This window comes from Pseudonaja textilis, chromosome Z, assembly GCF_049901715.1.
Source record: "Pseudonaja textilis isolate UNSWEBS1 chromosome Z, rPseTex1.2, whole genome shotgun sequence".
In the NCBI taxonomy this organism is placed as follows: Eukaryota; Metazoa; Chordata; class Lepidosauria; order Squamata; family Elapidae; genus Pseudonaja; species Pseudonaja textilis.
In genome coordinates, this window is record NC_142008.1 from 25,633,647 (window position 1) to 25,847,412 (window position 213,766).

The 213,766-nt window shown below is 36.9% G+C and overlaps 1 protein-coding gene across 3 annotated transcripts; it reads right to left on the reverse strand.

Annotated features, from left to right (window-relative positions):
• Nucleotides 1-226: 226 nt before the first annotated feature.
• NEBL (nebulette) lies at nucleotides 227-168,789 on the reverse strand. Of its 3 annotated transcripts, XM_087916990.1 has the most exons (27): nucleotides 82,943-83,062; nucleotides 82,787-82,858; nucleotides 79,717-79,821; nucleotides 78,467-78,577; nucleotides 68,461-68,571; nucleotides 56,463-56,564; nucleotides 55,204-55,305; nucleotides 51,213-51,320; nucleotides 48,394-48,498; nucleotides 47,388-47,495; nucleotides 35,369-35,473; nucleotides 34,363-34,470; nucleotides 32,991-33,101; nucleotides 31,973-32,080; nucleotides 31,720-31,830; nucleotides 28,606-28,716; nucleotides 26,816-26,926; nucleotides 26,449-26,559; nucleotides 26,048-26,152; nucleotides 23,302-23,394; nucleotides 22,703-22,795; nucleotides 22,296-22,400; nucleotides 20,600-20,771; nucleotides 17,340-17,432; nucleotides 16,010-16,135; nucleotides 3,819-3,934; nucleotides 227-3,379 (listed from the first exon to the last, which is right to left on the reverse strand). In XM_087916990.1, the coding sequence occupies exons 1-27, from the start codon at nucleotides 83,018-83,020 to the stop codon at nucleotides 3,203-3,205; spliced, it is 2,958 nt and encodes a 985-aa protein (XP_087773116.1). In that variant the 5' UTR covers nucleotides 83,021-83,062; the 3' UTR covers nucleotides 227-3,202. The 3 variants fall into 3 exon arrangements, with proteins under 3 accessions (XP_087773116.1, XP_026562022.1, XP_026562023.1); XM_026706237.2 differs by lacking the exons at nucleotides 22,296-22,400; nucleotides 22,703-22,795; nucleotides 23,302-23,394; ... (17 more) ...; nucleotides 82,787-82,858; nucleotides 82,943-83,062 and adding exons at nucleotides 101,989-102,096; nucleotides 106,881-106,965; nucleotides 166,223-166,317; nucleotides 168,587-168,789; XM_026706238.2 differs by lacking the exons at nucleotides 16,010-16,135; nucleotides 17,340-17,432; nucleotides 22,296-22,400; ... (19 more) ...; nucleotides 82,787-82,858; nucleotides 82,943-83,062 and adding exons at nucleotides 101,989-102,096; nucleotides 106,881-106,965; nucleotides 166,223-166,317; nucleotides 168,587-168,789.
• Between the last annotated feature and the right edge of the window lie 44,977 nt (nucleotides 168,790-213,766).

The following is a 213,766-nucleotide window of genomic DNA, read 5'->3' on the forward strand; positions in this document are numbered from 1 at the left end:
TCTCTGACAACCAAGGCCTGTACAAAATCCACTGCAAAAAGCTTTACAAACAGTGGGAAAATATCTTTATTTGCAAAGCCTTTTGCCCCAGATCTCATGCAGGCCTCAGTTCATAGAGAACAGAGACCTAAAGCATTGTAGTGTGAGATCACGCAAGATCAGTATCCACAAGATCTTGCATTATAATATTTGAAGCCTCTGTTTGGGACAGTGAAATTTTGGGACAGTGAAATTGCATTGCTTGAAGCCTCCCATCAGCTTTCAAATATTTTTCATGCCAGTGTGAAGAGAGTTTGCAAGCTGATGGGAGGCTTGAAGCAATGCGATTACACTGCCCCAAATTCTCATTGGCTTGCAAATGCTTTTCATGCCATCCCAGTCTCAGTGCAAAGAGCACTTACAAGCCAACTAGACTTTGGGGCAGCAAAATCACATTATTTCAAGCCTCCCATCAGTTTGCAAGTGCTTTTCACATGGAAACTGGAATGGCACAAGAAGAGTTTACAAACTGATGGCAGGCTTCAAGCAATGCTATTTCGCTGCCTCAAAGTCTCATCGGTTTGCAAATGCTTTTTGCACTAATACTCTAAGCAGGCAAAGAAATTATGGTAGAGAGATTGCAGAGGAAGATCGTCATAAGGTAAGTGACCTTGCGTGGCAGGATGAACAGGGAGCAATTGTGGGGACCCCATGGGAGAGAACATGAGTTATCTCGGTGAGTTGAGGGAAGCCTTGGGTGGTCTGAAGCAGGTGGCCTGTTCCACTGTTAGGCCCCCATGGCCTTCCCCATCCTGAGATATCTCATATGCACTTAACAACCTACACATTCAATTAGCGAATATTTGGGTGAAAGTAGGGAGTGATCACAGTCAAGTTATGCGATTCATGCCTATGAATCCTCAGGTTACAAATGTAATTGGTAGGCTCCATTATATTCATAATTCAAGGACTACTTGTATTCATTTTGCTTTTTAAAGTTCATTTCATCCATTATTATTTTTTTTGGAAGCTACAAATAGGATACTGAATGCTGCCAGTCACTTATCTATCTTGTAGTATTCTATATAAAGAGCCTCACTTATACTTTGCTTTAACTTTAAAACATAGGTCGCTATGCAAAGGATAGATAGGAATGGCTCACATCTGACTGAATTTGTGGAAGAAATATGATTTGAGTTTTAAAATGTTTAATTCATTATTATTCAGTAGGGGTTTTTCACATTATATGTCCTATGGTCCCAGGTTTTGCTTAGAGAAGCCTCCAAGCAAATAAAACTTCATTCATTTGATGAAAAGCTCACCTATACCAAGCAGAAATGGATACATCATATTTTCATTCCTTTGAGATTAATTAAAGGGAAAATGAAAGATAGGTGTGTGTTCTTTGATACAGCCTTAGCTATAGCTCTTCGGTTATGCATGAACCTCTAATATTTCATTTTTAGATGATCACATCAACTCCAATAGTCAAAGTTAAACCAAGAAAAACTTAGTTAGCTTAGGTTTAACCAAGTTAGAATAGCCTATGAAAACTGAACAAGAAAGAAATCTGCAGGCCATTTAGAGAACTTAAAATGCTGCCTTATACAATACATGCCTTGACTGTTTATGACCTTATAAGGCTTCATTATTCTTTCCTTGTTCTAGACCATTCCCATACATTTACATTTGGAACCGTCTACCATTTTTTTTACTAGCTAGCTCCAATGGATCTCATGAAGTCCAAATAACTTTTAGATATATCTACAAAGCATTTTGCTGTTATGTTTATATTAACCAGTGTATTTAATATCATACAACCTCTAAATCCTTAAGTGTTTTCTGAAAGTAACTTAAAAATCTTTCTGCAAAGACATCTTTCTGATGTCATAATTCAATTATTCAATTATTGAAGATATTGGTAAGTTATATTGACAAGGAAGAATGGAAGTCTCCTGAAAAAATCTACCTTTTTAAAAATTAACTTGATGGAAGAATACTGCTGACTAAATTCAAATCTAAGCTTACATTCATGTTGTAACTAAAATCCAACAGCAATCCATTACATTGTTGCAAATATAGTATACAGGTTGTCCTCAACTTAGGACCACAATTGGGACCAGATTTTTTGTGGCTAACAATATGGACATTAAGTGAGTCATCATGTGGCTTGGCCCAATCCAGCTTCCCCAACTGACTTTGCTTGTTAGAAGCCAGCTGGAAAGTCACAAATTGCAAGCACATGACTGCAAGATACTGCAACAGTCATAAATGGGAGCCATTTCCAGTTGCCAAGCACCTAAATTGCCATCATGTGACTGAGCATACAATAATTTCATGGAGGAATTGTAAGTCACTTTTTCTGAGGCCATCATTAACTATGAACTATCATTAAATGAATACAGTCATAGGTTGAGGACTACCTGTAGCTGCTTCCACTAAAAATTCCCATTGTGATAAAAGGAAATGTTAGATATTTGGATAATTTGAAAGATGCTTTAAATGATAATGGTTTCTATATAAAAAACTATTAATACAGTGGCAAATAAAAAATAATTGGTACTAACATAACAGAAAACATAGAATTTAACAAGAGCATTGTGAATTTGTCACTAACTTCCCTAAAAGACTCATACAGTTAATGATTTAGCAGTCATGTCAACTAGTATTTTGGGAAGTCAAATATAAGCAGAAAGAGAACAAATGAGAATTTTAGAGTAAAGGTAATAGATCAGACAACTATAGGTAATAGGAATCTTTTTCATCATTAAGGACATGGTATGCAAAGCAATAGTAAGCAACTTTTGATCATGTCATTCATTACAACAAAAACATTGATTCGATGCACTTGGACTTTTAATAAGTCAAACCTCAACAGTAAGCTATGCCTCTTACAATTTCAAAGTCACACAATAAAAAAATATCAGTTGCTTTATACTTATAATTCATATGAGAAACACAACCTACTAGAAAGGCAGGATTCTATTTGGGAGCTAACCAAAATTAATCCAGTTTCCACCATCAACGTATTTTTTTATAAATCATTTAAGTATCATGCTTTCAGAGCTCAGTATTCCTAGATTCCTATTGGACTATATGTTGACTTTAGCATATGATCATGGATTGTTACACTAACAGGAAAATCATAAAGTTGTGGTTTTAAAAATACTTTGTTTAAAAAGATTATAGTTAAATCAAAATGCTCATAAAAGTTAATGCCGAACTAATTAACAAACTCAATGTAATTTGCTGGAAGCATTCCAGTTTTCCCAGTTCTCTGAACTGTACCATACATCCAACCATCATCAATCGGTTGTACATTGATGATGTAGTCACCATCTCTGAAGGAAACTTCATCTTCATCTTGGGCACTATAATCATACATAGCTCTATAAGTTCTCTGTTAACAGAAAATAGAAGAAAGTCCATTAAACAAATTCCATTAGAAGGCAGTTACTGGACCAATTAATACAACAATTTCTGTAAGCATATATCCATTTATATATAAACCATCCATCTAAAAACATTTATGTGACTAAAATTGCTGGCTGAATAAATCTGCAAACATTCTCTTTGTGTAAAACATATTTCAAAGAAGATCTGTAATCATACAGGGATATCCATAATTGTAGCCAAAAAATATCAAGATGATAGGCACAAACATGTGATCAAATAATCATCTTGACTGTTTTGTTTCATTCTTGGATGCCCATGTAATAAGAAAACACATTAATTTGTAGTATTTCTTCATACTAAATTTGAAATTTGCATCCTGGCAACTTTTTAAAGTATCAAGTATAGCAAAAGTATCTTTAAATATTGTTTAATTTAATACTTACCAAGCTAGCTGAATGTGGCTGTGAATGCATTGATCTCATAGATGACACACTAGTCTGGTGCATGTAACCATATCCTTGGGGCTGGTTTTGTTGGTAGGCCCCAGGAAGCACAGGGGCTGAATGGGAAATAAATAAAACTATATTACTACTTCATACTAAGATAATAGTATGACAATTTGCTCTCCTGTTTAAAAGATCACAGGATCTGCCTTCTAGTAGGAACTGTTGGTGAAACTTTTGTGTTATAAATATTTCTCTTAAACAATAAAAATACTTTCAAAAGATACTTTCAAAACAGTATTATCCATGCATAGACAGACAGGCACAAATTTAGATTCAAGGAACAGTGTAAGCACAGAACAAAATTTTAGAATTATATTCCTATACTCTGATTTTAGAGTTGATAAAGAAAATAGTACACAATGCACATGTTTTAAAGCAATATTCAGGAATTTTGAAAAAAGATTCCAAAATTGGACGCAATGACATGGTGACCCATTTAATATTCACCATGATTTATGATTGTAATTCTGAGCTCAATTATATTGGTAAATCACTCATATTATTCATTATTCATACACAAGTAGGTTACTTCAGCGCTGTCCATTTCCAACTCAGTGGGAACACATTACTCCTAATTTTCGGATGCCAATAAAATTGAAATGTATATATTCTACTTCCCACAAAAATTTTAAAACAAATTACCTATTTATTGACTAGAAGCCTGAGAGATAAAAGAAAAACAATTAAAACAAAAAAGAGATTCTCTCAAATGTATTTTTAAAGAATGGTTGTGTGCATAATGGAGACTGTAAGGTTAGCATAAATCATGCTTTGCTGGGATTAGATGATATGAGATGATGAATTAAGCAATAGCCTTAACTTCTCTATCATATAATACATACTGCTTGTACAAAGCTGTGGAGCTACTGCTATTTTTAGTCCCACATCCATAGCCTGTATATTGTCTAATTCATTATTTCTCAACATTTACAACTCAAAAGTGAGTAATCTTCAATTCCCAGAATTCCTTAAGCATCTGGCTGGAGAATTCTGAGACTGGAAGTCCATATGTCTTAACGTTGCCAGGACTGAAAAACCCTGATTTAAACAATAATAAACAATAATTAATTTTTTGAATAATGAAACACATTTGCTTGACAATGAAATATTTTCTGAAGTGGAAAAGAATTAAAATTTATCTTTACTTTCTTTTGAAGTTAGAATCAAATATATATAGAAATTTAAATTACCTTTAAAAGACCCAGGGCTCATTTTTTAATGTAAAGCTAAAAGCAAATTAAAAATTTCTTTTCTGCCCTTACTCAATTTTTGGTATCACTGTTTATCACACACCTATACATACCAGTATGGTAGTTTGTATATAATTGGTCTTGTTATATATACATATAAAGAAATAAGTAAAAATTAAAACATGAAAGTCTTGGAAAAGATATTCAAATGCCATGTTGTTATTTAGCTACGATGATCGGAATAATGCAAGTTATGGAAATTTCTGTGACATTATAAGGAAGTGAAAGTTGCACTTTGAAGAAGAAGCAGAGTATTGATGTTTTTGAACTTTGGCATTGGAGAAGGTTCCTGCACGTAACATAGAAAGCCAAGAAAACAAGCAAATGGATCAATAAACAAATCAACCTAGAGCAGTGATGGCTAACCTATGACATGCGTGTCACTCGTGACACGCCGAGGCACTTTGACTGACACGCCTGTTGGTGTGGGGAAAACCTGCACATTTAGAGGCTGCCTGTGCTCTGCTCCAATCCCTGCTCCCTGCTTGTTGCATGGAGGCATGGTGTCACCGCTGCCGCGAGATCTTTGCAACAGAGAACCAGTTTTAACCGCCATAAACTGAGGTTTGTCAGTTTCATTACCTCAGGAACGCTACAGGAGGAAAGGAGATCCATGAGGTTCACAGCCCTAAAAGGTGGCCTTCTGATCCCCACATCCTGCACCTGCAGCCCTGAGACCAGGGAGACGAGTTTCACAGCCCTGTGTGATCACCCCAGCCCAGTCTGTCATTAACATCGCAGGAGGACTGCACCACAACAACCAGACACAGTACTCATGATAAGCAGCATCGGGTGGTTGTCCTGTAAGTGCAATTAATACTAAAATCTGCATTTCTGTCTTTGTGGCTCTCCCTTCTTCTCTCCCACTGTAAAATGCTTGGATGTCTAGTCTGCAGCATTCAGCCCCTCTCCAGCTCCTCTAAGCTTTAATTGCCTCCATAGCACCTCTTGCAGTTCTTGCTTCTCACCATCCTCACAGAGCACCATGCAAACCCTCCAAAAAAAATCTCCAAAACTTTTAGCTTTTTGAACTAATAAATATAATAAATATATTAAAAATATAACTCTTTCTTTATTAGGGCTGTAAATATTACCAAATTATTGATATTTCTTGAAGTGACACACGACCCAAGGAAGGCTACACTTTTTCCCGATTTTCGACACACCAAGCTGAAAAGGTTAGCCATCACTGACCTAGAGTTCTCATACAAAGCACAAATGACCAGACTCAAACTGTCCTATTTCATGCACATTTTGCAAAAGATCCGGCTTTCTATAGCAGACCCTAATCCTGGAAAAGGAAGAAAGAAAGATGAAAAGGAAACCAACAGCAAGATTGTAGTAGCAATGAGTCCACCATTGGAAGATCTGAAAATTTAATTTAGGGCAGATTGTCATGGAGAAAATTATGTGGCCACTAAGATTCAACATTGACTTGATGGCATATAATCAATATACATTGCTACGGACTGAAAGATATTATGGTGCAACCTTTCCCCTAGACATTAAGATGACCTCTTCAGACATAAATTTAATGTTTAAACATTTCTGTGTCTACAAAGACAATTTAAAAGCACTTTTTGGATTAATTCATTGATTACCACAGTTGAAGCAGGGATAGAAAATTATTTTTCCCCCACATAATAATTGGTAAATTCTCAAATTATCAGTTTACTTCCAAATGCAATTATGGACCCTAAAGCCCAAAATAATTTGGCACAGCCAGATTCTGCACGAATCCAGATGAACAGTAAGGAAAATTACAAGACCCCACCCATCCAAATTGATTACTACTCCACTCTTTGAAACCCAGTTAGTGTCCATTCCGAAGCAAACCTTTAAACTACTTCCATTTTGTGCAATAAGATTCATGTGATTTTCAGTTCTCAGACTGACTTTTGCCTTCCTTGTTACTAGACTTTGTTTCGTACTAGTTTTATTTAAGTTATTTTTACTGAGGATTGATTATTGATTAATTGATTGATTGACTGATACAGACAGTCTCTTTGGGATGAATACTGTTTTACTGTTAACCACAGTATCTGCTAGGTAGTCAAAACATGGATAAAATATTTTAGATTAACAAAGTATTTTTCCCCAGTTCAATTCTTCTCATATAATACTTCTTCAGATTTTTTTGTATTAGTTCTAGTAATAAATGCTTCTCAAAAAACCTTTCCTTCCATGTGCCTTTTATTTACAACACTGATGCTTTATAAAATTTAATTCTGAATGGAAATAATATGTATGCTTGGATTAAACATTTAAAAAATTGAGGAATCTGTGTTGGGAAATATAGTAAATTAATCTAACATGTAAGAGTGTTTTTTCAGATTTCATACTTTGGAACTACAGTGATTTAACTGTTCTAGTAGTATAAAAGTATACAAGTATAAAAGTATACAAAAGTATACAGTATAAAAGTAAGAAAAATTCTTCTTTTCAGCCTAACACATTTATTTTAACACTTGATTATTATTTTTTCACCAAAAAAAAATACTGTAAGAAAAAAACTCACAAACCCAAACATAAAATATACCTTACAAATTAAAAAAAATCTTACAGTTTAAAACAACCCCACAGCTGTCTGCTATTAATAGGAGTATTAAAATTATTCCATTCTAAAACTGAGAATGGAGATGGCAAAGCATCGTTTAAATGATCTGGAAATATAATCAAGCAGAACAGAACATTGTAATGAATATTTCATAGACATATTTAAAGTTAATGCAAAACCCACTTTAAAGCTCTGACAAACAACAATATGCATACTTATTAGTGCCCTATGTATATTCATTTATGGAAATACGGCTTCATTTTGAACACTGGAAGTCTTGATTCACTGAGCTGGGACTCTCACTTTTCTGTTCATATACATCACTAATTCCATAAACATATTAACAATAAAAGAAAAAGTTAAACTATCAGTCCAAAATAAGATCTGATAATTTTTATTGCACTTTTCAATGTAAGTTTGGGATAATAATCAGCTGACAAACAGGTGATAGTACCTAGGAAGATAAGCAGGGCCAAATCTAGTTACCACCTCGATGGAAGACCAAAAAAATCTCAGAAATCCAAAAGAACGTAACAGAACAAGAGCAGCCATTTTGATGTCAAGACATCAACTTGAAGAGGACTTTATATTATCAATCTTTTATTTTTATTATCTTGGTTAATGGGTTGAAGTGTCTGAGTTGCCTCTTTGGTGCAGAATTGGAGAGACTAGGCCTGTAGCTGACAGTACAAAGAAGCATACGGGTAATCCTTGACTTATGACTGGTCACTTAGCAAAATTACAACAAATCTACTTTGGGGCTACTTATGACCTAGATTCAAAGTTCCAACAGTCAAGTTCCCCATCCCATAGTCATATGAATGAAGTTTAAGGGGTTAGCAATACAGCTATATTTACAGTAATTGCACAGTCCCATGGTCATATGACCATCATAAAACAGATCAGGACTTATGACCATGATGTATCCAAAACCATCCCTATCTATTGGACTGGACGGAATTTGTACCTACTTCTTTAAAAAGCTATCCACTGCCATAGCTGAACCTCTAAGCATAATCTTTGAAAAATCTTTCAGGACCAAATCCTTGCCAAAACTATGGTCACAAGCAGGGGTGGGATTCAATTTTTTAAACAACTGGTTCTGTGGGCATGTCTTAGTTGGTGGGCATGACTTGGTGGTCATGTGCCTGGCTGGGCGTGGCCAACTCAACATCACTCACATCGAGGGACGCATCTCCTCGCCAGGCCTCTCATGACTGTGGAGATGCTGCAACAGTCGTAAGTGTGAAAAATGGTCATAAGTCACTTTTTTCAGTGCCATTGTAACTTTAAATGGTCACTCCACACAATCAAAGTACCAGCAAAGGAGGGGAAAAAAACTCCAGAGTAGGTCCTGAGACAGGAAGTCTAGTCTTGCCAAGAATGTAATAAGGGTTAACAGAGGCAGTTTCTGTAAGCAACAACACCAGAATGTTTCCTTCCTTACAGGATTAGGCCAGTAATTTCTTCTAACAACCGGTTCTCCAAACTGGTTATAATGTTAACAACTGGTTCTAGTGAATAGGTGAGAACTGGTAGAATCCTACCCCTGGTCACAAGCCACGGTCATCCCCATCTTCAAAAAGGGAGACCCCAGCCTAGTTGAATATTACAGACCAATCTTTTTATGCTGCGTCACCTGTAAAGTCATGGAATCAATTATTAACCAATCCATTATCCTCCACTTAGAGACAAACAACCTACTCTCTAATAAACAATTTGGTTTCAGAAAAAAACTATCCTGTAATCTGCAACTCTTACACTGCAAAAACATATGGACTACACAACTCGATCAGGGCAAAGCAATAGATGCAATCTACATAGACTTCTGTAAAGCCTTTGATTCAGTGGTACACAACAAACTACTACTAAAACTAAAATCTTATGGTATCTCTGGACACCTACATAACTGGATAGAAGCATTCCTGTCTGGTTTGCGTCTCTTCAGTGACAGACCGAAATCCGCGATCGTGCGCTGTTTCGATCTGTGCTCACTGCTGGAGCACCCCGATCCTTTGGATTCGGGGCTGAAGCCACCCTGTAGAGGTGGTGAAGAGGGGGGAGATTGCTAGCCAAGTGGAGAGGAGCCGCATCTATCCTTCTTGGCTGGTCTAAACTCCCTTCTCCGAAGGCGGTTGCAGCGGTGGTCAGAAATGGCCACCTCAAAGAAGAACCCGACTGGATAAGATTGTGCAAGAGGAAGAAGAAGAGGAAAGAGGAAAGCAGGACAGACCGGGCTAAACAACAGAGAACATCTAAGCAAGGTACCCTGAATCTAAAAGTACCTAGAGGGATACTTCTAAAAGAAGATCTGTAAGCAGCGAAGGAGAGAGAAAAGGAAGTTAAAGACCCTTTTTAAGACTTTTATATTGACAATTACAAATGGTATTGAAAGAAATTTATATTAATCTATTTTGACACTAATAGGCAGCCTTAAGCTGAAATCTAAGTGTCAAAGGGAGAATAAAGATTTTTTTCTTGGTCATTGTAAAGCCCTAAAAAGGAGAAGAGTGGCGGCAAAAGGGTGGGACTTGGAATAATGGAAAAATGGAGTGCCACCTAGAAAAATAAAGAGGATTAACAGTGAAACTTTGAAAAGACTCCTGGGGATACATTATAACTGAAATCTTATTTAAAAGTACAGTAACCCACGGAAAGGAAAAGTAAAGGAAAGAAACAAGAAGGAACAATCTGGGATCATTTGGTGATTTAAAAATAAAGTTTTTGACATTGGTTTTTTCTTTCTTTTTCTGTTTTTACTTGAAGTCAATCGGGTGGTTGTTCAAAAGTGTTTAAAATGCCATCACTCCTGGAGGAATTGAAGATGAATCTTAAAAAACAGAAAGAAGATGCAGAAAGGGGAGGAAGATCCTTTGGCTTTGTATTTGAATTTTTTCAAATGGAGATCCTGAACTATGAAAAGCAAAAGGAAAAGCTTCAAGAGCAAGAAGAAGGGCGGGACAAAGAAGAAGCCATTTTCAATGATCAAATAATGCAAAGTGTGGTAATAAGGAGAAAAAGGGGGAAAGAGTTAAAAGTTTGAGATCAAAGGGAACAGCCAAAAAGAAAAATAGTCTGAAAAAGAAGTATAACAGCAAGGAGAAGCAGAAAAGAAAACTATAGAAGAGAAAATTAGAGAGAGAAGGGTATAAAAAAAAGGATGAGAAAAAGCGGGGAAAGATAGGGAAAGAACTTATGAGGGACAAAAACAGGAAATAAAGAAAAAGGGGAAACGTACTAGGATTAAAGGTATTTGCTGAGCTAGAAAACACAGAGACAATGGTTAAATTAAGTTAAAAGTGAGGATTCTGCAAAGGTACAAAAGATAGTGTTGTGACAGTAAAATACTGTAATGCGTTAGAAATGAAATAAGTAAATGATCTATGAGATAAAACTGTATTGTTATGTAATGGTATGTTTATTTATAATTAATGCAATAATAAAGAAGAGAGGGAAACATTGTAATTGTTTTGAAAGATTGATAAAATATTGAAAAGAAATGTGAAAGATTTATAAGGAAATTTATACCAGTTATTAGAATGAATTTGAATAATTATTTTGCTTATTAATAGTAAATAATTTATAAGATAAAACTGTATGACTCCAATGGTATGCTTATTAACAGTTAAGTAATAACGAAGAAGAGAGGGAAACATTTCAATTGTTCTCAAAGATTGATAGATATTGGAAAGAAACATGAAAGATTTACAAGGTTCATACCAGTACTAGAATGATTTTGAATAACTATTTGTTTACTAATGTTTATATATATATATATATATATATATATATATATATATATATATATATATATATATATATATATATATATGGATCTTTGGTTGTTCGGGTTTTCTCCGCGTAAGATTCGAAGTATCTAGGCAACGTTTCGATGAAGTCTCATTCATCATCTTCAGGCTTCTGTCTCCGGCTCTGTGCTTCTCAGAGTGATGTGAGATTGCAGCTGCTTCCTCCTTTTAACTGCCAGTGGGGTGGGACTTGATTGGTGGGGGCTTGGCTGTGTTCTGATTGGGTGGGGTGTGTTCTCATTGGTAGGGGGTTTGGCTGTGTTCTGATTGGTTGGGAACAGAGCCGGAGACAGAGCCGGAGACAGAAGCCTGAAGATGATGAATGAGACTTCATCGAAAGCGTTGCCTAGATACTTCGAATCTTACGCGGGAGAAAACCCGAACAACCAAAGATCCACATACAAATACCATGAGAACCTCAGAAAACATATATATATATATATATATATATATATATATATATATATATATATATATATATATATATATATATATATATATATATATATATATATATATTGTTTTTCTATGTTTTTAGAATTTTTCTTTTACATTTTCAAGGGAAATGTTTTGGGAAGTACCAAGCAGAGTCAGAATGATGAGATCTACATGATATAAAATAGATATTAGAAATTTGAATGTTATAATTGTAGAATGCACAAATTCAGTGTTTAATGAGATTTCATATGATAATAACAATAAGATTTAAAGGTATTGCACTTCGATTGGCAATCATAGGGGGAATTTTGCTTCTTAAGAATGTTGGAAGAGAACATATGAAATTGTAAAACAAGACAGACGAAAGTATAAGTACAATAAATAAAAAGATATAGAAATTTAAGTAAAAGAAATACAATTGAATAAGAAGAAAATGAGATAACCATAAAAAAAAATTAAGAGAAGTAAAGGGAGAAATAGTGAGAAGTTGGAAAAAGAGTAATAAGATATGAAGTTGAATACATAAGATGAATATGCATATGAAATTGTGTCGGTATGGAAATGTGATAACCCAGAACGATGCTGTACTCAAATAAGATGCTTTATTTGTTTTGTTAAAACTCAATAAAACTTTATTTTTTTAAAAAAGAAGCAGCATTCCTGTCAAACAGACAACAAATGGTCAAAATTGGGAGTGTCCTATCAAATTCTGTACCTGTCAACAGTGGTGTCCCCCAAGGCAGTGTTTTGGGATCAACTCTCTTCATACTCTACATAAATGACCTCTGTGATCATATTAAGAGCAACTGCACTCTCTTCGCTGATGATGTAAAGCTATTCAACACCACAGACTATACTACTACCCTCCAAAAAGACCTTGACTATGTATCAGAATGGTCAAACAAATGGCAACTTCAAATCTCAACAAATAAATGCTCTGTCTTACATATTGGCAAAAAAAATCAAAAAATAAATACAAGCTGAATAGTCAAGACCTTGTTGAGGATCCAAACTCTGTCAAGGACCTTGGAGTACTCATCTCTAATGATCTAAGTGCTAGAGCTCACAGTAACTACATAGCCAAAAAGGCATTAAGAGTTGTTAATCTAATCCTACGTAGCTTCTTCTCTGGTAATATCACACTACTAACTAGAGCATACAAAACATTTGCTAGACCTATACTTGAATACAGCTCATCAGTCTGGAATCCATATCATGTATCTGATATTAACACAATTGAGAAAATCCAGAAATATTTCACAAGAAGAGTTCTCCGCTCCTCTACTCATTGCAGAATACCTTATGCCACCAGACTTGAAACTCTAGACCTAGAAAACCTAGACCTATGCCACCTTCAGTCCAATCTAAATATAGTATATAAAATCATACATTGCAAATGTCCTACCTTCAAATGAATACTTCAGCTTCAATCATAACAATACAAGAGCACACAATAGATACAAACTCAAGGTTAACCGCACCAAACTTGATTGTAGAAAATATGACTTCAGCAACAGAGTGGTCAATGTTTAGAATACTCTACCTGACTCTGTGTTTTCTACTCCAAAAACTTTAACCTTAGATTGTCTACTATTGACCTCACCCCTTTCCTAAGAGGTCTGGTGCATAAGCCCACCAATCGTGTCTACTGTCCCTGTCCTATTGTTTATTTTTATTTTTCTTATACGTATCCATCTCATGTATTCAAAACTATGTTTATACTTATACCTGTTATCTTCTAAGCGATTGACAAATCAAATAAATAAATAAATAAATAATGCACAGGGTCCTTTAGAGTTCTAAGCTGAGGACTATCTATCTTGGGAGAAACCATGTGATGCATGTGGGCCAAACTCAGAGATCTAGTGTGATGTAATGGTTAAAATACCATACTTGATTCAAGTAAAACAGCTTCTGATCCTGCCTCCATCAAAGAATTTCAATGAATGGCTGTGGGTTAGTCACCTTCTTTGCTTTATAAGATTATCCAGAGAGAAAAAAGAGGAAGGGCTATGGCTAATACCATTACCTCCTGAAGGAAAGGCAGGACATAATTCTAATTAAATAATATTTCAGGTTTCAAGGAGAGGCATTTAGAATTTGACATGCCCCGTTCTGAGTTCATGCAATAGCTTCATGTCTGAAAAAATCGCTTCACTTTTGCAACAGGCTTCTTTCAAAACATACATTTTAGAACATCTCTGTGCGCAAGATTACATAAAGAACTAAAGTCAGGCTTTGCCTATAGGAGAGGCTTTGGGAGACCTTTGAAAAGTTTGATTAAGTGGAATCCTGAGAATAATGGTTCTTTGGTGACACAGAAATGTAAAAATAAAAATCTAGGAGCTCTATCATTCTAAGGCAATAGTACAATAATTTCAACCATAATGACTGCACCCATTCATCCAAATGAGTGCAGTCCAAAATGCTGTAAGGAGGAATATGCAAAGTATTTTAATATCAATTTGTTATGATCTTGAAGGAGTGCTATCCTGGAGAGCTAAATATAGTAGGATTTTGAAATAAGTCTTACCAGTAGTTACTTCAGTGGTTTCTGACTGTTTCAAGTGCAGCATTTTTTGTTTGGTTTTTAGTGGCTTGTGTTGGCTTTTGGCTTTTTTTGCTTTTCCCAGCCAAGCCAGTATAGGAACTGGCTGCTGCTAATTTAGACTATATGGAATTATATGGGAAACGAGAAGTAATATGGCAATAAAATACAAAGACTGCTTCCAGATTACCTACTTTTTCATTGATTTTTTAAAAATTCTTAGAATGCAGTACTGCAGGCTACTTCTGCTGACTGTTGGCTGCCTGCAATTTGGCAGTTCAAATCTCACCAGGCTGAAGGTTGACTCAGCCTTCCATCTTTCTTAGGTTAGTAAAACGAGGAGCCAGATTGTTGGGGGCAATATGCTGACTCTATAAACCACTTAGAGAGGGCTGTAAAGCACTGTGAAATGGTATATAAGTCTAAGTGCTATTAGTATTATGTATGTTGCATGTAAGTTGTATTGTATGCTGTACAATCCAGACAACTAAAGGAAGGGTGTGTTTGCATGCAATATTGTGCTTTCTATAGAAATATTGATAAAACAGTTAAATGTAAAGACTACTTGGTTATTTTGGTTGCTTTGTAGAATTTTGCTCCGGGCATGCTTTCTGGGCATGCTCTTGTAACCTGTTGATGCAGAAGGGCACATTTAAAAAATAAAATTTCTGTCACTTTGAGCTGATTTGCTGAGCTTTGATTTCTTTCTTTCTTTCTTTCTTTTTTCTTTCTTTCTTTCTTTCTAAATTTTATGGGCCACCCAGTTTACTATCGGGTAAACCTGTGATCGCCCTTTGTGGCCTTCCAATCAACCATTGACAATTCACTTAATAACTATGTGATTCACTGAATAAATACAATGATTTGCTTAACAACCATGGCAAAAGGGGGGTCATAAAATCAGGCATGACTCACTAAAAAATCATCTTTCTTAACAATGGAAATTCTGGTCCTAATTGCTGTCATAAGTCAAGGACTACCTATATATGTAGACATTTGCTAATGTTTTATCTGAAAGTTACAAATAGAGATAGCATACTGTAGTATATGCAGAACGTACTTATCTGTTTCCTTTTTAGTTTCTAGATTTTATGATTGCAAAAGTTTGCTTGAAAGTATACAGAAGAGTTGTGTTCAAGTAAGTGTGTTTGTATCACAAATTAACTTGGTAAACATGGGTAATGGTAAAAATGTCAATGGCAAATTCCATTCTGTGAACAATTTCAAATTCAATTGATAATTCTGCTATTTAATAGGCAATTAAATAACATGATAGAGAACCCAAATCAGTAGTGAACAATCTAGAACTATAGTACTTGAAAACCACCAAGATTTAAGAAGTATGTATAAAGACAGTAGGTAATTATCATCCTTGATGACCCAGGTCCAAGATTAACAAAAAAAAAATATTTTTATCTAATGCAATTGTCGATTCATTAGATTCAAGTGAAGATTGCTGAGTTAATTTTTAAGATGTGCAAAGAATGAGCACACAGTGACAGTTAATGGTGGATACTTCCGTATACCTCCTCCTTCATTAGATAGCCTTGTTGCCTCACTGGAGTAAGAAAATATAGAATCATCTGATTTGTCATCTCCAACGCCAGAAGTACTGGTAGAATGCAAATGGTATTGGCTACGTCTTGCTTTTTCTATAAGGAAAACACAATACTGCAATAAATAGTATTGTAATTTTAAAATAAAATTAAGGGGACCTTTTATTTTAAAAATACTAAAAAATAAATAAATACAATCAAGCAGCATTTTTTCACAGCAATTATATTTTCTCTCTCTGTCTCTCCCTCTCTCTCTCTCTCTCACACACACACAATAATACTTTAAGTAGAAAAGAGATTATTGAGGCCTAGTGCCATTGTTTATAAGGGACAGTAGTCATCAGGAAGAGCAAATTAAAAAAGAAAACGATTCAACCACATGCCATCAAAGGCCAAAGGAAAAAACCAAATTTTTATAGCTCATTTAAATCAAGTAAGGTGAGAGCTATACAAATGGAGGTACTGTTTCTTTTGTTTACCTGTGGAATTATCTTTCAAAAGCCTATTTTAGATCTAACAATTCATCTTTTGTGACCTTATCAATAATTTTACTATATATAATATTCCATATTCATTTGCTTTGACACTATAAACAACTGCTGGTAAGTGTAAATATGAATTCAAACTTACAGAAAGAAAGTTGGATTTAACTCTGTGGAACTAGAGGTTTGTTAGTTTCCATACAATAAGAACAAAATATAATATTTGAACACAGATACTTAAACATTAAAGTGAAACTTTCTCACTTAGTGCTATTGGTCAAAAGATACCTTGGCTGCCCTTTTTCTCTCAAATAGTTTTTCTCTAACCAGAAAACAGAAGAAAACAGCAACAGAAAACATAAAAATAGAAAACATATAGTAAATAGAAAACATCAACCATGTGAATCCCAATAAAACTTTGTGACTCAAGCAAGGTGATATGGAACAATGGCACAAAAGACTTTCTGGAATCATACAATTTGTAAATAGTTTTATATTGCTATAGAAGCTGGGCAAATGATTAAATCCCAACAGGCCATTTTTTTTTTTACAATCTGATGCCAATCTAATGAGTTGGTCTACATCTGACATCATCTCCAATCAGTCTCACTAAGTGAAAGTGAATTAGTTCTCATTAAGTGAAATTTCATTTGCAATAATATTCGTATTCATTTGCAAAAATATTCGTATTCATATTCATGCAGTCCTAGTAAACAAAATTATAGTATGCTGTTATTTTCACACAAGTGCATTTACTAGGTCAATTTTACTTCCAGGACTATAACAAACCAATGCAGAAAACCATAATCAAACAATACCCAAAAGCACATGTAGACTCTTAGACTGAATATTATCTTCCAAAGGATCAAGGTCGAAGATGGAGCCAGGATCTGTGCGCCAAACTTTGAGATCTTTCCCCCAAAAAGAAACAACAGGAGAATAGGTAAAAAAATCAAGGAGAAAATTCAGCTGCTCTATTATTAGAAAGACAGTAGCTAACTTGCTGTAGCTGAAACATACACTTTCTAATTATCAAAAGACATTATTATAGCAGTCAACATAGTCTGAATTCGTTAAGTTATTTTCAAACAGAGCTGGGGAACAATCTTCAATATCAAATTTCCTGTGTATATTGATTTTATCTAGTTATTTGTATCAAACAATGATTTATTTTCATTACTCCAGCTATAGAAGTAGATTCATATTTTGTTTGTAGTCAAAATAGTAACAAGTTTTCATCTCAATCTAGAACAGTGGCATAAACTCAATTTGATTGAGGGCCACATCAACATCATGGTTGCCCTCAAAAGGCCACTTGCATGTAAGACTATTAGTATGTATCATATTAATTCAGGAGTCCATTATATCTAAGTCTCAGTAGGATGCTGTGAGGTCTTCTGGGGTATAAGGGGCCTGTGGGTCATGTGATGAGGTGGTGGTCAGTCTCTTCCAACAGGTGGATACATGATGGGATGGTATTCAGGTGGTTGGTCGGCTCTTTTTCCTCTTTCTCTCTCTCTACCCCCTCCTCTCTCTCCTACACTGCCTACTAGGGTCTCTTTCCACAGCCTCTGCTCCTTTGTCGATTCTTCTGCTTGCCTCCCTTTCACTCAAACTCTTCTCTCCCACAGGCTTGTTCCACAGAAGCTTCTCCTCTCTTCCCTATTGCCTTCTGTCCTTCTCACTCCTCTCCTTTTCCTGCTAAAACCCCCTCTTTTTATCTCCTCTCCTCTCTCCCTGACTCATCTTTTTCTCTCTTCTGGGCACATCCCTCTCTGGAGCTCAGGCAGAGCTCTAGCATTTTCTACCCATGCAGCTGTTTCACCCATGAGGCTGATGCTACCTGGCTGGCCTTTGCATGCAAGTCTCATCAGCTGGAGCTGCATGCACTGATTCTGAAGTCTCTGCTGAGCCCTGCCAGCTCCACAGGTCCAGCTGACTCCTTTCCCCAAGGCTGCATGCTGCTACCAGCCAACAGCTAAGGCTGCCAGAAGCACCAATCAGCTGGAGCCATGCACGCTGATCCCAGGGCCCTAGCAGAGCCCCAGCAACACTGGAGCTCCAGTTGACTTTCCCCCCAGACCTGTTTAGCGCTACTGCTGCTTCAGCTCACTGTCCTGCTACACACACGACCCAGCACTTTCCGTCCTTTCTCTTTCATTCCCTCACCAGCCACTTGCTCTTAGGCAGAGGGCACTGCTGCCACTGATAACACACCCAAAGAATTGAGAAGGTAACTACTCAATCACCTACTACTACTAATCTACTTGCAGGCCAGATCTAAACACATCACAGACCATATCTGGTCCGCAAGCCTTGAGTGACATGTCTGGTCTACAAGCTGTTTCATAAGCAACCATATTTTTCAAAATAATTTGCTTCCCGTAATAATTCAGAATTTTAGCCATGTTTATCTCCTTCATTGGTATAATTCTATAACATAAAAACTTAAAAATGTATCTAAATTTATGAACTATATATGCCTTGTCCTATAGCTAAACAAATTATACTGTATGCAAATGATACGTTTCTGCCTCTTTTCTTTTTGATAATTAAATTCATATTGTCTGCAAAAAAAATACTACGAAACTTTCAAATTCTTATAAAAGCATTGTTTATGTTCTGCAATTCAAATTCAGAAACAACAGTGCAAAACTGTGCTTGGCCATAACCCTATCCAGGTCTTCATTTTCTTACATTGAACGCTAATGATAATATGAAGTCATCTCTGTTGACTGCCAAGTTGCAGTAACAGTTTGTGAGCCCCAAATCTATCTCTTCTTAAATGCCAACTCACAAGGGTATCTGAGGACAGTGTTGTCTCCATGATAGTACCCCAGTCATAAAAGACATATTGCAAACCATTGTTTCGCATGTATCTATAAATTTATCGATTTAACTTGCTGTTTTAAAATAATTTGTTACAAATGGTTTTTAATGTTTCACAAAAAAACTATGTCAAACTAATTTTCACTGGCAAATGAGACAAAGCCCTCAAAATAAAACTTGTAAGATGCTTACATATATGTGTATGAAAAATTCATAGAATGAAAGTGTAAAGAGACATTGACAATGACAGTACAAACATTGAAAAAAGTTTCATCTAATTCACTAGTCTCTAAAGCAGCTTCCTTAATTCAGTATATTTATAGAAACATTGGACTACTAACTTATTCAGCTTTTCACTACTTGCCAATTCAGTGTTAAGTAAATATAATCAGACACTGTTCAAATGCTCTGATAAGAGTTTTAAACTAGTAACATGCCAAAAAATAAATAAAATTTATTTTCACCATGGTACACAGATGGACTATTTTCTTACCAAGTAAAGTAATATTTTATAGCAATAAAGTGCTGGTCTTACAAGATATTGAAATGGTACAACTTAATTCCATTCATATTGATCTATAAAAAATGTCAAATGGCAATTTGTTCTGTGATTAGTTTCATTATTAAAATAGTTTTAATATTGGTCTTTCATATTAACAATTTAAATACTGATTGTATTATGTGTATTTTTTTAAAAAAATTAAGCTCTTGTCAAGCAATTTAATAATAGATTAATTTTTTTTTCGTTATTGGATTAATTAATATTTTCATTACTTTAGCGGGCACTGCAATTAGCACTTTTCTGGGAAACAATTATTGTCTGATAATCCCAAATGACCTATCATTCTAATATGATAAATAAATTTGATATGACACAAAAGCATGTAACTGCAAGTGTCAATAGCATTTCAGTTATATTAATTATCTGATGTCAGACTCAAAAACTAAGACAAACACGCAGATTCTTCTAAGCTATTTCCTGTATTGTTCCTTACCGATAGATAGAAAATATAGATAGTAAGGAAATGCTTACACCATTAATCAGAGACTCAGAGAACTTCTAGGGAGGAGCTGTTCTGGCAATTTTCCTTCCACTCAAACTATCTAAACTTCTCTGTCTTTTGCTCCTCAGGAATGCTGTCCTTCTACCCTCAAATTACATTCCACCACATCTTATCACCAAAAAATGTGTAATTAGAGATGGCCACACAAGTGTTTCTGATTCGGTAAAGTTATAGAAGTGACTTACCCACAATTATTCCAGGTCTCCTATCCATTTCAACTATGTGTGGATGAACACCTTTGTATGCAGCATCACTAACCACTTGGGTATTCCTTCTCACCCGTTCAGTTATAGGATCATCCACTACCGGAGTGAATCCTCTGCCTTTTGTCTTCTCAAAATCTTCATGATATTTGACCTGGAAAAAATATGTACATTGTCTGAGATTCAAGTATTAAGAATACTTGATAATTATTGGGCATTGCCCTTCGCTTGTATTCAACATTATTCAGAATTTCTATCATGCAGAAAGATGTTCTTCTTGTTTTTTTTCCCCTGAATTCTCCTCAAATTGGCTCCAGTAGGTCATTAATAGAGACTACAGAGAATACAAAAGAAAGGGATAACAGATTCACTTGGCATATATTATTCCATCAGCCAGCGATAATATCCCATTTTATTGCATATTACACAAGTGGTTAATTATCAACATGCAATTTTTGTCAGTTTCAGTGCTGATCTCTTCTGATTCTCCGAATCAGAAACTGATACGTCAGTTTCAGTGCTGATCTTTAAGAATATTTTAAGTAATTGCATCATTATAGTCACAATCAATTACATTCTCATGCAAGTGTTGATATTAAACAAATAGTGCTTCTTGTTAATCCACAAATTACCAAAGCTAACCCGGCTATTAAAAAGTCTGTATACAGGTAGCTCTTGATATCTTCCATTATGCATATCTATGACTAAACCAGAGAGATCAGTCTTTGATAAACATGTAAAGTTTCAGCATGTTGCAAATTGGACCTTATTTTTATTACTTTACAGATGGAAAAACATTACAAAAGGGTTTTTGTGTATGCATAAAGAACACTTATAAGAGTTAGGTGATCTATTCAGTATTCCTACATTATTTTTCCTGGATCCTATATAGACAGCAAATCACAATAATTCATATGGCTTCTTTGCAGCAGCAAAGTCTGTCTCCCTCACAATATTAATAGAGAGGCCTTTCACTTGCACCACTGGATGCTAACACAGACCAGTCACAGTGTGAAATTTTATAACAGTAGTGATCCAACAAGATTTGTCACAATCAAGTGATGAGAAAGATGAGCACATGTAGGTGCATTGCCGCAGAAAAAGTAGGGGATAAAATTTTATAAAGCTTGTGAGAGGAAGAGAGAATGGTCATAGTCTCCCAAACCCAACCCCCAATTCCTGTAGAGTCAATATCTTATTTCTTATGACTTTGTTATTTACTGGTTTTATATACTGGAACAGAACCCACAAATAAGGAGAGTAACCTCTAATTTTTCAACCCTTCTCCAAGATCATAATATATTCTGCACAATCCATATGCATAACTTTGCAAGACAATCACAACAACCACATTCAGAATTTCACTTTCACACATGAACCTCTAACATGCACAGGCACAAGGCAGTGTGTGTCATCCTCTCCTGTTAATCTGGGATGTGGAAAGAAAAGCACCATGTGACATGTGTTTAAAAAGCCACTCAGTGAATTATTAGATAAATCATTTAATTAGTATTTTAGGGGGGGAATTACATTGTTAGCAACTCTACTCCATCAACCACAGTGCAAGAAGAAATCAATTCCCACTTCAGTAGTGTGTGCAAAGCTTTCTCTGTTAATTCGGTGTACAACACAATACTGTTTCTTAGAACATACTACTTATGTGAAAAATCTACCCTACCATTGAGATGATGTTTTGCGTTTCTTTGACATGCCTTAACTCGGGTGTATCTAGAATCACGCTAGGTCTACCTTTCATTTTCTGCTGATCTCTGCTGTACTTGACCTGTAAAATATATCATTACACAGAAATATTTTGAACACAGTTAACCTTTGAAAATATTAACATTATTGTTATCATCAGTAGGACTGCAATCGTGTTCATTCAAAACCTGAATATCAATGATCAGATAAGTTGCAGTTCATAACATTTGAATGGCTAATGAATGTTATAAAGAAAGATTAAACCTCAGAGAACATCTTTCTGTAGTTATTTTAAAATGTCAAAAAGGAAGGATCCATTCTTGATCAAACAGACAAATTCATTAATGCAAAACAACCGAAAGAAACAAGAGACAAAGGACTTGCCGAGCTGATAATTTCTTGATTCTTCTTGACTCTTTCCATTTCAGGAGTGACACTCACTGAAGTACCTTTACCAAGCTGCTCTTTATAGCACACCTGATAATTAATGATTAAAACACATATAACCTGTGATTGAACCATGTTAAATAGTGCATTGCATTAAACAACATTTGATAGTTAAATTCCCTTTTGCCACTTTGTTTCAAGATTATTAATACTGCATACTAAAGGATAAAAAGATTGCTTTTTCTCTGGTTCACTATTTGAGGGGTGAAGCAAAATATTAACATACATAAATATTGCTAACATAAATCTAATTTACTTGAAGGTGAAAACATTGTAATGAAACTTATAAAGAACTTAGAAACTCATACTTCTAAAGCACTTAGAAAATTTAGAAAAGTAGTTTCAGAATAGCAGTATTGAGAAGAAAGATTTCTCTGTACCAAATTATTACAGGATTTCAAATATGGATATACAAAAATATCTGTATTTGGGGTCTCTAATTCTAGTGCACTATTTTATTTCACAGCATGAAACAATATCACTAGTACAACTTTTACTATTCATGCAACACAATGTATAGTACCAATCAAACTTACTGTGCTAATATTTTTCTGATTTTTCTTTACATGTTCAGTCACAGGGGTCTCTGCTACTGTTATGCCCGCACCTAATCTTTTCTTGTAAAGTACCTTCATTAAACAAAGAAAATAAAATAAACACAAATTCTAGGAAACATTTAGGTGAGTGGGGAAGGATCTATTTTATTATTTGAAATTTTTGATATATTTTAGTTTTTCATGAGATAACTAAATCAGCAGAGAAACTCTTCATTTTTTCAGCTCTTATCTACTGGAATTCATAGTAGTTAAAGTTTTGTATTAAAAGAACATTCTTTTAGGCTATAGCACTACTTAAAATCTCTTCTTCATAGGATACATGTGAGCCCAAAACAAAACAAAACAAAATCAGGAAATGATTAGAAGAACCATCCCTGCTGAAGACTGAAACTAATCATTCATTCAGATTTGGCTTCTAATGCTCCTATAGATAGATAACTTTGGAATAAACCTGAGTTCCCTATTGAATTTAGCACATAGGCACCATATCTAATCATCTGCCCTTAGATGAGAAATTGTAACAGTCTTATTTATAGAATATCTGTCTTACATTTCCTGAAACTTTTTTCATCTTCATCAAGAGGCAATCAGACTTCATCGAAGAAACTTTAAAGCATTTTGGATTTTACTTTGTTGTTGCAAAATGGCACAAATTATGCTATTGCCAATATTGTTTTGTTGTTATATGTTGCATATATCCATCATTCTATAATCTCTCTGATGAGTAATACCACCATGGTGAACATAGGAATTGACAAACACTTTGTACAATGTGACAGTGTGGAGTATGTAGTAGAAGGCACAGAGAAGAAAAATTCTTATGGGGTTCTTAATTAGCAGCCATGTAGTAATTATAACATTGAGTGAAATGTTTCTCACTTTAGGATATAGAAAACACCATTGGGAGAAATATTAAATAATTTATTAAATAAATGAAAACCTCATAATACTCTTATGATTCATTTCAATCTAGTGGTTTTCACAGTCCTAGTCTGAATCATGAAACTGTAACTAACTCCATTCACTCAGTGGTACTATAAACTTTTGAGCGTCCTGAAGAATAAAATAGAGTTGGAAGGGACCTTGGAGGTTTTTCTAGTCCACCCACTTGCTCAGGTAGGAAATCTTACACCATTTCAGACAAATGATTGTCCAATTTCTTCTTAAAAACTTCCAGTGTTGGAGCATCTACAACTTCTGGAAGCAAGTTGTTCCATTGATTAATTGTTCCAGCTGTCAAGAAATTTCTCCTTATTTCTAAGTTGCTTCTCTCCTTGATTAATTTCCATCCATTGCTTCTTATCCTGCCTTCAGATGCTTTGGAAAATGAGTTGAGTCCCTCTTCTTAGTGACAACCCCTTAGATATTGGAACACTGCTATGTCACCCCAGTCTTTCTTTTCATTAAACTAATCATACCCAATTCCAGCAACCATTCTTTATATATTTCCAGTCCCTAATCATCTTTATTCCCCTATTCTGTATTCTTTTTAGAATCTCAATGTCTATGTAAATCATTGCAACCAAAGCTAGATGCAGTATTCCAGGAGTGGTCTTACTAAGGCATTATAAACCAATACTAACTAACACTTCACATAATTTTGATTCTATTCCTCTGTTAATGCAGCCTAGAATGGTGTTGTCTTTTTTGGCAGCTGCAGCACACAACTACCTCATATTTGAACTAGGACTTCAAGATCCCTCTTACAGTTACTATATTGACCAGGTACTACCTATACTATTATAAGTGTTCATTTGATTTTTCTTGCCTAAATGTAAGAACCTTATTTTTTTCACCATTTAATTTCATTTTGTAGATAGTGCCTAATAATCAAGGCTGTCAAGATCCTTCTGAATCTTAAGCCTATCTTGTGGAGTGTTGGCTATTCCTGCCAGTTTGGTATCATATACAGATTTGACGAGTTCCCCATCTATCCGCTCACCCAAATCATTGATGAAGATATTAAAGAGAACCGGCCCTAATTATTAGTAACTAAAAGTATTAAAAATATAATTGGTAACTGAAAGTACTGTTTCCCTCCCTGATAACTTTTTAAATAAATAAATACTATGATATGTCATTCATGCATTCTTTAGTTCTTGCCTTTCTGGCCAAATGTAAATAATTTTAAGGCAGACTTTCTTAGTCTGCATCCTAACATGTTTAGAACCTCAATTCCTAGTACACTTAGTCTGCTTGGACAAAATCCTACCATCTCTACTTTAAACACTTAAAATCAACTATAGTGTATATTTCTTAGAAGTATAGATACAGGCTTTCCAGATACAAAAATCAGCTAACTAATAGAAAAAAGAGCTGAGAAGGAGGATGGGGGAGAAAGGGGGTGAGGGAGGGAGAGAGACAGAGAGAAATCAACAAAAATATCAATTTGCATTTACATCTTGATTGTGAGTTATGCAAATCTCAATTATTTGCAGTTAAGTAGATGAAAAATTTAAGATAAAGATAAGGTCTACCTGAATTAAATACATTTTAGTCACACGTTGACATATCCATGTTTTTTTTTTCATGGAAACCATGTAAAACTAGTTCCCAGCTCACAATATTAATTCCAAAGATTCAGAATATTAATTCCAGAGAGAGAATTTATACAATTTATTTGGAAATAATATGCATATTTCTACTGTTTCCTGAAACACAACAGAGTTAGTTAATTCAATGCTACATATTGCAAAATATGTCTATTATAATTACTGCTACTTACAGCACTGATATTTCTCTGTGCATTTTTAATCCTCTCAATTTCGGGAGTATTTGGCACAGCAGAATAACTACATAACATCTTCACTGCTTCATCTTTGTACTTCTTCTGAAAAAATACCCCACTACTTATTACACACACTTAATATACCAACATTAATTGGCAGTTTAAATTGGGTTAAATTTGTTTACATCAATCCAATTACCATTAAAAAATTCATTCCCACTGTCAGATTTAAATAAACTGGGCATTAAAGTCTAAATAATTAATTCTAGACTATTCAGTTACCTCAAGTTCCAAGAATTATATGTGTAGTTCTTTGAAATAAGACTGCTATCAGAATAGGAACCCCCACACCCAGGAGAATATCCCTATTGTATGAATAATTCCTAAATATTGCTCACCTGACTCACTATGTCGGATGCCTTCCTTGCTCGCTGTATTTCTGGAGTATCTGGGCTTATAAGCATTCCTTTCCCTTTGATTTCAGTTTCCAAGTCCTTCATGTATTCTTTCTGCAAGAAATAGCATACTAAAGAATTCTGAAATATATGCAATCTTTAGTCATTTGTATGATTTTAGTCATACTTGTATGACCTTTCAAATATTTTATTGTAACAAAGAATTCTGATGTCTGATTGCACTTTCATAGGATTTAGTTTTATTATTTTTGTATGTTTTCTATTTTCAATTTCTTTTTTGTCAAAACACATTTTAAAGGACCATTATGCTTTATTTTGAATGCCATTGAATGCTTTGTTCTGGACTAACCTGGCTTGCGAGTTCATTAGCTTTCTTTGCTCGTTGTATATCAGGAGTATCCATGCCCACTTGCATTCCCTTTCCTTTAATTTCCATTTCTAGATGTTTCCTGTATTCTTTCTATAAAGAACAGAACATGAAATAATCAGATCTATAGCAGCTTCAGCTTTTATACCGGACTTTCTTTAACCTATGGTGCTTTTATTAATTGATACACTAGAACAGGGCTGTCAAAATCCTGGCCTGTGGGCTGGATGGGTTACACTCTGGCCATACCCACACCCAGTTTAGCAAAGTGGGGGAAAGTCCTGATACATCACTTGACACCGCCATGATGATGTGAGTTTGACACTCTGGACAAGAAGATCAAAATGTTTTATACATTCAGAAGAAGTGGACTGTAGGAAACAGTCAGATATATTTTTCATATCCTGTTACTAACTAAAAATAATAATTACAAAAGTCTACAGTATCCTATTCCATCTTGGACTTGTTTGCTATCCTAAGTTTTGGATATATATGAAGGTGAACACCAGATAAAGAACCAGAAGCTGTGATTTCACATTGTTGCAAATAAATAATGTTAACAATGACAATAATTTATTACATTTATATGCTTTATAGTTGACTAGGACCCTGAATTGCATTCAAAAGTAAATTAGCAACAGCTTCCAAAGGTTTTAACAGATTTAACAGATTAACAGAGTTGGAAGGGACCTTGTAGATCATCTAATCCAACCCTCCACCCAAGACTCTACACCATTTCTGACAAATGGCAGTCCAATCTCTTCTTGAAAGCCTCGAGTGATGAAGCTCTCAGAACTTCTGAAGGCAAGCTGTTCCATTGGTTGATTGTTCTCACTGTCAAAAAATTTCTCCTTATTTCCAGGTTGAATCTCTCCTTGATCAGTTTCCATCCATTATTCCTTGTCCGGCCTTCACGTGCCTTGGAAAATAGCTTCACCGCCTCCTCTCTGTGGCAGCCCCTCAAATATTGGAACATTGCTATCATGTCTCCCCTGGTCCTTTCTTCACTAGACTAGCCATGCCCAGTTCCTGTAACTGTTCTTCATATGTTTTAATCCCTAGTCCCTAATAACCCTAAGGCTTTATAGAGTGGTATTAGTACTTCACTTGATCTTGATTGTATCCTCTCTGTTAATGCACTTAGGATTGCATTAGCTTTTTTGGCTGCCACTGCACACTGCTTGTTCATATTTAGCTGGGTGTCCACTAAGACTGCAAGATCCCTTTCGCAGTTACTGCTATTAAGCCTGGTTTTACCCAGTCTACATATGTACTTTTGGTTTTTCTTGCCTTAGTATAGGACTTTACTTTTCTCTACATTGAATTTCATTCAATTTCATTAGATAGAGCCCAGTGTTTTAGTCTGCCAAGATCCATCTGGATCTTGAGCCTATTTTCTAGGGTGTTAGCTATTCTTGCCAGTTTAGTATCATCTGCAAATTTGGTAAGTTCCCCTTCTATTCCCTCATCTAAGTCATTTATGAAGATATTGAAGATACTGAGCCTAAGACAGAACTTTGTGGCATCCCACTGCTCCAAGGTTCCGTGAGCTGTTCAAGGTGAGCTGTTATATGGGCATAATGAAGCAGGCCCATAACTTTCTGCATTGATGGACTACCTTCTGGACTACCTTCTTCTTAGCAATTTTCAAAGACAGCCCCATGTAGTCAAGCTATGAGTTGACCAGGGCTTGAGTGACTGTATGAAGGTATAGTAATACCATACACTGTTATAATATATAGACTTATGCTTTGAAAATATCTTAAGCAAACCTGGCTTGCAATTTCAGATGCTCTCTTTGCTCGCTGTATTTCAGGAGTATCAGTGCCAACTTGCATTCCTTTTCCTTTTATTTTGGTCTCCAGATCTCTCCTATATTCTTTCTGTGAATATAAGAATATATATTTTAAACTCACAAGCATCATTTTGGAGATGGGAGGTAGGGGGGAAGATAATTTGTAAATACGCATACATGAACATTTATGACCTGTACATGCAGAATTGAGGATTTATTGTCTGAAATAGGCTGTTTCAAAATTGTAAAATGTATAGAAGTTTAAAATAAACATGTTTGAGAGTTGCACATACAAAAAGTCATTGTGAGGTCATACCCCCCACTCTCCCTCCTTCCCTCTCTCTCTCCTCCCCGCTCCATCTTGTAACTTATAATGGTATTAATTTCTAGTAAGATACTTAATTTTGGTATATTCTCCCACCAATAATTTAAGCATATAAGGAATGCTTCATTACTTTGAATGAAATTTTATATTATCTCCAGTATTATTTTCTTGTTTAAATATAAATAATTAATACATAATGAATGCTTGTATAAATAATATTCTCATATCTATTCTGACTACTCAAGAGCCATTATGGAGGATACAGGTCTCCTGTTTCAAATATCTGGAAGTAATCCTTCATTCTGCCAATAGTAGGAAACCTCATGATAAGAAGATACAAATAAATTGAGTAAATAATTATAAGCCTGTGAAAGCTGGAAATTGGAATAAATGTATATATTTAAATCTTGATAAACAATAAATTTTGACAAGTTCCCACAAACATTTGTTTCTATACTGTTCATTTGTATAATAATAATTCAGCAATCTCATTTTTCATTTATCTACTATGTATAACTAAAAAAAAACTGAAAAGAAAAGGAAGATAGAATTTAAACAATATAATGACAAAAAAGATAATTTATCTTCTATTTATAAATGTTACCTCTTTTAGTAAATCTGTTACATGTTTCACAGGTAAGAATTCTAGAGTCTTGTCTTGAATTCAAGAGTCATGAGGTAGGAAACGTCATGGGGACTATGTTGCTGAAAAGGCAGGAGCTTATCCCCCATCCTTAAATTACTTAAGACAAGAGGTGGCCATTATATACCTGCAGAACTCAAATTATTTGAAGCAAAGCCAATAACTTCTTTATGGTATCCATCTGGGCCTTTTCTCCAATTTTGCACCATTAGAACTCATTTAATCCAAATTTCTAAAATCAGCCCTACAGGCTCCACAATTTAATGCCACCATAAGACTAGAGCCAGACCTCATTAAAGTGGAGGCTAAAATGTGGGTAACAGTTACTCAACTATTGGCTCAGACATTCCCATTTTCCCATTGGCCTTGTCCCACTAACCATGAGGAATGCTTTTCAGACTGCACGAAAAAAGGCAGTAGCAATTAAAATATAATCTTTGGGCTTGACTCCAGATCTTCCATTCATCAAAAAATATGATGAAGCCAAAACATTCATTAAACAGTTGCAGACACAGAGTGACAATTAGATCTAGCCAGAAGCCACAATTTTATTGCTAGTGACTCCCACAGACATGTTTCCTCTCCTACGACATAACTAACTGATCTTGAAGTGACTAACCAATAGTCTTTATTCTAGCGTGATGTTATCCTCTGCCCTCAAGCTGCCCTTGAAGGTCAATACTGGAGATTTCCCTACTTGGAGAAACAATGCCCCAGTAGCTCTGGATACACAAAAAAAATAGATTATATACTTCTTACGATTATTGCATAAATATCTGGGATATTATCTCACAATTCTATACTTCCCTATTGCTTTCACATACTTATGCTGCTATAACATTTATTCATTCATTCATTCATTCATTCATTCACTCACTCATTCACTCACTAATTTAATTTCTACAGCTACCCGTCTCAGTCAATGACTCTGGATGAATTGCAATTCAAAAAATATATTATAATTAAAAATATTAAAAAATATATTAAAACAATAAAAACCATCAAAAACATCCAGATTAAATACAAGATTTAATATTACCAGGTTCAGCACAGCAGTGTTTAAAATCCATCTAATGATGAGCATCTCTTAATGAGCATCTAGGTCATTATTATAGAGTGTTGTGATAAATTTAGTCTGCCCACATATTGCATTTATGTTCCCTACACCCATCTCCTACTTCCCCTTTAGATTCCTTTTCCTGTTTTATATACGAATCCTGTTTATTCTGGTTTTTGACTATAATAAAGATTTGATTTGAATGATTTGATCAAGTCAACTGCTCTGCTTGCCCTCTTCTCATCCTGACTTTTTATGGAGAAAGAGAGCAGAAATAAAATACATACCTTTCTGCAGTGCTCAGAGGTGAAGAATTTTCCACCAAGCCTTGTGTCAGTGCCAACTTACCAGTTCACAGGATACACTAATTCATAGTGGCAAAGAATCTGTCTGAAGCGTACTGTCTGGATTTGGGAAAAATACTGTATTTTTCGGACTATAAGACCCACATTTCCCCCCCCCCAAAGTAGGTGGAAACGTCTGTGCGTCTTATAGAGCAAATGTTGCCAAAGCCCTGCCCACCCGCTTGCCTCCACCCTTTGGCTTTTGCCTCCCAGCAATCTGCCTTTTTGCCGCAAACAGCAAACAACTGAATCAGCTTCAGCACAGACTGATTTAGCTGGACCATTTGCGGCTTCCACACATCCCATTTTTGGCCTGGTCCAGGTGACAAGGATAGGCCATGGTGGGGATCCCTGCCGCCTGGAACGGGCTGAAAACAGGATGCACAGAGGCCAAAAATGGGACACACGAAAGCGGCCATAGGTGGCAGTGACAACAGTGCCGATGGACAGCGGTAATTCCCGCAGCATGGAACAGCTGACTGGCAGTATTCCAGGAGGCTGATCCAACCGCCAATCAGCTGCTCTTGCTAAATCAGGCTGTGCTGAAGCTGACCAGGCTGTTTGTTGTTTGCTGCAAGGAGGCAAGTTGCTAGAGGCAGAGGCTCTTGTTCTCCTCCCCAAAAGTTAGGTGCTTCTTATAATCCAGAGCATCTTATAGTCTGAAAAATATGGTAGATGCATGCATTTCTATAATTATTTAAGGAACATTCTCCTTTACTGACCTCACTAACAATTTCAGATGCTCTCTTTGCTCTTTGGAAGTCAGGAGTTTCTGAAATAAGCTTCACTCCTTTTCCCTTTATTTCCTGTTCCAGATCTTTTCTGTATTCTTTCTGTTATTTAAACAAAAGATATAAGCATATTCAAATACACACACATTTTCCACTTACTACAAAACTAAGAATTGATTTGATTTAGATACTTGTGTGGACAAACTTTCCATGGCATTTACTAAGCTTTACAAAGTGTACTTACCTCATTTAGTATCTGGGATGCATTTTTTACTCTGATCAAATCTGGAGTATCTTCAAGAACTGCTAGTCCTTTTCCTTTCCCTTCTTCAAAATCTTTTCTATACTCTTTCTGAAGTAATAAAATCAGCTTTAAATAGTGAGCAAGATCTTAAAAAAGAAAAAAAATCTTTCATAGCAAATATTTTAAAGCATAGCTGAATTTTTCTATAAAATGTGAATTAAGGAGTATATATTTATCATAGTTAAAACAGAACTGAGAAATCAAAAAATATTGTAAGATAATCTTTACCTTGCTCCCGAAAAAAAGAAAACATTCTTTTACTTATACACTATGGTACCATTACGTGGTTATTTTATAAAATCATAAGAGCTTCTATTCTGGATGGCTTTCAGGATTACAGACAAGTAAATGACCCTGTCATTCAAATTCTGTTAATGCTATCATTATTCACAAAGGATCACTAAATGCAACACAAAAGGCACTTATCCACAAATCAGAGTTACATCGCACAATGAGCTCTTGTGATTGAAATGAGCACATAGATGGATATTATATTAAACTTGGCAGAAAAGGCAAGTCTTAATTATTTTAGTCTTGACACACTTTATCCAGAAGAGGAAATAGACAACTTATACTTTCCTCTCTAATTGTCAAACCAAGTGGTACCATTTTAGTTTTATCTTTTGGGCATCTTCAAATTCTAAGCAGAAACTCCATTCAGTCATTTTACTATGATAAGAAGATACAAATAAATTGAGTAAACAATTATAAGCCTATAAAAGCTGGAAATTGGAGTACATTTATATATTTAAATCTTGATAAACAATAAATTTTGACAAGTTCCCATAAACATTTGTTTCCATACTGTTCATTTGTATAATAATAATTCAGCAATCTCATTTTTCATTTATCTACTATGTATAAGTACAAAAAAACTGAAAAAAGGGAAGACAAACAGATAGAATGTAAACAATATAATGACAAAAAAAATGATTTATCTTCTATTTGTAAATGTTACCTCTTTTAGTAAATCTGTTACATGTTTCACATGTAAGAATTCTAGAGTCTTGTCTAAGTCCAAGGCTGCTTTCCCTCTGATTTTTTCTTCGAATTCTTTTCTATACATTTTCTGTATCCAAAAGATTGTTGATTATCAAAAATATATATATGAAATATTATTATATATATAATCAAATATATATGATCTCAAACATACTTTACAAAGTATAATTTAAACATTTGCTAAATATCAAAGTGTGGTTCTAAAATAATTACTGTAATTTGGGGTAAGGACAACAAGATCCAAAGTATCGCTTTACTCATTCCATATGTCTAAGAATACTTTTAATTTCTGTTTTCTGAAAGGGATGTGAAAGGGATGTGAGATATTTGAAAAAAAAGTTTATACTACATCCAGCTAATTTGCTGCTCAACAAGTCCAATCTTCTACTGAGTGAACCAAAGACTGGATTCAAATATTGGATTGTTATTTTCCAAAAGCCATCACTCTGCAAAACAAATAATTCCCTCAATACTGTTCAACTATTTACAAAGTGTGCACTACTATATGTTAATCTTCTCATCACTCCTTATCACCCATCCCCTCCCACTTGTGATTGTAGGACTGTAACTTTGCTGCTTGTATCCTTACGATTTATATTGACTTTCATAGTATGATTTGATTGTTGATTGTACCTATGACTATCATTAAGTGTTGCACGTTATGATTCTTGATTCTTAATGAATGTATCTTTTCTTTATGTATAGTGAGAGTATTTGAACCAAGACAAATTCCTCGTGCATCCAATCACACTTGGTCAATAAACTATTCTATTCTATTCTATTCTATTCTATTCTATTCTATTCTATTCTATTCTATTCTATTCTATCAGTTATTCTATTTCACAATAAATTACATAAACCTCTCATTTAAATGCTGCTTCACCACAACACTTTGGATACTACATTATACAGGTAGTCCTTGACTTACAACCATTTATTTAGTAACCACAATGGCACTGAAAAGAAGTGCTTATAACCGTTATTTATACTTACGACTATTGCAGCATTCACATGGTCATGTGATCAAAACTCAAGACACTTGGCAACTGATTCATATTTATGATGGTTGCAGTGTCCCAGGGTCATGTGATCATTTTTTGCAACCTTCTGATAAGCAAAGTGAATAGGGAAGCCAGATTCGATTGAAAACTATGTTACTAAATTAACAATTGCAGTAATTCACTTAACAATTTATGGCAACAAAAACATCATTACATGTAGTAAAACTCACTGAACAAATGTCTCACTTAGCAACAGAAATGGTGGGCTCAATTGTGGTCGTAAGTCGAGAATTACCTGTAATAATAATTTCTCAAAACATCACTTACCTCACTTTGAAACTTTTGAGCTTCTTTTGAAATTTTGTATATTGGTGTGTCTATAAAATCTAGCATAGACTTGCCTTTTGATTTTTCATATTTCTCCTTATATTTAACCTAATAAAAATATCAGACATCAATTTAAAAATCAATAACCCTTTAATTCATCTATATACTGATTTGAATCAAATTTCCACGTGAAAAGAAATTCTCCTTTTATCTATAGAAAAGTAAAATCATTTGCATGTATATTTCCTTCCTTTTATATGTATTCATTATCTATGCAGGAGAAATTTGGTTCACTATCTGTTGGCTCAGTGGTAGTTGGTGATTGAAATACAGAAAGTAATATTGTTCCTGCTGCCTTGAGTCCAGAAGTGGTTCCATAGACATATTGGTGAGGTACCAAACCCCAGACTGCTCCTGAGCGAAGGAGTGGACTGTCTGACAGTTTGAACTGAGGGAACGGAATGTTAGACAACTGGCAGTTGGAACAGAATTCTTTTCAGGTGGAGGTGGAGTAGACTACCCATGCTTTGCAACAAAATCATGCGATCAGGACATGCAGGAGAAATTGGCTCAGTGGTGGTCAGTGATTGAAACACATAAGGGAATATTGCTCCTGCAGCCTTGAGTCCAGAAACAGTTCCATAGATGGAAGTTGTAGATATTTTGGTAAGGTACCGATGTAAGGAGCCCCAGACCACTCCTGAGTGAAGGAGTGGAACGTCTGCCAGATTGAACTGAGGTAACGGAATGTTAGACAACTGACAGTTGGAACAGAGTTCTTTTCAGGTGGGGAGGAGAATAGAACCCCTTAGCATCAGAGCGTGTTAATTATTGTACAAGAAATACTGATGATCTGATGGTCATTAGTAAAAATCCTTTCTTAGTGAGCACTTAGAAGCCAAATGGAACATGCATGCCAAATTTCAAGTTTGTAGGCTTTACAGTTCTTGAGATTTCGTGATGAGTGAGTGGTACATGCATTTTATATAGAGAGATGTGGGCATACCTGACTTTGCAGAACTGCATTTTCTTTGTGGTGCAGCTGTTCAGCAGTATCCAGTTCAAAATGATAGAGCCCCTTAGTTTTCACAAATACTTTCTTATAGTCATACTGAAAAAAGTAAATATCTTTAAATTTCAAAGTATATTTTGAATTTAGAGCCAGTATATCTTTGTGTACTTTAGGGTAGGGATTTTATGAGTATACGTATATATTTCACCAACTTATGATGCCCTAGAAAGAAGAGAGGTCTCTTTTTTTGACACAGAAGGAGTCTGCAGCTGTCAGCTGTTTATACAATGATTACTTAAATGCTTATGAAAACTATTGGGAGGGGGGAATCTTTGAAGCAGTTCTGTGAGAATTGTGCCATTTAAAATTGGTGTTTAAAATACTGATATTTAATACTGTTATAATATATTGAATATCAGGTGAGACCCAGGGATTTTGTAATAAACGTTATTGTATTATCTTATTTGAGACGATACAGCTACAAAATATCTTTTGACTATTGGACTAGGTAGAATCCTGGAAAGCTTTGTCAATATGGGAGATCACTTGCAATCCTTCAAGACCTAATCTGTAATAAGCAATGTATTTAAATATTAAAGTTTTCTGAATTATAGAAGCCAATATCTGTCTTCAGTGATCTATTAGAATCAATTAATTATTGTTTCATCTCTTTTTAAAAGTGAAAAAAGTACTTCCACTAAGATGATTTAGAAAGATGGGAAGAAAGTAATTTTTAGAAGTACCAGTCTCTTCTGTCAGTCAGAAATTTATTACCTTCGTAATGGATATAACAAGTCCAGAAAAGCAATGCATATATTGAGACTTGCTAAGCATTCTGAAGCCTGTATCATTCAACAAAATAGAATCAAAATATCACCCCAAATACCTCCATAGTCTAATCTCTATTAAATTGAGGAATTACATTTTGCATGATACAAGAAGCTAATTTGATCTGGTGCAGGGGTTCCCAAACATTTCTATACTCCAGGACCCTAGAAGGCTTCTGATATATTCTCGCATATCTTAAAAAAATATGCATATAATTATACATATACATTATAATTTGAAACTTCTAAACCCATGTTTTCACACTCCATGGATATCGTCTTGCACCCCAAGGTGGTGTGAGGTTGGCAAACCCTGGTCTAGTGATTAAGCCAAGAGGCTAGAAAGCAGGAGACTGTGAGTTCAAGTTCCATCTTAGTCATGAAAACCGGTTGCGTGATTCATTCGTTCTCAGCCCATCCAAACCTCATAGAGTTATTCTTGTAGAGAAAAAAGGAGGGAATATGGATATGTTTGCCACATTGAGTTATATGTTTTATGACCTCAAAAAGTAATTCATGGCTTCTGCTGTCCAGCCAGTTATAGTTAATGGGAATTGGTATAGTTAGTTAGTAATTGGGAGCTGTCCCCTTAAGGGAGTGCATCATGATAAATGTAGTTATGGTATCCTGGGAAATGTAGTCCATGTCATGTCATGCCCCTGGTGGAGTCTGACTCTAAGGAAGAGGAGGAACAGCCAACAGGGAGTGGGAGTGTGGCTCCAGAGGTGGTGGAGGAGGCTGGGGAAGGGCAGAGGCCAGCTGAGCAGTCAGAGGAGGATCCAGGCCCATCCCCTATCCATCCTAGGTCATGCAGGGAGGAGAAGATCAGGGAAAAGTGAGGTCTACTCAAGAGAAGATTACCATGATCCTCCTCGTGGCTTGCAGGTGGGAGCTATGTATATAAGTTTCCAACTGTGCAGTTAGAATTGCTGAAGTCAATTAGTGTTCACCTTGAAAGAGGCTTATCTTTGCTGGTGTTCTTCCCATGGACTTTTCTCGGCTTCCTAGAGTTTATAATTAGTTATCTCAGCTTGCTTCAGAACTCTCAACAATACGGTTTGTTTTGGTTTTCTGTTTGCCTCCTTATTTACTTTTGTGACTTTGAACGGTGCCTAATAAAACAGTGAAGTTAAGTTGAAGGCTTTACAGGACTTTAATATATGTTTTGGGTTTTGGGTTATTTTGAGAGACTACGGGTCATCACATTTTGACTTCAGCCACTCCTTCAACTTATTTTTGCTTTTTGTGGGGTGACCATGGATCAGCTCAGAGCAGAGATTGCCCAGTTAACCCAGCAAGTGGCTCTTTTGACTGCACAGGTGGCATAAATGCAAGCTGCCCAGCCACACCGAAAATGACCAGTGACAGTGCCAGATAAATTTGATTGTTCGCCAGCCCAATTTCCAGCATTTCTTTGGGCAGTGCCAGCTTTACATAAGCCTTCAGCCTGCGGGCTTTCCCACTGACCAGGATTAGGTGGGGTTTTTGATTAGTTTGTTGTCAGGCTCTGCAGCATGTTGGGCGATGCCTCTGCTGACCCAGCACAACCAGGTGTTGGACAATTACGCTGAATTTTGCCATCGGTTTCAGGCCATGTTTGAGGACCCTGTTCGAAGCCAAACAGCAAACAGATGTTTGAGAGAGCTGAAGCAGGGGCATGGCTCACTCATGGATTACATTGCTAGTTTTCGGGTGGTTGCTCAGGATGTACAATGGAATGAGGCAGCACTGTTAGACCAGTTCCAGGAGGGTTTGTCATCGGAACTTCTGGATTAGTTGGCGCACACTGAATGTACCCTTCAGGAGATCATGCATTTGTGTCTTCGTATCGATGCTAGACTTCAGCAACAACAGGTGCAATGACGGACAGAGACCATATCTGTTTCCAGCAAGATGGCGCCCTTGGTGGAAGTGCCTTTGGAGGAACCCATGCAGTTGGGGGCTGGCTGCCCTCGCCTGACTCAAGTAGAAAAGAATAGACATCATTGTGATGGTTTATGCATCTATTGTGGCAATCAAGGCCATTTTCGGCCAAGTGTCCTGTTAAGACATCCAGAGCAGCGACACCTGCGGTGGCAGGAAACAAGTATTGCTTGGCTTACGGGGTTCTGCAGGTCAGGTTATAAAGTCCACAGGCCCGCCATCTTCACCAACCTTGCCACCCTCGCCACCTTTAACATCTTTGACATCACCACCACAGTCGCTATTGGTGAAGCATCTTGTGCTGCCAGCAAGTGTGTTCATGCCTGATGTGGGAGCGGTGGAGATCCCAGCTTTGGTTGACTCAGGGGCCACAGCCATTTTCATGGATGCTCATTTTGTCAAGGAGTGGTTCATTCCTCAGCAACAGGTATCCCCACCAGTAATGGTGGAGAATATTGATGGTCAGCCCCTTCGTTCAGGACCTGTGGTTGCTGCAACCAAACTCCTTTGCATGTGTATTGGGCAGTATGTGAAGAAAACCGTGTTTACGTTGCCGCAGTGCCTCATTTTCCGGTGGTGCTGGGTTTGGAGTGGCTACAGGCCCATGATCCACAGATTGTCTGGTTGTCTGGAGCTGTGCAGTTCCTTGTTAGGAAGTGCACCACCATTGCTTGCGCTCCTGTGCAGGGAGTGTGGCTACACCCGTGGACCTGGATCTACCTGCGGAGTTGGTGGACTTTGCTGATGTGTTTGGGGAGAAGGAGGTGGATCAGTTGCCTCATCAGGCATATGACTGTTCAATCAACTTGTTGCCTGATGCCAGTGGGTCAGATATATTCCCTGTCAGAACCGGAGTTGTCCGTGTTGTGGAATTTTATTGACTAGAACCTCCGGAAAGGGAGGTTTATCCACCCTTCTACCTCCCCCATTGGCTGCACCGGTGCTTTTTGTGAAAAAGAAATCGGGGCAGCTACGTTTGTGTTGTGATTACCGCAAGATGAATGCCACCACAGTGAGGAATCAGTACCCACTTCCCCTCATCCCTGAACTGATTGAGCGGCTTCATCAAGCTAAGATCTTTACGAAGTTGGATTTGCATGAGGCCTTCAATCTGGTTCGCATTCGTACAGGGGACGAGTGGAAAACAGCTTTCTGGATGAGGTATGGGCATTTTGAGTATACCATGACGCCTTTTGGATTAACCAATGCCCCAGCTGTGTTCATGCATTTCATGCACAATGTTTTCCGTGATTTGTTGGATCAATTCGTGGTCATTTATTTAGATGACATTTTGATTTACTCTCACTTCCTGCAGGAACATTGGCAGCATGTGCGGCTAGTGTTGCAACGTTTGCATGATAACCACCTGTTTGCTAAATGTGAGATGTGTCAGTTTGCACAAACCATGATTGACTTCTTGGGACATCATATTTCACCTGCTGGGGTGGAAATGGACCCAGAAAAATTTCAATCGTTGCAGGAGTGGGAACCTCCACAGCGGGTTAAGGATGTGCAACGACTGTTGGGGTTTGCGAACTACTACCGCACATTTATTCCCTGATTTGCTGCCTTGACTGCTCCCCTTTCTAATCTGCTCAAGAAGGAGGAGAAGTTCCATTGGGGTGCTGAGGAGCAGGCAGCTTTCGAGGCATTGAAAGTCGCTTTTGCTTCTGAGCCGATCCTCAAACACCCTGATCCAGGCCAGCCATTCATGGTGGAAATACATGCTTCCGATGTGGCTGTTGGTGCAGTGCTCCTCCAGGCCTATGCTCCCACCTTGTTCCCGTGCACTTATTATTCCCGGAAGTTGCCGGCTCCAGAGCGCAACTATACAATTTGGGACAAGGAGCTATTGGCGGTTAAGGTCATTTTTGAGGCACCACCTGGAGGGGTCTCATCACCAAATCGACGGTCGGACGGATCATCACAATTTGGAACACCTACGTACAGCTCGGACATTGAACCAGCATCAGGTGAGATGGTCCTTATTCTTTGCTTGATTTGATTCCCAGATGACCTATGTTCCGAGTGGAGGGAATCAACATGCCCACGCCCCATCTCGGAAGCCCGAGTATACTCGAAGGCAGGATAAAATCTTGCCCTGTACGGTGATTCTGTTGGAGCAGTTTGCAGCCACTGAAGAACCTGTGGACCTTCGAGTGAGGATTCAGGAGGCGCAGCAGCAGGACCCATTTGTGACAGCTCGACGTCAAGAATTGGATGAGAATGGGAGACAAGAGACTCCTTGAGCATATATTGGGGACCTGTTGCAGTTCCATGATCGCATTTATGTGCCTGGAGGTCCTCTTCATGGCCTTATCCTACGTCAATGTCATGATAGTCCGGTGGCAGGACACTTTGGGGTGTTCAAAACACTGCACCTCATCTCTAGGACATTTTGGTGGACGAGACTTAAACATGATGTGTCGGGATATGTGGCGTCCTGTGGGATCTGTTGCCAAGCCAAGTATGCTCCTGGTGCGCCCCCTGGTCTATTGCAGCCCTTGCCCACACCAAAACAACCGTGGAGGGAAGGTTCATTGGATTTCATCATTGAGTTACCACCATCGAATGGTGCCACAACCATTTTGGTGGTGGTGGATATGTTGACTAAAATGGCCCACTTTATTCTGTGTGCGGGTCTTCCATCAGCCAAGATAATGGCTCAATTGTTTATCTCCCATGTTTTCTGGTTGCATGGTTACCAGGCCGCATGGTACCAGATCGGGAGTACAATTTACGGCACACTTCTGGCAGACCCTACTCATGAAACTGCAGGTTCAGGAGTGTCTGCTCATCACCCCAAAACTGATGGGGGGATAGAGAGAGTGAATGCTATTTTGGAGCAGTACCTCTGCTGTTTCAGCAATACTCTACAAGACAATTGGGTGGAGGTGCTGCAGGTGGCGGAGTTTGCTTATAACAATGCTCAACATGCATCCACCTGTGTGCCTCCTTTCTTTGCTAACTATGGGTTTCATCCATGACTTTAGCCCCGTCTGATTCCCCAGTTCTGGCAGTGGATACGTTTTTGCAGGAGTTAAAAGCCGTGCACCACATGGTCTGCGATCAACTACAGAGAGCCAAGGAAGACTATAAACGGTTTGCAGACTGACATCATCGTGATGTTCCACCTTTAGCAGACAGCGATCGGGTTTGGCTCTCTCTACTCGATATTTACCAACGATGCGACCATCGAAATAGCTCAATCACCATTACTTGGGACCTTTACCGGTCGAGGCGGTGATCAATCCTGTGGCTTATCGTCTCTCCCTGCCATGGACCATGTGTATTCATCCTGTTTTTCATAGTTCCCTGTTAGTCCCTGCCTTGCCAGATAGTCCGCATATACTGGCTCCATCACAGCCGGCCCCAGTAGCCCCTCTGGGAGAGGAGGAATACAAAATGTATGGCATCCGAGATTCATGCCAGTTGCGGGGCTGATTTCAGTATTTGGTGGCATGGAAAGGTTATGGACCAGAGGACTTCACCTGAGTCGATGCCACTGATGTTCATGCTCCTCGTTTGGTCCAGGATTTTCACGCTCGGTTTCCTCAATGTCCTTGTGCACCTGGTCCCGGGGGAGGGGCCCCTGCAGGGGGGGGGATAGTGTCATGCCCCTGGTGGAGTCTGACTCTAAGGAAGAGGAGAAACAGCCAACAGGGAGTGGGAGTGTGACTCCAGAAGTGGTGGAGGAGGCTGGGGAAGGGCAGAGGCCAGCTAAGCAGTCCAGGCCTATCGCCTATCCATCCTAGGTCATGCAGGGAGGAGAGGATCAGGGAAAAGCAACGTCTACTCAAGAGAAGATTACCATGATCCTCCTCGTGGCTTGCAGGTGGGAGCTATGTATATAAGTTTCCAACTGCGCAGTTAGAATTGCTGAAGTCAATTAGTGTTCACCTTGAAAGAGGCTTATCTTTGCTGGCGTTCTTCCAATGGACTTTTCTCGGCTTCCTAGAGTTTATAATTAGTTATCTCAGCTTGCTTCAGAACTCTCATCAATGCGGTTTGTTATAGTTTTCTGTTTGCCTCCCTATTTACTTTTGTGACTTTGAACTGTGCCTAATAAAACAGTGAAGTTAAGTTGAAGGCTTTACAGGACTTTAATATATGTTTTGGGTTTTGGGTTATTTTGAGAGACTGTCATCACATGTCATGTGGTCACGTCTGTAATCCTGATTGGTCACTGAATTGGCCCTTGGTGCGTTGGGGGAGGTTTTTTCACTCTTGCTCGGACCCTAGCATAGTGCTAGCGTCTCTCCTTTGGCTCTGCTATTATGGGATGAAATAGGGGAAAGATTACTATCATTTTACACTATGATTTCAACTATGCAAAGAATTGAACACTAGATGCATCTTGACATAACTGTGAATTACCCTGAGGATACCTAATATAATCCAATAAAAGAAACTTTGTACGGAAGAATTTGTAGAGTTATCTATCTTTATATTCAACAATTGACAGAATAGTAAAATGATAAGTAGATCTGAATTCCTGCAATCCCTCAGTAAAAGGATGGTGGAAATTTGACTCTGGTCTCCCAAAAAGTAAAAGCTATTTGAATTCGTGTGATAAAGCAAAAGTATATTGAAACCAGGACTCCCAAGTCAAAGCACAATGTTAATCTGAGTCTCCAAAGCAGAGATATAACTAATCAGATTGCCTGAATTGTCATTCTCTCTCTCTCTCTCTCTCTCTCTCTCTCTGTACAACGGAAGTTTTACAGGCTGTTTGGATGGTTGGGAGGGGCTAAGAATCCCCCATTCTGCAAGAGACAAACAAGTAAACTCCTCTCTGGGTCTTTGCATCTCTGTTTACCTGCTATCTCAAAGACTCAATTTGCATAACAAGGAGGAGAGTGTTTGCTGATTGCATGTGTTTTAAAGAGGGAAGCGGTTTGAGAGGGGCTTGAAATGTTTTTCTCTGATCAAGTTTGAAACCTGTTTGCATTGGCTGAATCAATGTATGTTAGCAAAAGGAGAAAGAATTGAGACAAGAAGTCAATATCTCCCTAGCTCTTCAGCCATAAACTATGAGGAAGGTTTTCACAGGAAGCGAGCAATAAAAATACCTTGCATTTCTTGTCACCATAGAAATGGACTGCCAGCAAGATAGACAGCCATTGTCTTCAAACTCTTACAAATGCAGATGTGAGAGGACTCACAAGCTTACTTCCTGAAGAGGAAGTGACTCATAAAAAAACCCCTAGCAGCTAGCCATCTCCATAGAAAAGGGTGGTGACCCCCCCCCATTTTGAAGACAGCGTTTTAAAGATGATTAATTGAAAGGTTTCCTGTAAAATTAAAGCATAAGAACCTACACTGTTCAACAAAGATAAATTATCTACCCACAGGATTTATGCAATGGATTACAGTATTACATTTCTTAAATGACTTTGTACAAAAGTATTCCATCTTTTTAATGACTTTTCCTTCCAGTCTAATCGGCTACCATTCAACTGCTAGCTTATATCACCATCTGGTGGTCAAGTAGAAATTTCACAGAGAATTCAAAAAAAAATTTACCCTTGCCACCCAACTCAAGGGTCTAGCTCCACCACTGAAGAGACCAGCCTGTGTGCAACACCAGTGTCTTCCAGACCTAGCAAGCATCACTAACAGGCCAAAACTGTGCACTGCACCAGTGTCTTACAGATCTAGAAAGTACCACTAATAGGCCATTTTTGTGCTCTGCGCCAACATCTTCCTGATTTTGCAATGCACCCCCTAGCAGCCAATCAGTGCTTCGTCAGCATCTCCCACACATTTCAATGCACATCTCTAGTGGTCAACCACTGAAATCTTCTGAATTTTCTCAAATTCAGCCACACGACTGCAATGTCACCTACATGGTCAAGTACTGAATTTAGCAGAAGTTCCTACGTTCTGCTACCTGCTGGCAGTGCACCCTAGTGGAAAAAAGGGCATCGCATGGAAAACCACTAAATTTTCCAAAATTCACCTTTTGCTAATTTGAAGCATGGCAACTTCTTCTGCCATGACAGATATCTCTGATGTGCCAGAGGACTCGAACCCTCCACCCACCCTCGATGTAAACGTGGAGCCTCGTTCCAAAAACCCAGTTTTAGATGTCCAACCTCTGGAGAAGCAGCGATACCTCAGAAAGCCTATGACCTCAGACAGCATAGGAAGCTCACCAAACCTATGGAGGCATGCTATAGGAGGGATTGGGACAGGCTGTATCACCACTATACAGACTTATGGTCGGAGCTCCTGGATAACTGCGAAGCCCCAACACGCAAGCTGTCTCCTGAGGAAATCTGCACATTGCAGAATGACCTAGATGACCTTCTCCTATGGTGGAAAGACAGTGAAAGTAAACTCAAGTACATCCAGTTGAGGCTGGGTGACCCAAAGCTCCAAGTGCACATTCAAGGCTCAACAATGTGCTATGGTTGGAAGTAGTGTCAAGGGAGCGGGGCAGATCTGACATAGCTCCTCGATCACATGTGTCTTCCTCCCACTATTCCAAGAAAGCCTCCTCCCTCCATCCCAAACCAGCTAGATCTAAAGCAGGTTCCAGCATCTCACAGCAAATCTCTGTTGCTAGCTCTCACCATCCTTTCAGAGCATCCTCCCATTACAGCGTCGCATCTAAGGCCACCAAAGCATCAAGTTATGCCGACCAAGCTACAGAAGCTGAGATAGAAGTGGGGGTAGCAGAAGCAGATTTATGTATCATGACAGAGGTGACACAACAGAAGGCAGAAATGGTCAACCAATAGGCAGAAATGGCCAAACAACAGGCAGAAATATCCAAAACTCAGGGCCAAGTGGAGTTGCTTGAACGACAAAGAGAGACAGCAGCAAAAACGTGAGGGCCGCAGCTTTGCAGAAGGTAGCCAACAATGCCTCCGTCAACTTCGACCTCGAAGAGTTGGGAGAAGAGAGCCCAGACACACGGGTCAAGGCCTACGTGGATGAGCAGCACTTGCTACAAAATGAGCAGGTAGAACCAGCACAGTTAGTGGGCAGTCTCCCAGATCCAAGGGATCGAAGGAGAGAATCTCAACCACAGACTTTACACACCAGTCACAAAACTGACATCATAAGACCTAAGACTCGAGACTCCCTTACCAAAGGCAACAGACCTACCCCAACATTCCAAGACCTGCTGGCCAAGCAACTTTCCCTTCCCAAAAACATCAAACCTAACCATATACCTCCAGTCCTAGAAAGCGAGCAAATTAACCCACCAGTTGCTACGCAGATTTCTCAACATACCTCAAGTGACAATTGCCACACTCAATCCACAGGCAGTGGCATTCTTGCCACAAGCTCAACACTACTTGAGCTCACAGGTACAAGATAACCGTAGCCGTCCTACACAGCAACATGAAGCTCCACCATCGTCTATGGAATGGCAGGACAACCTTCTCAGTAAGTACTGGGAGGAAGACTACAACCCATTGTTGGGATACAACCCAGACCTATTCTACAAGAATCCAAGGTGAGACCCCTCTGTGTCAATGCCCCTCACACACAACTTCTACTCCACCTCACCAGATGATGATCCAGCATAATGGAGAGAGTTGGCACTAAGGAGAGGAAAGCTAGATAATGGTGTATACAAATTCTCTAATGAGTAGGGCAGAGGATATCTGCTTTGGAAGAGAATTTTCATGCGCAACATTCAGGCAGCATACCTGAAGCCCAATGAAGTACTTGTACACTTGATAGCATGGCTGGGGTCTTCCAGAGCAGTGAAGGAACTTTATGCATCCCACTTACACAACCCAGACACTGCCCTTCAGTTGACATAGAAAAGACTTGACAAAGAGTATGGCACTCCCACAGAGGTGAAATCATCACTCTTGGATCGCCTCAACAGCTTTCCTAAAATTCCTATCAATAAGCCTCATCAGCTCAGGGACCTCTCTAATATACTTATACATCTGAGAGCGGCACAATGGGATCCCAAGTTACCGGGACTCACTTGTCTTGACCACTTCAATGCAAAGCAACATCATTCGAAAACTACCACAGGTGCTAATTGAACAGTGGATCCAGTTGTAGAGGGCCTTCATGGCCAAGGGTCACCACAAAGGTACTCCTTTTACCCTTCTCGAAGAATTTGTGGCCAACCAGGAAACATCGTGCAATGACCCCCAGACCCCCAGACTCAGAGCTGTTAGTCCTCCAACTGAAAAAAGATCCACCAGCAATTATGTGCCGTCCACAGACCCTATGCACACTGCAAAGGGAAAACCCTTCATGTCTGTACACAAAACGGAGATTGCTATTTCACCCGTTCAAAGAAACATCAGAGACCAACCAAAATGGACTTCCGTTACACAACTCTCGACACACACTGAACAGGTGGTGCACAGAAATCCCTGGACCACAGGAAAGATTTAATAAGGGCGTACAGATACATTTTTTGTATCGAAAACATTGTTGATTATCAAATATATATATATATATATATGAAATATTATTATATATATAATATCAAATATATATGATCTCAAACATACTTTCCAAAGTATAATTTAAACGTTTGCTAAATATCAAAGTGTGGTTCTAAAATAATAACTGTAATTTGGGGTAAGCACAACAAGATCCAAAGTATTGCTTTACTCATCCCATATGTTTAAGAATACTTTTAATTTCTGTTTTGTGAAAGGGATGTAAGATATTCGAAAAAAAAAGTTTATACTACATTCAGCTAATTTGCTGCTCAACAAGTCCAATCTTCTACTGAGTGAACCAAAGATTGGATTCAAATATTGGATTTTTATCAGTTATTCTGTTTCACAATAAATCACACAAACATCTTATTTAAATGCTGCTTCACCACAACACTTTGGTTACTACATTATATAGGTAGTCCTTGACTTACAACCATTTATTTAGTAACCACAATGGCACTGAAAAGAAGTGCTTATAACCGTTATTTATACTTACGACTACTGCAGCATTCACATGGTCATGTGATCAAAACTCAAGACACTTGGCAACTGATTCATATTTATGATGGTTGCAGTGTCCCAGGGTCATGTGATCATTTTTTGCAACCTTCTGATAAGCAAAGTGAATAGGGAAGCCAGATTCGATTGAAAACTATGTTACTAAATTAACAATTGCAGTAATTCACTTAACAATTTATGGCAACAAAAACATCATTACATGTAGCAAAACTCACTGAACAAATGTCTCACTTAGCAACAGAAATGGTGGGCTCAATTGTGGTCGTAAGTCGAGAATTACCTGTAATAATAATTTCTCAAAACATCACTTACCTCACTTTGAAACTTTTGAGCTTCTTTTGAAATTTTGTATATTGGTGTGTCTATAAAATCTAGCATAGACTTGCCTTTTGATTTTTCATATTTCTCCTTATATTTAACCTAATAAAAATATCAGACATCAATTTAAAAATCAATAACCCTTTAATTCATCTATATACTGATTTGAATCAAATTTCCACATGAAAAGGAATTCTCCTTTTATCTATAGAAAAGTAAAATCATTTGCATGTATATTTCCTTCCTTTTATATGTATTCATTATCTATGCAGGAGAAATTTGGTTCACAATCTGTTGGCTCAGTGGTAGTTGGTGATTGAAATACAGAAAGTAATATTGTTCCTGCTGCCTTGAGTCCAGAAGTGGTTCCATAGACATATTGGTGAGGTACCAAACCCCAGACTGCTCCTGAGCGAAGGAGTGGACTGTCTGACAGTTTGAACTGAGGGAACGGAATGTTAGACAACTGGCAGTTGGAACAGAATTCTTTTCAGGTGGAGGTGGAGTAGACTACCCATGCTTTGCAACAAAATCATGCGATCAGGACATGCAGGAGAAATTGGCTCAGTGGTGGTCAGTGATTGAAACACATAAGGGAATATTGCTCCTGCAGCCTTGAGTCCAGAAACAGTTCCATAGATGGAAGTTGTAGATATTTTGGTAAGGTACCGATGTAAGGAGCCCCAGACCACTCCTGAGTGAAGGAGTGGAACGTCTGCCAGATTGAACTGAGGTAACGGAATGTTAGACAACTGACAGTTGGAACAGAGTTCTTTTCAGGTGGGGAGGAGAATAGAACCCCTTAGCATCAGAGCGTGTTAATTATTGTACAAGAAATACTGATGATCTGATGGTCATTAGTAAAAATCCTTTCTTAGTGAGCACTTAGAAGCCAAACGGAACATGCATGCCAAATTTCAAGTTTGTAGGCTTTACAGTTCTTGAGATTTCGTGATGAGTGAGTGGTACATGCATTTTATATAGAGAGATGTGGGCATACCTGACTTTGCAGAACTGCATTTTCTTTGTGGTGCAGCTGTTCAGCAGTATCCAGTTCAAAATGATAGAGCCCCTTAGTTTTCACAAATACTTTCTTATAGTCATACTGAAAAAAGTAAATATCTTTAAATTTCAAAGTATATTTTGAATTTAGAGCCAGTATATCTTTGTGTACTTTAGGGTAGGGACTTTATGAGTATACGTATATATTTCACCAACTTATGATGCCCTAGAAAGAAGAGAGGTCTCTTTTTTTGACACAGAAGGAGTCTGCAGCTGTCAGCTGTTTATACAATGATTACTTAAATGCTTATGAAAACTATTGGGAGGGGAATCTTTGAAGCAGTTCTGTGAGAATTGTGCCATTTAAAATTGGTGTTTAAAATACTGATATTTAATACTGTTATAATATATTGAATATCAGGTGAGACCCAGGGATTTTGTAATAAACGTTATTGTATTATCTTATTTGAGACAATACAGCTACAAAATATCTTTTGACTATTGGACTAGGTAGAATCCTGGAAAGCTTTGTCAATATGGGAGATCACTTGCAATCCTTCAAGACCTAATCTGTAATAAGCAATGTATTTAAATATTAAAGTTTTCTGAATTATAGAAGCCAATATCTGTCTTCAGTGATCTATTAGAATCAATTAATTATTGTTTCATCTCTTTTTAAAAGTGAAAAAAGTACTTCCACTAAGATGATTTAGAAAGATGGGAAGAAAGTAATTTTTAGAAGTACCAGTCTCTTCTGTCAGTCAGAAATTTATTACCTTCGTAATGGATATAACAAGTCCAGAAAAGCAATGCAGATATTGAGACTTGCTAAGCATTCTGAAGCCTGTATCATTCAACAAAATAGAATCAAAATATCACCCCAAATACCTCCATAGTCCAATCTATATTAAATTGAGGAATTACATTTTGCATGATACAAGAAGCTAATTTGATCTGGTGCAGGGGTTCTCAAATGTTTCTATACTCCAGGCCCCTAGAAGGCTTCTGATATATTCTCGCATATCTTAAAAAAATGTGCATATAATTATACATATACATTATAATTTTGAAACTTCTAAACCCATGTTTTCACACTCCATGGATATCGTCTTGCACCCCAGGGTGGTGCGAGGGTGGCAAACCCTGGTCTAGTGATTAAGCCAAGAGGCTAGAAAGCAGGAGACTGTGAGTTCAAGTCCCATTTTAGCCATGAAAACCGGTTGGGTGCTTCATTCGTTCTCAGCCCATCCAAACGTCATAGAGTTATTCTTGTAGAGAAAAAAGGAGGGAATATGGATATGTTTGCCACATTGAGTTATATGTTTTATGACCTCAAAAAGTAATTCATGGCTTCTACTTTAGTTGCTGAGGGCTACAATAAGATTAGATGAGGATATGATCACAGGGAGGGCAAGATTGATATTTTTTAATTTTTCCCTTATTTTGGAGGTATATAGTTCAAAATTAAATTTATTTAGCTAGCTTGATTTTCTCTTTCTCCCCTCCCCACCTAAAACTTGGCAAGCAACTGTAAATTTGGCAACTTATCACTGCTCTTGCATCACACAATCTTAGGCAGCTGTGGAACCAAGAGAAAAGATGTTTCTCAGACTGATCATAGCCTAAGAATTGCCTGTTCCTGTTTTCCTGGATCTGATCCTTTAAAATGAGAGAGCAAGTCTTCTTAAAGTTTGTATAGTCCTAGCACATATAAATACACACACGAACACATCACTGTTGATTTTCCAATTGATTAGATTAAAATTGTTGCACAAATGCTAGTTTCTGTTTGATATCACATTTCTGGCTGCATTGGGTCAGCTGAGTCAGTTTATTACTGAATTTACAGTGATGTATTTGAAATTTAATAATTAGAATTTGAATTACTGTGGCAAAACTTTTGCATAGATTGTCTTTTTTTCTTAGAGAAACTTTGCCTCATCTCTTCTGGATTCAAAACAATAATTTAATCTTCCCTTCATTATAAGTTTCATTATCATATTTCTAGCCACTAGATCCATTATATGGAATGTAGCTCTGTCTTTTTCTCATTCGAGCCACCTCAGTTACTTGTAATCACAGTTATAGCTATAGCAAAAGCACTTACAACATGCTTTGAAATGCAAAAGAAATGATGGTCTTGAAGCAAGGAAGCTTCTCCACTAGTTAGACCTGTATTTATTACAGATCACCACACATTATGTAGGGAAAAATTAGACCAGGTAATTTATTTATTTTGTCTTGATGGGATGAGGGAATCTGTGTTGCTCTTGTTCTAATGTTAGTTATATCTAAAAGACCAGGAGCTGTTCAATTAGTGGAAACATTGATTGACTCAGTTTCCTGAATTCAGCATTTCAAGACGAGCATCTCTGAAGACAACTTCCACCCCTCTTAAGACAACAGACTTGCTTTAAACTGTTTTAGTTTGTTTTAAAATTAGAATGAAATTGTAGTGATGTGAAAATGCCACTAGATGTCCAGACCTTCTTTTTTGTATTTACCTTTAAAAAGAAAACAAGTTTCTTTGGTGAAAATACCCAAAAGCAGAAAAGAAATAAGATTTCCAATTTCCTTGCTTAAAAAAAAAATCAGAATGTATTTATAATGGCCATAAGATGGCACTCATTTACTGCAGAGCACCAAAATGTAATCAAAAATCATTCCATCTAGGAACAAATTAAAACTTTTAACATGGACTAGACTTTTCCAATTAAAATTTAAGGAAATTATTCTAGGGAATTGAAATGCATACTTACAATATTCATTGCAAGTAATGTAGGGAAATGTTCTCCCCACAAAAAAAATTCTACTTACATCACTTGCCAATACAGAAGCCAGTTGAGCTTGCTTGAAAAAAGCACTTTCCAGAGGATTGAAGCAATGATTCTTTATTTCTTTAACAAGCTTTTCTTTATATTTAACCTAAAGAAATAAATATATTACTATAAATAATACATTGATGAAGAAGTCATATATTTATTATCATTTTATTTAGTTTATTTTAGCGTACCAAAAGGAAAAAAAGAATACCAAAAGAAAAACGAGTAGTGTTAAACTTTGACCACTCAAATAATATTGATCAATCTTTTAATTATATCACTAAAAAGCTACTGTACAAAGAAAGGAGACATCTGGGTGACACCATAAAAGAATAATATTTTTTAAAAGTCCTATTCATGCTAAATATATGGTTCTACATATCATGACAAATTTCAAATTTCTAGTATATAATTCAAATCATTTTCACATATTTAAGCCACATTATTCTTCCTAAAACAAACATATGGGTATATTTAAATGTCACCTCCATTATTTTACAGTTTCAGTACAATGACATTGACAATGAAGCACTTTTAAATGTTTGTCCAAGGTGTCCATGAAAGAAACTTGTTGAATTAGAAACACTTCAGTGTGGTTAATAATTTGCAAGGTTCAGAAGCTACTGAAGTAAAATCAAATTATGTTTTATGATTCTGATTGTTTAAAAACTTGATTGGTAATAAGTTGATTAAATACATCTATATAGTACATACCGCATATTAACCCACGAATTAAAAACAAATAATTATCTGCAGTTTTCAAATAAGACCTATCCCCAAATGTAGGCTTGTCAGATGCATAAGGGTCAAAATTATATTTTTCTGCTAATATCTACTAAAGATGCTGTTAATCCTTCATTAAAAAGATACCAAGCTCCTGCAAAGATATCAAAGGATCATGTAGTTGGATTCCATATAGAAACAGGTAAAATTGCATGCTGCATACAAGTTAGAAAAGTAAATTTCCTCATCACTATATGGCAATAAACATGCCTATAATATAAGAGATAACTAAGAAGATAAAACAAATCTAAATTCTAAGAATGCCCAATCAAATGTAGAATAAACGCACAATGTTCTGAAACTGACATTTATCCAAAAGCATCAGATATGAAATTATCTATTGAGATCATCTACTTTCTATAAATAATCTAAACAAGATACTTTTAGGAATACTGGCAGAGTAATAATATTAGAATTAGAATAACTTTATTGTCATTGTACAAGTACAACGAAACTGTGGATGCACCCCAGCAACTGTTCGCAATACAATAAAACCAAAGCACTTAAAAATGAAGATAAGAAAAATAGAGTACCCACGTCTCCATTTGCAATTTGAAAGTACAATATCTACAAATTCTAAATTATTTGATGTTGAATTATTTAATTTAGAATTATTTAATATTCTAAATTATTTGATTTTGGGGGGTGGGCCTAATATAAATATACCCCAAAAATATACCTGGGGGATGTGAGTGGCCAGCACAAGAGGCAGCAAGCGCATGGGGTCTAACAGTGTCTGGCAGCAGAGGCAGCCTGTTGGTCCCTTGGCGCAGCATAGATAAGTCCGAGCACAGAGGCAGAGTCGTGGGGGAAATAGGCGATCTAGATGTGCTGTGCAACTGCCAGCTCACGGGAGGCTTGTGGGAGGCTTACACGGTGGCACCGGTATCAGGCAGAGCCATAGGGGAGGGGGTGCCTGCCCAGCACGGCCACGGGCAAGCTAAGAGATGGTGGGATAGAATGGGAGGGGCACATTGGGCACGTTGGGTTCACCTGCCTCCCCCGTGCCTCTGGCTCTGCCATGCACTTTTCAGCCAGAGGGAGAAGAAACTTCATCTGCTTGCAAATGGGATGCTTCAAGTGTCCATCATTTCTCTATGTGGGCAAAAAATATGTCTGCTCTGGAAAGTCCTGTAAGCTACTGCAACCACAGACAAGCAGAAAATGGGAGGGAGCAGGCAGTTGCCTCCTCCCTCCCCCCCATGCCTCTGCCTCCACTTGGTGCCGGTGCCGCCGTGCAAGCCTCTTGCAAGCCTTCCATGAAACACAGCAATTAGCTCCATTTCAAAGCATCCCATTTGCAAGCAGACAATGCTCCATCTTCCTCTGAGTAAAAAGTGTGAGGCGGAGCCAGGTGGAGGTGGAGCCAGGTAGAGGCAGAGAGGGGAGGCAGGCAATCCCAACACATTTAGCTCCGTTTCAAAGTGTCACATTTGCAAGTAGATAAAACTTCAAGTCTCCCTTATTTCTCCATCTGGGTGAAAAGTGCTTCTGCCCTGGGGAGTCAAGCAAGCAGATGGTGGGAGGAGGTACATGGGTGGTGGCAAGATAAGGCACCTCTGAAAATAAACCCTGTGCTTATTTTGGAGGTCAAAAGAAAATAAGACTGGTCTAAGTTTTCTTTTGGGCTTAAAAATAAGCGCTAGGGCTATTTTTGGGAAAACGCAGCAGATATATGAAGTCTAGAATCCTATTTTTTACAGTTTCTTGCAGTATTAGTAACATACTAGTATATAATAATTAGTATATTAGCATATAATATTTATACTAAAGAACAATTCCATGCTGATTTGGTGTAAGATGGAAATTAGTATATTTTAAAGCATTATTAACAAAGAGCAAAGTAGCAAAGTAACAGTGGGATTTTCTGAATAAAACCTTATTAAACTGTAAAAAGAAATGGAAAATACAAGTTAACTGGATTCAACCATTGGATATGATAATAAATTATAATTATTTAACTTGCATATCAGAGGTGGTATTCAGCAGGTTCTGACCAGTTCTGGAGAACCGGTAGTGGAAATTTTGAGTAGTTCAGAGAACCAACAAATACCACCTCTGACTGGAGATTTTACAGTATTGTTCCCCTGCCACGCCCACCAAGCCATGCCCACAGAACCAGTAGTAAAAAAATTTGAATCCTACCTCTATTGAATATGATCATACAAAAAAACTTCACTTTTTCCTGATTAACTATTTTTTTTTCTAAAAAGTTTATTGTTCCTACCTCAAGCTAATTTCTGCAACACTGTCTTATTAGAGATGGCTTTTAGATATGTTACAAGTTTTGTTCTTATATTCCTGAGCCACAAATCACGTTGACCCAGAATTATGGATTTGAAGTTAATATACTTGGAGAACAACAGCTAGAAAGACTGCTATTGTTTAATTGCCCATTTACAAGATCAGAACTTAGCTAACTTCTTGCTAACTGTCCTAAACATACTTTATCTACTACATGATATAATCCATTTGTCAATTTACTAAATTTGGGCCTAGATTTCTGGCTGATCAAGATTCAATAAGAAATAGTAACTATGCATAACATTTAAACAATCAAACATCTGTCCCATAGTAGTCATAGCCACTTTTCATTATATTCTTTTCAACACTCCCCCAACCACACTGGTTTCTCTCTGATAAAAAAAGATTCTAGAGATCTAGAGAATTAAGTTGTTTCCAGAAAACCACCTAGCATTTAACTGTAAATATTATTTTACATCAATTTTCTGATTTGAAGAATCCTTCATACTGGATTTAGTGTTATTTGGTGTCATATAACATGATACAAAGTCAAGTCACCTTTTTTTTAGATTAATGGCCATATTGAGCTGTAGCATGTGCTTTCATCTCTATTGAAAATGTTCCTTGTTTTCAATACATTTTAAAAAAATATTTGCAATAACAAAATTTAGTACTATGAACACAACCCAGCATACCACATGCTATGTGGAGAACATCAAAATATTATAATCCGATCACCTTCTGCAACAAAACTGAGATTTATTATCCATTTGTAAGCTGCTGCTATTGTTTCCTCAGTAGTGGCAGTTATATGCATTTTTTCACAACACAATTTTAAAATGTTACTGAAGTCTTATTTTTCATGCATTTTTTAAAAAATTACAACTTAAAAAGAAAACATTGGTTTTATGTTTGGGAAAAACATGTTTCTGTTGAATGTAAAATTCATCAAACCTTACTTGGCTTAACAACTTGGATACTTTCTGAGCGTGGTTAAAGTCTAGTCTTCCAAGTACAGTTGGCTCTCTGCTCATTTCTTTTTTTTCTTTTGTATATTCAGCCTTCAGAAAAAATGTAGGTATATTAATACTCATCAGCATTTAACTTGGCTGGGAAAAGACAAAACAGGATTTACTCAAAGAACTCTATATGAATATTAAAAGATGGACAAGAAAAAGCAAAAAAATTACCTATTTTTTATATGTAATTCATATATATTGGAAAAAAAACCTAGTGCATTTCTAAAAAAATTTTATTGAATACTTTCTTATCAATTCTCACTCAATCAGATAAAAATAAGAATTTGCTTTTGAAATTTCTTTCAGTGTAACTGAAAGTGAAATCTTCATGCAGAACACCCCTTCTATTTTATCATGAAAAGTTTTGAAAAGACATCTAGCACTGGATGTGAATGACCTTTAACTATATAATTCCCTCTCTACTAGACTATTGACTCTTTGGAGAACATAATATCAAAAACAAGCCAGCAATAGACAATAGAAAAATGTTCTGTGGAGCTTTTTCAGAATTGAAATAGCAGATAGTCAAGGAAATGCCATTATGAAGGAAAGATAAAACAGCAACATCAGTGGCACTTTCAAGAGTAAAGTAAGTTCAGAAATACCACCAATAGAAATTAGAAAGAGATCCTCAAACATAAAAATAAAGTAGGACAAAAAGAAATTATTTTGTGGAAGAAAAACATTTCTAGTAAATTGAACTACAAATTATAATATAATATTAAAAACACAAACAAGATCTTGCAGAATTAATGACTGTCTGATGCTATGTTAATCAGTGGTATATATAAACCTAAGATAAGGTGAGTCAATGAATGAATCTGTAAGAAAATTTAGGAAATTATGAACATAATATTTTTAAAATGGTCAATTAAGCAAATTAGGAAGCAATATTCAATGTTCTGTATTAATAAATGTTTTATTTTCAGACGTGTAACTGTTCAAAACATTGTATAAATATTGGAAGTTTACTATTTTAAAGATACTATCAAGAAGGAAAGATATGTTGGAACAAATATTTTGAGTGTCTAAAACAAAATATATTATTGATATTAGTCCACTTTCACGTCGTATCATCATCAATGTGAATCTAAGTCTAGAGTTTCAGTTACTAAGTACAATTACCATAGTTAATCTGTACCCAATGCAAATGTGATAATTGCATGTTTTCAAAAAAAAAATTATAAGAAATGTCATACATTACTTATTAGCTTTGTTAGCTTTGTTGCCATCATTATATCTGGTCTATTGGAAACTTCAGTATATTTGTGATTATCCTGGAGGTCTTTTTTATATGATACCTGTAAAATAAAATATTATGAATGCCTTTTGATAACCAGTTCTATTAAAAACATAATAATATACTAGCATAAAATGCTGTTTATTAACATTATTATATTATGCACAAGTAGAAAAAATAAGTGTTGATGTATGTGATAATACATCCATTTTAAAAACAATATGAAAATGCTGTATATTAAACACATTAGAATGCATTGTTGTTTGAAATGACAGCAAATATCATTTTATGACAATACTGAAACAGCTAAATTGGCTTCGCTTCAGGTTTCTAGGCATACTTCAAGGTGAGGGTGCTATCTTAATGCTCTGCATGTATTGCATGTAAGAATTTTAAAATATTTCTTTTTCAAGCCTCTTCACTGTGTAACACTTAGTAACTAGACAAGGCCTTAATGAGAACAAGACTCTAGAATTACCTGCCACTTCATTATCACTGTCATTTCAGCACTAGAAAAACATGGATAGTTTTCTGTCAAGTGCAAACAACCATATGTATGGAGTTCAAACGAAGTACTTTATTATGTTCCACCTAAAGTACAAAAATCTCCCCAGTCTGCCAGTTCTCCCTTAGCAATAATTAAATAAGGCTCCAATGAATTCAGGGAGGATCAGTTCTGGCCCTTGTACAGTTACACAGTGACTCTAGACCCATGATGGCGAACCTATGGCATGCATGCTAGAGGTAGCACGCAAAGCCCTCTCTCTGAGTACGCAAGCTATTGCCCCAGCTCAGTTCCACCATGCATGCATGCCTCCCGCCAGCCAGCTGGTCTTCATTTTCTGCTTTGCATGCATGGGGATGGGGCGCATGCATAAGGGGGTGGGGCATCCATGTAGGTGCCACATGCTCATGCACGGGGCACATGCATGGGAGACACAAGCGCATTGCATTTTGGTGATGCACACACACACACTTAGGGCACTCAGTGCCAAAAAGGTTAGCCATTACTGCTCTAGATTAACTCCATGCTTCATTTCTTTCTCTATCGGGTTGGGTGATTCTCAACTTTTTAATTAAAAACAGATTCTCCCTCTTCTTATTTAGTCTATATTTCTATTAGTTTTATTTAATTTGATAACCATGTTGAATGCATTTCTGTTTTGTTTTATTCTTCACTAACACATAGAAACAACTTATTAGATGCAAAACCAACTGTTTCAACAAAGATATTGTATATCTCTGAACTATATTAATTTGTATTAGAGCTGCATTACGGCAAAATCAATAAATGGTTTTGAAGAAATTATAAAGATTTTATACAACCACCAGGACAGAATATTTTTGCTATTCATTCTACTTCTGCACAAGTTCTGGAAAAATACAGCTGCTTTAATGAACTAATTCAGTGCAAAATGAAATATTAACAATAATATTTAAGAAAACAATATTTAAGAAAATAAATAAAGCTTCTTCCAAAGAAAAGAATTACAGTGTCCAGTAGACTTTGGGTAGGAGAAGCAATCGCTGCTTGAAGTTTTAACTTTTAAAATAACTTCTAAAACTTCTTTAAAAAGATAAGATTAAAATAATGGCAAGTATTATTTATTAAATAAATAGTGTCCCATCCATTACAGGTGTACAAATTACTGAAGTAATTTCCTAGAATGAATCAGAAAGTAGGTCTAAGGCTCTGGAAATTAATAATAGTTTGCAAAAATTGATGAGATGAAATGAACACCATAAGGGAAGCAGGAGCAGAGTTCTTGAAGGGTGTTCATCTTCCATATAAATGGTGAATTAAAACAAAATATCTGGACTCCAATTAAGACTGAAACAATCAGGTATAGACCTAGAGAAAAATGTCAATCTTATGGTAAAATCTGTGGCAAATATTTATTTTATGGCTCTCCCATGACAGATTACTATTTATCTGTAATCTAAAGAAAATAAAATAGTAACAGATTACTATTTATTTATTATAATTTACTATTTAGTAATTGAAATAAGGTAGTGTGGCTAATTTCCTAGAGACAAGATGGTAGAAAAATCATACAGTTGTTATTTCTTCAGATTTAGTACCCAATCTAGTTCAATATTTTCTAGCTGTGAATTCTTACTCTTCCAGCACATGGGTAAAGATATATTTAAGTTGGAGGGAGATATGTATTTTTTAAAATATCTTTCATAGTGTGCATATTGCTATACCCCATTGAAAATACAGAGAACACGGAACAAAATAAAGACTGACAAAGAGTATGGATTTTCCAGTCGCTCAGTAAATATCACAAGGTTCAGGTCAGAACAACAACATGCTATTATCAAATATTTTGGCCTACTATGAAAAGTGCCATCCTCTTAATCACTTAAAACATGGTGCAAAATGTTTGCATATTGTATGAAAGAAACTGCCAAGAAATAAAAGATATATATCTTGCTAAGCAGTCAAGCTCATACTCTTTGTTAATATCATGTTGTGCATTTTCATTGCTTGCTTTGAGTTGCAATCCATGGCAAGACTAAAACTAGGCTCTATAATACATTCACTGATCCATCCATTCGATGTGAAGGTAATGCAAGCTTCAGAATCACCATCAGCAATTCTGATCTCATGGCCTAATTGTCTGGATTCACTGAAAGACGAAGAGGTAAAGAATACTTTAAAAGCTAACAAATATGGATGAAATATTTTATTGAATCAATCTCCCAGATTTTCTCTAAAAAGGTATCTTCTTAGAAATCTTCCATATGTTTATCCCTATAATATTCCTGCAAAATTCTCTCTGATGAAAGAATAACTAGTTAAATATGATTAATTATCATATTGATAATTCATATGAATTATCTTGCAGCTGCAAAATAAGTATGCACATGCTAACAATGCTTAGGATGATACAACATAGATTATAGTCCTATATGGAAAAAGAGATACCAGATGTTCAAGATAACTTTTTAAAAGGTCAAAGAACACAAGACATTATTGTTGATAAAGACTAGATAACTGAAATGGCCAAAGAGAAGTCACTATATGTTTCACTGATTATGGAAATCCTTTGAGCATGTAGATCATGTTGGACTATGGAATGTGGTTTTAAAAATGGGGACCTCAGAGCATGTTATTGTCTCTGGAGAATATGTCCTCTATATAGCCACATAAAGAAAGCCTCATCACAGATAGAACATGATGAAATAGGGCGTTGGTACTTACCTGACACGCCCGTTCTCCTTGAGCTGCAAAGAGCATCCAGTAGTGGGAGGTGCTTCAGTCTCTGCTTATCTAGGCTGGGCTTAATTTGCGGAACGCTCCTCCTCCTCCACGGGACTCCTCCCCAGCATTCCCCAGTTTTGGTGAAGATGAGAGAAACAAACACCCTCGCCCTTAATACTGTAAAAATTCGTTGGCCGAAACAGGATCCCACCAGATGGAAGAGGGTGGGGCTGGATGCTCTTCGCAGCTGAAGGAGAGCGGGCATGTCAGGTAAGTACCAAATGCCCTTTCTCCCATGAGCTGGTAAGAGCATCCAGTAGTGAGACATACCAAAGCTTGGCCTGTCCTACGGGAGGGACTCCGTCTTGGGATCCCCTCCTGGTCCCTGTGGACCCGTTGCAGAACCCTTCTGCCAAAGGAGGCCTCGGCTGATGCAAACACATCTATTTTATAATGCCTAATGAAAGGTGATGGAGAGGCCCAGGTTGTGGCATGACAGATGTAAATGATTGGTGCCTGCATGGCCCATGCTGCCGATGTTGTGGTGCTCCTTGTTGAATGAGCTGTTATGCCCCTGGGCACCTGAAGTGCTTGAGTCTGATACATTTTCGCTATTGTGGCCCCTAGCCAACGGCCTATTGTGGAGTATGAGAACTTGCATCCCTGATTGTTGGGCTGAAAAGACACAAATAAAGTCGGAATGGAAGACGCAAAGATCTTGTCTGATCGACAAGGCTGCCAGTTCCAAATAAAACGAGCGGAAGTGATCGCTACAAGAAAAACTACTTTATACATCAGAAATTGGAGACTTGAGGATTGCAAAGGCTCGAAAGGGCACTTAGTGAGTGCAAGAAGGACCTTGTTAAGGTCCCAAGTGGGATAACGGTGAACCGTTGGTGGGTGTAAGTTTGTGGCTCCTCGGAAACACTGTATGCATGGATGATGGGAAAGAAATAGGAGACCTTCATAAGTGACTGATGCCAAGGCCACCACTTGTCTTTTCAACGTATTAGGTGATAATCCCGTCAAGCCCCTCTTGTAAAAACTCTAGGATCTGAGCCACAGATGGAGAAATGGGATCAATTTGAGACTTGGTACACCATTTGCAGAAACTGGACCACGTGGCATTGTAGATGCGAGTTGTTGAGCGGTGTCTGGCAGCTTGGATGGTGGCGATAACTCTGTTGGAAAACTTTTCGCTCTTCAGACGACTCTGCTCAACCTCCAGATGGTCAGGTGCAAGCATTGAGGGTCCGGATGTTGAAGGGGTCCTTGGGTTAACAAGACCCTGCCTGGTGGAATTCTCCATGGTGGTGATACAGATAGAGTGTGGAGGTCTGCAAACCATGACCATCTGGCCCAGTAGGGAGCTACCAGAAGCAGTTCCGTCCTCTCATCAAGCAGCTTCTGGATGACCTTGGGGATCAGTGGAAGTGGTGGGAATGCATACAGTATCCCCAGGGGCCAATGGCAATGGAGAGCATTGAAATTCTCCGCTCCTAGTGAGTGGTACCTGGAAAGAAATCTCAGGAGCTGAGCATTGAGCGGGGAAGCAAACAGGTCTACAACTGGCTGCCCAAATGTCCTGACCGCCTCTTGAAAGAGGGTCAGATGGAGGCGCCACTCCAATGGATCTATCGTGGCCCTGCTTAGCCAATCTGCCTGTGTATTCGACAGTCCTGAAATGTGTTCTGCTCTGATGGAAATCAGGTTGTTCTCTGCCCAATGACACAAACACTCTGCTTCTCACATGAGGTGTTTCGACTGAGTTCCCCCCTGTTTGTTTATGTTGCGGTTATGTTGTCAGTCAATATTAATGTGTTGGTTGTGTACCTGTGGAAGGAAGTTGCGGAGAGCCAGGTGTACTGCTCGAAGCTCCAGCCAGTTTATGCTGTGCGATCGTTCTATGGAGGACCAGCGGCCTTGGGCTGTGAGCGATTGAAAGTGAATTCCCCATCCAACCAGGCTGGCATTGGTGGTGATGGTAAGTCTGTGGGGCTCTTTGAATAGGCAACATTTGTTTATGGCTGGTCTGGTCCACCAGAGGAGAGATATGAGGACCTGTGATGGAACTTTGACCTTGTATTTGGAGTTGCTTTGGCCGGATCGCTGGTATGGGAGCAGGAACCACTGGAAGGATCTAGTATGGAGACGGGCCCAAGGAATAATAGATATACATGAAATCATCTTGCCTAACAATTTTGATTGATCAGCTAGGGATAACCTCCTATGAACCCTGACCTCCTTAACTAATTGACGAATGCTGTTTTGTCTATCTGGTGACAGGAATACTTTGCCTTCCACTGTATCTATGACTGCCCCCAGATGGATTAATTGTGTCAAAGGTGTTAAATGACTTTTCCCAATTGATTGAGAACCTTTGTAGTTGTAGGGAGTGTAATGTGATCTGAGTATCTATGACTGATTGATGAACAGAAGATGACAAAATTAAGATATCATCGAGGTAACACTGCAGTCGTATGGGGACTCCCCGGAGATGAGCAGCGAGGGCTGCGAGAACCTTTGTGAAGGTCCTGGGGGCAGAGGCTAGTCTGAAGGGAAGAGCCACATATTCAAAACGGAGATTATTATAACAGAATCGTAAAAATTTATAGTGGGAAGGCTGAATTGGAATATGTAAGTGCGCCTCCATCAGATCTATAGATGTAAGGACATAACCTTTTCTGATACCAAGTAAGATAGATTGTAGGGTGTGCATTTTAAATTTGCAATATACTAAAAATTGATTAAGGAGTTTCAAATCCAAGATTGCTCTGCAACCCCCTGAACTTTTGGGAACAATGAAAAGATGTGAATAGAAAACTCGCCCTCATTGGTCGGTAGCTACTGGTTCGATCGCTCGTACGTTCCGTAGGTGCTGAATAGCTGTTTCGTTTAACCAGATCTCTGGAAAGAGGGCACGACATAAAGAAGTCTGGGGGAACGGATTGAAACTCCAGCGCAAGGCCGAATCTGATCATGTCTCTGACCCAGGAATCAGACATTGAGGAGTCCCATTGGTCCACGAATAATTTAAGGCGGCCGCCAATGGGAGCCATAAATTGGGGTTATCTTGGACACCAGAAAAATCTATTTCCCACTCCTCGGAAGGATTTCTTGGGTTGGCCACCCCTTCTGTTCCTATCCCCAAAGCCTGACCTCTCTGGCTGTTGCCTTGGTCGGAAAGGTGGGGGTCTCTGGTATTTGGTTGAGAACGGTCCCTAATAAAAGGGCTGAAAGGTTCCTCTCCAAAAGGACTGAGGGTTTCTCGGGTCTGACTTCCGAAAAAGGGAGGGTAAAATTTTCTTTTTGTTTTGAATTTCGATGAGTAGTGGATCGAGGGAAAGACCAAACAGTCTGTCTCCCACTAGAGGAGATGAAGCGAGCTTGCATTTATGTTTAATATCTGCTTGCCAATTCTTTAACCATAGCAAGCGTCACGCTGTGACATGTGAAGTGATGGCTCTGGCTGGAAACTTAACTGCATGAAAGGTTGTGTCAGCTGAGAATTCGGCGGCTGCTATAAGCTTTGCAATGTCTTGGTGTGCTCTAGTGTTGGAATTGGGGACATGCTCCCATAATAGCTGGAGCCATCTAAGGGAAGAACGGGTAAAGAAGGAAGTGGCCGTGGCCGCTCTGATGGCTCATGCATGAGACTGATGGGCCCTGCGTAGGGCTAGCTTGGCTCGTTTGTCCTCTCGCTTTAATGCCTCCAGCGCCTCACTGGGAATGGAGGACGAGGACACTAATCCCACAATGGGTTCATCTACCTCAGAAGTATTCAACAATTTTAAGAAATCTGGGGCCAAATTAAAGAATTTCCTGTTGTAACCAGTAGGGGCCGGGTACACTGCTGCAGAAGCCCACTGTTTCTGTACCAGACCTGTAAACATGTGAGAGACTAGAATCATGTCTGCCTCAACTACAGGTTGGATGAAAATGAGATCCTCTGGTCCCTTGTCTGATGGAGTTGGAGTGGTAGAAGGGGCCAGCTTGTCCAGTCGCACAGTATTTTTGGCCTTGAACAATAGAGATTTGAAAAGTTGTGGCCGGAACAAGCCTGTAAATACAGGTTGGTCAGGAACGAGGCCCTCATCCTCAGACATCCCCCTTTCTAAGGGGTCTGCTTCCGACATGGCAGGGTCAGTATCATGCATTGATTCTGATTCACGCTGGTCCATGTGCTCAATGTGTTCCACCTCTTCTGCCTCCTCCTCCTGCTCCTCCTCCTGCAGCTCCTGTAGGAGCATACCCCTTGACATTGTACCTGGGTATAATGTAGCTCTGACCTGGCCAATGACCGAACGGATTGCAAATCATACTCAGCGGGTGCAGGATGATCCCTGGTTAGAACTGCATGTTGCAGGCCTGCTGCGATTCCCTGATGGATAGCCATCTCCATCCAGGTCTTCATTCACTCTGGCACATCATCTGGAAGAGATTGTTCCTGTCAAAGACCGGCAGCCGTTGATGTGAATGTCGCTTCGGGTATTCTTCGCATGGTTGGTGATTGAGCTGACTGGGCCTGTTGACTCAGGGGAGCCACACTGCGCCTGGGTGAGAGGGAGAAATCTAGGGGGATAGGAGGGAGGAAAGAGGACAGCTCTGGACTGTGGGGTGAGAAGGCTTGAGAGGTTCTGTGTGCCTCTCGTGTGTACTTATCTATTTGTTTTTCCAGTGCCTTGTGGTGCCTGGTGGCATCCTTTTGTGATGCCTTAGAAATCCCCCCCCCCTTTTTTTTGCTTAGGATTGTGTTGAGATTTGGACTTGCCCCTTGAAGTTGAGGAGTGTGAACCACTACCCCCTGCCATTGTGATTGTGGAAGGACCAGTACGCTCATTATTTCATGCTATATTGTGTAGGCGGTTGGCGCACCCAGGGACCTGGCCAAGAATGGTCAGGGTGCCCTAAAATCAAACCCCCCATTTTTTTTGTCTTTGTTTTTTTTAAAAAAAATAAATGGATATCTGCTTCAAAATTGAGTCGTATCTCAACAAATAATTTATTATTGTTATGAAATTGCCAGTATTATTATATTGGTATGATTAATATTAACAGAGCATATGGGTATGCAAATATATATCAAATTTGGATGTCCCAATCAGCTAAATTGAGAATGCCTAGCAGGCCAAATTATCACTCACAGGCCTTCAACAGCTTCCCTGCATAGGCGGATGCTGGCCTAGGTGCTCGCTGTTGTGCCGCTGGATAGAGAGAACTGTGAGGGTTGAGCCAACAACACGAATTAACAAAAGCCTCGAATATGTTGGAAACAAGGTTGTAATGATTCCTCAGGGTATTTTGTGTAAAAAAAAAAACCTTCAATCTGGAATAAGGATTACCCCACACAGTCTGTTGAATTAGTGGCCACGCGGTCTCTTTACAGTAAAAAAAAAATGGGGACTGGACGTTATTTGTGGTGCGCATGCCAGCAGCAATCTCCCACCGAGAAAAAGAGATAAGTTCCAACAGTCATCTCTTAGGCTAAACCAGCAGGGAGGGACGAAATAACGAGGTGATTATACCTCTACCCCTAAACAAAGTTCTTGGGGGAAAAAGAAACTGCGATACGACTCGGAGAGAGAGAGAGAGAAAAAAAGCCTTGCCGTTTAAATGATAAAGTGGCTCGGTGATTGTAATGGCAAGGGTAGGGCTAGCAGTTGGGGGGTGCGAAATGAAATCAAAGCCTCCCTGCACTTAGGAGTGCAAAGAGTGCTTCCTGATAATGCGATCCCCAACAGCCAGATGGCAAGGGCAGTGTCGGTAAGACAGGAATAATTGACTATCTGCAAACCTTAAAGAGAATTATCCTGTTTCGGCCAAGGATTAATGAGAAGCACTGCCTATCTCTCACAAGGCTGAGCCAAAAACTGGGGAACGCTGGGGAGGAGTCCCGTGGAGGAGGAGGAGCATTCCACAAATTAAGCCCAGCCTAGATAAGCAGAGACTGGAGCACCTCCCGCTACTGGATGCTCTGAGCAGCTTGTGGGAGAAATTCTGGTTCTAAGTTGGCAAAGCAGAGTTGGCAAATTGAGTATTCTTCCCTTATGTATTGAACATAGATGCTGAGTATATATTAAAGAAAACTGGATTAGAAGAAGATGAGTGTAGATTTAAAACTGGAGAAAGAAACATCAATAATCTTACTTCGCTGGTGACATCCCTTCGATAATTGAAAATGCAAAGGATTTGCAAGATCTAGTTAAAAAGTCCAGGCACAAAGTTTAAAAAAAGGAACATTAAATAAAAAGATGTACAATAACTAGACTTCGAACTTATAATAAAGATACTGAAGAAATGTATAGCTTTTACTTTTTAGGATTAGACATCAACCAGCAGTCAATAAATATGCTGCAGACTAACACTTCATGGCCACAAAGACCTTGGAAAAGATACTCAAGTTCCATGACGTATCAATACCTGCAAAGATCAGAACTAAGCAGACAATGGTATTCCTGGTAGAATTGATATTTGGAATATGATGAAGCAAGATAGAGAGAGAGTTTTTAAATTTGAGGATGGAGAAGATTCTAAGAATTGTATGAACGCTCAAGAATGGATCATTAAAGAAATCAATTTAGAGTTTTCTTTTGGGACATAAATGACCATTCTCATATTATCCTGCTTCAGACACATTATGTGAGGACTGAACTCTCTGGAAAAGGCTTCACTGATGGAAAAGCTGAAAGAAAAGAGACAAAAAGAATGACTAGCAGCAAGATGAATGCACTAAATTATAGTGGCAATGGGTGCACATTTGGAAGACATGAAGGACCAAGTTACGGACAGATCATCATTAAGAAAATCTAATGTAAGCATTAGACAATGACAATAATCAGTGGATCACATAGGTAATAGAGACTCTCCCTGGACACTCTTCCTAATTTCTTCAGAAGGCACTATTTCAAACAAAGAAACAAAGTTCCTATGTATTGTTTTTCTGTCCAGGGTTCCTCTTTCATCCCCTTGATTAGAGTTGCACATCAGGGAAGAAAGAAGGAAGGGTGTGTTGAATTCTTAAGTCTTAAGCTTCTTTGTATGGGTTCTTTCAGTAAGATGAGAGCTAAACTTAAGGGAAGCTTTGTTCAATATGGTTCCTCTGAAGCTAGACAATTTTTATTTTAGCTTTTTTAAGTATTAGTGCTACTTCTTCATATCCTTCTGGAGGCATTTCTCTAACTTACTCCCCATTTCCTCTTCCAGCTCTATTTCTTTACTCGTAGCCTGTATTCCATAAATAGATAATGCCTGACTACCTTCTTTTCCTTTTTCAATTTCTTTTCCTTTATTTTCTCCTGCCTTTTGAAATCCTCATATCTTTTTTTTATCTCCTACTCTTCATCTGTAACTCTTATTTGAGTCTTGCTAAAGCAAGACTTGCTCTTTAGATGTCGTTGAAGTACAACCCTTTTCATTCTTGGCTATTTGTCATGTTGAAAGGACATGATGAGTTTTGAAATCTGATATCTGGAGGGTGGCAGATTTCTTAGCCCAAGTATAATCCATATACTCAAGGCAATTGCCTGTCATGTTGCTTAAAAAGTATCTACAGTTTTGTCAACAATTGGTTTCATTTCTTCAAACTTTGAACTGCTCTGTTTGAAAACCTCTTGTTCAACATTGGTTTTCCACATATTCAAGAAACGTATGATCAGAACGCTTTTCAGGAACTTGAAAATAGCTAAGTAATTGTTTAGAACCTGTCTCAGAATGAGCAGCACAGTATTTCTATGTTTCTATTCGGGAGGAAAAATACTGACTTCACTTCATGAAGCTTTCTCTTCATGAAAGTATATATAATTTAGGAGCCGTGGTTAGAATGTACTATTGCAATCATCTTCAAAGTAAACTGAAATATCTAATGGGGTGCTATAACATCCAGTACTGCACCTGGATTATCAAACATAGTTTCAGATTATCATAGAAATAACAGTATAATCTATATTTGCCATATTCAGCCTACAGTAAGTGATATGTCCAACTCTTGCTCACATTAAAAAGAAATTCAGAGAAAGTTCAGAATTGATGCAGAAAGAGCAATGAGAATGATAAGGGACTGAAAATTAATATTTTGAAGAAAAATTACAGAAACTAAGTATGTTGAGAAAAGATGACTGGGAGAAAAATATGATAGCAATTTTCAAAGTACTGAAGGGATATTGAACAGAAAGCCAAAATCTATCTGTTATATCAGAGCACAAGATACAATACGCTGCTCTTAAATTACAGCAAAACAAATTGTGACACAATTGTTGGAACATATTCTAAGAGTAAAAACATTTGACAATGAGGATAGAGAGGGATTTCTGTAGCCAGATTCAATTCTATGATTTTCAGAAGAAGCCACTCACCTACAGCTGGTTAAAATGAGATGCCTTGCTTACCTTTTTCTTTTCTTTTCTTTTCTTTCTTTCTTACATAACTTTGCAGCTTATAAATCTGGTAGCTTTACTGATGTGTAAAACTGGTACAAAAACTCAAACCAAATACATTGCTGTAAATATTTCAAATAAAGTATACAATATCTTGAATGCATACTTCATTTAGTTTTCCACATCTGTATACAAGTTGTTAATTATTAGTTTGTGTTTAAGTCATCCACGTTTTTTCCAATGTAAAGACACTGCTAAATCACAATTTAAATAATGACACAAAAGACAATTATTTACTCATCAACCTGTCAAATACTACAATATTTCATTTAAAATACACACAAGAACCTAATTATTTAAACTGAGCAAATACTCACATTACTCTGGTGTTTACTAATTTCCATGGCATGCTTAACATCTGGAAGTTCCTTCATCTGTGCATAATTTGATTTTCCTTTCTCGGCATCATATTTTTTCTTGTAAAGAACCTAAAAATGATAAATATTATTAGCATGTATACAGAAATCAAGGTAGAATATAGCCCAGGGTTTACCTACTATTGGGATAAGGGGAAAAACTTTTATACATTCATTTTATAAATCTCCAGAGTTTTACTGTCAAACCCCTAGCTATTTTAAAAGTTTCATAAACTCAGAATATAAATTTTTAGTTTTAAACTTTAATCCTGACAATATGTGATAATTAAAACTGAGAAGCGCATGTAACTGTATGCTTGTTAGAAACAAACTCTGCTGTGGCCTACATTTTAAATGAGGAGAGAACACGTACAGGTGAAACTTGAAAAATTAGAATATCATGCAAAAGTTCATTTATTTCAGTAATGCAACTTAAAAGGTGAAACTAATATATGTAATAGATTCCTTACATGCAAAGCAAGATAGTTCAAGCCATGATGTGTCATAATTGAGATGATTATGGCTTACAGCTCATGAAAACCCCAAATCCACAATCTCAGAAAATTAGAATATTGTGAAAAGGTTCAATATTCTAGGCTCAAAGTGTCCCACTCTAATCAGCTAATTAAGCCATAACACCTGCAAAGGGTTCCTGAGCCTTTAAATGGTCTCTCAGTCTGGTTCAGTAGGAATCACAATCATGGGAAAGACTGCTGTCCTGACAGTTGTGCAGAAAACCATCATTGACACCCTCCATAAGGAGGGAAAGCCTCAAAGGTAATTGCAAAAGAAGTTGGATGTTCCCAAAGTGCTGTATCAAAGCACATTAATAGAAAGTTGTGTGGAAGAAAAAGGTGCACAAGCAGCAGGGATGACCCCAGCCTGGAGAGGATTGTCAGGAAAAAGCCATGCAAAAGTGTTGGGGACTTTCACAAGGAGTGGACTGAGGCTGGAGTCAGTGCATCAAGAGCCACCACACACAGACAGATCCTGGACATGGGCTTCAAATGTCGTATTCCTCTTGCCAAGCTGCTGTTAAGATGCTCCTGAACAACAAATAACGTCAGAAGCATCTTAACTGGGCCAAAGAAAAACAGAACTGGTCTGTTGCTCAATGGTCCAAAGTCCTCTTTTCTGATGAGAGCAACTTTTGTATCTCATTTGGAAACCAAGGACCCAGAGTCTGGAGGAAGAATGGAGAGGCACACACTGCAAGATTGAAGTCCAGTATGAAGTTTCCACAGTCTGTGTTGATTTGGGGAGCCATGTCATCTGCTGGTGTTGGTCCACTGTGCTTCATTAAGTCCAGGGTCAATGCAGCCGTCTGCCGGGAGATTTTGGAACACTTCATGCATCCTTCCGCAGATGAGCTTTATGGGGATGCTGACTTCATCTACCAGCACCTGCCCACACTGCCAAAAGCACCAAACCCTGGTTCAATGACCGTGGAATTACTGTGCTTGATTGGCTAGCAAAGTCGCCTGACCTGAACTGCATAGAGAATCTATGGGGCGTTGCCAAGAGAAAGATGAGAGACATGAGACCGAACAATGCAGAGAGCTGCAGGCCGCTTTTGAAGCATCCTGGTCTTCCATAACACCTCAGCAGTGCCACAGGCTGATAGCTTCCATGCCACGCCAATTGAGACAGTAATTGCTGCAAAAGGGGCCCAAACCAAGTACTGACTACATATGCATGCTTCTACTTTTCAGAGGTCCAATATTGTTCTATGTACAATCCTTGTTTTATTGATTGCATGTAATATTCTAATTTTCTGAGATTGTGCATTTAGGGTTTTCATGAGCTGTAAGCCATTATCATTACAATTATGCCAAATCATGGCTTGAACTATGTTGCTTTGCATGTAATGAGTCTATCTCATATATTAGTTTCATCTTTTAAGTCGAATTACTGAAATAAATGAACTTTTGCATGATATTCTAATTTTTCAAGTATCACCTGTATACTTATTATATAGGATTCTCCACTATTACTTAATTTTGGTTTAAGCAACATACATTTGTTAACATGGTTTTGGGGAAAGCAATTGGATGTTAAAATGTTATGTCAATCTGATATTGAATTATAAGAAAATCTGATTCAATGAACCATTTGGATGAAAGAAATCTCCATTAAATCTAAAAATCCTTTCTATTGTTCTGTTCCTTTCCAGAGGCTAATTATAAGACAGCTCTATAAAGTCATCATAAGACTACTGAAGGATCTTTTTTTCAAACTTTATCAACAGGGAAACGCTGATTGAGGCAAGAACCTGCATGGGAGAAGGTGTCACAGTACATTCAAAAGAGTTTTTGCTCATCCAATCAATCTTCTGAACATCATGAATTCTACTAAGTATTCTACTCCCAGTGTACTGCCTACCCAATCAAGCTTTTGAAAACCTTCCAGCCTGTATCCTTCAACTCCATTGACTTACCTACCAGTCATTATCTTCAATATAATGGAAGAACTGAAAAATATTATTTGTATAGTTAATACTGTATTTAAAAAGTGAGCTATTTTCTATAAGATGGTATATTCTGGGAGTTTTCCCTTTCCCTTTTCTCCAATTTTTTATTTATAGTTTATTATTATTTTGTTTCTTATTAAAGAAAACAAATATTTATGAACAGAAGACTTACTTTTTACTAATCTAAAACTTTAATGCAATCAAATAATGTGAGTAAATCTGCACTGAACTATATTAGTTAATTTAAATTCAATTGATTCTCAAGTTGTTTTGTTCAACTTGCACATATATAAGGAATCTATAGGTATTAAGTTTGGGCTAGGTATAATTAAGCAATGGATGGGATCAAATCAGTGGTGGCATGCTACCGGTTTGGACCGGTTCAGCTCAACCAGTAGGAAAAAAAAGTTGCCGATCAGCTGAAAAGAGGGAAAAAATCCTCAGTGGGAGGAAAAAGAAGAGAAAAATGCAGGATCAGCCCTCCCAACTGCCCCTGTGCTTTTCTCTTCTTTATCCGCTCAGCTGCAGGTCTCAGCTGGTGTCGGGAACACTGCGCGCCAGCATTAGGCAAAGTACACCCACCAAGCCACACCCACCAAACTGGTGGTAAAACAATTTCAATCCCACCACTAGATCAAATCCATTCTCTCTTTTCATTTTCTAATAGTTTTTGATGCATATTTTCTGATCTCTGTCCATCTCTCACTTCCTTCCCACCAATATGGAAACGCTCTCAACTGATAAGTTGAAGACGAGTTTAATCACCATTTGAAATGCACCCTTGGGGTGAAATTTCCCACTCCCAGATCTACACATAACCACAAAAATAATGTGCAATAACTCAAGCTTACCCCAGCTTATTTTTAAATCCAATGTAATTTGTACAAGCTAATATAAACACAAAACAAAAGTATAAACTGTGTCTGAGATATAGATATCTAGTATAAAGATCAATGTCAAAGATATAGTGTCACTATTATCTTGGGTACTGAGTTGTAACTTAAGATTCATCAACTTCACAAACAAAAATATTGCTTCAAGCACATTTGCCAAGTACTTGAAGAATTTTTTTTTAAAAAGAACCCAATGAGCAGGCCCTGACACGTTCTTGTTTTTTATTTTTCTTGGGTCATTGTTTTCAGTAAGGAACCACCATTGGAATTTTCTGCCAAAATAATGTATAAGTTAAGTCTCTTGCCACACTATCCATTCATTTCTTCATTTTAAAAAAAACCTTTGCCTCACCTATGATATTTTTAGATTTTTTTCAGGGAAACAAGAAACCCCAAAACCTTTAATTTAGTTCCTAAGTTTATCCTTAGGGAAGGGAGAGAGGAGGGGAGAGGAGGGGAAAGGAGAGGAGGTGACAATGGTTTGACATTGTTTATTGCTTCCTGCAGCCTGTTGTTTCCAATTGTATTGAGCCTACAGTATCCAAAAACTGTATCAGGCTGATATTATTGCATAAAACATTTAGGATTTTGCTACCAATCAGTAAGTCAGTTAAAGAAAGGTTGTTTTTTTAACATCCTAACATATCTTAAATTGTAAGATTTTGTTGTAGGAAATTGAATATAATTATCCTACATATAATTTCCAAAAAAAGTAGTTGTCTGGTGATTTAGAATCAATAATATTAATTAGCCTGATCATAAATTAATTTCTTTTTTCTGAATTTCCTTGATTTTGTTTTTTGCTTTGATAGTAGATTACTTTCTGCTGCCTACAAAACTGCCTTTCAGCTGGTTTAATTTCTCCCAATATAATATTGCATTCACTGTTTTTTCAGGAAGATATTATGTTTTGTTTCTAGAATTATTTTTTACTTTATTATACTCTCTATAATCTGCCTTTTAGCTCCAAATCAGAAAAGATACAAAAATTATCCTTTATATGTAATATGCATCTTTAATTTGTATTGATTTATTGCAGTGAATTATGAGATCTATCAAGAAATTTTGCTGAATTAAATTTTCAAGAAAGACAAAAAATGTTGACAATATAAAACATGATAGTTAAAAGCAACACATGATCAGAATGCACTTTTAGTAACTTTTTCATAGTAGAAACTTAAAAAACCATCAGGAACTAACATTTTTTTAAAAATCTAAGAGTATTTAAGTATAAATACCAGCCATTAAGAACTTAAGAGGCAGGATTTAATTATTTTCTCATCTACTTCCAGAATAGATAGAATCACTCCTCGGTCACTGAATTTTTAAGGTAGAAGTTTCCCATTGGATTCTCTGTTCTATATCTCTAAAATGGCTTTTCTGTCTTCTACTATACCTAACACAGACTCACCATCCATATATTCAAGGCTCTCTCCCTTCCATTTCTATATTCTTATAGCCCAACATAGATGTTTCCTAAGTCTGCTCAACTAAGCTTAACCATTCAAAGAATTTCTACTATCCTTAAATATCTTCCCTGCTTGCCTCTCATGATGAATTTTTCTTATATCTGGGTTACAAAATTCCAGATGACCACAAAATGTTAGCGTAGGATGATTTTGTATCTCTCTTGTTGTCCAGGCATATTTTCCTGTCTATCATTACATGCCATGTAATTAATTTTAGACTAGATGTTAGACCATTCTTCAGCTGATATTACTTTTATTTCCTTAAGAATAATCCAAAATGCTTTATTTCCTTAAGAATAATCCAAAATGTAGACAGGAGCAAGAGGTGCTCCTGTCTACAAATAATGTTTGGGTTTACAATTAAATACTTCAGTGTTAGGAATGTGATATTACCCTTATCTGTTCCTGAAGGCAGAACACAGACTAAGAAAGAGGGATACAGGACAGCTGCTTACTATAAAAAACACTGTGGTTCATTCTTTCATTAAAAAAATCATTCTCGCTACAAGCAACTGTCCCAATATGTCCATTGTAAATATATTCCTACTATGGGATAGCAAGTTACTCATCAAGGACACTTTATAAATCATAAACTCTTCAAGCAACTCAAATATAATCACCAGAAAATGTGGATTCTAATTCAATCTTTTTAATAAAATATTTTTGTTTGTTGCTTGTTTCTTATCTCATTGTCAATATACTAGAAATATAAGTATTATTCATACTATTATTACCAATCAACAGGTCACAAATTACCTTCATTTTCAACAATTACTAAAGCAAATTAACCATTGAGAATTACAAGTTTGTTTATATTTTCCATGGCTTTACCATAAATCAAAAAGGGCATTAAAACCTCTGTAAATATTGAAGAACAGGACAAAAAACATGAGGGACCAGAATATAAATATTATCTTTCTTCTCTCTCCAGCATATGTCAAAATCTGTCTGTACATGAATGTTGTGCATTTGGAATATGAAGGTCTAGACAACAGTTTTTGGGGAAAAGGGCAAGTCCCAGCTCTGTTGTAAAAGCCAACATCTCCTCTTTCATTTTCTTCACAGGCATAATGTTTGGAAAACTCAGTGAGTAGAAATTATTCCACTTTCCTTCCGTCTGAAGCAAAAAGCAATGATTTATGTTACAGATGGGAAATAAATGTGTCTGCACATTTTACATTTTATGCTACATCTAGAATACATTGTGTATGTCCTCTTAAAGCAGATGTGTGTTCCAGAGTAAGTCTTAAATGGTACAATTGTATATTTAATACTTTTATGAAAAAAGCAAAATATATAGGAGGTTAGAATTGTCTGAAAAATGAATATCACAGCCAGCTCTGTCCTCTGCTACTATATCTGTGGTGCAATAGACAGAGAGAGAGAGAAAATATGGTTTAATAGCTGCAAAAAAACTGTAATCTATGAATATTCCAGACTAGATTTTAAATCCTCTCAGGGGATAATTATGGAAGGGGAAAGGCTAGTTTAGTTTCTACCACAAACTAAAGCCATGTCTCAAAATGTCCATACTGGCCCAGAAGAGAAAGTATACAAGGTGATATGTAACTAAGCTAGAATTTCCTGAACAGATTTCTTTTAAAATATTATGTCTTTTAAAATATTATGTCATTTTCTCAATAAAGAGCTTAACTCTTAAATGAAGCAATTTGCTTCCTAGGTGTAATCATTTAAAGCAATTTGACAAAAATTAAACTTTTTTTGCAGTGTTATTTATAAAATTCTTCATCTACAGTATATGACTAGCTACCAATGTAAATTTGTTTGTTTGTTTTTATATCACACCTTTATTATTTTTATAAATAATAAAAGCATGAAGATATATAATATTCTTTTCTCCTATTTTGTCCAGATCTTTCAACTCTGGGAAAAATGTCCAAATAAAATCAGAAATACAGAGATTTTTTGACAGTGCTAATTATCTATATCTATTTTATTTGATCTTTGAAAACAGGTGTAGGAGATAAATATTTTGTATTTCCTGCCTTAGATTTACTAAAAACGTAACTTTCTGATTCTTGTCAGTGTTTTCAATTTCCAAAGCTTCAAGAGTTCTTGGGACTTACAAGAGCAGGTTTTTAAGTTGTTGTTCTAATGAAATTAAAATATTACAGAAAAGCATTTTGGAAATCATATGCTCTAGGATAGGGGTGTCAAATTCAGGTCATCATGGCTGCATTATGCGACATGTCAGGACTTTTTCCCCCCTCGCTAAATTGGGTGTGGGCATGGCCAGCATCTGACACATTGCCCGTGGGCTGGGGGTGGACTGGGAGCCCTGCTCTAAGACATGTATGGCAGGTAAGTTACTAGGCATATTTGGTATTTCCATTTAGTCCAAGAAAAGTAGTCAACATTCTAAAGCTTAATGCTACAGCACATGATTTGTATGTAAAAAACACTCAATATTCTCAGTTATCCAACAATTCCAAGTTATTATTTATATTATGTTATAAAGATGTTGAGATTTGTAATGGAATCAATCATGACTTAAGTTCAGTCCAGAAACAGGGTTACTGGCAACAGGTTAATTTTACTAATTGTACTAATTATATGGGTTTATTAATATCTATGTTAAACTATTCAATTTCAGGGTTGTTCATAGACTTGCCTAATATTTCAGAGCATTGCTCAAATATTTCTCTCACTTAATTATAAGTAATATGTTTGCAAACTCTAAGTAGGAATCTTAGTTAACTCTACCTAGTACTAATATTGTTGCAAGCACAAAAACAAAAATCATCATATTTTTATTTTTAGGTTCCTCATATTTATTTATTCCAGAGATATATCCTACTTTTACTCTAGGAATTTAAGCTGCTATACATACCACTCCTTAATTTCTCCAATTTTTTAATTTCTCTCTATGAAAATTACCAAAGCAGCTTCCATTATTAAAACGGATTTGGTGCTCTTCAATTGATTAATTAATCAATTGAATTTATATTGCCACCTATTCGCCCATAGTGACACGAGGTGGCTTATAGAATGTAAAACCATATTTAAAATAAAAAATGATTAAAACTAACAAAAAGAATCAAATAAATTAATAAAGTACAATAGAACAAAATTCAGGGGGGGAATAAATAAACAAACAAACAAACAAATAAATAAAAAATAAATCACCCCCCAATTCCCATCCCCTGCTACGATGATGGCAGATCACACGAGCCATTTGATGGGCTCCATCCCGCTCTGGGTTCCCCAGGCCCGCTGGCAGAACCAGGTCTTCAATGCCTTCCAGAAGAATATTAGAGAGGAGGCCATTCTAATATCTGGGGGAATGATATTCCAGAGAGAGGGAGCCACCATGGAGAAGGCCCTCCTTCTGGGTTCCACCAAGTGTATCTCCCTCAGGGGTGGGACCCATAATATTTCCTGCCTCCAAGTTCTAATGGGTCGGGTAGATGTAACCAACAAGAGACGTTCCCTCAGATAACCTGGTCCCAAGCCATGAAGGGTTTTAAAGGTAACAACCAGCACCATGAATTGCACCTGGAAGCAAATTGACAACCAATGCAGCTCCCTCAGGAGAGATGAAATATGTGCACATCAGGGTCTGCACAAAACCATATGGGCCATTGCGTTTTGCACCAACTGGAGCTTTTAGATATTCTTCAAGGACAGCCCCATGTAGAGTGCATTGCAATTATCAAGACATGGGCATGAGTGACTGTGAATAGGGATCATTGGTCCAGGAAAAGGCGTAACTGGTGCACCACTCGCACTTGCACAAAGGCCCTCCTGGCCATGACTGCCACTTGCTCTTTGAGCAGGAGTCATGAGTCCCCCTAGATTATGCACAGGGTCTGTATGGGGTAGTGCCACCCCATCCAAGACCAAAGGTGGCAATTCTCCCTGAGCCAACAGGGCAGTGCCACCCCAAACCCAGAGCCACTCAGCCTTGCAAGGGTTTAGTTTCAACCTGTTGCTCCCCATCCAGTCCCTAACAGCCTCCTGGCACTGCGAGGGAGACTGAGGACATGGCAACACTTAATTCACCAGGGGTCAAGACATACAGTTGAGTATCATCAACATATTGGTGATACCTCAGTCCATGGTGACGGATGATCTCATCCAGAGGATTCATATAAATGTTGAACAGAAGCAGAGAGAGTACCAAGCCTTGCGGAACCCTGTTAAGGGCTGGATCTCTCCTCTCCTATCAAGACTGACTGAGAATGACCACAGACAAAGGAAGTGAACCAGGACAGCATAAGGCCTCCCATTCACATCCCCCAAAGCTGCCCCAGGAGAATCCCAGGGTCAATGGTATCGAAAGCCACCAAGAGATCAAGTAGAGCAAGGATGGATGTACTATCACCATCCCACTACCACTTTCATCCAATGCTGTTTCTGTCCGAAATCCAGGCCTGAATCCTGACTGGTAGAGGTCGAGATAATCTGTTTCATCCAGAAACCTCTGGAACTGCTACGCGACCACCTTCTCAACAACCTTCCCCAGAAAGGGACAATTGGAGGTAGGTCAGAAATTATCCAACTGGTGGAGTCTAGTAATGGCTTCTTAAGAAGAGAGTGGACCACAGCCTCCTTAAAATGCTGGGGCACTGTGCCCTCCTATAGGGAAGCATTAATCACAACCAGAGTCCACCCACCTGTCACCTCCTGGGAAGCTTTCACAAGCCAGGAGGGACATGGGTCTAAAACACAGGTGCTTACGCGCATACTCCCTAGAATCCTGTCTACTTCCTCAGGAGCAACAGGGTCAAACCATTCCCAGATAACAGGGCAAGAACCTGCCTCAGGAGCTTCCATCGGACCAGCAACCATGCCGCATCTAACTGGGAATGAAGTTGAGCGATTTTGTCTTCCAGAAAATCTGCAAATTCCTCAGTGCGCCCCTTCAATTTCCTCCTTCCCTAGGAAGAAACACCTTAAAGAGGATCACTGGGCGATTATCTGTAGATGCAATTAGTGTGGAGAAGCATTTACACTCTGCCACACAAATCACCACAAGGTAGGCCTTAGTAGCAGCTCTTACCCATGTTCGATTGAGTTCACCTTTTCAATTAATACTACGTTTAGTATTTTGTTTTAGAAAAGGTAACATATTTCACCAGGAAATATATTATGGTGCATGTTTGTGAAATTACCTTGCTCTGAAGATTCATGATTTCTTTTGCAAACACACTATCAATTGTAGCAGGCATTTGCTGGTAGAATGAGTTAGAAAGTTCTTTCTTAGCCTTTGCTTTGTACTTTGCCTAGAGGGCAAGAGAAAAATAAAGTAACAATTATTTTTTGCAGATTAAGATGATATTCAATGAAAAACTTTTACATTAAATCTTTCACAAATTAGATATAAAAATAGATGTTTACCTAGCTTGAACCCAGAATAAAAGCAGGTTTGATTCTGCAGTTCCCATTCCACTACTAAAGGATTTATCTGTTTAGATAAGTATTTTTCAGCCTTCTTAATATTCTGGATTTCAGTTCCAAGAATTCCCCAGCCAATCATGCTGGCTGGAGAATTCTGGGAGTTGAGTCCAGACATTTTAAAATTTCCAAGGCTAACAAACAGTGGTTTAGTAAATTAGACTTTCCTAGATGTTGGGGCAGGCCAAATTGGGTGAGTTTCTGTTTTTAAAAGCTACATTTTCATAATGGAGAAATATTGAATAAAATGAAACCAATTTGTCTCCTAATTTCCAAAATTACCTTTGAGAACAATTTCATCATTTCAATCAGCCTTCACAACATGAGCTTTTCTTAAAGTTACTTACCTAATCAATCAATACCATATGTTAAAACCTCAGCTAAGTAAGGTCCATCTAAATTGTTTGAACTGAGTGGGTTGCACAACAAATTTTTAAATCAGCAGATAGCAGATTTTTAAGCTTAACATTTTAATGCAGTTAAAAACAAAATATTAATTAACTACATCATTTCTTTGAAAAGCTTTTTTAAAAAATCAGAGTAAATTAATTACATTTTTATTATTTTTATTCTTTAAATGTATTAAACCATGATTTAATCGAGCTAGGGAACTTCAGTTGTTAAATAGAAATGAAAATACTTAAAAAAAACACAGATGACTAAATTTTCTAATAATGTCACTCTTTCCATCCTTATCAGGTCATGCCCTGAACACATTTTTTTAATTCTGTATTAACTCTGGTCTCAGTGATGGCATCATGTCATAAAGGAAAATTAACTAAATAGTATCATAATGTAATTCCATGAACTGTGTGACCCCTGACAGGCTGGAACTTAATAAGGAGGGGGCATAATGAAAGAAATATGAGAAGAGAGAAAAAGGGTCTGCATTCTTGTGATAAGTGCTACTTTGTAAATCATAGAACCATCAATATAACAAATGAAGGTTGCAAATGTTCTGCCTTACATCAGAAATAAGAGCAGATATATTTTTCATATGTGTCAGCTGTGCAGTATCAGGCACATGTGTCCACCTGCCTTTTGATTTTTCATATTCTTCTTTATAATGGACCTAAAGAGGGTTTAAAAAAATGGGTTAAAAGAAGGAACAGAGAATAAAAGGAATTTCTATTTTGACAGGGCCAAAGAAGAAAAAAGGAATATAACCTTGATTAATAGTTCCTGATGAAAATGAAAGAGATGAATGTTTAATATAATTTAATTTTAACTAAAAAATTTTTTTGCATAGCTACAAGATCACACAAGTTTAGAACAGTTAACAGATTTTAAATGACAGGAAAACTCATACAGACAGAAGCTATGAAGTATTCATAATTATGGCCATTTTATCTGTATCACTGAAACATTTTGCTGTAGTGGAAGTGCTGTAAGGGGATTACCCTAATATTAAATCATGCATATGATTACTGTAATGTATCCCTTGAAAGCAGGACACCTAACTTCATGGGATTCTCTTTCGTTGTTTACCATTTTTATTAGCAAACTGAAAGTCACAAATCTAGAATAAAAATATGATTTGTATCAAATAGAGCAGTGCACTAACAGATGGAATATTTATTGAAGGAATTAATCTCCCACTGCAATTGACACATATTTAAAACCACTAGATGATTACTACTGTAATGTTAGCTGAGTATGGACTGCTGGTATTTCTCTTTCTGCAATGTAAGAAATAAATCCTCTATTTTCTTTGCAGCACTGTCCGCAGCCGGTGACAAGAGGGTTCAAACTGGAAGACAATATTGCAACACTACAACTCAAGCCTCACCCTTTCAATGTATGCATTAGCATATTGTTTAGATATACACAAGAGATGAAGCTTGTGCTACCACACTGCTTTCATCATTTTGCCATAAGTAGCAAGATCCTGCAAATGTGACAACTGTCCTTGAGGTACAATGCATTAGTATTACTATTCAATGACTATCTATTAATTGCAGTGCTCCCAGGATAGTGGAAGAAAATCAAGGCACATTTTAAATTCATGTCTAGATTAGTGATGAACTTTAAAGAAACATATTTTGCCCCGTGGCTTAAATCTACCTCATTCAGAGAATAAGATTCAAAGCTTGAGCCAATGCTAGAAAAAAAAGAGGGTAAGCAAGGACATCTTAACATTTTTGTGACTGCCATTTAGATTGCGTTGGCTGAAATCCAACAGAGTTCCATTAAGCCAGAGCAAAGAGCTTTGGAAAAATCAATGGCCTATAGGCAGAAAGCTCTTGATGAAAGGTGATTATTTGTTTCATATTATCCATACTAGTCCTGACAAGCTCCAATTCTTTATAAGCAATAAAAGCAATAACGACAATCACTGTCCTACCAGGCTCACTAAAGTACAGAATTATTTGAAGCATTTGGCATTGAAATTCATGGAACATTAAAAAGGGAAAGGAAGAAAGTAAATGCTACAAGCATTAAGTTGCTTTTAGTACATTTTTATCAAGAAAAGTCAGCATTATTATTCCTCTATTACCATTAGCAGCTCTGTAATTCAGATTAAAGATTATAATTCAGATTATGTCTTCCAAACCACAGTAATGCCACGCTGACATGTTACAATGACACAGACAAGCTCTGTCTTTTCATAGCTGTGATACGACACTGTATGCATGTTTTATCACTTGTCACTCTTGCTTCTCTCCTGCATGCACCTACAAGTAGTCCTCAATTTATAATCACAATTGAACTGTAATTTCTGCCATGTTGGTACAATCATAAAGCAAGTCATTATGTGACTAGACCCAATTTTATGACCACTTTTATCATGATTGTTAAGTGAATCCAGTTTCCCCAACTGACTTTGCGTTATTGGAAGCCAGTTGGGAAAGTCACAAATTCACATGGCCACAAGAACATTGTAAATGTGAGCCAGTTGCCAAGCACCCAAATTGCAAATACATGATCAACAAAGGATTGTGTAACAATTTCAAACCAACATTAAATGAATAATTATAAATCAAGGATTACTTGTGTAGCTCTGACTCTAGCTAAATCAGTATGCACAAAGCTTCGATATAATCGATATAAACCAATTCTCTTTTTTACAAAGGTAAATTTTACAAACAACTCAAAATAGCAAAAAGCCAAATCAATATGACCTAAACGAAACATAAGAATACCTGACAAGAATATTTTATAATTTGCTACAGCATTTCCAATTAATTAAGTAACAACAAAATAATCACTCAATAAAACATAAGAAAATTAAATTTAAATTAAACAAATTAGACAAAAAGAATGGAAGGAATGAATTAATCACGTAATTCTGCAATATTCATTTAAGGAAAATTATGAAAGAATTTGCATTATTTTAAAATTTATCCAAATAGTTTACTAAAACTTTTAAAACTGACAAGAACAAAGGGTTTTTTTGACTATGTCTAAAGTAAATACATCAAATGGAAGGTTACAGTACAATGACAATTTAAAATTTTAGATTTTTTTAATGGTATAATCCAGAAAAACAATTAAATAACAATACTACTGGACAGAAGGAGATAATATGCAAAGATCTGAAAATCAGAGTTCTGAGAACACCTAGGGGTATTTTAAATATCTTCCTCTTCAGACAAAAAGATCCCAATATACCAATATGTTCTGAATAATCCTTTATTAGCTATGATAGGGTAGAGTAGGATAGGATAGGAGAAAGGGGAAGATTAAAAGGGTACGTCCAATTCCAGAATATTAGGGAATAATACAGATATTTTGAATAATACATTCAAAATACATACCTTGCCCCTTGAATCTTTTTAGTTTCCTAAATAGACACCTGTAAGTCCACTAACATGCCTATTGTCCCTGTCACGTTTTAATTTCTTTTCATTTTGCTTGTCTGAATTTGTAATTTTCATTGACGAATAAATAAAATACATAAAACATTTTCAATATCAATTTTGCTCATATTTTCTTAGAGTAACAAATATATTTGAAGCAATATTTACATATCTAAATATCTGAAGGAATAGAAATGTTATGTAATGAATTAAACTAGCACTGAAAATCTTACTTACATTACTTATTAACTCTGTGCATTTTCTTGCAAGTTCCATGTTTTTATCCTCAATGACAGGTTTAAGGAACACCTATGGGGAAAACATTTCCAAAAGTGAGTACAAATTATAAAATAAACCTTTTCACACTTTACAGAACAGATCACAGCCACCTACTGTTGCATCCTCCTCCTCTTCATCCTCTACCATTTCCTCATTTTCATTCTTTGTAGATTCCTGAAAAGTCATTCTCATTTTTTGTTCTTTTAGAAAGATGGCAAGGTTCAGTAATAAAGCAGCTTATGTCCTGTACCACTTGAATTCCTTGTGTCACTATGGTCTCATGGCTAGCTTCATCTCACTGAGGGTTTCTTCCTTATTTAGACAATTCTTGAAAGTCTTATCTGAACAATGTACTATGAAGTGAAAAGCATCAGATGTCCTTCGGGTAAACATGCTTGCAAAACAGCCTTCCCTAGCTTGATGTCCTTGAAATGTATAGACTCATGAACTACACTTCCTATAATTCCAAATAAGCAGAGCGAAAGATCATATTTGGCATGACCTCTTTAAAACAAAAATTAATTTTTGGAATTAGTTTAAGTGTCTGAAGATCTGCTAAATGAAGTATGAGCTACATAAGTTATGAAACTTATTAACATGAATAAAAATGAATTATTAAAATAAGATGGTTTACAAATAATTTGCTGGAGTTGGTACAGGTGGTTTTTGACCACACAATTGAGCCCAAAATTTCCATTGCTAAGTGAAGTTGTTAAGTGAATTTTGCCCCATTTTACAACCTTTTTTTGCTATGGTTGTTAAGTGAATCATTGTAGTTGTTATGTTAATAATATGTTGTTAAGTGAATCTGGCTTCCCCATTGACTTTGAGTTTGTCAGAAGGTTGTAAAAAGGGATCACATAACCCTGAGGACACTGCAACTGTCATAAATATGAGTCAGCCCCGCCTCCCCCAAGCAACTGAATTTTGATCCCATGACCTTGGGAATGTTGCAATGGTCATAAGTGTGAAAAACAGTCATAAATCACTTTTTTCAGATGTTGTAACTTTGAACAGTCACTAAATGAACTGTTGTAAGTCAGGGAATATCTATAATCAAAGCTAAATCTTTAGAGAAGTTTATTAAAGAACTGTAAACTTCTCCATTACAGAGAAGAGTTGCATATAAACAAGCATTACTTTACAAATATTTCTACAAGTTTCCAAAAACTTGAATTGATCTGTATAAAAGATTACTGTAGCAAAATCTTCTTTACATCATGACTAATTTTCCTGTGAACATATAACTTATTCAGTTTTAATTAAGTCAGTTTGATCATCTTAACAAGCAAAGTGATTCTACAAAAGGATACCTATATTCTTCTTAAAGATATTATAATAATTCATAGAATGCAAGTTTTTCATAATAACTTTGGTTCTGGAACTGCGACATCAGTTCAAAATGCTAGAGTATTCTGCTCTGCTACCATAATTAAAATATAAGCTCCATTGCTCTCTCTCTCATTCTCATTAAACTGCTTAAGTCTGCTTATATTTCTTTGAGATTGGCCTTCAGAATGAAGACATTATTCCAGAAAAGACTCAGTATATGTTAGTGTTTTAAGAGTGCATTAACTTCTTTCTATCCATCTTATACATTCTTCATCTCATCTCATGATAAATTCAGCACAGTTTGCATGTTCATATGTTAGTCATTACATTAATTCATGGCAGCACTGGATATTGTTGAAGTAAATGATAGACAATGAACTGAAAAATGTAATAGCTAGCAATAATTAGGCAAGAATTTAGGCTCCCTACTAAGAATAATACTCAATAAGGAAACATGGTTACCTTGACAACTAGGACAAGATGATAAATATGGCTCTTTTCTTCAGCCTCCTGAAAACATAATCTTATCTACGCCTTGTCAAATATATATTTTATAATGTCTATATGACATTCCAAAAGGCAACATTGCTGCAACTCTACCATACAGTTAAGATATTAAATGGTTTGAACTGTTATTAGAAGTTGGCAACAAAAAAAAAAGTGGTGCCTAGAAACTATTTCTGTAACTTTTGTTTTTCATCTCCCACTTAGCATGTTCTGTTTTGAAAGTCTTTAATCAAAGTGCATGAAGCATTAGATTTTACAGCTGACAAACATCTGTTCAGGAATATATTTGGTGTTAGCTTAAGATATTGTAACCAGTATATCAAGGTATTATAAAAAGTATTCTGAGCATATTTTTTTCTGAAAACGGTGCTCCAAAATTCCTAAAAAGATTAAAGCTAAAGGGAATTTAACTCCCCCTCCATTTTTTAAACGGGCCATTTTTCTTTCAGACTTTTATTCCAATGTCTCATGAAACTTTATAGCAGGATGTGTAGCAAAGGCATTTTCGATGAGGGAGGAAGTATAAGGGGGTCAAAAAAATTGGCACCCACCCTGAAGTTCAAAGAAGAGTTAGAATCATAAGGATATGTCTATCACTGGTTTACATAATTATAACTGAAAGAAAGGTTTAAATTAGACTTAAAAATTTATATCCAAAGAATTTTGGATATAATATAATGCTTGAACAAAGGGAAAACCTGTGGACAAAGGGTTTAAAATTTATATTAAATTGTAATTTAAAATCATGTACTGTTTAACATCCAATAAATTGTCAAAGATATATAAATTTCATAAACTTCAAATGTGTCTTGAAAATGTAAATGTAAAGAAGGAACTTTTTGTTATCTTTGGTGGATTTGTGATAAAGCAATACTGGGGTAAGATTCATAATTTTATACAGACGATTCTTAAAGTGAATATAAAAATCAAACCAGAGACTTTCATTTCAATCTCAATGGACAGAACTTGAAAAAAAAATCTGGAACATTGCTGTTATATATGTAGCAAGAATACTTTCTGCAGAAAGATAAAAATGTACTTTAACACCCACAATGAATGGCTTGAAAAACTGATAGAACTAGCACTAGCACTAACACAAATTAAGTGTTTTAATCGAGAAAGAACTTTCGAACTTTGTTTCTATTTGGAAACCACTGTTGTGTTTTGTGCTTGAGCTGGAAAAAATGAAACTTGGATTTTGCTGATTAGATAAGTTTGTTGTTACAGAAATAGCTAGTACATTTTAAATATGTAAAAGTAAAAAGTTGAGACTGTAATGTTACCATTTTAATCTACTTTGCTAAAAAGAGTTGGAAGCCAATGTTCTTTTTTTTTTTACCCTACATTCCTTTGTGCTGAAATAGTGTTTGATATTTTTGTCTAGCAAACAAAAAAATAAATAAAAGAATAAAAAAGAATAAAAACATAAATACAATTTGGAGTGACATGGTACTCCTGATGCTTTTTAAAACTTATTTAACAATGAAAACTGAAATTAAACTTTGTAAAAGATTTCACATGTGTATCCAGTTCCTATCGTTAAGCAGAAGGTAAAAGTTGAGGATTTTTTTAGTACTATAATATAAAAAAGAAAAGGGAATTTGAAACCCTATAATAAATAATTATTTATGGTATGAACACAATATATAATAAATCATGTTTGGGCTACAGAAAACCGTGCTAAAAGCGAAGGGGGGTTAAAAAGCAATTTCTTAGAAGGCAGCATCATTTTTTTAAAGTGCAGCATTGTAATTATCTCAATTTTCAAGAACTATAATAATTATAGTGCTAAAAATGCATTATTTAAAATAAAATGTATAGGGTTCTCTAAGCTAGAACAGAAAAACCAAAAATATTTTCAGAAATCTATAAAAAAGAGAAATATTACATTTACATTTCAAAATATAAAAAATAAGTGGAATAAATTTAATCATGGTAAACTGGGAGCAGCTTTCAAGGGGTAGATGAGAAGTTCAGAAGAGAAAAAAACAACTAACCTCAGTAACAGACTTTTTGATTACTGAGAATTGAATGAATAGGAAGACAAAAGCCTAGTATGAATACAAAGTTATTATGGTAAGATTAAAAATAAGGAGGAACAAATAAAAAATAAAAAATGCAATCCAAAATAATACAAACTGAAAAGATAAGTAGAATATATTTTTTTCAAACCAAAAATTTATTTATTAATGTTAACATAGTCAGACTGTCACCAGAAAGTTAATTTCCAGGAAACCTAAGGGCAAAACTGGGATTAGCTTTTAGGCTTTTATCACTGTGATGATCTCATAGCTTGCCTTTCAGGGTTTTTTTCTAAAACCTAATGCAGTGGCTACTTGAAACTGTAATACCAAGCTTTGTGGATTTTTCTAGACCAAAAAGAGAGTTTTAAGTCTCAGCACAAGCCTGAAGATAAAAACCTGTAAATCAAAATGGCAGGGTCTTTGCCAGAAGACAGAAAAGGGAAATGTCAAATCTTATTTCTTCATAGCTTTTACAAGGTGAAACTTATTTCCTAACATTTAAATCTAGCATTCATTAATCTTGCTAAAAATAATAAATTAGCTACCAAGCAGTTCCATATTTAATATTCCCTAACTGAAACTAGAAATTCAAGTTACAAATTATTTGAGAACAAAATAATTTGGATTTTTTTCTTATAACCCATCTTCCATTTTTTAAATTTAATTAATGTCCAAATGCTGAATGGTTTTAAGGGAACAATGATATTTTCAATATTAAACCACTTTTTTTTGTAAATTTTATTTGAGTTTTCACCAAAAAAAATACAAATAAAACATCTTTTTTGAAAGTAGCGTAATCCCGGGTTACATTTCTTCGTACAGACACAAATTCAATTTCATGCTCATTTTTATGTTCTATTCCATATCTTATTACTGTTTTACATTTTCTGCATAGGTTCTCCCCTCTTTTAATTTTCTCAGTTTTATTTTAATTATCTCATCTCAATTCAAATCATTATATTTATATTTTTTGTCTGTCCTGTTTCAATTATCTATTATCTTTTCTCATTAAACAAAGTTTCTCCTGTAGTTACTGATTGGAGTATGACGCCTTTATATCTTTTAAGTTTATCCATTTAACTCTTATTTAGGCTTCAATATATACCCTAAAGTTATAACATTCAATATAATACATAACTTCCATTCGGATTCTGCTTGGTACATTCTTAAAATACACACTATATTCTTAAAAAAAGAAAAAATTATAAATATATGTAATTAAAACAACGCATTCCATTCCAATTCAATTCTATCATTAATGTTAATATTCATTAAAATCTTAACTTCTTTAACATTACTTTTCAATTAAATATCATACTTCTATAGGAACAATTATAAGCTTTCCATAATTAATTCCCCCCATCACTTATATTTTATAAAACGTTAACTAATTAAAATGTTCCCGTCCCTTCCAAATTCAATTTTCTCATTTATTTTATTTCACTTATTTTATTAATAAACATTTCACTAAATTACACTATTTTATCCCTCATTTTAATCATACATTGTTTCCAATTTTCTAAAGTTATTTCTATTACTAATATAACAATACAATCTTATGTATCTTTATAGAATCCCTTTTTCAGTTAAATTTTCACCCATTATCTCTAAATAGGCCCTGTTTCTCTATATCTTGTTCCGGTTCTTTGTAACTTCTTTTCCTCTCCTTCTTCCCTCTCTTCTTCTCTCCCCCATTTTTACCCCCTCTACCTCTATTTCTCTCTTCTGTAGCTTTCCAGTATTATACTTATTTTTCGAATTATTTTTCTTTTCTTTGGTTGTTTTTTTAAGTCTTAAATTCTCCATTCTCTTTCCCCCCCTTTCCTTTTTCTTCCCCACATAGAATTACTTGTTCATTAAAGATGGCTTCTTCTTTGTCCCAGTCTTCTTGTTTTGCAGACGTTTCTTGTTGTTTCTCATAGTTCCAAATCTCCATTTCTAAGAATTGAAAAACGAAGCCAAAAGAACCCTTCCCTTCTTGTACATCTTCTTTGTACTTTTTAAGTTCCATTTTCAATTCATCCAGAAGTGGTGCCATTGAATAAATTTTTAAACAACCACCCGATTAATTTTAGTCATTCGAATGCAATAACCAAGAATCCAAAGATCACCAAGTAATCCAAATACACGCAAGCTGTTTCTTTTTGTTCTTTTTCTTCACTTTCTCTTCCTGGGGTTCTACTCTTTAGTTACAAAGTTTCAAGTAAAATGTATCTTTTAGAAGTCTTGCTGAAGTTTTACTGTAGATTCTTTTTAATTCCAGGCAGTCTCCTCCCTCTTTCCAGATCCTGCTCTTTTTTCTTTTTCTTTGCCTTCCTGCTTATGAAAAAAAAAAAAATAGTGTCCAGAAATCTTTATTTTCCCTTTGACATTTTGTTTTATTTTCAGCTTAATTGCCTGTTGATGTCAAAGCGGATTTTTCCGATTTCTTATTTAAGTCTCTTAGTTGTCAGCATAGGGAAAGGGAGAGAAGAAGAAGAAAAAACCTTTCCCTTTTCACTTTCCTTCGCTGCTTCCTACTCTTCTTTGGAAGCGATGTTATTTTTTTGTAAATTTAAATTCCAGGGTACCTTAGTTGTTGCTTTTGCAATTCAACCCGGTCAGCCAAAACTTTCACTTCTTATCTTCCTCCTGCACATTCTTTTCCGGTCGAGTTCTTCTTTGAGGTGGCCGTTTCTGACCACCACTGCAACCACCATCGGAAAAGGGAGTAATGGCCAGCTGAGGAGGAGAGATGAGGCTCTCCTCAACCCTGCAGGCAGTCTCCCCCCTCTTCACCACCTCTACAGCGTGGCTTAGCCCCAAAACCAGCCGGCTTGGGGTGCTCCAGCAGTGAGCCCAGACTGAAACCGCTCACGATCGAAGGAACTCAAACTGGAAAGGCAATATTAAACCGCTTTTTGATCAAACACATTTTACCAAATATAGAGAAACCAAATCTGTCTTGCATTCCTGTCTTTTTAAAAACTCTTTCACACATAAATATGTATACCCAGGATGTTGCTCAAGAATACATTTATAAGGTTCTTTAGACCTTTGGGTTAACTTGTATTAAAAAAATTATATTCTCCATTCACTGTTCCAATATGAGTCAGCAGAAGCAAAATCAGTAATATAATCTTGTGGCACTTATTATGATATGAGTTTACATACATTAGAACCAGCACTTTTAGATATGTACTTATTTTTATGATGTCATTTTTTTTTGAAGTATTTGGGGACAGTAAAGCAGGGAACAAGAAAAGAGCCAAGTTCCAATTTATAATCTAAATCAAATTTATGTAATACATAAAGAACTGGGCTGGATTTCCACTAATCAGGGAAACAGATGCAGGAAGATAATAAGCGGTAGAGAAAATTACATGTCCCAAGCTATTCTGTATCACTTCTTCAGTACAATAGAAGAGAATTATTCCATTGCCAGTGCTGAAAGAAGTCCTACTGTGCAGGGGTGGGATCTGACTGGTGTAACTACCGGTCCGATGATTTTACGGGTGGATGGGTGGGCCAAAACAGCAGTAGACATAGAATTGGTTCTATGTATGCTCTCTGTTTGCAGCTCTTCAGAGCAACCAGTTCTACAGAGGTGGACAGAACTGGTAAAATCCCACCACTGCTACTGTGAAACCAAGACGTTTCTAAATGTAGATGTAGGGTATTCTACATATGCAAGTTGCATATGGAGTTACTTAACACATGTCATGGTATTATCTGCTTCAGATATAGGCTTTCCATTGACAATTATTTGCCTTTTTAATGGGAAACATCGGTGATTGTACCTCACATAGAAATCATGTCCTCCATTTAGAAGGTTTTATTAAGACTTTATAATAATTCAAAATGATTATAACTATGTTTTAAAGCCTTATGTAACACACTGCACAATTTCAAAGTAGAAAAATTCTGTATTATTTTCATAACGCCCACAAGACCCCATTTACGGACCCTAAGCTGTATTTTTAGAAGACATAATTATGAGATGTTTCTTTAAGTAGACAAAATTAAAGACAACTCTGCTTCATAACCTAGCCTAGAGCAATACACAATCTCAGTGTCTGATATCATGAAATATATCATCAGAGTAACGATAGGGATAATGGCTGCTTCGTTACTGTGTGATGATTCATGCTAGCCTTTCCACTCACATCTTGACCCTGTCTGTCCTATAACAGAGAAATGTGTTTGAGTTGAAGATATATTATAGTTGTTATTAGATTAAATGCATTACATTTGCTTTACTAGGAAGCTACTGTTCTTAAAAACAAATTACTTTCCTTTTTTTTTTTTGCAGCTCTTTGGCAATTCCTATCTTTTTCATATTCTTGGAGCACCCTATGATACTAAAATTAGACTCATATATAACAGTATTTTTTGTTTTGTTTCAATTTCTGAGACGGGTGTGAAAAAAAAAACCCAACTGTACAGTCAATATATTGTTTACAATGTTACAAAAATGTGACCATCAATCAGAAAACCTATTTGTATCACTGATATTTATGTTATACATTCAGTGAAATATATCATGCCTGTATTAAAATCTGGAAAGCCAGATTTATTTAGGATTCAGGAATTATTCACTTTGTCAAGCTTTTAACTGTTAATATTCAAATTGGGAAAAATTGGGAAAAAACATCAATAAATTTTTATCTAAGCCAGGGATGTCAAACTCACTGTGTCATGGCTGTGTCACATGACATATCAAGTTTTTCTCCTTTGCTAAACTGGGCATAGGCATGGCCAACGCCTGACACACCCGATCCATAGGCCAGTAGTTTGACAGCCTTGATTTAGGCTATAATAGGAAACATATTTAGGAAATGTGTTATAAAAGTTTATAATATATATTTACATAAATATATAAATGTAATTTTATATATTATTTAAATATATAATATTAAATATTTACAAAAGCCCCTGAAAATGTAATTCTTCCAGCAAACTTGGGGAACCAATTAGGAACCTGTATGATGATTGTACTGTGCTTAGTTGGATACATTTCTTCCTCAATCTTACTTTTATTTATTTTTTAAGTTTGTATACACTGCTCAGAGTCAAAAGCAGTGAGATAGGCAGGCAGTCATGTAAATTTGTTAAATAAATAAATGAATAATATATTTCATAGATGGTTCATAACCCTGTCAATAATAGCCAAGATAGAAAAAGCATATAAAAATAAATATTGGAAATGCCATAAGAAGTTAGGACATTTACATTACATTGGTAATATAAAAGAGCTCAAAAATACTGGAAACAAACTGATCGGAATATTTTTTTTAAACCCCTAAATATAAAATTGAAACTGAAGTCACAGATATTTTATTTGGTATATTTCAGGAAATCATATCTAAATTAATATATTAGAAAATTAATAAATGAAACATATAATTTATTACATTGGCAACAATGCTAAAAAAGAGAAACCTTGCCGACAACATTAGATTGGGACACTAAAATTGATGGAATATGCTACAATCAAAATTAACAGCATTACAGCATATATCTGTAATGAAAATTTAAAATCAGATTCAAGCAGCACATTGCAGAGCAAGACAAATTTTGACACCTGGAATATGATTTCTAGGATTTAAGTAAAAAATAGCAACAACCTTTAATGTTCAATATAAAGTATAGATATACAAAGAACAGGGGAAAAGTAGATTGTGTGACCAGAAAATATTTTCATAATATTTTTAATTTATATTCAGTATCTGTTTTGTTTCCAGCTATTTTTCATTTCCTCTTTTACATTTCAACAATATTTTTTTAAAGGCATAGAACTAGTTCTCAGTTACTGCCTCTGAATATGTTTTTGAGTATTGCTGTTCTACTGAATAGATAATTAACTGGGCAACAGATGTCCAACTCATCCTAGAATATATTTTTTCCTCTCCTGCTGTGGCCGTCATTTGCTCCATATTACTAATGAAATTTATTTTCTTTTAACTAATATGAAGTACTTCCCAGGTATCAATTAAGATCACTTAAAAATAATTATCATAATAAAATATGTGAAATTTACACATAAGAAAAATATATTTGAGTGCAGATTCCTCACAAATACAGTTACAAATGTGATTGTGATTTTTGTTGCTAAGTCATGAAGTCATAAAGCAAGATGTTTGCCAAGCACTAATCCCAACCCAAGCCAGTCCAGGTTTGGTCCCTCCCAGCACTGAACCTCACTAGGGCAAAGTCCTCCCACCTACCTATTCCCCCCACCACAATCTCTGCCCTTTTGGCCACCCTGCACTTTGTCTTGCGGAGCAGCAAGCAGCTCAAAATTGTGCAGCTCTGGGGCTGCTTACTATGCACATGGAAGCTGTTGCAACTGTCAGGAGATTGATGTTGTTGGGTATGCCCAAAGGAGCGGGCGGACAGGGATCCCGCATCCGAGGTGGTCGAGAAATGTCTGGTCCGGATGGATTGTTGAACTCCAGCCGCAATGCCCCTTTGAATCGCCATCTCCATCCATTGCCTCATTTTGAGGGGAATAGACTCAGGTAATCCCTCCTCCTGTTTTAGGCTGGCAGCCGTAGGGGTGAAGGTTGCATCAGGAATTGGCCAACCAGTGCTCAATGGAGGAGATGTACCAATTGGGGTTTGTCTAGGAACAGCCTGTCTGGACTGGGTAGATAAGTCCAAGGGCCCCATCAATGGGTTTGGGTTCTGATCAGTCATGGCCATCTTGTCTGCCTCCCTGGCTTGTTTTTGTAATTGTCTTTCCAATGCTAGGTGCCTTCTATGAGCATCCTTATCTGCTGCCTTAGAGGCCTTTTGGGGGCCCACAGACTTGTCACGGGGCTTACTTGGCTTGGAATGGAAAGCGTTGTCACATTCCATTTTGTATGATGGATTGTCTTGCCTCTGAGTGTAAATTTAATTTTTTTTAATGATTATTATTGATATTGATATCAATATAGCCTGCAGTTGAAATCAGAATGCTCCTCCAGGAAGGTAAGACTGTATCTAAGGGTCCCCAGCAAGGGAAACCTCCAAGTGCTCCAAGTGAAAGAAGGACTCCGGATCCCTGGTCCCCAGCAAGGGAAACCAGCTATTACAGGCTCTGATGTGACTCCTCGCCTGTCAGAGACAAACACCCCACAATGTAACTGTCACTTGCAATTTCCGATTGAGTAAATGGTCCCAAAGGCAGATACACAGAAATGCCTGTAAAATGAGTAGCTGTTTAATTCCACGTTAGCCAGAGGAATAGCTAAATCCAGGGAAGGCACAATGGACAGTTAATGTCTCGGTCCCCAGAAAGGGAAACCAGTGAGAAATGGAGGCTGCTATAATTACTTTCTCGGTCCCCAGCAAGGGAAACAAACAAGAAATGGAGGCTGTGACGATTGGGCACGAAATTGAGGCAGCCGTTGGAAAGGGCAGGAAGCGGAATCACTGGTGTTAAGCCTGAGCCGTCTGGAGAGTCGCTGCTGCTGCTTCTCTAATTGCAATTTTAAACGCTACTGTCAAGAGAAAGCAGCAAAGCCAGGAAAGCCACGGCTGAGAGTGTTCAGATCCGATCACAGAGCCAACGATCGGAGAGGTAGATAAGGCTTTTTGCTGAGGTGAAAGCCTCAAGCTGCCTGTGTAGTGGTAGGCTCCGCTAATTTACGAGGGAAAGTGATCGGAATAGCAGATAAGGCTGTTTTGTGAGACGAAAGCCTCAAACTGCCTACGGAATGGCAGGCTCTGCTAATTTACGAGGGAATGGCAGATAAGGCTGTTTTGTGAGACGAAAGTCTCAAACTGCCTACGGAATGGCAGGCTCTGCTAATTTACGAGGGAAAGTGATCAGAATGGTAGATAAGGCTGTTTTGTGAGGCGAAAGCCTCAAGCTGCCTGCGGATGGCAGGCTCTGCTAATTTACAAGGGAAAGTGATCGGAATGGTAGATAAGGCTGTTTTGTGAGGCGAAAGCCTCAAGCTGCCTGCGGATGGCAGGCTCCGCTAATTTACAAGGGAAAGTGATCAGAATGTTAGATAAGGCTGTTTTGTGAGGCGAAAGCCTCAAGCTGCCTGCGAAGTTGCAGGCTGCTAATTTATGAGGGAAGCTGTTTTAGAATTGTTAGTCTTTGTCTAAATCGATGGGAAAGACTGAAAACCGAATTAGATGGTGAAGGGTTTTAAAGATCCAACCTGAATTTGAGCAAAGATGTTCCAGTCAGGGAGTGCACAACCTCTTACCATGAAGGCTGAGCTAAAACTGGGGGATGCTGAGGAGGAGTCCCGTGGAGGAGGAGGAGGATCCCAGAGTTTTAAGCCCAGCCTTTCCAGAAGAGACTGAAGCACCTCCCCATTTCTGGATGCTCTGAACAGCTCATGGGAGAAAGGAGTAACTGCTGCCACCATAATGGCGGTGGTGGTGGTGGTCGTGGAATGGTAATGGAGCTGGACCAAGGGGGAAGGAGGGAGGGAAGGAGTATGAGATAAATTTTAAATTTTGGATACATGAGAACTGGAAAACTGAATATTTGACTATTGTGTCTTTCAATATACTACAAAGATCCTTTTTCCACTGTATTGGTTGTTGGCAAGGTAAGAAGGTTCAATAAATGGAATGGAACAGGTATTCATTAGCTTCACATTAAAAACAATTCCTTCATGATGCATAAATTGTTGGTAACAAAAATATGCCTGAAAACATGTAATTTCTATACCAAAAATTTGGACCATTAAAAAATAGATTGTAAACTGCATGTTATAATAGAAACATGCTAGAATTTCAAGTTATTTCAGGTTTTTTTTCTTTCTGAAACTTTTATTTATTTGTTTGATTGATCGTTTGTTTGTTGGTTGGTTAGTTTATTTATATTTCCAGCCAATTCATTTCCCTCAAGGAGGGGCTCTTTTCCCCTTAATTAATTGAATGATATTTATTTGGGGTACTAGGCTATAAATAAAATGTGATATTGTTGTTATTTTTATTATACGACATCAGTACACTTAACTTCTGCAGGCTTCTTTTTATAAAAAGCCAGCTATTATTAATTAAACAGCAATTTACATAAAATTTCCAAAAGTATTTTCCTAATAGTTATACATGCAAAAAAAATTAAGAAGCTTCTTCCAAATGAATGCAAGGCTTTCTAGAGAGATTTTCCTAGATTATTATGCTCAAGATTTGAGCCATTCAATTTTGTTAGAACATCTCCAGAATGGATAAATCCATCTTCCCATTTGGGGATTTCAGTAAATTTACAGATGCTTAAAATAGTCGTTCCACACCTTAATTCTCTCAAAAATGCTTTTCAAACAAGACAGTGATCTCAATGCTTTTAGAGGACAGTCCTGAATAACATGAACAAACTAGGGAGTGGCTTCAATATCCTAGGGTAAATTCAATATCCTAGGAAAAATGACACAGTTCCTGTTTTGACAAGACAGAAACCAAAAGTCTCTGTATCCTTTTAACACAGTAAGATATTGTACATGAGATTACCATACAAACTGAATATAGCCTAGATGGTAAATCAGTGCCTGCATGCTAACTGTTCGGGTAAAACTGTGCCTGCATGCTCAGTTTTCAGGTTGCAGAATCATCCCAGTGCACAAAAATCAAAATAAAAATTGGGAAGTATTGACCTCACCCCTTTCCTAAGAGGTCTGGAGTGGGCGTGCATAAGTATACCAACGTGCCTACCATTCCTGTCCTATTGTTTCTTTTATTTTTCTTATATGTATCCATGCATTCATAACTATGTTTTTACTTATACCTATTATCTTGTAAGCAATTGACAAACAAAATAAAATAAATAAATAAATAAAATCAGCCAGGCAAACATTCCATGACAGTCTACTTCAATCAATTGATGGCAAGTATTGTTTATTCAATAATTTGAATAAATGCACGTACCGTCCAAATTTTATGCAAACTATTTTCATTTACTCTAGATAACACTTAATAGTTTCTCTGAAAGTCTATTCTTATATTAATAGTGTAATTCAACCTACATAAATGAAATAAGAAAATTTAAAAGTATTCCAAATTTATATCACAACCTGTCTACCTATTTAACAACTTTGATTTCCAATATCAAAAAGACATTAGACTAGACTCTACAAAGACACTCAGATTGCAATCACATTGTACTAATTCAGCAAGTTGTTGTTCCATGCATAAATGACTATAGATTTGTAAGCCACTTTGATGAATTACTGAATAAATATATAAATCCAAATACATACATAAATGGAAAATCCTTCATTTATGCAAAATAAAATCTCAGTTATAAGGCAAAGACTTCCAAAAATGAAAAAAGTCTTTTAATGCAGATTAAATGTTCACACAGGCAAGTTGTTCCATAAGAAATTAAATTTAAAAAACAGCAACCATAATAGGAAAATCTTTTTAAAGCTTTTTTTTTAAAGCTTTTTTAAAAAAAGTATATTAGTCTATCCCAGCCAGCATCTAGGTTGAAAATGGAATTCTATTCTTATTTTACATCCAAAGCCATTGAATAACTTTGGGCCAGTCTTAGTCCTAAAGAGAAAACAAAAGCAAACCATTCTGACAATTTTGGGTAGAAAACCATACGGATTTTTCTTCTGGCATCTAGATTGACTCAACACACAAAAGTTCTATATGTATCTGTTTATTAAATTCTCTATTTTTCTAAATGTTTTTTTAAAAGTTACTTTGATTTCATAATAAAATACATATTTCCAAAATTCAAGTTCTGAATGTGAAGTTTAAACAATTTTAACAAGGCTAAGAGCTAGATCTGTGCCACAAATCCAGGAGAAGCTTTAGCTGAGCAGAATACTGTCTATATCAGCATTTGAAATGCTGCTTTTCCCAAGCATAATTTTTTCAACAAGTGAATTTCATATTGGCTAGAAGGGAAGTGTGGTCAACAAATGTGGAAGTCTGTAAATGAAGGAAGCTAGGCTATATTAGGAATAAGGACAATTTAACACAGCTCTTTGTATTTAAATTGGTTTTTATTTTAAAAATTAAGAATAAGATTTGCAATTAACCCCTAATCTTAAGAATTGTTGACACACTTGACTCAATTTTTCAAGAAATCCAGTTAACAGAAATATAGAGCTCTCTCAAAAAAAGGGACAGGGCTTCTACAAATAGAACTGAATTTGACTTTAAGTCAAAGATTAACTTACCACACTATGAAATGAACTTAAAGATGGAGGAAGCAAAGGAGGTTTTTATCATTTTTCCTGATTTCACTTCATCTTAGGCTTCAACAGGAATATAGCTGAGTACATAAAATACACAAAAGAGTGTATTTTAGCTAATAAAATAGCTAATCTGGCTAGAGAGTACCTAACAGAGAGACTAAGGAAGCCTTTTGGTAGTTCTGTTTCATAGATGAAAATCTTTGAGGGTAGGGTAGATTGATTGTATCTTCGTTGTTAATATAGTATCATTCAACATACCTCCAATATTTGAATGCCAAGATTGCAGAAAATACAATTTCTTCACAAGAAAACAGAATCTCTCCATTTTATGCTATTGTGATTTGTAGATTTATATTAGCCTCCATTCTCCTTTAAAGAAATTCACTTTTCTCTTTAGCTACATTCTTGTTGATTAATGTACATGGCACTGTATTATATTACATCTTGCATCAACCTTAAATCTCACTACTGTCATGATGATAAAAGAATTCAGTCCTTCTTCAAAAATGTGTCAGGAATCAAAAGTAGCACTGGGTTAATAAATAAATGAACAAACAAAAACAGGCCCAGTCAAATTCTATTTGAAGTAGAATGACAAGATATCAAATATTATTCATCTCTATTTCAGTGTTTTAACACAACATATGCTTTTCTAATCACTAGGCAGATGAGAATCATAAAAATGCAATAAGTAACTCCAAGGTTAAACATAACTAGTCAGTAGCTGATGAAAAATAATTTTACCCTCTTTATCTTTGTCTCCCCTTGATCCATTATTGTATGTTCCTCAAATGTAAACTTTTCTGACCTTGGAGAGGAAAAAAACTAACAAGTAAGTCAGAGACAATTCAGTCTGCAAATAAAGTCTTCTTAAGCAAAGAAATATTTTACAAACATCACATCTTTTCTTTTTTTACTTTAAAGTTGATTTGAACAAGAATTCTAATGAATCAATGACCTCAGAAATTTTAAGCAGGTTATATACAGTAATCTTTTTTCATTATGACTACCTTGACAAGTGGCAGATAAAGCAATCCATATTTACTTCAGTCCCTGTTCAGATGCAAACATTTTCCTTTCCTTTCAAAGTAGACCTGTATGAATGTTATTTGTTTGGCATTGCTAGCTAAATTATGCTAGCTAAAATTATGTTAGCTCAAAGGAATACTTCAACAATTATAAATTAAAAAATGGCTGAAAATAGTGCATGCTAACTTAGTCACAATAAAGGTACTGTATGGTTGGGCTCTTCCCCATTTACTGCTACCAGTCATACTGTATGGACAAACAATTTAGAAACATTTCATTACAGATAATTATTTTTCACAAACTGATATCTATTATTACTTTAAAGTAAGCTAACAGGAAATTATGAATGGTCTGTATTAAGCTAAACGAATTCTCAATTAGCACCCAAAATAAATTTTAGTAAACTCCAAATGAAACCAAACATTTCCAAAATGTTCTTAGCCACATGACAGAAGAAAAGGTATGGTTAAGTTCACAAGCCCAAATATGAAGCCAAATTCTTTCCTATAGTATTAATCATGATTTAGCTTTACATTTAAATGTGTTGTTTTTATTACAACAGATAAACATAGCTATCTCAATATTTTATCAAACTTAACTTATTTTTAAACCAATATATTTTCTAATCAGTATGCATTTCATAATAAACCAATGTTAATGTAAAGCTTTGAACAAACACATTTCTGCAATTCACAGCATTAATACAAATACATTTATATTAATTATACGATTAATGGCTAGAAAAAATATCCAGTAACACACAATCTATCAAGCATTAATTCTAAGAAATTATCCAACAACTAGGTTTGAAAATATTCTTAAAATGAAAGCAGATATTAAGTTTCTGAACTGCATTTCTTGATAACTTTTATGATCGTCAAGGAGAAAACTCACCTCAGTAAGTGCAGAACAAAGTTCAGCTACTTCTTCCCATCAGAAAATTTAAGCAAACCTCTGGCTTCTTTAGTGATTCTTCGCTAATAGCACTACATGGTATCAAACCAACAGAATTATAAAATAGTCATGGAAACACTTATATGAAAATGCCAATCACATGTTTTTTTAAATATAATTTAAAATCTCTTACTGAGGTAAACAATGATTTCATAGGATTTGATTTCATACCGTATTTAAAATATAATTATATTCATTTTCTCATACTATTTTTCATTTTCAGTGCTCATTATAACATTTTTATGAAAAACTAAAAAAAGCTAAACAGTTAATTTTTTTATTGTGAAAATATCCAGCAAAGCAAAAATTATAAGTAACAAGGAAAAAAAATAATGTTTCTGATTATAAACAAAAGTGTAGTTTGCTGTTTTCTTGAATGAACATCATAGGCAGACTTCTTGAAAGCCAAAGCAGTGTACTCTACAGGAAAAAATAATAATATTTTGACTTGAAATATTGAAAATACAATAATTTATGAGCATTTCAAACTACACTACACAAATTGAAAATGCACAGGCAATTTAAAATGTTCATTCAACCATGAAAATTGAACTAAAATGTCCAAAACTGGTCATTAAGAAAAGCAGTTAATTTATTTAATACTCTTAGAGCAATCCATACAAGACATTGAGTTTTTTACTACTATGACAACAGAATTCTATCAAGTCCCTGATCTTGCTGCTAGGAATTTCTTCTTCAAATGACCCCGGTCCTATTGAATTTCAGAGCCATTCCTTTACCTAGTTATAAAATTATGTATTTGGCATTCAGGTTTTGCTGATCTTTTAATGACAAAATTTCATCTTGATATATTATTATTCTGTAACCTTTTCTCAAATTTCCTCAGTATTTTTTTAATAGCATAAGACTTTAGTGTAAATTTAACATTTTCCAATTATTAATAATTGTTAATACGGTTGTATATCATTGTATACCACACCAAGCAAAGAGTTTTGAAGACTTTTGAAAATAAAGCTGTTCTTAAATGCAACAGTTATAGTTTTAAATGTTGCTAATAGCATGTTGTTCCTCACATATCTTTTTAATATCTTTCCAAAATATTCTAAAAACTTACCTCCATTACCTCAGAAAACAGAGGGGAAAAACACACTCCACATCTCCTGAATAACAGTTGGGATTATCACGCAGCTATTATTTTATATCAGACTGTATTTGTATAATACACTCATTTCTTATCTTTCCTATTCCTTGGTGTTACCATAGGCTATAAACAATCCTTCTATAACCTTTTATATCAATCTAAACATGTTATGGATCCCAACAGTTCCACATAATCCAGTACTAGCTTTTAGCACAGACCTATCTCCTCCAATTACATCCTTAAATAAGTAAATCAAAATGTCTTTCTGCATTTGGTTAGAGTGAATAAGAAGTTATTGTCTACTTGAATATCTATTTTTCATATTTTAAACTACAAATTTCTATAACCCTTTTGATTTTCATGTTTGTTTGTACCATTTTCATTTTGCAGATTATATATTACAGTGGACCTAGTTCAAAAAACAGTATTGACAATGGATTAGAACTAAAATTGCTATCAAAAAGCATCCCCACTCACTCTAAGATTTTTTCCATCTTATAACAAAAGAACATTGCACGATAGCAGTATCCTCAGCCGTGTTCTGTTACACTTCTTTAAGACACACAGCATTTTTCTTAGCAAAAATATTCATACTGTCATAAATCCCAATGTATTATGGTATTCCATGGTAAAAAGTCTTCTATTAGTTCCTCAGCCAAATTCTTAGAACTTTTTCTTCCCCCAGTGACAATCCTTTCCATCCAAGCCAGTAGTCCTATTAAATAAAGTAATTCTGCAAGCTAAAGTTATTTGGAAAGTAGTTCTATAATGTTTAACTTATCTAATTCACAACAGAAAACTATTTGATTGCATTGCACTGAAGCTTACCATAAATATATTAATTTGCCATTTTAACATAAAATACCTTTGATAGGTAATTCCACCTTTAATTTACTTGGAGAGGAAAACACACACTACCAATGTGCTACTAAATAAAACAAAATTGGGAGTACAAACACACAAAGCACCAAATAATCAATTTTCTGAAGCCATACAGACTCAGTTCTTGAAACAATCACCCAAGTCACTGTCACTTCCATAACATTTTTTTTATGCATGATCCTTGCCACATACATTACTGATTTGCTCCTGAGTTCTTTTCAGTCTTTGTAATTCAGGTGTGTCAGTAACAATACTGAAACCTCTTCCTTTGCTTTCTTCAAAGTCTCGCTTGTACTTGACCTATAAATAAGAAAAAGAGAGAAAGGGCAAGATGTTATGGATTAATGTCTTTGATTCAAGGTAATTTTAAGTATGAATACAGTGAAGAGTTTTAATTAACAAAATCCTTCATTTTTCATCATGTAGAGATAGTTATTTCAAAATGATAACCAGCAGCATGAATGGCTTCAATTACAGTAGCAATGAGTACACCAATGCAATACCTGAAAGATCACATTTCTTCATCTTTAAGAAAATTGATCTATCAGGTTGCTAAAAATTGACATCAATTGATGGCACATTGATTTTTTAAAAAATCTGCCACAGAATTTGTACTGCATAAAATAAGTGGAAATAACTCTTGTCTATATTTTCCACCCTTCCTATTCCTTTTTAAAGGTTCCATGTTCACAATTCTGGAGAACTGACTGAAAAAGAAATATAATGGCAGTAATGGAGAAAAGGAAAACAAAAAATGAAGAAGTTCCAAAAGATCTAAAAGTATAAAACCTAAATATTAAAGGCTTGGATGAGAAGAGGAGCAACTGAAATGTCTGCCAAATCAGAACAGCTTGGCCAATACCACCCAACATCTTGAGTGAGGTCCAGACACTGGCAGCAGAAGAGAATCCCAACAGAACTTGCACAATTGATCAATAACATCCAAGAGAATGCAGGTAAGTTCAGAGAAGTCCAGCAGCACTGCTAAATCCCCCCCCCCCCCAAAAAAAAAAAAGGCTTGGACACTAATTTTGGAAAGGCTTAGGTGCCACAGAAAAAAATAGTCCAAAACATGCTAATGAAGCTTCATGGAAAGAAGCCTAAAGTACTTCATAATAGTAAAAGCCTTCCAAAGAAGGCCTGCTTCAAGTAAACAACCCAGATGGCCTTTGGCAAAGGGAGTTGGAGGAGGGCTGGCATTAGTAAGAAAGCCAGGAGAAAGACAACATTAAGGCAAAGACTACCTAAAGCAAAATGTTGTACACGATGGGGTAAAAAGTGTATATATGGAATGGAGATCTATAAAGTAAAAAATGTAAATTAGATAGAATATAAAATAAGATAGAGAAAAATAAAAATTAGAGAATTTCTAAAAATAAGAAAATAAAAGTTAAGTTGCAAAGAAAACATTCTTATATTTTTCTAATAATAATCTCAATTGAAGAAAATTGTTTTGCCTCTAGGCTGATTCTATCTTTTTTTTTTCCCAAATAGGACTTGCACAGTCACTTGTTCCTCAAGGTCATGTAATGGTGCTGGGGCTAGAAAAGATTGTGGTCAACCAATGTCCAGCTTAAATGCAAAAAGAAATAAGTGACTGAAGGTACTATATTGTTGAGCAAAATAATATCAATGAAATAAATCAAGAGACATCTATAATATTTACATGCATCCATATTAATATCAATACTTGTTTTAGCATGAATAAACATGTTCAGTAAATGAAATAATCCATAATAAGAGCAGAAAGGAAATTTTGGAGAAATCTAATGTGTGAGACTCCTTTTTTCTCTGCATTCCAATATTATTTGGATACTATTTATAAACAGATTGATTTTTATCAATTCTTCCTCTCTTCTCACAGACTTGATGGTTAGAAAAAGAACACATTTGGTGTTAGCTTTACACTAAGTGCTATCATGTTTTATCAACCATCTGGTGTCAGTGAGGAGCACTGAAACTAAGACACCAAAACTATTCTATTTTAAAAAAGGCAAAAAGAAAATGCAGTCATCAAAATGAAAAGAAATGTGAAACAACAGAAATTGATAGACATTAAAAGAAAAGAGGGTGAGGTTTCTTACATTTATGAGACTAGAATGACAGAATTTTAGTTCATGATTCAATAAAATTTGGATTTTAGATATAAAGAAATTTGTGTGGTTTTTATAACTATAACAAATAACTAATTTTAAATCAAACATTTATTCTCTTAAAGAAATATTACTAAACTAACAGAAGTGATATAATTTATGTATTTATGTCTCACAGCATAGCACAATTGATAGAACATAATCCTATCATTTCCATGATGATATCATGAACCATATAAGAAGCATCTAATTTATTTATTTAAAAATTTTATGTCGCCACCGATATTAATATATAATTCTAGGCATCTAGCAATCTATTTACAAGATGGATGGATGGATAGAATCCCATAAATATAGTTAAAATAATCCAAAAAGGAAAACGGAGAGAGCACATAACAAATTTACAAAACCCACACAGACATCAAATCACCTGGCATCTCACCCCTAATATCCAAGGAAAATGCCAGGTCTTAATGGTGTTTCCGAAGGCCAAAACATTATTATAGCTTATAACAGATGTTTATGATACCAAAAATCCATTAAAATAATGCAAATATGCCCCCTAAACTCAAATCCAACATTTTTTTGTCACATTAGAAGTTAAAATATAATAATTTTAAAAGAAAGTTACTTTCTCTTACGCTATTTGACTTAAAATAAATTACCAGATTTTTAATTACGGGATATAGTAGATACTATTATATTGCAACAAATGCTATTTAAAATAACTTGAGCAAAATGGTAATATATAATATTGTCCATATTCAAACCTAGAAGTCAACTATCTTAGTGTGAAAAATTATGCATGAACAGATTGGATGTGTTTGGGATGAAGAAAATATGAGAAATGTAAATATTATCTCTACCAGTTATCAAGAGAGGGTCCTGAACAATAGGCATCTATAAGAATTAAAATATAGTCTAGACTCTAACTTACAAAAAATCAAAAAAATTTAAATATAAAGTTCTTGTATACAGTTGTAACTATGGAAAACCATATATGTTCACTGAACCATATAAGTGATTAATTCATAAGGTGGCTAGTCATTATAATCAGGTACCAAAATTTAAAAAGTGAATATATTTGTCCTATATAATATATAAGATGTGGAAAAAGTATTTAGAACAAATAATCATCCGTATTTCTTTGATAGTAAATCTTATTTCTCCATTTCAATTACATCTTTCTTACCTTTTTATATATTTCATCTCTTTAGAGTTTTTTTATGTCAAAAACACCACCTTTATTCACACTTCACTGTTTTCAAATTTCTATTTTCATATCAAGATTTAACATAACACCTGAATATTTTCACACCAGTGAATGTGTAAATTAAATGCTGTAGTCTTTTCATTAATCATCTGACTCTCAGTGGACCAGTGACTCATCATTTACAACCCTAAAACCTAAATGCTAAATCAGAAGTGCATGAAAGCATCAATTTCATAATACACCATGACTATCCTATCTGGACTGCAAAAACCCAGATGATCAATATATGGCAACAAAGAGTGGAGGTTTCCATATCCTTTCTATATTATCAAGTGTTTGTCTGGAATTTTGCAAGATATAGAAAAATATCTTCTAAAGAAGGGGAAATTAAACACTGATTTAAAAAAAATCATTCAGCTTTGATTGTGAATATATACTTTGTGTTTTTACAGGAGCAAAAGAGTATTTAATATAAGCTATTTTTTAAGAAAATTACATTTATGAATAGGAAAAAGGACAATGCAAATTTGACTCACATGTGCATTCAAACTTCTCTTGTGGCCTTAAGTGAATATATGTAACTAGATTGACCATTTAGTCATTTTATCTTACTTTATTCTATACTGTGTGAATGCCTCTATATACTCATACTACATACTAGAATAAAGTGTAGAGTGGGGAATTATATATCTGTTCTTCCTCTTCTAAAGAAGTCCATTGTTTTGAAATGAAACAAAAATAATTACACAAATTAAAGAAATAACATAAAAATGTAAATAATATTCAAAAAATTTAAAAGATAACCCAGAAGCAATTCTGCTTTTCTCTTCAGTATTTCCTTCATGACATGGATGGAGAGGGGAAGGAAATAGTTATCAAAACTGGTGGTCATACAAATTTGTTAAGATTATAACAAGATAACAATAAATTAGAAAATGGCTTGTGAATAAGAGAATAACCAGTTGACTCAATTCTTGTACTCTATTAAATTGAATGTATAAATAAGCTGTGGAAAATTATTATCTTGGCCACTCATTCAAATGTCATATATATTACATATATAAACAATCATCAATATAGCTAACAATTGTTTCTTTTTTTTCAAACATGAATACATGAAAAGGTCAAAGTTTTGCAATCTCCAAGAAAGGAAGCAAAATCATTTTTGGACATCTGAAGGGCATACTATTATCTCCCATAAATTCTGGGATTCTAAACCTTTCATATGAAAATTGTGTTTGATGAGTGACTGGCAGATATGATGTCTCCACAATTGGGTAGAACATTTGAGAAGAAAATTAAATATTTAGGTAAGATAAATTATCAAAAACTTCTTCTGTGATTTGTTAGCTTTAGTTAACATGTGGAAGAAAAAATGATAATTTCACCAAATCAAGATGTGGGAAGATGATCAGGAAGATCAGTGTTTCCTGGAATTAGCTATCAGTTAAATTCTTAAGTCATGGTCAAGTGAGTTAAATTTGTTGTCAGTAATTAGAAAGCTTTACAGCAAGAGATTCCATAGATATTCTTATCAATAAATAAGAATATTATAAACATAATATAATGAAGAAATATAGAGATGAGTCACATCTTTGAGTTGTTAATGGATAAGATAAAATAGGAACAAAAATGCTTGTATCAATTAACTCTCCATGCTATTGGAAGTGAATAATCAGTAAACATTTAATTATTAATTAAATAAGTAATCGAAGATTATTTTAAAAATGGCCCCAGATTATCCTTCATACATTTACAAAAAATAATGCAAAGATTACCTGACTTTGCAATTCACTTTGCTGTTTTAGTCGAATATTTTCAGGTGTATCTGCCACTGTAGTAAAAGACTGCTTTGGATAGTGTCTGGAAAATAATAATAATAATAATAATAATAATAATAATAATAATAACAACAACAACAACAACAACAACAACAACAACAACAACAACAACAAATCTTGTGGGATGTAAGAATACAGACAGATTGTCATTTGGAACACAACACACCAGATATCACAGTTGTCAGAAACCAAAACATACAATTTATTGATATCACTGTACCAGACAGGAGACACCAGAATCAAACAAAAAAAACTGGAAAAAATAACGAAATATCGCAATCTGACCATCAAAACTATGCAATTATGGACAAAACAGTGATACCCATTGTAATTGGGGCACTTGGTATCATGTCCAAGAATTTTGCAAAATACATCAAAAAAGTTGCAGTTTCCTACACTAACATCAGCGGAACTACAAAAAAAAAACAGCACCACTTGGAACATTGTACACTTTAAGAAGATACTTGATTGATACCTAGGTTTCTGGCAGCAACCCATATCAACCATCCATGCCAGTCAATGATATTTGTGATACATTTTTAAACATTCAGTTGATTGAACTTCATTTTTAACGAATAAAAGAGATAATAATATAGGTTCTTGGTTAGGACTTGAATTCTTGTCTTTATCACTCTCAGACTGAATGGAATTGTAGATTAAATCTTTAATAACAATAATAACAGCAGCAGCAACAACAACAGTTATAATTGCCTGGTAACATATTTGTTCTGAGCCTTGTTCTGGCTCATTACAATAATTTAAACCAATTAGTGATTGTATTTATTTTCAAATGGCAGCTTGCATACCATGGTGATTTTTAATAAAGAAAACAATAAATAGAATGGGATTCTAAAGTCTAACAACTTCACCCTTACTTATTCACAGTTGTATTATTCTCTTTTTATTAAATAAATTCCTTTTTCAGACCAAAAAATAAAAGCAGAGAAGAAGTTTCTGAGTTAAAAAGAATTTGTGATGCTATTAGTGTTTCTCTTCTTTTATCACACTATTCTTGTTTAAATTCTTTTTAGGTACATTTTCTTCTGAAAGGTTATTCCAAAATATTTATATTTGTCCTGTTCATAAGAGCTTCCTAAACGACGTGATTTTCATGGGTGGAAATTTTCATATATAACATTTTTATCAATTACAGTGATATCTTGGTAAACATCAGCTTTGAAACTTATCAAATTTGGTACTCAATGCATTTTGATGTGAAAATTTTCTCCCAATACTCATTGTTTGTTTGGTACTTGAAGCACATGCTAGAACTTCTCAGTGTCAACTAGTGAGTCAGCTATGACTCACTACATTATTGGGGATTGGTACTCATCGCACCTCTCAGAGCCAATTAACGATAAATACTGAGGTACCACTATATCTAAAAACTCTTGTTTAATGAACAATAAAATTTTAGGAGTAAATATGCAAAGGACTCTCATTCCCTTACACAAGCTGGCCCACAAACATATCATATTTTTTTTAAAAAAATACTGTTCTCACTCAGTTTTCTAAATGAGCCATTTTTGAAAACAATTATGATACTATTCATTTAAATCACTTTAACATGTTAAATAACTGTTGCACTGTAGAACACACACTCAAATTATTCTATTTCAGAAATTCATTTGCTATTATTGAAGCTAATCTATATGTTACACCAAAAAGCAGGTGATATTATGCCTTTTATTTTATTGTTTTAAAATTAAGCATTTACTTTTAAGAAAGTGCAGGAAATTTAGTGCCAATGACAGGGATTCATCTGATACTTTGGTCTCCCACTATAGTATCTATTCTCCCATTTTTCTAAATATAAGTCCCGGGGGATCAATATAAATGGTGGCCATGATCTGTATTGCAAATATAGCAAAGGCTGAAGTCTCTATTTCTCAAACTGAAACCTTAGTTCAGACCAGTTCAGTAGACCCCAGTGCTTGTTCTAGACTTGTTTTAAAAAAGAGAGGAATCACAATCCTCTACCTTACTGGACAAAGACTTAGCAAGTTCGGAAGATGATGATTGGATGGTGCAATAATAGTTAGTGGAAAGTTTATGTCTATGGTTGTTTTTATTTTATTTTTATTTCAATCTTTCATGTAATATTCTGTAAGCTACTGCAAGCCTATGATATTTAGAAGCAGAAGAATTAAAGTAAATAAATAGTAAAGTAAATAAAGTGTTGGTCACACGGTGTTCTTAGTAATAAGCAAAACATTACATATGCATTAAATTTGAAAGTATAAGAGGAAGAAAATAAAACATTGTTAAAACTGAAGATAAATAATCAAAAGTAAAATTAAGGAGAAACTTAAAACCAAGGTGGAGGGATTTTTATCATTCAATTGTTTCCAATTCTTCAATACTGCCTGGACAAGTCCCTGCATTTTTCATGGCAAGATTTTTTTCAGAAGACATTTGCCATTGCCTCCTTCCTACAATAATTCCCATGGTTATCTAACTGGCTTTGTGTCTAAGGCAGGACTAGAATTCATGATCTCATGATTTCTAGCTTAATGTTTTAATCATTTCACCAAACTGGCTCTTAAACCAAGGTAGGAGATAGAGATAGAGACTGACAGAGAAAATTATATATCTGCAAACATGAAAATCTAAGAAGCAGTTTGCCTTCACTAATCAGTATTGTTTCTACGTAAAACATGTAATAAGCCTGCGGTGGGGCGGTGGGGAACTCTTCATCAAATGATTTTCAATGTCTGGTTGAGTATATACAGTTTTGTCTTTTACTATCTTGATAGCTGTCTTTTTAAATGCAAACTCTGCGCCTTTATGAACTGTGCACAAAGGTTCACTCATATTCCACCTTCTCAAAGGTCATCCTTATTAATGTTAATAAGGTCAACACCTTTCCTTCTCATAGATAGGCACTGTGCTTAACAATAACTGCACCATAAAGAAAATCATATCTTTAGAACATTATCTTCAGTCTGAAATACTACTTTCCTCTCAAATACTATTATTACATTTAATTTAGTAATCCATTGGTGCCACACAGATCTTCACTCTTACAAAGCTTGTAACCAGGAGATTTTATTTTATAAGTTATCTATAATTATCAATATTAAAAATATTTTTAGAAAGAGCTACCATTTAGATAACAGTATATGTCCATTATAATGCTAAGTTACAATGTGGTTTGCCTGTTTCTCTAATCTGACATTTACTACAATCATTGTTGCTTATTTTCTAAGAGTTATATAAATATTCAACAATTATCTTAGACTTACATATATGTTCATATAATGAGCAGTTAATGTGCACTTAGTTAATTTCCCTAATTTTAAAGGAGGTTAAAAAATGGAAAATTAATCATATAGAATATATTCAAACCTAATAATCGTCAGGTGATTCCTGGTGATGCAATGCTAACTCAAATTGCAGGCAAAGATAAGTTCCTTAGGCTATAATTTAGGTTCCTTAGGATATAATTTATGAAGCACAAGGCTCCTTCCACCTTTATATAATTCAGCGCTATATAGAAATCAAAATACTACAATTTGTTCTAGTTAAAAATATCCAGGATTGTTTGCTGAGGAAAAGACAGAAGAAAATTTAATAAATTTTCCCAGGGATTTATATCTTATAGCAACTGCAATTTGCTGATTGACCTCTGTGGGACATGTATATGACAAACCTTTTCTTTTGTTTGTTTCCAAGCTTTCTCAATTAATCATCACATATTTCTTGCAAGTAAATAACCCCACCTACATTAATACAATAGAAATACAGGATCTACTGCAGACTAATAATAGAATAATTTACCACAAAAAAACTACTTTGTTTAATTGGAAGTTGGACATTCTTTCTGTTGTCAGCCAACTCTGGGCAACATTAAGTACTTTTAAGATTTAAAATGTTGTTAATTATCACAGAGACCTAATGAGATAACTTACAGTGACAAAAATCATAGTATTTAAGTCTATTAGTATGATTTGATAATTTTCTCAATAAAAGGTCCAGGAAAGATAAACAATCCACATTCCAAAGGGATTTCTTCTTCCTAATGTACCCCAAGTATTAAGCATAATACAGGTAATCCTCGACTTAGAACAGCTCACTTAGTGACTAAAGTTACAATGTCATTTTGAAAAGTGACTTATGACCATTTTTCACAGTTATCACATTTGCAGCATCCCCATGATCATGTGATCAAAATTCAGAGGCTTGGCAACTGGTTCATATTAATAACCACTGCTATGTCCCAAGATCATGTCACCCCCTTTTGTGACCTTCTGACAAGCAAATTCAATGGGGAAGCCAGGTTCACTTAACAACCAGGTTACTAACTTATCAGCAGGAGTGATTCACTTAACAACTGAGGCAAGAAAGGTCTTTAAATGGAGCAAAACTCACTTAACAAATGTTTCACTTAACAACAGAAGTTTTGGGCTCAATTCTGTTCGTATGTTGAGGACTGCCTGTATATTGGGTATGAAACAATGCAACTGGGTTGAAGCATTGATTAGCTTACATTTATAACCATCTTACATCTAATCAGGTCAGTCTATGTCAAGCTCTTGTTCTCAATTCAGGAAGGCTCAAAATCTTGCTTTCTTTCAACCAGCAGCAATATACCGCTTCTGTCAGCCCTTCAAAATAGGCAAGATCAAACAATAGGCAGAGCAGAGGTTTCAGGAATACAGGGTTATTTATGTAGGTTATAATAATCAAAATGTAATAATTTATGTGTAATTACTAAATTTTTAAACTTCTCCCTCTTGTGCCAAGAAAAAATTGAGGTGGTATGATTTGGAATTTCTTGTTCACACTTTCCACTTTCTCAGGATAGAATAGAATAGAATACTTTATTGGCCAAGTGTGATTTGTCTTGGTGAAAATACTCTCAGTATACATAAAAGAAAAGATTCATTCGTTAAGAATCAAGAATCATAACGTACAACACTTGATTGCCAATAAGCAATCAAATCATACTAGGAAACAGTCAATATAAATCATAAGGATACAAGTGCAAGTTACAGTCCTACAGTCACAAGTGGGAGGGGATCGGTGATAAGGAGTGATGAGAAGATACATCAGTAATAGTAGTGCAGACTTTGTAATAGTTCAACAGTGTTGAGGGAATTATTTGTTTAGCAGAGTGATGGCTTTTGGGAAAAAACTGTTCTTATGTCTAGTTGTTGTGGGGTGCAGTGCTCTATAGCGTTGTTTTGAGGGAAGGAGTTGAAACAGTTTATGTCCGGGATGTGAGGGGTCTGTAACTATTTTCACAGCGCTCTTTTTGACTCGTGTAGTATATAGGTCCTCGATTGAAGACAGGTGGATAGTAACTGTTTTTTCTGCAGTCCCAATTATCCTCTGAAGTCTGTGTCTGTCCTGTTGGGTTGTAGAACCAAACTAGACAGTTATAGAGGTACAGATGATAGACTCAATAATTCCTCTGTAGAACTGTATCAGCAGCTCCTTGGGCAGTTTGAGCTTTCTGAGTTGGCGCAGAAAGAACATTCTTTGTTATGGTTTCTTGATGACATTTTTGATGTTAGGTGTCCATTTTAGGTCATGTGATATAGTAGAACCTGGAAATTTGAAGATCTCTACTGTTGATACTATGTTGTCTAGTATTGTAATAGGTGATAGTATGGGAGGGTTTCTTCTAAAGTCTACCACCATTTCTATGGTTTCTATGGTGTGTTCAGTTCCAGATTGTTACAGTTACACAATGAGGCAAGTTGTATAACATCCTGTCTGTATGCAGATTTTTCATTGTCTCGAATGAGACCAATCACTGTTGTGTCATCAGCAAACTTCAGTATTTTAACAGATGGATCATTTGAGATGCAGTCATTGATATACAGGGAGAAGTAGAGAAACTACATAGCCTTGTGGTGGGGGCTGTGCTGATTGTACAGGTATTGGATGTGATTCTGCCTAGCTTCACCTGCTCCTTTCTGTCTGTTAGGAAGCTTATGATCCACTTACAAGTGTGTTCAGGTACCACTAGTTGATTTAATTTACTCAGAATAGTGTCTGGAATGATGGTATTAATGCTGAACTGAAGTTTACAAAGAGGACCCTTGCATAGGTATTTGGAGATTCAAGGTGTTTTGGATGGAATGCAGGGTCATGTTAACAGCATCATCTGTCGATCTATTTGCTCGGTATGCAAACTCGGTATGCATGGGATCTAACGGTGGATCCATGATGGTTTTCAGGTGGGACAGCACAAGCCTTTCAAAGATTTTCATAACTACAGATGTTAGAGCAACTGGTCTGTAGTCATTCAGTTCCTTGATGGAGGGCTTCTTTGGCACTGGGATGATGGTAGAGCGTTTGAAGCAGGAAGGAACATAGCACATCTCTAGTCATCTCTTGAAGATTCAGGTAAAGATGGGGGCCAATTGGTCAGCACAGACTTTTAAGCAAGAAGGAGTTATCTAGTCTGGCCCTGGTGCTTTTCCTGGCCTTTGTCTGTGTAATACATCTTGCACTTCTTTTTCTGCGATCACCAAAGGTTCTGAGCCCAATGGATTGGAGCCGGTTGTAGGAGGCTTGGCTGTTGTTGGTGTGTTTGAGATGTGGGTTATGGAGATAGGTAGCTGTAGTTTCCTTTCAAACCTTCAGTAAAACACATTCAGGTCATCTGCTAGTTGTTGATTTCCTTCTGCCTGGGAAGGAGGTTTGCTGAAGCCAGTGATGTTTTTAAGAGTTTTCCACGTGTTTGCTGGTTCATTTGCTGAGAACTGATTCCTTAACTTTTCAGAGTAGCTTCTTTTTGCTGCTTTGATCTCTCTTGTTAATATGTTTCTGGCCTGATTGTATAGCATTCTGTCACCTTTTCTGTAGGCTCCCTCTTGGGAATGACGTAACTGCTTAAGTATAGCTGTGAACCAAGGTTTATTGTTACTATATATTTGCAGGTTCCTTGTTGGTACACATAAGTCTTTGCAGAAGCTGACATATGATGTTACAGTATCTGTGAGCTCATCTAGGTCTGCAGAGGCATCTTCAAAAAAATTCCAATCAGTGTAATCAAGGCAGGCCTGGAGTTTCAGCTTTGCCTCATCCAACCAAGTCTTCACTGATTTAATTGTTGGTTTAATGGTTTTAAGTGTTTGTCTGTAGGCAGGTACAAGGTGAATCATGCAGCGGTCAGAGTGTTCCACAGCTGCTCATGGTAAAAACCTATAAGCATCTTTTACTGTTGTGTGGCAGTGGTCTGAAGTATTTTTGACTCTGGTAGGACAATTTACATGCTGGAAATATTTTGGGAGCTCTTTCCTTAAGTTTGCTTGATTGAAATCTCCTTTTTTCCCCCTGTTTCAATGTCTGTTGTATCATTTGTTCAGGAGAGGCTGGCCTCTTCTTTAATCAACTCCTCCCCTTCTGGTTCTCCTTGTTAGTCTTTGTTCTCCAATGACGCCATTTCTAGCATTTGTAAAGCAATACTGCACAATTCCACTTTTCTCCATATTATTCCCCTTATACTTCTTAAGTCCAATTTTATTTTCAGACAGTATTCTGCCATTTTTGTGCACCTCTTTTAATTTTAATTTTTCTTTTACCTCTTTCTTCAGCATTTAAGTCCAGTCCAGTCCTCCAGTAGTTAATTTAAACCAGCTTCTAACCATCCACTTCTGTTAAATCCTGTTTCAAGTTTCCAGTGTCAAAATAGTTAAATGTTCATATATTTTTATTATTAAGTTCCTTCGGTTGAGTTTTTAATTTTTCTCAAAGTCACCTAGTATTCCCAGGGTTTGGACTTCTTTCTTCTTCCTTTATAGTATATAATTTCACTTTTTCAGGGTTTCTATCTTATTGTTTCAAGGTTCCTCTTACTTTGTATCAAATTCCAGTTTTTAGAGAACCAATCACTTTTTAAAGAATCACTGAAATTTTCCCTTTACCATTAGGTGGCATTCTCTGTTGTGTCCAAGTTCTACCTTTTCTTTTAATTTTCCTTTCCCTTTTAGGGCTTTTACATTTGAAAAATCAATAAATACAATTATTGCATTTTTTTTTCTTTTTGGCACATTCAAGTTCAGCTTTTAAGTATGCCTATTTAGTGCCAATTGTATAATTTAGTATAATCCAATTTACACAGAAATTTTCTTCTAGCTTCCTCTTTCAATTTAATTCTTTTACAGTTCATAGCACTTTCACTTATTCTTTTTCCACTCTCTCTGGTCACTGCTTTTCTGATCTTTTTTTTTTTTAAGTCTCTTTTAAAGTTTTAAATCCAGGGTACCTTATGTTTGGATATTGCGCTTGATTTGCCTGGTCTCCACACTGTCCACTTCTTCACCGCTCCTGCACAATCTTTGTCCCCTTCTTCAGGGTGGCCATATTTAGCCACCATTGTAGCCCATTTTCGGGAGGAGTTTACCTAGCCAAGGAGGGGAGATGCGGCTCCCCTCGAGCTGACAGGTGGTCTCCGCCTTCCTCCCCCCCTCCAAGGTGGTTCTAGCCCCCATTCGGAGCCCTCTAACAGGTACAACACGGATTGAAGCCGCGCACGATCACGGTCTTTGGTACATCTTTGAAGGAAACACAACCAGAAGTCTGGTTAAAAGAGAAGTTTGGAGGACGGAGAAATAGTGGTACAACCTACTGAGAAGTTGATTATTATAATGTGTCAACACAGCATGAGTTAGAAGACAATGGAAAATAATTTTCTGATGGAATTCATACAATAACCAACTTGGCTTTGACTAATTAATGTTTATCAAATAAATCATATTCAATTGTGTTTTCACAACCAAACCTTAGAAATCTGACTGTATTAGATTCACTAATTGCTCTATAGCATCGGAAAACTGGAACTGACCTTCTTGTAGAACACTCAATGAACTTTTCAGTATCTTCTGCTGAACATTTGACTGATTCTATAATTGACAAAGTAACACGTTGACTCTACAGCATAGTTTGAGTTAATTCTGAATTCTTCTGTTAAATCTTACATTGCAGAATTGGATGTGTACTGTAGATCTAATAAAGCAAACATTTGAAATCCAAATCTTTTTCAATAAAATCCCAATCTAAAGCTATGGAATTTAGATAAACAAACATTACACCTCTTCAGTACTTAAGACCTTCGTGTGATCTGTATACAATAAAGAAATATAGAAATAAAGCAATACAGCTGCATTTTTTTAATACCAACAGCTGATACTTTTTAGAAGGCCAATTGTATCTCTAATGCTCAATATAGGTATACAATGCAAGCAAAATGTGGGGATTTAGATTTCAAATGTCAATCTAAAAGCATCCATAGTAATCTTTGTCTTCTTTTAGCTATTATTGTTATATTAACACTGATACTTTGATATGGTAAAAAAAAGAATAACAAGTCTTGGATGGAAGCTAGAATCACAGATGTTTTGCTCCTGATCATTTGAGAGAATCATACAATTCTGACCTGGATGTTAAACATTTATGAGACGTAAACCTAAAAAAAAAAAAAAGCTTGGTGAAAATTGATATCGCCTGGTACTGGACATAATATGTTTTTTAAGTCAGAAATTGTCTTTGAAGTTCCAGTTTGAGATTATCTTTCTCCTGTGCTTTGAAGTTCATCATCAGAGTACATCAGATAGCAGAAAATCTGTAAAATTAGTTTGGATACAGGACAAATATACACAAGATGCTTTGTGTATAATGCTAAAGCTGTAAAAACAATGGATCATAAAATAAACATCAAATTCAGATAAACATTTAATTTAGATCTAGAAAACCAGGGAGGAAGGTACAAAATTAAATAAGCAAATGTGTCTTTTTAACTAAACTGAAAATTCAAACACTGCACTACGATGTCAGTTTCCCTTTAGTTAATTAAAATAGTGAATTCAACTCTGAAAAGATGAAAGAACTGGCTGCAGTACAAAAGAGATCTGGCTAAGGAAGAAAATAATTACTTAAAGCTTCATAAGAAGAGAAAAGAAAATGCAGGGAAAATTGATATAAAACCATGGGGGGGGGGGGGATTAAAAGATTTTTTCCAATCTCATCAATGGCAACTTTTCATATACATGGAACAACAGGACAAACCATTATGTTTCAACGATAGCTCATACTTGAAACTAACATTTGGAAAAAAAATCTTTTAATTCCCCCTAATGTTTTGTAGCCCTCTTATTTTACTTTAAGGAGAACATCTTGAATTATTGATTAATTCAAAATTAAGAATTATAATGGATACTTTTCCAACAAAAACTAGGTTCTACCTTAGGGATAAAAGCACCAGTGTTTCCTATCATTGCTCATACACACACACACACACACACACACACACACACACAAATGAAGAAGGGAATGTATCAATGGGACTTGTAAGGTTCATGAACGATGTTTCATTCCTTTCCAATAACGCTTTTTTATGTGCACTAGCTATTTCAGAAAAGCACAGCCAAATCCTGTTCATTGTACCAACAAATTGTACCAACAAATGGAGAAGAAAACTATTTTTATATTCTTATGGCCAGAAATAATATCTTTTTCTAATGTAGGGGAAGAAAGTCTGTGGACTTATAACTGATTTCATGCAATCTTCAGCATAATAAAAAAAAAAAAACAGAGGTATAAAAATAAAATTATTGCCTGCTAGTTGGAAAAGAAAGAAAGAAGAAAAGAAGGGGTGTCAAAGAAGTGTTCCTCCTTCTGCCAACAACCAATATGGCTTGTTTCAAACCTGCCTAGCAGGCAGCCACTAACAGATTACACTCCCAAAAATTTAGGGGGGGAGAGGATTTCCTAACCTTGTTCTATGTAATTTATTAGCCTGCAAATAACAATAAAGAGCAATGATATGATACTCTATAGCTGTGATGGCGAATCTATAGTACATGTGCCACAGGTGGCACGCAGAGCCATTTGTGGCGGCACACAAGCTACAGGCAAACTTACCTCACTGTGCATGCACATGCCGCACAGCTGATTTTTGGCTGGTTTGAGGCCTCTTTTGGCCTTCCAGAGGCTTGAAAAAAGCCTCTGCAGGCCCAATAGGCCCATTTCATCACTTCCTGTTAATACCAGAAGTGATGAAATTGGCCTATTTGCCCTGCAGAGGCTTTTTTAAAGTCTCCAGGAGGCCAAAAAAGGGCTAAAACCAGCCGAAAATCAGCTGTGAGGCACAGTGCAGGTAAAGAGGGGGCGTGGGGATTGCACACCCATGTGCACAGGGCATAGGGGGACACACATTGCCTTCTGACTGCTGGCACACAAGCACACAAGTGCCAGCATACACACAATTTTTGGCACAGGAGCCCAAAAAGGTTAGCCACCACTGCTCTACAGAGTAAAAACTAAACAATGCAGACTTGGCTCTGATCTACGATCTAAGTTTATAGTTGCAGTATGACTTTGTTTAACTATGATTTATTAAACACAATTAGCTGGATTCGTATAAAATGGTAAGCCATAAATCATGGTTCATAAATTTAATAACTGTTCTAACATTAAAAACTGTAAGGTAAAATCCAAATAAACCCATAATATGCCTGTCTGCAACATGTGGCCTCAGTTACAATTTTTCCAATATTTCTGCTTTATGCATTCTGAAAACCAGAATATCCACTACAGTTTAATTTTATGTTGATGCAACAATGTCTATACAAGTCAATCAGAGCAGACAAGATTTTAAGAGCCGTGATAGAATGACAATATCTCATAAACCTCAAAGAAATCCACGACCCAGAGTTAAAAATTGAGTGGAGCTGATCAAAAAGAATTTCCAGGTGGTGTAAATTGACACATATGGAAGATATCAGATTTAGGATATACATACATACATAGAAGTATACACACATACATCCAGCCAGCCATCTATTCATGCAAGTGGTGACACAGATGAGCCTATGCACACATGCACTCGCCCACCATTTCCATAGCCCGGTTGCAAACAGATCACAGCCCACTAGTGGAATATTATCTTAACTGTTCATTTCCCACTCTTGGGCTTCATGAGACCTGGTCTTCCCTCATTGCTATTAGCCTTAAAAAGAACTCTACAAACAACAAAAATGCCAATGTGCTTTCTAATAAAACATTTGACATCACTTACCACATAGGCCTAAGGTTTAAGAAAGAGTTAGAATTAAAGCTATGCCAAAAGCTTCACAGAACAGAGGGAGTAAAACCCTGGCAGTACATGTTAATCATATTATTTCAAAGTTTAGACAAAGCTATCCTTCACAATTTACTGTAGACTGTGATGTGCTTTTTGAAAATAGCACTGTTGTTCTGAACCAGCTTTCCTGCCCATGGGCATAGCAAAGACTTTACAAAAATAGCAGCACAGTTACCATACATTAGAGTGGTACGCACTCATACTCTAGCCTAGCTATAGCCTTTTCAAGAAAGAATCACACTTCTTGAAACTTCACAATTCAGAATGGAATTAATATCAACATTCCATTAAATAATATTCTATTCTCATAAGACTTTTCAAAAGGTCATCTTACAGCTCCTTACTTTCAAGACATGGCTGCTAGAAAAATATGGATTTTCTTTTATATTAAGAAGCTCTAAATTTCAATTATGGTTTCTTGGAGAGTTTATACACTCTGGCAATGATGTTTATTTTACCTGTATTCCACTTCATCATGTGGTCTCAGAATGGCTAAAATAGCCCACCCACTCACTCTGGTACCTCTTCAGTTCCCAAGAGAGTAACAATATAAAGTTTATGAAATGTTTTTAGAGATAAGAAATTGAATTACATTAAAAATTATACTGTGAACATATGGTTTTGTGGCAAGCTAGACAGTTGTTTTCCTTTATTTTTATTCTAATCATAAAAAGTATATTTACAGACAAAGAAATGTGAAAAATTAATTTATTGGGAACATAGATCAAAGTAGGAATGGTGCCCACAAAATAGAGTAGGTAGGGATTTATTGGCTGGTGATTTGAAAAGATAATTTATTAAAGATGATTTATTATACTTTCCATACCACTAACTGTAAACCATGCGTTGTGCTGGGAAATGGCAAAAGAGACAGAATGAATTTCCTACTCTCCAATGCAGCTCTTGATTTATGGACAGCTAACTCCCCTTTCTTCCAAATCACTTTTTTAAAAAAAAAACCATGGGGTTGAAAAGTCATAATATATTTGGATCAGACATAACTCTAAGCCATATTGGATGGATTTACCCATAATACTGAACCAAAAATAAATAAACTATATTATGACTTAGTATTATAAATGCACCAGACCAAAGTGGTATTGTGCTCCATCCCAATAGCCAAAGCTAGTGCCACAGTTGTAGAGAATTGGTTATGTTTTAGTGGTATTTCAAATATTCCGCTCAAGCTGAAGACACAGACAGACAAGTATTCAGCTAATTACTTTTCAAATGTTGAATTGATACATTCTTATAGCATAACAGTTTCTAACCATGCAAAGCTTTGAAGAATATATCAGGCAAAGTAGTCATTTCCTTTAAGATCAGCAAAGATCCATTCATAGAAATATAGGATTCTGCAAAGTAATAAACTTCTAGTATCATCTTTATTTTCAGGAGTACTTCAAGATCCAATTTAGACTTTAACTAAAAGGTATTCATAGAAATTCTATTTCTACACGTCACAATTTCCACTTCCTGGAAAAGACATTTTAAAAACAATCTGCTGTCATTTTTTTTACTTTTACCATCTTCAAAACATTGCCAACCCTGGCAGCTTACATTCTATGGACAGATGGCAGAGAAATAAGCCAAGAAGTGGAATGAAATAAGTTTATACCAATGAGAGAATGGGGTACTCATGAAACCTGCAGAACTGCATATTTGAACACCAGCATTGTTTTTATTTCAACACACTATAGCAAAAACCCAAGTCAGTTTTCAAACTTAACTGACATTACAAGATCAATCCACTTAAAGAGCTGATTCTGATCTGGTATAAAGATGCTGTGTGGAAGTGCTCTCAAAAAATAAAAAATAACAAGTGACTAGAACCCAACTGCTTTGCTTAAAAGTACACTCATCAACTTAAAAGAAAAAGATAAAAGAAAGATTAATTGAAGAAAACATCCCCGGGGCTAATTGGCAAGGATGAAAGCAGCCTCACTACCTTGTCTTCCAGTAAATGGGTGTTTATGAAAGGCTGTATTCATGACATCAGCTGTTAGATCATCCAACACCATGGCAGCTTTTTTATTTGACTTATCAAGTCCAAATAGTCTCAGAGATCAAAATAGTTGCCTCTTTCTGTGTTAGAAACAATGTTCTGAACAAAACCTGGAAAACTACTAGGAAAAAGTTCAGAACTTGCAGTATAGAATAAGAGCATCCCGGTGTACCAGTTAGTAACTTGATTGTTTCATGCTTTTACTTATTCTAGGAAGTCACCCACATAGGAAAGACAATGAAAAAAGGGAATATGAAAGGAAAGGGAGAGGCAGGAACACTCAGACCATCAATCATAACCATGAAACTTCACAGGCCTATTTGCAGAACAAGGAGAGACAGCTTGAAATTCCAAATATTAAGATAAAGACTCTCCGGAGTCAAGCTCTACTCCTAATGGCTACACGGACACCTCCTTGTAGATATTTTTGGCACAATTCATAAGTGATTTGTTGTTGCATTCTCTCAAGACGTTTTCTCTCTAAATACTAACACTATCTCACCCTGTTTAGCTTCTCAAAATTAGTCAGATCAACAGTTGCCACATGCTGGGCTCCAAATATTAAGATACCTCAAAATATGGTATAAAATGGCAGAGCAAGTATGTTGCAGCCAATAAATGAGAAATGTTTATTATATGAGATCAATTTGATGAACTCTCAAAGCATTTATTACTGTCTGTGATTTAATAAACAATCTACTTCTATTAAAAATCTTCTCTAATTACTTGGCTGGTTATTTTGAAGCTGTCTTTTTAGGTAGAGAAAAGCTTTGCTTTATATACTGCCAGAATTAGGAACAATAATGCATAGATAATTATTAGAAAATTTAAAAACTTAATTATTTTTCTTTCAACTCAGACTTGAATATCAAGTAGATCGCACTTTTCACCAATTTCCACCATGTTTCCTTAATTTAAATGTTTGAGATAGTCCTCTGGAGAGAAAAATATCTGTTTTGCTTGTTGCTATTCTCAGCAACATGAGCATGGAAATCTGACAATGATGGAATGTGAAGAAGTGTGACCTTGTCAAACCTGGCAGTCTTATAGCTCATTCTACTATGCATAGCTCTCTCTGACTCCATTTCCTTTCTAAAGTATGCTGTTTTTATATTTTCATTTCCTTTCTAAAGTATGCTGTTTTTATATTTTCATCTCACTCTTCTGGAGGAATTGAAGAGGTTTGGAGATAAGATCAGCATTCCATATTGGTTAAACAAGATTAAATTTGCCATGTGTAAGTGCTATAAATAATAAAATAATCAAAGGGCAAAACATCAATTCAATTTTTTAAAAAACCAATGTCATCTTCTTTATCTGAAGACCTGGTATTATATAATGATATACTATATCCTGACATTTTTTTAAAAAAAATACATCTTTTGCTATGTAAAAAAAAAAGAAAAGAATAGACTATTTCATTAGGTTGCAATTACTTCTAAATGTCAATTCTTACACAATGAAATATCAACTTCAATTCTGCACAGAACAATTATCTGGTATGCTATGCCTAAAAAACAGTTAATTACATCAAACATATAACACCCATTTCAGAATGGCCAGTAATAAAAGTAAGTCTTTTATCAATTTACACACCATAAGAAACCCAGATTAGAGCTATAGCTTTGATATTTAACTATTTGGCGTGCATATGTGCTTAAGCTTTTTATATAGGTTACAATTCAATTTTATTAGACAACTCTCTTAGTATAATGCCAGGTAATTCATTCTAGCATTTCTCTTTCTGATACAGCAACATATATATTCTCATGATCCAATTTTATAAACTAACAGTTTGGCTTCTAAGTGGCAAACTGTTAAAAAGAAAGGGAATATGATATTTTGGATACATCAATATTTCTGCTACTACCCTCCAAAAAGACCTTGACTATGTATCAGAATGGTCAATCAAACGGCAACTTCAAATCTCAACAAATAAATGTTCTGTCTTACACATTGGCAGAAAAAAATCAGAAAATAAAATACAAGCTAAATAGTCAAGACCTTATTGAGGATCCAGACTTTGTCAAGGACCTTGGAGTACTCATCTCAAATGATCTAAGTGCTAGAGCCCACTGTAACTACATAGCCCAAAAGGCATTAAGAGTTGTTAACCTAATCCTACGTAGCTTCTTCTCACACTACTAACTAGAGCATGCAAAACATTTGCTAGACCTATACTTGAATACAGCTCATCAGTCTAGAACCCATATTATGTATCTGATAGTAACACAATTGAGAAAATCCAGAAATATTTCACAAGAAGAGTTCCCCGCTCCTCTACTCATTGCAGAATATCTTATGCCACCAGACTTGAAACTCTAGACCTAGAAAACCTAGACCTATGCCACCTTCAGTCCAATCTAAATATAGTATATAAAATCATACATTGCAATGTCCTACCTGCAAATGAATACTTCAGCTTTAATCATAACAATACAAGAGCGCACAATAGATACAAACTCAAAGTTAACCACACCAAACTTGACTGCAGAAAATACAACTTCAGCAACAGAATGGTCAATGTTTGGAACGCTCTACCTGACTCTGTGGTTTCTTCCCCAAACCCCAAAAACTTTAACCTTAGAGCTTAGACTGTCTACTATTGACTTCACCTCCTTCCTAAGAGGTCTGTAGGGGGTGTGCATAAGCGCACCAATCGTGCCTACCGTCCCTGTCTTATTGTTTTTTATTTTTCTTATAAGTATCTATCTCATGTGTTCAAAACTATATTTATTCTTATACCTGTATCTTGTAAGCGACTGACAAATCAAATAAATGCTAAAAAAAATACTAAAAAACCTCAATATCAAGCATATGAATGACAGGCAGTCAAGCTTGGCATCAAGCTCTTCAGAACAGTTCTAGCAAGACCACAATCCTCCCAGTTTTCCATCAAGATTCAACAACCATCTCATGTTTCTTTCAAACCCAAACAGTATAAGTTGTGTGCTGACATGTCTACATTTACTTATGAATTGATCAGTAACTAATGATTTCCCCAATCTTAATAACAATTATTATTTTGTACCTATTTTTAGAGATTTCAAGAACTGCAATCTAGGTTCTGTAGCTCAGTTGTAATTCACAGTACAGTTGGGGAAGTGTTGTAATGATGAGGCAGTCAAGTTGTTTGATCATGATCAACTGAATCATGATGATCTTTATTGGAGTCTAATCTTGCATTTATACACATTTTTAATTATCCTCAATCATTGGTTAACTTTGGTTATTGCTTAACTTTCGTTACTGTTTAGCATAGTAATTAACACAATTAATTATCTCTAGTTAAAGTCTAACATATGTTTTCTTCCTCTCTCTAATCCTCCTTTAGATTAGTGACTTGTTTGCCTGAGTTGTATTTGCTTGGAAACATTCTTTATCTGAGGTTTGCCATCCGAGATAGGAACATTCCTGCAATTACAACTTTACAGGGAAGGTTCAACGGAGGAATAATATCAGGGAATCTTCTGGGAAAAAAGTACAGCATAAGTTGTGCTCAAATGCAGTATTAAAAGATCCTAAATTGGCAACTGGAAGGAATCTCAGATGAAGCATTTATCTGCAAGACATTTGAAAGAACACTTTTTTTTAATTCAAAAGAAATTCAAATTACCGCATAGCCTTTCTATTAGTAGGTTCTCAATCTAGCTTGGCCAAGAACTTACATGAATGAGTTTATCTTATTGCTAAAAGATACAGACCTCCTAAGAGCAAGGATTTTTTTTAGTATGATTGTTTCTTGGACTACCAAATTTCTTTACTCACTGATGGACTTTTCTATGGTAAGAAAAAAGAAAAAGCAGATGGAAATAGCATTTAAGATTCCATAAAATTTCATAAATCAGGCATGGTGGCGCAGTGGCTAGAGTGCAGGCTACTTCCACTGACTGTTGGTTGCCTGCAATTTGGTAGTTCAAATCTCACCAGGCTCAAGGCTGACTCAGCCTTCCATCTTTCTGAGGTTGGTAAAAAGAGAACCCAGATTGTTGGGGGCAATATGCTGACTCTGTAAACTGCTTAGAAAGGGCTGTATATAAGTCTAAGTGCTATTGCTATCGCTATGGTGATTGCACTAAAAAAGCCTTCACTTAAAAAAAATCTGGTAGGTGGAAACCCTGTAAGATGTAATACCAAAAGTGTGCCAGTTTAGAGATGACTGATGGATATAGGATGTAAAAAAAAAAGGAAGCTAATTCTTGAATAGTGAAAGAAGGCCAAGTTATGAGTGCTTTATAAAAAAACAGATCTTCTCACCTGAATTGAAAACTGTTACATATATCATGCTTCAGCAAGTCACAATATTACAGACTATAAGTCACATAAGAGACTTCAACTAACAAATTGTTGAGGACAGCTCTTTAAACAATATAACTGGCAGTTGACAAAAAAACGCTAGCACTAATAAGCTTGAAAGAATTCTTTATATTTTTTTTGCTCTTAACAGTCTTTTGCAGCTGATAACTGCATTTTGTCACCTAAATTCCAATGAAAATAGAAGGTAGCACCTTAGGTCAATGGAGTATTAATAACCCTGAAGGCCAATGCTTGAAAACCTAATTTGATTTCTTCTTCCCAGATTGATACATATGCACAAAATATATACTTATGTAGGTAATTCTTATAGCCAAATAGATTTGGTCCGGTGGCCACAGGTAATTTGTAATTTTTGACTACAATTGAGCCCAAAATTTCCTTTTCTAATCAAGACAGTTGTTAAGTAAGTTTTGCTCCATTTTTTACAATATTTCTTGACACAACTGTCAGGTGAATCTTAGCAGTTGTCAAGTTATCAGCAGAGCTCTGGCTTCCCCATTGACTTGGCTTCTCAGAAGTTCACAAAAGATGATCACATGACCCCAGTACACTGTACCGTCCAGTACCATCATAAATACATACCAGTACCACTTACTAAATGTCAGAATTTTGATCATGAGACCACTGGGATATCGTAACAGTCCTAAGTATGACAAATGGTCATAACTTTGGACAGTGACTAAACAAATGGTTATGAGGACTGCCTGTACTCTAGTCCAGGGGTCACCAACCGATGGGCCGCAGCCCATAGGTGGTCCACAAGAAAATTTTGGTGGTCCGCAGAGAAATGTCACCCCCAGAGCACGCCCAAAGCAATTAAACAAGGCTGTGCTGGCTACATGGCCCGCAGGAACACAAGGCTTACGTCACTTGCATTGTGAACAACACAAGGTAGTGAGGGGGGAAAGGGAGGAGGGAACTTGCCCCACACACCCCACACATATCACCTGGCCACTGGGCTTCTGCTGCTTTCCTTGCATGAAGCCAAAAGTCTCTCTCTCCCCCCAACTAAAAACAGAGCTGGAAATGGTATCCTGCGATCCCACATAAAGAACGATCTATCAGTAGGAAACGGGGTGGGGAATTTTCCTGCAGACTTTTTGGGGATTTCCCTAGTCTCTGTCTGCAGAGACCCTGGGAAAATCCCCCCCAAAGTCTGCAGGAAAATCCCCCACCCCATTTTCCTACCAATCACAGAATACCATCTCTTTCTTTCTCCCTCCCTACCCCTGAGAACTAATGGTCCGCAGGATTTAAAATTATGAGTTTGGTGGTCCCTGAGGTCCAAAAGTTTGGCGATCCCTGCTCTAGTCAAAGGGTGGACCAGGTTAAGCCATATAACATTATAGGTTACCAGGTAAAGAGAATAGAATTAGTCTTACCCATCATCAGCTTGAGAATCTTCTCAACTTTCATGAATGACCACAGTAAAATGTCTCCAAATCTATCTCATAAGCAAATTCATGTTTAGTTGCCTTGAATTTTTCCATGAAAATTAAAGGGTCACAGCCAGTGGTAGGCTGGCAAATGTTTAACAACCAGTTTTTCTAGGTCCATTACTGTCACAGTACTACACTGTTAGCTGTCAAACAAACTGGCTGGTATGCTAGGCATTGTGGCTCAGCTCTGCTCTGCTCTCAGTTGTCTTGCAAAATCACAGGAAATATAACTATCTGCTCCTGTGAGTAGTTCTCATGGTCATCTTCTTGGACAAATGCACTAAAGTTCAAATTAGATACATGTAATCCTCATTTATTGATTGTCTTATTCATGACCATTTGCAATTGCAACAATGACGCAAACATAACTTTACAACCAATACTTACATTTACAATCTTTGCAGGTCTGCAGGGCAAAGAAAAGGTGAAATAAGATCAAAAACACAATCGCAATTTCACTTAATAAATGTGCTCAGTGATTAGAAATAAAATTTTAAATTGTTTTGCTGTATGTCAAAATCAATCTAGAAATTCCCACTACACTTTGAAATTAATGGACAAAATCTTTCTATTAAGGATTTGCAATATTCATTGGAATATTTAGTGAATTTTACACATTACCCTCATTGCTTTTGAAACAGTAACCTTGTTTAATACATATTCTGTTAACAAATGCCATTGCACAAAACAATTGTATTATTTGCTACTAGCACATAAATTATTTTTTAATTTCTATCACACTTTTCTTTCACATTAGATATATATGGCAGATTACAAATTCAACACAATCCAGATCAAATTTTGTTTAATTAATAAGTGTTACGTTGTCATATCTGTCACTGTTTCCGTTGAAATTTATTTTAAAAACAGTTAGAAATCAATCTGCCACAAATATGTCAACATCTATCAGCAGTTTTCCAAAACATAAGTAATAAATACATCATTTTCAGAATCTTGTAGGCCGGAAGATCTGTAGTTTGCAGTCAGTTGCAGACTGGGTAAATGGGAACCCTGACTAAATTTAGCCAGAATCTATAGGAGTCCATTTGAAAGACATTTCTCTACAACTTTCCTTACTGTAGAATGAACGTAAAATTGGCTCTGTCATGATGCAAAATAAAGCTACAAATGAATCATAGAAATTGTTTGTGTGTTATAAACAAGCTGTAAACTGTTAATTCCTTTATTTTTTTGTCACAGAAGGAAACAAATTTATACTTCAACTGCTAAAATATCTTGACCAGACTTGGATAATATCCATGTTCAGTTATGTGAAGATGTACTATTTCTTTCTCTAAGACAGAAAAACATTTCTCAAAAAAAATAAAGCAAATATAAAAATTATCATATAACCATAGATTCTGTGTTTCAAAGTCCACTACAATGCATCATATAGTATGAATAAAGTATGACCACAATTGTTTAGTGAATCACTGCAGCTGTGAAGTTGGTAACACAGTTTTTAAGTGAATCTGGCTTCCCCATTGACTTTACTTGTCAGAAGACTGTAAAAGTCACAAATATGAATCCGTTGCAAAGCATTTGATCATATGACCCTGGAGATGCTGCAACAGTATGAAAAATGGTCATAATTATTTTTGTAATTGAATGGAGACTAAATGAACTGTTGTAAGTCAAGACTACCAGTATTACCGTGTTTCTCACAAAATAAGGCTGGGCCTTATTTTTTTTTTGACCCCCGAAAAAACGGCTAGGCCGTCTTTTCGGGGGTGACTTAATTCCCCCCACTTGCATCCTCGGGAGGGCGGGCAGCAACAGCTTGGAGGTTGACCTCAGAGTTGGTGGGGCACTTTGTATCGGGAGACCTTCCGCCACCATTGCTTTCCCTTATCCCTTGCTGCCGCGGTGTTTAGAGCAATGCCGTGGCGTTTGGTGCAGCCACGTGCGTCCAACCAGGGCTCCTCCTGCAACTGGAGCCCGGCGGAGACACTTGGCTTAAGGTGCTCCTGTCACCGCCTTCCCTTTGCCTTCAAAGGTAAAGCCAATTATTTTAAAAATGATGCCCTACTACAATAAAGCCTCCCCTGTCCGAGAGGGCAGCCCAACCCCACGTGGGGAGGCGAATCTCCCAGGGCCGCAGCACAGGATCGGCCTACCTTGGGAGAAGCACCCAGCTGCCATCTCTGCCTGGCACTGGGCAGAGCATGAAGAGCTTCACCTGGGGAACCCAGCACAGTTGAAAGGCAGGCCCTCCTTCCCGGCAGCAGAGCTCTCACCAAGGCAGCAAGCACCTCCCCGTTGGACCCTCCGCTCATCCCACCAGGGCTGTGCCAGAGCCGTGCGGGCTGGGCAGAGCCAGGAAAGCGAGCCGCAGGTGCAAAAGAGCCGGGCCAACCTGAGCTTGGCTTCCTTCCCAAGTCCCTCCAGCACGAATCCGAAGGGGCCACCAGGAGAGGCTACCCAAGGCAGTGATAGCGCCCACCTGTCCATGGACAGGGAGGCAGGGTGATGGCAGCACTGCTTCCCTGGCCGGCAGAGAGAGCCCGAAGCCGCCCATCCTTTCCACCTCTCACCCAGCCCTTCCCCGTCCCCACGCATCTCCAAATGCGCCAGCAGCTCCAAACACTGCAGCAGAATGGGCATCAGGCAGAGGCGCTGACTTGGCACGGCTCAGCTCAGAGAGGGACATGGCGCAGGCCGTCACCTTGCCTCCCTGTCCACGGATGGGTGGGCACTATCACTGTCTTGGGCAGCCTCTCCCAGTGGCCCCTTCAGGTTCAGGCTGGAGGGACTTGGGAAGGAAGCCAAGCTTGGGTCAGCCCGGCTCTTTTGCTTGGCAGGCAGGCGCACACCCGTGGCTTGCTTTCCTGGCTCTGCCCAGCCCGCATAGCTCTGGCACGGCCCTGACAGGATGAGGAGAGGGTCCAGCGAGGAGGTGCTTGCTGCCTTGGCGAGAGCTCCGCCGCCGGGTAGGAGGGCCCACCTGTCAACTGTGCTGGGCGCCCCAGGTGAAGCTCTTCGCACTCTGCCCGGCGCCAGGCAGGGATGGCAGCTGGGTGCTTCTCCCGGGGTGGGCCGATCCTGCATTGCAGCCCCGGGAGATTCACCTCCCCACGTGGGGTTGGGCTGCCCTCTCGGGCAGGGGAGGCTTTGTCATACTGGTAGTAGGGTGTTGTTTTTAAAAGAATTGGCTTTGCCTTTGAAGGCAAAGGGAAGGCGGCAACAGGAGCGCCTGAAGCCGGGTGTCTCCGCTGGGCTCCGGTTGCAGGGAGGAGTCCTGGCTGGCTGCGCATGGCTGCGCCAAATGCCGCGGCATTGCTCTAAATGCCGCAGTAGCAAGGGAGAAGGGAAAGCACCGTTGGAGGAAGGTGTCCTGATACAAAGTGCCCCACCAACGCCAAAGTCAATGCAGGCAGCACCATATCCAGGTATGCAACAAAAGTGCTTCCTAACGGCAAGCCCCCGCCCCCGCCATTCCCCCCCATTTCGCATGTTTAATATAGGCTATAATTTGAGGGGAGGGACTTAATTTGATTTTATGCCAATAAAACATGCTGGGCCTTCCTATTGGTGGAGGCCGTATTGTTGGAGAAACACGGTACTAGTTGTCTTTCCTGCTGATTTCTAATTGTTCTAAATTTAAGCTATGTACCATTGTTTGTTTATAAAAAGTAAAGAAACTGGTAATTTAAATGGGAAGGTACTTTTTTAATTTAATTTTATTGAAAGTTGCATTATATAGGATGTGCTACTGGAAAAAAACAAAAGTTGCATTATAAATAATACGTGAACATTGCAGTTTGTTTGCAATTTTATCGTGTAAAATTGATATCATATTTAATTTCCTACAAAACATAAGGAATTTAGCAGAGATGAACATTGGTTTTACTATTAAAAATGCTGATAGCTGTTTTAGCAAAGGAAATTCCAGTTTGCAATGACAAAAACTGAAATACTTTTCATAAAATGCCAATGCAATTTGTTAAGCTTTTAAAATAGACTTTACATAAGCAAGCAAAAAAATGCAGGATAGTCCAACATATGGGTACTAAACCTAAATCTAATCAATGAATTCTGCTTTCAGCAACAGCATCTCTTTCCACTGACTCCATTGATCCATTGTGCTGACTCTGATTAGCTTTGGCTTCCAATGTTGTGTCAGCCCAATGCTGTTTGTAAACTAACGTCTATGCCTAAGTATATTGTACCTAGCCTATTGTAACCAGCCTAGTATCTAGAACAAGGGTTAAAAAAAGACATATGGTTTTCTGTATAATGAGGTTTATATATGAGACAGACGGACAAGAATTCATTTAAGAAATGTTAGTTCATTCTACATTTAGTTTATCAAACATTGTAACCAATGCAATCAGATTTGTCCTGGAATAATTCAATTTTGTAAAATGTTTTATGAAACAATCATATGCAGCTAAAACTCAGTATTTTATTATATTTTGATAAATCAATTTATTTTGACTAATCAGTTTTAGTATGTATTATAAAATAACTAATAATTTAAATCTATATGCTAAAATATACTTTAGACACTCAATCCTTTTTAAAGTTACAATTATCTAAACATACAATACTCTAGGCCCACTTTACTCTAGGCCCAGGATGTCAAACTGGATTTCTTTGAGGGCCAGGTCAGTTTTGTACTTCTCCACCAGTCAGCTATGGGGGTGGGGGGGAGACAGGACCTTTGCATCCTGCAGCACCCTGCCAGCCAAAATGGGATGCAGGGGGACTACATGTGCCTCCCCCTGCACCCCATTTTTCCTGCCAGAGGCACCACAGGTCAGTCCTTTGCAATTTCCAGGCCAGCCCCGCAGACCAGTGTAAGCACCCTGTGGGCTGGATCCAGCCTGCAGGTCTTGAGTTTGACACCCCTGGTCTAGACTATTAAAAATCCCATGGAAATGACTAAGAAATCATTGATAGGAACTCCAACCTATACAGTTGAAAAATCTAATTGGCTCTGATAAGTATTTTGTTTCCATAGTAATTACATTTCAATAATTTTAGTATAAATCCAAAGTAAAAAACTTTGATAGTGATTATGACAAATAGGTAGAATCCTACTGCCTACATAGTATTTATGCAATTAAGTGCTCTAGAAATACTGAAAAAAACCTTTCCATGAAAGTCTTTTACAAATCTAAGAATAGTTCATGCTTCTGTTAAAGAGTCAAGAAGAGACCTAATCAACTTCTTCCCTGCAGTTGGGAGGTCTCTGTAAATCCCGTAATAGGCAATTCAGGCCATTACTCTCCATAATTAGCCAATAAACAGGCCGAGTCTTCTTCTGGAATATCAGTCACTTTCCTCTGTTCATTCTTTCTGTTCCTTGCAAACTAATACCAATACCAAAATGCTAAAATTATCCTGAGTAGAACCAAATCTTTAAAATCCTTCAAGATCTTATTATTAATTTGTTATTCCATAATTTTTAATTTGTTCTTATCACATCTTCTTCAATTGACCACTTAACAAACAAAAACATGATGTTAAGGAATAGTTTATTATTTGGGAATAATCTCTGAAAATAGTTATAAAGGCTATCCATATGGTGACCATTTTATCATGCATTTCATAGCACTCCTTCAACCACTCCTGGCTTCTACACAGGGGTACTAAATGGACAAATGTTTGGAACTAGGAAGAAGGAATGTAGCACCTATAGCAGTGTTGGCGAACCTTTTTGGCATTGAATGCCAAAATGGAAGCGTGCATGGAAACCAGAAGAGCAGCTCCCCAATTCACATGCTCACCAGCCACCTGGTCTTCTGGTTTCTGGAATGCATGCATGCATGAAGACCAATTGGCGGGCGATCCCATGTGTGCAAAGATCAGCTGACCAGTGCGCATGTATGCGCCAGAACCCAAAAGAGCAATGGGCAATGGCTGGTGTGCCCAGAGAGATGGCTCTGTATCAGAGATGGTAGCAGGTTCTGACCAGTTCTGGAGAACCAGTAGCAGAAATATTGAGTAGTTGGAGAACCGGCAAATACCCCCTCTGACTGGATATTTTACAGTATCTTTCCCCTGCCACACCCACCAAGCCATGCCCACAGAATCGGTAGTAAAAAAAAAAAAAAATTAATCCCACCACTGCTCTGCATGCCACTTCCGGCACACGTGCCATCGATTCGCCATCACGGACCTATAGGATATCTGAGGTCTTCTGTCTTATGTAACTTTAATTAAAGTTTTATTTAAACCCCCTCACAAAACTGGCATAGCACTGTGCCAGCTCTATCTGTAATTACAAGGAAGCCTCTGTAGCCTCTGAAGAATTATTTAAGCGTGGTTCTAGACTAAAGCTTTGTTTAGAAGGGAGTCTACCTGCTTAAGAAAGAAAGGCAAAAACTGGATGGTAAAATATCCCATGATTACAGGAAATTTCCTAAATAGCTTGTTTCCTGGTAAATTATGCATTGTTGTTAGACATACCTTTTGAGATAGAAACCGCATTATGTTCTTTGTTCCAAAACTTTGTTTTCTGAAATTGTCTACTACTTGTGGTGTAACCCAACGGTAGGTAGAGAAAATTGTGAACTAGAATCTGTTTAACACTAGAAGGTTTTCTTCTAGTAAAGATGGTGACAAATCTATCTTCTTCAATGAATAGCTAAATTTATGCCTGAATTTCATCATCCTCATTCTTATGATTAAAATATTATCACATTCTGGGTGCAAAAAACAATCTGTGCTGTACTAGAAACATTTTTTCTTGTTCGCTCTTTTAAGCCCTTTTGTAAGGAGATGGTCAAGTGCAGTTTGGAGATAAGCAGCTCTTCCTCCTGGAGAGGCGTTTTTCCTCCTCAGCAAAACAATTTAGGTTGCAGGCTGCAACAATAGCATTAACTCAATGTGTTTATTTTACAAACAAGGTTTTCCTTTTTGTTCTTTCCAAAACTAATTACTTCTAAAATAAAACTGAATGCGTTATTTTGTAGGATCCTCCCTGTAGTTAAGGAGAATGAAACTTGCTTTCCTACTGTTTTTCTTCGATCCTTCATTGTTATAAACATACTAACTTAATGGCTTACTAAGAATTGCAAGGAAGCTAAAGAATTTCGGCACTCTCTGCTCCAAATTCTTTAGGGCTATAATTCTTTAAGTCAAAGACATGTTTTCAGCAAGGCCAACTGCTAGAGAGACTCATTTTCTTCTTAACCTCCAGGTCATTTTCTCCATTTTCTCATTGGATTAGGAAATGAAGCCTTATGTTTCTCTGCAAGCGTCAATTGGCAATGCCAAAGACTGCTGTGGATATTGGGGAAGGGTGAACTGGGAGTGTGAGGAAATGAACAGAATACCTTTTTCTTTCCATGGGTTTTCGAAGTTTCAGGAGAACCAGATGGTTTTCCTCCCTCCCTCTTCAACCTATTATCAGACCTGAGATACAATTTCTTGCTGTGAGTGCAATGCTGATTCACACATACCTTCCTTATATAACTGAGCAGCTGATCATTGAATTTGTTAACTGCTGCCATTTAAATTTTAAAGGGGACAACTACTGCATTAAATACATTCCAGCAGTTTCTTATGAGAAAGTCATGCTCAAGAAAGAGAAACTTGGAACAGGTCTCATAATCCAGTCAAGCTAAGTACTTGAATGAGCTCGTGTATTCTTTCTTCTTCATTTCTGAAGCTGATTATTCCTTGGGGGGAGGGATGGCACCTCTAATGAAAAAGTGCTCTGAACTAATACTAACCAACCCAATGGAGACATCTCATTCCTTTCTTCTACTATCTATCCTCTACTGTCACCTTTGAGATATGACACCCAAATTTAGGAAATCCATAAGGTGTTTGAACATCTCTAAATGTATAATTAGTAGACAGCCATTATGATGCAACTGCATATAATTAATTCAGGATTGCACAGTGGAGGAACAATGTATACAATCTGTTAATTGAACATAAGAATTACTGATATCTTCCTCAATTAACAGGAAACAATTTGATTTCATTTTGCAATTCTTCCGGTGTTTGGTCCTAATGATAATGGTCAGTTTATAATTTTGAACAACCTGGCGAAGATAGCATATCAGGATATTTGAAAAATAATATAACAGCTTTTAAAGAGAGTGAGTTACCTAAACTTTTTAAAATTCTAGTCAACAAGTAAATATAATTTGGTCTGCTTCAAAATGATTTAAAATGCTTGAATGAAAACTCCCACATGACTTTATAATATATAACACTACTAATTTGTATTTTATAGGTAGGATAACCAAAAAGGGTATTAAAGTGCATTAACAAATATTTATTTTCCTGGAAAGACTTCCAATTTCTAAATAAAGGTAGCAACATTTTCCTCCCAAAATAAAGTCTGTTGGGCTCCCTCCTCACCTATCATAACTCAAATAAAGACTTAAACACATTGTTTAACAGAAGATTCCTGTACTAAATTCAAAATTGCAGGACTTGGGAAAGTTGTTTGCTACCTATTATTTGGATGTCAGAGTAGCAACAAAGCTTCTTTAGCTTGTTCTTGAAGTTGTCTATTACACAATTTCATGTGTGCGAGTTGTACTTATTCTTGGACTGGGATGATCTGCTCACAGTAATTTACCTTGGTCAAATGGACTACTGAAATGTGTTTTACATGCAACTTATACAATGGTACCTCAATACACGTCAGTAATTGGTTCCAGAATGTGCAATGAATACCAAAAATGATGAGTACCAACCAAATTTTTCCTATAAAAAATAATGTAGTAAGTCACAAAGCAGCCGACACCAAGTTCTAGCTTGTACATTGAATATCAAACAATCAGTGAGTACCGGGACAAAATGTTCACATTAAAGTGCATTGAGTACCAACTTCAATGAGTTTCAAAGCAGTTGAGTACCAAAGTACAACTGTACATGCATAAATTCATATTCACATTTTATATATATTATCAGGAATTAACATTAAGAATACTGGCTAATGAAGGTACAGTGATTTAAATCACAGAATAATTAAACTTCGGCAATTTACCATATAACATAGAATTTTAAATAATTAAAAAATGAAAATCCTCCTCAAACATTTTTTAATTCTTCTTGGGATACTGCACCTTCTTAGAATGCAACAAGCTATGCTTTGTTAATCCTTTAAGAGACTATCATTAGTTATTTTTTTTATTTATTTGATTTGTCAATTGCTTACAAGATAATAGGTATAAGTATATACATAGTTATGAATACATGTAAGGGTACATATAAGAAAAATAAAAGAAATAATAGGACAGGGACGGTAGGCACGTTGGTGCACTTATGCACGCCATAAACCATACTTAGATCAGACCAAAAACAGCGTAATTCAAGGTTTTCTAGGTCTAGAATTTCAAGTCTGATGGCATAAGGTATTCTGCAATGAGTAGAGAAGTGGAGAATTCTTCTTGTGAAATATTTCTGGACTTTCTCAACTGTGCTAATATCAGATACATAATGTGGGTTCCAGACTGATGAGCTGTATTTGAGTATTGGTCTAGCAAATGTTTTGTATGCTCTAGTTAGTAGTGTGATATTACCAGAGAAAAAGCTACATAGGATTAGGTTAACAACTCTTAATGCCTTTTTGGCTATGTAGTTACAGTGGGCTCTAGCACTTAGATCATTAGAGATTAGTACTCCAAGATCCTTGACAGAGTTTGGATCATCAACAAGGTCTTGACTATTCAGCTTGTATTTTATTTTCTGATTTTTTTTGCCAAAATGTAAGACAGAGTATTTATTTCTTGAGATTTGAAGCTGCCATTTGTTTGACCATTTTGATACATAGTCAAGATCTTTCTGAAGGGTAGCAGTATTGTCTGTGGTATTGAACAGCTTTACATCATCAGCGAAAAGAATGCAGTTGCTCTTAATATGATCACAGAAGTCATTTAGGCAGAGGATGAAGAGAGTTGGTCCTAGAACACTGCCTTGGGGGACACCACTATTGACAGGTACAGAATTTGATAGGACACTCCCAATTTTGACCATACGTTGTCTGTTTGACAGGAATGCTTCTATCCAGTTATGCAGTTGTCCAGAGATATCATAAGATTTTAGTTTTAGGAGTAGTTTGTCGTGTACCACTGAATCAAAGGCTTTACAGAAGCCTATGTAGACTGCGTCTATTGCTTTGCCCTGATCGAGTTGTGTAGTCCATATGTTTTTGCAGTGTAAGAGTTGCAGATTACAGGATAGTTTTTTCCTGAAACCAAATTGTTTATTGGAGAGTAGGTTGTTTGTCTCTAAGTTGAGGATAATGGATTGGTTAATAATTGATTCCATGACTTTATAGGTGATGCAGCATAAGGAGATTGGTCTGTAATTTTCAATTAGGCTGGGGTCACCCTTTTTGAAGATGGGGATGACCGTGGCTTGTGACCATAAGTTTGGCAAGGAGCTGGTCCTGAAAGATTTTTCAAAGATTATGCTTTTAGAGGTTCGGCTATGGCAGTAGATAGCTTTTTTAAGAAGTAGGCACATATTCCCTCTGGTCCAATAGATAGAGATGGTTTTAGATTGCGTAGTGCTTTTTCAACATTGTCTTCTGTAAAATCAGTATGTTATGTGTGAATTGGGTTGCAAGCTAACTAATTTGAACAGAAATTGTAGAACTAGCACACCCAAAATTTGGTTGGAATACTGTCTAACTCAGGGGTGTCAAACTCACATCATCACAGTAGTGACACGTGGTATATTGTGACTTTTTACCCCTTCACTAAACCGGGCATGGGCATGGCCAGTGTGTCACACATCTGGCTGTGGGCCACGAGTTTGACACCCCTGATCTAATTATTATAAATGAACTATTATAAAATGCCTGAAAATACAGAAATGCTACAATGCAATCAAAATGTCGTTTAAAAAATAAAATAAGTATAAGTATCACATGCAGATATTTTTTTCTGTTTCAAGGATCAGGGATCAGACATATTCTGCATGGGATAAAACTATACATTTAAAACCACAATTGAAAGTGGGAAACAAAATGCTGCCTATACATTAATATTGTTATATCCATTTTCTAAAGAAAGGCAAGAGCTGTAGCAGGATACTACAAAGCTATGATGAAATTCAACATTGTCATTTACTCCCTTGGAATATCATTTGAAATGCAGCTTGACTGTGAAATATGGGCTTCCACTGAAGCAGTACTGCAGTCAGTATAGAATTAAAAAAGAAATGAAGACAGAGAATGAAAGAAAATGACCATTTTAACTACAGACTGAAAAACATTAGTCTTTCCCATAGAAAAATTGGAAGGTTGTACAGATGGTCCTCAAGTTATGAATGTAATGGACCCTGCCCATTCCATTTCTAACTCAAGGATTCATAGGAGTGAATTGCATAACTTGAAAGCAGCACTCCCTCCTTTCGCCCACACATTCGTTAATCAAATGCGCAGCTCATTAAGTGCACATGAGGTACCTCAGGTTGGCGAAGGTCATGTGGGGCTTAGTGATGGAATAGGCCACCTGCTTCAGACCACCCAAGGTCTCCCCCAACCCACTGAGATATCTCATTTTCCCTCCCCACAATTGGTCCCCCTCCATCCAGCCATGCCAGGTCACTTACCTGATGAAGATCTGTTTCTTCTCCAGTCTCTGTTTCTTTCCCTGCTCCCTCCTTTCTCATCGGTGAAGTGCTTCATGAAGGCTTCAGTGATGAAAAAGGAGGCATGGACGGCTGCGCCTGCCCTTCCAGGCCTCCTTTCTTGCTGCCAAAACTGCTTGAGGATTGCGTCCCTATACGCTTCAGCAGCCCTTTTCAAAAATCCTTTGCCACTAAGAACAGAGATTTAGAAGGACACGTCCACCCCTCCTAAGTTCCGCTGATGCCAACAAAGGCTTTTTGCAAAGGACTACCAAAACCTACACGGACACAATCTACCTGCAGGCTTCATCAATGAAACGGCAAATGGAGGGAAGGCCTGAAGGAGAGAATATTCTCTTCACAGAGAATAGAGACCTAAAGTGCAAGATCAGTAGCACGAGATCTCACACTACTGATCTCGCATGATCTCGCAGTATTTTATTTATTTATTTATTTGTTTGTTTATTTTTGTCAAGCAATTATAAGATAATAGGTATAAGTATAAACATAGTTATGAATACATGAAATGGATACATATAAGAAAAATAAATAGAAAATGGGATGGTAGGCTCATTGGTATGTTACAGAGTTAAGTCAAGTGAGTCTCCACAGGCTCAGTTCCTCTGAAGACCTGGCTGGGGGTGGAATAGACAGGGTGAATGTTGCAGAGCCCCTGTGGTCGCTCGTAAGGGCAAACAACTGCCGTCATGCTGCAACTTTCATAATTTCGTAAACAATAGGGGACACTTATCATGTAACTTCGGACATTTGCTAAGGGATTACCTGTATACGTCCATATAAGTAGTCCTTGATTTACAATGACAATTGAGACTGCAATTTCCATTGCTAAGCAAGGCATTGTTAAGTTACTCGCAACCAATTTAACATCCTTTTTGTCATAACTGTTAAGCAAATCACTGCAGTTAAGTGAATTATGCAGTTGTTAAGTGAATCCAGATTCTCTGCTTGTGGGAAGCCAGTTGGGACAGTCACAAATGGTGATCACATGACTCTGGGATGCTGAAAATTCACGTCAGTTATCAAGCACCTGAATTTCAATCATGTGACTAGGCTGGCAGTTGTAAGTGCAAGGACCAGTTATAAGTCACTTTTCCAATGCTATTGTAACTTCAAACAGCCACTAAACAAACGGTTGTAAGTCGAGGACTACCTAGACAAGATTTGATTCTCCAATTACTAATCTATTGTTAGCTGCCTAATACTATTTATGTAAATAATTTGAAATAGTGCACCAAACATTTCAAATTTAATATCATTTTGAACTGAAAATACCCTGTTTTAAGTATTTGATATTATTGCTTCTGATATTAATACATTAAATCCATACTTATGTGAAACTCATTAGTTCTGTTCTAACAAGATACTTAGGTAGTATCCTACTAAATCTCCTTATCAATGAGACAATATTGGGATAAAAATGAGTGTTTCAAGAATACAAACTCCCTACCCACTTTCTCTAGAAAGTGTCTAACAATTATGAACCCTTAGAAGACTACGGGAAAGAGTTCACTATTTCACTAGAACTTTCCCCATTGGCCAGGGAAATGGAGGAGTCAATCTGCTTGGGCAGTCTGTTCTGCCTTGACAATGAGAACTATAATGAAGAGGCCAACTTTTTCAGCGATACTTATATGACAGTTCTTTTTCTTGGAGTTCTGATTGTACAGAAACAAGTCCATTGGAAATCAAGAATCTTTTCTGAATTGCAGCAGGATACAATTATATTAAATATATAAGTAGACTAGAACAGAACAGAACAGAACAGAACAGAACAGCAGAGTTGGAAGGGACCTTGGAGGTCTTCTAGTCCAACCCCCTGCTTAGACAGGAAACCCTATATGATTTCAGATGAATAATTTATTTGATTTATAGCCAGATACACACTTTCTGTTTGCCCTGTTGCCAGTCTGGCTGCTCACCTTGTCCTAATCCCCTTCTTCCCATTCATAGATTATTGCAAATGCATCCTGCACAGCTATTTTCCAGCTGTAATTCAAAACTGCTATTTGGCAGCTTAGAATATTAATTACAAATGCTGTGTTCTGCTCTAGTAATAGTTCCACCTGTGTCTGATACACCCTCCCCCTTCCAGCAGCTGGTCACTAGTTGCCTGCATGCCATGTTTTGTGCTGGTTGACAATTGCTTATTTGTTTTGAATAACTTGCAATTGATCCACTGAGAGACATTAAATCAATAAACTATCCACAACCATAGATGTTCATGCTCCATCCAACATTTAACTTTTTTTTTTATTTAGTCATTATGTAGTGCCCTGGAGAGTGGGGGTAGAAATCAAGGCAGTGTGCATAGAAATCTTCCTCACAATTTTTTTCCACAACAACCACGCGTAGTAGGTTGGGAGGGGAGACAGAGAGAGAGAGAGAAAGACAGAGAAAGACAGAGAGAGAGAAAGACAGAGAGAAAGACAGAGAGAGAGAAAGACAGAGAGAGACAGAGAGAGAGAGAGAGACAGAGAGAGAGAGAGAGACAGAGAGAGACAGAGAGAGAGAGAGACAGACAGACAGACAGACAGACAGAAAGACAGAGAGAGATACAGAGACAGAGAGAGACACAGAGAGAGAGACACACACACACACACACACAGAGAGAGAGAGAGAGAGATTATCAATCTGGTTTCTGTGCTTAAGGGTGAGACTACAACTCATGGTTTACACACATTAACCACTAGACCAAACTGACTTCTTGCAACAATGGGCACTGCTTCAAGAGCTCAGTGGGCTCTCCAGACTGCTTTCCCACCCACATTGCCCACAGAAGTGTTTTTTAAACATCATTAAGTCACAGTGTAAGAACTTTCTATTTTGCTTCAATGAAGCTGAACTATCTGTCTTCCTCTATTAAGTTTCTAAAGACCTATTGAGGAAGTCAGAACAAAAAGGTCTGGGTTATTACAAAGGAAATAGAATAATGTGAGAAAGGGAGGTGAGAGCTCCTCTGTGTGCAAACCTCTGTGCTAGTAAAGAAAGGAGTCAAGGAAAAAAGACTTGGAAAGTAAAAAGGAAACAGACTGGTACATATTGGAGCCAGTCAGTGATCTTACATTCCCTGCATGGTTGGGATGGGCAAGAAGCATGAATACAACCAATCCTGGAATTCCATAGTTCAGACTGAGCACCAGCCCAACCACTGCAATCCAGGCTGAAATTTCTCAAGTTTGCCCCTCAGAAGCCATTGGGGGCCAGGCAGTAGACCAGCAGCTTAGGTTGCAATGAAAAATTTACCTACATGTTTCCTTGAGATGAGTGACAGAATGAGGTAAGCTTAGCACTGTGCAGAGCAGTCTCTGTTGGGGTTGCATTTCATATTATTTGACTGAGTCAATTCACTACTTTCTGGTTGTTCCTTTAAATACATACTGTATCTCTTTACATACTGACCTAGCCATTGAAAGAGAGTTATTGAAAGACAGTTATTGGGAAGTAGCATACCACCGTGGTAAAAATGCAAGCAGATTCAGATAGTACCAGAATGGCCAACAAAAGTTTGAAGAATTGTAAATATTCCACACATAACTAAATTACTTGGATTGGATGTTCATACCTTAGCAACTCCCATTACCCTCCCCAGCTAAAGTTTTTGCTGTGATAACCAAGAAATGTAGAAATTGTATTTCTGAGTACAACAAGGTAAGTGCCATAAAACTTTTACTTTCACTTATCCAGATGATGCTGAAATAAAGAAACAAACATGGAATATAACAAAAGTTTCTTTAAAAATTCAAAGTCATGCACAACATTCTTTCATTTTGAATGGCTTAGCAATGATATTGTCCAGCATGAATTTTAAAGTTTTCACTGCTACCTTATTATGAAACCAATGCAGACAGCTTTGTGCTGCTTCTTGCTTAGTACTGTAAGAAAAGGCCATTTCAGAAAATTATCTTCAAAAGTCAGTTCTCTTTATCAGTTTCAAAGTGTTAAGGCAATAATTAAAGCGGGCAGAATTAGGTTGCTAAGCAACCTGTTAGCATCTAATGCAGAAAAAAATGAATGTGATGTATGTCTTCTGTGACACAACAGACATTAAATTAAGCAGCATCCAACCTTCTTATGCCACCTTAGCAAAGTTCTATTGGCAAGGGAAGCAAATAACTTCTATTGGGCTTCCATTTATACTGTTTAGTTTTCAGAGATAAACCAGCGCAACCTGTCTGCCTTCCATTTATCATACCCTGTAAATTTTGCCCTGGAGACCACCTTGCTTGTTAGTTTCAGCTTTTTCTTACATAGTTCACAAAGAGTCACAGTAGTTCTGTAGTGCTACACCCACCCACCATCACTCATAGTTTGACTGGGGGCTTAAGTGCAGCAGCCAGCATGGAAATTCCTCCTTGGCTTGAAGGAACTGTCATACAGGAATTTACTTTTATATCTTTTGCTCATACAAAGCCACTATCTATAAAGTGACTGGGTCGCATCAATCAATTACCTATCACTGCATTCTATGCAATCAACATCCTTGAGAAATGCCTTTCTCCTTTTGATATCTCTTTATAGTAAACAGTGAATCTGTCAATCTCCTCACAAATTGTGTGAGTAGAAGGCTACAAACAATGTTTTTCTTATTATGAAGTTACAAAGATCAGATAATCCCATCTAAATGTTGGCCTTAGGATGATTGACTTATATACCAGTTTATCATCCAGTGCATACTTATATTTTTACAGGAAAATTCGATAATTAATTCTACACTGAAGGAATTATTGGCTATGAATGATCTATACACTATATGTAAACAGATTGTATTTTTAAAATCTCTTTTTTTAGGAATTTCCATCCCCTCTATTCCTACGACATAAAAATCAAGTCAAAAATGTGCATTCTTTAGTACACATGGCTTTAGTATTTTCATATATATCCATCTCTCAAAAATCTTGTTCTTCCTCAATTAAGTCTTCTATTTGTTGACACTGCTATTGTTTAGATAAGGATACCCAAGTCTCTTGGTCCTCCCTTCCTTTAGCAATTGCGAAAAAGATAAATTGACAGCAAGACAAATCAGGAAGGACCATACTTGGCAGAGTCTGTCTCTCAACCAACAGTGATATAATAAAAACCTCCCATTACTATAGCTATGTACTTATTTGATAGATCCGTAATTTGGTTTCAAAAGCCTCATTCATGTTTTCTCCTTGATTGAGAGAGAGTGATAATAGTATTACTTACCAATAATATTATTACTTTTAAGGGTTCTTTTGTTTATTTTAATCCAGTTGCTCACCACAATACTGCCAAATTCATTAATTTGGATTTTCAAGTAAAAAAAGCTTATTCTTTATATACAATGCAGCTCCTTTTGTCTTTCTACTGCTCTTCTTTCTTTTGAATAAAGGTATCCTTCATTTGCTGTTTCAACCTTGAGTGTCACTTTACTAGATGTATGCTAGATCATCTTTGCCTTTCTAAACAAAACATATGAAGCTCATCTTGTTGATTTCCAGTAATCTGAGCAGTAATATCAAAGGAAGATGTGGATTTTATCAGCTATGTTTTTTATCTATTTATTTCTCATTGAGTGGCTTAAGTGGCCCCATTTTTCACTCTAGATATGTTGTGCAAGCTCAGTGAACTGTGCTGATCTGGACAAACCTGGACATTTGGACAATCTTCTTGTACTTGACTCAATTGTCTAGCCAGAACTGATGGGACCTCATATAAAAATACTTCCAGTACTAGACAAAAATCAAGCATGGAAACCCTTGGAGATTTCATTAAGATGGAATTTTTGAGGCAGTAGTACAGAAATAGTTGCCACTGCTTTCTTTCATTATATGAAAGTTGGATATCAAGGTAGGTTTGAGGTTTTTACAGTCTTTTTGAGGACCTCTCCAATCCTAGATTTCCTGGACATTCTATATCCAAGTACAAACCAGAGTCTAGACCCAAACCTATATAACTTCAGAGTCAATGTCTGAGTTAACCACTATCCAAATTGTCCAAATAAATTCATAAGGCAGAAATCATTAAAACAATATGAATAGCCACAAAATTATAAGCCTTGAAATCTGGTAAATGCTTATAATGTGATTGTTGTGAGAAGTAAACTGTGAGACTAGGATTAGGTATTTTATTATATATTGAGAAGGTGTATAGTCTGTCTTTCCTCCGGGAAATCAAGGCAATGTACATACAAGTAGTCTTTGATTTACAAACGTTCATTTAATGGCTGTTCAAATGTTATAACAACACTGAAAAAAGTGACTTCTGTTTTTTCACACTTATGATTGTTGCAGTATCATCCTGGTCATGTTATCAAAATTTGGCAACTGGCATGTATTAATAACAACTGCGGTGTCCTGAGGTCATGTAAACTTCTGATTACACGGTGATAACCTTCTGACAAACAAAGTTGATGGGAAAGCCAGATTCATTTAACAGCATGTTACTAACTTAACAATTGCAGTGATTCACTTAACAAGAAAGATTGTAAAATGGAGTAAAACTCACAACAACTGCCTTGCTTAACAGGGAAAATTTTTGGCTCATTTGTGGTCATAAGTCAAGTAGTACCTGTACTAATCTTTTTTTTTTTCATGTTTCCCAAATGCACTTGTGATATAGATCAGGTTGATAAACAGCTGCAATCCCAAAGTCATTAAATAAGATCCTATGAATAAAAATTGACTATAAACTGGATTCCCCCAGACCTTTAATTTCCTCTCCTCAGGATCAACTATTATAGCACATTGATATCTCTCTTCTGAATCATAACATTTAAAGAGATTTGTTATTGTGTCATGCAAATAGCTTGATGATTTCAGCCTACAAGTAAGCATGGATGACATTTGTCTGATTATAAGATGATACACATTTTATTTTGATCCCATTGTGCTTTACTATAAATGCCACTGACTGTACTATGACTCAGAACAGAGAGTAAACAGCCTGATCTACATCCCAGAGCTCTTTAATACCATACCACTAAAAACAAAAGCAAAAATTAAAAATCATTTTTCCACTAGAAAAGGAAATGTTCAATAACGGTGAGCCTCTAATAAGTCTAAAGTTTAGAAAACAATTACACAGTATCTGATATTAAGCAGAGTAGGGGAGGATGAAAATTTGCAATCCATTCTCAAACAAAAGAACAATAATCTTTAAGCCATCCTATATTTATGTTATATTATATATTTGTTGTTTTATATTATATATTACTTTTATTTTATTAATTTCATGTCATGATACATACTGTAAATTAAGCTGGCTGGAAATGGATTGCCTGATAAATAGTACATCAATAAATATTATACTTGAAATGTTGATCAACGTTCTAAGCCAGGGGTGTTAAACTGCAGGCTGGATGCATCCCACAGGGTGCTTAGATCTGGCCCATGAGGCTGCCCTGAAAAGAGCAAAGGACAGGCTCGGGGTGCCTCTGCCAGCAAAAATGGAGCTCACAAGGGCCGTGCACGCCCCCCGGGCTCTGCCCCCAGGCTCCATTTTCACTTGGAGAGGGCTAGCAAAACAAATTAAAAACAAACAAAAGAGAAATATTTCTCCTTTTGCATTTTAGCATGCAAGAAGGTACAGAAAGGAAAAAGGGAAAGAGGAAAGACAAAGAAAAAGAAGGAAAGATGGGAAGAGGACAAAGGAGAAATAAGGAAAGAGAAGGAAGGAGAATGAAGAGAGAACAAAAAAAGGAAGGAAGGAAGGAAGATTATAATGAGAAAGAGGCAGGGTTTGAGGGAAGTCCACTTGGCCACCACAGGTACCCCCAACACGAGTGATGTTGAGCTGGCAATGCCCACCCTGGCCAGCCCACTCTGGCCATGTCCCCCCAACCCTCTGAAGTCAAACACAATCCTGATGTGGCTCTCAATAAAATCGAGTTTGACACCCCTGCCTGTTCTAAGCAATGAAATCAGCAAGCAGTTGCCAGGACCAGGCAGAACAACATAAATCAGGTGCCTCTGAATTTCAAAACAGAGTTAAGACAACAGCAATGTTTTAATTGACTTAAAAAGATATGGGGAAAAAAACAGAAATCTCTGTATAGACTTTGACTTTAGTTTACTGTACTTCAAATAAGTAGTTCTTCTGTGCATATGGTTTTGTTATCTGTAACAAATAAACAAATGTAGCCCTGTCACATATGCAAACTTTCAGGCAATTAACTATTTCCTGAATATAGAATTATGTGTCTTGAGAGTCAGAATATATTGCTGTGTCCGGCATGAGGGCTGACAAAAGTCTTGCTTCAAATTTTAGGTATTTTCCAATGAAAAAGTCTTATAGTGTTTTCCCCATAACATTATTACCATTCAAGATACACTCTGGTTCAGCTACCTTTAAGTGGGGAGTATGTATGAGGTGTGTGTGTGTGTGTGTGTATAATCATTTATATTTTTACTTTTTCACCCACTTCACTTTCAAACTAATGGAAAATAAATTGCATTTCAAGGAAAATAATCAACTGAGAAGAAAAGTCATTGAATTGTTAAAATGGTGTGTGGGCTTTTTGCATTTATTTCAATCATAAAATCATTGAAAAGCATGTCAGAACCTTGTTTCTTTATGATGCTCTCTAGCAGTTGCTAACATCTCTTGTTTCCCATATTCCAACAAAAAGCCCAAAGGATAAGGAGAATATCATCAAGGAATTATCAAGGCAAGATCAACAAATGGGGTAATGTGCTCCCGAGACTGGGATCCCCAAAATATGCAGGCCACTATATTTTGAATTAACTGAAATTTCTAAATATTATTTAAGAGCAACCCCAACTAAAGCAAATTATAATAGTTTAGACAAATGAGGATAGGGCATGAATTGCAGTAAGTTTGCAATTGGTGCACCATTTGGAGCTGGGTGCAATTCCCTCTGGCTATGGCTGCTACCTGCTATCCAACAGGAGTCATGAATCCAGAAGGATCACCTTGTTGCAAACCTGCTCCCTGATAGGTAATACATGCCCATAAGGAGGTGCCCAAGAACTTCAATATATCAGCAGCAACTCTGAACCACCAAGATTCAACTTCAGTGTGCTCTCTCTCCCCAACAGACTCTGAAAGTCTCCAGGCCTCAGGAAAGAGAGTTGGTAGCATCTTGGTAATGTAAAATTGTATGCCATCATCTTATTGATGATACCACATCCAAAGTCATCTAATGAACTTCCCCAATGGCTTCATTTAGATGAAAACCATGCCAATTTACATCTCCCACCAACTTCCAAACCCCAATCTTCACCTGTAATCCAAAAAAACGTATGGCTGATGTTACAAAATATCACGATATTTTATTAATCACAAGGGCCATGATTTCCTATCCAGATCCTGATGCAGGTCCTCCAGGAGAGAAACTAAGGCTACCTCTATTCCCAAACTATGCCTGAATTCTGACTGAAAGGGGGCCAGATAATCCACTTTTCCAGGTTTTATTTGTTTTATTTATTTTTATTTATTTGATTTGTCAATTGCTTACAAGATAACAGGTATAAGTATAAACATAGCTATGAATAGATGAAATGGCTACGTATAAGAAAAATAAAAAAGAAACAATAGGGCAGGGACAGTAGGCATGATTGGTGCACTTATGCACACCCCCTACAGGCCTCTTAGGAAAGGAGTGAGGTCAATAGTAGACAGTCTAAGGTTAAAGTTTTTGGGGTCTGGGAAAGAAACCACAGAGTCAGGTTGAATATTCCAAACATTGACCACTCTGTTGCTGAAGTCATATTTCCTGCAATCAAGTTTTGTGCAGTTAACCTTGAGTTTGTATCTATTCTGTGCTCTTGTATTCTTATGGTTGAAGCTGAAGTATTCATTTACAGGTAGGACATTGCAATATATGATTTTATATACTATATTTAGGTCAGACTGAAGGTGGCATAGTTCTAGGTTTTCTAGGACTAGAGTTTCAAGTTGGTGGCATAAGGTATTCTGCAATAAGTAAAGGAATGGAGAACTCTTCTTGTGAAATATTTCTGGACTTTCTCAACTGTGTTAATATCAGATACGTAATGTGGGTTCCAGAGTGATGAGCTGTATTCAAGTATAGGTCTAGCAAATGTTTTGTATACTCTAGTTAATAGCATGATATTACCAGAGAAAAAGCTACGTAGGATTAGATTAACAACTCTTAATGCCTTTTTGGCTATGTAGTTACAGTGGACTCTAGCACTTAGATCATTAGAGATGAGTACTCCAAGGTCTTTGACAGAGTTTGGATCAACAAGGTCTTGACTATTCAGCTTGTATTTTATTTTCTGATATGTAAGACAGAGCATTTATTTGTTGAGATTTGAAGTTGCCATTTGATTGACCATTCTGATACATAGTCGAGGTCTTTTTGGAAGGTAGTAGTATTTTCTGTGGTATTGAATAGCTTTACATCATCAGCGAAGAGAACACAGTTGCTCTTAATAGGATCACAGAGGTTGCTGTGAAGTTAATCTGTCACTGAATTTTAACAACTTTCCTTACAGAGAAAGGCTGGAAACAACTTGATTTTTATCTAACTCTACTGGATTCAAAGATGGACTCTTCGCAAGGGATATACCACAGCCTCTTTCAGGGATGTTGGCATCTCTTTCTCATGCCATAAGGCACTGACAATCTCAGGCTAGTTGCTAACAACTGCAATTAGACCAGGGTGTGATCTGACCATGGCAACAGTATTATGGAAACATCCTCCATCTCCAGAACATTCAACATTTTCTCAGAGACAAAACAATATTCAAATATAGCCACTCACCTGTACTGGATCTAAGATAACTTGGACAAGCCTATAATAGTCATGGAGAATATGAACTCTCACGCTTTAACCAAACCACCACCAGGGCTAGTAGGTTAATGTTATCAACACCAAAAGGTGTAGGTGCTCCATTTCCAACCCCAAAACTAGATCAAACAACTCAAGGAATGATCAATATACATACAAAATCCCTATCTTGTTTCTACAGCCCGCAATACAAATAGGCACACATACCCAATATCTCCAAAGATGTGTTTCTGGTCATAGTCACCGTCTTTCTTACAAACAAACTCACCTCCCATCCCCAGCCATAATACCAAGGCTGACTAGGACAATTCCCAACATGATGACTTTGTTGCCAAAGTTCAGCCAGGTTTCAGTTATGTATGCCTCATCCAACACTAAATAATGGAAGAAGATGAACTTATTGCAAACAGATCTGGCATTAATATCTGCACCTTGAGGCCAATAGCGCCAGAGATCTGATCACCAAGTTCCCAGAATAGGCTTAACAATCCAGAAATGGTTATTTCCAAAGAAGAATTGGAGGTTTCTTTCCTTGGGATTACCTGCCGAGCACTCCCTGCCATATCTCCCTTGGCCAAACACTCCAGGAATGAAACTGTCAGCCCTACCCTCTGGAAGCAGCTAACTTTCTCTGTGCTCTAACCTTCATCCCAAGCAAAATAATCCTCCACCCCAAGGCTAGACAGCTCCCTGCAATAGAAAGCACCCTGAAGCTGGCTTCAATTCACATTGTTAACCTCTGATGGTGTTTGGGTGCAAGCCATTTTCCTATTAAAGAGAGATCAAGCCTCATCAGTTTTCTTCTGAAATTGGTTGAAACTGACAACATTCTGTTAGTTTCCCTTCTCTTGAGCAGAAAATAAAGTTCATGCAACTTGGTCTTTAAATATTTATTTCACTTAATTTTTGTATAGAGAAAGCAAGATAATTTTAGTGAATGAGGCATCTATGGAAGCTCACAGCAGAACATTTCTGAACAGACAGAAAGAACAAAAGACTTTCCTGACTCATTTTCACATTGCTTTTGAGGATCACCAGTCACCAAGATGAGTAACTTAGATATTGGGTGATTTAGTGTTCTGAGTCGTTAGTACTTTTTAAACAATTCATAACAAATTCAGTAATGAATTTTGTAACGTTCATAAGATTTAGCTGCTGTTATGAAGAAAACGGTGGGATTTTATTCTAGTTCAAAATTTAATATAAATTAATTTGGGAATGTTTATACTGTAAATAGATTTGGGATGTTATAAGTAAACAAAAGCTTCAATGTACGTCTAAAATAAATATTGCATTAGATTAAGAAATAGAATATATATAAAAGAAAATGGCAAGTCAGTAGTTCCAGTTTTAGCAAGCAACTGTTCAATGTTATTGAAAAATACAATAAAGGAGTGAGTGAAATATTTCTGTCACGACTAGGATAGTCTATATTTACAAATTAAAAATATTTCGATCTGAATATTTTTCAATAAACATTAAATGGCTAAACAGAATATATAGTATTTTCTGTAACTCTCTGTATTCATTACAGAGTTCACATCCCAAACCTGAAGGAAATTAATTAGGCTTGCCCTTGAGCAAGTTCTGATAAACAGAACACAATGAAATGCATGAAGACAAAGAAATTTCCTTTCTAATGTGTATAAAATCTCACAATGTGAGAAATATAACTAATATCTGAACTTCAAGCTTTTTATTTTTTGGTCTCCCCGTTTATAAATTTATAAATCAAACAGAATGTAGGCTGTCCTGCTTTCATCAGCTATAAAGATGGGTTTGTTCTTTAGAAAAGTATGTTTCTGGTTTTTTTTTTTTTTAAGGGCAGTGAGGCAACAGAGTATATAGTCCTGGGAATGTCTACATTACCTACCTTCTAACAGAAACAGTCTTTTAATATTTTGAATCCAGTGCTGAGCTTGGCAGGTGATTAAGTGAACACCAATGTCAGAAACAAAAATGCACGCACAGATCTCCTGCCCTTCTCTTGTTAAGTTATTCATTTCCTAAGAGAGATTTTTTTAAAAAGGGGGGGGGGGGGACTGATCCACAGGGAACCTTCATTGCTTTAGGCAACTTCAAGATCCTCACTTCCCAAACATGAAATAAATGCATCAAATGTATTCTACTTAAAAATGGCAGTTATCCAGTTTTCTGAAGCTATTATTCATTGTTGCCCCAAGCAAAGAGCAATTCTAAACAGACAATAACTGTTTGTGTTTCTTGCTTTTCCAAAAGTGTAAATGCCAACTTCCCATGGTGCATTCAATCTTTCACTTCAAAGCAAAAGTAAGCTTAATAGAACAAAGCAGGATTTAAAGAAAAATGAAAGATGAAATTGGACTACCCATGGGATAAAATTAAAATTATTAAAAATACCTCAGTAGGATAGCTAGCTGTCGAATACAAGGAATCACTGGATTTCTTTCTTAAACTCTGAGTTATTATTTATTTATTGCAATTACTTATAACCCACCTTTCAGGATTAAAATCATGTCAAAACAACTTACAAAAAAACAAAATAGAATTCTTGCTTGCTCTCCTGCCTCTCTCTTCAAGAATGTATACGTGCAAAACCAAAAGTCTCCAGAAAATTCCAGAACATTCTCTTCTTCCTCCTGGCAACACTAATTGAGTTGTGCAGTAGTGGTTCAATAGTTTTCAGGAAGTTCTCAGAACATTACATCTTGGATATAAAATGTTTTGAAAAATACCCTATGCAATTGATGATGATAACCAAGAGAAAGTAAAATTCTTTTCACTGCAAGTTTAAAAGTTAGAAATTTCCTAACCTCTTTAAACCTTAGAAAGAGATTCAAATATTTTCCTTTTTCCATTGCCCCTTCAATTTCTAACTCACAGGTGGGATTTGTTGCTACCAATAGTTGTGACCTTTGGGCTGAGTAGCATTATTTAAGTTAGGAAAAGCATTTTTTTAATCTACATGCTGTATCTGGGCAACTTGCTAGAGATTGTGAACTTTAAAACTAGAAGGGCAAATAGGGAGGATATAATATAAATCTCATTTAATTTTATTTAAATTACATGCATATAATAGTGCTATTAAAATTTTAACCTCACAGCCAGTTTTTCAAACCTTTTAGTCAATTGTGGGTCTACTTGAACCCTTGAGTAAAAGTATGTCCAAATAAGTAGACAAAATCTATTTTAACATACTTTACTACAATAAAAACAGCCATGCAAAATGTAATCCTAAAATCTTTTTGTTCACACAAGGTAATTGCATTTCAGGAACCTTATTGAGATCATTTGTCAATGATCTCAATGATTTTTCCCCTCCTTAATGTACCATAAATGCATAGAGATACATATAACATGCTTGGCTGTAATGGGAACTAGAAAGTCTATGGGTGGTCCTTGAGTTACTACCACAATTGGGACCAGAATTTCTATTGCTAATTATTTAAGTAAGTTGCACCTGATTTTACAACCTGTTTGTCACCATTGTTAAGTGAATCACTGCTGTTGTTAAGTGAATAACATAATCATTAAGTATACCTGGCTTCCCCCATTGACTTTGCTTGGCAGAAGCTAGCTGACAAGGTCACATTACCCCAGGATCCTGCAACCATTGTAAATACATGCACTTGCCAAATGCCCAAATTTTGACCATATGATTATGGGGATGCTGCAACGGTTTTAAATGCAAGGACTGGTCATAAGTCACTTTTTTCAGTGTTGTGGTAATTTTGAATGATTGCTAAAGGAATGGTTATAAGTCAAGGACTATCTATATATAGGACTCCTTTATTTCATTTTTTTTTTACTAAATCCATTACTCTGTTGCTTTTTATTAATAGATAATCCCAAACAAGGATGTAATGAGCTAAAAAACAAAATATCAATATGAGCATGCAATAGGTTAAAACCATTGTGAGTAGCTGGAAACAACAGAAGTAATAAGAGCCTATGCAATATGGTGGTTAAGAGATTAACAGCAGGGAGATTCAGATTAGAATCCCTTCATAGCCACAGATGCTTACAGAGTGCTCCTAGATCAGCCATTGTCTTTCAATCTAATCTACCTGGCAGCATTGCCATATAAACTGCTTTGATCTCTGAGATAAAAGGCAGGATATAATTTAAGAAGAGGAGAGTAAGGGTTAGATAACAGGACTGTCTGTAGGAGAGTCATACAAATCAAGATGGAGGTCACAATTATGCTCTGAAAGCCCCAGCTCGTTTTCTTTACATATTCTAGTAAACAGTAAATAGCTAATGCGTCCATACCCTTTAGATTTGCTGCAAAATCTTCATGTTGATGTTCACAGGTTCAATTAAATTTCCCAGGGAGAAAGAAAAGACTGGATTGGGTTATATAGCACTATTTCAATATAAATCAAGCAGGGGGAGAAAGATGGATATCTTGCTACAATTTCATCTTGATGGCTACATGTATAATAGCATGTACCAAGATAGCATGGAACATTACAGAAACATCTTAAAAGGAAAAGTGATGGACTCCATTTACAGTTTACCTTTCAAAAATTTGCTTACCTCGGAGCTAACACTAACATCTGATTACATACTTTATCATCACAAATTAACTTGCTTCAAAAAAAAAAGTGTATGAGTTACCAAGCAACTATTTCCAAGAGCTCCTGTAATTTAAATTAAAATCCCAAAGTAATATTATCCAAACATTAAATTTAATGATGTTCATGAAAATGATCAGAAACATATTTTTAAAGCTAAATTATACCTGATCATTGCTGATCCACTTAGGTTAGGTAAAAAGAGAAGACACTGTATATGTCAGGAAATCTTACATGTAAATAAACTGTAAATGGTTACTGATCCTAAAATAATATTTGCAACTCATTAATAAAACTGTGTCAACAGAGTTCAAAGTTCAATAAACATAGTTCACTTATTTCCATTACAATTCACATTCAACTGTAAACACCAATATTATCCAAAATATGAATTTAAGCTGTAATGTTATTATTGTTCAGTTATAATAACAAGCTTGTCACAAATGTATAATGAAATTACTATGTCCTGTCTCTGGTTGGGGAAAAAAATCTCATGAGACCTAGTCACCACCTTCCAAGCAGAGACATGAAGATCTAAGAAGTGCCTATGCCAGAATTATTAGGGCTCATTTTGAATTTTAATAAATATGAATGAAATCATTGTTCCCCCTTTTTAAAGCAATCCAGAACCAACAAGCATAGGTAAAGAGAAGTAAGGAAAAGGAATAATATTTACTCCCGGCACCAATTCCCATCATTTGTCAGTTAAAGTTTCACAAGTAGAGATACTGTATCCCAACTCCCACATCTGGGGTAGTTTTCTTAAGTGTTAAAATCACAAATCAAATTATTAAAAATATTCTGATAATTGATAATACCATTTGTGGGGATCTAAAAACTGGGCAGGTAGAGATGTTTACAGTTGTCAGAGTTGTCAGATTACAATTTGAAATGTAACAGAATTATTGCTATCCTCAACAGTATCTACAAAAGTTTTAATCTTCTTTAGAGAATCCTGAGCATATTCTCAAGAAGGCAAACTTCCAAGGAATAGCCATAAGGAAGAGTCTTCCATGGGAAAAAAGTTTGCAATCTCTAGAGACTAATGTATAAATTTTATCAGCAACCTTTTTTCAATGCTAAACAAAGTTTTTAACTCTAACCAAGTGTTTCTCAACCTTATTAACTTTAAGATATACGGATTTCAACTCCACATATTAAAATTCATACATCTCAAAGTTGCTAATTCTGGAAAACACTGCTCTAAGCCAATTATTCTCATGTCAGTAATTTTGTATGAAAATGGTTAGAGGGACAAAATAAGAAAAAAATATTTAGAAAAAAAACTATTTCTTCAATTTTAACTGTTCACAAAAATTCATTTCCCACTCAGTTTCACATGTATACTAGAAAAGGAATACAGATATGAAAGAAATCTGTGTATCTTGCAAAATGTTGGCAGTAATTCCATTAAAACATATCCTTGGCCTGACATTTAATTATTCTATTAACTTTGCTTTCAATATGTAATGAAGGCCAGTATTCATGTAGCAGCTTGCATTTCCAAGTTTACAGAGGAGTATCCAAATTTTATTTTGAGAAGAAGAAAACGTTTGCCAGTGTTTTCTGCTTACAGAAGGAGACAGAAAATCTTACTTGCAAATGTTTCTATTTATATTTCAATAATTGGCAGCATTAGGCAATGGACGTCCAGTTTACTCTTGTTTTAATAGTTTTATTTCTACAGATGTTTCTGCTTTCAAAAACAGATAGCTGTAACTTTACAATTTAATCCAGACAAGTATTAAAGCTGCTCTGCACAACTGGCATCAAACAAGCACGGCTATGTGGAAAATGGAATCACTGAAAGCTTAAAAGCATAACATCCTGTTGTCTGATATTATCTCCATTAAGCCAAAGTTGGTAAGAATTTTGGCAATTATTTTAAAAATAGGTAATAATTTTTTAAATATAATTCAATATATTCATAATTTAGAACAGCAGTCCCTGAGACCATTTCAGGAAGTCCGTAAAATAAATAAATAGATGCTATTTAAATTTTTCAGTTTTAATTTCTAATACATTAAATATTGATAAATGTTACCTACATAAGCCAACTCTCTTTGTGATCTTCAATCGTATTTCAGAATGTAAAGGATTCTAAGACCAAAATGTTGGATAACAGCTACTTTAAAGCAAGCGGTTATCTATTCATTTCATTTAAACACATGAAAAAATTGCAATTTGCTGATTGATGAAATGAATCTATTAATAACATTTTCAGACATCTGTAGATAGCTTTTCCACTATAGGGTTTTTCTTATCAATTCTTTATTTTTGTGGCTGACTAGAAAATAAAAAATGAGTCCTTTACATTCTGTAGATTTAATTCTACTTTCTCATAACATATACATTTCTCAAGAATATATAATTCATTTCTCTTTTTCCATAGGGTTTGCTTTGTTAACCTTTTGGAGCAAAATAGTGTACAAACAAATATATGAACTTATTGTTGAGAATAAAATTATCCATGCAAGTTTACTTCATAAAAACATATGTTAGTTTTAAAGCTGCCATGAAACACTTTGAAATCTGTCTCTGGCTCTCTTTTTTTTATTTTAATTCACAGGAATAGAAATACAGCATATGTTTCTATTTGACTATATGATGTCTTCCTTTGTAATCCAAATGTGGAACTCCCTATTAATCTAAGGCAGGGGTAACAAACTCAAGACCTGGGGACCGGATTCATCCCACAGGATCCTCAGATGTGGCCCACGGGGCTGCCCTGGAAACAGTGAAGGATTAGCCCATGGTACCTCTGCCAGCAAAAACAGAGCTCCGTTTTTGCTGGCAGAGGGTTGAGGAGGTTATCATAGTCAAAAACGGAGCTCAGGAACCCATTTTCACTGGTAGAGTGCTCGGGCCACTACAGATACCCCCAACACGACTGACTTCAAGCTTGCCACGGCCATCCTGGCCACACATACCCCAGTCCCACAAGGTCCAACACAACCCTTATGTGGCTCTCAATGAAATCGAGTTTGACACCCCTGATCTAAGGCATTGTCATCTATAGGCAAAATGACAAAAAAGTATCATGCCACAGGCCCACTCTGTTTGGATTATGTGCAATGTTAGAATGCTTATAAGAAATGGGAAGTTCCATTGGCACATGAATATAACAGTACTGTTACTGGAATGACCTATCAATTAGGCCACCACTAGCATTATCACTCTCACAGACATTGCTTCTCTGACGGATTTGGAAAGAGGACAGACAATTAAACACTCCTCTTCCATTCCTTTGAAATGCCAGCCTAAGACTCATTGCAATGGAGCATAATGGATTCAGCATTAACAGGCTAATGTTTTACTGGTAAAGGTACTGTGCTTATCCAGTACCAATCATCATACAAATTAGGCTAATAGCAACACTGTTCCTCTTCCTGTCTCTGAATTATAAAACAAAACAGCACTTGACTGAAAATACTAAGAAATTTCCAGGCTAGTAGCCAGGACTTAGTCTTTCAACACACAGCTACCAACATCCATACTTAATGTTACGGCACATAGCAACCAAGCATAGCAAAGCAATTATGAATTTGCAAGCTTTTGAAGAACAAAAGGGTATTGAAAGATGGGCAGAGTAGCAACTGAGACCTAGATAATATAAAGTTTCATGAAATGCAGAAATGAACTTAAATCAAAGAGAATCAGATTCAATTCACAGTCCTGATGCTCAAGGTCTAGAGCCATATCCAACGGGGCAAAGAGAACATTTGCTTCATGCCTTCAATAAAGAAGTGCATCAGTAGCAGTAATGAACTCTATTACATTTTAGTATTTGAAATGTTCAGAAGATTCTTTTCAAGGTAATAACACTTGTCAGTTAAAATGTATTCCCAGGAACAACAGTCCCTTCAGAGTTCCCTAGAACCTAGGGCATTCTATTTATTGAGCTACTGACTTCAGCAGAGAAATCAATTCTTCTTGCTTTCTTTCTGAGCCCTCTTTATAGATTTGCAAACAAGGGCTCACACTCCAAAGCATTTTTATAGAATTAAATCCCAATCGTTTCATAATTTTTGACAAATATTTTATGTTAGTCCTCAACTTACAACTATAATTAAGACCAAAATTTATGTTGCTAAGTAAAGCAGTTGTTAAATGTGTTGCACCTGATTTTATAACCTTTTTTACCACATGATTGTTAAGAAAGTCACTGCAGTTGACCTGGTTGCTAGGCAAATCTTCCTTCATTGACTTTGCTTGTCAGAACAAACTGAGATAGTTACAAACAACGATTGGATGATCCCTAAAAACACTACAACTACTGTAAATACATACTGGTTGCCAACCACCCAAATTTTGATCACATGACTATGAGAATGCTAGGATGGTTGTAAGTGTGAGGAAGGTTGGATTCTCTTTTTTTCGTCTTGTAACTTCAAACAGTCACTAAACTAATACTTGTAAGTTTAAGACTATCTCTATTGTATTCCTAGGAAAACATATTCAGGATAAATTTATTTCCATGGCATGTTTTTAGATGAATTGAGACAACAGGCCAGTTATAGTAACTTGTTGTCTAGTTGGGAATTTAGAGAATTTCCATTATAATGAAAAATTTGGAAAAGATTGTTTTAAAATATCATGATAAAGCTCTTGATTCAAAGTATACAGTACAAATTTTTGATGATTTACCTTCATTGTTTCATTTCGTTTTGTTTTTTAAACTTCAAATATCTGAAATGATAAGTTAAGACTGCTGATATTGTTTTCTTTTTTGTAGCTATCATAATTTTTTCCATATAACTTTATTTCTAATACTTTTGCAAATTCTGGCAAACATGAAGCGATTCCTCTTGGAAGCAATGGTAGTTGGCTCTCAGCAAAAGATTTTTTTCTCATATTATTTTTGTCTGGATTTTTATGTAGTTAATAATCTTATCTTCGTTTCTGATGCTTTCAGAAAAGCAGATATACTTTAGTTACGAAGCAGACCAACAAATACTAAATGATTTCAATGCTTTAGTGTCAAAAGATGAAGATTTTACTTTAAAAAGGCATTGAATTTAAAACATTTCCTACTCCAGAAGCAAGAGCCGATATAGGGAAAGAAACATAAATGGTTAAAAATCTTATGCATTTTCCCTTCCTTCTAACTGGGTATTGCTAACTCCAATTAAAAGCAATCCCAAATATCTCAACAATTGCTTTTTCTTTCAGTTTTCTCACCTAGAAAACTGAGGTGGCTGTATATTCAAATTCATACAAAAGAGCTTTACATACATAGATATACAACTATATACCATAGATACAGAAATGCAAAGGTATTTAGAGGCACACCTAGTATGCCCTTTCCTTCTATTAGCCAAAAACAAGAAGAAAAGGGAGAGATAAGAAGAATGGGTAACTAGACTGGAAAGAGGACGGGGGATTAAATATTTTTTCATTCATTTACATTAAATATATACAGGTAATCCTCACTTAATGACCATTCATTCAATGGCTGTTCAAAATTATGATAGAACTGAACAAAGAAACTTACAACTGGTTGTCCAAGTTCTGGCTCTTGAGGTGGCCCACAGTCACGTGAACAATCTTTGTCCCACCAGCATTTACAAACACCCCTGTGCTAATGCTGCCCCTTCCAACTGATTTTTGTTGTCACCGCTCCATAGGAGTCACTATACTGATCATTTCTGAGGGAAGTACCATGGAAATGTCCCAGAGCTGGCAAATGAATGCTGTAGATATGCGGATGTGTACTGCCTTGTGTGCCACTCCTGGCCAGGTCCTTCTTTTGTTGCACGAGGAAATTGTTTCATGTGCCAGCCAAGGCTTCCTTTCACTAAAGAAGGACTTGGAAAGCAGGCGAAAGAAGGCCAATGTGAAAGAAGGACAGGCTGTATCAACACAAAAGGATGCCCCAGCTAATTTTCAAAAGAAGGCCACACATGAAAGAAGACCCTGGCCAGTATTGCCACATGGTACAACGGGCAAAAGAGAGGCAAGGCCAAGCCAGGAAGCATAGCTGGTGATGGCAGGTAGGCAAGGCCCAAAAAAAGAGATGGGGGAGATGAAAGGATAGGGAGACTTGAATGACTTACCTTCTTCCAAGAATGAATTGGATCCAAGTGAGCCTTTACCTAATGCCAGAGGAGGATTTGCACAACAATACTAACTTGGATTTCCAGAACTGCCATCACAAAGCAGAGCACATTTCACATGACATTGCTTAGCAGTAGAGTTACTGGTCCCAATGAGAGCCATTAACTGGAGATTACCCGCAATCACATGAAACTGGGGGTGGCACTCACTGTCGCTGGGGATGGCACTCATCAAAACTGCATTGCAATATAGTGCTGTTATACTGTTGTTACATTATGTATGACTTAGCAGTTGACAGCACCCGGTTGTACATATGGAAGAAAAGTTTGGTTAACAATTATATGGGAGATCATGTAAGGGAACAGCCAAACAGAATCGGGAAGCTGAAAAAATACATTCTGAAAGAAACCAGTGGCAATTGACTTTCATACTGTTGTCCAGAAAAATAAACTAATGTGTCCATGAAGTCAGCAAAGGTCAAGCTCAAAGGACATTTTATTTATAAAGACATAACTCAGAAGAGACTTTATTTGCATGTGTAGAAAATAGCACAGCTTGCACATGTAGTGAATAGACCATTCTTTTTGCTACATTAAAGGAAAAACAACTGAAAGCTTAAAGAAACTGGACCTCTATAATTTTGTAAAACTGCCTATTACAGAAAAAGTTTAGTATGCTGTTTTATTTTGTTTTAGTGTCTTGATGACACAGAAAAGATTCAGAAAATTATCAGGTGCCCAGAAAACTGTAACTTGGAAAGTCTAATCTTTACCAGCCAAAAATCAGTTTGAGACCCTGTTTTGTGTAGATACAGTTACTTCTTGACTTATGGCCAATCATTCAGTAACCAAACTTATGGTGAAATCCTCTCCACAGGGATCCAATAGCCACCACCCCATCACATGACTGCTTTTCAGGCACTCAGCAACCAATTCTTTTACAAGACTACTTGTGTTCATGCAGTCATGTACTTTAAAAAAAAAGTTAATGCCATTAAAGCAATGACTCTTTCCAAAGATGTACGAGCAGACTGTAGAAATTATAGAATGTACATTTTTATCTTTCAGTCCTTCCACTCAGACCTCATTCAAATGTTCTCAATAAAACTTTGATTTAAGAATCATATTTTCAGATCTTGTCTATTTTTATCTTATTCTATCTTGATCTAGCATAAATCTTAAAGTCTTTTTATTCCCCAAATCCATAGTATTTACCCCCAAAACAATGCATTTATATATACTTTGATAAGAATAAATAATAAAGTATTACAAATAACACTAAGGTTATATTTACTTAACATATACAGGCAATCCTTGATTTCAAAGCTTATGCCAAGCTCATGATATTTTGGAACGTTCAACCTTAATCAGTAAATTGTTTCTCTAAGCCTGTGCTATCTGGTATATTTTGATCAATATGGTATGTAAGTTTAATGTGATGTACTATAGAATGAGCTTTCTATAAATCTACAAGTTTTAATTTATTCCACTGGTATTAACAAATCTGCTCGAAACATGACTAGATCCAATCATAAATTCATAAGTCAGTTTTACAGGTTTATATTGTAGGTTTCTGTTTTCTACCGGAAACATTTAAGCTTTTGAACAATGACTTGTCTTCAGGTGAAAAAATGATAAACAATAATCAACTAAACTGCTCTTATTTTGTTATTTGGATTAAGCACATTACATATTAAATTATTTACTGTTGAATTGTATGAGATATCTTTACATAAACATCTTTGCAGAAATTTGTCATGTCTGTGCTCAATTTCAAATTTTGATATAAAACTCTGTTATTGAATGATTTGCAATATCCTAGGGTAAGTGCCAAAAATGAAATTAAACCTATGAAGGTGTATTTACAAATCTGACAAAGTTAGCAGAAGCTAAAGTTCACAAAGGCTGGCTGTTTCCTGCACTCCATGGGATGAACTGAAAGAGTGAAGAGATTATTTTCCATATTATTCCTCTTCCTGAATCATACCTCAGTGCAGAATAAGGCTTGGTTTATAATGAGGATCATGTTCACAAGAGATATTGACTCAATTTGTCAGTTTCCTATTTGATGATCATGGTGTTCAAGGTGGTGATATTTAAGCATTCAGAAATACCATTCACCTTTTTCTAACATAGTTAATATTAAACACACACATACACCCAAGGAAAAGAGCCTTAAGGGCACCCTTAATATAGCAACCAGTGAATAATAATATAAGTACTACAGTCTCATCTGCTCACGCACCCAGGAATGAACATCCCCTGTGTAATTCAGATTCTATATACACATTTCTGAAAATGCTCACATTTGAAAGAGCAATTTTATAAGAGGCTCATATCTACTATATGAATAAGTAAAGCCTTCAGTATTAAATATGTAAGTAACATATGTATTAAAATCAGTCTTCAAGCAAGGAGGCCCTTTGCTCTCTGCAATAATTAGAATCTTAAAATTTAAAAGTATAAGGAATATTAACACCAAATCCCAATAAATAGTGAGAAATTCAAGCTACTACTTGAAAATTAACCATTTAGCCTTTGGTTTGGTAAAGAATTGTAAAACTTTCTCAGATAGAAGGTAATATTTTAATGCCTAATGATGCATCTGTTGTTATTGTGGTTCATCACACAGTCAGCCAAATGTTCAGACTGGATTTGGCATTTTTATCCACCTATTGAGTCCTTCCCAAGGACTTGAGAAGTTGATATTTGTCCCAAGGCAGATGTTATATTTGATGGTATTAAAAGTATCATCACCGAATGTAAGCTGTTTCAAGTAAAGCTGCCTTTTACAGCTGATGGTGATTTTGTCAATCACAGCCAGATTGATTTATCACAATCAGATGTCTTCTTTAATCTTTAATCAGAATAGAGCTAGAAGGGACCATGGAGGTCTTCTAGTCCAATCATCAACTCACGCAGGAGACTCTATATCATTTCAGACATGTGGCTGTCCAGTCTTTTCTTTAAAAACTCCAGTGATGAAGCGCCTACAATTTCTGAAGGCAAGCTGTTCCATTGGTTAATTGTCCTCACTGTTAAGAAGTTTCTGCTTAAGTCCAGGTTGTTTCTCCCATTGATTAGTTTCCATCCATTGTTTCTTGTCCTGCCCTCTGGTGCTTTTGAAAATAAGTTGACCCCCTTCTTTGTGACAGCCCCTCAAACACCGGAATACTGGTATCCTGTCACTCTTATCCCTAGAATAGCATACTCAATTCCTGCAACTGTTCTTCATATGTTTTTGTCCAGGCCATTAATCATTTTAGTTGTTCTTCTTTGCACTTTTTCCAAAGTCTCAACATCTCTTTTTGTAATGTGGTGACCAAAACTGGATGCAATATATCAGGTCTTACTAAGGCTTTATAAAACGGTATTAATACTTCACATGATTTTGATTCTATGCCTCTATTTATCCAACCAATAATTGTATTAGCCTTTTTTGCTGCTGCAGCACACTGCTGGCTCATATGTAAGTGATCTTCCACTAGGACTCCAAGGTCCCTTTCATAATTAATGTTTTCGAGCCAGATTTAGAATGTTTAGAATGGATCTGGTATTTTTATCCACTTATCCAGTCCTTTCCTATGACCTGAGATAGTCAGATGTGTATAATGGATGGTATTAGACGTAATTACAGGATGTAAGCTATTCCAAATAAAACTTTTTTTGCAATTGAATGATAGTGATTTTATTAATGCTTGTGGTATTCAATTGCTATTCCAGGTGTTTTGGAATTCCATCAAAGTGCCTCTTGGTACTACCTTTGTTTTCTTTTTCTATAGTTATTCTATTTCTAGGTCTTTGTATTTTGTTATCTTTTCCACTTCTTTCTCTTCTATTCTGCTGCCTCCAGGTTCTGCTATGTCCACTATCCAGACTTTTTTGTCTTTCTTATTGACAACTGTTATATCCAGGGTGTTATGTGGCAAGCGCCTATCTGTTTGAATTCTAAAGTCCCAGAGCAATTTAGTTTCTTCATTCTTCACTTTCTCTATTTTATAGTCCCACCAGTTCTTGCTTACAGACAGATGAAATTTCTTTCAATTTTTTATTAACTTTATTTTACTAAAGAGCATGCCAGTTGTAGAAAGGCATTCACTGTCTCCAGAAGTTGTGGGTGCTCCAACGCTGGAGGTTGTTAAGAAAAGATTGGACAATCATTTGTCTGAAATGCTATAGAGTTTCCGGATTGAGCAAGGTCCCTTCCAATTCTGTTATTCTGTTATTCAACATCCATTCTCAACAACTCAGTTGGCTATGCCTCAGTAGGGCTTCTAGTATCCTGCTAATATTAAAAGGAAGATTTTAAAAACCTATGAAAGGCAACCTAATTTTGTTTTACTAACCAGATGAAAAACAAAAGCAGGTAAATAAATTACAAAAATAAATTACAAGCAGCAAAAGTCAACTTGCCCTTTTCAGGAATCAAAAGGGAACTTTCTGTTTTCTAAAAGGCAAACAAACACTATGCATACTAAACTAGATATATTGGGCACACATCCCAAGTCAAACATTTTAATATTCCATGTGGTCCAAAAGAAGCTTTGGGGAACCAGTAGGAATAGATTTAAATGAAAACGTTCCATTACCAGTATGCAAAAATGGATTTAAAAAATATCCAATATCCAATTAAGGAGTCCATTATCAAACTGAAAGCATTTAGGTTATAATGGAGGAAATAAAATGTTCACTGGAAAAATCACAATTTATTCCTGGAGAATGGTTATTTTTAATCTATGTGGGCAGTACATTAGAATTGCTTCTAATTTGATTGCATAGATATTTTGCATTGAATAAAGATATATTGCATTGGATCTAATTATGATTAATTATTTTTGAGTTTAAAGTAACTTAATGATTGGACATTTTATACAGTGTCTAAAAATTATTATAATTCACACAGTCATATAGAATCATAATCCTTATACCATTCTGGACAAATGGTAGACCAGTCTTTTTCTTTTTAATCCAGCAATGATAGAGCACTCACAACTTCAAGAGATAAATTATTGTTTAAGAGCTCTCACAGTCAGAAAATTTTCCTTAATTCACATTTGGAGTTCTCACTGTAAAATTTGCACCCCTCTTCTTGTTTTACTTTCAGATGCTAAGTATTTCAATCTACTCTCTTTTACACCCTTCTGACATTCCTCAAACAAACTTGAACACTCAGGAAAAAGGTGGGATATAAATGCAAATATATATATATACATATATGTGTGTGTATGTATATATCTATGTGTGTGTGTTTGTATGTTGACTGGAAAGCCAGCAACCCAGGTTTGAGACCCAAGCACCACTTGAAGGGGTGAGTTTCTGTCCTTGCCCTAGCTCCTGCCAAGCTAGCAGTTCGAAAACATGCAAATGTAAGTAGATAAATAGTTACCACTTTGCTGGGAAAGTAACAGCACTCCATGATCTCATGCTGGCCACATGACTGCAGAAATGTCTACAGACAGTGTTGGCAAAATGGCCTTGAAATGAAGATAAACACCACCACCACCATAGTCAGCAATGATTAGCAGAGTAAAACTCTACAAGGACTCCTTTACCTTTTTACCTACCTGCAAGGAAAACTAACTTTCCTCAAAAAATGTACCTTTAAATATGATTATCCCGGACTTACTAACAATATAGCAATATAGAAAGCTAGTGATTTTTTAATTTTGTTTTAATCTATATTTATATATATGGTTGGTATGTGTGTGTGTGTGTGTGTGTGTTATATAGGTAGGTAGGTAGGTAGGTAGGTAGATAGATAGATAGATAGATAGATAGATAGATAGATAGATAGATAGATGTGTGTGTGTGTGTGTGTGTGTGTGTGTACGTACGTATGTATGTGTATATATGGTATATAATCATTTTTCATAAAATTTTTCATAAAACATATCTACTAACCTTTTGATAGTCTTGGCTCCAAAACCATGAGTGCAAACTCTTCATTGATTAAGAAATTTTATACGATTTCATTCTAACAGGGCCATTAAAACTTGAAAATGATCTTGTACAAATTTTTATACAAACTGTAGTCATTCCTTCTGAGTTTGGAGGTCATCATTCTAAAGCAAAGTGTTTTTCTGCTTAAATAACAAATTTCCTGAACAATAAAAGACTTCACGCTAAAGAACTTCGCAGAGATTGAATTAATACTAATTTGAGAAGTTTCCCTTTGATAATATATCTATCAAAGCCAATACCCATCCTGTCAATACATGTAAGGTAAAATCTTCATTGAGTAAAGTTTGACTGCTGGTAACTTCATTAACACATATATGTAGACCTTGACAACAATATGGAAGTGGTTTGCCTTGCCCATTTTGTGGAATTTTTGTTTTACTTTTCCACCTAGCTAGCCTATAATCCTTAGATTTCTGATTACATCCCATCCAAAAAATAATCAGGCTTTACCTTCCTTCTCTTTTTTTCAAAATCATCCAAATCACCGAGGTTTTCCCACCTGAGCTTATGAGTACATTTAAAGTTAACATTTTAACACTTACGCATTGCAGTAAGGCTTCTTTTCATATCCTTTGTAATTGTTCATATTTAGAGCCATCTTGCAGACTTCACAATGGAAACATCCCTTGTGCCAGTACTGAAAGAAAATTTGTATGGTTATAAATGGTACTATTGCCAATATTATTTATGCAATGAGTGGAGATGCTCCCTTTAAGATCTATTAGTTTTAATAACAGTAATTTTGGACAGTAGATTTCATGGTATTACAAAATAGGGCTTTTAAATGTATATGATTTCAAAATGTGGCAAAGTACCCTATTCTACTTAATGGATTGTCTGCTCATTCTACTTGGACAGAAGCCTTCTCAGCCATAGAAAATTTACTTCATGGCTTAAATCAAAAGCTGCCGATTTACAATTTACAAATGCTACTCAATCTCCTGGAACATTTTCATTCATGTTGCTGTTGACATAGCTTGTGATAATGTTGTAAAGCATTTTCAAGTATTTGGAGCGTTTGTGAACTGAAGTCAACAAAGTTATAATGGACTGAACTTTTGCTCATCCCAAATCATTTTACTCGACAATCCCAAGTCCTTGTTTTTCATTGGCTTTTTCTGTGTTCTTGCTCCAATGTACACACAAAGAATAAATACTTCGTGAAGGCCGGGATTAAATTGACCCAAATACCAGCATTTCCTTTTGTTTATTAAAGCTTCGAGCACAGTGTCTTGAAAGTGACCAGAGATATAAAATCTCCTCCCAAAACAATAGTATGCCTTTAATCTTGTAACTATCAGCCCATCATGTCTTTAATCTGCCTTCTTAAATATTGTCTACTAACTGAGCATTTTGTTACTACATTAATCAAGCCCAATGTGACTGACATCTTACTAAAAAATTTAAAAAACATTATATTATCAGGCCCTTTATAGCACATCATTATTATAGGTAGTTTGACTTTAAGGATTCTTTTTCTCCCTCACTCCAGAAAACATGGTCCCTGTTATTTTGAGTAACAGAAGGACCTGAGATTAAAATACATAATTTCTCAAGGCCCACCCCCAAACAGAAAGCATCAACATCACCCATTTATGTGAGTATTCACAGAAACCCAATGCCGACCAAAAATATGTTTATTCCTCCTTCTGGGGGGGAGGAGGCATTTCTGTCACAGCCTCATTATTTGCAAATTCCTTCAGACAATCGCACTTTTGTGATTCGCGAGCGGGCTAGACAGAAATAATTTCGCCGAGAAGGGCAGGCTCGGGAGGTGATGTACTCCTTGCCCCCACGCGAAGCTTTGCCCACAGAAGCCGGCGGGAGAGCAGGCAGCGTTACGTAACAGCTGCCGCCGAAGAAGCCCCTTCTGCATTGCAGGTCTGGAGGCGAGGAAGCCGTTCGAGTCCCAGATGAGGGGACTCACCTTTAGGACTTAGGGAGGTGGAGGGGATGCAGTCCCACAGCTTTCACATGGAAGAAGGAGGGAGGCCTTGTCTCCTCACTCCCTCTGAAGCCTATCCAGACAAGCAGGTTTGGGGGATGAGGGGCCTGAAGGAGATCCCTTGGAGCCTGACAGGGAAGATCAAGCTCGGTATAGTCCTTCGCCTCCTCCCGCAAGTAGGGCTAGCAATGCGTCAGCCGCAGGGTGACAAGTTAATTACTGAAACCAACGCCACTGCAATACTAGGTGGGGGAGGAGGCGCAGGGGCTGCCCAGGAGACTTGCTCGTCGGCTTCAGCGCTTCCGCTCATCCCCGCTCCCGCCGCAGCCCGGTTCCCAAAAGCAGAAGGAAAATCCAAGCCGGCGCAGTGCTGTTCAGCACCGGACCTCCTCTCGAGCCGCCTGGCCCGAAAGGCGCGCAGGCTTTTCTCTCTATCCATCCGCCCTTCCCGGAACCGCCGCGCAACCACGAGGCTCAACCATCTCTTCCTTCCCCACTCTCCGGTTGTCCTGGGGAGCTCGACACCAACACTTTTGCCCCCGCATTAACTGCACTACTGACATCGGGGGAAGGGGGGAAGGGAGGGAGGGAAAGAGATGAAATGGCAGTGGCGGGAGCTGCCATCCAAGACAGATGACAGGTGTCCGGTAGGAAAGGCTCTTCCCAGCCTCCGCACATAATTGCAAATGACATTCCTTTTAAGTTCAATCTCGCCCACCCCAAAGAATGCTCCTCCGCAAAAAGAAACGAGGGCCTCTAAAATGTCCCAGTTTGGAGTCCTTCTACTTCTGCACACGTAGAATCTGAGACGATGCCGGACACAGAGAGAAGGGAACGAAGCCATCCCGAATCAGTTCCTCGCCCATCCCTCCTCCCGCATGCCCGTTGGGTTCCCTTCCACCTATTCCGGCCGCCCCTCGCCCCAAACAGCAGCTGGCCCGGCCACCTGGCGCGCGCGCACCTTATCCAGGCAGTTGACTTTCTCGGTCGGGTAGACGACTTTGCCACAGCGGGCGCATTGAGGGTTCATGGTCAGTCTCCCCGCTAAGCGTCCAGGCGGAAAGAGCCGCCCAGGAGATCAGGGGCATGCCTTGCTCGCCGCAAGCGAAGGTGACTTGCCGGGGGCAGTCAGCCGGACTGAGTGGAAGGTCGGCGGCCGAGAATGCGCGGCTCTTCCAGCTGGCGGCGGCGGTGGCGGCTCGGCAGCATGTGCGAGCGAGTGGGAGGGGAACTTCTGCCTGGAGCCGCCTGCGCCAGCCTCCGCCTCGTGCTTGCGCGCTCGGCTCCCCCGCAAAGTGAGTTCCGCACTGAAGGGTCGGGCGCCTCCCTTCTCCAGGCCTCCAAGAGAGGAGTCATGGGGCCTAACCTGGCAGGTAAGTGGGTGCCGGCAAGAGAAGGTGTGCTTTTTTTAGATAAAGTTTTATTCCTGGGGGATGGGGCGACGAATACATTGTCAAAGGCACCAAAAATGGAAAGTAAGCCATTCACTCTTTATAAAAATAGGGTCATCTGTTCGCAGTTCATGCTAGAAGCGTGAGAAGTATTGGGACAACTGCTTACAATCGACATAATCATAAGTCAATAGACATAAGCCCCAGAATAAGGTATTGTATAGTATAGAAAGTAAGGAAACAGATATGTAGTGGTGAAGGGATTGGATTGGCTCAGATAAATCAGCTTTAAGAGCTCCTTCAGTCATGGAAGTTCATGGTGATTTTGGGCAAGTTCTCTCGCAACTCAACCCAATATAGAGGGGCAGTGGTGTGAGGAAAAATGGGAGGACTATAAAAGTCATCTTGAGCTGCTGAATGAAAGGTCAGACATAAATCTAGCTAAAAACACAGAGGCATCAGAAAGAGCAAATCAGTATATAGTTCAAAGTGATTGGGCAAATAAAGTAGCCTGCAATTCTATTCAATATGCACCAAATTAATGGACATGAGAAACAGCTATTTCAAATACCTCTGTCATTCTATTCTGATTAGGCTTTACGGTCTTCATCCAACTCACTTCCTGTTAAGGCACCATTCTAGCTCCTGGGCTACTTTGCCTGATTTTCTCAGCACAGAGACACAGCTCAAGCTTCCGCATTATCTCATTAATTTGGAGCAATATGGGCAACCCAGCCCTATGCAATCACAAATTGTCATTTGCAGATCCCAGGACTTCTAGGTCCATACTACCAAAATGTCATCAAATAGCAGTAGCCGAACATATACCAGCAAATTTAGACAGAGAAGCATTAATTTGTTGGATATGCTAAGTGCTGCTTAAGCTGCACAAGGTGTTTTAAAATGGACCAAAAAATATGCTGGCATATTTTTACATGATATATTTGCATCTGTGCTCTGCCTCCTGTGATCCCAGTCAGGAAAATGATTGCAGGCTCCAGCTGATAACACACGGGATATAATGAGACCTTTCAGGAACCTATAGCATAAATAGCATGGAATCAAGATAGACCTCACTTTCACTGCTAGCCATTGCCATGTAACTAATTGTGGGGTTGTTCAGTGAATCTAGTTTCCCCGATGACTTTGCATATTGGAAGCTGGCTGGGAAAGTTACAAATAATGATCACATGATCCCAGGATGCCGCAACTTTTGTAAACGTTTGACATATACCAAGCACCTAAATTTTGATAATTTGAGCACATAAATGCTGTGATGGTTATAACTGAGAGGGCCAGTCACAAGTCACTTTTTTCAATATCATTGTGACTTCTAATGGTCATTAAACAAATGACCATAAGCTGAGGACTCCATATGTACTGTAGAGAATTGGGTTCCTTATGTTAATAAGTTCCTAATGTTTCTTACCAGTCTCTACTAAGTTAGGATATTGGATTTGGCTGTTGACTTATACTGTACTTCAGTAATGTGGGCTGTATGGTGAACACTAGTGTAGTTATTTTTAATTTACTTTTTATCCCATGGGAATTGATTTGAAACAAATTTATGTCTTGAAGGTTTGCATTATTTTAAAGATATGCTGAGACCCAGAAACTCCTGCAGAAGTGTGTTTGTTTTTTAAGGTAAAAGATATTGTCAACTACTGTAGAGATTGCCTCTGCTCCTGGTGGCTTCATGGATGCATCCTTGCAGTTCCCTTAGCAACAGTGTGGAAATTGTGCATCACTGTTTCTTTCCCAGCCATTTTTTTTTTACTTCCTGGTGTCTAATAGCCCTGGGATTAGTTGGTAGTTTTCCCAAGTATAGACTTTGCTTACCTTCCAAGCCTTAATATGATTGGCCAGCTGCTGAGATTGTGCAGGTACAAAGATAAAAATCTCTTCAAGTTGAATTTAACTGTAATGATTTCATGGACATGGATTTTCTTAATAACAATATGACCACTGCCATCCTTCTCTCAAGATATTTTTTCCCTGTTTTATAGTGCTGAGATTTTCTGATTCTCTCATAGTTACAGACTGATTATAGTCAAAGCGACAACCTACCAAAGTTAGTGTTAGCTAGTGTTTCACGACCTACCAAAGTTAGCTAGGTGCAAGAGTTCTTTCCTCTGCTTCTCCCTCATTTTCCCACACCTCCATTCTTATCCTGCTGGCTATCCCACCATTTTGTGACTATTCAACTAGCAGATATTTTCCTGTGAAACCAGAAATCCAGCAAAGGGTTTCATCAATTGACCGAAGTACTTTCTTTGCAGCCAACACATTTTAGATTCCACTGGCATAACATGCACAGTGACTTCTCAACCAGCAAATCTTAAAGATAAAATTACTATGTTACATGAGACAGCTGTATTTCCTAATATGAAAGCAGCAACCTTAATTATTAGTATTTGCTATGTGAGAACATCATTGTGAATACTACAGGTCTAAATGCTGCATTAGCATTAAATCCTATTAGTCCAGCAGAAAGCATAAGGTTGTCCTGTTTAAATCATTTCCCAATTTTCTAAGTCACTGAAGCAATGGAGTTATTGTGTAATGTGAAGATTAAATTGCCTGCTATATTTTCATTTGTGATAACGAAGAGACTGAATTAGATGTATGTTATTTGCAAACTTCCTATTATATTGTTTCATCTTTTGTTCAAATCACTTGGAGTTATTAAAATGTCTGTTTTTAGTGCTGTTATTTTAATTACCGCAACTACTGAACTGAAATATTTTTGTTCTAAGCATATATATCAGGAAATGAGGGGAACTTCATTGAACTTCTGGGGTTTATTTTTTAGGTATCAAAGATTTTTCCACTTGAACATCATGGTATACCATGAAAATAAAATACTCTTAATTCAGATGTGCTTGCAGACTTTTTCATATATACTTTTATTTTTGCTTTTGCTAACCATAATGTAGTAATAAATTCAGCCTTACCAGCAAACACAACTGCTGTTACCAGGGATCAGATGCAATGCTAGAACAAATTGCTTGCTATTACTCATGTAAATCAGCTGAGGTGAAAACTAAAGGCAAAATTAGTACTTTCTATTGAGTAGCAACAAATACTATGGGAAAGATAATTTCTCTTTCAAATTGTTCATGTCTGAATACTACATAATGTACCATATGATGTAGTTAATTCGTTATTTTTGCCAGAAAGAATTTTTATCAAAGTGTAGAATATAGCCCATTATCTTTCAGTAAGGTATACAGAACACCAATCATGCTAGTTGACTTAATTCTTTATCCCATAATTTAAATTAATTTACACTAGTGATCCAGCATTCAAAAAAACATTCATTCTGAGCTTACATTTATAAAGGAAAATATTTATTGTGGTTAGATGGTCAGTTTATCTTGTTTGTGTAATGTGATGTTTTCGTATATTTTTATCAGCAGATTTGCTCATTCAAAGCATCACTAACTCTTTGAACTATGTACTGAAGATGGATTCCTTTAAAATGCCAGTAACATCTATTCATATGACTATATACTTCATTGCTTGCTTGATTTCTAGAAGTCCCTCACTCTCATTCTCACACATTATACACACACACACACACACACACACACCTCATGCAAAGTTGTTGGGACTGATATCCTAACAGGCCATCTGTCTGAGGAAACCAGAAGTAAGTGTCATAAACCAAAGAAAACAATAGGGCCCAAATGTTAAGTGATAAGGACGAGAAACAAACAAGCAAGTCATCTCCAAGGCAGCACCATTTGTCCTATAAGCCAAAGACAGATGACTCTGTGGAAGAATGTAGATTGACAAAATGACAATTTCTGAAGCAATACATTATAGCAGGGGTCTCCAACCTTGGCAACTTTTAAGACTTGTGGACTTCAAAGCTTCAAAGCTGGCTGAGTAATTCTGGGAGTTGAAGTCCACAAGTCTTAAAGTTGCCAAGGTTGGAGACTCCTGCATTATAGCAGCCCTTCATGAGTCCGTGTGACAAGTCACTCCAAACAAGCAACAAAACTCAGAACAATTACAGAAACCACCAAAAGGCTGGTCCACTGGTCCAGATCATTGACTCAGCTGAACTCGTAATCTGGGTCTATGGAATAACAAAGATCAAGAGAGCTCTTTCTGGCATCTATAAGTATGAGTATGTTGTGGTCAAATTCACTCCACTTCTTTATGTCTGGAAGTGCTGGCAATGTTCAAAGGGTGGGTCTTTGATCATGGTGCTGTGCTTTTTTTTTGTATACCCACAAACACCCAATTTGCTTCCACCTGCAAATTTTCCTACTGGTCAAGAAACACAGCATTTGGATAGCCTTATGATTGAATTCTTCAACCTTGGTCTTTAAGCCCTGCACACCAGGAAAAATTAAGAAGCAAGAGCCACACAGATTTCAGAAAGGCACCTTAAATGTGAAAACATATGAAAATTGTAAATGTAGTTTTCCCACGCACACTCAGAGCAAGCCAAGGAAGGAAATATTTTTTCCCCACCAACCCCTGAGCTGGACTGCTTCTTTTAATACCCATTAAATTCCTCCAGCTGGTTACTACAATCTCTCACACTGCATTAGTCCAGAAGCGATCCTGAAGAAAACCCTGGCAATAGTGACCTACATACTTGTCACCCTTTGGTCAGATTGCTAAATGATGATGATATGCCATCAAATTGCTATTGACTCTTAGAAATCACATGAACAGATTTTCTTCAGAATGGTATGTGCCCAGCCAAGTCTTTCACTTCTTCCAACACTGCTGTAATTGGGTCCTGGCACTTTGCTATTGGCCATTCTTGATCCAAAATGCAACATCCCCCTTATAGGTGGGTAAGAACTACTATTTATATGCTCTGTATTGACTAGAAGTAAACTTTTAGGTACAAATTAAAGCTCTGTATAGCTTGGCCTCTTTTACCTGCAGAATCAACAATTTTAAATAGATCATACTTTTGTACAGTGCACACATCTCAGATTCGGATGGCAAAGATTCTTCCTGTGTTTAAGATTGATGGAAAGAGCACAATTTTTTTTTCTCTCTCATCAACCCATGCAACAGTTTCCCACTTTAAGTCCATATTGTTTTCATGCCTCTGGGCCTATACAAAAGTCTATACAAAAGTGAACTGTTCAAAACAGCCATTCTTTAAGCTTTGTCATCAATATCCTTGTTATTTCTGTTATATCTGTTTATATTGATGTTATGAAAAGTTTTGACAGTTTCACGGATTATAATTTCTGTGTCATTTTGTTTTTCTGCTATGATGTTATACTGCTGTGGTACCATGTGGAGCGTAAAGATGTATAAATAAATAAAACCTCCCAGAACTCCAATAATTAGCTATGCAAAATTGAAGTTCTGAGAATTGCAATAGAGTGCACTTGAAGGGCTCCAGAATGGAAAGAGATTATTTTAAAAAATCTGTGAGAATTAATCACAAATAAGCAAGCACTGAAGTGCTCTAAAAAAAATCATGCTGAAATGTATAATTTGCTTTATTTAAAAATCACTGTAAAAACATAGTTCACCATCATACAGACAGAAAATGTGAAATAATTCAAGAAAAAGTCTTTATTTTAAAGGGGAAATTATATGCAATATTATTGAGCAATATCAGTAGAAACCAGCAGCTGGCACTTGGAATTTAACCATGGGAGAAAGGCTATTTAAAATAAATATTATAGTGTTTCAACTAATAATTGGCTCACCCAGATTATACAAAACATTTATTTATGTATTTATTTAAATATATTGGCTCCCAAACTTCAATGGACTCAGACAAAGCCCAAAACTAAACATGACATATAAAATCAACAGACAGCCCAGGCTAATAATGAAATCTGCAAAACAAAACAGGCCATTAAACAAATAACAAACATAAACCTCAGGTCTGGGATCAAAGCCAGGTTTTCAAAGCTCTGATAGTTTCCCTAAGAGAGAGAGAGAGAGAGAGAGAGAGAGAGACTATGCCATCTTTATCTCTGGGGTGTACTGTTCAGAGAGTGGGAACCACAATAGAAATGGCATATTGCCTATATCCTACAAGATGGCAACTTCTGTTGGAGGGAACTTCGAGGTGCACCTCCCTGCTGGAATCTATTAGGACAGGGGTTCCCAACCTGGGGTGCTCGCACCCCCTGGGGGTGCAAGATGATATTCCAGGGGATGCGAGAAAAGTCCAGGTAAATAATAGAATATTGGCTATATGTTGGCATTTTTATTTATTATGCAATGGATTAACTTTGTTTTCATTTTAGAGTTAAGTATCATTATTTAGTGGCCGTCACATACATAGCTGAAAAGATTCAATCCTACCATATATTTAACGCGTTCAGTAGTTCCTAAAGTCTAAATTTTTCAGGGGGTGTGAGGTTCGAGTGAAATTTCTTTTGGGGTGCAGGGCAAAAAAAAGGTTGGGAACCACTGTATTAGGCTGTCAGAAGAATTTGTAAGGAGAATATACTGTAGTATCCTTGAAATATACCAATCAAGTACCCTTTAATACATTTTGTGTGCATGTTTGTTTCTTTGTATCTGCATGTGCATATATGTATGCATATATATTTATAAATAATGGATATGTAGAACAGGATATTTATATGCATATACATTCATATCATTAACAGGACCTATCTATTCTTTGCTGTGATAAAACTAGAGCATACATGATGAGTATAGTATTTTCTACTTCTTCCAGCAAAAAGTAATCTTTTGTAATATGTTAGCATAAAAGCATACCTACTAACTTCAGGGTTTAAAATGTGGCATGCAGTGTTTATTAAGAATCCTCCTAGTTCTTCCTCCTTTGAGAAGTTTGCTTAAAATGTCTTTCTAAAAATTATCTCTGCTTCAATAACACAAACAAACAATAACGCAGTGTGAAGCTTTTTAAAATTCTGCCAAAGAGTAATGTGAATTAAAGTTATCAAGGGAAACCAGTAGAAACAAGCATAAATACAAAAAAAATAAAAATAAACTTCCACGGTTTGTTTCAGGAACCTCATAGATATTCAGAAGAAGGACCTCAATTTGAAGTTGCATCCCTAAGGAATGTCACATCCAAATGTATTGGACCAATTTGAGTGACTCATGACCTCTCTCTGATATTTTGGAATAGCAAGCAAAGTAGAGATGAGATAAATAGGACATTATATAAATCTGGTGCAGAAAAATATGGCTTCACCAATTATATTTCCATGGCAATTTTTTTCTTTTTAAAATATTCTGATTACTTCAATCAGAATAGACATTTAAAATCTTTCATAGTCAAGATTTGAAAAGGATTATACTCTGAAAAAGGCAATGATAGCAATAGCAATAACTTAGACTTATATACTGCTTCACAGTGCTTTACAGCCCTCTCTAAGCGGTTTAGAGTCAGCATATTGCCCCAACAATCTGGTCCTCATTTTACCCATCTTGGAAGTATGGAAGGCTGAGCCAACCTTGAGCCTGGTGAGTTTTGAACTGCTAAATTGCAGGCAGCTGGCAGGCCGCAGAAGTAGCCTAGAGACAGATTCTACCTATACCTGGGAATTTGGTTTTTCTTGCCTAAGTGCAAAACCTTGCTGTCTATGGTGATTCTCAGCCATCTACGTCATCGTTGGCCCAAAAGTGCATTTTCAAGAGGCAACTGGACTTTCTCATTTTTCTCTGAAGACATTTTGCTTCATATCCAAGAAGCTTTTTCAAGTCTGACTGGTTGGTAGGAAGCATTAATATTTCTTGCAGACAATTGGTCATTTGCATTCTTTTATGGAGTCATTGAGGCCACTTGGAGGTTTATCTGTGTCCTCAGGCTCATCTGAGTAGTGCAAATGGGTGTGGAGCCTTTTTGGAACTGTTGAAAAGATTGTGTTGTAGAGAGAGATCATGTTGTATTCCTCCCCCTTTGTTGAGAGACGGCTGTTCAATGTTGACCCCTCTTTCAAACCACTTCAGCAAGTATATTGTTTTTATATATGCTGTATTAAGAAGTTAGGTTTAGGGAAATGTACCAAGTAATGATGACTGAAAGAAGCTACATCTCTAGATCTTTTCTTCACTCTACCTTTACATGCTTACCACAATTCCATACGTAGAGTCAGTTGAAAGACAATCTTAATGAGATCCTATCAAAAGGAACACTTGACTGCACAGATTGAATATTCCAGACTTCCCCACAAAACCCATTTGGCCAGAGAGTATCCCTTCTCTCTTTCCTTTCACTCCTGTTTCATCACAGTATTTTTTAGCAGAACCTTTCTGTACACTAGATTTTGTTTGCTTTTTTTGTTTGTCGGTCTTATGCTTTATTGTTGTGCTTTGTATTCTTCCCAACTCAGTGGACAGTTGGAAAGAAGTTATGTAAAGAGGGTAAGGATCGTATCTGTCTATCTATAACCCTCTGGGAAAAAAAAAACAGATTTGCTGACAGGAGTGAAATAAAAAAAAATTTAAAAAGTAATTCAGGTCCAGTGTAGTCTGAGGAAAGCAAAAAAAAAATATCTTTCAATGTATCCATATTGTGTTTTCTCTGTTTATGTTGCAGCTACAACTAAACATTAGCTACAATAGACACAATGGACTGACAACAATGATTCAAGTTAAACATCTTTTAAAAATAAAATCAAAATTTATATAGCTTGAAATTAAAAATATTTATTGCTTTGTAATATACATACATGATTAGTCCTCACAACCATTTAGTGATCATTCAAAGTTACTGAAAAAAGTCTTATGACTATTTTTCACACTTACGACCATTGCAGCATTCCCATAGTCAAGTGATCAAAATTTGGACACTTAGCAACTGGTTCATATTGCAATGTACCAGAGTCACCTTTTGTTACCTGATGAGGAAGATCAGTGAGGAACCCAGATTCACTTAACAACAATGTTGCAAATTAACATCTGTAGCAGTTGTGGGTTTCATTTTTTTTTACCACCGATTCTGTGGGCGTGGCTTGGGCGTGCTTTGTGTGCATGCAGAGGGTTTGCTACTGACCTACAATCCTGCACTCTCCCTGTGTCTTCAACAGCTGACATGCACCAATCCACTGTGCCGCGCAAAGCATCTGAGCTTCAAAACCAGGAAATAAAGGTCAGTATAGAGCTGGGGCAGGCGGGCCCAACAGCTGATCATCGAAGTGAACCAGGTTGCTCACAGATGATCCTTGGAGCTACCGGTTCGGCTGCACAGGCCAAACCAGTTACCACCACTGATCTGTAGTTATTCACTTAACTGTAGCAAAAAAAGGTCATAAAATAGGTCAAAACTCACTTCTTGCTTAGTAATGGAAATTTTGGGCTTAGTGGTGATCATAAGTCAAGGACTATCTATATGCACTTCAACTTTCTTCAACTCGTTGAAAAAAATGGATCCAGAGAATAGTTTTATAACCCTAGCATTTGGAATGTTGTAGCAATGACAGCTTACAAAGCTAAGTGTGTCTGAAGCCAACAAGTATCTCAATACGGCCCTGATTGTATTCAACTACTCTAAATGGCTCATATTACAAGGAAAATAAAATTATAGGTTGGGATGAATTTTCTTCCTTTTTTTAAAAAAAAAGGCCCAGATTAGTCAGACCAAAAATCTACATAAATATACATATCACATTCATTTTCTCTATTATAGGGTTTTGCAGTCTTCTCTGGGCTGGAAGCATGCCACATGTTGCATTTCAAAATATAGTAGGTGATGTAGGACAAAAACAGCATTTATTTCACTGCCATTTCCATTGAGTTAAGTAGATTAGATTTCTTTCCAAACTTGAGTTTAATATTTCTCCTTCCATCTCATTAAAAATGCCAATTTAAAAATAACTTCTGAAAGTCTCTGAAGGACGCGTTTGAGAGTTTTGGGGGCCCTGTTTGAAATTTTCAAGGGTGTCAGGTTAAGAGCTTTTACATAAAGAGCATGTTAACATGACACGATATGTAACCCCAGATAATAGGATTTAATGTGTGTTCTTTGAAGTTAACTGATTTCCACCAAAATCTCTGGGGTGTGGGTAAACCTGCTTTTTTCTTCTACAGATGCTGTGAAGCACGTCCGAGTCATCTTTTTTAAAGTTTGTAAAGTTGGTATGATTTTTTTCAAAAGTTAATATTCCTATTTATTTACAGGTAGTCTTCAAGTTACAACAGCACTGGATACCAAAATTTCTGTCACTAAGCAATGCCATCATAAATTGTGATGGATTTGGACTTCTGAAGCTCAGGTTCAAATTTCTATGCAATTCAGCCCTTCATAAATCTAACTCACTTGCAGAGTTGTTCTTCATACAATAAAATATCCCAAAATGCCATCTTGAATGACCAGAACAAAACTTTACACATACCTTCAACTCAAGAACTGAGAGCTAAACTCCCAAACTGGATGGGAAAAGGATACTGTGGCCCTGATTTCTAAGATGCTACTTTGAATTTCCTGAAGGATTACCTCATTTTACTCTTAAAAGAGTTCTAAGCAGGTCCAGTAAAACCACCCCAAAAGATGATTTCATCCACTGAGAGATCCTGGCTACAAAAGAATTAAGGTGATATTGCACTATTTGTACCCCTGTCCTATAAACTGGGTATAAATACAGTAACAAAAATATATATACTCAATAGAGTTGATTATGTACTTTGTCTAATTAGACTATACGTACTGTATCAGACTATATATACTGTATGCATTTGTGTGTTTGCTTGAAAATCAAAGGAAATCTTGGTGAAGAGTACCTTTCAGCTTGGATCTCAATGTAGCTCCAAACATATAAACTGCTCTTGTCTGACTGACTGTATGGGAGATGCCTCCTGAAATAGTTCCAATCAAAGTATATGCAGCAACACAGACACCTCCAATTTATTAAAGTTTTGAGTCTATTAAATACATTTTGTTGTCTACTTATACGGACAGAATGCCTTAAATGTTTATTTGTCCTGAAGAAAAGTCACTGAGCAGCCAAATCACACTTGAAACACAAACAAGTGAGGCATTTGTGTCCTTTGAAAACATACTGGAAGTTAAAAAAAAATTCCTTCGGTTTATGTAATCTTGAGCAGTTGGGCAACTGCAATTCAGTGAAGAGTATTATCAGTCAAGTTGTTTTGCAAATGGCCTCCCCAAGCTGAAAAAGCTTCTCAAGTGAATTCAAAATGAAATATAAAATAAAATGACACAGAAGGCATTCCATGAAAATAGGCTTTGAAATAAGGCTGAGTTTGTCTTGTTAACCTGGCACAAAAACCTGGTGATCAGCAGCTTCATTTAAGAGAACCTGCTGGGAGGGACCTCTAAACTTCACAAGGGAGTGTCACTATGGAAACTAATCAAATGAACAAAAGTATGAAAGAGCAGACTTGGTGGAAACATCTGAGGGGGAGGAATAGCCCAGGGAACAAACTGTATATGTCAGAAGTGACTGAACTTGAGCTAATAAGTCTGATACCTGGAGAAGTCGAGTCAGGTTTTGATAATTTCAAAGAACCATTAAAATAGATGAGTACCATTTATTTTTTAACTAAGGTCACATGGTGCTCGTTTCTTAGGCAAACTGGAGCAGCTGGCACAGAACATGCTAGCTAGAGGCTAGATTTTTGGCAGAATGCTGTGTTCCTAATGCACCATGTAAATAAAATGCTTCAAATCACCACAAGTGTTTTTAAAGAGCATGAAAAAAATGTCCAAATTAAATAATAGCTACCTTTTAAGTTAAGAGTACATTTTTAGAAATGTTCCTTGATGCAGATGGCTGATGCCTGGTTTTTTATTCTGGAAGAACAACCACAAATGTTTCTAGGACTCTGTAAGAAGTAAACAAAGTAGTAAATATGGATTATGGCTAAGCAAACACATTAAAAAAAAACATTGCACAAAAGTCACATATTGATAATTATGTTTATAACATGCAAACTTTCACCTCTACAAATAATTTTATTTAGAGGACTTATCTAGAAATTATCAGATTCACAGTTCTAAAACTTGATAAAGTCTCCTTCAATTCCAATTTAAATTCTAGTGACTTCATGAATTTAACCACATAGATTGGGCTAATCATTCTCAACCCAACCCACCTCACAGGTTTATTGTGGGGAAAATAGGAGACAGGACAATTAGGTATTTTGTGAATATTTTTATTTCTTGCCAAGTCAGTTCTGAGCTGAAGGGAAAAAACAGTGTTTGAAATTAAGTTCTTTATTCTTCACCCAATAGCAATGGCTGCAAGCTGTTAGGTGGGCAAGTCACAAAACCCTCTCCTTCCAGCATAGATTATATACATTACTATCAACCCTCCTTATCTAATAAAAAGCTATCCTTGGAATATACACCTTATCTTATATCCTTAGATAAGACTTGTGAAAATGAAAAAAAAGTCAATATCTTAAATAAAATGAGATGTAGTTTTATGTCTTAACAATATAAATATTCTAATAAAGTACTCATTCTAATATGCTAACAGTATGTTTATTATCTAGAGCAGTGGTTCCCAAACTTTTTAAGTCCACCGCCCCCTTGGTGCTACAAACTCATCCTCAGTGCCCCCCACCCAGGGGTGGGATTCAAATTTCTGTGGGCATGGCCTAATTTGAGGGTGTGGCTTGCTGGACATGTGACTGGGTGGGCGTGGCCAGGTGACTGGCAAACCAAATACAAGTGGTCGTCACTTAATGGCGGTTGTTTAGCAAGTGTTCTAATTTATGACTGGCCTCCCCAGAGCTACTTGACCTGTTTTTGGAGTTTTGACAGCTTTAGATCAGGGGTCTAAATCCCACCCTTACCTGTGTGTGAGAGAGAGAGGGAGAGAGAGAGGTTGGATCAGACCTCTCTCTCTCTCTCTCTCTCTCTCTCCCACCAACATTAGAAAGCCACCGTCAGTCAAAATTCATATGAGTAGTCTCCGGGATTTAAAATTATGAGTTTGGTGGTCCCTGAGGTCCGAAAGTTTGGCAACCTCTGATCTAAAGGGGTGAGCCTGAGAGATAGAAAGAGAGAAAGAAAAGAAAGAGAAAAGGGACAGAAAGAAAAAGAAATAAGGAGGGAGGGAGAAGAAAGATAATGAGATATCTATTCTAGTCCAATCACCTGCTCCAGCAGGGTTAGAAGGGAGTGTGTGTGTGTGTGCATGTGTTCTCTTTGTAATTTACAGTACATTTTGGTTTTGCCTTCTTCAGAATTGGCACTGTAATACATTGGAGAAAAATAATTTTTAGGGTGGAGATCTGGTCCAATGGATCCTGTTTAAGGCCTCAACAAAATCTGAGAGCTTCCTGATAGTCTTGACCATGTTTTGTCCACAAAACCTTTAATAGAAGCCAAAGATGTTTCAATGTGGAAAAGGGCCTCAATTCTAAACTAGGCCTCATTCAATCTGATGCATCAGGTCTCTCTCTTTCTCTCTCTCCCTCCCTCCCTCCCAGACTGGCTTTGCTCTACTTTCCTGATGCGCCTGCAGGGCCAGTGCTTCGTACATGGATGGATGAATGGATGGATGGATAGATAGACACACAGGCTGGCAGGCAGGCAGATAGATATATTGGTAGATGGATGGATGGATGGATGGATGGATAGATAGATAGATAGATAGATAGATAGATAGATAGATAGATAGATAGATAGATAGATATTGGTAGGTAGGTAGGTAGACAGAAAGACAGACAGGTAGAAGGCAGGAAGGCAGGCAAACAGATCTTTTGGATGGATGGATGGATGGATGGATGGATGGACGGACAGACTGACAGACAGAATATGACAGTGGCGGCACTTTGGGAAAGCGGTAGCAGTGGCTTTTCTCAATGTGCTGCTGCATTACCAGTTCTGGTGCGGTACAACAGTCAATGGGGTGAGCCTGCAGGGCCGGCGCCTTGAACACCCCCCTGACCCCCCTTAGCTTCCCCAAGGGGGCCGGCAGAGGGGCGCTAAGAGGCATTGGGGGGGTGTTCAAGGCGCCAGCCGGCCCTGCAGTTTCACCTGTTGACCAGCACCGCTCCGAAGCCGGCGTTTCGAATGCGGCAGCACGTTGGGAAAAACCACCACCACCGCTTTCCCAGGACAGGATTATGTAAAGATAAATGTAATTGAAAGGAACCATATGCAATTAATAAAACCAAAAGATCAATACCAGGTGGGGTATATTCTATCAGATAAAGCTTTTATGCAGAATTCCAACTAAGTTAGTATAGAATATATGGCAAATGAATAATATAACTGGAGGAGAATACAGGTGAACACAGTTCAAGGACATCTGGTAGAAATATGGCAGCCATCTGGTAGAAATATGGCATAGCTAACAGAGTCTCTTTGCTCTAGCTCATACTTAGAGCAGATAGCAACTGCTAGTTGACATTTACTGAACCAGATCTTAATAGTACTTGGTTGGGAGATTATCCCAAAAGCAGCATGCCAGACAGGCAGTCTTCTTAGGATTTTTGGTGTCATGAAATGATAGCACAAACTTTAGTTCTTATTCTATGGTATTTTTCCTGGAAAAGTAATTGAGGAATATGTATACATCTTAGACATATATAAAACATAACTGCTGTTGTGCATTATATACAAGTGAAGAAACAGTTAATGTTCTGGCTAAGAAGGAAAATGCTTTGGGCCAACCTTGCATCAATTTACTTATTATTACCAGGAGTGTCAAACTTATGTCATCATGCAGCATCACGTGACCTATTGGGACTTTTCTCCCCTTTGCTAAACTGAGTATGAGTGTGACCAGCATGTGATGCATCCAGCCCATGGGCTGGGAGTTTGACAGCCTTGCTATTATTATATCCACTGCGGCTTTCAGATGTAACAATCACAGCAAATATTAATCTTGGGCTCCATCATCATAATAAATGAAATAAGAAAATAGAGAAAACATCAAGAGTCCATTTATCTTCCATGGAAAATAGGTGTTCCCATAAAAGTATGATATTTAACTGAAAAGTAATGTGTTAAGTGTTTAAGATATAAATGAATATTAATATTAATGAATAGATTTGTATTGGCATTGATAATATTGTATAATTTTAGAATGTACCAAACAGAATCCCAATGTAAGCTATGTATTTTATATTAAATATTATAAATGTAGGGGAAAGAGATAAAGGCGTCATACTCCAATTAGTGTACAGGAGAAGTTTTGTTTAAAGAAGAAAGATAAATGTGTAGCTGGAAACAGAACAGACAAAGAATAATAAATATTATGATTTGAATTGAGATGAGATAAACAAAATAAAACTAAGAAAATTTAAAAGAGATGAGAAGCTATATAGAAAATTGAAAATGGAAATAAGATATGGAATAGTATACAAAGTGAATATGAATTTGAATTTGTGTCTGTACGAAGAGTTGTAACCCGGGACTAAGCAACTTTCAGAAAAGATATTTTTTATGTTTCTATGTTTTGTGTTTTTGTGTGTTTATGTTTGATTGAGTTAATAAAACCTTGGAGGAATGCTAGAAGAGGACAATTGAGAATAAAAGAAGAGAATAAAGCAAGTCAGAAGAAAAAATAAGTATAGTGAATAAAAACATATAAAATAGATAAATATAGAAAAGAAATACAATTGAATAAAAGTAAAGGGAGAAATAATGAGAAACTTGAAAGGATATGTATGTGTTTATAAGGAGATGTGTCAATGGTGTATAAAATATTTTATTTCTTTTGTTAAAATTTACAAATAACTTTCAGAAAAGAGGTTTTATGTTCTTATGTTTTATGTTTTGTATGTCTTTAAAAATTAATAAGATTTCTTCAAAAAAAGAGTCCATTTCTCTTTCTGTGACGTATTAATTTTTAATTAAAACCAGTCACTGCAGATGGCAACCACTAGCAAACCTGGCTAAGCTCAAAGAACAAAAAAGGCAGTGACAAACTACATCCATACTGTTGCCAAAAAGCTTAATATGAATGTATCCATATAATCCACATAATCCTTGATATTATATTCAATGGGAGGGAAACTTTACCTTAATTAAAAGTGAAAGATTAAGAACTTTTGTGAAAGTTCTGTGAACTTCATGGAGTGAAAGTATGCAGTCAGGAAGGTACATTTGATATGTTTAAAACAGCTTGCTTATATGAATCTAAAGGATAGAACTACATCGCAATGTTCTTTAAAAACAGTACTGCTTTTTGGTATGTATGGATTTCAGTATTGAATACACTGCAATTCACATTTTTATTGCCCTGATCTTTATGGTCTCTTGCATGCAAAAATTAGTATTATATCTATATTAGAATACTATTAATAATGCTGTTCACAAAGGATCAGATGAGTTTGCTTTTGTCTTATAGATTAATTTTTTTTTTTGCTAGATTATATAACAAAGGATTTATTGTGTTGGTACATGTCTAAATAAAGAGCAACTATTAAATTTCTAACAGGATAGCAACAAAAACAATAGTAAAAGTCTTTGTTCTCATATCCTATTACATAAGTAACAGATCAAAGAAAGCATGACATCTCTAATATCTCTCTGATTTGAGGCTTGTAAGTGTAGTTTTATAGGAAATACAACTTTTGAGCTTGGAGCCATGTTAAAAATAAAAGTGGGGAAAAAACAAAGTATTTCTGTTGATTAGTGGCACCATCTGGTGGATATAAGAATTCATTGACTGACAAAGAATCTCAAGAGTTGCAAAAAGTTATTTCTTTTTGAGAAAATAAAACAGTAACATGTCAATTTTTTTTTCTCCGACCCTATTTGACCCCATGAATAAATATGGATTTTTGAAATTAGTGACAAAAAGCTACCACAGAGGGTGGAACATTACAAATGTTACTACTGGAATAAAAACACCAATGCACACCCGTTCATTTGAATTTCATTTTCTTGCTTCAACAAGAGTTGCAACTATTTTTTTCATAATAAAACAAGAAAACTGAAGTTCATCCTAAAACTATTTTTCTTGGACACAACAAACAAATGAATTCACATAAACAAACCTCTCTTGTGTTTTCTCTAGCACCTAAAAATACATCCTGGAGTTATGCTTGCCTCATGTTTGTCACCAGACATGAGCCTAGAATATGGGGTGACAGTTATGATCTAAGAAACCTCAAAGATCTGTTCTGCTCTTCAGTGACTAGATATGAGGTCTTTTAGCTGAATCTGGGCATTAGAGAACATATAGATGATGGCTAATATATCAGCCTTCCTGCTATTGGACAAAATGTCTGCCTAAATTGTTGAACTCCAATGTCATTTTGACAGTTGAATTATCCAGCTGATAGTTTTTGGAGTTTCAATCTGTCTTCAGCTAACCTAGAACCAGTTCATGACCTCTGTGCCAACCACAGATATGCCTCAAATTAAATATGGCCTAACACATGCCAGGAATTAGCTATGTTTGTTTGTTTTCTCTTGCAGAGTTGGAAGGGAACATGGAGGTCTTCTTGTCCAATTACCCGCTCAAGCAGGAGACCCTATACAATAAAAACGGTTGTCCAATCTCTTCTTAGACACATGGTTGTCCAACCTCTTCTTTAAAAACTTCCAGTGTAGGAACATCCACAACTTTTGGAGACAGATCGTTCCACTGATTAATTGACATATCCGTAAATTTCTCAGTTCTAAACTGATTCTCTCTTTGATTAGTTTCCATCCCTTGTTCTTATCCTGCTTTCAGATGCTTTAGAGAATCGATTGACCCCTCCCTTCTTTAGTGACCAATAGCCCATTAGCTATTGTACTACTGCTATCATGTTACCCCTAGTCCTTTTTTTAAATTATTATTAGGCTAGAAATACCCAATCCTTGCCATCGTTTTTTATATGTTTTAGCCTCCAGTTCCCTAAGCATCTTTGTTACTCTTCTCTGCACTCTTTCTAGAGTCTCCACATCTTTTTTATATTGTAGAGACCAAATCTGGATGTAATTTTCCAAGTGTGGTCTTACCAAGGCATTATAAAATGGTATAAACATTTCATGTGATCTTGATTCTATCCCTCTGTTAATGCAACCTAGGGCTGTGTTGGCTTTTGGGGCAGCTGCAGCACATAGGTGGCTCTTATTTAAGTGATTGTCCACTAGGACTCCAAGATCCCTCTCTCTTGGAGTAGTTGTCACGTGAACTGATATATAGGAATGTCCTATCAGTCCTTTGCTACAGAGAGCTCACCAGTGCTCCCTCACATTTGCAAAGAGGGGAGTCCTATTAGATTGGTCTGCCAGGCAACTGATGAATCTGGTAGAGCTCAAAGGAAAGCAAGGGTTTCCTCTGCAGAAACTTGTTGGCAGTTTACGTGAATCTCTGAAGCTGCTTAGAGTAGACAGGTGACAGAGACCTTGGACCTGTTCATATGCCTCTTACAATAAATCAATCCCTGTGTGATCCTTCGAGGAGGGTAAAGTTAGGACTATTGAGAGGTGAAGTGATCTAACACCATTAAAGAAAGAACAAGTAAAACACCACTTTAGGAATTATATCATAACAATACTGTAACAGCATAAGCCTATTTTTTTCTGCTTTTATTGAATCTCTCAGTATCTACCTAGGTACATTTTTAACCTCATGTTTTCTCTGAGAGACATCTATGGGTCTACCATGAAAAATATTCTGGGCATTGACCAGATGAAGTCACTTGGACTTACTGAAAGTTGGACTCTGGCTTGGCAAACAAAATGGAGAAAATCCTGAAAACTGTTAATCTGATTTTGTTTTTATTAGATCCCATCCCTATCCTTGCTTGCTAATCCATTAACCAAATCCATGCTGCAGTGTCAGTTGTTTTGGAAGGAAAGGGTAGTCCTGTCAGCTTGAAGGAGGCAATGATACAACCTTTTCTCAAGAAGCCATTGCTGGATTCTACAGATCTAGGCAACTTTCATCCAGTCCTCAATCTTCTATTCTTAAAAAATATTTTTGAGAAGGTTGCAACTTCCACGGACTTTGGAAAAAACAGATTATTTAGATCCATTTCATCAAGTTTCAGACCAGGACTTAGCACTGAGTGTCATTAGTTAGGCACCACCAGACTACTAATAATATCCACTGTATGTACATCTCTATCTCAAATTAACCAATACTGCCTATTCCAGTGTCTGGAAGCCATGAGGGCCTGGTGAAGAGAAACAAACTGAAGCTCAATCCTGATAAAATCAAGTAGGTGTTGTTATTTTGTTCCCCTGGATCTAGAATTCATTAATCCCTACTTGGGTAACATTATCCCACTTTAACTTTTTCTGGCCCTCTTAATGAGTCACAGTGGCACAGTGGGTAGAGTGCAGGTTTGCAGGCTACTTCTACTGACTGACTGCAATATGGCAAATCAAATCTCACCAGGCTCAAGGTTGACTCAGCCTTTGATCCTTCCAAGGGGGTAAAATGAGGACCCAGATTGTTGGGGACAATAGGTTGACTCTATAAACCACATAGAGAAGGCTATAAAGCACTGTGAAACAGTATGTAAGTCTAAGTGCTATTGCTTTTGCTATTAATAGTTTATTTTGCCCCTCTCGCATGTGTACTATTGCAATGTGTTCTACATACTGTAAGTAAATGGATCTCTTCCTGAATTTATCCATCTCATTCATACATCCTCCCTCCCCTTCTCCAAGGTTGTACCAGACTTTCTTTCCAGCTGCTGGTTTTGGTATTTTTTCCTTTCCTTGTATTGATGTTCACCAGTTTTCTTTTGCTAACCTCACCTTAAGTCATTCTGACTACTTTCCTTAGTTCCTCAACTCATCTAGCAGCAACTTACCCTCTTTGAGACATTTTACTTTAGGTAAACAAGGCTGGCTTAAAAGCAAATACTAAAGTCTCTTTCTCCATTCTGAAAAATGATGTGAACCCACATTAATGGCTGGATCAAAGGAAAGATAAAGTGGGACAGACTGACACCATAGATCTGTTGTGTCTTGCTTTAAAAATCATTTTACAGAAATCCAATTCAGAATGTCAACATATTTTACAAGGGTGTTAAGAGGCTTTGTAAACTTGTATTATATTACTATATCCTTGAAGAAAGACATGATAAAAATGCCACCAGCTCCAGTCTTCGTGTTCAAACCTCTTCATATATAGCAGTAGGCTTATATTCATGTTGGTTGCTGACAAAAATTAAAATCTTAGAAAATTAATGTCCACTGTTGCAGAAAATCCCCCCTTAAATATGGGTGGCAACTACGTACATGAGCCACAGTGGCACAGTGGTTAGAGTGGAGTATTGCAGGCTATTTCTTCTGACTGTCAGCTACCTGCAATTTGTCAGTTCAAATCTCAACAAGCTCAAGGTTGACTCAGTCTTCCATCCTTCCGAGGTAGGTAAAATGAGGACCCAAAATTGTTGAGGGCAACATGATGACTCGGTAAACCACTTAAAGAGGGCTATAAAGCACTGTAAAGTAGTATATAAGACTAAGTGTTATTGCTATTCCTACTGAGCCATTGTGTATCCCCAGTTGTCCCTCTTGCATATTTGCTCAGGCAGAATACTTAAACAAGGTTGTCCAGTCATAGGGAAGAAGATGGAATGCAAAATATGAACCCTTCCTATTGTATAACATGTAGTTTTTCATGGTAATAGCTTGTGAGTCTGAGAAATGTGGAAATCTATCTTTTTTTGAAATTAATTGAAAACTAAAAATTATGATTGCCAGTCACTTTTTGAAGGAGTTTATACAGTATTGAATTAATTTAACAGAACAAGTTCAATGTGATTCTCTGTTACAGAGGTAAAATAATTGTGTGCATAGTTTGTAACTCATATTCATTACCTCTCAAAATATTTATAGCCCATTTCTCCAAACAATGCTTTTCAAATGTTTTGGAAGTCCTGTGGTCTAAATTGATTGAGAGTTCTGGTGTTGAAGTCCAAGAAATCTAGAGCAAGGATCTCCAACCTTGGCAACTTTAAGCTTGGCGACTTCAACTCCCAGAATTTCCCAGCCAGCAAAGCAAAGCTGGCTGGGGGAAGTCTGAGAGTTGGAGTCCATCAGGCCTAAAGTCGACAAGGTGGAGACGCCTGACCTAGAGCACTGGTCACCAACCGGTGGGCCGGGGACCACTGGTGGTCTGAGAGAAAATTTTGGTGGTCCAGAGAGAAATGTTCCTTCCAAAGCAATTAATCCAGGCTGTGTGGGAATACAAGGCTGTGCCGCCCACATGGCCCACCCACCTGCTGGCCCCCACCCTTCAGCAGAGTGCAAACCTTCCCTTAAGTAGAGCTACACAATCCGGAACTGGAAGGTAAGTCCAATGGCGGGGAGGAAATCTGCCCGGGTTAGCTTGCTGATGTTGGTGGGAAAGTCAGTCCCATATTCCAGAGCTGCAGTAGTCACAGGACTGGCCCTTTGATCATCCTGGAGCAACTGCTCCAATCCATGGCAGGCCGGTGCACCCAGATGGAGGAGCAGTTGCTCCAGGATGACCAAAGGGCCAGTCCTGTGACTACTGCAGCTCTGGAATATGGGACTGACTTTCCCACCAACGTCAGCAAGCCACCCTCAGTCAAAATTCATATTACTGGTCTGCAGGATTTAAAATTATGAGTTTGGTGATTCTTGAGGTCCAAAAGGTTGGCAACCCTTAACCCAGAGGACACAAGATTGGAGAAACTAGAATACAATATTCTATAATGCAAATTTTAATGCTGTGATTTGTTTAAACTGTTTCTACTACTAGGTGGGGAGATGGGGTTACAAGAAAACATATCATCACAAATTCATTATTTGATAAGTGTTTTGCATTTCCTTCTTTCTTATTTATCCAATTCTGACACCTGGCTTTTTCTTTGAGTTAATGATGAGATACCTCTTTCTTCCATGTCTATTCAGAATCCAAAGAGTTTTTTAAAAAAATAATAATCCTAATTTATCCTTTAATGATCACATCAAAGGCAATAATAAGGAAACCTTTTCATGATATACTTTCCTGATCTCCCAGATGTCTGATGGAGCAAATCTCACTTTCATTTCAAAGGAAGCCGTGAACTTTAGCTACTGCAAGAACAACCTTTGAGACTGAAAATGGTGTTTTCATTTATTTATTTTAGTGAAATGAAACTTTTATTAGTTATAGTTATTGAAGACAGTTTTAAAGAAGCCTTCAAAAACCTTTAAGGCACAGCTGTGAAACTTTGGGAGGACCCAAAGCTGCATTTATCTTTTAAGTGACACATCAATGACCACACTTCCAAAGAGTTGGGATCTAGATGAAGAAGTGGGTGGAGCCAAGCCCTAAAACTAGATTGGATTTATTTAATATTTATTTATATTTAATGAAATAGAATTAATAGAATGACTCCCACTTCTTTAATAATTTCCTCTTTCATCACTGTAGAACTGTGGTGTCAAACTCCAATAGAATTTTAGTTAGGAGCCACTAAACTGTACATAACAATCCCTGATGGCCTATTTAACTAGGAAAACTATATGGTTATATATATTATAAATACATCCATGATTTCATAATTAGGTCTTACTAAGGTCATAAATCAACAGCAAAATTGCTTTAAGAGAATAAGAAGTGGAAAATTATATATTTATATTTTATACTAGCTGATAACCCGACATTGCCTGGATATTTATTTATCCCAATCCTGTATTTGACAAGAAAATCCTGCAGTCAGGACTCACACGATTGTACTGTCTCTCACGCAGCATAGCAATTCTTCTATTCCTCCACAAGAGGGAGCCCCCTTGTAGAGTACTATGAAGCCATTACCATGCAAGTCCACTGTGCTGTACAGTAGAAGCCATTTTGAGGCACACACACACATATCGAGGAGTGTCGGGGGGGTCTTACCTCCACAGTATTTGTTTCCAGAGGGTAAGTCGTTTGGTTGAAATTGCTTGAGGTGTTCCAGAGTTATGCTGAAACACACACACACGCACACACACACATCTATTTTTAAGAAAGAAAAACTGAAATCTCAATGTTAAGAATTATATGCTCTTCTTTAGAGCAATACAAATCAATATATTCCTCATTAAAATAAGTCCAGACAATATTAGATAAATAATAACAATAAACATTTGTAATGTCTAACTTCACTTTGTGGGTAATGTTTTGGGTGGATTTCTTCCTTAACAGTATTTCTGTGCTAGTCTATTTAAGGTTGAGAAATAACTGAGGAATTAAATTACTTCAGTCAACATTATAGCTAGAACATTTCAGGAAAAAACACAGAAGTCCAAGTGATCATCTGACCAACTAACATCCAAATTTCAGTACTGCTGTTAAAAACAAGCAGAAATCTAAACAGGATTTGTCTAAAAATCTTTTAATGGGTGGCTGTTGATAGTATCCTGACAGTAATCAATAGATGTGCCATTCCTCTTCTCTGTAATTTTGAGAATTTTGAAGGGAGGAAATAATGAAGCTTAGTTGCCTGAGTGGAGTACTTGGAATAAGCCATTTATTTTGACTATGGCTGTGTAATTGGGCATGTCCCAGTGGCTTGCATTCAGATGCAAGGGGGAGGGAGTGGATTAACTGGATTAGTCTCCATCATCTGAGAGAGGACACAATTTGCTATGTTTGAAGTGTTTTGTGAAGGAGGACAGGACTAGTTTTGAAGTTTGCATTAATCGAATCTGTTTCAGAAGGCAGCTGCAATGAAACACCTGAACTCTTTGCAAGGCTGAGCATAGAAAACATCACAAAGAATGCCTTAAAGCAAACTATCTGTAGTCACCCATACTAGCCATTATCAAACTACAGTAAATTGCCAACATTATCACTCTGCTATAGTTGTCTTCCATCCTATCCCACAAACTGACTACCAAAAAAGGGGGCTTTATATAATTGGCAACTGAGAGGTTTGATAAATACAACCATGATAAATATACTACTTATTTTATTGCCTATTTGAACAGATTTATATGAAATGATTTTTTCCTTTACACAACAATCAGCAAATATAATTTGTGCAGTAGCCTCCTCAATTTTTTTTCACCAAATAGACATGTCAAGCTACTGTGCTGAATGAACTTGCTATTTTAAAAAAAGATAAAATATCAAATACAAGAGTTTGGTATCTTGGGCAACAGATGGAACTGGAATAGCTAGGGTCATTTCCTATTTATTATTTATCATATTTGTATTGCTACCCATATTTGTATTACTACCCATCCCAGTTAAAGTGACTCTGGAAAGCGTATAATTAAATGATTTATTAAAACATTTTGTAAATCCTTAAAACAACAAATACAAACAAAACCACAAGTGGGAAGGGGTGTATATTCACACACACAAACACACATACACATGGGATTCCCAGGCATGCTAAGAAAAAAAAACACAGCTTGAGAGCTTTATGGGAGGCCATAAGAGTTGGGCTTAACCTCATCTCAGGAGGGATGATGTTACTGAGAGTGGAACACACACACATCTACTCTGTTTACACAAAAACATTAGGAAAAATGTATCCAAAATTGTTGTAATTTTTAGATTTTTTTAAATTCCACTTTTATTGTATTTATAAATAACTTTCATGCAAATATGATTACTTAATACTTAAAACTCTTTCCTCCTATTTTACCCACAATAATAACTCTGTGAGATAAGATGAGATGAGATAGAGTGACTGGCTGGCCCAAAGTCACACAGCTGGTTTTGCATCTAAGGTACAGCTAGAATTCATCAATCTATCCTTTTCTAGCCTGCCTTTCTAACCACTACATCAAAAAGGATGTGCACAATGCTTCATAGAAAGAAACTTGCTTGTACACCATCACCAACAGTAATATATGTTTATCAGATATGGGTTGTGGGTAGGGTTATATTCCCCTTTAGCAGTTCTGAGTTTAGGGTACAATTAGTTATGGTCTTTGCCTTGGAAGCTAATGACATTTTAATAACTTGGGGCACCATTAAGAGAGCCAGTTTAGTCTAGTGGTTAAGGCAGCAGGCTAGAAGTCAAGGAGTAGTGAGTTCTAGTCCTGCCTTAAGCTTGCTGGGTGACATTGGTCCCACCCCAACCCACTTCACAGGGTGGTTGTTGTGGGGGAAATAGGAGGAGGAAGGAATATTAGGTTTGTTCACTGCCTTGAGTTATTCATACAAATAATAAAGATGGAATAATTCAAGATAATATATAATCAATTAAAAGAGATATTGTTCATCCATGTTCTTGCTGACAAGCAGGAATAACCTACAACATATAGTATAAAAATGCTACTACATAGGAGAAACAGGCAGAAGACTAACAGAATACATTATGAACACTCAGAAGCACTCAGAAGACATGATGACAACTCTAATTTCACAATACATGGACAGACTTAACCATAGTTTCAGCTGGGAAATTATAATAATCCTTGATCAAGCCAGGTCCCAAAAATCCACACTAAAGAATTCTTGGAAGATTGGCACTCTGACAAATCGGCCATCAATGGTACATAGACATAAACAACATCTATGTACTACACAAAAGAGGCAATCAATAAGCCAAAAAGGAAACAAAAGGACTGAAAAAATTCCTCATCAGCAAGCAGCACCTAGATGAGCATAAATTAATACTAAGATTAACATCAGAACAACAATCAAGAAGTAAACAATACCCAAATCAAGCAATAACCAAACAAGCTATCATTTATTTGAGTGAGGCAGCCCCACTCTCTGATTTTACCTATTCTGGATAATGAAACCTCTGGGAAAAAAAAAACCCGAAGCAAGCTCTGTAGAGTAGTAATTGCAGGAATGTTCCAATCTCGGATGGCAAACCTCAGATAAAGAATGTTTCCAAGCAAATACAACTCAGGTAAACAAAGTCACTAATCTAAAGGAGGATTAGAGAGAGGAAGTAAACATATGTTAGACTTTAACTAGAGATAATTAATTGTATGGATTACTGTTCTAAACAGTAACGAAAGTTAAGCAGTAACCAAAGTTAATCAGTGATGGAGGATAACTAAAAATGTGTATAAATGCAAGACTAGACTCCAGTAAAGATCATCATGATTCAGTTGTTCATGATCAAAAAACTCAACTGCCTCGTCATTACAACAAATGGCACATGAACAGGGACCCTCTTACTTCGTCCAGCAAGGATTTGGTGCACCTTCAACCCTTTGTGGTTTCTTCAACCTTTTGGTTTCTGTAAGTATGGGGTCTTCGCTTTCTGAGGAACAAAGGAAGCATGTAGATGAATTAGGCTATTTGTTGAAGAAAAATAATACGAGGTACCACAGAGAAATCTCTTAAGGCTGGTCTAGGAGATTGCAGCTCAGTGCCTATGGTACCCAGAAAAGGGGTCTTTAAAATTAACTGATTGGGAACGTATTGGGAAAACATTGCATACTGAACCTCAAGCAAAAATAGAAGTTTTGCATGTGTGGCATTTATGTAGGCATGCAATTGAAAAATTTGGTCACAATGAACTTTCTCTTTTAACACCTCCACCTTCACGTTATACTAATGCTGTCATTTGTCCCTTTTCTTCACCTGAATATATGTCTTCAATTCCCTCAGCTCCTGCAGATACAGGGCAAAAGCCTCCTGACTCTATTGTTCAGTCTTCTTTTCAGAAAATGGTAGAGACTTGTAAAAGGGATGCCTCTGTCTCAGGAACAGAACTTGCAAAATTACTATCTGTTTGTCCAGTACAATATCGTCCTGGTCAGGGGCCACAGCTTGGACTGCAAGTAGCAGAATGGGAGTGTCTGCCTTATCAAATCTTAAGAGAGTTTAAAAAAGCAGTTACAGACTATGGGGTTAGCGGTAATTTTACAAGAGGACTTGTAGAAGGAATAAAAAATGGTTATACAATGATCCCTGAAGATTGGAAGCAAATATTTCGCATGATTTTAACATCCATGCAATATGTGGTTTGGGAGAGTGAATATATGAGACACGCTCAAGCTGCTGCTTTAGGAGGGGGAGGAGCATATACAATTGAGCAACTATTTGGTTCTGGATCATTTGGTAGAATTCCTACTCAAGTTGTTCTTCCTCCAGCTACGTTAACTATTGTTTCTGAATGTGCCTTTCGTGCTTTTCTTAAGGTACCCCAAGCTGGAGAACCTAGAGCAAATTTTTCAAACATTCGACAGAATGCCAATGAGCCTTATGCTGACTTTGTTGAGCATCCGTCCAAAGCAATTAGACAGCAGTTTGATCATCAGGAAGCTGTTGGTGAACTTCTTCGCCAGTTAGCTATTGCAGATTGTAAAAGAGCTTTACAGCCGTTAAAGGCTACTGCTCATTACACTCTGGCAGATATGCTGTGAGTCTGCCAGGATATCAGATCACAAACTTATAAAATGCATATGTTAGCAGCTGCTATTCAGAAAGGACAATGACCAATTGGTAACTGTTTTAAGTATAAGAAGCCTGGACACTTTCAGAAGGACTGTCGTTCTACACCTTCTATGCCTCAGAATCATCCTTCTAAGAAGTGCCCTATTTGTAAAAAGATATTTCATTGGGCCAATCAATGTCGGTTTTGATCAGAAAACTTGCCAATGGGTGTGGCACCCACCCAGAATCCAAAGCGTGCCTTTCCCATCACTCTGACTCCTCCAGCAGTCTCTCTCACTCCTCCCCAGCCACCGCCAGTAGCGCTGGGATGGATTTAATCACTCAAGAGGAAATTGAATTTAAATTTCCCATGGAAGTTAAAATAGTTCCATCTCAATTTAAAGGTCCTCTTCTTTGGGGAATAGTTGGCTTAATTTTGCCTCGTTCTTCTGCACACAAAAAGGGCTGTTTTGTTGTGCCTGGGGTAATAGATTCAGATTACACTGGTATCCTCATGATTCAGATTTGGGTGAATCTTCCTCAAGTTCTTCCTTGTAATTCTTCTGCTGCTCAATTGCTTCTTCTTCCATATGAAAATCCATCTCCTGGTATAGGTAATCATGGGGAGGCAGGATTTGGATCAACTTCTTTATCTGTAGGCTTATTTCATCAGCTGAACTCCTCTTGTCCTTTGTTAACACTCTTCCTTAATAAACAACCATTTCAAGGGTTATTGGATACTGGAGCCGATGTTACTGTCCCATTTTTTAATAATAGCATGCCCACAAAATGATATCATTGGCGAGTGTTGCCTCAGGGAATGCTTAATTCCCCTACACTTTGTCAATATTTCATGGATAATGCCCTTCAACCCTTTTGGAATAAATTTTCTTCTTATTTAGTCTATCATTATATGGATGATATATTGATAGCAGCCCCGGATTTTGATGAATCTAAGTTGTTAAAAGAGTTAATGGATATTGTGGCACAACAGGGATTGTATATAGCCTCAGACAAAATTCAAAAGGTAGAACCTTATACCTACTTAGGACATAGAATGTTGCACAATTCCTCCATTCCAATTCTTCCTGAATTACAAGTACAGAAATCATATACATTAGTACAATGACAAAAATTACTTGGCATTATTAATTGGGCACGCCCATTCTTCTACATTGCAACTGGTGACATGTTGCCCTTATTTCAGTCTTTGGAGGGAGCACAATCACCAGGAGATCTAGTTGTATTAACTGGTCCTCAAAGAACGTGCCTTCAAGAAATATTGAATAAGTTTAAGCATTGATATGTGGACAGGATAACATCCTTAACAATAGGACTTTGCTTAGCTATTCTTCCCACTACACCCTTACCCATGGGATGTCTTTATTCTAATGCGTCCCCGCAAGCGGTCAACATTCATGAATGGATTAATTTGTCAGCTACTCCACCTAGAAACATTTATCATTATCAATCAGCATTAAAGGAGTTGATTATTAAAGGTCGTAAACGAGCCTTACATCTTACAGGACAGGTTCTCATCAGCATAGCTTTCACTCGTACAAAAGTTGAACACGAGCATTTGATGATGATTTCAGAATCATATCAGATAGCCTTTTCTCAATATGTGGGAAACTTGTTGTATTCTTTACCCAAGGATCCTAGAATAGTGATTACTACTACTTTAAATCCGGCCTTTTCTTCCATTTTTGTGCAAAATCCTATTTCTAAAGCTCTTACAGTCTTTACTGATGGATCACCTACAACGGGTGTGGTTGTCTGGCAGATTCAACAACAATGGTATTCTAAATTTACTGCCACGCAGACTTCAGCTCAACGTGCTGAACTGGCTGCTGTGATTTTGGCTTTATGATTGTTCAATGACCAACCTATTAACTTGATCGTTGATACTCAATATCTGTATTTAGCTATGCAATCTCTTCCCTTTTCTTATTGTGCTCTCTCTTTGGATAAGAATTTGTTATCCTTATTTTTATCTTTAAAGAACTGTTTGGAAACTCGCTTGTATTCTTTGTATGTAGAACACATTCAAAGTCATACTACTTTACTAATGCCTTGACTGAAGGAAATCGGAAGGCAGATAGATGAATCCTTAAAGGATGTTGCATCTTTGTTTGCTGATCCTGTTGCTAGTCATTCTTATTTTCATCAAAATGCCAAATCGCTTGCAAAGCAATTTAAAATTTCATTATCTCAAGCCCGGGATATTGTCCGTGCTTGCCCAGCTTGTCAGCAACTGGCAGTTCCCTTTCCAGTAGGTGTCAACCCATGAGGAACCCAAGCTAATCAAATTTGGCAAATGGATGTAACTCAGTTTTCAACCTTTAAGCCATACTGTTATCTTCATATGTCTATTGACACTCATTCACACTTCCTTTGGGTTACTGCTTCAAAACATGAATGTAATTCAGATGTTATTTCTCATTGCCTATCCTCTTTTGCTGTAATGGGTCGGCCTTCTCAGTTTAAAACTAACAATTGCCCGCTTATATTAGTAAGGAATTTCAAACCTTTTGTCAGAAATGGAATATTACTTTAGTGCACGGAATTCCTTACAACTCTCAGGGTCAAGCTATAGTTGAGTGAGCTCATCGTACTTTTAAGGCATTTCTTCAGAAACAATTACAAACTGAGTCTGGCCCTTACCATCTGCGAAAGATTCAAAATCTCATTGCTGTAGCATTATATACTTGGAATTATTCAACCTTTTTAGATTCTCTTACAGACTCACATGTTAATTTGCATTTTCAAACTATTGAATCTTTAGCAAGGCCTTTGGTAAAGTATCGCCAAGCTCCAGATCCAGGCTCTACACCGCTGATCACCGGGGGTCGCGGTTACGCTGCCGTGGAAGATCCTTCTACTCAACAAGCAGTGTGGGTTCCAGCGTGCTGTGTTCGTCCGTATCATGGCATGGCATCAGGGCCTTCACAACCTGATTCCGGATTTCAGTCTTCATCTGAACACAGAAGTCCATCTTCCAAGGTCAACGCGCCCCCAACCCATCACTTGGGGCCAGGTTAAATCTACTACATATCAAGCTCAACAACAACTGCAACAGGCCTCATTACCTCAGACTCCTGAAAATCTTTTTGCTGCTGTTTTTGCTATTATTACTGCTAACTCTGTTACCATTTTACTTTGTATTTTCTTGTTTATGGTTAATGGTGTTTCTGCTCAAAATGACACTTCTGTGGTTCGTCTTAACCCTAATTTGTGGGTTTGTCATGCCCAATACATGTTTATGACCCATGGCACAAATATTATTTTATACCATGAGCCCCCAATGGCATTTGGTCAAAAAATTTTTACCCCTAACTTGATCATGTCTTCTACATTTATTGTCTCACAACTACAATTTATTTCACACTCCTAGCTATTTTCTACACCCCCTATGCAATTGAATTCTGTCCGTTGGCATTACTTGAAAGTTAGTCAATTTACAAGGGGTCTGTGTTTCTGTTGTCACTCTAAACACACTTGGTTTCATAGTTGGTCTGATTATGATGCTGCTCAGCACATATTTAAAAAGCTAGGGAATTATAGTTATTGTTCTGACTACTATTGGTTGTCAGGTACCTTTAATTCTTCTTTGCATGGAATTAATATAGCTCCTGATATGTATCCTGACAATTTTCCTATTTTTAATGTCTCTGATCAATCTAATATAGGATCGATATGCGCTGGTTGGCAGCTTAAGGATCCTAATATGTGGTTCTTTATTGATAAATATGCTACTAATGTTCATCCTCAGAATTATCAATGTGCAACTATAGGTTATTTTACTCTACCTGTTCAAATAGGTATGCTCCCATCAACTTGACAGCAGCGTTCCTCTCTGGGCCTATATGTAATGATGAAGTCATTATTGACACACAATTGTCTTCTGGTTCTACATTTGGCCGTGCATTGGCAGGGGCTGTTACAGGAGTCCTTACTTTAGGCTCTTATCCTGGCATAATTGCTCAAGAAAACAGACGATCTATTCTTGGTCTCACCTGCAGACTTGAAAAATCCATCAATGCTACCACTGCTATTATTCGTGATTTGCAGCATGAAATAGAAGACTTAAATCAAGATGTCTTACAGCAGCATTTTGCCATAGACTATCTTTTAGCCCATCAGGGAGGGTTCTGTACATTAGTTGGACGCTGTGGATGTGCTGTACATTTTCATTCTTTGAATAAAACTATTGAGGATGAGCTTGCCAATTTACAATCATACATTCAAAATAATATCCATGCTCATTACTCACCTTTTGAGTGGCTAACCAATTGGCTCCCTGATTGGTCTTGGCTCAGACAGTTTTTCTTTTATGCTATAATTATTATTATTGTACTAACTGCAACCTGTTGTTTCATTCCAAATTTATTCGCATTATTTCGTCCTGCTTCCCCCTCTCTTAATCCTCTACAATTGTGATACATTCATAAATTTTGAATCCTCCATTTAAAATAAAAAACGCGGATAGGTAGAGTTGTAATTGCAGGAATGTTCCAATCTCGGATGGCAAACCTCAGATAAAGAATGTTTCCAAGCAAATACAACTCAGGTAAACAAAGTCACTAATCTAAAGGAGGATTAGAGAGAGGAAGTAAACATATGTTAGACTTTAACTAGAGATAATTAATTGTATGGATTACTGTGCTAAGCAGTAACGAAAGTTAAGCTGTAACCAAAGTTAACCAGTGATGGAGGATAACTAAAAATGTGTATAAATGCAAGACTAGACTCCAATAAAGATCATCATGATTCAGTTGTTCATGATCAAACAACTTGACTGTCTCGTCAAGCTCAGAGAACACCAAGGACCCATCAAAAAGGAAGACTTTAGAAAAGCAGACAAAAAGTCTGCTAATCAAGAGACTACATTTAGTTGTGATATTTTATAGAAAATCCAAAGTAATCCTTACCCATGATTAGTTCCAGATTTTGCTGGATGTATTATGCACATATATCTCAATTTCCTTCTCTTGTGCAAAACTCAGAAATCTTCTAATAGTTTTGGCAACCCAACTGGAATTGAGGTGTGGCTTTCCAAAATGCCTCTGGAAGATAATACACAAGATTTCAGATCTGCTTGTTTGCAGATTCAAATCTTCTGTAATGAAGATTTGAAGCTGGAGGCAAATTGAATGTGTTGGGCTCTTGAAACTGCAAAATTTTGCTAATAGCTATCATTAATTAGTTGATTTTGCCTTAACATTAAATATCACACTGATGTAAGGAATATTGGTATTAAAATCCCACACAAAAGGGCTAGAGTGGAATAGGGGAAAAGCAGAATAGGAAATGCCACAATATCTTCTCAGAAGTTCCCAGGTAAGTCAAATCTATTAAGCACTTTTCTGAAAAAAATCAAAATATTCAAACCATTTCTCTGCACTATGTATTCTGAGAGACAAAACAGCAGCCTCACTATGAATGTTCTAGCTAAAAGCCAGAACAATTTTACAGCAGCATTACTCTTTTAAGAGTTAATGTAGCTAGATACTCATCCAAGGTGATTATGATTTGGAAAGATGTTTCACAGGGCAAGAATGGTTTCTGAAGAATATAAAAGCTGTGTAGAATAAGCCATAAGAGTGCATAATTTCTCTGTAAGTGCTCAGTCAAAGATAGCTCAACACATTTCATTCTGTTAAAAATGGACAGTGCATGTCAGCAGCAGGGAGCTGTTTTTAAGAGCTATGTTAGGATAATGATAGCATTTTAGAGAAAGAAAAGGTTAGGCTTAGGAGGTCTATGAAGATCTTTGCAGCTGCCTAACATCTAACATTCAAGATTTATTTATTTACATTCCATTTCAAATGTGAGATAAGTACAATAGTATGCATTTAAGGTAAAAGATTTATGAAATCTGAAGATAAGTGGAAATATAATGGAGGTATGTTTATATGTTCTAGGTGAGTATTATCTCAGAATTACTGTATTTACTTTGATTTCTGGGGAATTAAGAAAACAAGTAAAGGAGCGGAAAAATATACATAAAAATGTCGGGATCTGCAGTACTCCTCTCAATTTGATGCTTTCCATATCAGATGAAGTACAGTTTCCACCATTCTAGTCAGTTTCTTGCTTTCCCCTACAAAAACACAAACTACAGGAGGCTAAATGATGTAACCATTATTCCTCTAAATTGTTCAATCAAACAAAAGGCTACATTTAAATAAATGTAATGCTATACAGTACTCTTGACTGTCCCTATGGATACCATTTGTTACCCATTATCCTAATTTATATCTAATGCTAAAAACTGATCCTCCTGAATGGTTAATGAAACCCTTTCTAGTTTCTTCCTCGCCTTGTGAGCCAAATAACAAATGTATTTCTGAAGAAGTCTTCTCCAACATTCTTGAATAAGGACTGGTTTGCACTACCTTGTACCATGATAAGCACTTCAACTTGATAAACACAACGATAACCTATTTCTTCCAAAAAAATATGGTAAACCCCCTTATATGGTGAATTATGGGAAACTTTTAACCATTCACAAAGATAGCCTCCCCAGCTTGATGGGCAGCAATTACCGTGGCCCTCAATTGTTATTTGGAAAGTTTAAGTCCAACACATCTGGAGGGCATGAGCTTGGAGAAAGTTGGTTAATAAATCACTCTTCAAATTCCCCCTTTCCAAGCTTCTCTCCAAGAGGAACAGCATCCCCATCTGGGGCATATCCCAGTGGCAGGTCAAGAGAAATCTCAGAAGAGGCTCAATAGGTTATTGAGTAACAATAGTGTATCAATGGCTCCATTGTTCCTAGCTTCTATTCATCCCATCTGTCATTCAGGGACAACCCTATCTCTCATCCTTATATTATTAAAAGGCATTCTCAAAAGATCTCTTTACAGCCTGCTAGAAATGTCTTTTCAGTATCCCTCAAAGAGATCCCAGACCTTTATCTTGCAAACATCTGAGCTGGTTTAGATAATTTGCAAAGCGTTACCTGTGTCTGGTCACTGGCCATGAAGGAAAATCATGCTATTTTGGCAGCCTGTTCAGAAAAGAGGCCAGGTGTGGCACAAAGTACATTTCCTTTTTGTCCTGAATTAAAGCCACTGTTTCTTTATTAACAAGTAGCTGATAAATCCTTGGGTATTTATTTCCTAGTAACAATTTTTAATAGTATTTTTTAATGTATAATAGTCCTTCCTTTTTAAAAAGATAATACATTTTTTATTGGAGTTAGCTTTGTTTTGCATCCATATTACTCATTTTAATTGTACAGCATTGATTATAGGAGGAGGAAATTTATTTTTGAAGCCAATGACTTACTTTTCTTTCTGTCTTCAGTTGCCATTCCAAACCTGCTTTATTTATTGACTTGAATGAGATTCTTGAGACAGTAATTGAATCATATGGTTCATGATTTTTCTGGCAAGACCTTTTTCAGAATCTTCCAATTCCTTCTTGCTTCCTCCTCTTTTAGTGCCATATATTTTTAAGCTTAGAATATTTAATAATACATCTATTCATTTTTAATGTTTGGGGGGTGGGTGGGGAAGCATATTCTTTTTTCTTTTGCATTCAGGATAATCATTTGTAAAAACAATGTTGACTACTTCCTCCTTCCAAATACCTCTTCTTGATTATTTTCTTCTTGCAGCTAGTTTCTCCAAAACTGTCTGTACATGACTTCATTTTTCAATATACAGCAAGATGCTTTCTACAAAGAATCTACAAGATAGCTAATGCAATTCTCTCCTACCTATCACTAATTACAATGAAATTGTTAATCAATGAAATTGTTCATCAACTCAGCCCCCTGAAAATTGCCCAGTGTTTATCTATTTAAATAGTTACAATTATTGCTTAATAACTTGAAATGTCTAAGAATACCAACTTTATTAAGATAAAGGATTGATTAAAGTGCTAAAAGTCAAGTTAGGAGCTAAAAGATTTATTGGTTTGATTTTTATAGATGAAGAAATAAATGTTTTCTTTTTAGGGGTTTTCTATTCGTAGTTCCTATATTTTTTTTTCATAAATTCAGAACAATGGACTAGCCTAGAAGTGATGCAAAAAGTGCCTTAGGACTTAGAGTGTATAAAAGATGAGTACATAATAACCCAAATATTTTTAAGCTGTGCTACAAAGTTATGCCAGACAATTTTTTTTTATTTTGGAAAAGTGTGGGGTGGGAAGTCATGATCAGCTGAACACAGTGAGAAAAGTTATAAGGAAGATCATGTTCTATGAGTAGTTGTTTAAAAAGCTTTGTAAATATTAGAAAGTAAAAAGTGTCTAGACTTGCTATAAAAATAGTAAACATATAAAGGTCTGCAATGTAATTGTTGTTTGCATCAGATTCCTGACTTTTATTAATTGATTTGTTAACTTAATACTAATTGTAATTATTATTTCTTTAGTCAGCAATATGCTTAACAGCAAGACATATGTAAGCAGACAACAAATGGATTTTGCTCCTTGCTATTCAGCCCATTGCTCAATCAATAATGCTATAGTGCACTTGGGAGTTATTTGGAAGAGCAGTCAATAATAAGGTATAAAGTTTATTGCTATTTTAGCTAGCTTCCTCTGTCTTCAGGTCCTTGCATATCACAAGGAAAGGACAACATCTGTAGAACAAAAACTCATCAAGATTAATCTGAATAAAGCAATTCTTACTCTGTAAGTATCAGAATTCCTGAAAGACTTTAATTTCTTGACAATTCAGCCAATGTAAGTCAATGTTATAAAACTGGTTTCTACCTTATGAGAAGGAAGAGGTTGTCTATCTGTTCTAGATCTTTCTAGAATGAACTATGGGGATGATTGGGTGGTAGTCAAATATACCAGAAACTCACCATTTTTTTTTCAAAGGTGTCCCTTGTATTCCTTCTCTTTATCACCTCACTTTTCCCCCTTTTCAATATCACCAAAAAAAAAGAATACTGGTAGATTTGCTGCCATCTAGTAGTCATCTAGATTTTTTCACCCAAAATCTGATACTCCTGGACTACAGTATTCAATTGTTATTTCTATTGTGAGAGAAAATAAATTATAAAATGCATTTAGTTGTATGATACAAACTCATTAAATTAAAATAAATGTTTTTGTTCCAGCATCATCCGGGATTTAGACTTGTATCAAACATAGTCCACAATTCATAAGTTCTTGTGTTTTCCTGCATTATAACACACTTGTTTTATTTGGTTGCTTAGTTAAAGCTCTACATCTATTTGTTCAACTAGAAATCCCACTAAATTTAATGAGGCTGCAGTACTTAGAATATGATTACTGCTTTGTAATAACCAGCAAAATAATGAATGGAAAACTGATTCTGGAAACGTATAAGTGGACTAAGAATCCTTATGGATTGAAATAAAAATTTGAAACTAATCAACAGAATCCTTTCTACATTCTCTTTATATTGTTTTTTGTGCATTTTCTATTTTTTCTTTTCTTTATTTTTTTTGTCATTTGTATTACTGTAGTTTTATCTATAGCCTTCTGTGGTGCAGTGGTTAGAGTGCTGTACTGGAGACCACTTCTGCTGACTATTAGCTGCCTGCAATTTGGCAGTTCAAATCCCACCAAGCTCAAGGTTGACTCAGCCTTCCATCTTTCCGAGGTGGATAAAATGAGGACTCAGAACTGACTGTTGGAGGCAATATGCTGACTCAGTAAAACAGCTTAGAAAGGGGCTGTAAAGCATATAAGTCTAAGTACTATTGCTATAAGATGTAATTTTAATAAAATTATTTTAAAAAGAATCCTTGTTAAAACTGATTGTGCAAAAGGAAGATTTATAGAGTCATCATAAGCATCTGGGCTGGTATTTTATTGACATTCACTTGGCTGCAGAAACCATGTAGGCAAACCCTGGTAGAAAGGCAGAAAAGCAACTCTAACCAATCAGGTTACAAAGAAAGACCTGTTAGAAAGGAAGAAGAAAAGGCTTTGTTTGGTTAAAACTTTCATGCACTGAGACAAGAAACCTTCAAATCTTAGCAGTAAGATACCTAAAAGCTACACGTTGCTGAGGGACTAGCAATTTAAATAGTATGAATAGAAAAACACGACTGGGCTAAAACTCTGTTCTACCCAAAAGAAGCTGTGCTGAATATTCAAGAAAACTTTAATTAAAAATAAATCAAGCAAACAAAGAGCAGGCCAAAAGTGCTTTCCCACTTTTGACTGGGTCCCCGAAGAGATTGTCCATGGAAAAGAATAATAAAATTACATTGAGTGTGAAATAAGCTTCAGGTTGGTTGTGGGCTGACTTCGAAGTGCAAGTTGATAGAGAAGGCCCCAAATAAATGGGGACTTGTTATGAGTCATAGGACCTATGAGTAATAGGTCTCCTTTAAAAAGGTATTTGGCCTTTAATTAAATTTCATTTATTTAATAATATTCCACCCTGATTTTTCTCTTCTTAAATGTATTGTTACTTTCAAAATATGGCCTAAAATCTGTAAGACAATAATCCACCAAGTAGGAGGTGTCCTTTCTTTCTCCATCCTAACAAGCAAAGTAACAGCAGATGGGCAAGCTATGATTAGGAAGTGATGAGGCACAGGATTTGCTCTGTCCATTGGTCTGGGAACACCACAAATAACTTCTGAGTGATAGAAGGCTTTTGGTAATATCTGGTCGGAAGCAACATTACTGACAAGATGAGTAAAGGGAAAATAACATCAGAGAGCCTTAAAAGCATGCCTTATTGCTGATCATTTAAATTCATTTTTAATATTCTTAGTTTTTACTTTGTTTAAACTCTCTAGAGACTTCAGTAGTTTGTGGAGATTAAATAACAACTTTCCCAAAGAAACACAGTATCGAAAATAATTATATTTCTAGCAATACCAAGTGAACACTTAATCCTGGCCTTTCTCTTCAAGTACAAAGCGTGCAATCTGATATATATTTACTCAGAAAAAAGTCTTGCTGATTTCGGTGGGGCTATTCCTCCAAGCCAGTGTACAAGAGTATCAGATTTTCTTGGGATTAAGCCTCACTGGATTTGAAAGGTTTTCCTTTTGTGTCTATGTAGTTAGATTGGGTTGTAATTCTAACAGTGAAAATCGAGGCAGTTCTGCTGAAAAGAAAATCTCATTGAATTCTCTTGGACTTATTCCCAGAGAGTTGTATTAAAACTGCAAGAGAAAGCTGAACACGTTTCCTTAGAGATGAGCATGATTAAAATTACCAAAAAAAATCTGCTTCCTAGTCAATATGTTTTTAGAAACTTCTGTCTTCATTCCACCCAAAGGCTTATGCTTGTATTCACACAACAATCTTCCTTAGTTTAAGAGCTTTTCCCTAGCCACAATATAAGCTGTTGCATGACACTTCCTTTATTCTGCTATGCTCCATAGTGTTACTAGACCATTAGTGAGACAACCTTAAAGCATCCTTGAGTACAGGGGTATTAAAGTTTTCCCCTATAAATCCATATCTTGCATCCTTTCATTATTAAAAGGCATTCTCAAAAGATAGATTTTTACCTATTCAAGAATTATTACTCAGCAATACAAATCTCTTAGTATTATGGTTTAGTCCATTATGCAAAGTCCGTGTGTTTAGTTTATTATTTGGTGTCTTTGGGGAGAATATAGATATTTACTTATTTACTAATTGGATTCGGCAGTTGCCCAGACTGCACCGGGAAGTTTATCAGTAGCCATGCAGTTTGCAGAGCAGTGGTGTCACATGAGCATCCTAAGATATGGCCAATACTGTCTGGACTGCTACATTTTGGACCAGCTACAGCTTCAAATGATCTTTGAAGGCAGCCTCATGCACATCTATTTGCAATAATCCAGGATGATCCAGTAAACTACATTACAACAAGTCAAGCTATGTACATTCTGAGAATTTAAAAAGAACCATCTATTAGAAATTAATATAGCTCATATGACTTTCATTCCTTATGCCATTCAACAAAATATAAGAACATTTTAAGAGTCAACTAATTAATAGCTGAATTCACACCTCCTGCTGCTGCTACTAAATCTTTTAGAGGGCAGTTCAATCTTCCCATTCTTAAACACAGGGAAAATCTTTAACATAATTGTATTATAGGTGCTGTTTTTGATATATTGCCCTGGAAATACATCGACTTGGCCATTGTGCAGTCCCACTTGTGGATGAGAAAGAAGGATCCAAATAGCATCCATATCAGTTTTGAAAAGGGAGAGGTGAATCCTAAAATATAAACAAGTCCATTGAGAGCCAAAAAGAAAGTTACAGATACCAAGCTTAACTTTTTTTAACAGGAATGGAGGCTCTTTAAATAAAACCCTTGTGTTTTGCCCCCAAGAGAGAATAACCCCAGCCTGGGAAGGGCAGAAAAAAAAGTCGAGCATAGCAGCCACCACGAAACCTCATCATTATTTTCTTACCACTGCCCCCTCCCACAGACGACCAGCTGAAACCTATGTCCCCATACCCCAGCGCTACACCCACCCCATCCCGCCTCGTGTGAAGAGACTATGGCTCCTGTGATGGAAAGCACCTTCTCGGTGGCGCTGTTTCTTGGAAAGCGGCTTTCCCCCTCCTCTGAATTAAAAAAGAGATACCGGCTAGGGAAAATCGAGCCCTGAAGTTGCTGGATACCAGAACAAGCAAGCTTCAAAAAGTAGCAGAGTGTTGCAGCTAACGTAGCTACCTGCTCCCGCCTGCTGACAGCCACACCAAAAGGCAGCTGCTCCGAATGCCAAAGGCGGCGATCAGCAGCGCATCAGGAAAAAAGAGTTCCCTGATCCGAGGATTCCTGTGAGAAGCGGGAAGGAATCGATTGCTGCTCGGTTAGCCAGCAAGCCCCTGATCAGGCTGATCAAATTCGGCGCAGCACTATCGAAGCGCGAGAGCTCGCGGGGACAGATTCCTTTTCCCAAGATCACCGGTTGGCGCGAACTCTAACCGATCGCCGGGCGTGTTTTTTATCTTCGACAGCGCTCGGAGGAGGAGGACGGCGGCGACAGCCTAACACCAAAACACAAAACAACACAAAAAACCCAAAGCCCTAGCTCTCCTGCATCCGGCCGATTTTGAGCATCCATGGCGGTGGACCAGCCGAATGTTTTACTGGGGGTGGGGGGGTGGGGGTGGGAGGAGACGTGGGAGAGAATTGTTACAGGAAGGCGCAGTTTGGTCTGCGTCTGACATTCTGACTGAACTCGAATAATTAAGCGAGGTCTGATGAATGGTATTTCGAAGGGAGACCACAAGGAAATCCTAGGTCGAAAAATAGGGGATGACTCTGATCCTAACAACGCGCCGTGAGCAAATCCAAACCAGGAAAGAAAGAAAAAAGAACCTCTCTGTTGAAAGAAAACGCCTCATTCCGAACCGGTCCTATCTGTTATCCTGAAAGAGCCTGCTTTCCCGCATTGGCCAAGGGAAGCGCCCCTCGGGAAGCAGATAGAGAAGACCAGCAGGAGGCGAGAAAAAAATAATAATCTGGGGATCTACTAAATCAATTTGCCAAGCACGAGTTGTCCATAGGACATACCGAACTCTAAGCTTGTCGATCAGTGCTGGATATTCCGGTATTAGGAACTCACCTCTGAGCTTGTGATTCGTTTACGCTTCGGGTTTGTGGGACCCCGGTGAAATCTATTATAGTTCAGATACTTCAAAATGTATCGTGCCAACTGCCGGATCTGCCGGAATGTAAAAATTTCCAAGAATGCGGGCCGGTAGCCATCCCCCATTAACATTCAGAGAAATCGAACACCTCTCATCAACCTCAGCCTGCCCCCAAGATGTGATTTCTGGTGGAACTGGGAGAAATAGTCCAGTAAGTAAGTAAAATGCTTCTTCGGTGCGCAAAAAAAAATCTCACGCATGTGGGGTTATTTTGCAATTTTCCCCGTTTAAGAAAAAAATAGCGATAGATTATCCCAATATTTCAACCTTACCATCTTTAAGAAATATGGACTTCAATTCCCAGAATTCCTCAGCCAATATGTCCACGCTTCTTAAAGTTGCTGAGATTGAAAAACGATGGATTAGCCTGTCATTTCTTAAAGAATAGCACCTTATTGTATCTGCCGTTCTTGATTTAAATCCGGCCGAGGACCAAGCGAGGCAGCAGACTGAACCAGCGTAATAAAATGCACCAGAGCGGCGACAATACCCTGCAAATATTTAGAGATATGCGAATAGGAAAGGTGAGAAACCGAATCCTATCGAAAGCGGACGGATAGATTCCTTGAGGTGATCAATACTAATACAATTAGTCTTACTGAACGTGGTCTAATGAAAAGGAAGGTATCTTTTTAAAAAGGAAAGAAAGAAAAATCAAAGGCAACTGAGATTCTCCAGCTATCTACCTGAAGATAAAAATTATTTTTGCAACGAAACATATCGCCCCTAGGAGGCGCTGCAGGTCCATATTTCCTGCTTGCAGCCTGTTCACCGCTCTCACTTGAATAAAAAGCGAATCGGAATCCAAGTCCCAAATCAAGAACATCCCGGTGTTTTCTAGGGTTGCATCATAAGGCCAAAAACTGAGGGCCGCAGCCGTGTTTCCTTTTGACCGGTGGCGGTGAACCCGCGTGCTGGATGGAAAGCAAGGAAATAAAAGGCCTAGACTGTGCTAACGGGGGAAACTTTGCACAACTGTGTGGAAACTACGAATAGGAGGACCCTAAATCACATCTGTAGTTTTGTTCCGTTTGGTGTTTCTTTTTTTTTTTTAAACTACTCGTTAGGACCAAACTGGCTGACTAGGGATTCCAGGAGCTGTTCCCAGAGCATCTGGAAAGGAAGGGAAGCGAGCCCTCCTTCTGCCACCACCCCCACCCCCGTTTAATCACATTTGGACGTCAAAAAACTCCTCGAACTAAATCCTCACAATTTTTCAATCTATTTCCGCTGTACAGCCACTGAAACAGGCTTCAAGGGAGTATTAAAAATAACCCCTGATCGTTTTAAGTGTAGCTTCCGTTTATTTCAGTAATAAAAGTGAAGTGCCGGCCGTCAGCTGCAATCCACATGGAGTAAGGAGATTTGAGTATTCGGAAAGCGGAGCTTGGATTCGCCCCATGCCTCACCTTTCCTCCAGTTTCCACCCGATCTCGCTTAATTTATCTTGCTTGCATAAGGGAAAGTTCAGTATGGCAAGTCTCCATAAATGAACAAAACTTCCCAAAAACATTTGCACGGGACGTATCCAAGGAGAAGGAAATCTAGCCAGACCAATGGGGCTTACTCCTGTAAAAGCCTGCATAGGATCCCAATAACGACCACCTCTATCGATTTATAGATCTAGTTATTTCATATTAGATCCATAGGATCGCAGAGCAATAGGGCTTACTGAGGGGTGTATAGGATCTCATTAATGCTCACTTTGATCGATCGATTGATTACTAAATCCCATAGCCCTGCAGGATCACAGATTTAAGGACTTGACCTTCGAGTTCCTTTCCTTCAGTTCCAGCTGAAATGTCTATTGTTAGTCATTTTGTCGGCTTTTAAAAAAAGAGAAAATAGATCGGGTTACAAGAATTTAAAAATAAAAATAAAAAAAATCTATGATGGCGGATGAAATCGTGCCTGGTTTTGAGAGGCACCGCATAATTTGCTAGTCCAGAGTAAGTGACTATCCAGAAATATCCAGACCACCATTTGAGAAGGGGTGGGGGGAATATATTGGAAATCAGATGGGTAAACCTCTTGGGGCTACAAACCCACCAAGTCCTATATTCATCAAGTTGTTCTGAAAGCGCGCTTTCCTTTATTCAACTTCCACTACCTACACTTGGCGCCGTTCCGAAGAGCTTATTACAGCTCTTTCGCTCTCCAGCTAGCCCCATGGGAGCTGAAGTGCCAGGGTGGAGGCGAAGCAAAGGCAACGACTCCGGTTGAGGGAAGCGGCTTTCTCTCTTCAAGAATTTGCACGAAAACGTCTGTGGTGTTCGACACCTCCACGAGGAAGCGCGGCGGGTTTCCACGGGGGAAACGTTTCCCGCAGTTGGCGTCTTGCTCTGCTTCCATGAGCAGCATTTCAGGCACAGCCCAGGAAGGAGGGGGTAGAGGAAGAGCCCCCCCCCCGTGTGCTCTCTCTCTTAGCCTCTTAACCGGGAGCAGGGAATCCGCCCCCCCCCTTCTTGGATCAGAGATCTTCCTCTCTTTGAATGAAAATGGATTGGCAGGGGGACTGGGTAGGACAAATTTTGAAGCCGGGGTGTACTTTAGGCTTGCGCAAACTGCAGGCTAGCAACCGCGGAAAAGGGGTCAGGGTGTCTCCCCTTCCCTGCTTTTCCCCGAGGAGTAGCCGTTGTGTTGAGGGAAGAGGGAGAAAGGGTAGGTGCCAATGCGGGCTCCAAGCGTCGTTTCTCAGGAACGAACTTGCCAGAGGGCAAATGTCCCCCTGGGAGTTCCTGACTGGAATCGCTCGGTCTGAGGCAAAGTAGGAAAGGGCACCACCCTGCCACCCTGAACAGGAGGAAGGCGTGGAAAAAAACAGGAGACCTTCGCCCGTCAGTCCCCAGGCGCAGTCCTCATTCAGAGCCCAAGGCGAAATTCCAGGCCCATCGGGCAAGTGAGCATCCTTCATTGGGGCCCACCAAAAAGTCAGTCAAACCACATGGACATGCCAGCTTCTCTTCTAGGGATCGAAACAATGCCCTTGCCGTACCCCACAGACTCTGAACCAGAGAGCCTTTCCTTTCTCAGGGGCTAGAAAGTCAAGATGTGCGAGCCTCAGAGGCGAGTGTCCAGCCAGCCAAAGGGGATTGGGGGAGAGGAAGAGGGCGATTGCGGCCGTTTTTCCAAGGCTGAATGAAGAAGGAGAAGGAGAAGGAGAAGGAGAAGGAGGAGGAGGAGGAGGAGGAGGAGGAGGAGGAGGAGAAGAAGAAGAAGAAGAAGAAGAAGAAGAAGAAGAAGAAGAAGAAGAAGAAGAAGAAGAAGAAGAAGAAGAAGAAGAAGAAGAAGAAGAAGAAGAAGAAGAAGAAGAAGAAGAAGAAGCTCAGACAGAGAGATTCCATGTGATACGAAGGTGGATCTCTGAAAAAGAAAATTTATTGTAAATAAAATTATCCAAACGAACAGATTTGGACTTCTCACTGCCGGCCCTGGGTTCAAATTCTGCGTGGGGGAAGGGCGTTTTCCGAAGTGATTGTGCTTGTATCCACTTCCTAGACGCGTAAGATTTGAATGGGTTCCCAGTACAGGGAGCCCCGTTGAATTCAGCAGGTTTATTTCTCATTCTAATAGAGTCCCTGCAAGGTTGCCCTAAACCCGAATACACACTCTGAAACATTCCCCCACCCCCACCCCCATCCCTATGTCCTGCAATGAGACCGATATTCTGCCAAATAAAAACTCGGGAAGGACCCAGCGAAGGTCTCCAGTTCATCGAGGCACGAAGTCTCGAAACCTCGGAGCACAGAGCAGACTAAACGGGAGGCACTGGCCTCCGCATTCCCCCGTCTCTAGCCTTGGAGTTCCGCGGTGGGAAAAGAGCAAACAAGATCGAGAGGCGCCTTTGCAGCTTCTCTTCCCCCGGGATGCCTAGATAACTCTCTGACCCTGCCACACAAAAAAAGATTTTTCTTCACTTCCCTTTATAAGTGGCCCACCTCGGGGGCCGTTCTCGGGTCACCTAGATGCTTTCCTTATCAACTTATCAAAGGGTGT

Coding starts and splice junctions, on each gene's coding strand:
- NEBL (XM_087916990.1), bottom strand. CDS start 83,020: ATGAGAATGACTTTTCAGGAATCTACAAAGAATGAAAATGAGGAAATG. Junction 51,321..55,203: donor TATCCAAGTTGTTAAGCCAA/GTAAGGTTTGAT, acceptor TTATTTCTTTAG/GTTAAATATAAAGAAAAGCT. Junction 33,102..34,362: donor CTCAAAAGTTTCAAAGTGAG/GTAAGTGATGTT, acceptor TTTTGGATACAG/AAAATGTATAGAAAAGAATT.